We start from the raw sequence: 288,358 nt of genomic DNA, 5'->3' as shown, positions 1-288,358 counted from the left end.
TGTTAAGTTTGGAGGGACCGAAACTGTTATCCTATATTTAGAGCCTGTTAAGAAGGGGGCCGTATGACTGCTCCTTATTCTTTTATAAGGTTGGAGACGAAGCTGCTGTAACTCGATGGTACCTGCTGTAAACAACAAGACTAGGTTTTCGACGAAAGCTATCTCATTTAGATTGTTTTCGAGTAGGGAGCTGTGTGCAGAGCTTGTGTTTGTGTGTTCTTCACAGTCCAATTAAATGGGGCCATGAAAACAAAATACAACTTAGTTCCATTAAAAACAACTAGCCTTTAAACTTGCTCAACGCTATTCCAGCCACAAAAAAAGCGTTTTTAACCAAAAAACTCCCAAAATTCTAAAAAAAACAGTCAAATTTCGCGCTACAGTGACGTGTTATGGACAAGAGGTACGTAATATGGACCAGCATTAAACCATATTTACCAGTGTGTTTACTGAACGTTAGCGACAAGGCGATACGATCACATGGAACTAGAGGCCCCGCTACAATCATGTTCCTTGGTGGCGGTTTTGATCGGCGGCCTCCGATCGGAAAAACAAGCTTCTGTGACGTCATAGAGACGTCAAACAAGGAAGATATACCCAGAACTACGGCGTTTTAGCGTTGTCCTTGTACATTGCTTCCCTTGATGAATCTAGGCTCATCGAAGCCCGTCTTTCAAATCGCAGTGGGAATCCTTTTCACATTAAGATTAGTTGCTACATCCCATCATTGCTGAACAAACTGGCAAGACTTATGCACCAACACGGCTGTCTGTCCGGGCGCATTTGGATGTTTCGCCGGATTTTTGGGGGTGTAAGTGATTTTACTTGGGAACGCATGACTATCTTTGGCTTCTCCGTCGAGTAGTGAACCGAACATCCCACAAGAGTACTCCTGACTACATCGTTGCTCAAGATTCACAAAGCTTTCGACAACGTCAGCCAAGAGGGCGTACTCCGAGAATTGGCCGCTGCCTTCCCCAATAAAGAGGCTCAGAAATGGGTTCGTTGCTTTCTAGTGCACCGACCCTTTCTTTCAACCCGCCGAATGCAATGCCCACAACCTACTATCTGACAGAGGGATTCCTCAAGGCTCGATTCTCGGGCCTATACTATTCAACCTGGCTATGAACTGCGTTGCTCGCACGCTCGAAACATCCTCTGCTGCTATCTTCGCCATGTATGCAGATGATATCGTCGTGTGGACAAAAGCTGCCGACTATGACTCCAAAGAAGGTATGCAAATTGAGATTCAAGCTGTTGTGTTCATCTTAGAGCGCGCACTCGCTACATTCAATCTACAATTATCTCCTAATAAAACAGAATTCCTCAGCGTGGACGGCAAGCCCGTGCGACAAACCAGAATCAAACGATCTAACTTCAAGTGGCCAACAAGGTTATTACCTCTAAAATGGCATTATTAAGCTCCTGGGGCTGCAGATAAGCAGCAGTAATAGTCCCGCTGCATGCATTCGTCATTGAAGAACTACTTGGCGCTCCACATTACACTTGATAACTCGCATCTCTGGAAAATACGGCGGGTCACATCAGAACGCATGTCTCGTGCTTGCTCGTGCCGTTGCGCACGGACGACTGACTTATTGGTTCCCCGTTTCCGAATAGCGTCCCTGCCATTTAAACGAGCTGAACATCCTTAACAGACACCTAATACGTTCCGTCTCGGCGCTTCCACTCCATACCAAAACATACGTACTGTCGAAAGCAGTTTCGCTTCCTCCCGTCAACACTTCGCTTTCAGAAGCACCTTGAATACGTACATCAAGGACAACGTATTTTGGAGTGGTACACATTAAACAGTACTTTTAATGCTGACACTTTTCCACCTGCTATTCCACCCTGGGGGCGACCCGCCCTGGGCCACCTCAGACGCTGACCCATTTCTCGCCGTAACCGCGCCGTGCGGGGTCAATATGTTCGCACTCTCGGCAACGACAAAGCTCCGGATAAAATCGACATTTTCACCTACGCAGCCATGAACGGCACAAAAGCAGCGGTTGCCTGGACCTGCCCTGACATACACCAGCTTAACGGCTCTCGCAACATCACAAACACATGCGGTCTCACTGATGAAGTCGAGGTTTTCGGAATCCTTGGCGCCATTCAGACCATTAAAAATGCGCTCTCATTTATCACCACAAACAAGTTCCGCTTACTCAGTGACCTCCATGTCGCCCTACCATAACTGAGTAGAATCTCCTCTCCCAATTCTATGGCCACCAACATTCTTTACAAAATCCTAGACCGCACTTACGATGGGATCAAGATACGCCTGGTCTGGACTCCTGCTCACACACAAGGAGCGGACGGAAATCAGTCGGCGCATAATGCTGCCAGGGTGTGTTTACACAATCCTGCCATTGCTCCCGCGTCCATCCAGGCACAACGTAACCCACAACAGGCATGCGAACTGGACTTGCAGCAAAAATACAGTCGAATTAAGAACCTCAGCCGGAAACGGCTTTACGACGCCTCACCACCTGGTTTTCTTGCTCCTCTGCAGTCCCTGCCAAGAATAGAAGATATTTTCGCCAATAAAGGCTACGCTGACTCGGCCTATACTCCGGATCTCATCTCCAAACGGTCCATGCCCAGGCACTCTGCTAGTCCCCGGTGCCCCTACTGCGGCAGTAACAACACACCCAAGCTTTTCCACCTCATCTGGGTCTGTTCAGCTTACTCAACTGACCACTTCCAGTTCTCACAACGCAAGTACGCCCGACGACTTCTGCTGAACACGTCCAGCATGTCAGAACCAATTGTTACAGCAAATGGGAGAATTTGGTCTAAAAAACAGGTCTCTATAAAGTAGCATGTTGGCGGACCGCCACCCCTTTCTAGATGACCTCTGAAGCAAACCCTGTGTGGCTCTCGAACGGCTCCTAATGGATACCCGGTCTATCATCGTCTCAGACAACAACCGTAGGTACGGTACCCTATGGAGGTAACCAGACATAACGTACTCAAGTGAACGCTTGAAGAGCAGTTAAAAAAGCGTTATATGAAAGATCTTACCTTACCCTTATTCCCATATCCCACCACAGGGCTTCTTGGCCTCCCCCTTCTAAAGAAGTCATCCATTCCATTCACATTCAGCTTAGCTTTCTTTTCCCGTAGCGTTGAGCGAATCTTCTGACTGCGTACTCCAGTTGTGAAAGATCGGCAGGAACAAGTGCCCATGCCTTGCTTTCTGCATGTGCGTATACTGCTTCGTTCAAAAGGTCCGGTCCAGGCTCAGTACGGCTTACAACGCGCTACGTGTGTTAGTAAGTCAAAGCCTCAAAAATACACAAATAATGCTACCACTTTCGCTATTATGATGCGAAGACTCGGGAAACAGCGGAGCTGGGGGTCTTCACTAGCTTTTACTTGGCTTCTTCTATATCTTTATGTCGGCTTTTCTATAGCTCTAACTTGGTAGATAGATCGGGCACTGATGCCATCTAGCGCACGCCGTCTCTCTTAACTAGGAGAACGCCTGCACGTCAGAGCTTACGTCATCCTAAGGCGCATCCAATCCCCGACGCGCACCTCCCCTCCCGAGCATCTGCATCGTGAAGCGCACTCCCCACGCCTGCTCGTCAACTCCTCGCCTTCTCGCCACTTCCCCTCACACTTCTTATAGCATTTCCCTCCTGTCCACTTTGCTTCGCCGAGTTTTTAGCGACGCCAGGTTCGGATGGAGCTCAAACGCAAAAAGGTCCGTGTTAAAACAGCAGCTCGGTTATTTCCGTGCGTACATAAAGAAAAATTGCGGGAACTCCCAAAGGGGAATTGCCCAGTAAATACATGAGCCACTCAGCTATACACCGAGCTCCTTTGATGTCGGCTTCACAACTACGCACCCATACATTGCTGGGGTGACAGTTTTTTTTTTTGTTTTCAGGAGGCGAGTAATCAGTATCGTACGGATGTAGGAAGACCTTAATGTATTTAATTAACCTATTGTCTCTTTCACGCCATGTACCACACCCTCTACTACTCTACGTGTAATTTCTGTCCCCAGCCCGGCACCCTGTACCACATGGTATGGGAGTGTCAAAGAACCCAATTCCTTACCCCCAATCCTCACCCAACGTACGAGCAGTGGGCGGCCCAGCTGGCCAGCTCCGACCTCTCAGTCCAGAGTAGCCTGGTGGAGAGGGCCAGGGCAGCCAGCGCGGACCAGGGCTTCCCGGACTAGAGGAGGCCCCCCACCGGGCGGGTGCCCAACCATCAGTGCCTGAAGCTCGTCTTAATAAAGCTTTCACTCACTCACTCCGTAAGACGTATACCTATAAAGCGCCGTACACCGAGCCTTCAAAGTCGGCTGTTTTACTATGAATATGCGCTTTGCCGGGAATACATTTGTTCAGGGGTAATATAATGTTGTAAGAAAATATGAGTGTCCTAGGGTCATTACATACCTCAACAAAACTCCATGTACCCCAAAAAACGCTTACACTAAGCTGCTTTTGGATTCTGTTTCACTACTTTAAAAAAATGCATTGCTCGGAAGACATTTTTGTGGCAATGTGAGAAATCTGATTTGGAAGTGTAACGGTCCGGACACTTTTTAATGTGCACCACCCTATGGCCTTATATATTCCCAAGGAGAGCTATTTATCGAGCTCCTTTAAAGTCTGCTTCACTACTATACACAAATCAATTTCTGGGAAGGCATTTTAGGGGCAGTATAGGGGACCTGATATCGAAGTATGAAGGCCCTCGAACTATTTGTCAATAGCATTTGAGTATGCGGCGAAAGTGTTACGCATCAGCCGTGTCAGACGGATAAACAAGTTTCATTACGAAGCACACATAAATATTCTTAATAATTTAAAAAAAGTAGCCCTCAGTGATGCTGAAATTAATAGATATTTGGAAAAACCAGACGGTGGTTAAGAAAGAAAGCAGGCTGCCTTCCTTTCTAGCTCGCTGATATTGCAGACCACAATGTGGTTATTCAAAATTGCCATCATCATCAGCAGCATCAGCACATCACCACCACCACCATCATCATCGTCGTCAGACTATTTAGGTCCACTGCAAGACGAAGAAATCCTCTATTGACTTCCACCCGTTTCTGTCCTGCGCTGCCGGAGTCCATTCTTTGCCTCCAAATTTTCTTATTTCGCATCTCCATAGCGTTAATGGCCTTCTCCTTCTTTTAGTCCCGTCTCTGGGTGTCCATTCTGTCGCCCTTGTGGTCCACTGCTCGTCAGTTCGTCGTGCTAGATGGCCAGCCCAAGTCCATTTCTTTTTCTTAACTTGAACTATATCATCTACGCAAGTTTGCTCCCTGGTCCAGGTGGCTCGTTTTCTGTCCCTAAGCGTTACGCCTAACATTATTCGCTCCCTAGCACGTTGGGCGGACCTAAGTATGCTTTCTGGATTTTCAGGCAGGCGCCAAGTTTCCGCTCCGTAGGTCATCACCGGAAGGACGCATTGGTTAAATACTTTTCTTTTTAGGGATAGAGGTGGCTTGCTCTCAATTACTTGCTAGTGCTTGCCGAATGCACCCAAAGCCATTCCTATTCTTATTTGCCTTTGTCATGCCTTTATAAAAATCTTATGCTCATGGCTAAGTTCATATAGTTTTGCTGTGGTGAAGGAGGCTTATTAGAACGAATGTTGCACATTTTTTCTGCACGTTTTTTTTTTTTTACCTGGCATTATAGCGAGGCGTTCCGGCTTTTTCAACACATATAGCCGTACAAAGTTAGCCAAACATAGCAGAAATTTTTTGCCGTAATTGTCTCTTATGGCCGTGATCGCGCAGAAACACACGTCCCAATTTCAAAGCGTACGCCAAGCTACCAAACTTGGTACTTGTAGACAGCTTTGTATAATTGGGAAAGAGAGCTCCGATAATTGAATTGTTTTTGTGGTGAAAAAGGTTCAAATGTACAGTTTTTAGCCTCTCTTAGGCGTGGTTCAACACCGTGTCGCCGGAGTGAATTTGCACCACAGAAACAGTATACATCACTAAAGGGACTGTAGCTCTCTTCCATAAGCTCAGATGGCAGATAATTTTATCAATGCGCAATCTCAAAGTCGTACCCATTGATTTTTTTTTTTTTTGACGTTTTGAACAAATTATGATTATTCTCTATACAGAAGATGGATATGTGCTTCCACGTTTTGGATATGCGTCTTCAAGTTGCGGCAGAGGCTTATTTTTTGCTCTCTCCCAAAAATAGTTTATTCTCCTCATGCGCGACAAGACGCTTTCCCGCGTCTGCACGTTCATGCTTCTACTACACCCGGCTACAATAGCAATCAAGCACGGGCGCCCTTTCTTTCTCCCCAGGCGTGCGCCGAATCTTGCCCACGCCTAGTTTAGCCAAACTGGGGGAAAGTAGCTAAACTCGGGTGCTTCGTCTCATTTCACTACTAATCCTGCCTTCAGTTGGCTTGAACCCGTATACACACGCTGGACAGGCCATTATCGTTGTCTTCGGCCCTAGCCACTACTGCTACTTCCGACTCCCTGTCCGAGGCGCACGCACAAAAGCACTGTTTTCGGCAGTTCGGACAGGGTAATAAGGACCTCGCAAATCGTGAGTTGGTGGCCCCCCATCCGGCGGTCTGGTGCCAGAGAGGCGAGGGCCTCGCGGAAAAGAGACCCGCAGTCCGAGAGCGAGGGGCCGACAGAAACTAGCGGCGCAAAGCGAGTGAGAGCCAAACGAGCAACTGGCAGCGGCGACGGCTGTGGCATCGGCGAGGACAGGGGGGTATAAAACAAGGGACGGAAACAAAGTGGCAACAACAGCAGCGGGAGAAAAGACCAAGAACGCCGCAAGATCCAACGCTGCGACGGCGGCGCCGCTTCGAGAGAGGAAAAAATGGCGGGAAAGCAACAAAAGAGGAGAGGGGGATAACGCTTGGCCACCGCTTCCCCCGGGAGCTTGGATAATGGGCGCGCCCTGCGTCACTTCCGACTACCGCTCCTCCTTTTCTTCCCCGGTTTCCCCAGCCCTCCCCTCGCCCTCATCCCGAGGCCCGGGAACTTCCGAGCGAGCCGGCGGCAGCCCAAGGAGGACCCGGTCAATGCGGCCCGACCACCACTTCCTTCGGACCCTGGGCCCGCCGCTTCCCTCACCCGTCCTCTCTCTCCCTCTCCCCTTCGCAGGGGGAAGGGGGCGGGGGGGGGCTCACGCGTCCTGACGTTGATCTGGCAGCGCAGCACTCGCAGCCGGGCTACTGACCGACGCGACAGCAGCGCGCTGGCCTTTTTTGCGCCTCACGTCCCCGAGACAGGAGAAGCGACAATTCGGTGAGTGCTGCTCTGTCGACGACTGTCCGCGAGAAACCGACGGAGCGTCTTCTGCTCCGCGACAGCGGCGTGCTTCTCCGCGTTTTCCCTTTTCTTCGCTCCGGTCGCTCTTTCCATTCTCGCGCTAACCACGTACCGCCGCGCGGACTTCGGCGAAGGTCACAAGACTGTAATCCCCAAAGCACGCCGCGCTTTCGGGTTCGCCGCGGGAGAAGGCGCGCGCTGTCCCGTGGAAAGACGCAGCATTGGCCCCCCTCGAAGCGGGATAATCCGCTGGCTGTCGTCGCAGGCGGCGCGAGAGGACGACTGTCACGGCGGCGTGCTACTCGCAGCGGGCGACAAATCGGTCTGAGCCAATCTCGGCGGACACGCGCGCGCTGAAGAGACGCGCTATTACGGCACATGTGGCCGCCCTCTTTGCGGTTTTAGTTTGTGTTTTTTCTCTGCCGCTTGAGACGTTCACTTCCCGTTTTCTTCCGGGTCACTGAAGTTCTGCCCCAGGGCCATAACTGTTGATTTCGAAGCAACCTGTCGCCCTCGCTGACTTTGAATGCCCCTAGAAGCGTGTGCACGAAGTGATTTCTGAGCGCACTCCGTTCTTCTGTCGTGCTTGCTCTTTTAAAACAGCAGGCATTTTGTTTTTTTGTCTTTGCATTTCCGTGAAGACATTCACCTGTGCACGTCATAAAATCAGCAGAAAGCTTTCTATATGGCCTTACGTTCTAATCGAACTGAGGCAGCTGTCGTAAAATACGTCGATTAATGAGCCCCGAATGGTGGCTACGTGCATTCGTTGAAGATCTGGCGTGTACGACAGCGGATCTAATGAAATCCTATGTAACGCAATGATGGCTATATAACGCAACGAATTGTGTTTACTGCTTAAGTGGCCGCATAAACTTTCGCAAATGTAATAGGGATAGGCTTTCTCGTTGAGTATGTCGCCTCCTTAGTATCTAATCTTTACACTGTGCGAGGGATAAAAGTAAGTTATCAAACCAGAGTAACAAGGTGGTTTGGAAAGCATTCGCAATATCAATATCCAGGCAAGAAAATATACAGGAATATACAATAAAGCAAAATCGCGGTGGAAGATGAAAACGTTACCACTGACTTTCTCACAAGCTTGTAAGTTGTGCCATTTGCACCATTGCATCCTGTCTCCCGCTCACTCAACCGCGCCCAAAAATGAGCGAGCGGTTTTGCACGCGTGTACTAACAGAGTACGGAACTTAAAGGGTGAATTAAAAAAAATCCTGGTTTCATTAAAAAATGCTTGGAAGTAGAACTGACATAGAACGAGAACTCTCCGCGGGCAACCAGCTACCGTGCAATCTATTACTGACTGATGATCGCAGGGTTTTTTACCTGACGTGCATGGGACACTCGAACCGTAAACGTCGATGCCTATACGGGATTTTTTTTTCTTGGTCGATAGCATCAATTTCGGGCCCATCCACACAAACCGGGTCAACAGCATCATCCTAGCGCAACACAGCGCCGATTAGCCTTTGCAGGTCCCGCAGGTAATCGCCATCGCAATAAGGAACATCAAAATATTGCACGGCTTGATCTCGGTGCTCTAGTAGAGCTTTCACACTTGGGAGGGAGGGCTGGAACAGTCAATAACAGGCTTCTTGGAGTAATTTTAACAGAAACCACTCTTTTATACCAGCGGAACGAATCTCTTTTTAATTTCGGTGCCACATCACGTACTCTCACACCCATATATATGTCTGTTATCCTTCCGTCGATAAACACGCAAAGAAATTGCTTGTTTTTTTAATGTACCAGTCAATGCATTTGCAACTAAATTAGGCACAATGCAAACTGCAATTTTTTTACCTGAATTCGTCCTAGACGGCTGCTTTCGCAATGCAAAACGGGAGCTCTTGGCTCGCTGGTTTCGTTGAGCAATTTCGCTTACGTACTGAAATATTTCGGGTCTACAGAGGAAGCCGAGTGGAGTCCATCCGCCGTTTACGGAGCCACTACGTCGGATCACGCGAAAAATCCGCCCACTCCATCACCACACGTGCACTCTCGTTGCGTTATGCCGGGAACAAAAGACTCCGCTGAGCGTAAGCCACAGTCAGGCTCAAGCCATCCCTGTCGAAATGCCGCAACGTTTCGAGCCTTTCGAAACTGCAGGCGGGCGAGTCGGTAAACTATAAAAATTCGCTCGCTGCGCATACGCCTTGGCCGGTTGAGTCAGAAAGAGGTTCAATCTTCCCGCGACGGGCCGGGGCAGTTGTGTGCGCTCACTCGCTCTCCTCGCATGCATAATGAGAAATGAGCATCGTTGTACTCGCAACGTGTTCTTTTCGTAACTAAAAAGCACTCTGCATGTAGATTCTGCGTATGGAAAGCAATTAATAGCGTAATAAGTGAAATGTTTTTTCTTGGCCGTGGGGCAAGAACTGCGTGGATGCGCGCAACAGTTGTTTTAGGTTTTAGGGATGCGGGATCCTTACGCTCTCGCAGTTTCTTTTCATATGCAATGGCGTGGTTGCACTTACTATATACTGAATTATTGCAGAATGGTCATTGAAATGGAAGAAGGCCGTTGCATACCCCGGATCTTCTTGTGAGATTTCTTCTCTTTTTTGTTAAAGAAGTATTCCGAGCCTAGAGACGTGTAGGTGTTCCGTGTTCCGTGCACGTTTGCCTTTTACATACAAAATAGCGATCGATGCCAAAATGACATCGGTAAATGAAAAAGAGAGAGAGAGAGAGAGAGAGAGAGAGAGAGAGAGAGAGAGAGAGAGAGAGAGAGAGAGAGAGAGAGAGCGAGCGAGAGAGAGAGAGAGAGAGAGAGAGAGAGAGAGAGAGAGAGAGAGAGAGAGAGAGAGAGAGAGAGAGAGAGAGAGAGAGAGAGAGAGAGAGAGAGAGAGAGAGAGAGAGAGAGAGAGAGAGAATTAACGTTTCATCGAACAAACAGTGGTCTTTGAGCCGCCACTTGGTGGAAAAATATGGAAAGGGCTGCACAGCTACAAATTAGCTATAAACTGTCCACGACTTCTTGCTAAACATACTATAATCATTTTTTCCCTCACAGTGTTTAGATAAACTAGCATAACGCCAGGGATATATTTTAAAGCGAAGCTTGAGTGTTCTCGATGGTGGCGCCTGTAACCCGAAAACGCCGAAGTGAAAGGAAAAAAAAAACGCCTTTCGTGGCCACAAACGAACCCGGGTTCCTCGCGTTATGAAGCCGGTGTCTATCCATATCGACATGGTAGAAGCGGCTTGGAAAACTTAGACGGCAACCAAAGAGTCCGTCACGAGAAAGCTTCGCGCTCAACTATCGTCGTCATTCGACGGAAGGGTGCATGATTTTATGAAACATTTCTCGACGACTCGCACCTCAACATATGCAAACAGACAAACATGTAGCTCGCCACACACAACTTTTTACCTGAATGTATTACGAGACACGGCTACCCAGCAGCACACATTATTACAAGGATGGTCCCAACAGAAGCCCGATGACTGAAGCAGTGTTCAAACAAGGAGTACAACGAATGCTGGAACTCTTTAAAAGCAGCAGTTTGACAGCTAGATTGTAGCCCAAGCCTGCTGTGGTTAACAATTCAATATCTAGTGCATACAGTTTTGGCATTTTTTGTATGTAGTTATACCTCTACCTCAATCATCATACGTGCCACCCTCTAAATACGCTCTTTTCCCTCCTTCCCCTCCCCCACACAGAATAGTAGGCCAGCGCCTACACAAGCAGGCTGACCTCTCTGTATTTTGCTTCCATTCATTAAAATTTCTCTCTCTCTTGTTGATCCGAACTACGAATGGGGTAACAATCATATTTATGTTCTTACGACTTCTGACGTAGAGGTCTTTGCAGTGTCTCCCATATTTAAATCATCAGGCATGAACGTATGGCGCATGTCTTACTATAATATGCTGCCCGCATTCTTCATTGCTTATATTTCTGCCCTCTCGCGACAAAGTAGCGCCGTACTCTGTCAATTTCAAACCAACTCCGCATTGACCGCTCTCTTCCACCGGTACATCCAACAAGTTCCTCGGCTTCCGAAATGTCCGAACTGTTCCGAATACCCACCCTTAGAACACTGCGTATGACAATGCTCCCACACGCGACCCGCCCTCGAATCTACACTTTTTTTCCTAGCAGCCCCGCTCACCACGCCTGTTTTTTACCCTACTGTACGCCACCCTGTGCTGCGCATATATTCTCGCAAGCGCTCATCGAACGCATGAAAAACGTGTCAGATGAGGCTTGAGGTTTTCGCCTTAATATTGTGGGTGTAAGGTGTGTGCTCTCTTATCAATGCGTGTTGAATTAACGGTGAAGCAACAAGGGGGCACTGTGTTGCAGGAAGGGGCAGGTTTAAACTTATTTACACACAAGCAAAGCCAATTCTGTCGTAGAACTCTCTATAAGAAATAACGCAGTACAGAACAATGCATTGGAAAGAAATTTGATTGTACGAAGGCTTTAAACGTAACACATTCTCTTGCATGTTTCTACGAGACAGAGGGTGTGGAAAGCACTGTACTCCTTGCCATGAACACGCAGTACGTAATCCATTTGTGTCGAAGTGCACCGCACAATCAGGTACCGAGCGGGCACCAAAAAGCGGAGCGAAATGAACATAAAACCAAAACCCGCCGCGGTGGCTCAGCGGCTAAGGCGTTGCGCTGCTGAGCACGTGGTCGCGGGTTCGATTCCCGGCCGTGGCGGCCGCTTTTCTGATGGAGGCGAAAAGAAAAAACGCCCGTGTGTACGAGATTTCGGCGCACGATAAAGATCCCCAGGTGGTCAAAATTAATCCGGAGCCCTCCACTACGGCGCGCCTCATCGCCTGCGTTGCGTCGGCGCGTTAAACCCTACAATCAATCGATCAACATAAACCAAAATCTAGGCACGAAAACGGGTAAGAGCATTCCCAGCAAACGAATGTCCGAGGATGGTTGGGCTGTCAATCTTGTGTACGTGCGCGTGCGCGCGTGCGCGCGTGCATGTGTATGTGCATGTGTGCGTGTGTGCTTGCGTGCGTGTGTTGGTACCTGTGTGCGTGCGTGCGCATGCATGTGTGCATGGGGGAGTGTAGTAAACAACCGTTGTCTGTATAAATCGGTTTCTCCGTGATGACTTATTCAAACTGTGAATAATTTATGACAGCCTTGGCGATCGCTCGAGTCTCGGCCTCCCAAGACGCGCACCATTATAGAGCGGACGGACAGCCAAGGTGCGCTCCGTGAATTTTTTAGCAGCTCGCTGCGCACGCGCATTCATTGACAATTTAACACCTACAGGCATTAATGCCTCAGGCTCACTGTCCTTCTAGAAAGCATCCCGGGCCACCAGAACGTACAAGGAGACGATAAAGCTCGTGCTGTTGCTCGCGGCGCTTCCCAGCAGCCTTCTCTACTTGCCGGAAGATTACAAGCAGGAAGGTGAGCGCGTTGATTGCCTCAAATACAGACGGGAGAATTTTAACAGCCGCCGATAACCCCACCGCATTATTCCTTCACTCTACCCGCACCTCACACGGCGTCAAACCATTATATAAGTTAAGCACAGATTAACTCACCGCCTTCTGACCTTTGCCACCATCGCGTAGGAAACCACCCGGGCCTCTTATGCTGCGAGGTACGCGGCAGTTGCCCCAACAATTTCCACACGCATTGGTTTTGTCCTTAAGCCACTTATTTACCGCACGACCTGCCCTCTGCCCCCCCTCCCCTTTCTCTTCTTCTTAGAAAAGCTCAGTCACTCCACCGGCAAATTCTCGTGTGCGATGCTCATGGAGCACATTACATTACTGTTTACAGACAGCGACCTCCATCCCCGCTAGGCAGCTATGCACCTGAGTGGATCACGTCCTGCATATACCCGGGCCGTGGAGGCATACAGCCTGGGCTCTACCAAGTATGGAATAAATTGCGAAGGTTCTGATTTGAATCGTGTAATGAAGTTATCTCTATGCCTCTTTAGTTCTCTCTCGCTCACCTCCTCCTCCTCCTCCTCCTTTATGTGGATTTACAGAATGCCACCGGAGGTGCACGAAATAGGTTGGTACGACGTTCAAGACCAAGCGGCGCATTTATCTTCCAATCATCCTCAGTTATTTTTTTTTTATTTTACTTCACATCCATTCGGTGACACGAGTGATAAAAAAATCCGTTCTGCGGGCTTTGACACGGGCAGCTGGACGCATCTTTAAGCTTATCTTTAAGCTTTGAACTTATTTTTTATCTCGAGCCTTATCTCTAAAGCTCGAGACTGTGAAGGTGTCGCTCAGCTGCGTGGTCAAACAAGCAAGAGGTGCGAAAAATAAATTAGCAAATGTCTGGCTCCGCTAACACTGAGACGCAATATGCGCTTGCGAAAACTGTGGGCCTGAAACAGCCCCACTTGCTGGAAGAATTTAGCTGCTTGTTTTTGTGTTACACTTAAACACCAACTTATTCTGCAGTGGTTGTATTGCTAGCTGTCACAAGAAACCTTACCTTTAATCTAAAGACGTAGTGCAATATTGTGCAATTGTATAATTGTGCAATACTGTGCAATTTATAAGGTAAAGTCGGAATTCTTCGCAATGAAAATAGAACAAGAATAGAACGATAAGTGTGCAAATGTGACACGTTCTTGCGCGACTTCACGTAACAATGGGATGAACAGTTTTTCTCCAGACATATCATGGAAGTGTCCAGATATTTTCTCACGTCAGAAAGGCCGTAAACCCATTTCAGGCCTTTATTCGGGGGAAAAACATACGTTGCGTTTTCCAACCTTCTTTAAAACCAAGGACGGTGTTGGGTTACTAAACTGCGATAACGTTTGAAAAAATTCCGACATCTCCCCGTCATTTTTTTGCCGGAGTTTGTGACTGATAAAAAAAATGACGAGTGTGCACAAAATCTCCAACTACTTTTTCTTAACCTGCGCACTCCTTCTTATCTTTTTCTCTATCCACCCATCTCTAACTTTTTGAGCCGTCGTTGCTTGCTGGGCGTAAAATGGTTTAGGGACTCCGGAAACCGAAAAGCGATCAAGCAAAGTCGGCCGCCCTGTTTTTTTTTTTTTTTTTTTTTTGCAGTTCTTCTTAAAAGGACGTACCGAAATGGTGTGTAGAAAAAAAGAGGACACTCGAAATAACTAACTACTTTCCGCACCGCTGAAAAATGTGTGCGCACTTCAAATGTCACCCTTCGCAAGTCCACCATCCTCGAAGCAGAAGGAGTGGCGCTCGCACTAGCCATAACGCCGACCCCAGCCACGACCATCATTACGGACTCACAAGCGGCGTGTCGAACGTACACGGCTGGAAGAATTTCTAAGGTAGCCGAACGAATTATAAACCAAAACCGCCTCAAGGGAACAGTCAAGATTATCTGGACACCTGCTCACTCGTCTCTTCGCGGCAATCAAGCGGCGCACGCTTACGCCCGAGAACTTGCTCGCCGGGCACGGCAAGAGGATGATGAGAGGACCCGTCACCCACTCATCACATACGACATCACCCAACACTACATTGTCACACGACGCACCTTCCCGCCGCCGGCCGACCAGCTAACAAAAGAACGACAAGTCACCCTTCGAGGGCTTCAAACTAACACATTTCCACACCCCACGCGGTTACACACCATCCACCCCACGTTATACTACCCCCTCTGCAAACACTGCGGCAGCCCAGCTACGCTATACCATATGGTTTTGGCCTGCCAGTCAAAGCCAGACCTTGATCCAATCCCTAATGCAACTCACGATAAGTGGGAGAGTGAGCTTGCCAGCTCAGACCTGAGTAAGCAGCTTTGGCTCGCTGAAAGGGCGAACACGGCAGGCCGCACCAACAGGGTCCTGGACTGAGGACCCCGCCCACGATCCCGCTCGACTTCACTGATAATAAAGTTTGCTCCTCCTCCTCCGGGAACTCCCTCCTACAAATCTTCCACGCCAAGTTTGTCGTTTCCTGCAGAGCGTGCTTTGCCTGCCGGACACCTGTGTGGTAGGAGAAACCTGACGTACGGGGACTCTACCTTCTTCACAGCCACGCGAACTTCAAGGCCAATAAGCCATTTTCAACTATGGGCCGGAAGCCTACCTATTCCATAATTCTTCGCCGTTATTTGTTTGCTACAACGAGCTATGCTTGCATCACTTATGCGGGCCCCTTTAGATATTTAGATGCATTTAATAGCCATCGTAACAATGTTCATGATAAAGAATTGTACTCAACGCGCCAGAAGACGGGACCAAAAAGCAAGCACAAAGAACTAGCTCTTGTATTTGATAATATTAATTATGATGATGATGATCATCATCATCATAATAACAGTCATCGCCATGATCATCATCATAATCTTTGTCGTTCAATTTTGTTTTATGCGCTGCGTGTAATTATTTATAACTACAACCAGGACCTTTTTGCTTATCCTAATTTTATATCTTCCTTAACTCTTTCGCTACCGCCGGAAAATTGACTAATTTTAGGGGTCCAAGAAAACATTTTTTTTCCTGCTAAAAAATTGGTTAGGCACTAATTGCAGGAACACAATGCAGATTATTTAACGGCCTTTCCAATAACACCAGTTTTTTAAAGGTTTTTATATATCATAGTTGTGAAAAAAAAATATCAAAATCAAAATTTTTGTCAAGTTGTCGAAAAAAATGATAAAAAAGGAGTTGTGTTTATCAAACCACCGGTAGTAGAAAAAAAATAGAATATACATTTTGTAGGGAAACATTTCAAAAACACGCCCTAGAAAAAATGTCGACTTGCGCGGAACAGTTTGTCAGATTTAAAAAAAAAATGTTAGCATGCACGGTGCTCGTGTCATGCGGTGAAGCCCAACCTCCAATTCAAAATGTGCAATTTCGGGTGGTTTCCTGGAATAAACCTGGCGGTTTGTCATTATCAGAGGCACCAATTCGCACCCACATAACGTAAAAACATCATGTCAATGGCTGACTTTTCATTTACAGCGAGCACAATATTTGGGACTAGCACGCGATGCAGAAAAAACATGCATGAAGTTGAAAACTGAACGCCGTGGCTGATGCTTGTTGTCGTTCACGGTCAGTTATCTCTCAAAACATAAAGCTGAGCTTCATTATCATTTTCTTACTCTAAATTGTAGCCTTGCTCGCAAAAATGAGGTACGATGAGCTAGAATCGTGCCCTGCGATCTTTGGCCGAGTAGCAGTTGCGCGATGAAAAAGATCAGCACAACGAGCCTCCTCTATTGCAGCGCCACCTAACATTTTTCAAATGAAACAGTACAAAAACTTATCGTTATCGGAGACTCCATCCAAATAGACAGTTCAACTAGGCAGCAACATTAGACACCGGGATATACCCTCGCATGGAAACGAAACTGGAAGTCGAACAGCTGGCAGTGTAAGGTCGGTTTGAAGCGCTGTCCTCGGCGGAACAAATATCTGGCGACTGGGTGTGATCTTTTGACTTTCATCTGAAGTTCTTATCGCAGAAATCGGGTTGGGGGGGGGGGGGGAAATCAGGAGCGCCGTGCTCTGTTCGAGGATCAGTCGCGGACGCTCCAGGCGCCATGGCAGGTAGCGTTGAAGTTGGGTAGTAACTGCGTAGTAGCGCTAAATATGAATTTCGCGATGCAGAAACAAAACCGAAACTGTTGTAAACTGTTTGTGAATGGTCCTGGGGTAAGTAGAACTACCACAGTACTTAGAACAACGTGCGCAAAGGCAATAAAACTGCCTAAAATCATAAAGTAGCTTTGCAACCAGGCACTGCTTGACATTTTCAACCGATTTCTGGGATTATTACTGTCAGAGCGTGAACCTGACGATTGAAAATCGTTTGCTAGTTCCCCATTCACGCCCTGATAGCAAAAAACAACTGCTGGTGCAGAATAATTACGAGTTGCACGCATTCTTCGTTGGTAGCCGTGACGCGCGATGACCACGCCCCTTTTCCACACCCAGGTGATTCAAAAGCGTGTCGAAAATCCCGTTTCCGTAGCAAAAATAAAAACAAAACTGATTTTGAAAGGCCATTTTCTGGTCTAACTCCGACCAGCTTTACTTGTTCGAGAAACGCCTGGAACGCTATGAAAAGGCGCTCCCAAAAGTATAGATCAAATTGATCAATTTTGATAGGCGCGGTAGCGAAAGAGTTAAATGTTGAAACCGTGCAGGCAGAACCACTCTAGTTTCAGTAAAATCTTGCTTTAACTAAATTTTCTGTACAAAGGCTTCACGTTCAGCTCACAAGCTAGAACAACGCGGCGACAAACAGCCATAACTTTCTCGGCGTTGTTAGCCAACGCGTCAAGACACCTTGCGCCGGAAGGCCAGAAAATAGATAATTTTTGTGCTTTGTTTCTACGTCATTCGAGCGACGTGAGCGGAGCTTAACCACTCAGTACGCCTCCCCCACATCATTGAATCCTCGCACGAACATCGTCAAATAAAACAAAGAGAACAACCGTGCGCACCGTCCATCCGTGCTTCCTTATGGATACCAGAACAACAACAACCAGCTAGCTCCGCTGCCGCATGTCACGTGTCCCCAAAGCCAACAGTAGGCCTTTCCCCAATCGTCCTCTCCGAGGCAAACACACTCCAGAAGAAGTGCCTCTCCGGGGACCCTCCGACGAGAACGGCATTGTCGCCGCCACGCCACTGTGGCTCGTTGTAGTCCGCGCTGCGGAACATCAGCGCCTACGTCCACACGGGGACTGGAACGTCTTCGGGTCCCAGCGACTCGTCAGGTGCGCGTCGCACGCGACGAGAAACAGACGTCGGGATGAGCACCGGGCACGCCGCTTTCACCTCCTCTTGGACCCAAGGGACGGCCGCGTCGCGTGTCGTTCCCGATCGACGACGCCTCGGTCTACAAGCGTGCGCACACGCACGCACACACGGACAGCAGCCAGGCCCGATTCGCCAACCGCCTTTCTTACTGCGAGCTGGGGAGACGGACGGCTTTGCCCGACTCTCCGTAGTCGAAGCGTCTACGTGAGGCCGCTGGCCAAGTTTATTTTGGGCCCCCTTGGTTTGCTGCTGCCCCCGTCACCCCGCCCACTCCCTTCCAGAGGTCGGCCGGAGTCTTTTGTCTCCCTACAGCGCTTTTCCTTCTGCGGCGGCGGCGGCGGGCCCAGAGACCATCTTCTTGTGCTGGCCTTATCGACACCCAAATCCGACGAGCTGAATCGATAGCTCTTCTCCCCGCTCCGAGCGTGTATGTGTGTGTGTCCACGTGCGCGCGTTTTTATTCTACGATTCTCGGCCGAGATCGATACTCTCCGGAGGCAAGACGCTGTGGGACGACCCCGAAGCCGTCCTTGGTAGCTTGCCGCTCATCATCTCCCCGTCCCAGCCTGTCGGTGCGTCCACGATAGCGCCTGATTCGTGCTGTTTTACTCCTTACTGCCTGTACCTCCGCCCCCCCCCCCCCCCCCGCTTCCCCCCTGCGCTTTCCTTTACTCTCCTTGACTCCAGACTGCGACCTCGACCCTAAAACCGAAACCAGACAGCCAGCCGACAATAGAACGGCCGACCACTCCAACCCCTCCCTCTTATCTCCTAAAAGACGTGTTTGCAGCAATAAAGCAGCGGGTGGTACTGACACGCATTTAAGCTAGAAACAGAAACTCTGGTTATCTTCTTCCAGATTGGCGGCTGTAACTGGCCATACTGAAATTTTTTTATCCTCCTATACTACTACTTTCATGTCAACCGTTACCTTTCTGAATTGTATTTACATTACAATGTGGCATAACTTAGCGACATTTTAAGTGTCGGAATTTATTGTAGTGGTAAGTTTGATAGGCATTATAAAAACACTTGGTGTGCCTGAAACTGTTGCTGATAAAGCCAAACAAGAAAGCAAGAACCAACCTTAATTTAGAAATCTTACCTTAACTTACAAATTGAAACTAAATATTCTTCGCGGTGATACTTAGCTCTGTCAGGCAATAGAGCTTTTTTCTACTTTCACCGGCTGCACTGGGGCAAGCAGAGCAGCATATGTTCATTTTTGTTACTATAATATATCTACACTAGCACTTCGCACTGGCCTGCCCGACACTGCCTTCATATGCACCAATTCCGGTAAAAAAATACCCCTACTACGTTGCTAAACGTTCTTTACTTAAATAAATTGATGTAACCACGCAGGGGCACTGTATTTATAACAACCTGTAAGGAGCTTGAAGTGGGCAAGTTTGCGTAACACACAGTTTTTCTTTAGTTATATAGTTATATATAGGTACAAAACAAGGGCTCAGCCTGGGGTGTAAGAACACCCCCCGATATCAGAACACCCCCCGAAATCTTGTAAGTGGCGCAACCCCCCCCCCCCCCCCTCTTCCTATGGCCTTTTTTCGCCCATGTTTTTTGCACACTAAATCTATAAATTTAAATGCAAAAACAAGAATAAAATAGAAAAAACAAAAAGATATATTTTTGGGTGCAGAATATCTTTTTTAATCAATTTTACCTGCAGGGTATAATACCCCTCTCTCTTCTCTGGCTGCGCTACAAAATAGAGAATACTTACTGCAATTAAGCGACAAACAGATAACTGAGATCTTGTTCTCCTCTCACATACAATTTTGTTTGCGTGCGTGCGTGCGTGCGTGCATGCGTGCGTGCGTGCGTGTGTGTGCGTGCATGGGTGCGCGCAAACATAAGTAAAAAGTGTGAAATCCAAAAAAGTTGCAATTTAAGAAAATAAAAACAAATGTTGCGAATGTGATCGGTGCTTTCGTTAAAATAAGACTGTGGTAGCCTAAAACATCCTGCTCTTCACGTAAAGTAAAAATGAAGAGGCAGCCTCGTATTAAAAATTGTTATACCAAAAACCAATTGACTCCGGCTGGCCCCCGAGTCGGTCAATATGTGTGACAGTCTATTAAGCCAAGGACGTGTTTTACTGCCACTCTTTACTTTATTGACTCATAAAATGACTCCATTTGGGGGCAGCCGGCCGAGCTGAGCTTTCTTCCAATGGAAAACCCACCAAGTTACTGATGAATTAGCACACATAACGAGTGAGATGTAGTGACGTTGTGAATGAGACTACAAGCCCAAAATAACGGTAATTTTATTATTATCATTGAAATATGAATTAATATTTTGAGCCTTACACGGGCAAGGCTCAAAATCTTCCCTGTTTAAAAACCTTGTTTCTATTGCCACATTTTTGCCTGAAATTAATAAACAGCTTATTGCGACATTTTGCCGGAAATTAGTAAATAGCCTGCGGACGCGAAAGAAACCAAGATAGTTTATTTAGTTCAGTTCAATTTTTTTTTCCCGGAGTAAGTGGATAATTCTACATTTAACAGCTGCTATAGTGCCCTGACAAAAGCGGCGATCTTGCTGTCGTGAGAACGTTACGAAAGTAAAACTTGAAAGCTCATTAACGCATTGGGTTGCACCATCGTCTGCGCCTATTACAAGGAGTTCTCGCAAGTCAACACCCTCCTACGGTACGCAAATATAATATTCAATAGTTCAGCCCGTTTACTGACAACATCTTTGGCATAGAAAAACACGCGTTTAATATTCTACTGTAAACCACAACTATAGGGTTGCGTGGTTATTTTCTTGGTCTATTGTAAACTAAAAAAGTGACAAGGAACAAAAAAAAATAACGTTTCTGTCGGTAAACTATAGAAGCTGGAGTTCATCTTTATATTTTTGAAAGCTAACTGCAACACATCGTTAGTTTTCCACGTCGCAGGTATCCGCATATACAGACAGTTGTCAGGCGACGTCATCAACGCCATTGTAAGGTGCCGCCTTGCAGCTTTACCCAAAGAGCTGGTTAATTACGACAAGACACGCCGAACTTCACTGTGCGGCAGAAGCCCGGAACAGCGAATGTTAATTATGACATCACTGTGGAATATGCGTATGCGATCATATGTACTGTACGTAACAGTTTCCCATCCGGTCAACGGGTGATTCCCGCTACTCGTTTTATGCTTCCTCGCTGCTAGCAACAAAACGTCTTCAGTATGCGTGCAAGAATTGCAACATAAGCTACAAATTTGACAGAAAGATTCTAAATGAATCGTCATTACCTCTATTGCTTTCACACGTCTGTCAGGTTGCCTTTACTTCGAACTATTTTACAAAAGAGTAAAAAGACCTCGTTGCGCTATTTGCGTACTAAACTGCTGCAGAAGTTGTAAATTTACGTAAATATCATGAGCGGATTACCTACTATGGCAGAGCGTAAAGACGTAATTGGATCGAAGTAATAATCTTGAGCAAAATGGCGAAGCAATTGAGAAATACAGCGCGATGGAGCAATATTTGTCTTGAAAACGACATGCCACATATGCGATTGCGGGAGGAACTAATCCGCGAGGGCTTATTCTTGGGCCGCTTCGGTTCGCCGTAATTTCGCAATGTTTAATTTTCGAGCGTAGGGTTTACGTTTATGCATGCTGAGAGCGTCGATGCGTGAAAGGCGTTGCTCTGCTGAAATAGCGTGCACACAAAGAGAACGAAAACGAGGTTTATCGAAAAGAACATGTGTAGGTTGAACGAGTAAATCCTTAGCCCGCTACTTTGCATACTTCGAAATCAAGACTGCAAGCGAGAAGTTACAACCACGCACACCGAAGTGACCTTTAGTATAAAGGATTAACACACACGCATAGCAGGGAAATATATTAACAGTGTCTTCGCGGAGTGCGCAATAAGGTTACGGCCTTGTTGCAATCCAATTAGGAGAATAAAGCCGCAAACAAGTGGAACGTGGGGCTCCGTAAAAGGCATGACATTCAAACGCGAAATCGTGTTCCCACCTAAGAACGGACGCGCGAACGTTTTCGAGACCAGCGTCGCCTCTCGGAAGTGTTTCGTCTGAGTAGCCTGGAGTCGGCCTTCAATGTCCGTCTTTGTCCGTCTTTCTCCTGGCCTTCGGTTAGGCCGCGACAGTAGCTTTCAATCCGGCTTTCTCGGACTCCATTCTAAAGTGTCGCCTCCTTTTGAAGCGTAGCCCGTGGCTAACAAAGGACCACCAGTTCCACTTCAAGGAGAGCTCCACGGCTCTCGTCGAACTTTGCGCAAGTTCTTGTTGGGTGCAAGTTGCGATGGAGAGAGCGTCGAGTGCGCAAGCTCGCCCCTCCGAGGGAGGCTTACCGAAAATTCTTAGGCGTCGTTGGACAGGGCGCTAACCTAGTTACTGCCAAACTCCAGTGGACACTAACGAGCTGACCGTTTTTGGAGCTATACTCATATATAGTTTGCGAGAGATTTGGTTTGAGAACTACAGAAACTTTAAGCGTAACAGCAAAGGGAGAAGCTTAACAGATACGCCGCTGATTCGGGACAAAATAAATTTTACATGATGTTGCAGTATTGTCTTACCGTGTTTTTCTAGTAAATAGCTCGCTGTTTGCACCTAAGTTATACACCAAGGTAGGACCAGAGCAAGGCTTCTGGTAGTACTTTATAGTGCAATCTGTAAACCCATGTTCTATCAACCCGGCTAACTTCATTCTTTCGAAATCAATTAAAAACCATTTCTTGCTGTAAGTACCCCTCGTGCGCCCGTCGTGGAACGGTCACGTTATCTTCTTCAAAGTAGAATGTTTCACTGAAAGCGTTTTTTTGGGCGAAGATAGATGGCGACGCTGTTCCACAACGCGCGCTCACCCGTCCATGCGAACGAGGGTCCCGTAGCAAAAATTGTTTTATTGGTTACAAAATAAATAAGTATGCGTGGTCGAAGAAGCTGGTATTAGAGAAATTGGACTATAAAAGGCGGCATTAGTCTCAAGCACAAAAAACAAATCTAACCGCGGCGTAAGTAATGTTGCTACACCCCTACAGAAGCACCGTGGACGCACGTGAGTGAAGGATAGATGCACGTGAAAATTAACGATAAGTACGTAAAGACGCATAAAGTATAACGGGTCAGAATACCCGACATTGAGTTTTCATGGTAAATCGGAGCATTTCTAACTCACTTCAGTAATATTGCGTTGCATCGACTGGTCGGTGTTTACCACGACTAACTGATCTAGCATTTCCTTGCCGATGTGGTTAATTATACCAACTCGAAAATACCATAAACCGGCTTCTATGACCCCACATCGTGGCTACGTCATACATCTCTAAAATCAATATTCGCCCATAACACGCAATTAGCGTGGAGGGTCATCCGCGCAGTCTTTTACGGGACACGCTATTCGTCGTCAACGCAGAATCTTCCGAATTAGGGAGCCAGTGAAGACGAAACATGTCTGCTTGAATAAAGAGACGGCTTTGTCCCGGCAACAAGGATATTAATTTTACCGAAAACTTTAAACAAGCAATAGAGAAGTTAAGGAAAATAGATGAAGCAGCGGTCACTCCGCAGCCACTTTCCGGCGGTTTCTGTGTGACGTCACAGAATCTTGTTTGTGCGATTAGCGACCTCCAACTTAAGCCACCGCAAAGAAACATGGCTGGGCCATGGCAATGGGGCCTCCAGTTCCCTTTGATCGCCCAACTTGAATTCTGGCGTGCAGTTAACACACTGATAACTACGTTTTAAGTGCTGGCCTATATTACGTCCCTCCTGCCCATACTACGTCACAGTAGCGCGAAATTTGAAAGTTTTAACACGAAAGCGTTGTATTCCCTGATACACCAGGATATCGCTGGCGTCACATCCGTCCTGAAAATTACGCCATTACAAGGAAGCAAGCGGCCTGTAAAGGGTGCCACCCTGCACACAGGGTGTTCTTGCTGGGAAACAACCTTTAGTACTATGAGTAAGTTATACTTATGGTTGTTCGTTTACTGGTTTTATATTTTAACATGAAAGTGTTTTATGCCGGCTCACACCAGATTTCACTGACGTCATATCCGTCGCGAAAATTATGCTAGTACACCTTTGCCAAAGTGACGCGCCAGCAGGACGTCGCTCGCCAAGCACAACCACAAGACAGCGGCCGACCCGCAAGTCATGCTCAGCTGCAGATTTCGCTGCACATTTCACTTTCGTGTTTTACTGATTCCTTTGACAGAGGAATCAACTACAGCTTCTTGTCTGTATTTTTAGCGTTTTTGTTTCGGTAAAAAACTTTTTTGCTGCTGGAATGGAGCCAATTGAGTTACCAAGGGCTAGTTCTTTGTATTTTGTCTTCATGGCCCCTTTAAAAGACATTTGGCGTAAGAAACGGGAGACCTGTCCACTATGACACAACGCGCGGTCGTCTATTTCCGTTGCCCTTTCATAGTCCGAGACGACCCACGCGAAGTTCTCGTTAAATGTGCGTTCTTTGACGAGAACTCGCACGGTCGACGTGTTTGCGCTCTCTACGCGCGGAGTTATGGCGCGGATAAATTTAGCTCCTGCTTCTAATATCAGCAGCAGCTTTCATCGATTGTTGTCGCGCCGCCAATGGCGATATTTTGCTCTCGAGTCACTCTCTTCCTGTCCGTCAGGCGCAAACGTAGACTTGACATACTTCGGTCCTTCCGAGCAAACATCTTCGTGTTTGCCCTACAATTGAAGAACGCCCGCCGACCTTTCGCGATGCGCCAAAGTCATATCCAATTAGGATCACTTCGTCCTCCGTATTGCTTTCCCTGCCCCGGACTTCCTGCTTTTCGCCATTCGAAATTGCCTGTCGTGCTTCTCTAAGATTTTAGCAGGCATCATACAGACTGTCATCAGCTTTCACTACCATCGCGCCCTTGTCAGGGCTTCTTGTCGTTTTTCCGCTCAAAGCCAACGTGTCCCGAAAGTTCGAAAGGACGTCGCTGCATTGAAGCAAAGAGTTAAGCAAGAGATTGCAGGATTATGTGGGGAAAAAAAGGCTATTTTACCTTGCGAAAGTGGAGAGCCAGTAAAGCTGCGTGGTACCACTACTGAAGTTTAACACAAAAAAAAATAAATGTACTTTTAAAAAATAACTTTATGTCCTGGTAATGACAGTGACAGTGGCCTTGTCTGTCCTTTTGGTGCACAGTAAAGTGTTCAGTCACAACTGCAGTTCTATTCTTTGCCAAAAACTAAACCTACACGAGTTCTGTTCAGCGTGATTGATTGACTGAGGTCCTCGTAACGCAACATCCAAAAATGCAAACTGGAACCACTTCTTGTGTTAGAGAAACGCTCACATGAAAGCCACCAGCCATAGTGACCAATATGTGCGATCCATGGCTCACCCTTAAAATTTGCTCAATCATGAACTTGCTGGATCTGGGGTGAGGTAGAATGTAAAAATCAAGGCTCCATCGTAATACATCGGAGAAATAGCGTGGCCACAAGAATACCGAAGAGTAAGGAAACAGACGGCAGGAGCACTGTTTTGCCAATAAGTTAGATCGCCAACTCGCCAGACTGTCTATCCTACGGCAAAGCTCCGCCACTCGTCCGACCAAGCCACACGTATACAACTTTCTCCGGTGATAGTATTCACTGATTTCGATGTGGACGCCTCAAACCAGACAAAAAGGGGTCATACAGTCGGCTCCCAACTACTGCAGATGATGTAGCTGACTGCTCCTGTGCGTTCGGCACTGAAATGTGCAGAAGCAGCAGCAGAGTCGCCAAGAAATGCGGAGGTGCGTCGTGCTAAGCACCCCAGATCGTTGGCGACTGTTGCGTCATTGAGTGAGACAGCTGCCGTGAGGTACGTTTTATTTCTGAAGCATGTGCGAACGAGTCTCAGCCAGTGGGAATTTAGGCTTTGCGTTTCGGGGACGCCAGATTTTTCCTCAATAACCAACTTAATGCTATCGCATTAAAAAAATGTCGCCGTTTTGTATGCTTCGTTGTAAACTACATCCAAAAGAAATAGCATTTGATGTACAGTCGGTTGAACTGGTGGACCAAGAGGTTGGGGTTGCTTGGAAAGAATGACCACAGCGTTCTGCAAAACATCGGCGCCCGCAGCCGAGACACGATGCAAATATCTCAATACGCGCGCCAGCGGCATAGAGCGTGCCCTACCATGATAAATGGCTCCGAAGTCGTTCTTCACCGAACGAGCTGTCGCATTAATGGTCACTGTACACAACGCGCTCAGCCGGAGGAGACATACTAGCGGTCAATAAAGCTACTGTACCGGAAGGAACGATGCACAACGCAATTTAATCCACTTGCCCAAAACTCGCATTGATTCTTCCCTCTCTAACCCTGCATCTACTTCTTCAACGCATCCGCCACGCCACGGAGGGGCTCAAAGATCAGTACGCATGTGTGACCGCATACCACTTAATACGGTCTAAAGCATTCAGATGGCTGGAGGAACTCCACAAACTTATGAACACGATATCGAAGGTGTTTTCTTCCGGGATTCACGAAGATTTCACTTGAGTCATATCCGTCACGGAAGTGACGCCAGTACCACGAAGCAAGCGGCCTGTAAAGGGTGCGCCCCTGCACACAGGGTCTTCTAGCGGGGAAGCAACCTTTAGAACTGCAGAGTACGTTATACTTCGGGTTAATCTTTTTCGGGTTTTATATTTTATCACAAAAGAGTTTTATGCCGGGATACACCAATATTTCACTGACATCATATCCGTCACGGAAATGACGCCAGTACACCTGTGTCAAAGCGACCCGCCAGCAGGAGTTCACTCGCCAAGCACACCCACAAGACAGCCGCCGATCCGCAAATCATGCTCAGCTGCAGCGTTCGCTGCACATTTTACTTTTGTGCTTTACCGATTCCTATAACAGAGGAATCAACCACAGCTTTTTGCTCTGTCGGACACCCCCCAACCCTTACTTGCTTAAATTGTAGGACGATCTGATAAAGACTCGTCGTAGGCGCGCAGCACGCCTCATTTTATTCATTTCGGTCAAAAAAAGGTGCCAGGAGTATCTTGCTTGCATCAGGCTCAGAAAAACTTCCCGCTTTTGGATCTCTTTTGGCATTACTTTGCGCTCTTTCGCGTAGCGACGCCTCAGGGAGGCCTCCAACGTCCTTATCGAGTCTTTCAGAATGCGCAACCTCGCCTACTCCTACTGTACACTATATTCTTCCTTAGCCCATTTCTCTTCCCCGTATCGACGCTGCGCCTGTTCCCTCACGCCGTTGCTGCGGTTGCGGAGGCCGCGGGCGTACTTACACATAAACAACCGGGCTGCAAACCACTCCCCTACTGCGCAGGCACCGAGTTTGCGGGATTTTGGCTTCCTTGTTTGCTATCTTCATCCTTTCCCTTCCCAGATCTAGTCTAATTTGCACCTCCTTATCATGCTACCACATGATCCACTACGGCGCGGTTATCATGCTCTACTTATGCTCCACTACGGCGCACCTCATCGCCTGCATTGCGTCGCCGCGTTAAACCCTACATACAATCAATCAATCAATCAATCAATCAATCAATCAATCAATCAATCAATCAATCAATCAATCAATCAATCAATCAATCAATCAATCAGATCTTGACCTTTCCTAGCAACTTAGCATTGTGCACATCTGGATTGCCCAAACCCTGCATGCATAAAAGTTTAATGAGCGGGCGTTGCTCAGAAGCTTCTGCTGAGCTCGAATAGCGCTCGGCAATACCCCGCATTAATTATTTGCCTGCACACCACAAATAATGCGCAATCTGAGCGCTGGGAACCAGCATGCATCAACATTCGGCTTGTCTCCAGAAGAGCCGTTAAGCTCCAGGCAGCTTTGGCAACTGAATCCACCCTTGATCCGAACAGATTGGATCGCGAGTGTTATTGGGCAGTCGGTATACAACAGGTGTAATTGCACTCACGCTCCGAGAAGTGTGTCGCGGATTTTTCTCTCCCCAGCACTGATCCGTCCAGGGTAGCGCTCCCTTTCCTCCACCTTGCTCTCTATAACTCACTTCCTCGCGCTTTGCGCGGTTTAGCGCCAACGCTAACCCAGTCCCGGTTCGGGGGACTTCTGGGAGACAAGACGGAAACTGATAAACCACTGATTGAAAACACACACTACCGCCTTTTTCTGTTTGCTTAGTTGGAAATGATCGATCGACCTTCGGGGCTTGACGTCACGGGGAATCGACTCTCCTCGCTGGCTCGACGGGAGAGTGCGATTGATTGCCGCGGGAAGTGGTTTCGCCGGAAGAGCTAACTATAGCGTGTAAAGAGATTTTCGTGCCATTCGCCTCTTTCTTTTTTTCTCTTTCCTCCTTCCCCCCCCCTCCTTCCCCCCTCCCCCGCTTTCTCGTAGATTCACTCGCTAGTGGATGTAGTGGATGAATAACGACGAGCTTTCAAAGTTTGGACAGTTCTTGTGGCGTCTGCGTAGGCCGAGGTAACTGGAGACTGAGCTAGCATGGCAACCAAGAGGCCGGCCCGCCGGCCGGGGTGCCAGCGCGACGATTAGCACGCTATAAGCTCGGGATCTACTACAGCGTCTCGCTCCGCAGGGTAGATGATTTCCCGCGGGGTATGAAGTGGCGGCGTAGAGGCGCCATATCGACTGAACAAGCATCACGTTTCCCCGAGATTGCGCCTAATATTTCCAAGAAACCGAGATGAGACGTAATATGTTGTGAATTTACTGATTTATTTATTTCTTGATTGCGAGAGATGGGACGGTGGCGTAGCAATTTGCTGCTGCTGTATGGTTGGCGTGCAAAACTAGGCGTAAAATTGAAAGAGCGAAAATCTTCAGGGCAGACGAGCAGCAGTGGCGCGTGTTTCGTGCCTATTATTATTGTTTTGTTGTTATTGTTTTGACAGTAACGCCTTTATTAGTCCACACACCATTCCCAGCGTCCTTTCGTTCATCAGCCCACCCGCTCGTACGAGTATCGTGACCTCAATTTTCAGAAATATAAGACATGCTAAGATAAATATTATTTTGCGCGTAATCGGAGGTCTTCTCAAAGAGAGGCGCAAGAAAAAGAGAGATCACTATCCAAAAATTTAAATTAGATTTTGGACGGCAATATTCCATCCCACCAGCTTATAGCCAGGGCTAGTGAACGCGCAGGACAGAGAGAGAAAAGAAAACTATCTAGGCGTTGTTTCTGTCATTCCCTGCGCATACTACGAGTATTTATATTCCGGAGAGACTGCGAACTTCAAAAAACGCTTGCACCAACACCAAAATAAGACTTGTCGTCAGGCGCCCTCTCCGACCATCTCCCCGCGAGGGGGACTCGAGTAAATGCGTCGCATAGGGGGTGGGTGTATTGCGTTAACGTTTAGTGTTTGGGGAGTTGGTGGTAGTGAATGCGTTGTATCAGCAGCTTCTTGACGTAGTTTGAATGAGTCAAGGATATAAGGCGCGTTCGTAGCCTTTCATTCTGTGTCGGCTTTGTGGCGCAGTGGGTAGAGCACCATGTACCTTGCGTTCCGCCCGCAGGGTCGTGGGATCGAAACCAGGCGCCGATAAGCATTATTTTTTTATATAGTGTAGGGCAGGGGTTCTCAAGCATGTTGGTCCCAGGGAACCCTGCTGAGTTCCGTTAAGTGCCAAGGAACCCCCCCCCCCCCCCCCCCTTCCCGCCATTTTTCATTCCGTTCATGCTACATTAACGTGCAATAAATTCAAAAGCAAGCAAGGGTATCGTTTTTTTTTTTTTTTTGCCGTCAGCTTTACGCGAAAGCGTACGCTAGCGGCACCTATATCCAAACAGGAGAAATGCGCATGGGGGTAATATAAGGTCGAGATTCAAGTGCAATAGTTTAACCACATGGCCCGTTTTCTGAGTTTGGCTGGCTAAAAGCTGCTGGCGAGATTTATTGCGCAGCTCGCGCGTTTCTGTTATGCGCCGAGGAGGAGGAGGAGGAATAACTTTATTGTTTGCCCAGGATGGGGTCAGGGGTGGGGTAGGCTAGAAGTCCCTTCTCCCCCTCTTCAGCCATCGGCCAGGAGCCCCTGCTCCTTGGCGGCGGCCTCGGCCATCCGGACAGCCCAAGACTGCGACTCGGCGTCCGAGCTGAGCAGTATCGTCTCCCACTGCTCCGGTGTACTTATCATTCTTCTTGCTTTATCTGTGGTGGTGATGGCAGGGCAGGCCCATAACATGTGTTTAAGGTCAGCCCTTCCTGTGCAGTTTTTACATCTGTCGCTGTGCAGATCTGGGTAATAGTGATTGTACAGTACGGGGTTGGGGTACATCCCCGTCTGCAGTAATCTCCACGCAACTGATTGCTTTTTATCTAGTGTTTTGTGCGCCTCTGGGTATTTTAGCCTCCCCAGTCGGTAATGATCGATAATTTCTCTATATGTGACCATGCGTTCACTGCCGTTTCTGGGCGAGGGCTGCTCCGTGGTGCTTCTTGCGCTAGCTCGGCCGGTTAGTCCTCGAGCTAGGTTGTGAGCATCCTCGTTGCCGGGTAGGGCTGTGTGACCTGGTGCCCATATTAGTTGTACTCTTCTGAGCCTTTCTCCCCTATATCCATTCATAATTTTCAGCGCTTCAGCGGATATGCGTCCTCTCGAGAAGTTTCTGATTGCCGTCTTTGAGTCGCTGATTATATATCTTGCTGGGGTGGATGCTAGCGCCAAGGCAATGGCAGCTTCTTCCCCAGTCTCAGGTGGGCTTGCGCGGACTGAACCTGAGGTTATCAAATGGCCGTGCTGGTTAACCGCCGTTATTGCCATGGCAGTGCGGTCCGAGTATTCAGCAGCATCGACGTATATCGCCTCCCTGATTTTTTCAAAGCGCTTGTGGATAGCTTTGGCCCTTTCTTGCCTGCGTGCTTGGTTATGCACTGGGTGCATATTCCTGGGTAAAGGAGGAATGTGCAAATGTGCTCGTGCTTCGGGGGAAATGTCAACTTTATTTCCATGTTGCGAATCATAACCAATGCTTAGGGATCGCAGTACATGTCTTCCAGTCTGACTTTTTGTGAGCCGCTCCAACTGGGAGATTTGTTGGGCTTCGATTAGCTCGTCGAGCGAATTGTGCAGCCCTAATGCATCGAATTTGTTGGTCGGCGTTGTTATGGGTATGCCTAAGGCTTGTTTGTATACTTTTCTAATCATATTGTTGATCTTTGTTCTTTCGTATGTCTTGAGTGAGAGGAATGGTGCTACGTAGACCACCCTACTGAGGACGAAGGCCTGAACCAGTCTGATTAAATTGGCTTCTTTGATTCCTTGGTGTCTATTGGCGACTCTGGAAATCAATCTGGTCGTTTGGAGTACGCTTTTTTCTAGCATCCTGAGCGCTTCGGTGTTGTGGCCATTCGCTTGTATTCGCAGTCCCAGGACTTTGATCATCGGCACTATTGGTATGAGCCCACCTTTTGCTTGTAGTTCGATCGTAGATTTATATGAGCCTTTTCTTCTCCCCCTGTTTGCCTGATATAGTAGTATTTCTGATTTTTCTGGCGAACATACGAGACCCCTTGGTTCGATGTACGTCTCTATAGTATTGATTGCTTCCTGTAAGGTGTCTTGTATTGCTCCATCACTGCCGCCGGTTACCCAGAGCGTGAGGTCATCTGCGTAGATGCTGTGGTGTAGGCCTTCTATTTTCTTCAATTCCGCGGGCAGTCCGATCATGGCTATGTTGAACAAGAAGGGGGAGAGTACAGACCCCTGCGGTGTTCCCCTCGCCCCCAGTTCGAGTTCGTTCGATTCAATGCTGCCGATTTTTATTTTTGCCGTTCTGTCAGAGAGGAAATCCCTCACGTAACTGTACGTCCTAGACCCGATTCCTAGCATCCCGAGGTTTTCCAGGATGGCACTGTGGCGCACGTTATCGAATGCCTTCGTCAGGTCTAGGCCTAGGATGGCTTTTGTGTCTCTCGATGATGTGCCATTTCCGTCTACGATCTGATGTTTGAGCTGTAATAGGACGTCTTGAGTTGATAATTTTGGCCTAAAGCCGATCATAGTGTGCGGGTATAAATCCTTGTCTTCCATGTATTTATTGAGTCTTCTGAGTACGACGTGCTCCATAAGCTTTCCCAAGCACGAAGTCAGGGAAATGGGTCTTAGGTTCTCTAGCCCTAACTTCTTTCCTGGCTTGGGAATCATGATGATGGTGGCCGTTTTCCATTGCTTCGGGATGCTTCCCATTTGCCATCTTAGATTGAAATACTGTGCTAGTGCTTCTACGGAATCGTCATCGAGATTTCTTATAATTTTGTTTGTAATCCCATCCTGGCCCGGTGCAGATTTTGTACGAAGGTCCTGAATGGCTTCCCAGACCTCCGCTGTTGTAATGGGGCGGTCGAGTTCGGGGTTTGGAGTTCCCTCGTACGGTTTGAAATTCTCCTTCGGGTTTGATCCTATGTATCTGTTTTTGATTTCTTCTAAGAGGTCCTTGTCCGATCTTGGATAATCATGTATGATCTTGCTCAGGTTGTGTCTCTGGGTGGTCTTGCATTCCTGGGAATCTATCAGGTAGCGAAGTATATTCCAGGTTTTCCCAAGTCCCATTTCCGAGTCCATTCTATTGCATGTGCTGTACCAATTCTGGCGGGTCAGTTCGTTTGCATACTCTTCTATTTCCCTATTTAAATACGCTATTCGCCTTCGTAGGTTGCGGTTTAGCTTCTGTTTGCTTAACCGTTTCTGAAGGCTTTGTTTCGCCTCCCACATGTGCAAGAGTTTGGTGTCGGCTTGCTGGAGCTCAGCTTCTTCGGGTATCGTTTTCGTCGCCTTTCTTGCATGTGTGTGCAGCTGCTCTACAAATTCCTCAATGTCTGTTATACATCCTGCCTCTTCCGATATCTCCCGTTCGGCTGCCCTGATTCTTCTGAATTCATCCCAATTTGTAATCTTGATTAGGTTTCCTCTTTTGTGATTGGGTGGGCCCGCTGTCAGCCGTGTGGCCACTATGAAGTGGTCACTGCCCAAGTTTTCCAGCAGGTTGATCCACTGTGGGTCGTTAACCAAATTTTTTGTGAAGGTCAAGTCCGGTGTCGTGTCCATGCTGACGCTGTTGCCTAGTCTAGTGGGGTACGTTGGGTCGGTGGCTAGAGAGAGGCCAGCTATTTGGGCGTCTTGCCATAGGTTCCTTCCCTTGGTCGTCTCCCGTTTGTAGCCCCAGGCGGAGTGGTGCGCATTAAAGTCCCCCGTTATGATCAGGGCATTTCTCTTGGTTATGTTTATCACCTTGCGGAATAGCTTTGCAAACTTGTGGTTATTACGGGGGCTGCTGTACACGTTGAGTATAAACATACTTCCTTCCCCTCTTTTTTTGGTTGAAATGATTTCGGTGAGGACATGGTCGATTGCTTCTATGCCTGTGTCGTGCTGTATTACTGGTAGATTGCGCTTGATGAGGGTGGCGACCACCGGTTTCTTACCGCTATCGCTACGGGAGTGTTCATTTTCCGGACCGAAGGTTTTATAATTTGGTAGTTTGGCTGGGCATCCCGTTTCTTGCAAGCAGATTACATCGGGTCTTTCCTCTATGTGGCTATTAAGTATAAATTGATTTAGATTTCCTCTCTTCCTCCGGAAGCCCCTGCAATTCCATTGCCATATAACGTATCTGTTGTAGCGATTATTGGACATAAGTGATGGGTTGAGCGGTTTCAAGGTTGATTCTGGTACTTTCTGTCACGGGTGGCCTGGCGTAGGGCTTGGTCGTTTTGATGGGACCGATTTGTCCGCTGCCTCCTTCACTGAAGCGGGCATTTTCTAGTGCGAAAATTCTCGCTGTTATGCTTCCCTCAAATTTTGTAAGCATGTTCTCAAACTTTTCCTCAAACTGTCGTAGTCTACTGTTTAACAGTTCCTCGTCAACAGTCTTTGCTTGAAGGGTAATGTCTGTTTCTTCTGCTTGCTTGCTAAGGGTTGTGGCCCTCCTCTTCGGAGGGGGAGATTCCGTACCTGGGTTCCCTTCTGTCGTATTTATCGGCATGTGGCTATCAGGTTGCGTTGCAACTTCCATCTTTGTTCCCTCCTCGACAGACTCAGTTGATGAATGATTCTTGTTGGCTTGTTTAAGGCTTAGTATCTCTGCTTTGAGTGCCCTGTTTTCTGCCATCACTATCTCTAACATTTGTCGAATTTTAGTGATTTCCGACTGGTTATCTGACTGGCTTTGATTAATGATGTGTGTGTGCTGTGTGGAGCCGTGGGAGATGACACCAGCCCAGCTCACCTTATTTTGTTGGGGCTCTTCTTTTTGTTGACATCCCTTCCGCGCCTCGCTGGTCCCGAGCCTGGTCTTGGATTTCGACCTTGACCTCGACCTTGATCTCGAGTCGCTCCTCTGCCGGGTCCGGTCGTCATCTCTCCGCTGTCGGGACGTCGACCTCGAGCTGCGCCGAGCAGGAGCCGCGTCGTTGTGTGTGCCGCCTGCGCTGCTTCTCTTCTCCGTGTTCCCGTGGCCTCCATTTCCGCTTGCGTTTTCTCGGGAGGGTAGACGTGGGAAAGAGCCAGACCGGTCTCTTCCGTGGTCTTCTGTAATTCCCTTCCAGGCACCGTGTCTGAGAATTCCCAAAACGCTGTCGCCTGCGCTGGGCTGGTTGTGCGGGTTTACTTTCTCTTCCAAGAGTTTCTTCCTCTCCCACTGTCGCTTCTTGAGTAAAAACGGCATTTGGTAGCGTTGGTGACATTTTTTGTCGCCAGTTCGGTGGTCTCTGCCGCAAAGCGCGCACTTGGGGTCACACTTGTGCTTTTCTTGTGGGTTCTTGGCTCCACAGTCCCTGCAGATCTTGTTTTCCGGAGCGGGGCACACGTCAGTCCTGTGGCCGAGTCTTCCGCACGTCTCGCATACCTCGTGCTTCTTCTTATGCAGATAACACCGATATTCTGCGCCTCTGTAGTAGACGTAGTATGGCACAGCCTCTCCCTCAAACACGATGACTGCCGAATTTGTTCGGCCCATTCTTCTAGCCTGAAGAATCTTCGGGTTTCGTTTATTAACCAAGCTTCGAGTAATGTCGTCGTCACTGTCGCTTTCCGGTATATTGTGGATTACGCCCTTGGAGGTGTCTTCAGGCGGAGCTGCGTATGCCATAACTTCGTGAAGGTGTTCGCCGATCGGGATTGCCTTGATTGCGTTGTATTTCACAGCCCTCTCCATGCTTGGGGTGCTTGCGACGATTATGTTTTTTAGCGCGTTGATTCGAAGAGTATCTTCCTCCGCTCCTTCCGCCGTTAGTTTCGTGGCGCGAAGTATTCCGTCGCGGAGCATCGCTTGGCTGATCTTAGAAACATCTAGGCCTTCCCTCGGTCGAAGCACGATCTTGATGTCTTCACGCGGTAACTGCGGCTGCCGCGCAGGGCGAGGCGGCTTGCGGAGTCGTTGTCGAGAACGCGAAGCCCCGCTGGAGGATTCGGGTTCGGCGCCCTCCTGTCCCTTGCCTGTCCCTTGCTTTGGGCTCAACTGGAGTAGTGCTCGAGCGCTTCGTTGTCGGTGGCTCGTCAGCCAGCCCGCCTCACTTGTAAGGTCTTCGGGTGAAATTGACTCACCCTCTACTTCGACGACTTCCATTGGCCTTCCGGTTCCCGGGGGATGAGTTCCAAAGAACGCTGAAGTCGTCGACGACACTCGCAAGGGCGAGCGGCAGCCGCGGTGGCCGCCACCCTCCTCGTGCGGAGCCGATGTTCCAAATAGGCGTAGCGAGCTCCGGCTCGCCCGGGGTGAAACTCCCTCGCAAATGTCCAGCACACGGCTCAACCTTCACGAAACATGTATCCACGGGTAGCATTTACCTTCAGGACACACTATTCAGATGATGTTTGCAGGTAGATTCCAGATTTACGCCACGCAAATGCAAAAAACTGCAGAGCCCATGTGAGTTGCGTTCGCTCCACTCGGCCCCCTGGTGGCGCCTCTATGCGCCGAGATCTGCTTACTGACACTCGGGCGTGCGTAATGGAGGTTCCTTAGATCGATCGCGCTTCAAGTTCACCATATAATACTTTGCGACTGCGGAACCAGGGAAAATTTATCAGTGGCTCGCGGAACCCTGAGGAGGGGCCTGCGGAACCCCTAGGTTCCGCGGAACCCACTTTGAGAAACCATGGTGTAGGGGGAGGGGTGCGGACCTGTTGTTGAGAGCGAGGAGGGTAGCGTGATGCGGGAGAGGAGGACTGGGGGAGAGGGCGCACCTGCGCGCTGAGCTGTTGCGGACGGACGGCGGACGCTACATGTGAGTTAAAGAAATGCTCTGCATTTAAAATCAACTGGAACAATGCTCGCGCGATTGCAAAGGAGAATGCCACTTCATACTTCTATTTGGAATCGCTCCACATAGAGACGACGGAGCACAGGCTTAGTCGCAAGGCCAAAACTATACTAAGGTGCCTGGATAGTGGCGTGAGCCATATTCAAGGCCACCATTTTTCTTTCATCGTTGTGCACGAGTAAGGCTACCATGGCTACCATGGGCGAGCCAAAACGTTAATATTTACTTACTTTGCGGTTCGCGTCGCGGTATTTTATGCATGAACATATGCATTCCGACCAGACGGGCGTCCGTCACACTTCTGACTTCATTAATATCCGGAGTCGTATACATCAGGCGTGTACATTTCTCTGAGTGTCCGAATATTTCATGCTGAACGTAGTCTACGTTACAGTGTTTCCGTGTTTCGCTGCATACTCGACACACTTATGTGGCAATTCCTATTCAAAATATCTTTCACTTCATACGTAGGCGTTTATTGCAGCCATTGACGCGTCCATTGGGCCCCATTTGCGCACTAACTCCATTATTTTCTGTTAACTTCGAAATGTCCACTAGGGCAGATGTCAGAGCACTGTAGACTTGGCAATTTTCCCTCGTCTATTCGCGGAGTGTAGTCGCAACGTTTCAACTGCAAAGTTGATGTGGCACTCCTGCTGGCATAAAGGGCGCATACGCTGTGATTTTGGAGCACACATCGGCACCAGCACAGCTATGAAACAAAAAAAAAACTGTGGTTGATTCCTCTGTCATAGGGATCGGTAAAACACGAAAGTGAAATGTGCAGCGAAATCTGCAGCTGAGCATGATTTGCGGGTCAGCGGCTGTCTTGTGGGTGTGCTTGGCGAGCGACGTCCTGCTGGCGGGTCGCTTCGGAAAAGGTGTACTGGCGTCATTTCCGTGACGGAGATGACGTCAGGGAAGTATTGGTGTATCCCGACATAAAACACTTTCATGTTAAAATATAAAACCCGCAATACGAACATCCCTAAGTAGAACGTACTCTTTAGTACGCAAGAAGACCCTGTGTGCAGGGGTGCACCCTTTACAGGCCGCTTGCTTGGTTGTACTGGCATCACTTCCGTGACGGATATGACGTGACTAAAATCTTTGTGTATCCCGGAATAAAACACTTTGATGTTAAAAATTACATGAAGTCCCTCTTTCAAACTATGCCGTACATATGTCCGCACCCAAGTAAGCGCTGGCCGCACCCAGAGGCGCCGTAGTCTTCACTGACTTGGAGCGCCATGAGCGGCGCACTGCCCCGCTCACTGCCGCCGCTGGAACCGTTTCTGCTCCGTGGCGGGGCCCACAATACCAGCATATCAGTTCGGCGCCACCTCAATTGGAGGTTAATGATTCGGCATCCACAAACGTTCGACTCGGAGTTCCCTCCCCTAAATTCCCCCTCTTCCCCTCCTCAGTCAACAACCAAAGAAAATGCAGAAATTGCAGAGTTAAAACAAATAATCGCGAAACAGAACGCGCACATCCTAGAACAAAACGCCCAAATCAAAGGGCTAATGAATAAGCTAGAACAGTTAGTAACAAGAGGACCAGGTCAGGGAGCATTAAAGGACCAGGCAGAGATACCAGCGCCGGAGGGCCCGCGCAAAATGCCCTGCAGGAGGTCACCCCCTCCGACTTCAGGCACGACGCAGGCCCAACACAGGCAAGAGGCCATGGAAGCCGAGGACGCTACAGTCAAGGAACTAGTCACACAGCCGCCGGCAGATGAGCAGAAGCAGCTTACACACGGGGAAACGGTCATCCTCACGGCACTAAGACGCATAGAAGACCGGCTCAGCACGCTTGAAGTTAAGTACGAGAAACATGCATCACGTATTGCAGCATTGGAGATCAGGATGAGATCCATGTCACTGAAGAAAGAACGAATGGGTAGAATAAAAGAAGCCATTGCCAAGCGGCGCGGAAGGCTTGAAGTCACGAACAGCGAGGATAATGACCTCAAACCCCAAGCACAGTAAGAGACGGTGGGGCAGCAATGAGCCCACGACAATTTTCCAATGGAACTGCAGAGGCATCCGGAACAAAGACATGGAACTAGCACTATACATGAACGCAGTAGAACTTAGACCAGCTATCATTGCTCTACAAGAGACAAGAGGAATCCCGAAGATACCAGGGTACGTTACGTACACCGACCCCACCAAAATGGGGACGGCGATTCTTGTGGAGAATCGCATAGCAGCAACACAGCACCTGACAGCGCAAGCGGGGTGCGAACACACGTTGGTTGAAATACATGCGCAGGAAATCGGCAGCAAAAGTAATATCTTTATCATGAGTGTCTATTGTAGACCGTCGCAAAAACAATACGAATTCGACCGAGTTGTGTTGGATGCGAAGAGGTTGGCCAGGACCAGACCACTTCTGATCCTGGGGGATTTTAACGCACCACACACACTATGGGGATATAGGTTTCAATCAAAGAGAGGAAAGGCCTTAGTCAAGACTATGGAGGCCCTGGATATAACGCTACTCAACGAACCTGGAGTACCAACACGAAGAGGGAACAGCGCATCTAGAGACACCACACCGGACCTGTCATGGCTCAGCGGTTCACTCGACGTCACATGGAAATGTGAAGACGAGGACCTGGGCTCTGATCACCGCGTTATTACACTCACAGTACGAGGTCCTGACTTTCGAGCCAAGCTTGGAACAGCCCACATCACAGACTGGGACAAGATGCGTACATGCACACAAGCGGAGGACGACGCGGAAGAAACGACATCATCTCACTTATCGTACAAGGAATGGGCTGACAAGCAGAAGCGGATCCTCGACCAGTTCACCCGGAAAATCGCGACAACAACAAAGGTACCATTTGTTGACAGCAGGCTTGCCCACATGTGGGCAGCGCGGCATTCACTCACCAAGCGCTGGAAGAGGCAGAGACGGAATAAAAAGCTCGCCCGCCGCATAGCTAAGCTCAACGCAGACATATCAGAACATGTGTCCAAACTTAGTAGAGAAAATTGGCTACAGATATGCGACGGCCTCCAAGGCCAGCTGTCTGTGGGAAAGACATGGAAGCTGCTACGGCACCTCATCGACCCCGCAGGCAGCAAGACGGCAAGCCACCGCTCGTTGACAAAAGTATTAAACACATATGACGGAGATGGTGACCGGCTGATCAAGGCACTGAAAGAGCACTATCTACAAACGGAGCGGGGGCAACACCCGGCCCCACAAGAATACACAGGTCCCAATAACGAGGACCTAGACAGGCCCTTCTCGCTTTCGGAGCTCTGGTCAGCAATTGACGATAGTAATAAGAAGAGTGCCCCTGGCCAAGATGCTATTACATACAGACTACTTACAAACATGAGCAGCAGGGCAGCGCAGTCCCTCCTCGAACATATAAATAGGGCTTGGGAGAGCTCGCAGCTCCCCCCAGAATGGACAGAAGCCGAAGTGCGATTCATTCCTAAACCCGGAAAAGCCCCAGCCATAGAGAACATGAGGCCTATCTCGCTAACATCATGCGTGGGAAAGGTGATGGAGAGGATGGTGCTCCGTCGACTCCAAGTGCACCTTGAAAACACCGATCAACTGCCAAAGACAATGTTTGGATTTAGGAAACAACTGTCCACCCAAGATGTGATGCTCCAACTTCACGAGTTAGTCATCAAGCAAGCTACCAGAAACAGCCCCAGGGCAATTCTGGCCCTAGACCTAAAGGGGGCTTTCGACAACGTTACACACGCAAGCATTCTGACGAACCTCAACGGTACGAGATGCGGCACACGCACTTTCGGATATATCAAGAATTTCCTATCCTCCCGTACGGCGCAAATCTCGGTGGGCAACGAGCGATCGGAACCCATCGAACTTGGGGAACGAGGCACCCCTCAGGGAGCAGTCCTGTCGCCACTCCTTTTCAACCTGGCTCTGCTACCCCTCCCACGCCTGTTGGATCAAATTGAAGGGATCGGTCACGCGCTCTACGCTGACGATATTACAATATGGACGAAACAAGCGGGTTCCGATGGTTGGATAGAGGAGACCCTCCAAGCGGCGGCACTGACCGTGCACGAGTACGCGAGGACCTGCGGACTCAGCTGCGCGCCACAGAAATCGGAGCTCCTCGTGGTCCAACCCGGCAAACCCCGCCAACAGCTCCCGCCTGACATCGCTATCCAAATCGAAGGCATCAAGATCACGCCGACGGACAAATGCCGAATCCTCGGGCTTACCCTACAAGATAACGGAAAGGCACACGCTGCCGTCGATAAAATTAAGAACAGTGCTGAGAAGATCCTTGCGATGCTGCGAAGAGTCACCACCCGGAACAGAGGCCTGAAGGAGGACGACGCCCTCAGTCTAGTACAAGCGTTCATAATATCAAGAATTACATATTCGGCACCGTATCTCAATCTCAACAAGACCCAGAAGACTACACTCGACACCATCATCCGAAAGGCCACTAAGCAGGCCCTCGGCTTACCGATATACTCGTCAACCCAGCGCTTACAAGCCATGGGCGTACATAACACGGTTGATGAGCTCATCGAGGCCCACCTATCCAGCCAGCGTCTCCGCCTGAGCCAGACAATTCCCGGCCGCGCGGTGCTGGACAAGATAGGATGGCGCAAAGAACAGGCGACAATCAAGACCACCATACCAACAGAATGGACTAGGACCTTAAAGACCAAGCCCCTACCCCGGAACATGGCCCCGGGCAAGGACGACGGTAGGAGGCAGGCTCGAGCCAAAGCAGTGTCCCAGCAACTACAACAAGAAAATGGAGTGCTCTATGTAGACGCCTCTCTTGTGAAAGGAAGCAATCGCGCAGCGGTGGTGGTCACCGATGCAGAACGACTCATCAACAGCGCGGCGGTAAAGACTAAGGAGCCCACGACAGCGGAGGAAGTGGCCATAGCCCTGGCGCTCGTTCAACCGGGAGTCGGGGTGGTGGTCACTGACTCAAAGAGAGCCTACAGCGGTTTCAGAAAGGGGGTGATCTCCTCAGAGGCAGCCACAATACTATCGAAAAAGAGGGCACCGGGCCGAGCCATAGAGCTCACATGGGTGCCTGCCCATACAAAGGTAGCCGGCAACGTCATCGCTGACTACCACGCCCGAGCAATGACCCTCCGGGCAGGGCAGGACACGGACACCCCAACTCCGGCACTCACATATAAAGAAATTACGAACGAATACAAAGACGAGCGGCGTACCCTCCCCGAGCCACACCGCACCTTGAGCAGGGAGCAACAGACAATACTCAGGCGCATCCAGGCGGGGTCACTAGCCCACCCCGTCCTGTTGCATACATTTTACCCTGAACACGAGGGGGACCGCTGCCCATTCTGTAAAACAAACAGCGGCACGCTCGCACACATACTGGCGGAGTGCACTAAACTCAAAGCCCCTATACCCCCCAACCCTCCCTCCACCCCCCCTACCCCACTCCACGAGCGATGGGAGACCTTGCGGTCCAGCCCCGCCCTGCCGACCCAGCTCGCGCTGACGGCCAGGGGCCAGGAGCTGCTGGCCCAATACGGTTCCCGCGACCTGGGAACCGCTCCGTCTGGCGTCTGAAAACGCCTCGAGCTCCAATAAAGTTACTACTACTACTACTACTACTCAGATGATGTGCTGCAGTGTCAACGAGGTTGTTTTTTACTTTTGTAATTTTTGTAAACTGCAATGTGAACACTGTTCTGCGCGAAAAATGATAACATAGCCTTGCTTTGTAACCTGCCAGCCGGTTGTACTAATAAAGGGTAAGTTGTTGTTTCAAACAACAACAGAAAATATCACAGCGGAAAGCTTCCAGTGTATTTGCTTTCGTATTCAGTGGGGGCGAATTTTACTTCCGAAATGATGTGTATCTAATGCAACAAGGTAGAATGGTATCTCATTAAACTGATAATAGCCTCCACTAGGAATTTCACAATTTCATAAGGAAATAGTACAAAGTAACGTCTGGTCTGTCATCTGAAGAAGAGAAAACTATGCGCGAAACATATGAAACAACTTTTGGGTAATATTCTCTGCTAAATCATTCCTCGTCTTTTTATCATGTTTTTCCCAGTTTTATAGGTTCAAGTGACTACGCTAAGAGTACGTCGCACTTCCGGAAGGAATCGAGGTCGGAGCGAGGCATCGGGTTCAAGAGTTTATAGTAGTAATATTATATTAACAATTTTTCTTTCGTTTTCGCTTCCAACACTTAATCATGGCTGTAAAGGCACCTTTTTACAGTATCATGAAAAACTCTCTCCGAAGCAGCTAATACTTTCTCCCTTTGTTTATCGCCATCCCCCTTTCCTAATCACCCATTCCCCTACTCGGACTACGGGTCCTCCTTTTCATAATTAAAAGTACTACTTCTACTAACATCTCAGGACACGCCTTTCACTCTTTCCAGACGCATCCTCCTACTAAACTACAAGGGCGATGCTAGTCCTACACCGTCACAACAGTTATGCATAATGTAGAAACACTAGGCCATCGCCGCACACCGGTCGGTTTCGGCGAAATCCATAGTTAATGCCGCGCGTTGATCAATGAACCGACGTCGCTGCTGCAGCGTTTTCTTCGGGAGTGCTGGCGAAAAGAGCGCCTGCGCGGATTTGGAATTTGAACGGCGCTCGCAATTGGCCGGCAGCGCCCTTAACGAGACCTAAATTCACTTGGTTGTAGTTGCGGTCCATCCGTCGGGATCGCCCGCCGATCGGTCGGCGCGGGGGGCCCCAGCGGGTGCCATTATCCCCCCTCATCTACATCCTCCTCATTCTCCTCTTCCTCCTCCCGGAGGACGCATTGCGAGAGCGGGCGGCCTGCAGCAGCTCTCGACGCGAAAAGCCATCACCGGGATGGAGGCGAGCCCGTTGTGCGGTTATAACTCATTCAAGGCGCTCGTTCCCAAATGAGCAGGGAAGCGGGTTCGCTGCAGCGCGCGTTAATCTTTCAGGGTCAGCGAGGGGGGCGTGTAGCCGCTCCAAGAGCAAGAAAAAGGCCGGCGCGGCGACAAAGGCTCGCGCATAGGCGGCGACGGCGACGAAGAGAATAAAAACGCGGGGCGGATAGCGGGCAATAACGGCCACTCTCGCGCGTGCGTCGGCGGCACTCAGAACCGGTGGGAGCCGCGGGACGCGCAGCATATTATCGGCTCGCTAGTTGCGTGCAGTGCGGGGAAGCCCGGCAGAATCGGGCCCGTTCGGTTAGAGCAGAAGAGGACGGGTATCGGCGAGGGCCCTTAATTTATGGCCGCCGAGCGGTAGAAACATTGTAGGGATTTCTAATTTGTACCATTTTATTTTCGGAAGGAAGGGAAGCTTTAATTTTAAAGTCGTGGAAGTTAGATATTTCTAAAAGATCGATTGCCTCTACCGGCCGAAGCAACCGATCAAAGGCTTTGTGTAGCAGCGTACATTTAAAGGGAACTAATAGTATCGACTGCAACTTTTTTGTTGAGTTACATTACCTTGCCGGCAATTACCCAAAAGTCCTTAAGCTGTGGGAAAAATATTTTCACCGAGTTAAAGTAACATGTTTACTTTGATTTCGTTATCACGTGTGAGGAGTGGTTCTATATTCCATTAAAAATGCGTCCACGGCTCTGTTTGGCAATGACCCTGACATTATAAGCATTTCAGGTAAAAACTTGCTTTGCGAAAAATATCGTACATTGAGATGGCCCTACTAGACTACTCACAGACATACCTTTTCGCGCCATATGGCTGGGTATATCCTTATGTCCAGCCCAACAAAAAGGTGTGGTTGTCAAGGTTCATCTACTACGTCCTATCTCCGTGTGTCCTTTCCGAAAATTTTCAAGCTTTCTAAAACAGCATTGGTCGGAACATACTCAACTTTCTTATCTTTTGTGACAATAATAAGTCACTTTTTTGGTTTTTCAGCGTATTCTTATTCCTCGGCCGACTTTTTCCAAGCTTATCAAATCAGGTAAAGTGAACTCACCCAATATAAAAAAAAAATGCAGGAAGCTCACACTAACGCGTAAAACTTAAAGGTAGCGAAGCTGTACGCAACCTTCCCTACCATCACGATGGTCGAAGTCCACGATTGCAGCCGATTTGCTTCTTCTTCGCCGCCGCAACTACCTTTACTCCATCATTGTTGCTGTAAGTGTGAGCTGCCTTCATTTTTTAGAAGTGATAATCATTGGACATCACCTTGAAGGGGCGTACGCTATGGCGTGTCTTTCTAGTTCCGAGCAAGTATTGCCACGATTACGGTGAACGCTGGAGTTTTTTTTTTTTTTTTTGTGAATCTTGGCCGACTTCCCTAAGTGGGTATGCTTGGCTTAAAAAACGTGCGCCGGAGAAGCGGGGCGGTCGCCGCGAGGTGAGCACACACGAGCGCTTGACATTTTCTTGGTATTTTAACTGTGGACACAAAACTCCTAACGATTAGCTGAACAGCTTAGCTGTTAGTTAATTATAGATCTTGTGTTTTCCAAGAGGAACAGTTGTCCACAGCCTGTGGCGTATGCATGTGCGTTTTATTCGCTGGGGTACGCAGAGTGGAGGGAAGGGAGCTCGAGAGGAATGGGTAAAGCCGACACAGCCTGTCATCGAATAAAGACTACCGATTATTCCTATTTTCTCTCAAGCGATGCCCCAAGCTTACGCGTCTTCGTCGTCTGCTTTCGCCACCGACGATCAGCCATTTGCTGCCCCTGGAGCAAAAACTAAAATGACGAAAACCATCGCAACGCCAAATTTATGCCAAAGTAGTTTAACACAAAAGTGTTTTATTTCTGGATACACCAAGATTTCGCTGACGTCATGTCTGTCACGGCAGTGACGCCGGTACAACGAAGCAAGCGGCCTGTAAAGGATGCACCCCTTCGCACAGCGTTTTCTTGCGGGGAAGCAATCTTTAGTACTAAAGAGTACGTTATACATATTGTTGTTCGTTTTCGGGTTTTATATTTTAACACGAAAGTGTATTATCCGCGATACCCCAAGATTTCACTGACGTCATATCCGTCACGGAAATGACGCCGGTAGACCTTTGCCGAAGCGACCCGCAAGCAGAACGTCGCTCGCCAAGCACACCCACAAGACAGCCACCGACCCAAAAATCATTCTCAGCTGCAGATTTCGCTGCACGTTTCACTTTCGTGTTTTACTGATTGCTATGACAGAGGATACAACTACAGTTTTTCAGTAATTATTTTGAACCTATTTCTTTTTAACTTTTCTCTTATGGTGGCGCATACCACTTTTTTTTTTTTCGTTGCGCGGCGCCACCCCGGAAACTTTGTTGAAACTGGCTGTTTTGAAGGCGGTACAGGAATAGCAGCGTTACGCCGGTCATCTGGTCAGTTTGTAGCAAACGGTGTGGCATGCTTAAAAGAGAGGCATAAAAAATTGGCACAGCTTGCACTAGTGGCGCAAGGCTGGAGGAACAGCAGTGCCGGCGCCCCCCTCCCTTTGTCGGAGACCAATCAATGAGACTGAACGAGAACGCGCAGCATACGAAGGCGCAGCATAGTGAAAGGTTGCTTAATTTTGCCGAAACATTTTCTACCACATATAGAAAGAAGTCTGCTGCGATTTTTTTTGCGTTTCTATCCTGAATACTTTAAAAGCCTAGGAGTATACCACTAATAAACATTCGGTATATGTTGGGACAGCAATTGGCCTTCAACAATAGTCTTCAACACGTTCTTCGTCTTCATAACTGAATTGTCATTCCATGATACTTCACCGCCATAACTTAAAACAGGCTGCCATAAGCAGGGCATGCTAAATGCGTCAATCTTTATCAACCGTGAAGGTTACCGGAGGTAACAAAGCGTTTACACTGATCTTCCCACAACACATCCGACCTATCTTCGTAAACTTGTCCGGGTCACTCGTCGACGTAACCAGCTCCTGCGCTAAAAAGTATCAGCACAGTCCTTCAAGGACTCTGGTACCAGGCATCCCGCTGAAGTGTATACTTTATCATTCTGAAGAGAAATATCCCGAGAGATTTGCCGATATCAGAAACAGCCGGTGTGTCGGGGATAATCGATTCAACACTACGGCTACCTTGGAACCACCGGCCTGCGTCTATCGATGTCAACCTCCAGAAGAGCTGGCTAAATAAGTTGTCGGGAACTTGTCAGTTGTCAGTGACTCTGAACGGGTAAATTGAACGTTCTATACCCCCAGCAGTTACCCCCTTCCACAAGCAAAACAAAGAAGAGAGAGAACAAAATTATTGCAACCACTGAACAGATTCGAAGTTGACTCTGAACAAATTGAGAGCTGATACCTGGGAGGGATTTAGATGTGCTCCATCCGTTTCCCGTCTTGAATCAACTCACAAATTTCGAAGACTCTTAACAAAACACAACTTTAAAATTTAGGCAGTGTGTCTGTGTGCCAAGTACATACCCAAAGACCAGAGCAAACATTGGAAACCAATTCGATCATGTACCCAACTTCTTGAACTTCGTCGATTCTATTTTTTAAAAATGTAATTTGAAAAACGTTATCACGCGCTGATAACAAAATAAGTAAACTACGATTTCTGCCGCTGCCGAGCAGTTCATTTTTGAAGGTTTTCTCCAACGATTCATTTTACTCCTATAAAACCGCCGTTTTTTAAGAGCACTGTCCGCAATGCCGTTTACGATCCCGGTCTCACGTGAAGGATTTTAAACTGCTAGAACGAAGCATACATCAATTTCGCTCCGGTTATTGTGCGTCGATAAGGAGGTCGTCACGTGTTGTCTGGTGTCATAATAAAAACAAAAACCTAAACACTTCATAACAGTTCTGAATGCGAAAACTTTAAAACGCTTCACTTCCTCCCCGTGTTATCGAAGGACTTCGTTTTCTTGCCGCTTGAAACGACTTGCTTCGCGATCCGCTTCCACCCTAACGCTTTCTAGTGGCTTCGGTATGTCTCCCACGCGTTGCACCGCTTCTCGTCCCTGCCGCTGTGTACTGGGGGAGTTGAGAACGATAGTGAATTTCGCTGCCTGTCGCTTCGCTCGCTTGGCTGCCTTCTCCCGCTTCGCTACTTCATCTGAGCAGCACTGGCGTTGAAGATTACCTTTCGCTACTGCCCAGTTTAGACGCGTGCTATGGAACAATTTAAATACACGTGGACGAGGAGCAATTTCTCTATTACAGACGCCCGCGCCAGTTTTTGTAGCGTGAGCTACACTGGCCGAGGTTCAGCAGTTTCGCGTGGCTCCTGGAGATCCGTGCTGCGCATGCACGAGGAGCAGTGACGTCACACGGGGCACAGAACGTTGATCGCTGCCCGGCGTCTCTCACACACCCCACGCGCCCAGCGTCTTCGCCGACCTCCGTTCCGCACGTGGCGGCCCGGTCCACTTGATGATGCGAGGGGTGGCCGGGTGTGCAATCGGTGGCTCGTGCGTCGCAGCAACACCAGCGTGCGCCTGTGGAACCAGCTTAGCTTTGGGGCGATTGGTGACGCTGCACCGGAGCAGCTTGATAAATATACGTGTCACATAATGCGTATACCGTGTGTGTGTTGTGTGTGTGTGTCATTGAAGCAGCAGTAAGCATGATAATCAAGCTAATCCTAGACGACCAGGAAAGCTAAGAATAACCAGCTGAACCTGAGCTCGCGCTACGTATATCCGGGCATAGCCGAGCTGAGCCACTGCTAATTTTTTTCGGTAGATGGGATATTTAATGCTTTCGTATAAATAAATTAACCGCTGCGCTTGCCGGCTTGGCGCAGGTCTACCGACCATTGCGTGTCACGAGCAAACGCACCTCAAGTCGTCTGCGATGTATAGTTTGACGGCCACCCTCTCACAGGCAAGTTTCCAGCAGCGCACTGCACGCAATTAGAGCGCCCGCCTTACCGCAGACGCCGTTACGCGACGCCCTGTCGCTTGCGGCCCCGTTAGCGGCCGTTATCTTTTCTTTCTATTTGGCACGGCCGACCTTGGCCCAGACGGAGCATCCCGTAATGATACTCGCGCAGGGTGATGACCAAAAGTCGGTAAAAAAGACACAGAGGTGGGTGACGAGAAGAAAGATGTGTCGTCTACAGGCTCTGCTAAGCGAAAAAAAAATTTAATGAATACTCTCGCGCGAAGAAAACTGCCAAAGTGTCGGGAGAAGCTTGCCATCAGAGCTAGAAACATGCAGCTGGTTGACGTATAAACCTGACCCCTTGATGTCCTTAATTAGTTCAGGTTTCCTTTCCGAACGCTAATTACGTTGCGCACTCCTTTAAAAAAATGCCACCAAGGCCGGTCCTGACAATTCCCTTTTTTTTTTTTGCGTGTGCGTTATTTATTTTGGTGAAGCTTGTACAGTGGCTTTAATCACACCATAGAACGCGCAAATGGATCTGCTGCCTTTCTGAGCTCCTCTTAGGGCATCACGGGCGGTGTCGATTCAGTGGCTGTTCAGCGAATGGCGAATCGTTAATACATCCTGAGAGAAAAAATGTTGCATCGCGTCGAATTTTTCGATTGCGCGAGGCTATTTTACCCTATAGCCAATTTTATCTGAGAGTTGATTTGCCCATACCGGAACGTTTTTCCCTCGTCGGAATTGATTTCGAAACGCGCTCGGAAAGCACGAACTGCTTCCTGCATGATGTAGAGTTTCGACGGAGGTCGTGCACGGGGTTTTAAATTGGATATTTCGCTCGCTCCAAATCGAAAACGCAAATGGCTCCTGATTCGATGTTGGACTTTAGTTTTTTGCCCCGAAGCTAATATGCCGGAGAGATGCAGCAATAAAATAAGTTAAACTGTCTCGAGCTTTAATTTTTGAGAAAATGAATTTTTCGTTGCCTAAGGCACTAGGAAAAAAACACCTCGACCGTTTTTCGACAGCCCCTTCCTTTACGCGCGACGCCAGTCTTTCAGATCATGAGACGCGATGCCTGCCTTATCAAGAATTTTCGCCGAGACGTTTTAAAGGCTCCATAGTATTTGGTAACGGAAATCCTTTTAGATATTTTTTTTTTGCTATGCCTTTCTGGTTCTTGGCATAATGAAGGTGTCGTGTTGTATTGCCGAGCAAGGAATTTCCGACGCTTGTTTTTTCTTTGACCTGAGATAAACAGAGAAGTGCAAAACATGAAAAAACTTTAATTTATATAGAAAGTCAATAGCGTCGCATATGCTGACGTGAAGAGCCAAAAGTATGACGCCAACTTTCAGTTAAGAATACGGGAACGTCAGATAGACCTGGAGCTTATTTGAACTTTGAAGTTTTGAAGCTCTAGGTTCTTAGTTATTCCAGTACAGCATCTCCATAACGGAAAACACATTAATGGACAGGCATAGGAAGCTATGACTGCCTTGGTGCATTTTAATCTGAACACACAAAAGGAAAGTGCCGGATTGGCTGTCAGACGTATGCGACACGTCTCATTTGAGCAGGACTGGCTTAAACAAAAGGAAGCAGTGCGTCTACAATGATAGCTAATTGTGGAAACAAAGCAAATGATAAAAAAATACGAGGGATGCTTAGAACTTTCCAAGAATGTCAAGATGAAAGCCTTGTTGGGCCAACTTAGTTGAACTTAGCGCACGGTCTCCAACAAAGTGGCACGCTGTTCTGAAGGCGGCTTAAACCTCAACCTTATATGGTTCATTACTTTGATATGCATTTCTAGTAGATTAGTTATCAACTGGCAGAAATTTCGAGGTCACAACATAACGTGTAGACCTTAAGCTTATAATATTCATTACTTGGATATGCATCTTAAGCCTATTAGTGTGTCGTCTTTCTTAGGGATGACTGCCGTCGACACTCGAGAGAAATAAAACATTCTCATATTTTTGCCTCAATTCTGGATCACACATATGTCGTGTGTTAAAGAGCTTCACTGCCATCCACATTCAGAGAGTACAATGGCTGATATTTTTTTCTGAATTCTGAAACATAGGACACCCCGCGAAGTTTGCGAGAAATTCCTCGTCTTTAAAAGAAAGCTATGGGTTGGCAAACTTTATTATTATTTTATTTCGTTCTTTTTAGTTGATAAACCGAATTGTTCTCATTTATTCTTTTACACGGAAAATAAAAATTCTCTTTTAGGGGCTGTGTTTTTATCCCTTCTTTTACGGTCTTTCACTCACATCTGTACCAAGACGTGTTAGAAGATGGCCAGAGTTTTCGAAATCACATCTTCTGACGTAAGGCCCACTGCTACGCTTGTAGGCTTAACGACGTTAACACGTACCCTCAGCTTGAATTCAACGAATCTGACCCTGCTTCACACGTAGTTGGCTCAAAGTGACGGCGACCTACCGCTAAGACTAACAGTCGGCATGGCACATACCCGTAGAAGTGCGTTGGGTATGCACCGTACGTATGTAACGCAAATACACCGGGTGGGTATACCCTCATGACAGATTATACATTACACAACGCCGACGCTACGGCAGCGGCAACGGCAACAGCAACATTACGCAACGCTGGAACTTGCTAACTTCAATGGGAATTTTTGCTTTCCCTCGACGTCACATACGATTTCATCATCGAAAAGGTACGTCTCCTGTGCTTGTCCTAAACGTGGGCAGACGAATACGCCGAAGTCACAAGATACGTTGGGAACGAATCGACAAAGCGGCCGGACGGAAGAGAGGGGAGTGTAGCCATGTCTGTGAGGTAACATTTGGCTGTGGAACAGTACGAGCTGCGGTCGCAAATGACAGATACCACTGCTGCCGACCGTGCAGATATGAGAGGGGCAACGACCAGCGACGGAACGCTCATCTGTGCAGCCAACATCACCCCTGGAGAATCCAAAACAGGTATCAACAACCTCATCAAGAAGCACTAAATTTGCATGGGGCAGATTACAGAGGATAACATGGCAAAGATTGTGGTTGGGGACCATAACGTTTCGATTGCGGAATCCCAGAAGCAGGACTCGTTCTTGGTCAACACGAGGAAGGACGTTGGACTAGGCTTTTACAGCGACCGCGATCAGCCAACCACGCAATTCATGTCGTATTTTGATTTGGACTTGGACAAGATTGCAGCCAAAGTCGTCAGCAAACCCACCGCTTTCTGTCCCACCGGCCCCAATGCGATTGCCACTACCATCACTCTGAAGCATCGAAGCATATCATATATCCCAATCACGGGAGTAGCGGTTTCCTGCAGCTTCGCTGCACATCCACTTTCGCATGGCCCGGATGGCTTGGCAACTTTTTGTTTTATGAGGCCACAAATGTGAACGCGCCCGGCACGTATGAGATTCCGGCGAACGCTAAAGGTTCTTTACAAACCCTCGACTACGGTCCGCCGCAAACCGAAGTTTCACTTGGAACAAGCGCACATTTCCCCATGCCAGCAAGAGATGATGAAACGAAGCGACAGCAGTTTTACTGAAGTTTACTCTGAAACTTCAAAACTGGGGATTTTTTGCCTTCGGATGTGAACGTCACCAGCTTTCTGGCTTCTCTTGTAAGTAATCAGAAAAGAAATGTGGGAGATGATGCTGCATTTGCGGCTGCTCGTTTGCGAAACCCTTCACTAAGCGTAAGCCACTCCTCAAGTGCCATCGCGGGTTCGTAGTAGTTTTTTTTATGTTTGCCTTGGCTTCGCGCGGCAAGATTAAGGGATTTGTACCGTGTTTTTCCCCATCTCCAGCGCTCGATGTTACTGCTGTGTTTCGAAGAGCTCTTTTCAACCCTCTATTCAAGACATATTACAGAGCCGTGGTTGATTTGTATGCGCTCTTCTTTTCTGCATGAAGTATTGACATTGGGTAAGCGGATTTCGCCCTCCATTTTTTTAAGGGATGTACTTATTTCTGACTCACGAGGCTTGAAGACGACAAGTCCTGTTTTCCTACAACTTCATGAGTATGTGGTCGGACATCAGCGACGAAATTTTCGGCGATGGGCGCACGAATCAGACAGCACGATCACTTTTCCACCCATTTATTTCATCGATGACCAAAGCGCGCAGAATTGTGTCCCCCCACCGAGCTCCTATTAAGTTGGTGGCGAGTATTTGCTTTGGACGCTTTCGCTCCCCAACTTCTATGCATTCACAGCGTAAAAGCTTCACTGAAATCCATCGAGAGTTTCTAGCGCTTTCGTCGCGAAACCTGTGCGAGTATAGCAAGCTGTGTACACTCAATGCATGTGTGTGCAGCGATTTCGGCGCCGGTCTTTGCCGCAGCCTGCTAGGATGTACTGCGAGCCCTGAGGGGATGCTCGTTGGGCAAGTCAGGCTGTCCATTCTCTCCTTTTCATCTTTCGTTCGCGAAGCGCCTTCTTAAAAACATGGAGCACATGTTCCTCATTGGTTCTATAAAGTCTGAACGGCCCCCTATGTGGAATTCGAGCTGCTACTGGCCTTGCTATAGCTGTTCGGGTATATAAGTGCTATCGCCCTTATTAGGCTTAACCTTAGGCAGCCCTACTCTGAGCCTAACGATGTGTCAAACAACGCCAAAAAAATCATTGTACGTCAACTGCAGGTACCGCGGCCTACGTCGTGAAACCTCACAGTTTTCCGTTATTCCTAACGTGAGGCCATCGGATAGCCAAGTAAGCACAAAACGCAAAATACTTGCGGTATTTCAAGAGAATTTTGGGTAAACAAGTTCACTTCATTCGTAAATCCGCCGAATTAAGTGCCATTTCCCGTGAGTGGGTCTCGATGACATCTTCATGACGTCAAGGATGACGTCATTAGAGCGTCTTGATGACGGTAATTTGGTATTCGCATTAAACTAAAAATCCCGGAGTACGTGTGGGTTGGATACCACTAACGCTGTAAAGCATGCACCGGCTCGGTATACGCGGCTCGCAGTAACTAAATGCGATTTGAATGTGCTTCTGAATTGCAATGAGTGCCCGCAAAGTGGCTCCTGTCAGGCTTTTGAGGTGGCGTAATTCTCTCTGTCGTGCACAACGTGCGCAACGCGGCGGGGAAGTGACATGTTCAATTGCGCAAATTCTCTTCGCGGGCTGCTAAATGGCGGTAGCGGCGCAAATATTTCAGGGCCGTGTTGCACCATTGCGTGACGCGCTTAAGAGCATTCCAAAAGTGGCGCAACATGAAAGCGAGGTTGTGGTGGTTTACGGGCCACAGTAACATGACAGGCTATATTACGGAACCGTGTCACCATGTCCTCTCTATCAGGTGCCCTCGCGACATCGTGTTCATTTGGTTGCGACGTCCGAGAATGGAGGACAGGGTGTCTGAACGTTTCTCTCAAGTGATGATAGCTGGAGAACACGCGTGCATGTGCAGTAAGGAAGGGATTGGGGCGGGGGGGGGGGGGGGGGGGGGGTACGTGCGTGTCCTTCCTATTCTAGAACACGGAAAGCAACTGATGGGAGCGTAGTTGCCTGACAGCTTGAAAATTAGCGCGTTAAGAACTACCCAACATCCCAGAGAACCTTGGTGACATTCGTGTTACGCACTCCTGCGCTGCGGTAGATGAGGGGGTTGAGGAAGTGGCGGCAGTGACGGGGAGCAACCAGTCAGGGACGCGGGCGTCTGCAACTCAATTTTCCGCAGCTGCCGAGACGACGTATTTCGGTCCAGAAAGTAGAGTCGCCAGCCACGTAGTCGCCTCTGGCATTGTGCTGCACGGCCCTAAATTATGCGCAGAGCGCCGGTCTGCTCCGCTGTCTGCTTGGGAAGGTGATTAATATATATCTGCCTCGGTATCTGCGTCGAGCACTACTTTTGTTCCGTCTCGGTTTCACTTTTTTTTTTTTTTTTTTTTTGCTGTCGCTGTGACGCAAACGCGTGCCGTAATTACTCCAACGTTTCTCTCTGGCGCGATCACGTTTATGCATTGTGTAAAACCACGGACTCGCAAGGTTACGCGCGCTCTCTAAACGCATGCGCGGACAGCGACATTGCGCAATGATGCAAATCGCCTCGTCCTCCTCACTTCTCCTCCCTCTTCTATCGCGAACGTGTCCGTATCGTCAAACAAGGCCGTAACGATCCCCCTCACCACTCCGGCATGCCAAAAAGGTCGCAACATTTCCGTACCCATTGTCTTGCGCCAAGAAGTTGGCGCAAGACGTTTGCTGACGTTTGTCGCTGACGTTTGTCGCTGTCGTTTGTTCGATCGTTTGTCAGATTTGGCCATTCACATCCGAGGAGTCGCTTCCGGCTACAAAACTTGCTGCTGGGCTCTTATTCATTGCCGGGCAAGCGTTGCTCCGACGTCACCGCTTTTTTGTTGTGTTTCGCCATCGGCTATTTGAAAGTCGGTAAAATATGGCGCTTTCATTTTTTTCCTTGGCAGCCGGGACAATAGCAACCGGATGTTGGCACAACCGTAAGGCCTCCACCTCAGTGGTGACGGAATAGGAACGTCTTTCACTCATGCTCCTAGTCGTACACCGCCACAGAGCGTGAAACCACATCTCTGCCGGCGTGACCGCATAAATGCCGTGCGTGCGCTAGCCTGCGCGTACCAATATCAGCCTGAGAACGCTCCCTTTCATCCTTTCAGTTTTTTATTTTTTCCGTCCGGAGTCAGAAAAGGTAGAGGAAAACTTCGCTCGCTCCAAAATAAAATGGAGCAGCCAGTGGCAGGCAAACGCTCTTCCATTTTGAAGAGGATCGTTTATGTAGATGCGGGGGAGGCTTTTCGAGACCTCCTTTGAGCCGCGAGTTTTCTTCAAGCGCTAGTGATCCAAATGGACGTGAACGGCATCTGCGCCTGGATACTCTCTAACGACGGCTACGTATCGATTTTAGATTATTGACACTTCGAGTAATGCCTTTGCTTTTAAGCGCTCAACAGTATACAGGCTGCCTGTTATCCTGTTAGTCTGTTCGTTCCATCCTGCACCCGACTGGTGTGAGCACCTTATTTTATTTATACAAAAAGAAGGGAATGCAGTCTTCTTAACCCGGCGTAATGGTATGAGTACCGTCCGTTAACACGTACCTTTCTCCCTCCCTCCCTCCCTCCCTCCTTCCCTCCCTCCCTCCCTCCCTCCCTCCCTCCCTCCCTCCCTCACTCACTCACTCACTCACTCACTCACTCACTCACTCACTCACTCACTCACTCACTCACTCACTCACTCACTCACTCACTCACTCACTCACTCACCAACCCACCCACCTACCCACTCCCTTACTAAGCTTCATTTCTATGGACCGGCAACACTCGCGCGTCCTCTACGAGGATTTTTTAGTTTCTGACGTTACGCTACGGCGGTTGTGCCGTAATCGTTTCAAAAATGTTCTAGAGAAATTCCAGACCCCCCACCGTTCTGCGCAGAATGGTACTGACACTTTCCAGGAAACTCCGATAAAACGCCGGCAATGCCGAAGACTCCAGCACTTTATGCGAAGGGCTCGACGGCACACGCCTCCGGCTGTCGGAACTTTTATCGCTTCTCAAGTTGCTTCAGGAATGCAGGCCCGCGCGTATAAAAAGTTTTAGGGCGCCCAAAACTTCTCGCGTTTATCGCCATTGCGACAATGCACAGGCGAAGCATCATTTTTGTTGACGTTACAAAATAATAAACATAGGAAAGAAAAGCAGGCAGTCTTTTGAATCATGATATGAATTCGGCTCTCTAGAAGGGTGAAATTTATTTTCACGGTTTGCGGGAAATTCTAGGGCAATCTTTTTTCTCCATTGTACTTTCTAGCGTGCAGTTTAAGCGAACAACACAATATTGACCCGTTAGACGCGAGGAACGATAGAAAACATTATTGGTATTTTTTTAAAGCAGCCCGGACAACTTACGAATACCCCCCCCCCCCCCCTCGCCCAGCACATTGCAAACAGTGTACCGGAATAGCCATGAAAGATGGCGCCGGAAGCGCTCGCTGGGGTATGAAACCATGGCAATAACTTTTGCAGAAGGTATACATACTTTCTCTGACAAGAAACCTAGCCGCCTCTTCTTAGGTATTCCTGGGAGGAAACGTAGAAAAAAAGAGCAGCCTAGTTGTATAGGTTAAACTCGGAAGAAATGTTTACGAAAAAGATGGACGCCGCGCTTTGGAATTCCAGGATATATCTCCTTCAGGTCTTGGTTGTTAAGCCTAATGACGTGGTCATTTCATGAGAGACAGTCGCACACAAAAAGAGAAGCGCCTTCGGCGAAGTTGAAGAGCCTCATACATCGAGGGAAATAAAAATCGGGTGTATCAAAAGCACCAAAATAACGCTTAGAAGTCTCATTTAGTTCTCATTTTGTAATTTACGAAAAAACGCCGTAAAACGTAAAATATACTTCCCAAACCTACACAAATATGCGACCTTAATTAACCTAAAAATACGTAATTTTTTCAGAAGTCAGCGCTGCTGAGAAATCCGCAGGTTCTCAACTGTACCTGTCACGTTGTGAAAATGAAGAGTTCAGAGGCCCCCGGCGCAGTGGCGAGAACTTCATTTTGAAAGGGGAAGGAGCAGAAAAAAGAACAGGGAGAAGCCGAAAGAAGAACAATTTAAAAAAAAAAACAAGAAATCTTATCAAGGAATTGGTTCAATATTAAAAACAGAAGACGCGCAGGCCAGGACTGATGCTATCTGCTTCTGCATGCCTAACGAAGAGCCGAGGGATTCTATAGTCGAGCCGGTTACGCGCCATACCGCAGCAGTAAATCCAGTTAACGCACCTGCGGATTTCTCAGGAGCGCAGACTTCTTAAATAAAGTACAAGTGTTCGGCGGTTAATTAAAGTCGCATATTTGTGTAGGTTTTGCGAGTATTTTACATTCTACGGTGCATATTTTGGTTAACAATGAAATGAGAACTAAATGAGACCCGCTTCCTGTAGGAACACTGAATCACGTCCCAACTGAAGGGTGCGCGCACATGCCACCGCAGCTATACATCCGGATGCTGCACTTGCACGCCCGTAATCCTTTGCGCTGGTCAGAGAGAGCGGAGCAGACAATCTGGAAGTGCGCAATGGCTGTTTTTCCACTATGCCGGTGTAGCGAGCTAACGGACACCTCAGACTGCAAGAAGAGATTCCGTACTCGTCCACACATAAGACGTGCTTTTGCACTGATCCAGCCGTCCGCTGCCGAGCCGCTGCTCGACAGAAGACGGCAGCACCCGAGCAGTGTACCCGAGCCCGCTTCACGGCCGTCAAACCTCGTAAGCCATGACCTTTGCGATATCCTACATTTCACCCGGGTAACATCATCTAATTTCGTTGAATACCCCAAACTCAGTCAGTCAGTCAGTCAGTCAGTCAGTCAGTCAATGAATCAATAAATGGATCAATCAAAAATCAGTCAATCAATCGATCGATCGATCAATCAAACAGTCAGTCAATCAATCAACCAACCAATAAATCGATCGATCGATCGATCAAATCCCGCACATTTGAAAGACAATTAAAGCAGGATTTGAAAATTTAAGTGTATTATTTCATGCATTCTGATTGTAAGGCATTAAGGTGGCGTAAAAATATGTTTTTTTTTTTCCTTGATCGCATAAATTAAACGATGGCCTCGTAGCAGGAGTGGTTGCATCTGCGACGAGCTCCTTCTGATCCGAACAGTGCACAGGAGCCACGAAGCACGGAGCTCCCTCGGCGCTCCCTAGAGTTAGTGCAGGTAGGCGGACGCCCCTCGAACCCGCGCAAAATAATCATTTTCCAGCAATTCTACGAGTAAACCGCCATTGCGTCGCGTTTCTCGGCCTGTATTGATTCTATCCCATGCCAAGCCAACCGGGACGGCGTCAATATGCAAGAACAACACTCGGGCACAACCTAAGAGCGACAACGGAAGCCGCCCCTGCGCCTCATCACCGCAGCCGGCTGTTACTCCGCGCATCGCAAAGAGTGCCTTACTGCGAGTATTTTGAATGTCACACGAGGCGTTTCCGTGATTTCTCGCGCTTAATCTCCTTTTAAATTCCTGCAGCGAATGCAAAAGGACTAGGTATGAAAAAGAAGACGATGTTACGCATTTAGCACAATCTCGTTTCAAAACGTGTGCGCCTTGCATCCGGGTTCCTCGCTTCGGCGGAGTGATACACTACATAAGCTGTTGACGTTCTTCGCTAGTACCGAATATACCTGCGGTAATTCTGAACGCACGAATAGGACGCCAGATTCATTTGAAAACAAAAAACAAAACCAGAGCAGTAAATGCGAAATCGCGCGTAAACAGCCAAAAGGCGCCCGGTGAAGCTGCACTAACTCGCGCTTGCCTGCCCGTTTGCTTGTTTCATTTGAAGTGCACTGCAGCTCTCAAGCCGACGGGAGAGAAAAATAAAAAAGGGGGGGAGGGGGGTCAAATACGTTAGTAGTCGGAGAGGTAGGGGAACTGAGGCCGTTTATTTGAATCACGTCCGCGACAGGCTCTTGCGGGCGGAAAAGGCGACCTCGCGAACGATGAAAGAATGGCGTTCGAAACAAGCGTCGTTTGCAGAAGCCGTACGGCAAATCGAGTTAGGAGAACACGCAGGCAGCACTCGGCCGAGCAGAAACGAAAACCCGGAGGAGCCGATCGATAAGGTCGGCGGCGGAGAAGTCGGAAACAAGCGGCCTCTTCTCTGTGAAAACACCGGAAGGAAGAAGACGAGGAGGCACCCGGAACGGGGACGAATAATGGAAATCGCCCGGCGTCCTCTGGCTGACACACGGACGAGGTGTGTGCGGAGAATCGGCGCAGGCTTTGCTCCGTCGCGCGGTCACATGCGACTAACGGAACTCTCGGCACCCCCTTAGCCCTTGCCACCATCGCCCTTACCAACCTCTCTGAGGCACCGCGCGGCGCTAAAGCCGGATGAATTCGCTCGCCGAGCTAATTCGGCCTCGGCGCCCAACATAGCCCAACACGAGCTACCCGACAGGGCCCGACAGGCCGTGTCGGACCATGTCATGCTCAGTCGGACGAAGAAAAAACCCGCTTACGCCTTGATGAGCCAGCGCATTACCTGTATACGACATTTCGAAAGCATGGGTGACTCGCCCATTTGTTCTCAATGCTTGAGCCTGAGGCGCTTAACTACGAGATCAAATTCTCTTTACACTCTTTTTTTTTAAGTGTTGGCGATTCACTAGCACTTCAGGCGTTGTAATCGATTTTGATTGGTTGCATCTCCATCCGTGACTTCGTATCGGACCCCAATCTCCACGTGTATCGTATGTCCAGCTTTTCCGGCATCGTGCTACATTCATTACTATCGCAAGAAAGTTTTTGGGTGTTAGTCGAAGTTTCGTGCGAAGTTAGATTTGAAGGTGAACGAACTGTTCAATTTGGCGGTTTCATGCGACAGAGCTTCGCCTGGGCTTTGAAATGCGCCGTAGTTGAGGTCCCCAGATTAATATATGCCACCGGGGTATTTTAGGGGCTGTCGGCGTCTCCTCTCGTCGTCGTTGTCGTCGCCTCATGTAGTCACGGTACTAAAACACCGGACACTCGTTTTCCAACGCCTCGCGCTAGAACGTTTCATGCTTCAAAGACACGAGACTTTTACAGCAAAGCTGTATACCGCTACCCCGCAACGGTTTTATTTCCGTGGGCAAAAACGCCAAGGCGCCAAGACTACACTCATACACAGCACGCTTCGCTCCTCCCCAGGTGTTACGTTAGTGGAGATGGCCCGGGATTTTTTCCGTGAGTTCGGGGTAATAACTTGCTTTGTGTTCAATATCACGGCTAAAAAATGAGGTAGTTTACAATGACATGGAGGACTCTAGGGAGCAGCTTTCACGGCTAATATAAACAGAAACCCCGAGGATGTTTACAAGGTTAAAATAGCATTCAAAACAAAAGATCGCCGTACGCGAACTTTCGACTTTATAAAGCGTACCTCGGTTGCTGAGACAAGCGCTAAATGAAATAAAAAGATAAATGTGTTCTGGCATGAGAAGCGTTGAAAAGCCAAGCATGAAAGTAATCCCTCACCGCACTTAATCTGCTGCGTCGTACTTTTACTACGCATTATCTTTCGCCGTATAATCCCTGCGCGCGCTTTTAACGCTTCGAAAAGCTTTCAGGGGCTTTCTATATATATTGCCTAATGTTTACACCGAAAGGAAAAATTGTGAAACTGGGTCAATTCTTTCGAGTCATTCGTGCTTCTAGGCTTGCCAGGACGACGAAAAGGACTGCATAACCTTTTTTTGTTTTTTAATTCTGTGCGGCATACTCCTTAAGTAGGAATGCACCGACTTGATAAGCTCGCATCTCTGGAAAACCTTGAAATAGCGCGCAAGCTAGAAATAATTGCATTTGCGTAAACGTGACAATTAGACGAGGCCTCCTGCGAGCGCAGGAAACAAGATTTGGAGAAGTAAACGTAATGATTCCGACAAGTTGCAATCTAGAACAGACCCCGTATTCTGATAGTTTATTCAGCCTTCTATATTTCGTGGGCCAGGGAATGCGGCTTTGCGGACGTTTGAAGAAGCACATCTTCCCTCTACATTTATCTTTTCTTTTTGTAATAATCACCCACAGCCTCAAGCGGAGGTTTAGCTCCACAGCTTTCAAGCCACCCTTCGCCTCTTTAAGAAACGTGGTTTCTAAAGCTGTGCTGCTTTGGCATTGTTGAATGACGCATATGGAGCCCAGTCGGCAACGAGAACATGAAAATATCTATTACTGTAAACATCGAGCTCTTGTCGCTTCGTTTGGAATTAGCCAGGTTAAATGAGATGACTCTCTCTCTCTCTCTCTCTCTCTCTCTGTATATTAGGCTTAGTTGTGTTATTGTTGAAAAACTATTTGCAGCCTGGTGATGTGAGAGTAGTCCCTCATTCCAGGAGACCATGAGGCGACCTGCCGCTTAGGGACGAATATGCCAAAATTTGCTTGTTCAAGTTCATTTCTGCGCCTGCAAATTGCTCGTTTTTGACCTCATATTGGTGCTTTGTAAGCATATTGAACGTGCTCCTGAAAGTGTATTTACGAGCTTACCAGGTATGATCTCATAATACGCTTAATAGCTTAATAGCCACCTCATGGAGATGGGGTGCCTGGCCTTTAGTTTCGGATTGCAAATCTTGAAGCTTTGTAATCTGGAACCAAGGCTGGCGATTTCCACCTTGTCCAGAGAATCTTCAATTATGGGTTAGTAATGACGAGGGGGGGAGGGGGGAGGGCGTAACTGTTTAGGGCCCTGAGACTAAGTACTTTGGAGGTTTAAAGAAAAAGGAATCACCACGGTTTTCACAGCATGAGATGGAATTATGTTTTTTATTGATTGATTGTATAGGGTCTAACGCGCCGACGCAACGCAGGCGATGAGGCACGGCGTAGTGGAGGGCTCCGGATTAATTTTGACCACCTGGGGATCTTTAACGTGCGCCGAAATCTCGAGCACACGGGCGTTTTTGCTTTCCGCCTCCATCAGAAAAGCGGCCGCCGCGGCCGGGAATCGAACCCGCGACCTCGTGCTCAGCAGCGCAACGCCTTAGCCACTCAGCCACCGCGGCGGGTGAATTGTTTTTTATTCGCGGAATTTGTTAAAAATTAACCAAGAGGGATAAGACAGAGCTATTTATTTTCACACTGGCAAATTTTGCGCCGTTTTGCTGGTGGCGGATGCCTCTAGATGCGACAAAGCCCAGAAGGCTGATCTACTTCTCTTTAGGCTCGCACATTAGGGATCGCGAAGGAGCGTGGTAGAGAAGTTGAGTGAAAGCCACCGCGTTTCGTTTCGCGGAAGAATAGTGTACGTCTACGATCATCCACGCTTTCTCGGGCCCAGCATCTCGCGGCAAGAAAGCCATGTCTATAAACAAGAAAAAAAATAGCCATGCGTCTGCTCGCTTCGTTGCAAATGCCGTCGACAGACGACAGTATTCTGCATGCCACCGCTGCCCCGTAACTGCCTCTTCTCTTTCCCCCGCCCTCCTCTCACACTGCTGTCCTCCCCGCGAGGTCTTTCTGTGTTTTATGGTTAAAATGTCGTTTTCATCGCATTTTCTTTTTTTTTTTTTTTTTTTTTTTTGCTGTGGCATAAATTACGCCCATGAATATTTTTTATTGAGAGAATACTGCTAGTATCAGTAATGTATTTATATTTTGCCTCAAATATGCCTGATGTTTTCCTTCCGCTGAAAAGTGTTAGAAAGTTTAGAGTGTGCTACAAAATTTAGTAGTTTGGAAATGTTTTGCCTATATAAACGTCTCTTTCACGAATTAATTTCACTTTTGGCCGGGTGGCAGAATCAAGGGACAGACAGACAGACAGACAGACAGACAGACAGACAGACAGACAGACAGACAGACAGACAGACAGACAGACAGACAGACAGACAGACAGACAGACAGACAGACAGACAGACAGACAGACAGACCAAGGAATTCCCGGTGGAATAGCACAAGAAATACAATCATCTTTAAAACAACTATTGTACTAATTTACGTTCAGCACTGTTAAAAAAAATGAAGCTCACACTAATGCGTAAGACTTGAAGCTACGGGAGCTGTACGCAATCTTCACGACCATCCCGAAGGTTTGAAGTCTAGGATTGCAGCCGGTCTGCTTCTTCTTCACTGCGACCTTTACTCCATCATTGTTGCTATAGCTGTGAGCTTCCTTTATTTTTTTACAATGGGCATCACATTGGAGGGGCGCACGCTATCACATGTCTTTCTCGTTCTGAGCAAGTGCGAACGCTGAAGTTTCTCGTTCCGAGCAAGTGTTGTCACGATTGCAGTGAACACTGAAGCTTTTTTTTTTTTTTTTTGCCAATCTTGGCCGATCTCTTTAAGTGGGTATGCTTTGGCTTGACAAACGTGCGCTTGAGCCGTTGGGCGGTCGCTGAGAAGCACGCACAGAGGAGGCTCGACATTTTCTTGATTTTTTTTACGCAGTGTCTAGAGTGCCGTCCGACGGCACTCTAGCGGATGGTTGCAGGCATGGCTAGATATTTTTTTTTTTTTAACTGCCGGGTGGTCGCCGCAGTCTTGGCCAATCTCCCTAACTGGATATGCTTGCCTTGACAAACGTGCGTCTGGGGACGCTGGGCGGTCATCGGGGGGCATGCAAATACGAGCGCAAGGCATTTTCTTGGTTTTGTTAACTGCCAGGCGGTCACCGCGAGGCCCGCGATCACGTGCGCGCGCTCTGCAGTTTGTTGGTATTTTTAACTGCGTTCAGGAAAAATTGCGATTTCTAAACAGGTTTGCTGTTAAAAAATTCAGGGAAGCTTGAACACACGCACAAGACTCGAATGGTGCAGCTGTTGTAGGTGGGCATTGCCGGAAACATAGGTAAGTTTCAGTATCGTAGTTTGTTTGCATAATTCCGGAGCTGCTAGTAGTCGTCGTCATATGCATCGAAGAGGTCGTCGTCTTCTTCGCTGCAAGTGGTGGATGCAAAGTAATCCTCAGCATTGTAGACTTCCACCAGCTCTTCGTCATCGAGTCGAGGATCTGCAAGTGGTCTCGGGAAGGATTGGCACACTCTTAGCCATGTCTCCAATTGCCCATAATGCATGGCTTTTAGAGAATGCGGCGGCCGCGGTGACTTCTCCCAAGCAGGGTTACTTTTCGTCTTTGGCATTGGCGCTGGAATTCTTTTCCTTTTCATGCGCGGCAGCGCTCGACGACAGCGCTTAAGTTTTTCCTTCTTTTTTTGTTATTATTATTTTTTTTTTGCTAAAACCACTGCGCTTGCCGAGGACGCTTGGCTGTCGCCGCGGGGCACGCGCGCACGAGCGCTCGTCCTTTTCTTGTTATTTGTTCCTGCAACGGCGAACTTAGGACTTGTACAACAGCCGCCTGTTAAAAAAAGAGCCAGTACACGATCAGTAAAAATAAAATCCTCTGCGCATCCAGTTTCCCGAACGCTTTTCTTGGATGCAATTTCGTGCCGCAAAGATTCCAAGAAGCGGCCACTCCCGTGCGCCGACGACTGGCGCTCTTGTGTAAAGAAAAGTTCCATTTGAGGCAGCTTTGGCGCTCTAAGCCACGTGAGCACCTCATTTTTCCGCCGACAGGGGCGGCTTACAACCCGGAATTTCAATACCAAGCTGAAGCTTTCCTGTACTGTAAGCGTGGCAGCGCCCGCTACCGAGGGTCTAATGCCCTGGTCTGACACCGTTGCAACACGTTGAGGCGTTTCCAAACACAAACAGCTCCGGATCGCACGCTCAAACGTTGGCACCCAAATCATGCCCCGGCATACCAAGAAAGGGGGGGGGGTGGGGGGGGGGGGGGGGATTTTAGAGGAAGGCCAGATGGGGGGGGCTCCGGCTGGCATGCTTCTTTATGTGGCCGCTGCCGGCGCTTAACCTTTAAGCCAGAATTATGCGCAGGATTTCGTCTCTCTTCTTCCGAACCTCCTCCTCCCTCTCTCTCTCGCTCTCTTTCATCATGCCAAATCTTCCCCGCCCAATAAAGGCTAACAGGTCGCTCAAGAAACGCTGAAATCGGCTTGTTTTGAAGGCGGTCCCGTCATAGCAGCACTTCTGGTTCTTTCATTCTTTACGATCGTTTTCTTGCGTGCATAGCGCCAGAATAAGGAGAGAGGTCAAAAGAAACAAACTAGAAATGTAAAAGAACTTTAAGTTCTCGGAGAGGGGCCCGACTAGAAAGCTATCAAACGAGAGCAATAAGCGGTTCTTCGAGGCGCTGCAGTGGAAGGGGAAAAAAAAGGAAGAAAAGCGGTCCCGCAGGAAGATTAATCTGCACGCTTTTCCGCTTGCTGTTTCCGTCTTTTTGTTGAAGCTGAAACAGTGGCGAGGTAGCGCCTCCAGCTCTGGCAGTATACGAGCAGACTCCAATTTTGAGCTGGGACGCCGAGGGAAGGAATGGAAAGAAAACGACAGAAAGGAGAAAAAAAAAGAATAAGAAAAAGCACCACCAAAAACATGTCGTCGATTCGCGACTTTATGTCCCGTGTATTAAAAGTTCTGGTCTATCTGTGTTTACTGTCTTTATTTGTATGCGAACATAACTTGGCGAACACCGGCGGGTTTTTGGGCTTCGCTATGAAGCTGTGTTCGACTCCCGGTGCACTGTAACGTCGAAAAATGCATTTCTAACTTTAAAAAGAGCATGACCGAAAGACACACATTCAGGCAAGACGCCTTCATACTGTTGGTACAGCTCATACGTGGAAACATTAATTCGCGCAAAAGAAGCCACGTTGAACTTCGTCTTTACGAAAACAAGTGAAAGAAGTTAAAACGCCGCTTAGAGAAGGCAAATAAAAACTAAACAGGAGAAAAGATTTTAAGAGACGCTTACACGAACGTCTAATTCTTCTGTATAAACGTTCTTATTTACCTTAATTACCTTATTTAGACTAATTACCTTACACCAGGGGATCAAATTTATCGTTCCTCTACTCTTGTCTTTCTTCGCGTTTTTTTCACTCCTTCCGGTCGCGGCCGATCACGCGCAAATTCAGCCCTTAACTAACCGCAGGCCGTTTTCCCATGCCCCGAGTGTAGACAGTTGTATCAATCATTTCTCCAAGGATATGAAGGCCTCTCTCGGCGTGGCTGCAGTGACCTCCAACGGCGCTGCGAACGCCTTTGAATGTGATATCGAAGATTAATTTAAATACTCCGGAACACGGCCAGCACACGTACCGACCTTGACCGGCGAACCGAGCCGTCAATCTCCGATTGGTTAACGCTCAGTATACGGCGACGTTGCGCGTGTAACGGCGCCTTATTCTAGCGCAAGGGATTATAAACAGGCCGCGCAGTGCGATAACAACGCCAGGCCAATCGCGCGAGCGTCCGGCAAGTCGCGTGCAAGTATATCGACAGAAAGGGCGTGCCGGCTTCCTTGACATTGAGAACGGGGAGATTGCCAAGACGTGTGGGGAGTGGCTGTCGTCGTCAAAAGCAGAACTGCGCTGGGGATTTATAACTTGGATAACGTTCTCGGCAAACCGCTTCCGGCCCGCGAATAGTTACGGACAGCCCGATGTGGGCGGTGTCCGGTGCTTGTGCAAGAACTCGGCGGCGCCGAGGCTCTGCCGTCTATGTGATCGCGGTCATACGGAAGCAGTGACGGTTTCTCAATCCCATTTATCACGTTTGGTTGGGCTTAGGTTTGATTTTAGCGAGGCCGAGAGAACATTCATAACTCTGTCGGCTCTAAAAAGCGAGTATGATCTTTTGGCGCATTGCCTAACGCCAGGTAGTCATCGCATGAGCGATCCGTTAGGCGCCGCACAAGCGGGGGTTATAACACTTAACGGGCTAACAACTTTCAGAATACGGGGACACACAAGACTAAGGGAAGAATTTGTGAGGTCTGGAAGCGCCAGAAAATTATATTTGAGCGAGTTAATGATTGAACCTATCTGTAAGAATGTTCCGAAAATAAAAAATCCCGGGCCATCTCCCCTAACGTGAAACTTGGGAAGGGGCGAAGCATACAGTGTATGAGTGTATTCTTGGCGCCTTGGCGTTTTAACCGTTGGGGGTAGAGGTATACAGCTTTGCTGTAAAAGTCTCTTTGTCTTTGAAGCACGAAGCTCTCTAGCGCGAGGCGTTAACGAGTGTCCCGGTGTTTTTTTTAGCACGCGTTACGAAGCGCTCCAGCACGATGCGTTAACGAAGGCCCCGGTGTTATTTAGTACGCGGTACGTTCTAGCACGAGGCGTACGCGAGTTTCCCCGCTGTTTTAGTGTCGTGACTACATGAGACGAACGACGTTTACGATGACGACGACAGGAGACGCCACCAGCCCCAGCCCCTAAGGGCCTTCACCCCCAAAACAAACAGACGTACAGAGCAGTGGCAGGGAGGTTAGGTAACGTCCTAAATGTGTATTACGCATACGTTTAGAGCCTCAACTGTATCGGCTTTCAGTGTCCCAACTTCACAGCTGCCGACTTGAGACGTGTAGTGATAGCGATGTGACCCAGGTGTAGATAGGCCTCAGACTATTTCAAGAATCTCGTTTTGAACTCCATTTTTCTTGGAATACTTAAACGGGAGGGAGTAAAAGAAAAGCTCCAGAAGATTGGTTCGCTGTCCTGCACAGACCACCCCGTTATCGCGCAAGAAAACACTTGTGCCTTTGGGTTCTGATCGTAGAATAGAAACCAAACTTTACTATGTCGCAGCTACAAATCTACCAGGCCAGCGGATCGACGGTCACCCTATGGGCCTACGCACGCACACGAGGCCGGATAATTGTCATCCTCCACCCTGCATCACTTTTTTGGACTTATTGTATATATCCGTGATCCTTTCAGAACGTATCAACACATCCAGTACTTAGAATAGGGGTAACAAAGTACCTCAGACAAAAATGACTGCTCTATGCCCATCAGACAACTAAGAAACTCGCTCAAAAGAACTTTCCCTCCTTCCTTGTCTTGGCGTTCTTCGAGCGCTCGAATTACGTCATTAAGGCTATGTAGCGGCTATTAGCCGGCTTTCCTTCAGTTACAGCAATAAGTTGCCCCAGAAGCAAAGCAGCAGCAGAAGGCGGATCTGATGCGACGAGCAAATCACGCAGTGCCGCTCGGTCTGGCGATAACTGCAGCTTTTCAAAGTGCTTCCAGACGCGAAGGAAAGAGTGAAAGCGTTTATTAGAAGTGTTGTATAGTCCCTTTAAGTCGTGCTCTTGGCTATGAGGTTTCCTTTGCATGTCCCTCATTACCAGCCCTGGTACGCTGCCATTATGTGGCGCCTCTTCCAGAACATCCTAAGGCAATAAAATGTAATGAAATGAAGTATATGCGCAGCACAAGCGAGAGGCGCATGCAACTCACATGCCCTACTCCGAGATTCGGTAACCGTGCTAATGTTGAGCAGTGGAGGGCCCCTGTCCACACGTGCGGGTCCTGTGAAATGACCGGCGGGCGATAGAACCCAACGAATTGATTTGATTGACTGTAGGGTTAAGCGCACCGACGCAACGCAGGCGATGAGGCACGCCGTAGTGGAGGGCTCCGGATTAGTTCTGACCAACTGGGGATCTTTAACGCGCGCCGAAATCTCGAACACCATGCCCACTTGTGCTACACCGTGCATTCTTATCTTCAGTATCTAGACTTCTTAGATCTTTCTTTCTAGTGTAAATTTCATATTAAACTCCCTATAGCCGCACCGACACCACGTTGACCGGCTGAAAGAGACGTCGCGGTCGGTTTCTGTGAATACACCGAGACGCACAGTGGCCATAGCGTTCGCTCGCGTCCCGGTGTTTCATCTCGCCTAAGAATCCACTGAGACGTGCCAATAGAGTCACGTTTCCCCACTGCTATCACTACACCCGTACGATATGGTCCGGGGCAAAGAGAACATACACTCTATAGTAACCCGTTTCGTGCTAGAATTTGCCTCCTTCCTATTCTGGCAACCGACATATACTGCCCACAATGTGGGCTTAGACACTCCAGCTTAACCCTCGAGATGGATGCGCGTGCTGCTCGCACACATTACCGATAAGCATAGACACACACGCGCGCGCAACCGCTAACTGCACAAGATACACAGCGGATGCGTGATAAGTGGAGCAAGCATCGACAACTCGTGATGCACCTCCGTTCTCCGCGCGCTTTCTATCGAACCGGATCACAACGTGCAGCTGCGGGGGCCATCCCGGAACCGACTCGGTTTGTCCTCGAAACTTTGGAGTGGCGTTTGGCTGCGAATCCCTGCGAAGGACGCCCGAGGAACAAAAAAGAAATAAGCGCCGTTCGAGAGCGCCTGCTCGCCCTGGCGGAAGAGGATGGAGAGGAGAGAGTGGAGGAGGAAGTAGAGGAGGGAGACTTGGGCGGCCGCGTGACCGCCGGGCAGAGATCAGGCCCGATATCGGGGTCATTTTTCATCATCGCCCCGCATCGGGGCGCCGGTTCTATCCCCCCGACAGTTACGAGCCTAACCGGCGGTAGGTTTCTCCGGGTCCGTGGACCTTCGGGAAGACAGCCAAATATCCATTCTGATGGAGAGTGGAGTTTGCGAAGAGTAGGCTTCATTTCCATTTCAGTTCGCCGAGCACGAGCCTATTGTCAGCGCTTAGCCGGTAAGGACGCCCGCGCTACGAGCTCAATGCGCAAGCGCATGTATACTCGGTGCCGACCAAGGCCGCGCGCTCATTGAATGCGGATTTTTCAAACGCTCAAGAGTGCGTCGACTGGCTGGCGCGCATAAGAAACGAAACGTTCGTTGTACGTAGCCAGATAATGGGCTGCAGTCATGGCATCCTTGAGGTGACGTAAAAAGCGCTATCGGAATGCAGCGGGTTTCCCACAAGGGCAGCAAGCTGAGTTATTACACGCCACACATGCACAGTGCAGCGTCCATACACGACATATGATAGACGAGATGATATAAAACTCGACACCCCACACACGAAAGAAAAGCAGCAAAGTAGAAATAAATCTGCGCCGGCTTGGTTTAATTCTGCAACAAGACTTCATTTTGGTCAGTAGTACTTGTTTTGAGAGGAAATGACACAGGGGTTTGAGTTCATCGCTTAACAGCTTGGAAAGCGTCTCTCTGAAACCTTTGGAAGGAGCTTCTTTCAAGGGACTTGACCAGAGATATATATTTTTAAAAACATGTGAACATAAAACACGGCGCGCAGCTACCTAAAATAAGCGCAGTGGGAGGTTGCGCGACTCAAATAAATATGATACGGAAATAAGGCCTCTATGCCTCGGCCAAAAGAACCGCCCGTGTTTTACTTGACTGAAATCAAAGCTGTCAGAACCCTTTAAGGCCTCATCGTATTATTACCACGATTATATCACTTTTCTCAAGGATGAGGGACCACTGACGAACCGTTAAGCTGAATTTTGAATACGGATTGTACCCCTACACAGCCAACACAAATTGATTGATTGTAGGGTTTAACACGCCGACGCAACGCAGACGATGAAACGCGCCGTAGTGGAGGGCTCCGGATTAATTTCCACCACCTTTAACGTGCGCCGAAATCTTGTTCACACGGGCGTTTTTGCTTTTCGCCTCCATCAGAAAAGTGGCCGCCGGTGCCGGGAATCAAACCCACTTCCTCGGGCTCATCAGCACAAATCAAGAGTCTCGCGACGAAAACAAAAACGTGCTGACTACAGCCTGACTTTGTTCATTTTGCTTCATTCACTCTTTTTCTGTTTTTGCTTTCAGTGTTTTGTGTCGTTACTTGCGATGCTAGATGGAACTCCAAGTGCGATGCCTGCGAGGGCAAAAACTCCATAATTCCGACACCTTACTACACAACGCCTATAATTTTCAGGCAGAAGGATCCTTCATTTAGCAAAAGATAGCTGGGTGAGCTTATAATATTATTTATAGAATATATTGCAGCGCTATTAGGCGAGCTCAGCGGCGCTGCCGTGCTTTGAGAGAGAGAGAGAGAGAGAGAGAGAGAGAGAGAGAGAGAGAGAGAGAGAGAGAGAGAGAGAGAGAGAGAGAGAGAGAGAGAGAGAGAGAGAGAGAGAGAGAGAGAGAGAGAGAGAGAGATTGGGGAGCTCGAAGGTGTTTACTAGAGCCACTAAATAAGCATCTAGTGGCTCTAGTGTTTACCAAGAACTACGGGTGGGGCCCTTCGTCCAGGGATTCAGACTAGGTTCCTCATTGACTTACCCTTCCTTCCAGGCAAGGGCTTCACGCCCCGTCATATTGGTTTCCCTTCCTTCATCTCACGAACTTGTGAGCTGCTGCGCGCAAGCTCATTCCCTTAATACCGTGAGCTTCACTGTGCGTTATCATCGGCACGAATCGGCCAACGCTTTCCCGGTCGCACTAGACAAAAACATCCCATTACCCCTCACCACCCCCCCCCCCCTCTCCCAAGAAAGGGTTGAAATGGAACGAACGTTTGTGTCCCGTAAGAAGGCAAAAGTGTGACGCCGATCGAGTTGCGCAACTGGGCTCTCATTAGCACCTCCTCGTTTAGCTTTCCACCCATTCACCGGCCGGTCAAAACTTTCGCGGGCTTCCAGTTGGGAGCTCGCAGGCCCCGCCAGCTTGACGAGCGCGTTGAGGGGAACACGATCCTCGCATTTCCCGGGCTCCTTGGGAATTGCCGTAATAAGTGCGCGGGCGGCCTGTAGACTCCTCGTTCGCTTGCTTCCGCGTGCCCGTTTTTCTTCTTCCTCCCGCGGCAGAGGAGGAAGAACAGAAACAAGACGGCCGCCGGGGCGGGCAGAAGCAGCTGCAGAGGCTCGGTTGCTCCCAGTGGTCTCATCAAATCTTCGGGTTCTTCTTTTCTTCCTGCTTCTTTTCGCTTTGGCCGGCCTGTGCCGCTTCTCGCGTGCGCTGGGACCCTTCATAGCCGTCCGTGCGTCGCGGCAAGAAGGGTAAGAAGCGAGTCGATCATTTGCCCCGATGGTGGGACCTCATTCCCTGGGCCCCGAAAAACGCTCGCCATGCGTGCCTTACTTGAACAACGTCATTACGAGGCAAACCCTTCCCCTCCGTCGACACTCAGCAGCGCCTGGCCTTGAGATAAAAGCGGGGCGGCTCACCACCCTGCAGGCTGTCCCGTCTCTCGCTCTCCTGGCGCCGTGCGCACGCCTGCTCTGTCCGACGTTTAGCGGTCGCGATCATTTGGAGGGACCTAATAGCTAGATCAACCGGTCAGGAATGGCGCGGACGTAAGGCCCGTCGTTTATACGCAAGAGGCTGTGTCAGAGCCATTTTAACACAGAATGTGCTCATGTGCTATGGTCGTGAGAAAACCGACACGTCGGGTCGTCAGATTGGAGCCACAGGCACTTCGGGCAGGCGGGAGAGGCACGGGAAAGACCTACTCGCCGCCGTGGCTCAGTTTCGTGCCCTGCTGGACTCTTTAAAAGACGCAAGACTTTCGGACCGGATGTGATGCTGCCAGTGCTGTCGATGCCGCGCAGCTTGCAAACCACCATCTTTCTTATCCTCCCTCTATATCCTCTGTTCTGCATATCCTCTTCTGTGTCTATTCTCCTCCTAGACTTAGTATTGATTGAGGTGCCCTCAAACCGAGAAGCAGCAGTTGGCTAAGTCGACTTCTCCTTTATCTTCCAATAAAGGAACTCTCTCTCTCTCTCAGTGGCTGCTTTTCAGATGAAGGCGAGAAACTAAAACTCCCGTGTGTTAACATTTCGGCGCACATTGAAGGCCCCCAGGCAGTCGAAATTGATTCGGAGCCATCCAGGGGGTCCAGGTGTAACCTCGGCGCGTTAAACGCGATCGGCACTGGGGAAAGTGGCCCTTACGGTTCACTTGGAACCCGCCGTCGGAATAAACGCTCCGTTCATAAACGTTTGCAAAAAGGGAGTACACATAGGCGAGCGCCTGATTTATTATGCCTCCGGGCTGAAAAAACGGGCCTCGACTTAAAGGATTCCGTGAAAAGTGGCTTTGTGCTGCCAAACACGGGCCTCAATAACGGACGGAGTCGTGTAAAAAGTTGCTCCTGGAAGGAATTCGGCCGCTGTTCCGTATAACAGGTTTTCGGGAGTGCGGAGCCTCATCCGTTGAGGCCCGTCGGGTGTCCCATTGGGTGTTGGTCTGCTGAGCATGATGACGAGAAGAATGCGGCGGCCGTTTTACTGATGGAGGTGAAAAACCATGACGTCCGTGTGCTGGTATATTGGCGCACGTTAAACATACCCGGGTGTTCTAAATTATCCGTAGCTCTCCACTTCAGCGTGTCTGGGTCCTGCAGAAGTATAGTTTCGATGCGTAAAATCGCAAATTCGAATCAGATGACGTTCTAATAACTTCAGGTGCCTTTCGCATGTGAGGCTCATGAAGATGCCGCACAACATTTTGTTTCATTTCTAAGGCTGGACCGACTACCCTATAGCGCCTGTCGTTCTAGTTCCCTGCCGTTCCCTCTTTACCAGTTTACAGCAAAACTGTATACCCCTACCCTCAACGGCTTCATCTCCGTGGGCAAAAACTCCAAGTAACCAAGGCATAAGACGCCGACAACATGCGTCTTGCTGATCAGGCATGCAGCATAAAACTCAGAATTCGTTTAAGGAAACCGCAAAAGAAGCATCGAAACCACATTGCGGATGATAAGGCGATTGTAGACCATTGGACACCCCCGCCATGTGTTTGCAGGTTATCTTTGAAGGTAGGAAGGACTAGTATCACTAAATAGAGCAGTTCCTGCCCAAGACGACGAACGCATGCGTCAGGTTATGACCCAGCATTTGCCGCCAGAGAAGCCGAGCGTAGTGTCTTAGATAAGGTATTAGAGTACCGCCACTGTGGCATGCAAGTCAGCAACGGCGGCCATTTTGTCGCTTATCAGTGCTGCGAGATTGCGGCATCTACGGCCTTGCCGTTAACTTCAACCGGGTCGTTTGTTAGCAATTCACTACCTAAGATGCAGCAGAACGCCATGTTTGGACACACTTCTGCTGCTGAAATGATCTTAGACGCGTTATCTCGGATGCGCATTCGGAACGACGTCAGTGGCGCGCAGCCGCAGAGAAGGGAGGACAACCAGAGTTGACCGACTAAAACGCATAAAAAACAAAATGGCGGCGCCTATGAACTGTCGCAGTTATGAAATGTCACGTAATGCGAAATGACCAATGATCATGGCGGCGGCACGGAACAATAGGAAAAGCGAGTGCCGATGCTCTGTACCCTTATCTAGTGACACCAGCCGAGCGCAACCGACAAGCCCGCCGAGACGACGAGAAACATTTCATACACTCCTCTACCACCATTTGTAGCGGTTTACGACAGCTTTGCTCGACATCCACATTCGCAGGGCGGGATGGTGACCAATCTGCTTAAACGCAGAAATTTTGGTCTGTCTGTCTGTCTGTCTGTCTGTCTGTGACTCGATTCCGCCACCCGGCCAAAGTGAAACATAAACTACGCTATGGTCTTATATACCCACAGCCAAATCGAAACGTCTAAGTCCGGTGTTAATTGTTCATACTTGTCAACATTGTTGAGCAAGAACAAGACATTACGCAAATTTAAGGCAGAAAATCAGTACATGAGTGATATTTGCGGTGTTACTTTATTAACAAATTCGCGGATGCTTGGTTTTTGAGATAGCAAATAAAATACTACATCAACTGCACAAACCCGTCACCTGCTGTCGCGCGCGCCAGTATAGCTCCTGACAGCATTTTAAGAAATCGAACGGCCACGGTAGCGAAAGGTTCCGGTAGATAGGTTCCACGTTCCGCTTGTAACGCTCGTGGAGTAGGGCAACGTCGTTTTATAAACGTTGTAGTCGAGCGCCTCGATTCACGCGCGTCTCCGCCGTACGGCAGAGCTGGCATAGAGACACCCGACTTGGAGCAGTGGAACGCGGTAAATTTAAATTGACTTGAGCAAACTTCAAGCGTGTTCTCTTGGGAGGAACAAGACGAGAGAGGAACAGCATGAGAGGTGAGCGGGAAAGAGAAGGGAGGCATTTACTTGCCAGGGACGCCAGTCGACTATCATCTTTCGTCGACATTTGAAACGAAAGGAGCAGATACGAGGCCAATTTTTTTTTTTCATCTGCCCAAATCTTCCTTTTTTGCGTTCATGTTGTTTTCTTTTTGTTTCTTAATAATACGTCACTCGTCGAGCCTGTAGAAATTCATGTGAAGCTAGACACTCCGCGAGACCGCATTTTCCAAGTCGTCAGAGAAGGAAAACTTTGTACCGGGATGCGGGATTCACTTGTAAACGACGACGCTGCGGTTTCCAGCCTCCACTGAGAGGCGCCGAGATAACGGAACACCTGTGTCTCGCGTCTTACTCAACCGCTTCTCGCCGAACGATACAAACGATAAGGCGAAAGGGTCGCAAGTGTTAGCCAAGTAAGAGTGCCCGAAAATTTTCGCGTTATCTAAATGGTGTGTGCGAGCCTCCGTTCTTGTATTTTGTTCTTTTTTACCACCTGCGTCACCGGGATCCTTGTATTGTCTCGTGACGATGACGTCAAGGAGATCGTGGGCGAGCCTCCATTTTTCATGACGCCACAGCGAGCTTCCCACGATCCCGTGATGGTGTCTGGACATCGCGGCGACGTGACCTCCATTTGATAACGCAGGTGGTCATGCGATCACTGCAGAAATGGCGAGGTGCTGCTCGGTGTCCTTACGACATGGGAAGCGAAGTCATCACGTTTACGGCGAAACCTTACTCAGGTCACAAAGGCACGGGCAGTGTAATTCTTTCCTCGTGTTAAAATGCAGCCACGCCGCCCTGCGAGTCGCAGTAGAGCGAGCTTCGGCTGAAAATAATGAAAATTATGAAATAATAATTCGGCTGAAAATGATGAAATAATGAAATAATGAAATGTTGATAATATTGTATGTTCCGCTCTACCGTGACGTGTTATGGGCAAAGTGACGCAATATGGGCAAACACTAAAACGAAGCTTCTAGTGTCTTAACAGCGCGTTAAGACGCAAGTAAAACGATCAAACGGTACTGCAGGCCAGTTACTACGGAACTACAGGCGCAGTAATGCTTCTTGGTGGTGGCAATTAGGATGGCGGCTGCCAATCGCACATAAAAAGTTTCCGTGACGTCATAGAAAAGGTGCCAGAAAATGGCTGGGAAGTCGCCGCTGCTTCATCACTTTTCTCCATTATTTCGGTTATTCGTTTGAAGTTTGGGATAAAATTGGTATCATTGTTGTCGGGATAATTATATTTTGTCTACATGGCACCCTTAAGCGACGTCACTGGATTTATATCGCTATATTGGCCGGCGTTCTTTCAGTTGCTGCAATATGAACGCATTCGATAACCACTTTAAAGAACATCGCAACAGAAGTGAAACATAAGCTAGTTGAGGTGTTTACTGCTACAAGAAAATCACGCAGTGTGGCTCTGTGCTGACGATAAATATAGCTTTCAAAGTGGCCTGTATTTGTGTTTGTAACAAACTTGTATTTTATTTTCACACCATTTAAAAAGGAACAACGATGGGGGCAGGTAAGTCCAGGGTATTTCCACGAGTGCGTTGAGTAGGTCCTGGGAACAGCCAGAAAAATATACCTCTTACAAATTTACTATTTTTTTAACTTTTTGTATGCACTCCTCGTAGGAATGGACTTTTTTCCAGCAGCATAGCCCTCTTGCGGCGGCCGCCCGAAACACACTTGGGGGATTATAGAAGAACACGCCCCCTGTTTTTCCGCCTGCCCTGCGCCGTTGAGGAAGCCGTACCAGGCGCCACGCGTGGTTTTCGTGGGAGATAAATTTTTCGATGGCAGCCGTAGCGCCTACCTGTCGGCCGCTTTCGGGGCTCAGAAAACGGAGCAGCACTTAGCTGACTCGGCGTTCTCAACTGGCTAAGCCAATATGGCGTCGTTTTGTTTACATTTTGCCCCCCAAGAATAGCGAATTAAGTCACTGGGAGCGAGAGTAGGACATGCCCAGAGCGACTGGAAAAAGGTCCATTGACTGTTCTGGAAAGGGTTTCCAGTTCCAAGTTGGGCGACGGCATCCTCCGCGAACGGCGTCTCTTTCAATCCGTCTTCGATGCTCGCTGAATCCGGGGCCCTCCACTAGGGCGTGCCTCGTAGACTATGGGTGTACCTTCAACGCGTTGAATCCCACAATCAATCAATCTATCTAAACAAGGTGGAGAAGGAGAGAAAACATCTCTTATCGGTGCGTTCCCTGCATGTTACACTCTTAATAAAAAAGGTCGTAAAAAGGTAGTAACGGCCGTATTTACTAACTCCTGACGAACCTTACTACCTCGCGGTTTTGTACGTAGGCTCTGGCACTAACAACTGCATGGTTAGTAAATTAACTGAGTGTAGGAAGTGGTAGCACTAGATTTAGGTCGTGCTTATGACTAGGTCATGCATAGCCAGTTAGTAAACGCATGTAGCTCAGAAGAGTGCTATCGCTGGGACTTTACTAGTTGGGGTAGTGGTGCCTACTGCCTGCTTCGGTTAGTAATTCTGACAAGTGCTACATTTACTACCTCCAGTTACTAAGTACCTAGTGTATACTGGGACAAGTAACTTGTTAGTATTCCATTAGTGAATGCTCCGACCTTTTTTTTAAGAGTGTAGCATTCGACTGATGCGACCAAACTGAACTGTAGAGGCACCTTTACAATCGCACTGTCATGTTTCTTGGCGATGGCTGTTGTCGGTGGTCGCCAATTAATCGCCCGAGCAACTTTCTACCGAGTCATAAGAAGCCCGAAATAAAGTGACTGGTGTGTCGCCACTGCGTCACCCGCTTCCCCAACATCTCACCTAGCTGTTTAAAGTTCACGTTAAACTTGGCGCATTGTCATTGGGTCAATTCAGTCGTTTTAATGAACCGAAGTAGCACTTCGTCTTCGCAGCTTCTTTTAAAAATCCGACGACAGCTGAGCACTCTTTATGGGCTGTGAACGCCAAAGAGTGAAGGTCCGGTCGAACGGGTACGTGAGACGCCTTGCGTTCTCGAAGGGCTCTGTAATCTTGCCGCTTGAGACGCTTTGCTTTGCTATCCGACTCAATGTTTTCGTATGGCTTCTATTTGTTTCCAATGCGCTGCGCCGCTACTCGTTCCTGCCATCGTGTAGAGGAAGGGTTGACGACGATGGCGAACGTCGCTGCTATTTACTCGTTCGGCTGCGTTCTTCCCAAGGAGGTTAACCTCATTGGTTCTTCCGCTCTTTCCATCTGCGGTGTACTGGCGTGGACGGCCCCCTCTCGCTACAGCCGAGGCTAAGCGCGTGCTGTGGAACACCTCGTGCTATGGAACGCTTTCCATGGAACCGTTTCACTGTTAAGGCGCCAACGCCGGCTTTTTCGCTCTAATGCCCATTCAATGCTTCCGCATTAAGAGGACATCAGCGGCCGCGTGTTGGCAAGTTCAACTCGTAACAGCCGCCTATTTCAGGAGCTTCTGGTCCACGCATACAGATGGCAGCGCGACCGCGAACGAGAGCGTTCCGCGCGCGTCTGGCATGTTGCGCATAATGCCAGGTGGACGGGAGGACACCGAGCCCGGCTGTTTTCGTTAGACGGAGTCCTCCACGTCCTTGAGAATGACGTCAGTTTCACGCCTCGGGGAGGACTGTCTTTCCGCGTCATGCGTGTGCGGTTGGCGTTGGCTAAGCAGCCCGCCCTTCCCCGTAATAAGTTTGTCCTTCGCGTTGGTCTGTCCCCGTGCCGTCTCACAAAAATTTCTCGGAGTTACTGACTGGCTCGTCCGAGCATTGACGCTCCCGGCGGCGACGCCCTCGAGCCTATTCGAACCACGTACGTAATTGCGGGCCACCGCTATGGCGGTTGTGCTTGCGAAGCTTTGCGAACATGACGGCGCTACTCGTCGCTGCTGCACATGTTGCTTCCACCCGCACTGGTTCTGGCGCTCCTGGTTCATAGAACGCACCCCTCCCACTGCCTGATTCTCTCCTAAACCCTCCGCATTTTTTTTTTGTGATACTTTGCGTCATAATAAATTATTTCTCGCAATTATCTTAGCGTTTTGCGTGTTTAAAATGCCGACTTTGTGTGGCGTCTTCGCGCCACGAAAACGTTTTTTTTTTTTTTCTGGAATGGTACGAAAGCGTTGTGTTTTAACGTTTAGCAAATGTAAACGAAAAAAAAATTCCTCAGCTTGCACTAGTGGTGCAAGAATGGAGAAACAGCCGAGCTGGTGGCCCCTCTCCCTTCGTCGGCAGTTGCACCTTACATTTATTACTGAACTTGCCGCTGAAAGCTCTCCATGACTGGCAGGCCCGGATCGTTTCGTCCGCAGGATTTCAGATGTCTCTCAAAGTGGACCGCGTTTGCACGCGCTAGAACCCGCGGCCAAGTCCACACCCAACGCCCGCGCTACGAACCCAAAGGAAATGGTGTGCGCCCAGAATGCAATGATAGCTCAATCGCACAGGCGCCGGTCTCGTTGCGCGAGAGGCCCACGTTCGATTCCGACCAACCCGCCGCTGCTAACTCCGTACCCCTCGCGCCTTTGGGGTGGCCCAGTGGCTCGGTTGGCCGTTTCGCGGCGTAAAGGCCCCGGATTCGATTCCCGCGACCTCCTTAACTACATTATTTTCTTGAGGCTTCGAGGTTTTTTGGTACGACGGACGGAAGAGGCTCGGCCTAAACAGCTCTGCTGCTAAAATAGAAGACACGTTGGAAGGCAGGAAGACCTTAAAGGTAAATAATGAAGTCAGTGTGTCAAAAAAAACCCTAAAAACGAGTTGATTAGTCCACTTCACTGCGTTGCCTCTTTTTACATTAATGAAGGAATCCTTGATTGGCCGAACGTGGTCTAATCAGTCATCACTTTGTAACCTTAACCTGATTCCGGTTTGCCCGCCATGTACCATTTAAATAGGGTAATCTTAAAGAGGCAATGAAGATATTGTCCAAGTTGGTTTATTAAAATCACCGCTTTGTCCTGATAACAACGATACCAATATAATCGCAAACTTCTATAGTGCAGATATTAAGGGACATACGAACCAAAGCGACTCCCCAGCCACTGCCCAGAATTCCATGACGTCACAGAATTTCTCTATGACGTCACAGAATTGTGTTCGTGCGACTGGCTACCGCCAGCCCAGGCCGCCGCCAAAAAATATGCCTGCGAGATTTTGGTGGCGCCCCAAGTTCGGTTTGATCGTGTAACTTGAATGTTAAAGTGCAGTTAACCCAATGATAACCATGTCTGTAATGATGGCCTATACTGTGTCACTCCTGCCCATAATACGTCACTGCGGCGCGAAATTTGAAAGTTGTACAATATTTCTCGCATTTTTTTTTAAACGTCTCTCGCGGCTAGCATGGAGCGGAGTTAGTTACCAAAGGGCAGTTCTTGCAAACTGAGCTAGGTTGTATTTCGTCTTCATGGCCCCTTTAAGGACTTCTAAAAAGGGTCTCATGAGCTTCAGAGTAAAGCCAAAGCTGCTTTGTCCATAACAGTCACTAGACGAGTGCTCCGTGCCGGCATAAAGCGGCACTGTCCATTTCTTGCCCTCCACCGTAAGGTGGCATCCTTCGCTACTGTGACGCAGCATCGGTTAGGCAGGTGCCGCAGTTTATGCGTACGCTGCGCGCACGTTTGGCACTTTACATGCCCCGATATGATAAAACTGACCTTGCGATGATCGCTATGAGAAACTTTGATTCCTCGCACGTAGAATTGACAGTACGCTTTATTCCTTGGATGTTATGAAAGAACGAAAGGCCGGCGCTTATTTTCAGCTTATGCTGCTGCACGATCACCCTCGCACAATCAGATGCCACGAAAAAAGGTTCTACGAAAAGGAAAATGATATTTTGACACCTAGGTTGTGATGTGAGTACATATTGAGCATTCAGAAGAGCTGTGCCAACCGACTTGAAAGGTACAGAATTTGTTTTCTTCAGCTATATTTCCGGGTTTTTTTTTTTGTTGTTGTTGAAGAAATACCATGCGTTCTTAACGGATGCTTAGATCAACCAGCTCATAGTCATCGATATAAATATGATGGATAAAAAACGAGAATTATGGGCGGGAGGCCTAAGTGATCGTGTGACGTATGTCGTAGCACAAATTAGTGGAAAGGCGGGAATTTGGGCTGGTCACGTGATGAGGATGGACAGCTCATGGACGGCACGAGCAACGTAATTAATGCCGACGTACCGAATTAGAAGGAAGCAGATAAGCGTACGTGGAGGAAAGAGGTGAGCCAAGCCGGGGGCAAAGAATTCTTCATGCGGATGACGCGAGATATAGCAGTGACTGGAATTCGGGAATAGAATGAAGTCTCGTTACAACGAAATCACTTCGAATGATCGTTTTATTCAAAATTATCCATAGTCACAACCCAAATCGAAAGTGTTTAAATCTCCACCATCCGCTCTGAAATACCGCTTGTCGCAAAATTTATTTCCGTACCGTTTCACAGTTGGCTTGCCGTAATCGATAAATAATATTACCACGAAGTTGCTGATGACGAGAACGACGACGACGATGACGATGAATAGGTTAATCAGTTTTTAAACCCGGGTAATTACGTTGCAACAACTTTATGAAAATTCTGTCTCCCCGATAAGTAACACGGGAGTGGGCCGCCCACAATGTCGCCTGGATTTGTTTAAGCTCTTCCATTAAAGTGTACGAGTCGGCATCATCTCGATAGAAAGCGTTCGTGCACGCAGCTGTGATAAAATCTCTTGAGCATGGAAAGAAAGGAATGACTTTATAAGCGTGTGCATGACTTAAGCTGTTTATATATATATATATATATATATATATATATATATATATATATATATATATATATATATATATATATATATATGCGTGGTGGGCTGCTCTTGCTCCAAGAAAAAAAAAATTCGCAGATTTTTCAGGACAGACCACTTCGGCGAAGACAGATTAATCGTGATGCTTCGTCTTCCATTTTGGAAGAAACTGCACTAAACTGACGTGACAGTAACTGTGGAGCGCGTAACAGGCTGTGCAGGCAAATATAACGCAGTAGTGCTTTTTTTTCGCACTTCTTTGCACTGTCTTATAGTTTTTGTGGCTGCTGGTGATTTTCTTGTTTTCTGTCTTAACTAGCGTAAGTTGAAACCTTTCAGTCACATTACGTCATCGCGTCGCAAGTGTGCGCCAATCTATTACACGCGTTGTCTTGTTGAGCTGCAGAGGGGCGGCCCGCTAATGCACTCCGCTTGCGTTTTCTTCGCAAACTACACCTCTCGCAACCGCAAACCTATGTTTATGCAGCCCTCTTCTTTTTCTTGTTTTTTCTTTTTTGCGTATGCTGTGTCTAACCTTCTCTTCGAGGCAACGATTCCCCGCAACTTTTCCTTGTTTTCCCGCATGTCTGGAACGTGCCACTCACGCGCGGTTTAAAAGTGGCGCGCCCAGGAACCTCTCGGCCGCGTAGGTCGTCGAGTAAGAGCTGCTGGACATGACGTGTGGGGGGTGTTAATTGAGAAAGGAAGCAGCGCCGACGCAAGATAGAGAAGCGAGTGGAACTGACAAGTAAGAAGACAGAGTAAGGCAGGAATTGTTTTTGGAGTAGTGCGCCGCCTTTTTTATTTTTGTAATGGTTAATTAACGTATGCGCTGCCTGTGGCTGAAGTTTTCATGAGTAGTTTTGCAGGCCGAACACCGTGAGAACGCTCTGGTTTTTAAAAGAAAGAGTGGTGAAGAACAGGAACGTGCTGACGGTCGTATTTTTATTTCATTTTATTTTTATTAGCTTTTATAGTCTTTCACGCGGAACTGTTTTAGGGCCGATAGCTTTTGTCGGTATTGTCATCGCCGCGCCATTGTTATCACGGTCATCGCACGCTGACACCGTGGACTACGCTTGAGAAAAGCTGAGGTGCACCACATAAGACGAAAATTTCTCGCACTTGTAAAAGGGAATTAACGCGACAAGGTAACGCCGCCTGCAATTAAGCGTTATGTGGGAGTTGTCGCGGGTGCACTAGTTCGTCTCGAAACTACGTAGGAGGTAAAACTCAGTGCACCGAAACGGATGTATACTTCGTCACGGTTCTATAGCAATGGGAACACCCATCCCAGCTTGTCTCAGTATCGGCTTCATCAAAATGGCGGTCATTTTAAACGCGCCAACACTGCAGTGTGACCTCCACAAGTCCGGCAAACGGCCTTTAGTACCGCGGTTAATTCACGAGCTTTGAAAAATTTATAGCTGTCGCTGGTGATCTGCCAAGGCGTCGAGAGACGTCGTCACGTACTAAAGGCCCGTTTGCATAAGCCCTTCCGGGTCTTGTAATCGGGAATGCATGCACCAATAACACTTTACAATTTCAAGTATAGTTTCGATGACTCGACGACCCTGTTATTCGGAAGCCTGCCGTCCGTGCACTAGTTAATCGTCCGGTAACGCGCAGCCTTCGAAAGCACCCGTAACGGGTTTCCGATGCAGATTATACGCCAACCAACTACCGGGGCTATAAATTAGGTGCGCACATGAGAGAATGCGAAAGGCTCGGGAAATCGCGCGTTTCAAGGTGTGTGTGTATCCAACCGCTGATGGCAAGGCCGTATACATGCCGCGATCGTCCCGGCAGGATGCCACAAGACGGGCCGATTCGTTGACCGACTCCGCGGCGCGTGATTCGGTCGCTTAAGAGGAAAAAGCTCAGGTGGGAACAGTTCTCGCTACTGTTTACTCAACTCCTGTCTGCTCTTTTCATTTCGGATTGCTCCGAGTCAAGCAAGGTATCGCATTCAGGGAAAGCCCGACGGAGAGGTCAAACAACGGAAATGTAACTCGGAGAAAAGAGGGAGGAATGAGACATCGACAGAGAGGTGAAGATTGCAGAGAATGGCGAACCAGAGGCATTGGACGGAGGATTGTCTGGAAAGTATAGGAGTCGGAGGAGAGCAGCTTGTTTCGAGCACGAGCGAGAGAGCGAGCTGGGGAGTGAGCGGGTGAAGAGGGGAGGAGGAAGGACGCGCAAGTGCATGCGCCGAAGCTAGGTCAATGATGACACCGACGTCAGGGAAGTTCAACACCCCTGAAGGAAGCAACCGCGCACTCGAGCGGAGATAGCAGTGTATGATAGGGAGGCGATAGCAGATTTCACGGAGCGGCGGTTGATTGCAGTGAAAAGAGAGGGTGCGCGGGCTTGTGTAATCAGTTGGCCGCTTTGCGGGTCGCTTTGCCTTTTGCACGTGACTCGGCCGTGACGCGTGGTCGCCCGAAGGTGCCCGTCCGGTCGTCGGGGACGGACGGCGCTCAGCGACGGCTGATGACATACCACAGCAGCGCCGGATTATTTGCTCGGTATATGGACGGGCAGCCACGTATCTCTCGACGACAGCTCTCTCGGCGTACATTTTCGCCCTATCTCTTGTCTTTTCGAAGTTTCGGACCTGTAGCTTTGGCCGCCGTCCTCGGAAAGATAAATATTTAATGCTTTGGGTGTCGTAGTTTATGGTACATCGGCGTTGGTTAAGGGACCCTGCAACACTTCTTTCAACTTTTTTGAACTTTTAAATGCTTGCAGAACGTAGTCACCCAACACCCCCATTAGGGGGTCGCAAAGTACCTCATCCAAAAATTACTGCTCTGTGCCCTCCAGATAACTTGTAAACTCGCTCAAAAGAATTTTCCCTCTTTCCCCCTCTTGCCGTTCTTGGACGGCTCTGATTACGTCACTAAGGCCATGTAGCGGCTGTTGGCCGGTTTTCCTTCAATTGCAGCAACGAACGCTTTTCGATAGCAACTTAAAAAAAAAGCCCCAAAAACAAAGCAGAAATGGAAGGCGTATCTGGTGCGACGAGCAAATCACGCAGTGCCGCTGCGTGCTGGCGATAACTATATAGCTTTCGCAGTGGTTCCAGACGCGAAGGAAAGAGTGAAAGCGCTTATCAAAAGTGTTGCAGGGTCCCTTTAACAACCTTGTCGCCGTTGAAGCGTACGGGAAAAAGGTGGCATCGTGGGGAAAAACCCAGCTTTAGCCGCAACGGCGGCTGGCGGAGAGTACAGGAATAAGTGGTTTAGGTTTCGCTATTGACGCTACTGCCTAAACGTGCACGGAAAAAGCTAAAAACTAGAAAAATTTTTAATGTGTGTCTCGTTTTCGGGGTTATTGATATTTGTACCATGTTCAGCAACGTTCTTGGAATGACGTCGCCAAATGTCATACAATAATATAACATAATATAATATAATATAATTCATATAATATAATATATCACAAATACTCTTGAGTGTGGAGTACTTGTGTTTATTCTGCGCGTGTATACTAGAAAGCGGCTCAATTTTTGACTTAACAGAAGGCCACTTAAAAATAACATTGTATATCGGTAGAATCTGTCAACGAAGTAATTTCGACGGAATAATGTGAGTCAATGCGATCGCCCCCTTACACGAGTAAACGTGTGCATCAAAAGGTAAATATTTTCCCTCAGATCAACGTTCAGGGCCGAAAGTTCACGCTCACAGCTGTGAGCTGACAATGTTTCCACAACAAAGAAAGCTGACCTCGATGGGAGAACGCCCTCGAGCGATGCACGGCAGATAAAACAATCACGCGCTATTTCTCGGTGCCTCCCGCGCCGTCGAAATACACTAAACAACCTTTTTTTTTCGGGCGCCGTCTCGTCTGCAAATCACACGACAGTTTCATCAAAACAGCGTTCTCCCCCTCACTCGAGGAAACGCTCTTCGTTTTCCCTTTGTAGGGAGGGAGGGTCTCGGCGATTGTTGTCATCGGCGTGTTTCCAAAATACGCGTCTGTCGGGAACTGCTTGCGTGATGCCGCCTCCAACGCGTCAGCTCGCACGCAATGGAAAACGCCTGGAAGGAGAGAGCCGTTAACACGCCTGGAAAGGACAGTGTTGGACAAAGACGCTGTAACAGCGTAAAAATTCTGGGTTTGACGTTGTCTGTCGACGTAGAGAGGCTTTCTCTGCACTACCCTTCCTCTCTTCTCCGTAAAAAAAAAAAAAAAGAGCAAAAAGCAAGAAACTTTCCACTTGTGAATTTGTTCAGCACACGGCGGGCTAGCGAAGTTCCCCTTCTCGAGCACGAGGTCGCGGGTTCGATTCCCGGCCGCGGCGGCCGCTTTTCTGGTGGAGGCGAAAAGCAAAAACGCTCGTGTGTACGAGATTTCGGCGCACGTTAAAGATCCCCAGGTGGTCAAAATTAATCCGGAGCCCTCCACCACGGCGCGCCTCATCGCCTGCGTTGCGTCGGCGTGTTAAACCCTACAATCAATCGATTATTGCGGATAACGACGAATAATTTTTTTTTGTAGCTGACTGCTTAGAAATGCGAAAGTAACCAGGGCGCGTAGAAGAGGCATAGATATAGTATTATGATTTGATTGTAGGGTTTAACGCGCCGACGCAACGCAGGCGATGAGGCGCGCCGTAGTGGAGGGCTCCGGATTAATTTCGACCACCTGGGGATCTTTAACGTGCGCCGAAATCTCGTACACACGGGCGTTTTTGCTTTTCGCCTCCATCAGAAAAACGGCCGCCGCGGCCGGGAATCGAACCCGCGACCTCGTGCTCAGCAGCGCAACGCCTTAGCCACTGAGCCACCGCGGCGGGTTATAGTATTATGCACGTGACACGCAGTCGAATGCACCCTTTCGCATAACGCGGTTAACGCATTTCCGGTTACGTACATTTGAAGCGCCCATATTGGGCGCTTGCTTACAAGACTGTTTCTTTAATTTTTTTTTTCCATGTTTGCTTAAGGAGTGTTTCAAGCATGACGCGAGATCCCGTAGACGCGTTAGCAAACCCCTACCTCTACGGGTTTTTTTTTTCCCGGTGTAGTAGGCTAACAGTCTTGGTTAGCTCAAGGTGTCTCAATCTTAATTCCTCGGCGGCTTGTCATTGCAGGATTTTCGTACCGTTTTGTTTACTATCATCTTTCGGGCGTTCTTGATTTGGCGCGTAAAAATGTTCCCATGGTCCACAATGTTCTGGATCTACCCCATTTTTCTTTTTATATAACCCCACGCATAAACGTTAACTACAGTGTACACCTCCGCAGAGTTATATATAATGTATTATTAATGGTTCTTCGCCGCGGGGGGTTACTCTGCGGAGGCCAGGGCGAAAAAGAAGACTGTAAAGGCAAAGCACGCAGCCCAAAGCTCGCGAAGAAAGCAAGGTGTTCTTTCTTGCACCGGTATGTATGTATATATATATATATATATATATATATATATATATATATAATGACTGCCGGCCGTTGATGCGCAGTCTGATGCGGGAGCTAATATGCATATTGTTCTTACCGGTGCGGGATTAGGCGAAGGGCTCTTCCGCATACCTCAGCAATTAGAGCGCGTCGGCAGAAGCAGACTGTAATCAGCTTGCACGTAGGTGGGCAGTCGTGCCTTTTAAGCATGTTGTGTTCTTTTTGGACTTGTTAGAACAAGATCCGTGTCTACAAAGGCGTGTGGCGTTGCTTAACGACTCTTTTGAATGCACAAGGTCAGCTTACGTGCCTGTATGATGTATGGTTGGCTTCCTGCATACAATTTTGTGCTCATGTCATTTTATGTAATGCGCCCTGTGGGGCTGATACTATCTCGTCCACCGAAATGATTTACATTACATCGGTAACCATCTGTCTTGCGTTCGTGTGTGTGTGCTCTGCGTGTTGCTTCGCTGCTTCGGTAATGAACGTTGCACGCGCAGCGTTGAGTCGCGTGCGGATGCCGCATCGTGCTGCGCGCACAGTTTGGTCCTCACATATCCACTCATTTTTTTAGAATATAACAAAACGCAGTGTGCATGCGCTTCCGTTTTAATTAATCCTTCACGACGGCAAAGTGTTGAAACCTTAAGCTGCCATAAATATGATGACAGCTTTGATTCTTTGTTATGGTCTTTAATAGCCCACGAAGTTTAAAGGTGGTAGTGATGTTAGACGAGCGGTTGCGCCCAGCTCGTTGCGTCGCGTTGGAAGAGAAGAAAAGATAATTATAATAATAAGAAAAACTAAAAATATAGAGAATTATGCTCACAAACATCTCGGTCACAGACACAGACTCCCAAACTAAGGTTCCTCAGAAAACTCCACCCAAACCAGTGCTCCGCAATGACACCAAATGAGCTTTGGCAACCACACAGTCTGACTAGCTGGGACCCAAACAAGGACCCAGATCAGGACTCCGGTCGAATTTCATAGAGAGCTGTAATCAGCGTCTGCAGGGGTACCGCGAACATTGAGCATAAGCAGATGACATTTTCGATGTGTTCGCGTATGTGGCATGTAGAGCAAAGTGGTTAGGACGCCTACGGGCTCAGCTCTTATGACCCTATATGGAGGAACATACAGCCCATCGCAGTTCAGGTGTTTTTTCGGCGCCTAAGGCTATTCACTGGAATGTGTTTTTTTTTCCTAGTATTTTTTAATGCTCGTGCATTTTTTTTTTGTCTTCTGTCGGCGTCGCCTGCACCACGTGTTTTCCCACACGACCGTTGCTTAGACCACTCCAGAACGTACAAGGTGTGAAATCACCGCCGTTGTTTGTCACCCCAATACGTGACTAGCAGGGACGTCGCGGCGTCCTGCGATTTCGACTATAATCTCATCGCGCGGTCACATGACTCAACGAGAATCCGTTACGCGGGTCCGCGCGGCGCCCTTATACGGCGTTCAGAGGTCCGCGTGGCCAAGGGTTTTCCGGTTGACTCGAGGTCTCCGATAAGACCAATATCTCTAGCTGCGGCCCCACGAAGTCTGCCGCCGTCACTCATCCGGCCCTCTCATCACTCAAGGGAGTGTGACGGGGAAGGAGTGCATTTCTTTGTCGTTATCATCCCCCCCCCCCCTCCCCACCACACCCCACCCCCACGCTTTCCTCCGGGATATACAAGACAGCAGCGGCGAAGCTGATAAGCCTGTGTCCTTTCAGCGATAGTCGAGGGTAGGCTTGATCGCGGCCGGCGCAATCTCGCGTGCCAGGAGCAATTTGCGAAAGAGTGCAGGCTTGGGCGAGGCAAGGAGGGGGCGAAGAAAGAGGGCCGTATTATTGCACGCTTCCCGCCAAGCGGCCTTCTTGGTGTCACGCGCCGCGTAGTTAGGACCCTTGACCCCCAGCGAGCGGTCGTGTGAAGGTACATTATTCTCGCGCGTTCCGACCGCCACTGAGTAGCTTTAATGGGAAGGAAAGCCTGTTTGTTGCCCCGACAGATAGCGAGGCGTTGATGCCACACTGCCCGTACGGGTAATCTCTATATCCCCCTCTCCTGCTTTAACGACTGCATTATACGTAACACCTCTCCGCCGAGTGCGTCGAACGAGGCGGATCTGGGTGACGCGTGCTCGATTTGAATTGCATCAGACGACCCCAACAGCGTCGTGTACGTTTGGAGAGTTCGTGATTGGTGTTAAGGGATACGACGAAAATTCATAACGCCTCCGCTCACTTAATTTCGTGTGCTTCACAGTCACCTGTGGCGGTATTCTTGTGTTTTGCGTCCATTTCATTCTAATGTACTTCCAGTTGTATGAGGGCTTTGGATTGACTTTTGCGCAACGGTTCTTCTAAACACATTGTAAACGACTAAACCTATTTTAAAATATATTTTATGTGTTTATTGTTCTGCCAGCGAAGCAACAACAAGGCGACGAAAAATCGTCTGCTCCGAGAAGCCGCGGCTCATAGCTCCGCCGTGCTTGCATGACGTCACATCCGGGTGTTCGCTTTTAGCCAATCAGGGCTTGCTCAAAACGGACACTTTTGAAACGGACACAAAACGGACAAAGCACACAAGGATACCGCCCTTGGTCCCATTTGTAGAACGGAGAGGATAGGATTGTTAGGGACTAATCTTTAAAGACGATAGACTTTCTTGGACTACTCAAACCCGAAAACTTCGGTCTGCCGGTCTGTATGTATGTCTGTCTGCCCCTCGATTCAGCCACCCGAAAGATAAAATTAATTCTGAAACACGAAATTTATCTAGTCAGAATTCATCGAAACACTAAACCTGGAAACACGCTTCCTACTTGTCTACATTATTCAGCAAAGAGAACATATCAGGCATATTTGAGGCAAAACATCGATACATTGCTGGGTCTTTCTAATGTTCTGCTGATTAAAAATTCATGGCTGCTTGATCTTAGCGACAGAAGATAAAAAATACGCGTTGAAAACAATACAAACAGCACTCGTGGCTGAGCGTGTACGTCGTGAAGGCGTTCCAAGAAGTTCAACAATAACGAAAGGTACGAGGAGATGACGCGCGAGCACTGGAACGCGGGAAAATTGACTTGACTTGACTTGGCTTGTGCAGCGAGACGGGAGGAGAATAGCTTGAGAGGCGGGCGGGAAAGAGAAGAAGGACATTTGCGTGGCAAAGGCGGTAGAAGACTATCGTCTTTAGGCGACATTTGGAGCGAAGTGAGCAGATACGCTGCCATTTTTTTTTGAACACTGTTTTATTCCCGGACACACGAAGATTTCGCTGACGTTGTATCCGTCACGGAAGTGAGGCCAGTACAACGAAGCAAGCGGCCTGTAAAGGGTGCACCCCTGCACACAGGGTCTTCTTGCGGGGAAGCAATCTTTAGTTATTAAGAGGTCGTTATACTCAGGGTTGTTCGTTTTCGGGTTTTATATTTTAATACGAAAGTGTTTTATGCCGGGATACACCAAGATTGCACTGACGTCATATCCGTCACGGAAATGACGCCAGTACACCTTTGCCGAGCCGACCCGCCAGCAGGATGTCGCTCGCCAAGCACACCCACAAGACAGCTACTGACCCACAAATCATGCGCAGCTGCAGATTTTGCTGCACATTTCACTTTCATGTTTTACTTATTCCTATGAGAGAGGAATCAACCACAGTTTTTTTTTTCAGTAGAGCTCGCCCCCCCCCCCCCCCCCCCCCCTTCACACCTCCTCCCCTTTCTAGCTTGCAGGAGCCGTTTGTAACTTATACTGCATTACACAAACCGGAGGCACCGCGAAGTAAAGACTATGCACGTGAAGACACCACACACACACGCACACACCGTTTCAAATTTCAAATCGGGAGGCGCCGCTTGACGGGTTTGTTGTGTGTGTTTCTTTTTCGCCGTCCAGGGCCACGCTCCCACCTTTCGTCTTTCACAGCCAAGGGCTGGAGCGCTGCCCTCGCAGCAGCACGGAGTGGGAGCTCGGTAATCGAGACGGTTGCACGTCGAGCTCGCACACACATCGCTGCTCCCGTGATGGCTAACCGACCGTATAATTTATCACTCCTTCAGCCTTGCTTGGCCACTTCAAGGAATGGAGGCGTCGTATACAAACTTCGCCGGTCGGTATGCAAATGCGCTTTTTACAATCTGCCTTGTAAAGGCGCCTTTGAGTCGACCTGGAACGATTGCCCGCGAGCGGTTACCTAACGACAGTAACGGGTGCCATCTGAAACGCAGAATCAATGTTGTCACTGTTGCGCGGTATAGCAGTCGGCGGTATCGACCAAGCAGGTCTTGGTAACGCACATCGGGGAACCTAGTGGGCAACGAAGGCATGCTACCATTGTCTGTGAATTCTTTATCGTCAATAGAGTTCTCCAGAACACCGCCTGTCTTTCATCCATAAATCTGCTCAGGTGCAGAACAGCATTCACAGTGTACGACACCAATTCCTTCCTAGAGATTGTTTTCAAGATTCCGCATCTTGCAGGCGTGCTTCCAAAAGCAGAAGTGGTCAACGTCCCCCGCCATACTGCAGACAACGCACAGTGGAGACGCGGCCCGTCTGCCATTGTGCGGCCAGGCCGAAGCATGCTTCGACCGATTCCTATCACAGTCGATCTAGAAGACCTCCGCTTCAATAAATCATCTTGTTGCGCGCAGGGTTTCTGGTCCAGCACAAGGTCGAGTGGACACTTAAGGCCGACGGCTCGTTACCAGTTCTTCAAAACAGCAAAACCGCGTCCATGCGTGTCTGTGCGGATCATCACTTCTGTCGATCGCCTGGGATAAGTAAATTATGCAAATGGCCATTCTTACCTTTTCAGTTCTCGTTGGCGGCTTTCTCTCTCTCTCCCTCTTTCTCTCTCTTTCTGCCTCTCTCTCTCTCTCCCTCTCTCTCTATTTCTCCCTCTCTCTCTCGCTCTCTCTCTTGTTAGAAAATAATAAACGCTGGCGTGGTTGCAGACCAGCGCGCAAAAGGAGAGGGGAGCAACATGAGCCGATTCGCCACCAAATCTTTGTTCGATTATACTGTTATACTTGGCAGACCACGTGAGCTGTGATCCTTGTTCTGCCGAAGAGATAAGCCGAACAAGCCACGAAGACAAACTATCAGGTGCACTGGAGTGCGTGCGCGTGAACAGCTGTTTGCTTATTGTCATGGTTGTTTGTTTAGCGATTGTCTGTTAGGCAGGCCGTGACCAGATATCGCAATCGCACCAAGTCCGCAATCTCGTCTTGCACCGCGCCCCCGCAGGTCGAGCTTCCCGTGACCTTGCAGCCAACACCCCAAAGAAGAACGATAAGAGTAGGTGTCCTTGAATTAACGGGTGCATGTTGCAGCAGGAGGAGGTAGTAGTTGTCTTAATGGTTCGTACGTGCAAGAACGGTCATCCCTCTGCGAGCCGAAGGGGTCGAAATTGTAGAGGTGTGGATATGATTCTACACCGCTATTTAGGTGCTATTCATGCATGTTAACAATTGTGCGTCGGCATCTTTTTTCATCTGTCAATATCTCGTACCGATGGAAGGGAGTAATGTTGAGAATAGAACCAAACTTTCTTTTTACCCCACCAGCTGGTGAGGGCGTGTATGTCTTGAAAGGATGTAACTTGCCATTATGAGCACGTACAAAGGGCCTCCTGTTCAAAAAAATTCACGAAAGCTTGCACGCACGCGCAAAACTTGAATCGCGAAGCTGTTGTAGGTGAGCATTATGGGAGACGTAGTTGATTTCCAGTATCATTGCTTATTTGCACAGTTGCGGTGCTAATAATCGTCGTCATATGCATCGAAGAGGTCGTCGTCTTCTTCGACGGTGGCGAATCTTGCACTAAGTCGGCCAAGGCTTGAACCATAGCGAAGCTGCAGGATTTCTTTCTACGTGTGCGCTGAAGGACACATCGCCACGCATTTGTACAAGTTTGAAATTGTTTATTTACATGTTCCGTCGTCGCTTTGCACTGTGCTAGTAATAGTCATCGTCATATGGATCGATATCATCGTGTTCCTCATGCAAAGCATTACATGCGCGGTAGCGCTTGACCACAGCGCTGGGGAGTTTTTTTTTTTTTTTCTTTTCTGCTAAAACTACTGCGCAAACCGGGGACTCGGCGGTCGCCGCGAGGCATGCGCTCAGGAGCGCTTCGCATTTTCGTGGGTTTTTTTCCTCCGATGGCAAACTTACGGCTTGTGCAACAGCTCAGCTTTTAAAAAAAAGAAATCTATAAATCACTTCATAACAACCGCGTTTAAGTCATGACACCGAATCGTCTTCGAAGGTGAACTGAAAGCGCCAGCTCGTTATACCATACTAAAAATAGTGAGGTTCGTTGAAAGCATTAGTCAACTACTCGCAAAATATTTCTGCTGTGTCTGCTTCTCTGTTTCAGCGGCATTTATGCGCTTCGATGCTTCCTAGAATCGCGGAAGCGAAGACATCAAATATGCGCCTAAGTGGGCCACCTATGCTAGGAATACAAAAATATAGCTGACATATGCGCTATATTTGTATTGCGGTTTAGCTGTTTTAGTGCACAACGCTTTGGCGCCAGGTACAGTGGTTTGGCAGCTCGACGGCGATGTACGCGTAATTGAGCGAGTGAACGATGCACCGAAAAGAGGAAGAAAACGGGGTACGAGCGTCTGGCGAAAGTGTGAGGCGGAGGGCGGCACGCGTGCTACGGCGTCATCTCTAACTTCCTCCCCCTCACACTTTCGCCGGACGCTTCTCCTACGTTTATGGCACATCCAAACCAGTTGACATTTGCGCGGGAGGTTCAAACACGATTTGCAACAACATGCTCGGCGGCGGCGACGCTCTGCGAGATAACGGCAGAGTAGCACGTGCCGCCGCGCGTTCACTGAGACGCAGCAGCTATGCGCCGCGACCGAGAAGACTGCAGTTCGCGCTGCGCGCAAATTTCGCATTAGGGAGTGTCGTAATCATCAGCTGCTTTTTTTCTTGTGTGTTACCCTTCTCTTTTTCCCAATTATTCAACGTGCATGGCTATCCAAGAAAAACACTTGCAAGAATGATTCTCCCAGAAAATATATGCGCGAGGCACACAATGGTCAGCGCTTGTTTGAGCATGACTGGAAATGGCCATTTACGTTGTAGCGGCAAGCCACAGGGCCAGCGGCAGCAGCGTGACGCAGGCCCACGGGCGCGCTCACCCGCCGGAGGGCTCGCGCGCCCCTGGCATCAGTAGATAGAGTCCCCACTACGTTCGGAATAAACCGGCTTTGCTACGTGGTCTGGTCGTCTCTGCTTCAACGCCTCCGTGGCATGCGCTCTACAGTTGGTGACCCGGACGTGATATCACGTCCGGGTCCGGAGCCCTGTAGCGCCAAGCGGTTCTTCAGCAACTGTAGCACAGGAAGGCGCTACTTCAGCAGCTGCTGTCGCTACGACGCCTTGAACTGAGAGGAGGGTTGTGGCGTCGAGAAGTCGCCGTCGCTTGACGTCAACTAGAAGGCCATGTTTGGTAAGAAAGTCCGCACCAAGGATAGCAGAGCGAACGTCCGCGACCGCAAAGGTACACCGAAAAGTTCTGCGAAGACCCAGGTTCAAAGTGAGGGATCGCTGCGCGAAAACAGGAATGCGCGTGCCGTTCACTGCCTGGAGGTAGAAAACTGCGTTGGAGGTGCGGTCGTGGTGTGAAGCTGGCAAGACGCTGACTTGCGCTCCCGTGTCGACGAGAAACTTTTGTCCGGTGGTGCGATCGACGATGTGAAACAGGCGACATTCTTCAATGAGGCCAGAGCCGCTCGTCGCCGCTAGCGGTCTGCCGGGCCGTTTCCCTTCCATGAGCATGGCAAGAGGCAGTGGCGAGCGTCTGCGCCGAAACGGCGGTGGTAGACGCATACACCCGGGGCTGATGTAGGGCTGCGTCCACGAACGGTATCACGGCGTCGGGAAGATGAGCGGTCGCGTTGGCGTGACGAGCGAGCAGAATGTGTTGAGCTGTTTAGCCTCGTCGCCGTGACGAGTTGCTCCAGTCGTTCGCACTGGTGATCGACACTGGCAGGCAACGCAGACGCACCTTCGTCGGCAGGAGCTGGCGTCGTGCGAGGAGCAGGTGATACTGGCGTCGTGGTCACAGCAGCAATAGGTGAAGCTGTGCTGGCTACTTCCATTACCTTGTCGGCCAGGGACGCGAGCGAAGGGAGATCCATGGATGACGCTGTTGCGAGGACCATCTGTACGTTCGCAGGCAGGCGCTGCAGAAAGAGCTCGCGCAGCAATGCGCCGTCCATGGCTTGGGCACGTGAGTCGAGGAGTTGGGTCATCCGCTACAGGAGTTGGCTCGGTCTGCGGTCGCCAAGCTCTTCGGTTCAAAGTAGCTGCCGCTGGCACTGTGGCTTGCCGCTACAGGGCTCCCCCCCCCCCCCCCCCCCCGCAAGAGAGGAGCTGGTGTGACACCACTGTGACCATCATGTACGTTGGGTTCATCAGAGCGTCACACCAGCTCCTCTCTTGGGGGTGGGGGAGCCCTGTAGCGACAAGCCACAGTGCCAGCGGCAGCAGCGTGACGCAGGCCCACGGGCGCGCTCACCCTCCGGAGGGCTAGCGCGCCCCTGGCATCAGTAGATAGAGACCCCACTGCGTTCGGAATAACCCGGCCTTGCTACGTGGTCTGGTCGTCTCTGTTTCAACGCCTCCGTGGCATGCGCTCTACAACGCAATAGCAGTTATTGTTCGGAGCCCCGCACAATTTCCTTGTTCGAAACGATAGGTAAATAATTATACTGACGTTTCACTGCCCGACCGCGGGTGAGCCTCCTGGGCACGCCTGGCCTTCGTCTGTCGGCGGTCGTCTTAAGCTCGAGTCCAGGGCGAGCGGAGTGTGCCTCAGACTGGCGATGTTCACGTGATCGGCAGCTTTATGCTAATGTGTCCAAGGCGTGGCCTTGAATCTGCAGTGCTAGTAATTCACGTGAGCTTCTCCCGGAAGGGCAGGGAGGAGGAGGCTGTTTGTGCTTTCCGTATGTTTACGCTTTTAACACGGAAGTGTTTTATTCCTGGATACACCAAGATTTCATATTCGTCACGGAAGTGGCGCCAGTGCAATGCAGCAAGCGGCCTGTAAAGAGTGCACCCCTGCAAACAGGCTCTTCCTGTGGGGAAGCAACCTTTAGTACTAAAGAGTACGTTATACCAGTTAAGCATTGAAGGACTCTGGTTATACTTAGGGTTCGTTTTCGGGTTTTATATTTCAACCCGAAAGTGTTTTATGACGGGATACACCAAGATTTTACTGACGTCATATCCGTCCCGGAAATGACGCCACTACACCTTTGCCGAAGCGACCCGCCAGCAGGACGTCGCTCTCCAAGCACACCCACAAGACAGCCGCCGACCCGCAAATCATGCTCAGCTGCAGATTTCGCACCACGTTTCACTTTCGTGTTTTACTGATGCCTATGACAGAGGAATCAAACACAATTTTTTTTCGAGGCGGGCGCGCTTTGACCTTGAGCGACACATTTAGTAGGTTTCCTTCCTCCTCTCCACCTCCACGCACCGTCCTCCTCCAGCGCTCGCTTCCCTCTCTCAGTTAGGCGGCCCCAGACTTAATCTCGCGGATTTCACAGACGGAGCACTCACGCTTGCGCGTAAAAACTGAGAGCACGGAATCTTCTGCAGTGCTATTGTGGAGTGGAGCACTCAGTCGAATTATTAACCCGCGGCGTCACAGAATAAACCGCACTCCCCATCCTCCCTTGGCCTCGGTTTGTCGAGGCTCCCGCCGCGCGCAGTCATGCGTTCGCTCCCAGGCGTCGAAGACCTGGAGAGACACCGTGGCATGCGCTGCACAGCAGGTTCGAGCGCGCGCGGTGTGCACTGGTGCTGCTCGCGCGGAAGCGCCCTTGCCCTTGCGCAGCTGCGCTGCCGCGCGGGCCCTTGGGAAGCAAGCGGTGCATGACGCGATCCATTAGGCACAAGTGGCGCGTCTTTTCCCCCCTGCGCTCATAACAAGGGTGTGGTGGTCGTTAGCCCGCCGCTATTTTATTCATCCGCACACGGCCCGCCCCCCTCGGGTGCCGCCGTTAACCTTGAGCCCTTCTCCTGACCGGCGCCGCACAGGTGCCCGCTATTTGTTTTCTGCTTCCTCTCTCGTCTCTCTCTCATACCGCGGGCGCGCTGTGGTGTCACGCGAAGACGCGGCGCCGTTAATAAGCGTTCATCCCTGCACGTCTCACTCACTCGCCCGCCTCACGTGTATGGCGGGATGCCGCCCGAAGCAAACAAAAATGCCGAGACGACAACAGCGGGTGTTCGAGTCGTTTCTTTCCCATTATGGTGTGGGCCCTTTGGCCAGTGGCGTGTTGATACTGGGTAACTGTGGGCCGCGTGGTTATTTCGGAGCCAGCTCGCGTGGTTTGCTCAAGTTATGACAGGCCCCGATAGTTCGCGTCGTTTATTTTTTCTTTCTTTCTTTCTTTCGCGTCCGCATAGCGTGGTCTCAAATTAGGACAATTTGATGCCTGCTTGTGAAGATGCTGTGTGCATGACGGGTGTCTCGCTTGACGAAGCTTCTTACCCGTGTTTCTTGCCTTTTTTTTGTAGAGGTTTGAGTGTTTCACACTCCGGTTGGATTTTCATTCCATGCTAATAAACATCCGGGATCATCAATCTTCCTCCTAAATTTTTATTTCTCAAATTATGGCTTTCACGGTTAAATTTTTTTCGTTATTATTATTTGGTGACAGTAAATACCAACAGCGTTCTATTCCGCCTTCCTGTTCAATGCGACTCTTTTTTTTTTTTACATTCGAGAACAGGCGAGGTACGCCTCTAAAAGCTGAATTCTCTCATTAGGTCAGGCCTTAAGTTAATGAAACTACTACCAAGTAAGCACCCCTGTGAAGCTTAACGACAATGTAACAGGAACCAGTAGACTCGGGCGATTTTCAAATTACCGGCGCAAAAGCCATATCGCGATCTGCGCACGCAAAAAAAAAAAAAAACGGCATGCTACGCAGTTTGGTTGGCTGAAACGTGAAATGACGTCATTCTTTAAAATTAATACGACAGCTGCGGCAACAGTCTGAACCCGGCCTCAGGCGTTGTGCTTTTATAAGCCCGAGGAGGCGGGTTTCGTCTCGGCCACAGCGGCCGTTCTTGATACGAAGACTAAAAGCAAAAACGAGCGTATGTCGAGAGTTTGGATCCCCAGGTAGTTTAAATTAATCCACAACCCTCCACTACGGCTCACCTCATTGCACAGGTGTGTAGCTTCGCCGCGTTAAATCCTCAAAAGTTTGGAGTAGGAAGCACCGCTTCGTCGGCTCCAGAGCTACATTCAACATGGCGGGAAGAAACGCTACAGCCAGTCACGTGACTAACGCGTGCAGCGTCCCGTATGTCCTTAGTAGTAGTACCCAACTTCCCTCGAGAGGGAGACTGAAAGAAATATTTGTTGGATGCGTGAGTTCCAAACAAAAGAGAACCTGGCTACCCCTAACAATGGAGTAAGGGAAAGGTACGGTCGCTTTCGTAAGAGTGAACGAGGGAATAAAAATTGCACCAGAAAAGATCACTTCTGGAACATGTCGTGTGCGCTCGGTGAACAGTATATAAGAAGGAACAGCCTAGCAGACCATGGGCCCAGCTGATCGCGGTTTCAGAGCATGCGCTGAGGCATGAAAAGTCGCAGCTCGCGCACGCTAGTTAAAGATTTGATCGACTGTACATTATCATACAGCAACGGTATGCCATTAAAATGTATGCACCTACAACAGTAGGCGTATGCGCGCTTTATTACAACATTTGAATGACATGTAGTAGTCCTATGTTCATCTATGTACAAACAAGACAAAGTGGCCATAATGCAGTACAATTACGTTCCCCTGTATGCAGTGCGACGCATAACCTCGATGTCCGTCTTGTAGTACAGGCGCAGCTTAGCAAAAAGTGGGTGCCATTTTAGATGCGCCTGCATCTCATTCACTCGCCTTGTCCCTCCATACGGCGTTGTTGTCCGTCCACACCCCTCCCCCATTCTCCTCGCTGGGCGAGCTGCGCTCTCCGCCGCTCACCCCCTCTTCTCTCCGATAGCGAACGCTCTCTCGGGAGGGGCATTGGATTGGCTTGGATTGGATTGGATTGTATTGGATTAAAGTGGATAGTGTTGGATTGTGTTGCGTCATAGCCGCGCCACGTTGCGTCATAGCCGCGGCAGGGGGTTCACGGCACGTTTCACGCGATGGGAGAATCAACCTAACGGAAACAACAACGGAACCCCCTATGCGTCGCATCTACACAGGGGTTCCCGCGAGGGGAGGTGGGAGTAATTTTTATCTGCGTTCCGTCAGAGCAGTTTAACTAACATATGTAGTCCATGAAGTAAATCGCATTGTTCTAAAGCATGGAATAAATGCACCTTATTTTCCCAATACAAATGGGATAAAGGTGGGAATAAGAGGGAAACGGCAGCTAGGGGATGTGAGGCAGCATTACCTATAACTGAACGGAGAAACGGAACAACCTGGACACATTTTCGTTCTGCGCAATAATGTCGGAGATATAAACGGACGATTTGTCGTGATGATTTCTCCTTGTGCTTAGTGGCGCCGCAGTTTAGTTCAAGGTCAGTTCGTCTCCCTTATCGGAAACAAAATCGCAAATGGTTTTCGTCGCGATGCGCGAATGCCGCGTGGTGCGGCAGCTATAACTGCAGCACCTGATCTGCGAATGTGCGCTGTCCACTGCACAAACAGTGTCCCTCGCAGCGGCTTCGGTACGGCCATTTCCCATGAAATTTATAACAACAGATAGAGGTATTACGTCCGTGGCCGTACTTAAAACGTGCCTAATTGCGCGACAAAAGATATGATTGCGTGTCGGCGAAACACACATGTTGACCAGACGCTGTAAATAACTGCACGTACGCGTGCACACCAACAACACAATATTCTCACTTTCATCCACATCGTCACCACACTCATCTAGTGTCGCAAAATAGCCATTTTAGCTCGGCTGACATTGTCAGAAACATAAAAAAATTAGCAGGAGCTTAGCTCGGCTATGCCAGGATATACGCAGCGTGAGCTAAGGTTCAGCTGGTTATTCTTAGGTTCCCTGGTTGTCTAGGATTAGCTGATTATCATGCTTACTGCTGCTAAAACGATTTTCAATCCAATGCAATCCAATTTAATCCAATCCAATACAGTCACGGCGGCGGCGGCTCCGGCGTGCCAGCTGTGCGCCGTGACTTCACTGTTCCTCGCGCGCATGCGCAGCACGGCTCTCCAGGAGCCACGCGAAACTACTCAACCTCGGCCAGTGTATAGCTCACGCTACAAAAAAATAATTCGCTATATCTCTACGCAGTACGCAGATATAGAAGGATAGAGATACTCTCACCGGAGAAACAAGCTTAACAACTCCCAAGGTACGATGTCGTTCAAGAGGCGTCACAAGTGGGTCGAAAATCAGTACCCACGTGAATCCGCTGGGCGAAGCTTCTCACGATGGAGCTGGACAAGGCACAAAATGTTGTCGAAACTTGAAAATTCAGATCCTTCTTCTGCGACCAATAGTGAAGTCCGATACAAGCGAGTAATGACTAGACGGGGAGGGAGGGAAAAGGAGGGAGGGGGAACCGCGGACGAACGCTAAAAGAGCGCACTTCGTCTCCGCGCGCTGGCGCGCGCGGAGATGGATCGTCATACTGTCCAACGCTCCTCCATCAGTGCCCGCTGCTGGTTCAGTCGGCGTCGTCAGGCGCATTAGAGCCCGCCACGGCCATTAGTGGACGGTACGCCCGCGCACGTGGGCCCCCATCCTACGCGAGGGGCAGCAGTCCCCGAAAGAGAAGTAGCCCGGAGTGCACTCCCGACAGGAATGATTACTGCGGCCGCCAGCTCTGCGGCGAATATCATCGAGCAAGCTCTTTCTCGCAGCTTTCTTTTTTCTTGTTTTCAGCGGGGAACCGAGGCAACCATGCATCGCTCGCGTAATACCGGTTACGGCCGAGAAGAGACGTAGGCCGGTGTACCTGTATAACGACCTCCACCACTCAGAGTAACGGGCTCCCGTTATTTCACTTTTTGCTGGTCGTGTCAACACTCGTGCGGGAACATCCACGTAATCCGCTGACGGAGCAGAAGCTCCGCATCGCCTAAGTGCCATCCTGGTTATTGAGAGATCGCGTAACGGCACTGATCGCGCGTAATCTGCATTCCGTCTTAGGCTTATGCGCTTATGCCATATGCGCACGCCGAAGCAGCTCAGTCGTTACGCCACGGCAGTGCTCTGTGCGTTCAGGCTGAGTCTGCTACGCAAGACTGGCCGGAACTTGTTTGGTAATGGCGTGTGCCGGCTTCACGAAGCTTCAGGCTCGCCATTCGCTTCTCCGTGTGCCCGTATGCTCGGCTGTTGCCTAGCGTCGTCCACTGACTGTCGATAAATGCCTTGCGTTCAGGAAAAGACGGAAGAGTACATTGCGAGAGCGTGGACTAAAGGAGTAGGACTCTTTATTACAGAAATGTTGTCCGTTTGTCTAGCAGCAGCTGAATGCCCGTTCTAAGACAAATGATTATTTCCTCAAATGATTTTCAAATTATTTTTGCCGCCTGTATCCTGAGCCAGGTGGGCTGATTCCTTGTTTTCGCATTCATCTAACCTCGTCCTGTTCCACTTCGTGTTCCTCCGCTTCTCGCTACATCAAACTTTCGTCACATTTCAAGAAGTAATACGCGCTGACACCTGGCACTGTTTTTTAACTGAAATAAAAAACGTTTTTCAGTGTGTAAGCGTGTCTTTCTCGGTTTTATTTGTATATTTACTGTTCGCTTATTTCTCTTTAACTTGGCACCAACTTGTATTTACTTTTTTGCCTAAGACCTGTCGATACCTTTTTTTTTTTGCTTTGTTTATGTGTTCAGTGCCCCCAAACCATATGCATTACCCTACCTACCAATGAGGGTGCTTAAGGGTCTATTAAATATATAAATTTTTCTTTGTGTCATCTATTTGTTGTCCTTAATTTGAATTACATACGCCCGGCCCAATTTAACTAACTCGTATATATATATATATATATATATATATATCTGAGCAGTGAATTTAAAATGAACTATATAGATAGCAACGTCGATAGTCGAATTCTTGCTTTGAGCGTTTCTGAGTACATAAATCTTAAAAGCATGCAATTACTTTACAAGTTATTTTATTCTCGTGATCGCTGTACGTTATTCGAGCACACAAATGGACCTGGGTTGAAGCCTCCTTGCTCCAGTACGATTCATAACAACCGTTATTTCGTATTTCCTCCACCCACCCTCCCACCCCCTTTTTTTCGTCTGGTCTCTAACCCATGGCGTACACTATCTATTCTTACGAATGATAGCTAACATTTTTCTTGTCTTCGCTTCCGCTCACACCAAGTATCTGGCTTATAAGAGAGCTCTCGGGGCATCGTGTATGTACATATAGCTTTTTTTTTTTCAGAAAGTTAAGCTACTTATCTTTATTTGCGAGCACTGGCTGACTCCACTACAGCCTTTAAATTCGCCTGATCTCTTTATCGTGGCTTAGGTATGAGCAATTGCACAACCTTAGAGTAGTCGTCTACTTGGAGTATTTCATTACCTAGACGAAAGGGCTGCTTCATGGCGCGGCTACTTGACATAGCTTTTGATTTGTTAGTATTCATTTTTCAGCGCGCAGCTACACTGTTCTTACACTATTTTTATACATATTTCTTGCTGGTCATCAGCACTTTCCCAGCACGATTATGCAATCGCCTTCTCTCCAAGTTGTTTAAGTATTTCCTTTGCACACGTGCCCCTGATGTTTACACATCCAGCACCTCACCCACAGTAGCAAGCAAACTTATAGTAGACCTATATTTTTTCAAGCTGTTCGACAACGCGCTTTTTAGTACCTAATATCAAGTTGACATTTTCGCGAGCTATCAGCCCTTTTGCCGTACATTCGCGTGCGCAGTCTTGCCAATTAGTTAATGGCTCGCCAGTGGCTGGTCAAAGGGGCGCCACACGAGAATTCAAGCTTGAGAGAAAAATAAAGGTAGCTCTGTGCAAAGTTATGCGTCACATCACAAAACGAAAGAAAGTTTCTTGCGCTGAATATAACATCCCAAACACAAAGCTAACAGCAAAGGCACTGGACGCGTATACCAATCGACTATAGTGTTCGCCTGACGTTACCACGGTATATATACATAAATGGTGACGTATTCCGTTACCGTGTTCAAACTTACGTTTCAACGTAACGCGTCTGCACGTGTTCCTGGCGTTATTCTCTCCGTAGCGCGCAAGGCACTGTTGTTGCACAGCTGGCGTCATTTCGTGTGATGCAGTAAGCCGAACAATGGGGTCGTGCTTATACGCCCGGAAAAAACGTCACCGAACTAGAACGCGGCCTTCTTTTACAACACAGCTGTTAGTGACGCATTAAGCAGACACTGTATCGCCTAGCGGTAGCCCTCTACCCCGTCATGCACTCTCCGCGGCGCGGCGCCGAGACGCCATCACGCGCCGAATGACAGATGCCATCAGTACTTAAAGAAGACCGGCTGTAAACGCACTACGCAATGAACGGTGAATAAGTCGGAATCGAAACCCCGCGAACGGGGCGCAGTGCTCACCACCAATCAGTACAACTGCAACGTTTTGGGGATTTCAGCGCAGCACCCGAAGACCTCTATGCAGCAGTTCCGGGAGAATCTATTCGGACGCCTCGGTTGTGCACGTGACAGCCTGTGGTTCCGATCATGAATGTTTGGAACCGTTGCCAAATGCACGCGCATCTGCGTTGGAGACAGCGTTTCCCGGTGCGGATGTAGCACATTCCGCTGGTGTGGTCCGGGCTTGCAATCGCTGTTGAGCCGCAAGGTGCTACCCCTCTCGATGTCGAATAAGTCACGTGACCAGCGAAACTGCCAGGATTATCACAGCCGAATCCAGCGTGTAAGCTGTTGACATTTACGCGTTGCGTGCTCGCGCAAATGCGTCGTACGTTCGATGTGCGTCAGTAAACAGGCCGGGGTAGAAAGGAATACAGTGAACCTGCCGGTGAATAGGGATGGTGATGCGCCCTTCCCTCGCAACATCAACCATGATCGCACCATTTGCATTCGGATCATGAGGCCGGCGCTGAAAGACGGAAAACCGAAGCCCACCTACGTAGACAGTTCTGCAAAGAAAAGTACCCTCATCGCGCCGTTGCACGTTTTTCTGAGCAGCACGTTGGACTGCTACTGCAAGATGGCTGCGGATGAGAGCGCGCTCACAGTGTACAAAGGGCAACACACTCGTCTATAACACAGGTTTCGTACTTATATCCTTATCTTGCCTCGGCTGAAAACCATTTGAAGAAAGCTATTGTGCCATTCTGAAGTCTTAACCATGTATTTTGACCTCAACGTTTTTTTGTGACAAGTTTGAGTCCGCAGTTTTCATAGGAGTTGAAGTTGAACTCAGTTTTATAGACAAGGGTGTTGCGCACTGTACAATGACGGTGCAGCGGTGAAAGACGACGTGGATCTGTAATTGACGCGCGAGGATTTCTCATTCGGACTGACGACTTGGGACGATCACTACCGCCATGTTGTAGCACCATCGCGATGTAGTAGCTGCGCTGTATTCTTGTATTATTGGTTCCAATGATGATATGCCCTTTTTCCTCTATTTTTTTTTAATTTTTATCGTGCTTGTTGCAGATCTCGCTAAGCAATCGCTTGGTCCCCTTTGGTGGATGTCCGCTATGCGGCTTTGTAAAGAGTTGAAGCAAGGTAGAAGCAAAGGCCAGTTGAATTTGTGAAATAGCAAGTATTTTGAGAGCTGCCTCGTATATACGTTCCAGCTCAGAAGCGGGCTGGAACGGTGTTCTTGAGTTTGAAGGGCAATAGATGACTTCGCCTTCGAGGATACCACCCGCGATATTCCGCCGTTTGCATCGGAGCCTCGAAACCTTTTGCACTCAGTGTCACAAGGACGGTAAAACGCCACCGAAGCATCATAATCTTATTGATTGAGGCTGTCCTCACACTTGATACATCGCGTTGGCCGTGTTTTGCGCATGTCAAAGCGACGACGCAATCAACGAAGCATCAAACGCATCATTGAAAAAAAAAAATGTCAGTCAATTCATCGGAGTTGCCTCGTTGAAATGAAAATGAAATGATTTTCCCGACGTCATTGCAAGCTTTCCGCGAACTATTGAAGAACTAGTCATCGTAGCATTGTGTATACGGCGCTTAATATTATTTTTTGTGTTCCTGTAGCTCCTGCTTTGCTGCTGTATTACTGTGATCGTTGTTTATTCCTCCAGTTCGCCTTTAAAGCAGTATTCGTTGTACCCATAGCGCATTGATCTTTAATGGGTCAGTGGTTTCCCCAACAGGCCGTATTTAAGTTTTGTGTACCCCTTCCTCCCTTCAGTGTTCTGTAATAAAGCTTGTAAGGTAATAAATAAATAAATAAATAAATAAATAAATAAATAAATAAATAAATAAATAAATAAATAAATAAATAAATAAATAAATAAATAAATAAATAAATAAATAAATAAATAAACAAATAAATAAATAAATAAATAAATAAATAAATAAATAAATAAATAAATAAATAAATAAATAAATAAATAAATAAATAAATAAGTGACTGCGCATCTGCTCAAGTCACTGCAAATAACATCAAAAACAGTTTCAGGAACTGCCGGCTAACGTCTCTACGCGTTATTTCGGTGTTGCCTATTTCGTACTTGGCAGATTATTCAGGAATTCGGACTCGATTTCCGCTCGTTGCCCTAGTGAACACCAGTGTGCGACACCACTGCTGTGCCCTCCTCACCCTGCAACTCGAATAGCCTGGCAAAGTTTTCGGAGAAAGACGATTATGTTTTTATCGCAGAACCGGTCCCCCGAGGCCCTCTTGAATGAGCTCGTCACACAGCTCACTTTCTTCGGTTCATCTTTGACCTTGCAGCCCGCCCACCAACCACCTGCTTTTCCCACGTCCGAGCCAGTGAGTGACTCAATCGGATGAACAATAAGCGAAAAAAATGGGAGAACCACCCGGTACTACAGCAGTGGATGGCAGAAGAAGCTGTTCGGAATAACACCATTCAGTGACTATACACCATGTACAGATTACAACGTTGAAAAGTACGCAAGAGTATTCACAACGGCCAGCTTTTCAATCGATTTCCCATTACGCAGTTCTCGCCTCACTCATCCGTTGCCCAATAATGCAGTTCGGTAAAAATTAGTACCTCTGTCCCGTTCTTCGGCTTCAGAGTTTGAAATTTCACAAGATCAAATTTTGCATTCATCGTTGACTTGAACCTCCCGCCGAAACATTTCGAGTATAGAAGAGGGGCTATCTTGTACTCTTGTCTTACCTTCATTCAATCTTAGCTATGACCATGCCTCTACTTTGTCGCTTTCTGTCTATAGTGTCTGTGAGTACTTTGCCCGTGCAAGTAACTGTTGCAGCGATTAGAGGTATTCTGCGATTTCAGTAAATGCGGGCAGCCTTTTGTCCCGATGTCGTTCCATCGGTCGGGCTGCATGTTTCTGCTTCAGCTCAACCCCAAGCACCCGTTCATCTTCGAACGCTTCCCAGTCATCGGGCCGCGCCTATAGGTCATTCATAATACCGTTTTCCACGAACAATACGCGGCTTCATTCCACACAGAAAGCCTGCCGGAATCCTTTTCTGAGTATTAAATTTCTTTTCCTTTTTCGGGTGGCCGGTGGACAGCCAGACGGGCAGGCAGACCAAATATTCGTTGTTACCTAGTCCACGAAAGACTGTCGTGTTTAAAAACTGGAAGCGTTATGAATACACTAAAGTTATCCCGAATACAATTTCTTTGATGCCCAGTAAATTAGCGCTGTTCAGATGTGCACAACGTCGCAGATTTACACCCGGAGACGACGGCTTGTGCTGAAAGAAAACTCATATTTAAAAAAAGAAGACAGTTGTGTGTTATACGCACATCTTCTTACTGCGTGAGCGGGTCACCCCTGCATCAGCGCATTTAATAGTACTACATCCACCACTCTGTTGCCTCTGTTGACGTCCCGGTCATGTCCAACACAAGCACCAGCTGCCATTCTTATGAACGCGTGACATTCATCTGGCGTGCATGAGTCATTTAGTAGTGCTCTCGCTTCCTGCGCATCCGACTTCGCTTCTATTCCCGCCAGTGTCTCGGCTGGAATTCTTTCTCATTGCTGCCGACCTTTCCTTTTTTCGGGTAATAAATGGAGGGACAGACCAAAATTTAGTTTAATATTTCTATTGAAGTCATTGTATTGGGCTCACGCTAAAAAATCGGATAAAATTCCGGCTTTCCGCGTGCTCTTTTTTTAGACGTACAACAAAGCTCTCTCTCTCTCCCTCCCTCCCTCCCTCCCCCTCTCTCTCTCTCTCTCTCTCTCTCTCTCTCTGTATATATATATATATATATATATATATATATATATATATATATATATATATCCCTCCCTCCCCTTTTCTCTCTCTCTCTCTCCTCTTCTCCTCTTTTTGCAAAACTTCCTGGAAAATATCGATCGAAGCGAAGACTTGATCGAAATAAAGGTTCTGCCAAGCTGGATAGAAAAATCTGACAGAATCTTGATTGAAAACTAACGCACGCTTACGCGTCACTTACCATAAACTACTCCCCCCTCCCCCCTCGCTTCCATTATTTCACAGACCCGCTCCTCGGTGAAACGTGACCGCTACAGAGATTTATGCCCGCACTGATGCGCGATTCAGCTTCTCGAAAGTTCATGCGCTCGATTTTCTCTCCTGAATTTCAATGACGTCAGTACCACTCAGCAATCTGATCCGAAAGTTTCCCTCTAGGTGCTCGGAACTCGTTCCTTGCAGTTTGTGCTTACTTTTATGTGTGCTCCAAGTCGTTTTTCTATCGTCAAAACATTTTTTGTTTAGTATATACGCCTGTAAATTCTACCCGGGTGATATGGAGTAGAAAATAAAAAGGGAAATTGCATATGCCTCCAGCGACATTGAACGGCGTCGAAAGTCTATGAGATTCGATGCCGCCTTTGAACTTTCATATTATGACCACAGCGGCGGTCCATTTGAGTGCGCTCTGCATTTTCCATCGTCTTTTACCGGGTACTAAAGTGGAATGCGGTCATTTCTCTCTGCAACTGCATGCATTGTAAAGAAGGTGTATCGCAACACGCCAAGAGGCAGGGCCAAAAAAACAAACAGAAATGCGTGGGAGAGGTTCAGCTTGCGCTTCGCAACGTTGCCGCGCTCTTTCTGTTCTAAAATAAAACGGCTTTGAAGTTGAGTGTCGTCATCAGTATATAGGTACTGCCATAACAGCGCAGCAAAGCAACAACCTACCCTGCAGTCCAGAACGTTGTAAAGTCGGTAACAAATACCCCCGCAGAGGCTGACACACGAAAGCGCGAAGGTATTCTACAGAAACAAAAAACAATAAGAGACCATTCTTGCAATATCTTCTCTCTTTTTTGTGATGGGTACTTTACTGTTTTCTAAAAAGAGTACAACAGCGTAGGTGGAGCTAGCAGCTCTCTTCGACCAATATCTGAAGTTCCTCACCCCTAAACTAGTTACCCACCCCTGGCTACTTTCAATGAACTCGAGGATGGGTCGTGACAGGTGTAGCGAATCTGCAAAGCATTTTTAAATCAATTAAGAATCCATCCAGTAATACAGTGTTGCAAGGCGGCAACGCCAGCCTTGGATTTCGTGTGAATCGCTGGCCTACACTGAGCTTTCAGCAACTCGCCAGTGCTCCAAACACGTAACATGTGCACCGTCATCATTCTGCAGAGTAGTTAGTTTACCGCAAAAAGAAAAGAACAACGGATTAGGACTCCTGAAAGTTGGGCTGCGAACCGCGGGGGAAGGTAAGGAACATTTTTAAGGATGTGCTCCCAGGAGAATCGCTTTTAGTATATAGATAGTTCTGGAAGATCCGCTTGCGAGTATTTGCTTTCGGCAGAATAGCGTTGTGGAAGGCGCACTGTAGGACATTTTTTACTTTGGGGAAGGCTTCGGGCTTTACAAGTCGTGGATCTCACGAAATATTTTTTTGATAATGGGCATTTACATAATGATATCTTTCCTTTTTTGCCTAGAAAATGACGCTGATACGTGCGCTTTTGTGATAAAAAAACTTTCATCAACGAGATTTTCTTGTTTCACTTCGATTTTTGGTGAGCCTCTGCGAGGCAAATTTAGAGCGTCCTTTTCGCGATCAACAACATCGCCGGACTTTCGCCTGAGGGCCTCCGTGCTCTGAGACTTAGTTCTGCTCGTCAAACCTATTTTTCAAGCTACAACAAGAGTCATACAGCAGTTACGTTTTACTGATAATAGTGCTATTGCATAAACAATTTCCGCGAATTTTATAACAACTATGTGCTAATATGGGTGTTGGCAGCTAGGGGCTACGTTCACGTATATGTCATAAAACAAATGGCAGTATTATCTGCCCGTGCTATATGCACCGCGTATATAATATCGCAACTGTCTGTGTGTCAATGTAACACTGCGCGTAGATAAGCCTCGCCTGCATACATGATAATACCCCGTGCCTTTCTGCTGTAGCCGTATCTCTCCAATTTCCCTGCCTAAAAGAGAACAAACGAAGTGTCTCAAGTACTTACCCGCAGGTGTGCTTGAAGTTATCTTCGCCTATTCGATTCCGTCCATCATGGTGCCCTATCTGAGGCCATGTTTTGACCGTTTGCATAAGGCGATAACCCCTTCGAGTGGCTTCTTATCAACGCAGGTTTTATTATCTAACCGGCCAATCACCTTTCCAAGTCAGCAGGGCTACGGCTTGGGGGCACCTCTACTTTAAACATTAACGCGTCAACAAGCAGGAATTGTGTGCCACGGAGCAAAGACGATTTAGGAGTATGGGAAAGTTAAACTCATTCCTGTGGCTCGTTCTATTACGCGTGTTCAACGAAACGAAAGTCCACTTACTACTCAGTTTTATTTTACGTACGCCATTGTTTCATTAGGAGACTCCTCACTATAGCATTTGTTTTTTCCAACTGTGCTTCGTCGTTTGATTTACTTCGTTAAGCGGCGTTTGACGAATCTAGCCTCGTGATGCAAAAGTTTACTTGCTTCGTTAACGTGACTAGTATAGTCCGAAATGACGTACGCACGCTCGTCTGCGACGCCGCACAGTGCTGTATACAACGGCGTTTCACACTCTGCATCCGCCGTTAAAGGGACCCTGCAACACTCTTTGAGCAGTACACATAAACCTGCGCGACGTTTAGATTACACTGCCAGGCAAGCCTGGGCCAAATATTACACGTGCACGTGAAGCGGTGAGCACGCAAATCGCGGTGAAAGACGCAGAAAATCCAATCGCGATCTCTTCAATTTTCCTCATTATGCGTCACTGGCACAGCCGAAATGACGTAATTTGTGCGGTGGCTGTCCTATTGGCTGTCTTTGGTCAACTTCACGGCTTATTTCTCGTATTTCCTGTGACGATCCGCTGTCGTCGGCGCTGTGCACCAACCTCTTCTATGCCTGAACCTGTAGGAACGGTTTCACCTTTTCCTTCGTGTTTTGAGTGCGCGCGAAGTTTGAGCGACGAACTCAATGCTTCCCTTTCAACTGGACCACTCGACAACAAACGCCTTACTTCAAAAACGCATTGCTTCAAAAACGCCCTAACGGCCACGCGCTTGCTTGCGAGCAAAAAGCCATGCCTGCTTTTTTGTTGCTCCAGACCGGAAATAGACCCCTCCACGTTGTGGAGAAAAGGAGAAAACTCTCTGGCGTGTGATATATCGAAGGCCGCCGAAGAAAACCCCACGAGCCGACCCCCTCTCTGGGAGAGAGCGCACAGCTTCGGTCGAGTTGACAGGGAACGAGTACGCGCTATTTCTCATCGCGCATAGTTTCATTGATAGTGAACGGATTTTCACAATTCTTGCGCGAGGTGATGGCTGGGACAATAAACTTTACCCCAAAATACATTCCAAGTAGCCAATGAAAAGTGCTGCAGGGTCCCTTTAAGCTCCACTGACTCACCAAAGACCCACTGGGATACACAAATTTTTACAGCGAAGCTGTTATCCTGTCGCTGGTCGAGATTTTAGTGTCGTCTGTGTGCAAAAAAACGAGATGGAAATGAGCTGAAACCCTGAGAGTAAGGAAACAAAAAGATCTAAGAGAATGAACGCGACACAGGCGCACACATGCCGGTTAAGGTCAACATCCCCTCCCGGTACAAGGCCACGGAAACATCTGAAACACGAAAGCTTCAATGCTACTCCGCTAACACGTGAGCAGCCAGCCGCCGATCATGTGAACCCTAAAGCCTCTACATCGGGTTCACGGCCGGAGGACGAGGGCAGTGTGAACTTAGCTATATGAGAGTCCTTTTATTCTTCTCTTTACCTCTTCACCATTCCGCTGTATTCTTTTACTCTCCCTCTACTCCGTGTCCCCCGCAGTGATTTCCATGTATAGCTTCCTGCCAAACTCAATAGCCCAGCGTAGTTCTTTTCCCTCAAACCACAACAACAGAGCAGCATGGAGGGGCTTTAGTGGACTCCACCAGCCGACCAGACGCTGCACGTGTCTCACAAAGAAGGAACAGTATATAGACGAAAGGGAAAGGTCGCGACGGCCTTTATCTGCCCTGAGGGGTAACTTTCAAGGACGTTTGAAACCTAGCTCTAATGATTAGTTGCGAAGACTCTTGCGAGCTGTTCCACCTTGTTAATCTGTACACGGTGTACAATTACTGAATGGTGTTATCCGCAACAACTTCGCTGGCCACACCCATCTATAGGACATGGTGGCAACTCAATTTTTTTTAAATACAAAAACTTCCTGGCAGGGAGGCCTAATCGACCGTTTCCGCGCATATTCAAGCGTATTATAGTGCTCAAGCAACGAAAGGATATCGTGTAAACGCCCCGCGCTGTCCAGATAACAATTGGCCCTCGGGCTAACGATTCATTACCCGCGCTAAACAGCTCTGTTTGTTTTTAACTAGTAAGCCCTGCGCAGGGCGGGTGATAAGCGTCTGATAAACTGCCCCGGGCACTTCGGCGAGCGGGAAGCAGCCGCCGAACGGGCGGAGCCCAGCGTGGTTTATATGTAGAGCGGCGGTAGCCTCCACCAAGGACCGGCTTCTGCCGGTTGCTGATTAGCACCTTCGCCCGTCGAGCGCGGCTGATCACCGCGATATAACGCTGGGGCGTCTGCTTTATCGCACGCGACGGCCTCCTCGACCCCTGGCACACCCCAAGACTGGCGTCTATAAACCCCGCCCGCGAAGCCGCCGTCTTTGAAGAATTGGCTTTGTGGTTGCGCAATGGGCCGTTGACCTACTGCGGGGAGGAGTGCCTCACAATGTTTCTAGCCTTGACTGGGAATGAGCGCCCTACTCCACGAATTCTGACATTATGACACAGAAATACCCGAGAAGGGGCAACGATAAATTCTGTTCCAGTGCACCAAGCTCGTTTTACGACAGGGAATTGTGGAGAAAGATCAAGTTTACTGGCAGAAAGCGAAGGCCTCTTGACATTAATTACGGAGTCGCGGGTTCAGCCGGCCACCCAGGTGTGCATCCTGTCGACTGCGCAGTGCAAAGGCACACTGCGGTCAGTGGAGCATGCGACCCCGGGGGATCGTATAGCGCCGTTCCAACTTTCTCATGGACGGCAAAGCTTGTCACGACCGCAAGTGTAAGTCGTTATCAAGAGAGGTATACTTTAAGAAGGCGACACCAGCACTGCAATGAACAAATAGGCTTTTTTTACAGCGTAGCTATTTTAGCTGGTCGTGATGTATGGCGCGTAACGCGTAAAGCAACGTGCACACTAGCGTCAAGCTTGCCGTGCCGCCGTGCCGACGCCCGCGAGTGGCGTTACGCCGCAGCCTTCTCGCGCAGCGCGGGCAATGCCGCTGGCGGCCGACGGCAGGGCGGCACGGCAAGGTCGACGCTAGTGTGCACGTAGCTTTACGAGTTAAAAATACCAAGAATATGCTCAGCGCTCGTAAGTGCATGGTTCGCGGCGACCGCCAAGCGTCCCCGGCCCGCGCAGTGGCTTTAGAAAAAAAAAATAACTGGCTAAAACCCCGAGGAGCCTTGCACGTTGCCTAGCAACCAACAACGCCACAGCTGGCGCAACACCTGCTCCGTGCAAGCTCGACTCTACTCCAGGAACGCCGCGCATGCGTCGTGCACGCGGGCGCGCCAGCTGTCGTAAAGCCCTACCGCGCATGTAAGCTTGGCATGAGAAACACGACGATATCGATGCATATGACTACTACTGGCACATTGGAAAGCGACGACGGAACATGTAAATAAACAATTTCAAACTTGCAGAAATGCGTGGCGCTGTGTCCTTCAGTGCTCACGTAGAAAAAAATCCTGCAACTATGTTCAAGCCTTGAGGGACTTCGCCAGTTTGAAGTTGTTTATTTACATGTTCCGTCGTCGCTTTGCACAGTCGATATCATTGATTGATTGATTATGAGGTTTAAGGCGCCGACGATACACGGGCGATGAGTCGTGCCGTAGCGGACGGCCCCGGATTAATTTTGACCACCTGGGGATATTTACAGTGCACCGAAATCTCGAACACGCGGGCGCTTTGCATCGATATCGTCGGGTTCCTCATGCCGAGCATTGCATGCTCGGTAGCGCTTAACGACAGCTGGGGCGCAGCGGCGGCGCATACGTGCACGACGCATGCGCGGCGTTCTTGGAGTCGCGTCGAGGCTCCGAGGAGCAGGTGTTGCGCCAACTGTGGCGTTGTTGGTTGCTAGGCAACGCGAGGTGCTCCTCGGTGTTCTCGCCAGCATTTTTTTTAAGCCGCTGCGCGAGCCTGGCACGCTCGGCGGTCGCCGCGAGTCACGCGCTCACGAGTGGTTGCCATTTCCTCGCTCCTCGAGGTTTTCGCCAGTTCTCTTTTAAAGACGATAGTCTTTTTTTTTCTTTATTGCCATACTTTGACACACAAACAAAACACTACACTCTTAAAGACGCTAGCCAGCACTTGACTATAGTAATGGCTAAAATTGTTTCATGTTTGTTAAAGTTTCAAACACGGGCAACCATTCCGGAGGCTCGGGCTGAGCCCTCCAAACTTCAATAATCAGACGAACAGACTCAGAAAAGTACTCTTTGGACCGTTTGGCATCGATGTCGCGATGGTGGATGGCCATGCGCGATTTCCAAATGCCGTGCAGGGCCAGAACCATGACGAGGTCATATGGTACCCCATCCTCGCTTTGAATGGGTAGAAACCTGATCCCGTAGGCATCCAGGGGGAAGTCCTTCTTTAATGTGCGCTGAAGCACATCCCAAAAGAAGACCCCATCCCAACACTCCAAGAAAACATGTTCAACCGTCTCGGGTTTTTTGCATGGGTAACAGTCTACCCCCCATGGAATGTATAGACCTTTCTCTTTTTGCCAGGTTTTTACTGGAAGGACGCCCACGTGAAGTTTAAAAAAGAACGTTTTAACCCATGGCGGCACTGCCATTCTCTTTACTCGTTTAAGTACGTCCTGCCCAGGCCCTGCACGGTACATGGATCTGTACATCGGCTCAGGCAAAACAATATCCGCAAGGTCATGATACAGTCTTTTGCGCGTCACGTTTGATAAGTATTCAAGCGTGAAGCGGGCCCGTAAAAACTTTGTTGCCAGTACCACCTCCCGAAAATATCCTTTCTTGGGCTACTTTAACCCAGAAATTTTGGTCTGTCTGTCTGTCTGTCTGTGACTCGATTCAGCCACCCCGCAAAACTAAAACAAGGCCTGCGCAATAGTCTTATATAGTCGTACCTAGATCTACCCGTCTAACTCCGGTCTAATGCTCATACTTGTCAACATTGTTGAAGAAGAACAAGACATTACGCAAATGTAAGACAACAAATTAATACGGAAGTGATATTTGCAGTGTTTCTTTATAAAAAATTATACATGCTTGATTTTTGCGAAATTTAATACTTCATCAACTGCAGAAAAAAATTCACTCCGCCGTCGCCTGCTGTCTCCCGCGCCACTATAGCTTCTGGCGCCATTTTAAGATCTCAACCGGCAACAGTTACGAAAGGTTCCACTAGATAGGTTCCACGTTCTGCTTGGAACGCACGTATTAGGGCAACTCGGTTCTATAAACGCTGAAGTAGGACGTCTCGATTCACGCGCGTCTCCGCCGTACGGCAGCGTTGGTATCGAGACACCCGGCCTGCAGCAGTGGAACGCGGTAAATTTAAAATGATTTAAGCAAACCTTTGGCGTCTTTACCAATTTGGAGGAGCGCAACGCAAGAGGAACAACAAGAGAGGTGAGCGGGAAAGCGAAGCGAGGCATTTACTTTGAAAAAATACTCCCACCTCCCCTCGCGGGAACCCCCGTGTAGATGCGACGCATAGGGTGTTCCGTTGTTAGGTTGATTCTCCCATCGCGTGAAACGTGCCATGAACCCCCTGCCGCGGCTATGACGCAACGTGGCGCGGCTATAACGCAACACAATCCAACACAATCCACTTTAATCCAGTCCAATCCAAATCCAAGCCAAGCCAAGCCAAGCCAAGCCAAGCCAAGCCAATACAATCCAATGCCCCTCGTGAGAGAGTGTTCGCTATCAGAGAGGAGAGGGGGTGAGCGGCGGAGAGCGCAGCTCGCGCGGCGAGGAGAATGGGGGAGGGGTGTGGACGGACAACGACGCCGTATGGCGGGACAAGGTGAGTGAATGAGATGCAGTCGCATCTAAAAGTCGATAAAGACTATCGTCTTTTGTCGACATTTGCAACGAAGGGAGCAGGTACGCGGCCAACTTTTTCTTTTGCAAAAGTCCCCCACCGATTCCATAGACGATATAGAAGAATGGACCGCACAGCTCCTAACAGAAGCCTCCAAACATACCAAAGAGTTAGCACTAACCAAAGATAACCCAAACATTGATGCCCACCTGCTCCACCTCTGGGAAGCCCGAAACGGACTCCTTAATTAAACGATGGAGAAAACGCAAAACAAACCGTAAGCTGCGGATTCACATCACCAAACTCACGGTCGAAGCAGAAACTTACGCTCGTAAATTAAGTCAACAAAACTGGTCGGAGTTTTGAAATAAACTTCAAAAAACCCTGAGAACCCGTCGCACCTGGTATCTTCTCCACTCCATCATGGGAACAAAAGAATCCAAATCGACTACGGCGCATCAACTACGTCGACTGATACACAACCATCCAGTCACTGAGCAAGACCTTCTACAAGAACTAGAGGAATCCCTCAAAGCAACATCGGCAAACCAAAAGCAAGTTATCCCACCATACACCGGTACCCCCAATCCAGAGTTAGATGAACCTTTCTCAATAGCCGAAATGGAAGCCGCAGTGCGTAACCTCACAAGAAACACCACCCCAGGAAAAGACAAAATTCTGAACCAACTACTTCGCAACCTCGACCCAATAGCCCTTGAAAACCTACTACAGTACATCAACGATCAATGGACATCTGGCTCCCTACCACCACAATGGAAGCACGCAGAAATAGCCCTTATACCTAAACCGGGAAAACCTCTGAACACAAAAAAATCAAGACCCATCTCCTTAACCTCGTGTGTTGGAAAACTCCTCAAACACATGGTCCACAACCGACTTTCACCCCACATAAAGGGCAACGGTTACTTCCCGGATACGATGTATGGATTCCGCTCACATCTCTCACCCCAAGATGTTCTACTCCAACTGAAAGAATATATTATTGACAAATTTACAAATCACCACAAATTCTCGATCCTGGCTTAGACATCAAAGGAGCATTTGTCAACATCACTCACCAAGCAGTTCTCCAAGGTCTCCCCTCCACTAACTGCGGCCAACGTCTCTACGACTACATTGTCTCATTCCTAACCAATCGCACTGCAATCGTGGGAATCGGGCACCTCCGTTCCGACGCTATCCAAACTATGCCTAAAGGAACCCCCCAAGGCTCAGTGATATCCCCACTGCTGTTCAACAACGGCATGAAAGATGTACCTCCTCTGTTGACAACTATCCCCAACCTGTGACACGCCCTATACGCCGATGATCTCACACTCTGGGTTCCTACGGGCTCCATAGGTGACCAACAAGACGCCATCCAAAGTGCCATCCAAGTAGCGCAACAATACCTGCAAGCCCGGGGGTTGGAATGTGCCAGCGAAAAATCCGCCTTACTTACACTGTGTAAACTAACACCTAAGCAGCGCGCCAACTCTATACCGGATCCTGAACTCAGCATCAATAATCAACCCGTTCTTAACGTCCCCCACCTCCGAATTCTGGGGCTCACTATTCCGAAAGACGAGTCGGGTGCCCAAACAATTCTGCAACTCCAACGTACTCTCTCACAATTAATGCATCTTATCCATCGAGTTTCTCACCGAAGATTTGGCCTCCAAGAATCAGATACTCTGCGCATAATCCAAGCCATCCTTCTCAGCCGGATTGCATACAGTGCTCCATACCTAGCCCTAAAACCCTCCGAACAAAACAAACTGAACACCGCGATACGGCAAGCCTACAAAACCGCACTAGGATTGCTCCCTAAAACGGCAACAAACAAGCTACTACAACTGGGTGTCCACAATACGTGGGAGGAAATCCAAGAAGCGCACCGCATTTCTCAATTCACACGCCTCCAACTCACCACCACGGGAAGATACGACCCTCCGCCGGCTAGGGTATTCGACCCCACAACAGCAAGACGAGAATACACGCATTCCCGGACCCATTCGACAAGACATCAGAGTGGCTCCAACCCCACGTAACATGCATCCTACCTATAACAAGGCACGACGAGCAGCAAGGGCACGAACAATCCATGTGCAGTACGACCACCTCCCCCTCACTCGCTATGCAGACGCCTCTCCATACCCCACAAATCTGCCCACGCTGCCAGTGTGACCGACGCCAACGGAAAAGAGTTAACCGCAGTCACGACCACTACAAAATCTATAGAAACAGCCGAAGAAGTTGCTATCGCCCTAGCCGCTACCACTTGTGAAGACCACACAGTTATACTGACAGACTCCCAAGCTGCATGCCGCAATTTCTTGATCGGACGAATATCCCCATCAGCACTGGCTATACTGAAACAAATTAAGTGACTTCCTGAACTACAGATTGTCTGGTCACCTGGCCACGAATCCCTCAGAGGAAATGAGTCGACACACGCCGCTGCCCGTGCGCATACCCACCGGACCGTTTCCCAAGAGTGTGATGAACTACAAGATGACGACATCCTCAAGCCTACGCCCCTGAGCAAATACGCCGACATACTCGCCCACTACCGGCGCGGGCGCCAACAATACACAGCACCCCACCCAAACCTATCCAGAACCGAAGTTACAATACTCCGACGACTACAAACGAACTCTTACCCCCCCATACCCTACTCCATGCAATGTACCCACCCTCTACCCCGCATCTTGAAAATACTGCCCCCACCCTGGCACCCTATACCATCTGGTATGGGGGTGTAAACAAACCCCGTCCCTTACTCCTAATCCCCGACCTACATACGAGCAGTGGGTGGCACAGCTGACCAGCTCCGACCTCTCCTCCCAGCGTAGCCTAGTGGAGAGGGCCCGGGTGACCAGCGCAGGCCAGGGTATCCCGGACTAGAGGAAACCCCCCACCAGGCGGGTGCCCAGACATCAGCACCTAAGGCGCCATAAATAAAGTTTATTCCTCCTCCTCCTCCTCCTAAAGCAACTGCGCGAGCCGGGCACGCTCGGCGGTCGCCCCGAGGCGCGCTCTCACGAGCGCTTGGCATTTGCTTGGTATTTTTAACGCGCTACGCGTTACGCGCCGCACATCACGGCCAACTATAACAGCTCCGCTGTTAGAATGGGATGAAAGAAGAGAGTGCATCTCCCTTGGAACCAGGCGAGCCGCTCTGCGCACGCCCAGCGTGCCCGGGCGTGGCAACGGACACGGGCGTTCTTCTTTCTAAGGCTTGCTCGGCATTCTTTCCGCAGGCATAGTTCATTCCATAAGCTTTTTCTCGTCTTTTCACCGCCTTTATCGTCTCGCAAAAGTTTCTCTGAATGGACGGGACAAATATACTTTGATCGATATTGATGCTCAGCGTCGTTCTCGTCGAACTAGCCAACAGAGTAAACGACGCCATCTAGACGGACGTCTGTTGCCTCCCAAGTGCTAGCTAAACTATAGTATTTAAAGAAATCAAACTAACCAGAAATAACCAGGCGGTGCTGTCGCAGCTCTAGCTCTACCTTCGCATGCACCTTATTGCAGAACGACTAACTTATTTGCTAGCAATGGCGCATCTAGTGCTTTGGCACTAAAAAAATGGAAGCCCTGCGAAAGTGAATGTTGTAAACCACTACACGTGCTGATTGATGGGGGAGGGTATGAAAAGTTCCTCCATGTCTCGGCGGGCTTGTCGCTTGCACTCGGCTCCTGCGGCGGCAAATAATGGGCCCTGACGCATGTGCTCGGCGTCTTTGGCGAGAACTGCTGAATCCTGCCTGGCCCGACACATTGCGCTTGCCATCTCTAATGACGTCAACCCCCTCCCCTTTGGAGAGCAGCTGCAAACCTAATCTTTGCCAGAACACATGGGGGTAGGGGGGATACCATTGTTCACCGGCGCCTTTTTATCCATCATGCGGTTTCGATGCTTTTCTTGTGTGTTTTTTTTTACACAAATACTGAGCTCTATGCTGCACGCCTGATTAGCCTCACGCATGCGCTCAGCGTCCTGTACGAGAACAGCTGGGTCCTGCCTGGGTTTTTTGTTTACGACACGAAATTTTCCAACCAACAAGAGGCTAACAGCTTCGCTCTAAAAAGAAAGCTCTTTTAACAGGTATCTGAAAAGCATTTCTATAATAGTAAGTGAATTCTTGCCGTATACAAGGAAAAAAAACAGACGCCGACACAATCTCGGTACTTTGGCGTTGCGCAAGAAAAAGGATCTCTCCAGAGCACTCGTATACCTCAACTTCGTGCATTTCTCATACAATGACTGAATGTGGAGTTTTTGTGTAAAAGTAAAAAAAAAAGGGGGGGGGGAGGTATTTCGTGTTTCAGCAGGAATGGCTATGCAATATTGATGAACGTAGGCAATGGCCCTCCAGATTGCGCGATATTCCTTATAATTCAAGCGTTCCGTTTCTATTTTCCAGCGTACCATTGCTTTCCCCGAGCAGTGCAGAGTAATAGGAGACGAATGCGTTTTCAATATACGTTGTCGTAAGGAGTTACGGCATCGTAGCTGAACAATATGGATCCGGGAAACGTAAACGGCTGCAGTCGATTCGCCAATTCGCCTTTTCCGAACGACGCTCAAGGTGGAACTACTACCTTTTGTCTCACACGGCATACTTCGTTTTAACAGCGAAGCTGCTTAGCAAATCCTAATTTTTCGTGTCCGCAGTTAAAAATACCAAGAAAATGCCGAGCGCGCGCACGTGAGCGCGGGCCCCTGCGGCGACCGCCAAGCGTCCCCGGCGCACGTTTGTCGAGCCAAGCATACCCAACTAGGGAGATTGGCCAAAATCGGGGGAAAAAAAAATAAACTCCAGCGTTCGACGTAATCGTGGCAACACTTGCTCGGAACGAGAAATACACGTCATAGCGTGCGCCCCTCCAGGTGACGTCCAATGATTATAACTTCCAAAAAAATGAAGGAAGCTCACACTTATGGCAACAATTATGGAGTGAAGGTCGTTGCGGCAGCGAAGAAGAAGCAAATCGGCTGCAATCGTGGTCCTAAACCTTTGTGATGGTCGTGAAGGTTGCTTGCAGCTTCGCTACCTTCAAGTGTTGCGCGTTAGTGTGCGCTTCCTTCCTTTTTTTTTTTTCGATCTCATTGCACACTCTCCTCATCTGTACGCGTATAAAGTTGTGACTACCGCTACGCCGTATTCTCCAAGCTTACATGATCAAACGAGCTGAACCTTCTTGCATTATGAAATGCCCCTGAAAATGCGCACCACTGCTGTGCCATTATGAGTGTTTCTTTTTCGTGTGTCCATTATATACGAGGTGAATAACTTATTGATATTAACTGCCCCGAGCCTCCGCTGTCGCTTCAGCTGTGCTTCACGAAATAGCTCGCTTCGTGCGCGCTCTGCTGCGAGACTTTTTTCGCTCCTTCGCCGTTCCCGCTTCAGCGTCGGCAAATGCGAAAGTGTACCTGCGTCACCCATAAACCACGCTAATCTCCCTCCCTTTGTTTCTAACTCCGCTCTGTCTAGGGTGCCGTCGGACGACATTGATATACTTAGGACTAGGCTGCACCGCCCCAAAGTGTCTGTCGGTGTGGCGTGGCGGTTCCGCCTTAGCTTCACGATTCCAAGGACGATTCTTAGCTTCACGATTCGAGACTGGCTCTTGCCGCTTTTTTATCTTCAAACTGAACTATAATTTTCGTGGCTTAGGCAAGTTTTTGGTATTTTAAATGATTGCTTTTTGTCCATTAGGTCATTTTATGTTAGTTTAGATTAGGTTACATTGCTTTACGTCAGGTAGAACGATGCAGTCCCAGACGCGGCATTTTTCTTTACAAAACACCATTGGACTTCGATATAGTGAGCTGCTTATAGTGCCGTCGAACGGCACTCTAGACACAGCCTTCGAACTCCGCTGCAGCCTGTGTTGATTTCTTCCCGCATGCGCATGGGGTTGTGCAGAAAGAGTTTTCTGCACGCATGGGACCACTAGATTTTACTTACGCCGGACCACATATTGCTTCGCTTTAGAACAAAATGGTCAAGAGTATGACGAGTAGCCTCTCAAAGTGGAGAACGACATCGAAAACGAGTTTTCGGTTTCCTTTTTGGCAGCGCCTATCATCAGCGGCAAGGGAGGACGGGATGGGGGGGGGGGGGGGGGGGGGATTCCTGCGGCATGTGCGCTTTTGATATCAGCTCGTAAGGCAGCAGGTTTCCACCCGTGTTTTTACTTGTGTTCAATTGGCGGCTGACGCACGTGTATTTTCAATGGCTCCGATAAGCAGGGAACTCTCGCTGGGACTCCCCACACTGGGAATTCCCCGTGCATGATGGCACGGTACTCTGGGATGCTTATCATCACGGGCTGTCCCTGTTGAACAGGAAACACTGCTTGGCATCCGCCAAGCATGCTACTTAAAAGTGTACCAAGGCACCACCCCCTAAAAGTGCCCATAAATGTATACAGCCTGCATGCACACACAAGCCGGGATGCCCGAAGCGTTCTTAAGAAGAGACGGAGTTATGAATACAGATGAATTCAGTCAGGTCTCCTAAGTGTGGCTTCTATCTGACCATGAAATATTTCCGACAGGTATTACAGAGAACTTACAAACTTCCCCAGACGAATCAAAGCTTCTTTCTAAAGAGATGGTTAAAACGAGAAGCTGCTTCGACCGGGTCGACGTCGGCTTCATAACGCCAGGGACCCAGGTTCGATTCCGATCATGGGAAGCGCTTTCTGGTTTAGGCGCTTGGTGTGCCTTCGCTTATCATCATCATCACGTAAAAACGGATTGTGTGTGGTTGGTTTTCCTGCAGTGCGTTTTGCCGTAACGATGGTCGGCACGCTGTGAGGCATAGAAAGTTTCGCTTTAAAAACTGTTCCGTCTTATTTGCATTCTCTAAATTCTGGGCACCCGCCACGGTGGCTCAGTGGCTGAGGTGTCGCGCTGCTGAGCACGAGGTCGCTGGTTCGATTCCCGGCCGCGGCGGCCTCTTTTCTGATGGAGGCGAAAAGCAAAAACGCACGTCAAAGATCCCCAGGTGGTCAAAATTAACCCGGAGCACTCCACTACGGCGCGCCTCATCGCCTGTGTTGCGTCGGTGCGTTAAACCCTACAGTCAATCAATCAATCAATCAATAAATCTAAATTCTGGGCATCCTTTACTTCAAGATGCGTTGTCAACAGGAATATGGCTGCTTTCCTAGGACTAACTTAGGTTGCGGAGATCAAGTGTTTGATAACCACTGCAACAAACATAAAAAAGAAAAAATAACATCTTATAATAAAAAACAATCGAAGGCGGCTTTTTAATGCCTTTGGGGCGTAGCAAAAAGATGCTCGCGATTTTCTCTCCCGTTTTTTTTTTTTTTTTCGATTTCCCCTATGCTCCAGAGTGTAAATGAGCACGAACCCAATGGAGCTACTTACGGCTAACGCAAGAGTGAATGGACCTCTCCCGGGGTACGTCACGCAGCGGCCGTGACGTCACGGAAAGCGCACGTGCTGGGTGTGGCCGGGAGGGTGGTTGGCAAAACATTCGGACTGGCGCGCGGGGCGTATGCAGTGAGGCTGCATTAGACGCGCGCAAAAGTGGAATTTTTGTTTACGTGTTGGCTTTTCTGATGCCGGTGGGCTGTTGTGCTCTCGGCTACGCAAATCTTGCGAGCAAAATCAGCGGCATCAGACTTTTCGGAGTACCCGAAGAGGTAAATTCGGCGTGTATTGTGGATGCGCGCAATGTGCCGAAGAGGCTGGCAGCCAAAGCAGCGACATGGTCTGCTCTTACTCGTAGCAACATTTCCCATTCTCGAACTTCTGCTGCCCGTGTGTACGAAATTTCGGCGCACGTTAAAGATCCCCAGGTGGCCAAAATTAATTCGGAGCCCTCCACTACGGCGCGCCTCATCGCCTGCGTTGCGTCGGCGCGTTAAAACCCTATAATCAATGAATCAATAAATCGAACTTCTGCTGTTCTCCGAAGCGCAGTCATGCCGTCTACATTGGCAGTCCGCGCCGATTCGTGCCATGAAATGATGCTGTTTATCAACCATCTGCTATCATGCAGCACCAGGAGAAATTTGGTCAAGTGAAATAGTGCCGGGGGTAGGGGGCACACGGAAATTTTCTTGCTGCGAAATATTGTCATGTTTTGAGGAGGTAGAGCACTGTATTAACACAATGAAGGCCTAACCTGCTTAGGCGACACGAAAATGTTTCGTCGAGGGATCGCGATAGCCGCCTGCCGCCAGATCGACAACAAGTTTGGTCTTATGGGGGATCTGTTTACGACGAAGGAAATTCATTGCTTGTAAGTGGAATAAATTTTACCTTGACCAATTATATTCTGCCTTGAGGATGCGGCAAAACAGAGATGCTTACCGTGCTCACATGTAGCATCGTGCCTTCGGCGCGAGATGGGCCGCTCACGCGACTCGAAAAATGTGTTTGCCCTAAGCGAACAGACTCAGTGAATGTATTCTTTTGTTGCGGTCTCCCGACGCTTTCGTATTCAGCGGACGTGCAAGGACACTAACTTTAACTATCATGAAATAATGACTACCGAGAATTATTTCAGTGCACTGTCGCAAGCTATGCGCACTAACCATATGTGGGTGCTATGTTACTCACACAATGACGATGAATCGTTTCGCGATTTCACTGGGACCCGCCGCGGTGGCTCAGTGGCTAAGGCGTTGCGCTGCTGAGCACAAGGTCGCGGGTTCGATTCCCGGCCGCGGCGGCCGCTTTTCTGATGGAGGCGAAAAGCAAAAACGCCCGTGTGTACGAGATTTCGGCGCACGATAAAGATCCCCAGGTGGTCAAAATTAATCCGGAGCCCTCCACTACGGCGCGCCTCATCGCCTGCGTTGCGTCGGCGCGTTAAACCCTACAATCAATCAATCATTTCACTGGGGGAAAAAAGTAACAAAACAATCGGTCAATCACGTAGAGAACGACATCATCGCAATATTTTTATTGGAATAATTTTTGGCTGTCGCTCTTTATATTTTTGTTTCGTTGCTGCTTATTTTACTTTTTAATCCTTTCATGCTTTACCTTTCCTTTTTCCCCTCGACATGAAATCGTGTGTACGCCACTGTCTCCGGGCGACGCAAAGAGACCAAGAACAGGGAGCGTATACGTACGCTGTCTGAGGCACCGCGCTTCGCTTAAGCAGACCTCGAAATTAACAATGAATTAGCTTTCCTTGGCATGTGCCCGAACACAAAGTATCTTAAAAAAACATTCTTGGAATGCGTCGCAACAGAAAGAACCTTCAGAATGACTCGTTTAGGCTGTCGCGTACAGATTCTCCGAAAGCATCGCCCTTCAGTTGACCGCACGGTAAACGAAACTGTTGCGGAGGTTGTAGATGCGGTAAGCTACATGGAGGTGCGACGGGCACAGCTAGGATATAGCTAGACCCCCACCTGCAATGTGGGCGGCCAGTGACGGCCCGAACCAACGGCACATCGTTCCTTTCGGGCGCCGCGCGGCCAGGCCGGGCCGTCGGAGCAGGCGCGTTCTGCCAACCGCCACTGCACTTCGCCGCCGCGAGCAGGCGCCACCGGTCGCGCACGTGCGCTTCGTGACGTCACTTTGTTTACATACAGGGAGAGGTCCATTCGGCTATCAACTACTTGTGAGAGCGTGAAGGCGGGAAATGCAAAGAAACCGGCACATTTAGATTTGCGTGCTTGCTTGCTCATGCGTCTGTCTATCCTGCGACCGACAGTGACTACATGAGTAGTAATGTCGCCTCGTGCGATACTTTCTTTGCAATTGGCTGATCATCGTCTGTGTTATAGCAATCCTAACAATAAACAGACAACATAATAAACACAGTGTTCATCATTGCGTATTTTGGCGAGCCATTGTCCCCCTAGCTTTCAATCTGTTTCAGCGTCTAGGGGCGCGTGAAACACGGTCACTTGAGTGCCGATAAGGCTGCAACTTCGGAGTGGCCTGTAAGCCATGTAAAGCTTGCTTGCGCACCACGCAACTATTGTCGACGCAAGCAAGGGGGTTCGTCGTCACGTGCACTCCTCGTGTCCCTAAACGAGAGACAGCCAGAGTCGCAGACACGCACATGCATGTGGTCAGCGTGGTGACACTTGAAGCGTGCACCGTTGTGCACAGTTCACAGAATTATGCATACATTGCTTCCGTGTGAGACAATGTGCGCTGCGAAACAAACGTTTCTGGGCAGAGATCTCAAGCCGCAGTATTAACGCGAAAACGTTACTGGGATACTTAGGTCGGCAAAAGAGCCGGATTCAGCTGACGTTAGGAAAAAGCGTCCACCATAGGCGAGTCTGGAAGCACTTAACATCTCCCATCGAAAGTGCGACACATATGTAGCTAAGGAGGAGATAAGAGCGAACGGAAAGGCCGAGAGGTTATCCAGGCTTAAAGCCCGGATTGCTAATCGACACTGGGAAGTGTAGCTAGAGAAACCGTGGAAGCTACAGGGATCGAACCCAGGGACATGTGCTAACAGTCGAAGAACTTAACCCCTATCTACGACGGGCGGAACGCGGGGTTTGAAGTACTTTAAACGAAATGGTGCCAAAAAAGAAAATGAAACTAAAAAAAAGGAGCACGCCCCTTGCTTCAAACTGAGGTATAGAAACGTGGCGCCGTGCACAAAGTAGCGCTTCCTTCGATTCGCGAAAAGCAAAAACGCCAGTGTGTACGAGATTTCGGCGCACGATAAAGATCCCCAGGTGGTCAAAATTAATCTGGAGCCCTCCACTACGGCGCGCCTCATCGTCTGCGTTGCGTCGGCGCGTTAAACCCTACAGTCAATCAATCAGCTTCCTTCGATTCGCTAGATGGCACAAGATGGCTGAAGGGGCCTAACGGCGCCACTGTCGGCGCATGGAGTTTTCGTCACCCGAAATTCGATCGCGCGAACGTTTTCGCCTTTTAACCTCACAAGAATACACGCAGGGATTTTTCTGAAACTTTCTTATTTCAAGGGAAACTACAAACCTTGTAAAAGCGCAATGCAACGACACGCCCTGGTTCCCGCAAGATCATTTCACCTGCAGGCTCAAGTGAGACATGTACTCCAATGTTATTGTATCTTTTAAACCATGCGTGCCCTGTTAGTCCTTTTCAAGCACTGAAATACTGAACTCCGGTAATTAATTTTAACAGCGAAGCTGTTTAGCAAATAGTAATTTTTCGTGTCCGCAGTTAAAAATACCAAGAAACTGCCGAGCGCACGCACGTGGGCGCGCACACGTGAGCGCGGGCTTCGCGGCAACCACTCGGCAGCTAACAAAACCAAGAAAATGCCGAGCGCTGATGTGCGCGTGCCTCGCGACGACCGCCGAGCGTCCCCATCGCTTGTTTGTCAAGCCAAGCATACCCACTTAAGGAGATTGGCCAATATTGGTAAAAAAGAAAAAAAAAAAGTGTTCGCCGTAATCGTGGCAACACTTGCTCGGGACAAGAAAGACACGTCATAGCGTACGCCCCTCCAATGTGATGTGCGATGATCATCACTTCCAAAAAAAAAAAATGAAGGAAGCTCACACTTATAGCAACAATAATGGCAGCGAAGAAGCAAATCGGCTGCTGTCGTGTACTTAAACCATAGTGATGGTCGTGAAGGTTGCGTACAGCTTCGCTACCTTCAAGTCTTACGCGTTCGTGTGAGCTTCCTTCATTTTTTTTTTTCTTCTGCCGCCACGTGCTGGTTTGGTGTCTTGAACGTGCTGGTTTGAACGTTTCTTTAAGTGGGCTGTCTGCCCCAGTAAACGAGTGCTCTTGGTCTGTCGGCCCAACGGCTCCTTTCCGCAGACTTTTCCGCGTCGGGTGTTGCGTGTACTGAGCGCCCATGGCAACACGTGATGTAGTACTCTCCCATTCAGAGCGAGCCTGCAGCGTAACAGCACGCACTCGGGACGCGAGCTGTAGACAGTTGTCGGAGCCGCCGATAGGCCAATCTGTGGAGAGCCCGCGCGCTCGTAAACGTTTGTCTTCCGCTTGACGAGTGGGCCTGGCAGTGAAAAGTGTCTGTTTGCGTTGCGGGATGTTTGTTTTTTCGGCGCTTTCAACCGCACCCAACAACTATACGCCGTGATACCTATTACTGGCTTCATCAGGAAGAAAGCGGAAAATTTGGTCCTGCGCGGCGTACGAGAGACCCTGCACGCAGACACTGTTTTTACGAAATAGCCGCCCCGCTGGTTTGGCTTTACAACCGAAGACAATGCATGCGCCCTGAGTGGCTGGCGGCTGGGGTCTGCGTCTTATCTTCCCTGAACGTTTTCAACGCGTACTGAGACGACGAATACACAGAACTAGCGACCTGGAACTGGGGTCTATTGCTCCACTGAAAGGTGTCAGGGAACTCGACTGCGCTACGCTAGTACAAACGGTCAATGACGAACGAAATGTTTGGCACCCTTCGTCCCGCGAGCTCTAAAGCCAATGTTCTCTGGGCAGAATATGCGATCTTCACGGCGAAACTGAATAGTGACACGTTTATCTGCCACGCTTTCTACTTCCCGCGAGTCCTACGAAGCTTAATTTTCATCCAAAAATGGGACCACTCTCATCTACCATCTATTCTGGTGGTTTCTGTTCCCAGGAAGGCGTAATATAAGATGTTTTTAGTGCGGCTGCATTGTTTGCCAAGTACCCCAACGCAGAGAGCGGGGTGCCTTGTGTCTGCACAAAAAATGCGTAATCGGCGAAGTTAAGGCATTTATTTGTTATGCTAGCGTAAAAAGAGATCCCTGTAAGAACAAAAAAAGAAACAAACAAAATATGTGCACAAACACAACGAACGAACAAACCATAACCGAAGAAAACAATAACCGAACAAAACAAAAATCACCCAATTTGGCTATTGATAGCCAAATCTGGCACCTACCATCCGTCGCAGGAAACAAAAAAGCGCTAAATTGCGAAAGTCTACCTACTGCAGCGTCCGCACGCACTCAACTAATACATTACGTATATGCAAAAGGAAAAAGGCCAGAAAATGACCCAATGAACTCACAAAAGAGTATCTAATCCATTCCTTCCCCGCGAATAACTACAAACAAAACCAAAGAACTGAAAGCCACAAATGATTACCTAATTCACACCTTCACGTGATTGACTAAAAAAGCAAAAAACTGGGGTTGGTTTCTCTGTCATAGGAATCGGTGAAACACGGAAGTGAAATGTGCATGCAGCGAAATCTGCAGCTGAGCATGATTTGCGGGTAGGTGGCTGCCTTGTGGGTGTGTTTGGCGAGCGACGTCCTGCTGCCGGGTCGCTTCTGCAAAGCTGTACTGGCGTCATTTCCGTGACGTATATGACGTAAATGAAATCGTAGTGTATACCGGCCTAAAACACAATCGTGTCAAAATATAAAACCCGAAAACGAACAACCCTTAGTGTATCGTACTCTTTAGTACTGAAGGTTGCTTCACCGCAAGCAGACCCTGTGTGCAGGGGTGACCCTTTACAGGCCGCTTGCTCCGTTGTACTGTCGCCACTTCCGTGACGGATATGACGTCAGCGAAATCTTTGTGCATCCAGGAATAAAACACTTTATTGTTTAAAAACATGACGCAGCTTGCACTGCAAGGTTGGCGAAACAATAGAGAAGGCGGCCCCTCTCCCTTCGTTGGAGGCCCGGCTGGTGCGCCTGCCATGAATTTCCGAACTTCCTCTATGGCTGTCAGGTCCGGATCGTTTTGTCCGCAGGCTTTCACATCTCTCGCAAAGTAGGCCGCGTTATATCATGCTCTAGAAGAACGTGCGGCAACCGGCTTCACGAACTCGGCGTCTGTGCTTCCCAATTTAGGCACGAACGCACGTGAACTCGCGAGAAGAAGAACACGCGAGAGATCACGCCACGAACCCTGGGCAGAATGTTCTCAAAGGTCGAGCTGGGCGACGCCGGGCGCTCGTCAAGAGGCGCACGCTCACGTGCTCGCTTTATTTTTTCTTGGTATTTTTGCGAGCTCCTCACGTGGCGCAAGCCCACGCGCAAGCCTGGACGACGCGACGACGCTGTGCGCCCCTCACGTGCGCTCGGTATTTTTTTGTATTTTTTTCTGGTAACGCCGGACGGCGGAACGAAAAGCTTAAACAGGTCTGCTGTTTAAGAAAGAGACGCTGTTTGAGTGTACGTGAACCGCTGTAAGAACGCTGACGCATAAGTGATGAGAATTACTAATAATGCATTAGTAGTCAATACATTAGTAGGCAATTCTTCAAACTTCTGCATGTAGCTTTTTTATAACTGCAATGATTGAGCGGGCGCCACAGATGATCCTCTAATATGCATTTTTAATACTGCCCGGTGATACTCCTACTTAAGTTAGCACCGGCACATCTGAACGTATCGATTAAAGTTAACGCCGCCGGCGGCGTTCCCACCCTCACTCTGTTCACGTCGCCATTTGGGCTTTACAGCGTCTCGAAAAGCCATCCATCTCCTCCACCAACGCTCCCGACGCTGGCCCCTAATAGCGGCCGGTATCGACCGCCGCTTTCTCTGCGCTCCCGGCCCTCCTCATCAGAAAACGCGCCCTGCGCGTTACCTCAAGAAGGGGATGTGGAGACGCCTGCTATGCCGCTATGAACTGATCTACACGGCTGTTACCTTACCTCAACAAGATAGAAATGGGAAGAGAGTGAGAAGACAAGTCTCTGCACTCTACAGTAACAGTGGCCAACTTTTTAATGATAGGCGGTGCTTTCGCGACGCATGCGCCGTAGAGCAAGTTCGGAAAAACAAAATGATTTTGCCAATTCGGAAGTTCTAGCGGCCAAACAGAGGCCCCTCTGCTGTTGGAACTGCTAGTCACAACCGGTCAACAAAGAATATTCTTTTGTTCGCTGGTAACTACGTGTGCGTTTTTCATTAAAGTCTTTTTTGGGGGGGGCGGGGGGGGGGGGGGGGCTGTTTGGTCTGTATGGCCCATAAGAGGCGGAAGGGGGAAAAGCTGTCGTTGATTCCTCTCTCATAGGTATCGGTAAAACACGAAAGTGAAATGTGCAGCGAAATCTGCAGCTGCGCATGATTTGTGGGTCGGCGGCTGTCTTGTGGGTGTGCTTGGCGAGCAACGTCCTGCTGGCGCGTCGCTTCGGCAAAGGTGTACTGGCGTCATTTCTGTGACGGATATGACGTCACTGCAATCTTGGGGTATCGCGGCATAAAACACTTTTGTGTTAAAATATAAAACCTGAAAACGAACAACCCTAAGTATAACGTACTCTTTAGTACTAAAGGTTGCGTCCCCACAAGAAGTCCCTGTGTGCAGGGGTGCACCCTTTACAGGCCGCTTGCTTCGTTGTACTGGCGTCATTTCCGTGACGGATATGACGTCAGTCAAATCTGTGTATCCAGGAATAAAACACTTTCGTGTTAAAAATCATGCACCCCTCCGTTTAACGCCGACGCTGGTTCAACGCGAAGATTTGTCGTGACGGAGAATTTGATTGTCGTCTGAGTTCGGACTGAGTTATGACCATGTCGAAATGGAGCAATCGGTACACGCCAGCTTCATAACCCCAGGGAGCCAGGTTCGATTCCGGCCCCTGAAGCGTTTTTTTTTTCCCCTTTCACTTCACCCACGATCATTCATGATCATCGTCGGAGAAAGTTGGCTGTCCTGCAGGGCGTTCTCGCGTTACAGACGTCATCAGTGAGAACACGAAACCTTCTCTCTTTAATAGTCAAAAGACTTGTAGATGCCGGCGCGGCTGCAAACAACGAGATCCAACAGAAACGCGCGCCATTGCTGCTTCAAACATACAATGCTCGCATGACACATCCTATAGTTAGGGTTGTTTGTTTCCGGGAAAACCCGATTTTACTCTATTCTAACACACCGAACATGTTTCAGGAGAATCAGGTTACACCCGATTTCTCCCCCAATGGGCCTTTTAAAGGTAGCGAACTGCACAACCGTGCGCTGACGGCCCGCCGTTCTCAACCAATATACTTGCTGCACGCAAGCCACTGTATGACGGCTTTCGAACTCATTAAGTATTAGTATGACTCTACCGTTCGCTACCCCAGGCTGAAAAATGCTGTACTGGCATTGTTGTGCCTCGCTAACAGAAGCTGTCATCTAGAGAGATCTTTCTCCCAGCTGAGACACGTTCGACGATCGGACAGGTCCCGAACGGACACCGACATGTTGCGCAATAGTGTACGTAAACAAAGATGTGTAAAATAATCGATGACGAGCTTTTTGTGAACAAAATATTTCATGTCTTAGAGGTTATTCTAGCGCTTTACTGACATCATTACTTATTCGTTTCCAAACGTGCTAAATTTCAGAGAGTATTTGCTAGAAAACCCTGATTTTCTTCAATTACCAGCTTGAAACAAACACCAATTAAGAAGTTCGTAATAAGAAGCTAGTGATAAATTCTGATAAAATAAACTGAGGGCATTACTTATTACAGATATAAACCGAAAAATCCTGAGTTTCGAAACGGTGTAAAGAAAACCCCGATTCCCCCCCCCCCCTTCCCCCCGATTCTCAGTTCAAAAAATAGCACCCGATTTTTAAAGAATATAAAACCCGAAAACGAACAACCTTACAAATAGTATACATCCACACAGGGATTCACTAAATATACGAAGCGCGATGGACACCAGTGTTACTGAAAAGCGACCCGAACTGTAACGACTACAGCCAGGAAAGAAGAAATAGAGAAACACTAGAGTAATCACCGAGATTTTTTTTTTCGATTGCAAGCTAGAGGGATGACGTCATTCTGTGTGGAAGATAGCGTACCACGACTAACCTGGACACTTTTAAAGCGAAGCTATCTCTGCCTCACTTGCGCTGCAGATCGTTAACACAACGCACTGCAGGAAAGCCAACTTTACACAATGTGTTTCCACAACGGACCCACAATAGTGTGATGATAATGTTAACCACAATCATAACCGTGATTATTATTATTTTTCTTTCTTTTTTCTTTTTTTTTTCATTGCTGAAATTTGGTTTCTCTGCGGTTCTGTTTAACCAATAGATAGTTGCCTATTTTTGAACCTGTTTACTTATCATGCTTGTCTTATCATTTGTCTCTATGCTCTTGTCATTGTTTTTGTCGTCTTACTGTCAAACTTTGTTCTCTGCTTGTTGTGTATTCATTGCAATAAGCTGAGCCACAAAGGCATCTTCTTTTTTTCTTTTTTTACCTTTTATTGTAGGTTTAACGCGCCGACGCAACGCAGGCGATGAGGCGCGCCGTAGTGGAGGGCTCCGGATTAATTTTGACCACCTGGGGATCTTTATCGTGCGCCGAAATCTCGTACACACGGGCGTTTTTGCTTTTCGCCTCCATCAGAAAAGCGGCCGCCGCGGCCGGGAATCGAACCCGCGACCTCGTGCTCAGCAGCGCAACGCCTTAGCCACTGAGCCACCGAGGCGGGTCTCTTTTTTTTTTTTTTTACCTGTACCCAGGCTCCGCCTGTGCTTTATTTCTGTAATTTTCGCTACTTCAATTTGTGTGTGTCTTGTCGCTTGTTTGTTTCTTGCAATGTGTTTCTTGTATTTTGTTTTCATGTAACTATCCGTGCGCTAGCACTCAGGCCTCTGGCTGTTCCTGGGCACGTAAATAAACACGATTGATTGATTGCTTGATTGATTGATTGATTGATTGATTGATTGATTGATTGATTGATTGATTGATTGATTGATTGATTGATTGATTGATTGATTGATTGATTGATTGATTGATTGTATTATTAGTGATACGTGTTGTATATATCATGTCATTTTGTTTGTTTTTATGTTTGTTAGTGTACCAGCACTAAGACATCGCCGTCGTTCCTGGGCAGTGAAAATAAATTGATTGATTGATTGATTATTGCGATGATGAAGAAGAAGAAGAAGAGAAACCGGAAGCGCCTAAAAACGCTTCCCGTGGTCGGGATTCCACCTCGGTCCCTCGCGTTATGCAGCCGACGTCAATCCGATTGCGTCCTTCCGACACTGTCGAAGCGGTTTGGATTTCTGACTTTCACTCAGGTTGAATGGGAGAAGGCTTCGCGCTTTAACCAACGGGACTTTGATTTCTCGTTTCGATTTTTTTTTCTTTTTGGGCTCACTGCCATAGACATGAACGCCTTCCCACGGGTGTACTTAAGCTGCAGACGAATGTGCCGACAATAGAGCGAAGTGACACAAGTTGCAAACGACAAGCGAGATCGCCATGCAACTTCGGCTGGGTGTCTAACGTAACCTAACTCCACTTCCACTACAAATGTAGGTATACCTGCCATGCGCGTGCCTGATATCTCGTGCAAAGCTACTTTGCGATAACAGGATAGATTACGGCAGTAACTTCTTTTTGTGTCACAGACGAGCACTTCCCGGCGGCGAGCCTGTGCCGCCGTATAAGTTGCGCATCGCGGGAGTTTGCCCGTCGGCGGAATAGTGGGCCGCATTTCGTCCTGTCGCCCCGTAACGAGAAGTAATTCCGCCAACGTGCCGTCGGCGCCTTGAGTCGACTTTGTTGGACACTGCTACGGTCCCCCCGGCCTGCAATGTCATCACGTTTCCTATGTGTGCGCTCGCGTGAGTGCGTGCGGCCGGCCACGGTTCTTCGGCGAACGTCGAAGGTCCGCGAGATAAGGAACACCGCCGGGGAGAGGAGCGCGTAGGCAGCGCACAGAGAGCTCTGTGTCCTCGCCCTCCGTCCTGTGACGCCTCCACGCTTCCGCCGGGCCCGTTGTCAGTCGGGTTGTTTGTACACGGCACACACACGCGGCTTTACGACTGCGGACGTGCTCCTCCGGGGTAACCCACTCCCGGAGGGACGGCGTCTCCAACGATCCTCATTGCACATGCTCGCGTATTATAGTGCCGCTTCCTCTTTCAGGACGTGACGCCTTCAGCAATCAGCTTCTGACCCGTAAAAAACGGACGTTTTTTTTTTTTTTTGTTGTTGTAGGAAACCTTCGGTTCTGTCACCTGTATGGGAGGTTCAATTTGAGGCAGGAAAGATTATGAGTGCACCTAAGCATTACGTACAATGTAGTGCGAATGCGAAAGGATTAGTGCCCAATTGGGGAAAAATGCACCGGTATTGTGGGCGCCGTCATATAGCACCCTGAACCGACGGCAACTACTGCGCCGCTGAGTGCGGCATCAGACCAAGTGCATGCAAAGAACGGCGCGGCGCATGCTGAAATTACGTGTTTTCTCTCTATTATCATCATTCCTTTTTCCTCTGCGTTTTTTTTTCCTTCTACTAATTATCATGAGAGCCTTGGCGAGTCGTCCTTTTAGGCCTATATAGATAGTCGCACGTTTGGCCCTACGACGTGACAAGCAACGGTAACGGCGTCAAGCTGCGGGTTCCGGCTGGCGACATTAGACCTCAAAAGTAAACGCTATGTCTATCGTCGGGCCGGTACATACCCGCCTTCGCCTTGGCCGCCGCCGTCTGTGTGGGCAGCGCCGTACGACCGCACGTTTAGTGCATGCTGCAGATGGCGCTGGTGTTGCATACCAAGCAAGCAGACATTTGAAGGAAGTGTACTTTAATGCTCGCCTAATTGCTCCTTTGCAATTAACATGCTCAAATTACTGATGCCGGCCTCAGGGCACGTCTCTAACGCTAATGTGCATTCATGTATGCGTCATTCTCGCAATCTGAGGCTTTGAGCCCGATTCTCGTCCATAACTAAATGAACCAATTTCATTTTCAACTTGATTACTTCACTTTCGTTTTTATCGCCCCGTCGCATCTCTTGATCCCTGGGCCAGATTTATGACCTACCGTGCCCACGCACACACGCACGCACGCATGCGCTAACGAACGCACGCGCTAACGCACGCACGCACAGCTATGCCTCAATCACGGTCCATGTTGGGCTTCAGGCGTAGAAGGCTCCAGCTTCAGATTTTCATACCTATAGATTCAGCGAAATCGCCGGCGGCGTTTGAATAAATTAAGCACTTTGTTTCCGAATTTCCGGGTGCAAACTCCCTTTTTCCTTCAATATTTCATTCTGCAAAGCAGCGTTTGCTTTCAGGGGGAGGGGTGGGGGGAGGAATATTCTCCCGGGCGCTCGTGTTCCCCGCATCTGCAGGGTTTCAATACCTGCAGGAGCTTAATTGCCAATCATGAATGTAAACACGGCGCACTCGTCAAGGCGGAAGCAGATTTTCGCGCACTATGGCATAGTTAGCAGGAAACATACGCGGGCTTCTTCCCTCTTCCCAAGAGAAGTTTGAAATTGGAAGCGCGCGCGCACTTTCCCGTGGCGGCGATGCGCGACAGGAAATGAGTGCGGTGCCCATTTTGCATCTGGGATTTTGGAACGAGGCCGCTAATTTCCAATTCCGCTACGCGAAAGTGGATGGCGCGCGCCCATGCGTCATGTGACCCAATGCGGCAGCCCCTTCCCGGAATACACGTTGTAGAGGACGTGTTCGGCGTCAGCTTCAAGTCCCAGGTCGTGTTGCACGCAGCACGTTCCACCTTCGGTTGTGCGTGCTTGGAGGAAAACTTAAGATCTTCGATGGGCGCACCCAATGGAGACTGCCATGACCCTGCGGCAGGGCCAGGGTTCAAGGCAGCGCTGGCATTCTTGAAAAGTAGCAGTTTGGCAGTTAAGCTGTATGTAGTCCAAGCCCGTTGTGGTGAATCATTGAACACGTACTGTACATCGTGTAGGCATTTTGGTATATAGTTATACCCTCACCACTATCTCTACCATCATACGTGTCACCCTCTGTCTATGCTCTTTTCAACCTTTCCCCTCCCTCACACAGAGTAGCAGGACAGAGACTGCACCATCAGGCCGAACTCTCCGTGTTTTCCTTCCATTCATTAAAATTAGCCTCTCTCTCTCTCTCCTTGTGACACGTATAGACAGGGGTAGACGGGGTTAGACAAGACCACTATGGGGATAGACAAGAGAATGTACATGCTACCACCTAATTTACGCGCTTTCCTAGCACTGCCTAGACTTCGGCCCTTCTTCTAGGTAAAGAATAATCGTCATCATTCGAACCTATTCCGACCTCCAGCGGTGTCCGATGTGCTGTGGACAGCATTACGAGTCCTCTTCGACGGCTTTGAAGACGTATTTTGGCCAAGCTTGTCCAGCCAAACTTGGCTGCTCGGGCTTCCGGAGTGAGCAGCCATTATTCCCTGCTTTGCGATGTGAGAGTGCGAGAGCATAAACCTGAAATACGGTTACATGCTCTGTTTCCTACCTTGAAAGTACGGGAGCGCCTCAACCAAACATGTCAAGCGGATGGGAGGACAAAGTTTGCACGAACCGTGGTAGATGAGGCAATGATTTATTCGATGGTAATGACCGCGCGAACATCGGGCCCCTAGGGCACATTCAATACGACGGCGTCTTTGTGTTCGGAAAACCATGGCGCAAGGCGGCCCGCTTCTTCCCCTTGTATACCATGGTAGCTGTTGGCTTAGCCTGCAATGAAATAAAAAAAATGTGGAGAGTTCACAAGTACGCCACTTTGGCTGGCCTTGTATTAGTTTGAATGTTCTGTTTCAGCGATTTCTTTGGCTTCATGTAAAGCTGGAAACCGGAATTTTGCCGGCAAAAGAAAATGATTAGAAATATTAGTGCTCTATGTCACTGCCATTCTTTTTGGCTCAATGGTGCTGGGTTCATCGTTTGGCGTAACCTTCGACCAGACACCGAACTTCGCAAACTTACTTCAGTACGTGTCAGTGAATGGTGTCTCCGATCGTGGCGGTGTTCCGTATTTTTCAGCTATCGCTAAAGGGGTGAGCACGGAAGCTGAGCGGGAGCCCTACGGAAAACCGTCATTTCGAGGCTGACAAATACGTCAGGGGATCTGCGGGTGCCTCTCGGGAAATTCGCCGTGGAAACGGGTCAGAGATGAGGTCGGGGAACGAGACGGGCGGACGCAACGCAGACAAAAGTTCGCAGACTTTTCGCGGTGCAAGTGTCATGAAGGGGTAACTAGAGTTGTATCACGTGTGCGCAATGCGGAAGGAGGAGTTTTGATGTATAAAATAAGGAATAAATGCTTCGGCAGCCATTAAAGAAGTAGTGTATATACTTCCCTCATATTAGCTTACTGAAATATCTCTGGCAACTGTGAATGCAATATGTAGAATGATATTTTTACTGCAATGCGGGCCTGCTATACCCGTAAGATGTACGTTCAGCAGAACGCGCTATAATAACCAACCAAGCTATTCGAGTGTCCATATATAAGAGGCCGGAAGCGAAGGCAATGATCGAGTCGGGAGCTTTGGCGGCAATGTGGAACACCGCAACGATGATTGGGCTGTCGTCGTGCAAGCCGTGATCGTGACCGAGCGGGTGCAAGATACTGTATTAGCATAGTTATTAAATTCTTACTTCCCATCACCACTTCGTTCCATAATATGCGTCTACCGAGAAGCGCGACATGTTTCACGCCTGGCAGGTATAGTTCGTAGTCACACGTAGCACCAACCTAGAAGCAAATGTGAGTTGATTTAAATTCGGAGCTACAAAAATATAAAAATAGTCTGGTGTACGCGCTGACCACAGCAGACACTGTGTTGGTCTCCGGCTGTGTACGGAGAGCCACTATTGTAACTCTCTGTGCAGACACACAGGCGGTCGTGGTATGAGTGATAAATCACTAACGGTGGCAACCCTAGTGCCGTATTTGCACGATTCTAACGCGCACCTTTTTTTTTTGCTAAAATTACCCTTCATATTTGCGTGCGCGCGACAATCAGGGTCTGAGGCGAAATCGGCTTCAAAGCAGCCAGCAGCATTGCCATGAACACGAACTCCCCTCAAAACCTAATTCAAAATCTGCGCGGTATAGAGTCAGCGTGAAGTAATATTTTCAAATTTTCCTACGTAAACCTACCTGCGCGTTTCACTTCTGGGGTGCTTTAGAATTGTGCAAATACGTTAACTTTGCATGGGAGGGGGCAGTTTCGACATGCGTTTATAGCGAGAATATATCCCTTTCACCCTTCCCTCATTTGCTATCCTTGCAGCACGTACCCCTTCCAATGAGATGCAATTAATATCACTCGTTTCGTTCCCACATCCATCATTCGCCCTAATTGTTTCTTATAACTGATATAAAATACTCTTTCCATGTATACGGGAGTCTCCTCCCGCACAGACGTGGGATTCATCCGCTCCGTCTTCGGCTTCCAGTATGATGCCGGCCTTGTTGCAATTATCCCCTTGAATTTGCCCTCTCCAGCTTCGTAAAGCGCTCTGATTCCCTTTCGGGCCTGTCTCGAGCAGACGTGGCCACCCGGTGGCCCGTTTGCCTGTACGCCGTACCGAACAGCAGCGAGACCGTGAACTGCGACGCTTTCTTACTCGTGCTTGCGATGCATACCTCGTGCTGGCTCGTGCGGCATACCGTCGACACCGGCGTCTTCGTGAGCGCTTCAGAAACTTCCAAGATCGCTCCTTCAAAATCCCAATAGTGTCTCGGTGGCCCATACTCAAGCACTGGTCCCGGCCTCGTCGCCGTGAACGCGCAGATTTCGAACACGTAATATGGGCATGCGCACACAGAATAAGCATCTTTAATGAGGAGCAATGTGAGACGGCGCTGCTCGGCTCCGGAGAACTACTACAATAACTATATATTGATCCGAGAAGCAGATCCCGATGAGATCAAGGACTCCTATAGCTGACGACTGAAAAGAATTCAGGGCACTCCCACCCCCTCCCCTTCTAGCTTCCGTCAAAAACTCACGGAAAAACACACACACACACACACACACACACACACACACACACACACACACACACACACACACACACACACACACACACACACACACACACACACACACACACACACACACACACACGCGCGCGCACACGCACACACACACACACACACACGCACGCACACGCACGCACACGCACGCACGCACGCACGCACGCACACGCACCCATCCCTCAACCTCCGCTCCTTCAACTGACCCTCGATGACGTAGATGGTACCAACAACGACGCCAAAGGTGGCCGTTAGATGGCCAAAGATGATCGGGAGACCGCAAAAAACAGCGCGTGAGTAGGCTCCGAGCACGTTTCTTGACAAGGCCGCTAACAAAACTCAGTGCGCACTCTATCCCCCTAAAAAGCCCTTGCGAAGCTGTTAAGCCTCCCCCCCCTCGTAATGGCCGAACACGCTACGCATCGCTACGACGTCACGGAAAACTGCGTTTAGATTACCTTACATGACCAGGAGCACGCCAACGACCGCCCTGCAGCTACTAGACAGCCTTCTTATCAAGGTCAGACACCCCTCCAACCGTGTCAATACTGCGCGTGGAGTTATATCACAGTGGAGCAAAATGAATCGCAAAGGCTAAGCAACTCGCCCAGTACAAACCTCGATTCCTAGACAATCCCACTCGTTGTTAAATTTATTTATTTATTTATTTATTTATTTATTTATTTATTTATTTATTTATTTATTTATTTATTTATTTATTTATTTATTTATTTATTTATTTATTTATTTACAGGTTAGTGCCAGCCTCGGTGCCAGGCTTTGAGCACGTGTAGACGGTACAAGGAAAGAAAATTGTGGGATAACATGAGAGCACAAAAATACGCTTCTAGAGGCCAATCCTAAGCCTTCTCGACCACAAAGAATTCAAAGAATAAGCTTTACCTGTGAATGTGACAAAAATATTTTACGACAGTAAGGAAGAAATGTGTTTTCTCTAACCTTCCAGCAAAAAAAAAGTTTCAGCTTCGCTCGGGGCGTAACTTGTACATTGAATTTTTGGCGGCCAGCGCGTTTCCGGCTTGGCCTAGACAATTTTGACAAAGACTGTGCGTGTAGTAATTTACCAACTACAGAAGAAAAATACATCACGCTGAATTCAAAAGAGCACTGAGAAATGATGGGACATGAGGGCATTGCACAACATCAAGAGATAAAAGGTTTCAATATATAGTGACATGTACGGGGAAAAAAGGATTTTATAGATGTTTGTTTTACATGAAAAATAAGCGACCTTCATTGGGTGTTAGACCGCGTTGAACGGCGAACGGGCGGCTGAATGAGGGCTTCCTTTTGTCAATACGAAGTCTATCGTTATACAGTAGGTAAAAAAATGTTAGCCGATCATGATAGTGTCGTATCGCAAGGCGTTCCAAACCATCCCTGCGCAGGAGACGTTTTCCCGCTGTACGAACTGTAAACAAATCGTGCGGCTTTGAACATGGGACGAGCCGTTTCCGTGATTTTTCGTACTTAATATGCTTATAAACTACTGCAGCGACGACAAACAACGTGAGAAAAGGCAGACGATATCACACATTCATAGCAATCTCCTTTCAGAACGCGCGCCCGTCGACACCCGGGTCCGTCGCCTAAGCAATGTGGTACCGTACATGAGCTATTGCCGTTCTTAACTTGTTCCCGAATATGCGACATACTATCCCTGCTTGGTTACAGTACATGGCTATCGCTAAATATACATACTACACGGCTATCACTAAAGTCTCGTTTTATCAGGCGAAGCGATTGGGCTGCTGCGCAGTCGCTTGCAATGTCGGACACGTGCTGAAGTTGAACCACGTGAGAGTCTACATTTCTCTGTGGCTTGTAAAAAAGACGGTAATCTGGAGACGGACCGCTCGCGTCCGGTCTGCGCCGCCGCATCCACTTGCATCTATTCCATAGTTCAAGATGGAGTATCCTGGACGGGCTGAGTTCGCACATAATGACACCCCGGGCACCAACGCCGCGGACGCAGTGCCTCCGTCGGCGCTGTAGAGTTACAGTTGAGACCCCGCATCCGCCAAAACATGGTCGCTTTCTTCACACTGCATGCATTATCCCAACTTGACAGCCTCCGAACTGAATTGCACCAGATTCACGGGGAGAATGCGCAGTTCAAAGCTGAGCTCGCAATCTCGCGGCGTGCCCACCCAAACCTTTAAATCTACTGGCGTCTGAAAAATCACCCGTACGTGATAACCCCCCTCCAGCTTGTGTCCACGACAGCACCTACAAAGTTGTTTCTACGTAAACCCCTTCGCTCGGTGTCCAAGCAGCGGAGGAGTCGCAATACTGACAGCAATAGTAACTAACCACCCAGTACAGCTCATAAAAGGCTACTGATACGACGTACATTATGCATGCATGCTTGTAAATGTATACTCTTGCCGGCTCGGACGGTTGGTATGAATTAGCTCCTTCACAAAAAAAAAGAAAAAAAAAACAATACGTTCCGCAAACTTCCACATGAGCTACCGACACACTCCTCCCGGTCTGGCCAAGGGAGGCAGGCGATGAACCAGCAAGAAAGATTGCTCTCCGCAGCGAACCCTCGGACAGTGAGGCGGTGTCTCTGCGACTGCCGTAGTTCCACTCAATCGCTCTTATTCTTGTTAATCGAGTAGCACGAATTCCCCCCATTATTTCTCTCCTCTGAGAAACCCGATTTCTGACACTAATTACAAGCTACGCCACGTATTCGGAACGTCAATAACTCGCCGTGACAGCACTGTAGCACCGCTAAGCCATCGGTGGTGGAACGAGCAGCTGTGTCAGTACGACCGCACCTATAGGTTCCTGCAAGGTGTCCGGCCCGGGCCAATGCCTCTCAGGACTAGGAGGTGGCTATCGTCCAGGTTCGCCTCCTCGGACAGAAAACCACTGCTCGCGACATCTGTGTATTACAGCTCACTGGCTCTCAGAAATCGATCAATTATAACGGGCTAGACCAACTCGCCTGTCACTATCCCCGAAATACCATAATTATCGCAGTGGGGACTTCCTTGCGAAAAGTACCACTACGGGAGCAATCCATGCGTGAAGCCCTCGGACCTGGCTGGGGAAGCGATAATTAGCACATCCTCCTCACTCTCCAAGGAAAAAGGAACTCCATCTCTGCACCGTAGATCACAATGTCTATACCATCACACCGCTCTTTCCCCGTAATCGCTTTCTCACTGATTTTCATAAAACCACTTTAGCTGCGCCCGCTCTTTTCTGGTCATTCAACTGTGCATGGAATCCAACACATGACCGCCACTATAGTCCGTAGCAGGAATGCTACGTTAGCAGAGAGCTTTAGCGTACCATGTGTTCTGTGCTTTCCGTATGTACCGGTACCCGACTGGGCTGCGCATTCGTTCCGGTGGCGTATTTGCGCTGACGGGCCGTCCACGCCCCGCCGTGTGCGTGCACGCATTCGTTCTGGTGGGGCGTGACCCTCGCCGTGCGCGCGAGCTGAGGCGCAGTCGGTTACCGGTACGCACGGAACACACGGAACGCACGGAACACACGGTATGCTAAAGCTCTCTCCTGGACGACCGTACGTGTCGGCACTCCAAACACGAAAGTTTCACCCTGTTTCTGTTACTCTCCCTGTCTACTTGGTTCCCCAAACCAAGCCAAACCAGACAAAACCAAACGATGCATGCGCACCATCGTTTGGTTTTGCCTTTTCCACTGTCCCTGTCCCTCGTCCAAATATGCAGCGCACGTTAATATTGAATCTGAGTTCGCTTTGCACCGCCCTATCCACACCAACGCTGTATCCCTCAATTCCTCCCCAAATGACCACCGTTTGCGTTTTGGCCATAACCTTATTCTGTGTGTTGCCAGAACCAACTCTTCACAGCGTGGTTAACTTCCGTCTCCAGGGCCAGCACATGTGGTAAAGAGGGCTTAAAAATGGCGCCACCGGTGGGTGCAGCGGAACTAGAAATCCGCTCCCAGAGCTAACGGCTATAGCCGACCAGCACGAAGTGCGCATGCGTTGTTCATATTACGATAATATTACCCTGTCCCCATTCGCTTACCGTAATTACCCGATTCTAACGCGCACTTAATAGGTCTAAAAATCGCATGCGCGTTAGAATCGGACACGAAACCGAAACTGCCGAAACAACGGAAATTTCGTACCGCCCATCGCCATCTCAAGATGGCGCCAAAGCTTTTAGCAACGATTTTTCGGACGCAGGAAGCATAGGCGCCTAGGCTTTTCTATCGGCGTTTACACAAAGCGTCAAATCGTTCCACTTGCGCGCTTGATAACAGCAATGGCAGCAGCGGCTCTCACGCGTTCAAAACGAGCGGTCGGCTGAAGCGTGCGCCTCTCGAGAAGCTCGCAGGATGGGCGTGCGAGGCGTGGGCCACGATCCCATCGACCATGGTTAAACGTCCGTTATGAAGTGTGGCATCGCGAACGCGCTCGACGGCACCAAGGACGAAATGTTGTGGTCAGCGGAGAGCGACGAGAAGTGAGATAAGTGAGATTACTTCGAGAAATAAATCGCCCGTTCCTCTCGCATTCGTTTTTCTTGCTCACAAAGTTCCGTGCGCGTTACAATCAGAGGTGCAAGTTTTTTCGTTTTTTTTTTGCCGGGAAAATCGGGTGCGCGTTAGAATCGGGGGCGCGTTAGAATCGGGTAATTACGGTAATTACTGAGTGAGGTCATTAGTCCTACCGCTCATGTTTGGCTATAGGCTAGGTTAGGTCAGCTTAGCTTAGGTTGAGGCTGTTATACAACTGGCTGCAAGTTTGCGAGTATGAGTTCATGAACGTTTGCGAGACAGGTCTAGTTTACACCTGGAATTTGTTTCTGCCATTTTTGAGCTATGAAAAGCCCAGCGAATGCTCCCCAGACGTATTCTGCTCATTACAGAATTCAGCGGATTCATCCTGACAGAAGTAAGTCTATCAGGTTATCGCTCCATGCCCTTTAAAGCTACTCTGCAACACTCCCGACAAACGGAATTCACTCTTTCCTTCGCATCTGGAAGCGCTGCGAAAGCTATAGTTATCGCAGCACGGAACGGCACTGCAGTGATTTGCTCGTCGCAGCGAATACGCCTTGCGTTTCTGCTTTGATTTTGTGGCTCTCTTTATAAATTGGCTATCGAATGCGTGTATTGCTGCAACCGAAAGAAAACCGGCCAATAGCCGCTACACTGGTGTAGCCACGTAATTAGAGCGCTCGAAGGACGCTAAGACCGGGAAAGAGAGAAAATTCTTTTGTGCAAGTTTCTATTTTATCTGATGGGCATAGAGCAGTAATTTTTGGCTAAGGTTCTTTGCGACCCCCTATTTTAAGCACCCGGTGTGTTTGTTGACTCCTTAAAGCATTTAGGATATAAGAAAAAGTCGAAAAAAAGTGTTGGAGGGTCCGTTTAAAGAAACGGCGGGGGGCAATTCGTGTGCCACCGTCTGCGCGAGGGGGTAGCCCGATAACGTTGAAGCGGTGTAATTAAAACAGTTACTGAAAATATTTGGTAAGCGTTAACCCAAGCGGCCAGGCAGAATGGAAAAATTACAGCGACATTACCAAATCTCAAGTCTCCTATCCTTTTCACTGAATACTGAGACCAAAATGGGTTGCTTTAGTGTGAATCTTTACGGGCCGCTTAACTTTAATTTCGGCGGGGAAAGGCAGCGGAATGTTCGGTCAGGGAAAGGCTGACTGCTTTCCGCATTCCATTCCCTGCAGCGGGAAAAGCGGCCAATTTCGCTCCAGTTTCAGCTCCCACTGCCAGGATCACATTACCGCTCGCATGGCATTCCTACGCGATAGGGGAACTCTAAAGCGGACCCCGCCGTCATGAGCCGCTCCTTTCCGTGAAGCTAATATATTGTGCCGTAGGCGCTTTAAACGAGCAGCGAAAGGTCGAATTCTTTTTTTCTTCTCAAATTGCGTAACAAACTTGTCGATCTGTCTCTCTGGACGGGCTTGTAGGAACTGACGATCGCTACATTGGCTCTGTCGATGGCTACGAAATTAGATGGAGGAGAAGGGGGGGGGGGTGGAGAGAGAACGATATTTAATGAAGCCTGGCGATGCTAGCGAAGCTAAAATGCCTAGCTTGCTACGCGAGAAGAATGTCGTGGCAATAATGAAGAAGTTGAAGAAGTTCAGTCATTTGCAATGTCTGGTCAAGACCGGTATTTCGCAACAACTGAGGGACGTCTTATAGTCCGTGGCCATGCCCCAAACGAGCTTCACGCGCGACAAAAGCTCTGGTTGCGCACGGTATTAGCTTTTGTTTCGGTGCCGACGCGATCACTTGGCGCACGCGAGACACTCCTTCCGTTAAAAAGTGTGAGCAATCTCGCGCGACTGTTTCACATTGGAGGCGCGGGCTGTAAGTGGCGCGACCTCCACGTCATGACGGGGGATCGTAAGGGACTGCGAACAACCTCTAGAGCTTCTTTCTTACTCTTGGAGTTACAAGTTTAGCGCAGAAGTCGAAGAGCTCCGTAACAGCTCCGCTGAAAAGTATACCGCTCGCGCGTCGGCGTTCGAAGCACGCCGTGTTCGCGGCGTCGACCGGCTGGCGCCTCGTGCCCTGTTCTGGCCGCGGGCCAGGGGTCCGAGGGTTGCACGCGCGCCGCGGCGTGACGTCTGGTGGGATCCCGTTCCGCGCTAGAGGCAGCGGAGACGTCGTTACTCATCGCCGCCGTCATTTATGCACGCCGCTCGCGCGCGCGCACGTGGGCGAGCGCGACGCAATGTGCGTTGCGCCCGAACTTGCCCTGGCAAGCTTTATGGGGCTCCTTCCTGCGAACGGATTGTTCTTTCTTCCCTGCTTCGCGCACAGTCCCATTGTTCTCGGGCCTGCAGGGGGAATGCTGCCGTGCACGTTGCGCGATACCCCGCCTCCTTGAACATGATGCTGGCTTTGTGCCCGACGGTTGTATTATACTGACGCCGACACATGCGGCGTCGTCGATGACGTCGGGGCGTTAATCAACGGCGTGTGATGCCGCCGCACGCGTGTACCATTCTCTGGTAACGGGTGAAAGTGACTGTGACTGAATGATGCTTTCTTTTCGTGAAGAAGCTTGGGGCAGAGTTACGGCCAGCTTAAAGAACACTGCTCATTTTTCAGAAATTTTCAAATTAAAACTTTTGGTGCTTAACGCGCCGGAACTACCCATGGGGGTCGAGATGCACCGACGTCGAGTGCTTCGGAATAATTTTGACGGCCTGAGTATATTTAACGTGCGCCGAAATCCGGACAACTAGTCTTGCGTTTTCTACGAATATATTATGCCTGGGATTCATTCACACGCCCTTTATTAGCCCGACTCCCACTCACCAATCGTCGAGAATTAGTCAGTTCAAAAAAGGCAGTGGTTCTTCGTTTCCGTAGACACCGAGAGCCTCCACCATTCGCCATTTCTGAATACCGTATTTACCAAATTCCAACGCGCCCCCGATTACAACGCGCACCCGATTTATGCGGCCGAAAGAAATAAAAAATACTTTCGGTTTGTACCCGAATACAACGCGCATGCGATTTTAAGGCCTATTTTTGCCGAAAAAAGGTGCGCGTTACAATTGGGTAAATGCGATAGTCCGCGGGCAGTGCGAGGACTACCTTCCTACGGGAGGTCCCATAGGACGGATCACGCCCCTGGCAGTCCGCGAACAAACCGGGATGATAATAGAGGAAGGAGGCCCAGCTGGAGCGGCACTAGGAAATTCAGCTTTATCGATCATGGTGTAAAGGTGAATTTGACGGCACTCAATGGAATGGCCAGAGATGATGGTTGGAAATAGTGAACCGTCCTCGTGCCGTCGCGGCATGAATGACGCACCTCTAATCAGGTTATCTTTGGGAATTCCTCTTCTACTGTCATTTCCCGTGAAGAACAAACATTCAGGTGAATCGGTTTGGAGTAGCATGCGACGCGTCAGATGCTGACGCTCATGCTGATATCGATTTTAAACATCTATCGCAAAAAAAAAAATTAATAATAAGACCTTCACCTAAAACGGCTACGGAAGCTTTTTAGAAAACTCTGCAGCTGTATAATTATTTCTACTTGTCCGGAATTTAAGCCTGAGGCCGCCCTTACATAGGCCCATCGCTGCGTGGATTTTTCCTTTGCAGAAATTTAAACCACCTCAGAGCCACGCCGAAATCATTTCAATGAGAGTTTATTTGCCCGAACGAATTTCCGACATATAATACGAACTGAAGCGGATCGTGGAAAAAAACAGAAAAAAAAAAATATCAGGCAAATTCGAAAGGGAATGCACGTTAACTTCATAACTTCTCCATCCTCCAAACAGTAAAATGCTAATTTTGATAATTTTACACGAACCACTGTGCTGGTTGCCTACACCAGTGGTTTTCAAATGGGGGCACGCGACCCCCGGGGGTCCGCGAGACCATTTGAGGGGTTTTCGAGGCCTCCCTCAAAACATTTCCCCCCGCGCTTCTTTTCTCTATTTTGCCAGCACTTGTTAGCAATTCAAAAAGGTGGCTTCGCAGCATTGCATGTACGTTTAGCTTATCCGCATAGCATATATTTTAACATCTGTTTTTTGAACAGCACGTCAGGTATGACAAGAAAAAAAATCTGACCGAAAAGGCAGCATACAGGTTATTATTATTATTATTGTTGTTGTTGTTGTTCTTTGGAAAAGGAAGATCCACCAACAGGCGTAAATTGTCTCGCCTAGGGGGCGGACACCGGAACACCTGCTGGTGTAGGGGGGGAGGGGGAGGATAGGGAGAAAAGAATACATAGGAATAGGAGGATAGGGAAGAAAATTGACATTATACAATGTATGTAACACGCGCAAAGGTAAATATAAAACACAAAACAGAAAAAAAAGGAAAAAGGGGAATAAGGGTAAATATAAAACACAAAAGAGAAAAAAGGAAAAAAAGGGGAATAAGAGGAAAAAAAGAAAGGAGTTGCACATTGAGAAAATTAACATTACAGAGAAACACTATACAGATATAGACAACACATGAATCTACAAAGGACAAAGCACACATGTAAAAGGGGTCACACACGCACACACACAAGTACAGAAGATGCTTCAGCAGCACCACTCCACCACAATCTGGGCAGCTAGGCAGAGTTGTAGTGGAGCAGGTGCTTGGAAGACTTTAGAATTCAAGAGCAAATTTTTAGAATTCAAGAGCAAATTGCTTAACATTATGACGCACATCTTCATTAAGGTCAAGCAAAAAAGGCGGGCATTGGATAAGTGTGTGGGCGACGTAAGCTGCAAGTAAAAATTGTTTGACATTATTACACCGATCAACATATGCTCGATCGTAGGGTCCCTCGCTTTCGCAAGCCCAAAAGGGGTCCCCGGGGCAGTCATGGCTGAAAACCACTGGCCTACATTATGTGAAGGATCGTGTGTATAGACCCACGCCGTCACAAACTAGAAAAGGCCAGATTTTATAGGTACCGCTGCTTCTTATCGTTTGCCTTCGTTGCACATCGTCGATATGTACTTATTTAGATAACCCGTTTCTTCTCGAAGCGCTCCTCTTCTGTGGGGGGTCGATTGCTAGTCTCGGTCTCATCTGACACGACGAGTGGATCATACGACTGACTTTTTAAGGAGCCATGAAGAGAAAATACAACTTTGTCTAATTTGAAAGAACTAGGATTCAGTATCTCAGTCAGCTCCATTACAGCCACAAAAGATGTTTTTTTGTCGAAAAAAAAGCAAGAAGTATTTAAAATTTTAAATTTTGCGTCACAGTGGCGTGTTATGAGCAAGAATGACGTCATACGGGCCAACAATAAAACATAATTTTCAGTGCGTTAACGGCACGTTAGCATTCAAGTGATGCGGTCAAATGGAACTAGAGGCCCCATTACAGACGTCCAGTCATGTGTCGTCGCGACAGGTCAGTTAGGCGGCCGCCAATCGCCCAAACAAGGTTCTGTGACGTAATAGAAAAGTTGCGGGAAATTGGCAGGGTGTCGCGACTGCTTCACACGTTTTCTTTAATACCTCCGTTATTTGTTCGAAGATTGCGATGATATTGGTATCATTGTTATCGGGACTAAGCAGTCTTTCTAATAAACCCAACTTGTATTTTGTCTTCACGGCTCCTTTAAGCGGTTCAACACGACTACAGCGCGCAACTTAAAAATTGGGTTTGCGTTATGACGGTTTAAAATGCGAAAGAATGCGTACTGCCTATCCTGCGTGCACGAGCGGCGAGGGTTCAACTCCTTGCGCTGCAGCCAGTCTGGTGCGAGCACGGAGTGCGCATGCGCAAACTTTCTTATTTGAAGGGGGTTCGAGTGGGAAGTAGTTCGTGCTGCCGATCCTTCTAGCACGTGCGGTGCGGATTTAGATCATTTTGTTACGATGTCACCTACGCAAAGAAGGCGCACCACGATGGATGTATGCAAGGTATGCCCCGCATTAAAAATGCAAAAAAAAATTAGAATGTATAACTCCGCTTTAATAAAACAGTTTCTATAACGTGCAAAAAAAAAAAAAAAGCCCAAGCTCCAAACTCATGACATGTTCTTGGCGTAAAGAGAATGCGACATGCAATCAGTGCGGCCCGACAGCGAATATGTGACTTGATCTACTGCGGCCTCCTGTCTGCAGTAAAAGCGGCGCGGCTGCTTTTTACGTTTTTTTTTTTTTTTCCATTAGGGAGAATCTAGCGTCAGTTCCGAGTGGAGTGTAGCCGACGCAGCCCGCTTCCGGTTTTGGTACAGACGTCGCGCCGCGGCGGCTGTTCAAACGAGCTCGCCACAAAATTTCCAAGATCTGCACTGACTGTTTGTTGCTGTTGTTGCTGTTGCTGTTGTCGTCTCGTCGTCGTCGACTCCGCTCGCGTTATTTTGGTTGTTCTTTTGTTGTTGCCCTTGTGGCGGTTGCTGTTGTGAGTGCTACATCTTTGTGGCTCTATGTGGGTTTTTCGGCGTCATTTCTCTCCCACAGTCGCGCACCAACCAACGTGCGTCGCGCGATATAAACGCGGCGATTTGAAACGCCATTATAGAGTTCGCCGTGACTCCAACTAAATAATGGAGGAAAAGCTTTTTTCGTAATGGCTATAGCTATCACTGTGCAAGAAAAAAAAAGGATGCGGAAGAAATTTACGCCCAGTGAGTTTATACAATGTTAGAATTTTGTTACAGATCGGGGGGTTCAATTGGTGTTTCCGTTGGGTTGATTCTCTAAATCGGGTGAAACGTGTCGTGAACGCGTATGATGCATTTCCATCGCATGCGACCGTCGCTTCCATCACGTCTTCATCGGAAGAATCAAGTCAAGCACGCAGTCGTCAAGCAAAGTGACGCGAAGTCGAACGAGAGCGAGCGCTGACTGAACCGCCGCAGTGCGCCACCCGTTTTATATTCACAGCGCCTGAAGGAGAGGAGACCGCGGAGGAGAGTCGCGCATGCACGCACTTGCACGACGGGAGCGGAGCGAAGCGCGCGACGCAGATGTTGTTTATGATAATGAGACGGAGTGAGAGTGTTGCGCACAGCTGTCGGAGAGAAGAGCGGAGGAGAGTCGCGCATGCGCAGGTGGCGTGCGGACGCCGCCGACGCCGACGCAGGAGGGACATGCCTCAGAGCAAGAGATGCGTCGCATCTAAAAACACACGAGAAAAACATAAAAAAATAAAAGTTTGCTGACGTTTCAGGAAGATGACTTCCTTTCTCCAGAAGCGCTTTAAACCCCATAATCTGAATATGGCTCTCATTTCGAGTGGATGTGGCTTGGCCTCATTTTGATTACTGAACGAATTATACGTGTTTACGACCTCTTCATGCAAGTGACGATGTCTCCATTTCCAAGAAATGTAAATTATTAGTAGTGGCTAGGATTGCCTTCTTGATTCTTGCTCACGCTTTGACGGCAAACTTCATTCGCAGCTTAAACCTGTTTTCCACGCTTGCTCTGTTTAAAATTTACTTTGTCTCGAGCGGAACTCCTGGCTAACTGCGATAATCATTGAACAAAGCGTGTTCAGCCACGGCAGAGCGAGAGCGGCGCGCCTTTCCGGCGAATTTTGTCGCACACCTTTAACGCGATAAAAAAGGAAAAAAAGCGAACACGCGCTATCAGCTATTTCTTTCCCACGGTTGCCATCCTTCCACTTCGAAAGCGTTCCAAACATGACTTCGCAAATTCGAAACGACCTTCCTTAAATGTTTTTAGCGGCCACCCTTGCTACTCCGAACTCGTTTTCCCTAAGCGAAATTCGGAGTATTTCTACCGCTGAAAGAGAAGTTGCTTTCCTGTTTTTGAAGCACGAAAGGAAACGTCGCCGACATAAAACAACAAAACAACAAAAAAGAAACATGAACCGAGATGTTTAACTAAGCGTCGAGGCTGTAAAACGAATTAGCCGCGCTTTCTCCACGTACGCACGGTTGCCTTAGTGCGTTACATGCGCCGACTTCCGATCGACCCGAAATCTGATTACTTCCTCCAACGTTCAGCATGAAGCGCCGAGAAACATCGTCGAGCAACTTCATGCCCTACCAAGAATGCTCACCGCACCACCTGAGAGCAGCGTCCAGTCTGTAAACACCCTCCAAGTAAAGAGAAAGTCTTAGAAGTTGGGCATTACGCAATACCCTGCGGCTGAAAATTCCCAAGCTTAAAACGATATATCCAGCACTCGGTGATAAGAGTAGGACCTGTGCGTAGACAATAGTTTGGGAACTATCGATGTATTCAGTTCGCACGGCATACTTACCATGTTGGTGTTGCTTCCGTCCACCCACTCACCCGCAGCGCGTAGCGCGTCACAGAATAAACACTGACGCAGATACGGCGAAAAAGAGCTCATACCGGTGCCATTAAAATTCGCGTCAAGTTCGTCCGGAACCCGCACTCACACGACCCGCCTGCGCAATTTCCTATAGACTGCAAATTTATTCGCGGTCGTGTAGCTGCTATGTCGCCCTCTCTTGTATACTGCGGGCAGTGCCTGGCTAAATTTTCTGAGTGAAGCGAATGGCTTTTGATGTAAGTTGGGAAATATTGCCAAATACTGCTCACAGGTGTCAACTGGGCGAATTGTTATCATGAAACTCAAAACTGTCAAGAAGGCCCGGTAGGGCAAAGGGCGAGTAGTTCGCCTCTTGTTGGCGTAAAAATAGAAATATTGGAATAGTTGTAAAAAAAAATTAAGGAAAATTAGAGCTCCGATCCGAACCCAGGATCCGAACCAACTACCTGCATGAAAAAATAATTATACAGAGAGGGAAAACGTCTTGGGCTATCAGACGCTCTCCAGCAACATTGCTTTCGTGTGCGAGAATAATAGATGCTTGGCTGAAACAAGGGCTACGGTTGACAGCAATATCAGGTACAGTGTATACACTGTCGACAATTGTGACATTGTTGATAACCACGGCGCGATATAGTGTGCGCTTATCCTGGCGCTTTCCTCGCGTTGTCCCAGGTTCTTTGGCGCTGTTTTGATGCAGCAGTTTTTTTTTTCAGCATTGTCCTTTACACCGGGGTATGGGAACGAATTGATTTTTGTTACGGTTCTTATATTATTTCAAGTTAAACGGCTTACGTTCCTGTTCAGCTCCGCAACAAAAGATTACAGTTCATAATGGTTTGAACTGTAACAGTCGCAACGTTAAAGAAATTCATGAAATATAGAAGTCCCTAATTTTTTTAATTTTTATCATGCACTGGAGCATCAAAAGACCACTGCGGCGGGTTGGGATGAAATGCAGCTTGAATTCCGAAAATCCATTAAGGCGTGTCCCCTCTAAATATTGTGAATTTAAGTAGCAGTGAGAACAAAAACTCATCCTGCTTTTTGCGATTTAGAAATATATACCTAATATGGGCACCATGCCTAAAGGAGCACGTCATCAGGTGTACTTGACGACATAGATACCTTCAGACCGACTTCAGCGCTGAGAACGTCCGTTCTATCCTGACTTCGGTGGCAGGTACGTTAAGAGCTACTTACGCACTTACGTTGAATTTTTTTTTCTTAAATTTTTAATACGTATGGAAAGCCGCGGCTATACGCCGAGCCATTTCGAGCAAACGAGAGTGGCAAGGCAGCCTAACGCGATTGTCGACATCTGTTTGCTATTGCTCGAGAAGCGCCTCCAACCCCTACAGCATCTTCAGGTTCTCTCGGCGTCGAACCCCTACCTATGTTTTTCCTAATTATCTAGCCGAATTAGGGCGCACTTTTGCGATAAACCTGGCACATTTTTATTCGAAATGACAACGAATACGAATAGTTGGTGCTTCTTCGTATGGAATTTTGCTGGGTATAACTACAGGACGAAAGTTGACGACAAGTCGACTTTTGTCCAGTTTCGTCCTGTCGTAGTTACACTCTGCGCAATTCCGTACGAATATTTTCGGTCTGCCCCGACAATAATATCATGATTAAAGCGAAGTTGTGTGTTCTCTTCACGGTCCATTTAATGCTGTTGAATTACGAGTGCACTATAACCCCTTTTTCTACACGACCGTATGAAAATTTTGTGGAGTGGGCTTGCCTCTCGCCCAGTAATCGGGGTTATTCTCCACAGCGAAAAATAATAACGTCTCGGTTATTGTTAAGGTTCCCCAAAAACAACTAATTTTGTTTCCTTTTTTTTTTTTTTAGTAACGTTACCGATCCCTGCCCTGGGTGGTGTATTTATGGAAGCAAATTAAAAAGCGCGACAAACTCAGCCCATTCTTTGCGCAAGGCATTGTAGAGTCTTCCCAGCTGCGGTTCGCTTTAGAACAGGGTGCCAGCTGGGTGATATGCCTTAGCGCTGAAGCGTGGACCAAACACTGTGATTTTCTGCTGCATGACTCTAGGGAGAAAAAAAAAACGGAGATAAAGGTGAACTGATTGATCATGGGGTTTAACGCGCCGAAACTACACTGGTTATGAAGCGTGCCATAGTGGAGGGCTCCGGATTAATTTTGACCACCTGGGGATCTTTAACGCGCGACGAAATCTCGAACTCACGGGCACTTTCGCTTTTCGCCTCCCTCAGAAAAGCGGCTGCCGCGGCCGGGAATCGAACCCGCGTCCTCGGGCCCAGCAGCAAAACACCTTAGCCACTGATTGATTGATTGATTGCAGCGTTTAACGCACCGACGCAACGCAGGCGATGAGGCGCGCCGTAGTGGAGGGCTCCGGATTAATTTTGACCACCTGGGGTTCTTCAACGTGCGCTGAAATCTCGTACACACAGGCGTTTTTGCTTTTCTCCTCCCTCAGAGAAGCGGCCGCCGCGGCCGGGAATTGAACCCACGACCTCGTGCTCAGCAGCGCAACGCCTTAGCCATTGAGCCACCGCGGTGGATGAAAGGTGAATAAAACAAATTAAGGCGGAAAATATGGACAATAGAAAAAAAGGGGGGAAATAGGAAGGAGGGACGAAAAGAAGGGATAGAGGACGGAAGAAAAGGAAGGAAATCAATGAACGAAAGAGAGGAGAGAGTAAGATAAAAACTCAGGGACGCGCTGAGAAAGAAAAAGAAAAAGGAGTAAATAAAAAAGAGCAGGCGAAAGCAACGAATACGAAAGGGAAGGCCGTAGTAAAAACGGAGAGAAATATAAGGGTGACAGAAAACAGTCAAAATGAATGAATGAATGAATGAATGAATGAATGAATGAATGAATGAATGAATGAATGAATGAATGAATGAATTATGGAAGAAAGAAAGAAAGAAAGGAAGGAAGGAAGGAAGGAAGGAAGGAAGGAAGGAAGGAAGGAAGGAAGGAAGGAAGGAAGGACGAAGCAAAGAAAGAAAGAAAGGAAACAAGAAAGAAAGAAAGAAAGAAAGAAAGAAAGAAAGAAAGAAAGAAAGAAAGGAAGGAAGGAAGGAAGGAAGGAAGAACGGACGGAGGAGAGAGAGAAAGTTTTTATGATTAAACAGCCTTGGAAACAGTGTCCCCCCAAAAAAGGCGCGCCCAAACATCCTGTTGCACTCCCGGTATAATTGGATATACCGAGTGCACTTGCGGAGCTACTGCTTTAAAGGCTCATTTCAGAGCGCACTCTTGGAGTAGTAAATTGGGCCAGCTAACGACGTGCGCGAAAAGGGAGAGATTGGGATTTAGTTTACTGACACTCTTCGCTTCAACCGCGCAAAAAAGCGAGACGAAGAGGAGTACGCACACGGGGCGACCGCCGTCCCGTGTGCACTCATGGCCTGGTATTTTTGCACGCGCGGAGGGGATTCGCGCTTCTCTCATTATAAGACCAATTCTGCGCGCAGTGCTCTCTATTTTTAGAATGTAGCCAGCGGCGGGTAAGTCACGTTTCGAGAATGCGTACGCTCTAAACAAGATACCATTTATTCGCGGTACCGCTGCCGCCTACACTTGGCGCAAGAAAGGTTTCAACCGTTCGGCAATCCCTTCGGGAAAGAGAGGACATGTTGCATCGTCGCAGAAGGCAAGCGATAGTGGGCGATAACGCTATCTGCTTCGCCAGCTCGCGTGATTCTGCTGTCGCACCAACGTATCATTCTGAAGAGAGGACTAACAACACACGCTTGCGACACGCGTGAAATCATATATACCCGCGCGGAAGAGTCAGCTTGTGCCCATTGCACCCCGTCCCTTGGAGTTTATCTCGAGGCGGGTAAAATTAATGCAGTCTGCGGGGTTATACACCCGTCTCGGTGTTTAAGTGGCTATGGCGTTGTGCTTCTGAGCCCAAGGACGAGGGTTCGATTCCCGGCCGCTGTGGCTGCTTTTTAGATGGAGGCGAAAAGAAAAAACACCCGTGTGTCGAGATTTCGGCGCGCGTTAAAGACCCCGGGTGGCGGAAATTAATCCGGAGCCCTCCCCTACAGCGCACCTCACAGCCCAGGTGTAGCGGCGTGTTAAATGTCATTATCTGGAGGGAAGGGTTGTAACAAAACCAGTTTCGGAAGTTTAGGGGAGTGGGTGCAGCGGAAATTAGGAGGTAATGGGATTGAAGGCAGAGTGCGAGAGAGAGAGAGAATTAAAGCAACGAAAGTAGGCCCTTCTTCCTTGTATACTCGTAACGATGCCGTTGCCTGCGATCCCGTGTCTGTGCCTCTCGTACTGCTAGATACCAAAGAGCCACGCGAGTCGATGCGCTATGTTGATCGGGAGGTATGCGGGTCTGTGTCGATCGACACGTGCGAGTAACACGTGCACGAACAACCGGCGAACTGCGACCAAGCATCGAGGCATGACCTGGTGGATCCAACGAACGTACGCGCCAGTGCGAGCAGCTATGTGCGCGTGGCGGGAGCCGTTGCTCGCTTTGTCCTTGATTCCGAGCGACGGAAGTCATATTCCGCGATGCCTTTCCATCTCGGTAGGCGAATAAAACTAGGGTTGGAGAAGTAATGGACTGGAAAGTAGAAGGGGAGGCAGGGCGTCTTGGAAGCTGCGATCTGTGGCCTCCCATTTGAATGGCAATTACGGATCGACAACAAGAATGTAGACGGCACCATGACCAGCTTTCGGAGCATGCTCTCTAATCGTGTTCTAAGACACCTATCATCATCACCAGTATGTCTACACCCACTGCAGGGCAAAGGCCTCCCCCAGTGATCTCCAATTATCCCGGTCCTGTGCTAACTGCGACCAATTTATCCCCGCAAACTTCTTGATCTCATCTGCCTATCTAACTTTCTGCCGCCCCCTGCCACGCTTGCCATCTCTAGGGATCCTCTCTATTGCCCTTAACGACATCTTGCCTTCGCATTACATGCCCTGCCCACGCCCATTTCTTCTTCTTAATTTCTACAAATATGTCCTTAGCACCGGTTTGTTCCCTGACACACTCCGCTCTCTTCTTGTCATTCAACGTTACACTTATCGTCTTCCGTTCCATTGCTCGCTGAGTTGTCATCAATTTAAGTTGAACCCTTTTAGTGAGCCTCCAAGTTTCTGCCCCGTGGGTGAGTATCGGTAAGATGTAGCTTTTATACACTTTCCTCTTCGGGGACAATTGTAGGCTGCCATTCATTATCTGAGAATGCCTGCCGAATGCACTCCACCCCATTCTTATCTTTCTAATTATATCTGCCTCATGGTTGTGATCCGGGGTCACTACTTGGCCTAAGTAGACATATTCGCTTGCCACTTCCACTGCCTCGCCACCTATCTCAAACCGCTGTTCTCTCCCGAGGCCATTGAGCATTACTTTAGTTTTCTGCATATTAATTTTCAGGCACACGATTCTACTCTGCTTGTCCAGTGCGGCAATCTGATTTGCAGTTTGTCCCCCGAGCTAGTTAGCAGAACGACGTCATCAGCAAATCTGAGGCTACTGAGGTATTCTTTGTTAACCTTTGCACCCACCTGTTCCCAATCCAATGTTCTAACACCTCTTGTAAACATGCTGTGAATAACATGGAAAATATTGTGTCTTCTTGTCTGACACCCTTCCTTATGGGTATTTTACTGCTCTCCTTGTGGAGGACTATGGTAGCTGTGGACCATTGTAGATACCCTCTAGTATGCTTACGTAATGCTCGCCTACACCCTGATTCCGCAATGCCTGCATGACTGCTGAGGTTTCGACCGAGTCAAATGTTTTGTCCTAATCTACGATTATAATCTATGATTAGGGGTTGATTATATTCCGCGCATTTCTCAATCCCCTGATTGATTGAATCCCCTATAGAATCTCCTGATTTAATCCCCTGATTAAATCCCCTATTGTTGAATAGCCCTTACGAAGACCTGCTTGTTCATTAGGTTGACTAAAATCTAAGGTGGCAGAAATTCTGTCCGCAATTACTTTGGTAAGTACCTTGTAGACGACTGAAAGTAAGCTGATCGGCCTGTAATCTTTCAAGTCCTTCACGTCACCTTTCTTATAAATTAGGATGATGTTCGCGTTCTGCCATGATTCCGATACACTCGCGGTCATTAGGCATTGCGTATACAGGTTTGCCAGTTTTTCTAGAACAATTTGCCCGCCATCCTCCACCGGGTCTGCCGTTATCTGATCCTCACCAGGAGCTTTGCCTCTTGCATTTCTTTCAAAGTCTTCTTTACTTCTTCTGTCGTTACTGGTGGGATGTCTACCGCCTCTGAGGTACTTCCTCGTTCGGTATTATCCCGGATGTCGCGACTACTGTACAGATCTTTATAGAACTCGTCGGCTACTATAATTATTTTATTCCTATTTGTGACGAAAGTGCCTTGCTTGTCTTTAAGTGAATACATCTGATTTTTAACCACTCCTAGACGCCTATTCACTGCTTTCAGGCTGCCTCCGTCCTTCACAGCTTGCTCTAGCCTTTCCACTATATACTTCCGTATGTCAGCTGTTTCACTCTTATTGATTAACTTCGAAAGCTCCGCTAGTTCTATTCTGTCAGCTGGAGTGGCGACTGTCATGCTTTGCCATTTCCTAACTAAATCTTTCGCCTCCTGGGAAGCTGGAAGGACACCTATACCGATCGCAAAACACGACACCGAGGTTCACATATGACGGTGGCGGTGGCAGCAGCTGCAATTCACCCTCTTCGTGATTCACATAAAAGTGTAAACGCAAGCAAAATTATACACTGAAAGGCGGGGGGGGGGGGGGGGGGGGCGGACAGCTTTTGCGCGATGAACAAACGTTATCTAACCTACCCTTCCTGTCAATTTTCGAAATTGCGAGACTTTGCGAAATTCCCCGTCTAGTGCAAGTCCGACGCGCGCGGACTGGCTCGCAAGCCCATCGAACGGGACGATGCGCGTTGCCGTCGCTCGCGTGACGACGACGAGACGTCGTCGCCGCCTCGCCGCCTGGGCGCCGGGCGTGCAGTTCTTTGTCAACACCACCTGCCGAAGCTGCTGCGCGCCCTGACAGGCAGACGGTAGCGAGTGCATTGTGTGCGTAGTGCCGACGCACTGTGGCGTGCTGCTGCTGCTCTTGTTTTCGTCGGGGAATACGCGCTCGACGTTATTGCCCATCGAGGAAGGCCGCGAACATAAACACCGACCAGATAAGAAGGCCCACAAACGTGCAGCTCTTCCCGCCGGCTGTCACGAGCGGTCTTCGGATCAAAACACTGCTGACGTTTATCGATATCACGCACCTGGAAAGGCTTAATCGGGTCACTGATCTTTCGTAACGTGTTTTGGAAGCTCGACTTTGCTATAGAGGCGTTGATAACGCGCGCGAGCGAAAACAAGCACGTTCGCTTTCGGTAGCGAGCCTACCAAAAGATGTGGGAGCAGAATTTGGTTAGTTAAAAGCCACACCCAAGTAGCTTGTGGTTGTGCGAGCGCAAAACACCCATTTAAAGTGCCATGCGTTCATCCTGGCGAGGCATTCCAGTGCATCGGTACGCACCAGGTATGAAGAGAATGTGGCATGACGGGTAAAAGTGATTAATGAGAAGGAAAACTTTTTTTTTTCCCGGCTCGTGCTTCGCGAACGCGGTGTGCTTCGTACAAAAGTTTTTGTGCTCACAAGTGCACTAATAAACGCCTCTCAGGTAGCGAAACTTCGCGACCGCATGCACTGAAGTAGTGTAGGTGGCCCCATGCCATCATTTTCAGGGGCTGATCCGGATAACTTCGTGGTACGGATAAGACGGGGTTGTTTTGCGCACGGCTTTTCTCATTTAGGTTGTGTTTCATGAACGAGACTGTCCGTGTTCTCTTTGTGCACTGAAGCCAGTGCGTGTGGCCTTTGAACGACGCGGACATCATGGTAGCAAGTTTATGCTAAGATCGCTCTGACCTTCGCATACCACCATTTCAAAGTCGTTTGCGTAAATACTGAATTGAATATGCACTCTCACGAAGGTGCCAACTTAGTAATTAATAAACGTAAGGAAACTAGCGAACGTTTAGATAAACAAACGCACAGACAAACAAAACACCGTTCACGGGACTTCAGCGCTGCCCTCCTGCCGCTGCCTTTAGCATTGCAAGGGATTTAGATTGGCTTTAAAATGGCTTTTAGTGGACATGTGGAGAAAAGTAATACTCCTCTTTCCATAAGGAGATATATTAGGAGAAGCTATTTGGTCTAGGAAATGGTTATGATACGTGTTATGTGTCGAAAGTCCTTAACGAATGTGATTTTAAAAATCCCGCTTCGACCAGGCGACGACAAGGATGGACAATGAGTTTGCGTGTGAACGAGTGTCCGTATAATTGGAAAGGGGCGCATTGAATTTCTTGGCCAATCCCGTGGCACTGTGTGCCTCATCGGAGGGCTCAGTCCGCGAAAACCACCGAATATTCGGATGAAGTACACTCAGGCGCATAGGTCGCTGTTAGCTCCTTGCTCTCTCCTGCGTCGACTGTGACGACGACGGAAATGACCACGCTCTTTTTTTTCTTTTTTTGGAGGGGGGGGGGGGGTGATGGACTGCGCGATGGCTTTACGGAATGCCGTTACAGCTGCTGGTGAGAAAATTCAATTTTACATGATTTATAGACGGCGTTTTCTTTTTCTTTTTTTTTTTTTGCTAAGTTAGGGTAACAGAACTTTTGTACGCACGTTGTTCATAACGTTGCACTAGCATTGCGCATAATTCTCGCACGGCTCTGGTTTAAATATCGTGTAAGTGAAATGACTAAGCCGAAAGCGCAATATTGAAGCAGAAACAAAACAAAAACTTGTGGCGCTATGACGCAATAACGTGCAGAGGACGATGCTATCTTCCTTGGAAGAGCTTTCTTTTCAGTTCTGGCTTATTTCCCCCCCATCACAACTAGGCTCAAAAGAAATGACCATGATGTGCCGCCCTGCTGCAAGGCAATATCTGGAAAGTAATTTCTCGGGCACTTTTCTTCCGCCGCTTATATAGAATCAGTGCCATCAGCAATTCGCTCGCATGCTGCCAGAGCCGCGATCTCTAACAACCCGAATACGGAATGACATGGAACCTCGGATTCCCAAAGAAAAGCCCAGCTTCACAAATGGCTTCGTACAGCGTCTGTATATATAAGCTGCTGAGAACCGTTCTTGTTAACGGTCATCCTATCAAGGCTAGCCTGCAGACATCGGGTAATGGGACGGCCTGCGAATGGCCCCGGGACCAGCGCCCTTATGCGTTTTGTTGCTACTCGAGCGTTTAAATTTTGCATTCGCGACGAAAAAGCTCCAAAACGCGAACTCGTTAATGTAATCACCATCGGATTCACCCCCCCCCCCCCCCCTTTGACTCCCCACGATCATCCTTATACACTCTGCGTGCGTGTGTGCGGGGTAAGGGGAGGGGGATTGGCAAGAGAAAAGAGAGCTCTGCGCATTGAGGGATATTGCTGCACCAGATATGGGTGCCCGTGGTGAATAACTGATGTTCTTTGCGAACTGCGTGGTTGGGGTACTAAAGAAAGAACCGCTTAACGCGAATTGCAAGGTTCTGAACTTGGTGCTTACTGTCCAAATTCTGCCCAGTTCGTAGTTTCACTACTCGCATGATTACCGGGCTTGTTCTGAATAAACGTGAAGGCGTTTCCCTTTGCTTGGCACAAACATGGTGCCACGCGGAATGAGAAGGGAATTAGTGGATGTAACGATGCAAGGGGGAGCAGGAGAGGGAAAAATGGCTGGCGATTGCTACACTCCCCAATGCGAAATTTGTGCGCAGCACGAACTGCAGTCTTCCCGGTCACGGCGCATAGCTGCTGCGTCTCAGGAAGTGAGCGCGTCATCAGCGAACGCACGGCAGCGCGCGCTACTTATCTCTCGCAGCGCGTCGCCGCCGCCGCCGAGCATGTCGTTGTAAATCATGTTTGAACCTCCCGCGCAAATCTCATGTGGTTCTGGTGAGCCATGCAACGAGGAGCATGTCTCACTGCCTCCCCCTCACACTTTCTCCGCACTTTCCTCCGCCGTTTTCTTTCTGCCTTAGCTCGCTCGGTTACCACTCCGTCGCCGTCACCAAATCTTAGTAGCGGCCACCAAAGTGCTGCGCTCTAAAATGAAGAAAGGAAGGTGAGGACGATAACAAAAAGTAGCTTAAAGAGCGGAACTACAAGTGCGTGGTGTGTTTCTCGTTTTTCTTAAACTGCATTAATAAAAAGGGGCCTAGCTGTTTACTAAATTGGCTTCACCCTGTCGTCAATGGTCCTAGTCCCCGGGCACAGAGTATCGGCACTCCTCTGGGATTGATTGATTGATTGATTGATTGATTGATTGATTGATTGATTGATTGATTGATTGATTGATTGATTGATTGATTGAGGTTTTGCACCGACGCTACAGGTGATGAGCCGCGCCGTAGTGTGGACTCCGGATGAAATTTGGCCACCTGGGGATTTTTAACGCGCGCCGAAATTTCGAACACACGGGAGTTTTTGCTTTTCGCCTCCATCAGAAAAGCGGGCACCGCGGCCGGGAATCTAACCCGTGTCTTTGGACTGAGCAGCACAACGCTGCGGGTTTTGGTGTTGGTTTGATGTTGAGTAGTGTAAGTAATTGTTGCGGTTGGGCGATCGCCCCCTTCTTCCCCCCACTACTGAATCCCTCCAACCCCCTTCCACGGCCCTAGACACTGATTTTTCGGCGCGCGTAATTTTTTAGGCGACGGTGGGGACCATCTCCGTCCGCGCCCAGCAAAGCACCCTTTGTGTTAGGCGTGATATTGGCCGACGCAACCTCCTCCTTAGTGGGAGTGTGCTGTTCGCTTTTTCCCCCACAGCCAATCCTTCCATTTCAAAGGGTATAAGCGCGGCAGCGAGGACGGAGCCAATGTGACCATTGCCGACAATGGTCACATCGTTGTCGGCAATGTGTCGATGCAAAAAGCATTTCATTTCATTTCATTTCATTTATTTACTCTCAATGCCGTTCAGGCGTTACAGAGAGGAGTGGGGTAATCAGGAAAAAAAATCACATAGCAATAACACACAGCGGGGCGGGAAGAGAAACAAAAATCACAATGAGTGAACAAAATCGTAAACTGCCGATTTGAAGGTGACAGGCTCGGTGATGCAGACGATGGAAGCGGGAAGGCCGTTCCAGTGCACGCTGGTTTTTGGAACAAAATAGTCATGATGAGCATGGAGTCATGGAGAGCATAGAGTCATGGAGAGCAACTGAGAACTAATCATGATATTTTGGTTGGTTGCGCCCTCCTCCCATCATCCCTTTGTTTGTGATTGGTTTGTTTGAATTTGATTTATTTAGATGTACGAGTAGCTTAGAGTATGAGCACACGCTTCGACCGTGACGGTTCTTCTTTTTCAAAACGGCTGAATATCCGTTTTTAAAGGTTTTTATTCAGCATAAATTGAGTGCTCATTTGCCTTTTTTATTTGCTCCAACCCACCCTGAGAATCCTAAGCCGCTTTGGGGCTTTCTGAAAGAGACTGCTGACACTTTCAAGTTTCTTATTGTGCGTTTTTCTCTCGAGTATTTGTACGGTCTCTCCAGGAAAGAATTGACGGGCATTTTATTTGAAAGTTTATTTCCAGTGCCCATTTACCGCCAACCATATCTGATGATTTTAGATGACAGTGTGTTGAAGCGCGTCACGGCAATGTGCATCCAAGCGGCTGCAAAAACTTTCTTTTTTAAGTTGCACACATCAACGTTGTCTGTTAAAACATGGCTCAATAGTAGAGGTGTATATGTGCCTTGGTCTGTTAACTGTCGTTTGTGTAACCAGCCGGAGACAATTGATCCCTGCTTTGTTTTATGTCAGAATGCTGTGTTTTTTTTTTTTTTTTTTTTTTTGGGGGGGGGGATATTTTGCAGCGGACTCTTAAAAAGGACATACACATCACCCCCTACAGTATACGATTCCTGCCAGTGATGAAGAACTGTTCCGTGCCATATGACCTTTTCGCGCTGATAGGATTGTTTAGCCTATGGAAATGTCGCATGATTGACCGTCATGCCGAGGAACCTCGTGAAACTAAGTCATTTTTTCGCGAACAATGTGCGCTTGTGCACAGTGTCTATGCGGCGCGATCGCAGCCGCCGGACTGGTTGCATCTTCTATAGGCGTGTGTGTGCCTGCCTGACTTTTAAAATGTGTTAGTGAATGTACCGTTATTGCAGTTAGGGTGGGACTTTAAGCTATTCGGGCTAGTTTTCCATGCAATAAAGAAAAAAAAAAGTCGGAATGAATCGATTGGATAGACATCGGCTTCATAACGCCAGGGACCGAGGTTCGATTCCAACCGTTTTTTTTTTTCTTGGGGCGCTTATCGTTTCACCATCATCATCATCGTCGTCGTCATCGTCGCCATCATCATCATTTTCCCTTTGTGGAAACCCAGCGTGTAAAGCTGGCTTTCCTGCAGTGGGTCTTGGAGCTACGACCTACGGCGCGACAGAGGCATAGAAAGTCTCGCTTTTAGAAAAATCGGGTGTTACGCGCGCAAGCCACACCTCGGCCATGAGGCAAGGTGTGGTGAAAGACTTTGGATTAATGCAGATCATCTGGGGATCCTTTAACGTGCGCCGAAATTTCGACACACGGGCGTTTTCTCCCTTCGCCTCCGTCTTGAGATCAAACCCGCGTCATTGAGATCAGCAGCCCAACAACGCCCTCGCCTTTGAGCCACCGAGGCGGAGTTGACTGCTCTCCTAAATTCAATGGCTCGGCTACAGCCCTCCTCACTCGCCCGTGATTGTAGGACACGAATGTCTTCCGGCAACAGTTTTGCGAACATATTCATTTGACTTCTTGAGGATCGTCAGTACCTTGATGAAGCTTATATTTGGTTAGTTAGAGAAGATGCTTTAAAAAAAAAAAACAAGGTGCGAAATTTCCGCTGTTTCCTTTTCCATTTCGTTCTGCGCAAAGACAGACCTAGTGCAGAGAGAACAAATTGTATAATAAGTATGCATAGCTGAACCGTTTGAGCAATGTATTGTTTTAAAGCTCGCTTTAAAATTCGTGAATCAGAAGCAGTTAATTTTTAAAGCCGTTTTTTTTTTTTACTCAAAGGAGAAGAATGAATTGTAGTATGTCTGTCCATTGTAAAAACCTGCTATTGGATTTGTCACTATTTATCAACTATGGGAGTAGCAAAATGCTTGTCGCTTATCTGATGTTCTTCTCAGCCAACTGATTTCGTATTCGTGCAAAATGTGATTCGTTCTGTCGTAAAACAGTCGGAGCTGTCGCTGCGGGAGTCGTTCATACATTCAATTCGCTCCCTGTTTCATTTTCAGGAGCCGATTTGGGTAAATACCCATCACCGATCACTGCGATTGATCACTCTCGGGGAGGGTCATGCTCCTTGTGCGCTTCGACCTTCTATGGTAAGTCACCAATTTGCTCACTTTCCGCGCGTATACATATTGTTAGCTCAACAAACCACACCAAAAAGATGCTGCTGTCTGTCATGTCCTAAGAGCTCTTTCTGCGCGAGAAATTATCTGTTGTTTGTTGCGTAACTGAGCTGTTATCTTCAAACGTCAATATAATAACGTAGTGATTATAGCTGCTGGTTGTGTCAAGCTGAAAACCTCGATTGGCTTCGCAAGACCCACTCGCAAGCTCACGTTCTATAGATTTGTGTCAGGTCTGTGCGAACACTCGGAAACAACAGAGAGATGAAATGCAGTTCGATTCAGATAGGGCGTGGCTTCAAGAAACTTTAAAGGGACTCTGCAACATTTCCGACAAACGCTTCCACTCTTTCCTTCGCGTCTGGAAGCACTGCGCACGCAGCGGCACTGCGTGATTCGCTCGTCGCAGCAGAACTATCCGCCTTCCATTAGTGCTTAGCTTTGTGGCTTTTTTCTAAAGTGGCTACCGAATGCATTTATTGCGGCGACAGAAAGTAAACGGCCAATAGACGCTGCATTGGTGTAATTACGTAATTCTAGCGGCAAAAGAACGCCGAGACTCTAGAAAGACAGAAAATTATTTTGAGCAGGTTCCTAATTAAGTTATCTGATGGGAATAAGCAGTAATTATTTTGGCTGAGGTACTTTGTAACGCCCTAATCTAAGCTGGATGTGTTTGTTGACTACGTACGTTCTGAAAACATTTATGATTTCCAAACAATTGAAAAAAGTGTTTCAGGGTCCCTTTAAGCGTTTAAAAATGAAGATAAAATGCGAACAGCATGCGAAGCTAGTTGTGGACGGCCCAGGTATACGAGAGTCTGTTTTTAGGGCGTGCCGGTACATGATAGTGCCGCGTAGTTTAAAGGTATACTTCTTTATAAAATATTGCTAGCGGCTAATTTTGGCCCATCGCCCGTCGAAGACGTACGCGCCGTATACAGGGGCGACTCATTTAGACGCATTCGAGCCGACACCAATCCGTCGGCCTCGGATTGAAGCTAGGCTGAATTGAGCACGGACGACTGCCCACGCTAATGGCAGCGCGCTTAGCGGAGGATCTAATTGCATGGCAAACGTTTTCTGAGAACCTGCATGGCATTTGTGTGCTTTCGCGCACTGCTGCAGTGACGCAAAAGGCGCATTCTCGTTGCGTGCATATCGGAGAAAATAGCGTGAACGCCTCAGGGTTCAGGTTTTGCCCAGGTGTTCATCTAATAAGAAATGGCGAAGTACATGGTGGAGTAATTCAAAAGTTGGAAGCAATGCCGCATTTTTTTTTCAAAAAGTTTAAGGCTTTCGTTCATCGCCATAGCGCGCAGTATTGACACACGCAGCAACCACAAGCCCAACTGACTTCCCCTTTCATGGATATATATATATATATATATATATATATATATATATATATATATATATATATCGAATCAGAAATGGGAAATGAGGGGCTCGGTGAATTAAGACAGAATAAGGGTTGGCAGTCAAGAAAACCTCGGAAAGCAAAGGGGATAATTCGGTACGTCACAGAAGCAGATGAAGAATTTTTTTTTTTGAGTCAGAAAGAAAGTGGTGAAAAAATGCCCGCCAGGTGGGATCCGAACCCACGACCTCCAGAATACCGGTCTGGTGCGATAACCACTACGCTACCAGCGGGGCAATTTTCCCCACCAGTTTCTCGGGTATTTATGTCAATGTAATTTTTTGTTTACTGTACTTGGGGGTGGTAGCCAGTGCCACCCGTGTAGTCCGAGTGGCACTGGCTACGTACCACCCCCAAGTATGTATGTATATATATATATATATATATATAAATATATATATATATATATATATATATATACATATATATATATATATATATATATATATATATATACATATATATTTAATATATATATAGCGAATCAGAAAATTGGAAATGAGGGGCTCTGTGAAATAAGACAGAAAATAAGGGTTGGCAGTCAAGAAAACCTCGGAAAGCATATATATAATTTTTTAACGCAAGAAATGGAGAAGGAAGAAAAGAACTATCGTCCTTATGCCCCCATTGGCGTTCTTGACTGTTCGCTTTCCTTATTATTATACTATGTTTCTACAACAAGCCCCTGATTTTCAACTATCATACATTTTCTCCCTCCCCCCCCTCTCTCTCTCTCCGATGATCGTATACGCTACCGGCGGGGCTGTTCTCCCCTCCACTTTCTTGGGTATTTATCTCAAGGTAATTACTAATATCTCGAGATAATGGCCTTGAGATCATTATTATTATCTCAAGGCCATTTACCCCTCGCCTCGTTGCGTGGTACCGCAGCAGCGAAGCTACGTGCAAGCGAAGCGACAAGACACGCGCAGGAAGGAAGACTTTAGGAGCATTTCGTTTCCTAGCTGCGGCATTGTTCGTGCACGCAAATAATCCGATTGGGAAACAGTTTTGCAATCCGGGACATCTGCGCTTTGCGTTGGATACAACAACGAATAGGCGCTGGTTTTGCGGCCCTATTTCGCGGGCTCTCTGCTTCGACGATGCGTCATTTATCCGAATTGAAGCGCAGTGCTCGACTTTGTAACGAGACAGCTTCTCTGAACAACTCCCCCTTCCCTTGCCACCGTCTGCTGTAAGGCGGCAGCTGCCGGAAGCCGGGAGGTCGGGAACAATGCCTGCAACGAATGACAGCTCAGCACTTTACGACCAATATAAAAAGAAAATGCCAACGAGGATCACCGCGACATACAACAGAAAACACTGCTGCGTGATAAGCGAAGAAACGGATTTAACACAATGCTATAACACACGAGAGAGGAAACGAAGAGGCAAGAGAAACTGAATGTCGGTCGCGATAAAGGCGGGAAAACGCGGAGTACACCCACGTGAGACGAAGGACACGTGGAGGTGTGTAAACAACCTCAGGCCGCCCCCAACCAACGGTCGAGGAAAACCCCTTCCTCGCTCGCGACCGCCGCCGCATAGGGGAGGTCCGCTGACGAAATCGCGCACATGTGGTAATATCTCCACCTTCTCCTTGAGGACACCTCATACGGTCGCCTCTTCCCCACCGCTTCCGTCTTCTCTCCCAACACGGCCTAAGCGAGAACGCTATACGCACCGGGCCTCGGCCAAAAAGGCCGATCACCCGGTTCGGTGGCCGTGACTGTCCGGTTCCCGAAAATTCCGGTGATGTAAGGTCTTGGTCTACAATGTCTTTTGAATCAAAGCACGCCCGTGGTTGCAGACCCTCGGCATGTTTATCTTGGAGGCGTTCGTCAGCCGTCTGTTTTGAGCGTTGCGCTGGGGCGCCCGCCTGCTTCGATGGCGCCATTTATTTTCTCTCTGCACGCGGCCCTCCTCCGGCCCTCTCCGGTCCTATATGCACGGCCACGGGGCTATGCGAATGGCCGGAGGGTAAGCGCCCGACAGTGGGCCCATCTAAGTCGACCGAGAGCGAAGTTGCAGCGTGAGTGCGCGCAGTCTCCAATGGCCAGCGAGGGAGTGCAGGCGGAGGAAGAGGAGGCGGCGGCCGCGGTCTCGTCTCTCGGCGGTGAGCGGCGGCGCCGTGAGTTTGGACCGCTTCCCAGACAAACAAGGCACGAATCATTTCCGTGAGGCTCCTCGACCCGCATTCCTGCAGCCCTGCAGATGGCTTTCTCCCTCCACTCTTACAGCACTGCCCTCCTTCTCGGGCATCCGGCTTCGGGTCTTGGGGTGTAGACTGTACCATCCTACGCATTCACTACCAGGCTTCTGGATTGTAGCGCCAAGTCTAGTTCCGGTGTCTTATCATTCGCACCTGAGCAGCGCTTGACTACAGTGCAATGCGCACTAACGTATCATCATCACTGCCACCACCACCACCACCACCACCACCATCACCGTAATGTCCGCTCTGAAGGACGAAGGGCTCTCCCGCAAACTTTCTATCGCTCCTATCCTGTGTTATAGAAAATTCGTTCTTTGTCCCCGAACGTTCTTATGTCGCCCTCCAGCGTGGTTCTTTTTCCCTTCCTTTGGTATAGTACTTTCTGCTACTTGGGTCGTCCGCCTGGCGTCAGTTACCAGCCTTATATGGTTCACTTAATTTCTCTCTCTTCATCTGAGTGCTCAAAGGAGTTTGCGTTCCTTAACGTCCTAATCCATGACTCCATGACATTAACGTAAAAGGGAACTGCAACTTTTCTGGCACTCCCCTGGCACCCCCCCATGCAGGTTTTCGAGCGTAAGATAGCTGCTTCGGCTCCCAGTAGTATACCTGCCGTATTCCTGAGGGGGGCGAAATACGAATTGATTGGTTGGTGGTGGGCACGGAGCAAGAACAATATAGGAGGGAAAACGAGGCTTCCTAACGCGGCCAGATAATGTCACAAGCGCTCGTCGTATACGTTAAGCTAGCGCCATCTGCCGCGGGTGAAGAAACTGCGGGGCTGCCGCTTTCGGTATTGCAATGCACAGCCACGGAAAGAAGGGCGGCCGCTATCATTTCGTCCATCAGGTGCCGCTGCCCTCTCCTTCATCGTCGCAGCGACGAAGCTTTGCAGTCCGCCTTGGTTTTCGTTGACATTATCGGGTCGCTCGCCCGCGCTTATCACGATGGGCCGTTTCGCCTCCTATATATTCTTGCAACGTGATTGTGGGGTTTAACGCGCCGACGCTACACAGGCGATGAGGCGCGCCGTAGTGGACGGCTCCGGATCAATTTCGACCTCCTGGGAATCTTTAACGTGCGCCGAAATCTCGAACACACGGGCGTTTTCGCTTTTCGCCTCCATCAGAAAAGCGGCCGCCGCGGGCGGGAAACGAACCCGCGTCCCTGGACTCAGCCGCACAACGCCATATCCAACGAAATACGAAATCATTCGTGCACGCGATGTTTGATTGATTGATTGATTGATTATAGGGTTTAACGCGCCGACGCTACACAGGCGATGAGGCGCGCCGTAGTGGGCGGCTCCGGATCAATTTCGACCTCCTGGGAATCTTTAACGTGCGCCGAAATCTCGAACACACGGGCGTTTTCGCTTTTCGCCTGCATCAGAAAAGCGGCCGCCGCGGGCGGGAAACGAACCCGCGTCCTTGGACTCAGCCGCACAACGCCATATCCATCGAAATACGAAATCATTCGTGCACGCGATGTTTGGCGTTTGTTTAAACAAGTTCAAAATTATCCGAAGCCCTCCAATTCGTACGAACCGGTAAATCGAAAAAACTGAACTTCATCTTGCCGAAGCGTTTCAGCAGCGCCAGCCTGAACTTCAGCATAAATTTTGAGCTAAATATCTGCCCAGCTAGCGCACCTGTTTTATGTGCGTTTTTGAAAACTTGAAATACCCTCAATGCCGATGGAACGCAGTGCAGGATGACATGCAGTTATGACAATAACGAGTGGAGTTGTGACAGCGCACTGAAGGCAAAATGAACACTTACAGTGGCTGCAAGGCAATGAGGGAAGTGGGGGAGGGGAGGAAATTGGTATCGACGGATGAAGTGAACATAAAGTCACCCCAAGGCGCCAGCGTCAGAGAATAATCTGGATAGGGCATTCGCTGAAAAGTGAACAATATGCGCGGCAGCCACGTAACGGCTGCGTGACGTAACGACGCAAACTGCGTGGCGGTGCCGTGTTCCGCTTTGTTTTGCGCGCGCCAGTGATCTGTCATTGCAGAAGGGCGATACCCGCACGGACGTGCGCGTGGGGGATTGTACGCAAATGTCCGCTTGACGCGGTCCTCTACCCAATATTCGGACAATAATGTGAACGATTTGGAACGTCTTGAATAATAATAATAATAATAATAATAATAATAATAATAATAATAATAATAATAATAATAATAATAATAATAATAATAATAAAGGATGAAGGCCCCTTCCATATTCTATTCTTTGCCCCGAATTTTCTGATTTCACCCCTTCATTAAGTTTTAGTCTTGTCCCTTGATAGACACTAAGGACTGATTGATTGTAGGATTTAACGCGCCGACGCAACGCAGGCGATGAGGCGCGCCGTAGTGGAGGGCTCCGGATTAATTTTGACCACCTGGAGATCTTTAACGTGCGCCGAAATCTCGTGCACACGGACGTCGTCGCTTTTTGCCTTCATCAGAAAATCGGCCGCCGCGGCCGGGAATCGAGCCCGCGACCTCGTGCTCAGCAGTGCAACAACTTAGCCACTGAGCTACACCGGCGGGTGACACTAAGAACTGAACAGGGAAGTTACAAACCGCATTCCTGACTATGTGCAACGAAATGCCTTGCAAGACGCTCGATTTCAGATACGTTACACCACTCTTCTAAGGATGGCGTCCAGCTTGATAAGCAACGCACACGGCTCCTTTGACGCGGGAAACTTGATAAAGTGTTTGGAAAGCGGGGTAACGCGATACCGCGGCGTCGACATTAAGAGCAACACAGGCGCCTTCGTACAAGCCGGCAACGTAATACGGGTGTATACGGTATAGGGGGGTGTATCTCGGGCGTCACTTGCGCCTGCAGCTTGATCTGCTCTGAGTCACGCTAAGCACACGTGGGGACACAGCGCGGAGTGAGGTCGTCATCTTCATCGTCGTTTCATTTCTTAGGGGCCAAGCCCCTCAGACGCTGGGGTTGTTGGCGTCTCATGTCGTCGTCGTAACCGTCATCTCATGTCGTTACGGTACTAAGACACCGGGACACCGTATACGCCTCCGCTAGACCGTAACGCGTACTGAAAAAAAACATTGGCACACTCGTTTACGCCTCGCGCTGGAACGATTCGTTACGCGTACTAACAGCGGGAAACTCGTTTACGCCTCAGCTAGAACGCTTCGTGCTTCAAAAACACGAGACGTTTACAGCAAAGCTGTATACCTCTACCTACCAACGGTTTCACCTCCATTGGCAAAAACGCCAAGGCGCCAAGAATTTAACATTTAAAATACAGGAATAATCAGGATTTAATTGCAATAATAGCACTAATTTGTTAAATTTTGTCTCGACATTTGTGTCAAACGCCAAGTTTTCTCCTGTAAAGCATACTTTCTAGCATGTTGCGGCGCGCCACACGAAGACAACTTACAGAGAGTCTGTCTCTAATTTCATTGCATAAATCCGGTTCAACGCTAGAGAGGGCGCCACCGACTTAGCAAGCGCTTGTCTGTTCTTCCCAACGACGCTTCTCCGTCGCCCAATCAGCGCGCGCCGTGCATAATAAATGTACATATGTGTGCAGTTTAAACAAAATCATCTTCTGTCTCTCATCGCCCATTACCAGCCATTTTCTGTGGGAAACGCCGGCGCAGACTCCACGCTTCGCTCCTCCACAGGTTACACGTTAGTGGAGATGACCCGGGAATTTTTTTTTTTCTCACAGGAGGTGACGACATATGCCAAACTGTAATTAAATGTGTCCGTACGTGCGTACGTTTACGTCACAAAATTATTCGTAGAGCAATTCAATTTCGCTCCTTTACAAAACCCCAAGTTGCAACACGGCATACTTTGCGATAATATCGTACGCTGTTTTGGATTCAGTTCCAGACCGCGGCGAGGCTGTATTGGCGGTAAAAGGCTGTAAAATTGTCAGATGGAGGCTGTAAGAGAGACTGGACTGGACTGGACTGGAAAGGACTTTATTTAAACAAACCCTGCAGTAGGCAGGAGCCGGTGTGAGATGGAGGAGGAATAAAAGAAAAGGGGACAGAATGCGCAACATAGAGTAAACATTTGATATAACGAGCTTTATTGGGAGTTTTTTATGGTCCCAACTGATATACAGGAAGAGCAGATCATTCTCGGTTGTAACGAAGCACCGCTTATAAGGAAGTCAATATTCTGTCCCAAGAACTTTATTATATAGCGAGGGTTCAACGTGAAACGTTCTTCGAAACACTCTCCAGGGTTTTGCGGCCAAGAAATGTGATATCGGAGTTTTAGTGCAGCAAAGTCCAAAAGAGTGATTCCTGGGGTAGCAGGTTGGGATGAAGACCTATAGTACTCGCTGTTTATTGGCTGACAGGAGAGAGACATGGGTTAACACGCAGAGAGGATGAAGTTGAAGGATGGGGAGGTACGCGATTGGTTAACTTGGGTTATGAAAGGTTCTGAAAGGACGACAGTGTTTACGAACCGTTCATAGGTAGTGGCTAGTACCACCCTGGCGTTGTAATTAAAGAACGTTTCACTTACGGAACACAACTGCCATGCATTCTCACCCAGTAGCGTATAAATGCAGTGAATGATCGTAGCCTCGTTTAGGGAACGAGCATATGACTATAGATGATTTCATAAGCTGAGGGCATCACTGTGGAGGCTACATAGCTGATCCGCGCCTATGAAATGCCTATCCTGGCTCCGTATTTTCCGTAAGAGAAACGGCTACATAAAGACTACTGGGTGAGTATACGGAGACCAGAAATATTTGACAAGTAGGTCACTAATGCTCCTGGCATTCAATAAAAGAAATTGTCATGGGGAAGGAAGGTATGGTCTTACAATATGATAAAGGGCATGTCGATTTGGAACGAGGTTCGTCCTCCTTCACGTTAAAACAAAAATTCAGCCAGTCGCCATCGAAACCCAAATGCAATCTCCCCGGCAAACATCTCTGAGATGAGTCGGACAGAGCCACGGTGCGAACCACGACCCCCGCGAAGTGTTCGGGGGAACGGAGTTTTCCCCCTCCACGTGAAAGGCACACGTCATTTCGCTGATATCTGCCACGTCACGATTGCAGGGCAGGCAATCTCACCTATCTCCGCAATCGCGCCGACAAACTCGAACGCGGTTGTCCGAAGGAGGGAGTGAGGAGCGCAGGTGGCGCCATCGCATGATACGGGCCGCAAGCGATGAGAGCGCCTTGCCTTAGTCCTTTGTCACCCGGCTTCCGTTTTCTGTTTGTGTACTTTTGTTCTTGGCCGCGCCGCCGAAACGCGGTTGGCGAACGGCCGGCAAATGGCCGCGCCGAGGGGCGTTCACGCGCAGAGAGGAGAGAGCGAGGGGGAGAAAGGGTACTGCACCCCCTGCGTCACGGGGAGAAAAAATAAAACTATCTCCGCTGCCGCCTGGCGAGTCAGAGTCGAAGTGCGTTTCATTCAAGCAACATGGGATACTCAACAAAGCAGCAGATCTACTGCCGGGCCTTCTACCGCTTTTTGTGAGTTGGGCACCCCCGCATCTGGCGCGTCTCCCCGTTTCATTACCTACTTTCTCTTTCGCTTGCTTCACTTAGCGCCTGCTCGGAAAGCACGTATCTGTAACCGCTATTACGTTTCGGAATAAGCTGCGTAGCTGTTTGCCCGGCTCGAAACGTTACGAGCTCGCACTTGACCGTCCGATAGCTTTGCTATTGTGATTTCTTTTGCACTCCCTCGGCCTTTCGGTTACCGCTTTCTTTTTTTTTTTTCTTTCACTGTAGCGAACCGGTTAATTACTCCGTGATCCCACGCACGCACGTGTTTCCGTCTCAATTTCTACAATTTGGAGAAAGTCTGCTGGCGACCAAAAGGTTTCTGTGTATCACGCATCGCTGAGCACATCCACCCTTGTTGGGATTTAAAGACCGGACGTGTATTCTCTGTCTAGCTGAGATTTTGGTCTGACTTGCGTGCTGCAGTTCCACGACGCAAATTGTAAATCTTCGACGCGAGTATCCATTCTACGGAAGGTGGGAATACATTCTTCCAGTGATCATTTTCTTCTTTTCATTTCCGAGCCCTCTTTCTCGTTTGGGCGTCGAGTGGGCGCGCGTATTCAAATTCCGCCGTCTGCCGACGCTCTCTCTAGCGCGAGCAACAAGTCGCTTATGTAGGGCACACGGTCTCCCCGTTTCAATAAACTAGCTACGCATATCCGTCTCCCATTGCTAGCGCAGCTGCGCGCGCGCGCGGGTTATTATGCTTTTTGCGACGCTAGCGCGCTGTCACGTGTCGGGGCCATCCCGGCGCTTCTGCCCCGCGTTGCACAAAATGATTCGCTCGCGCGTCGGCAATTTCGCCGCAATCTCGGGCGCGCGCGTCTATCTGCTAGGAAAAACACCGCTCGCTCTGGCGCCTGGCACAAGTTCAATAACTGCCTGGGGTTTTCTGTCCTTGAGGGTGACGTCACGCAGCCCCGTCAGGTCGTGGGCTGCTTCTGTAAAAAAGGAAGCCCGCGCACCGCGTGCACAACCCTGCAATTTGAGTTCACCGAAGTTGCCGGCACGTAGAAAGGAGCGCGCGCACCGGCGCGGCCGGCGAGCGTGGTTTTTGTTTCGTTTTCGTTTTTCCTGGCGCAGAGAGTGAGAGAGGAGGAGGAGGATGAAATTGTGTCTGCCGCGTTGGCGACGCCGCGTCTTTTCCGGTGCTGGCGGATCATTACTTTCATGCGGGTGCCAATTATGTTACTCTACATTAATGGCATAACATATCGTCCCACGTAATATGATTATGATATTTATGGCTCTAATGCACTAGGCTGAAACGAGTACACTGACTGAAAGTACATTCATATCCAAGCAAAATATGTGTATTTTGCTGCTATTTAGGTGTGTAATTTGCTTCTGTGTATTAATCGCCTAGTAACCTAAAGTTAATTCCATTAACTAAAAGACGACCTCTGCCGTTGAACCGAAACTGGAACCTGCGCGCGCCTAGCGGTGCGAGCGGTTACCACAGAGAGCAATTTTGTGTATGCCCTCCTCCGTGGTTTCTGCTACTCCTGCCGAAGCACTGGCCGAGTTGCGCGTGTGGTTGCTGAGTGCGTTGTGTGTCTAGTGACATCCACCATGAGTTCTTCGCATTCGGTAAAAAGAGAGCGCCTCCCGATCCCGTTAAGTCGGCACTGTTGGCATCCTTAGAATAAGCGGCCTCCGGCGCCTGGTGCTGTGCTAGTGTGTGTGGTGCGCCGTCTAAGCCTAGCCAGTTCGCTATCGATCTCTTAAAACCCGATACATTTCTGCGTTCCCGCATTGAGCATGCAGTTGCACCGAGCTCTGAGCGTGCTAATTGAATGCCGGAGTAGCAGTTGCTTTGGTCGGTGCTGTTGTCTAAGTAATTTGTGCGTAGGCGCTCGTTCAATTATGAGCACATGATCGAGCTCCCCGTAGCAGAAAGCCGGCATGCAGTGTCTTCTTCGGGCCGCTAAACTCATTGCGAATTCGTTTCTCTTCCAAAGTGATGCTGTCCAATAAACAATTGCAGTTAGATGGGCTCCATATTCGGGTAAGTTAGTCTAGCACCAACCGTCACTGAGCCGTTGCACGCTTGTTTGGTGCGCGCATATTTTTTTTTTTTTCTTTCTTTCTGTTGTGCCCCGGGTAACTGACGCTGTGTGTGCGTGTCAGCGGGCCGGCGTTACGTGAAAATGACGTTACACGCGTACGACGCACTTCCTTGAGTCTAGTCTAGACGGCCTAGACGCGATCACGCAACGCGTTGTCGCCGTTGCGACGGGTGCATTTACCCAGAGCGCTACCTTTTCTACGCTTGCTGCATTCTTCCGTCACCTTCGCAGATGCATGCGTGCGCTCACAAATCCGAAAGCATTTTCGCACTTTGCTGTCGAGGTTGCCACTGAAATTCCGAAGGCACAACACGTATGTTTCGTCGACGCTCTAACCTTTCGCATCGTGAACGCTCGTGCAAAGGCAGGTTAGCTGAAAAAAGACAGGAAAAAAAAAAAAAAAACTGCTAGTAACTGGAAAGGCATGATGTATCTTACATTGCATGTGCTTACGTGAATCCGCGTCGGCATGGTTTCGTCCTTCAGTTTTTGCGCAGTACTTTTATGCAGGCCTGCACGCACGTGCACAGCTTGACGGTAGTCCGGTAGTTCACCGCGTTTAGCGTCTCTCGGATTTCGGTGTTGCGTCTCGATGTCCGCATGACGTTCGCCTGCAGGACTGTGCGATGTTCCCACTGCCTTGCTCACACGTTTGTAAATATTTCACACCCCACGATTCTCTCTCCTCCAATTTCTTCTCTCTTTTTTTTTCTTTGCGTGGCTGCCTTTCCGCGTGGCTTCTCCAAATGCTAGAATTCTGCGAAAAAAGTAAGAAACTCGCAAATGGAATTGCTCCATCCTTTCTGTCCTTTCCATTTTGAGACCCTGTAACTGCATCCCCGGAACCCTGTCTTTGTATTAAAATCTGACGTAGCCCTTCACCGTGCTTGCTTCCTTGTTATAGTTGCTTTGCGTGCGTGAAATCAGCACTTATGGGCAACGTTTGCTGCTCCTTTAGAAAACAACGGTGGCCGACATTCAAAGGAATGCAGTCGGATCCCCAGGGGTTATTTCAGTTATGTGGTACGTGTCTGGCAGCCTAGCGATTGCCATTTTTTTCTTCGCTCTTTCATTAAGACGTGGAGTAAGGCAAACTGTGCTTCCTTCTTTTTCAGCTAGCCTTTATGAGCCCCTAACCACCGAAATTCAAGTCAAGGTTGTCGAGTATGTAAGTATCAAGGACGTAGAAATGCGTCGTTCGCAGTTATGATCCTCGAACTGATTGTGGCTTTATCTCTCTCTTGATTTTTCAGTTGCAAAGGACAACGCAAAGTGAAATTGCTTTCATTCTGTTAATTTCTGATGACCAGGATGAACTGACATGTAAGGTACGTCATCTCCGAGACAGCTGTATGGTTCTTGTCTCAGTAGTCGCTTTTGTGGACTGTTTCTGCTAGCAGTGTGAGTGTTCTAAGATTTAACGGTTTCGGTGGTTTTTCGTTCATGATTTCAACCTTGTGTCTTGTTCGAGTGGATTTCTTTTTCCTCGTACCAAGCTTTTGTTCGGGGTGTATTTTTCCTCTGCTGTCTGCAGCAGTCTCGGCAAACTTCACCCCACTTCGTGTGATACAATCCATTTAAGCGTTAAAGAGATCAATTATTTATTGAAACAACGCCTTTCTATTTATTTGCGCTGTTATGAACATCTCTCTGTGACCTGTTTTTGTTACTTTTCATGAATCAGTGGCAACACTCAAAGCATTTGCTTCGTAATGTTTTAGAAAATTCCTGGAACCAGTTTTTTGGCAGGCTGGACAAAGTTTGAAACTAAAGAGAAAAAAAAAGTGTAGGGTCATTTCTTCCCCTATTGGCAAATACGTAAGGGTTACAGTTGAGATCCTGCACGAAATACACGTGCCTTAAATGTTTTGCTGCTGTCGTTGCAGGTAATAGGTGAACGAGTTCTAGAGGAACCAGCCAAGCTCTTGGTGAGTCACTGCATATCTTGTACGAATTGGCAGTTGTACATTGCAGTTTGCCAAGTTAATCCATTAGCTAAACAAACCCTTCGCTTCCTCGCAGGTTTCAAGCAATAGCTTCAGCTGTGCACTCTCTGAGCGGCGGCCTATTTCTTTAGATGACATTCATCATGTAAGTATGAAACAGCAAAATGTAATGACCAATGCAACTCTTCCAGTGTTTCACTGTGTATGGGTGTAATGTGTTGTTTATGCTAATTAGGGAACTGGTTTCCTTATAGGTATCTGTTGCTTTATAGGTACTGTCGGGAATATTCAAAATTGTGAAAGTATACGACAGGGAAGTTTGCCCTTCATTTATGGCTTCACATGGGTGAAACTATGTGACGTTTATTCGAACTGTCGAACTGATGTACAGTAACAAACACTAAGTGCTTGAATGTCTCTTGGTCAAAGTGGAAATGCAAAATTAGAAAAAGCTATACTTGAAGCGATGTGCTGACCAGAGCCCTACTTGGCAATTGATGTTGTTGTCTTTATCCTCTGTATGGCCAAAGTCTGTCTGGTAAATCGTACTCGCGACAGATCCACTCTTGAAGGCACGATCCTGGTGTTTACTGCCACCAGCATCCGAGTGCCTTCCCCGAGATAGGTGTTCTAGAGCCGTTCTTTAAGCTCTGCCAGCATTTTGCATGCACGCTGCAAGTGGCTCTTGCTGGGCTTTTATAAGTGCTGAAAGCGTAAGCACAATTTTTGCTCGGTCTTCTCTAGCCCTCGAGAGCCTGAAATATGAGCCAAAGCCTTTGGACAAGCCTGTTTTGTTGCCGGGTTGCAAAGCTGGATAAAACGGTGGAAGACAACGTACAATCAACTGCAGGATTTCGTTACTTGACATTTTAGGTGTCTTAGAGCAAACGCTATTAATGGCACTTTCACCAGCATTCTTTGTGAGCGTCCAGATAGACGCACTTGGTGACAAATCCGGATTTACGGGGAAAGCTAACCTTGAGCAAAGCCAACCTTAGCGCTTTTCCATGCTTGCGTAAAGGCTTTGCAGCTAAGCCAACTTTACTGACATGCCCCTTTTCGCATATCTGAAGCCAGATCATCACTGCCAGTGCAGCCATAAATTTCGCATCCCTGCCTGCAATCTTGCACGATAGGGTTGTAAATTTGCTAGAGTGTAAAGTGGAAGGGTCCAGTAACATATCAGCGCATTTCAGTGGACTTCTTTTAAGAAAGCTCTTTTATTTGAAGGATATTTCAGTTCACGCAAAGTTCGAAAAATTCTTTCGTGACTTCATACGACTCGTCGTTGGTAGTTTAGAGTAGAACTTGCCATGACAAGTGAAGCTCAAGCCACGGGGGTGATGAAGGGCTTAGGCGGGATTCAGTGATGTCGAGCTTCGGCACTGGTTTGCCGTAATGCGAGAGTTGACTGCATGCTGTAATGCCCCATGCAGGACCACCGAGAGGAAGTCAGTCGTCTGATCGGCTCTGTGCTTCACTCGTTGCTGTGTGTGCCGGTGCTCCATCCCAAGTATCCCGACCGGACCGTCATGTTGCCCTGTGTGGTGAACAAGACAAACGGCAGAGAGTAGGTGTCTCCCCCCCCCCCTGGTCTGCTTTACGCACTAGGCAGTAGCCACGGCGGAGTGTAAACCTTACTAGCTGTTGTAACCGCTGCCGATAACTGCCCTGCCTGGTTAGCCATTTGATGCCCCAAACTTTATTATTTCGCTTAATTAAGCATGTGGGAAGTTTTTATGATCTAAAAGGACTTCTGACATCACAAATATGAAGTCAGAAAAAAATTTGGTTCATTAGGACGGACACACTGGGCACTAGCTACCCATGTACAGCTTGAACAAGACAGTTACCTTGGCCACCATGATTTATGGTTCAAGTGAAGACAATAACGTAAAGTTTGTATTGCCATCATTTGTAATAACAACGGAATTGCACAATTTTGGGTACCTGTCACTAGCCCATTGAGCCTTCTGGGCTCCATGTGCATTGACGCGCGTAAACAATATTTTTTTAGCACACAGAATTACATTGCTGCCCTCTCTTCTTCCATTTTTGACGGTCTGGGATCCTTTGTCTGTCAATAGATGGGGTTAAATGTTGAAAAAAGCATAAAGCGTGAGAGAAAAAAATATTGTTTGAGTTGTTGCTCCTGAGCAACACTGGGCATCAAAGGGTTAAATGAAACCATCAGGTGTGTAAAGCTCTGGGTTCAACTTTCGAATGCCACATGGGTCGGAAGCAATTTTGCAGTTCACTCGCGAGTTGTTGACAACTTTTACACTGTGGGAGTCGTCTTTCGAGTTACCAACTGAGCTGGTGCTGGTGGCTTTTGGCTATCTAATAACATACAAGGGTGCACACAATGTTCCTGGTTCAAATTGTGGATGCGCTGTTTTTCTCACGCATTATTTGAAAGCAGCTTTGTGGGTGTGTGAATTGTTAGCATGCGTTGTCAGTTCATTTAGCAAGAAAGCGGGCCAGTAGTGTGTGTGGAGTTCACTTGCTCTAATTAAGTTTCTCACGTATAGATCTGAATATTGGGCACGGCATTCTTACGGTGTACCAGAAAACTTGATACGCTTTTAACAGGATTTCTAAAGATTCAAAAGCAGTTTGGGTTGCATAAGGATGTCTATGCACCAGTGTAAAAAAACAATTCTTTTAGTGTTGGTCAGGTGGCGAGAGAAAAGAAAAATAAGCGAACAGTGGTCTCCAAGTGCCTGACGGCCTGTCTCCCTCACTCTCTCCCGTTCTCTTCAGCTTCACCAAACGGGACGAAGCTGTTGTCCGTGAATGCTTCCAGTGCATCACGCCCTGCCTTCTCAAGACAACAGCGTACGAAGAGGAACGCCGCCTCAGGGAAGAGTGCCAGGTATTGTCGCCTCCCTTCTTCTTCCACCCTGTTGTCTCCTCGTAGCTTGTTTATTGATCGAGGGAGAGGAGGAGGCAGTGATGGCCGGCCAAACCCATTGTTGTGCGTCCTCGTTCACCCTGCCTCGCTTGACAGCCACCACGCTCACATGCCGCTTTTGCTTTCTGTTCGCTCGCAGTCCCTTCTGACAGTGGCCAAAAACCTCTTCACGCACCTGGGTGAGTCCCCCGAACCTTCTTTGGAGCCGTCAGCGTACTTCTGCAGTGAATTCGTTCCATACTTTGGTTTGCCTATTATCCCTTATTTGATAGTGGTTTAGTGGAAGTCCAGAGCCTTAACTCATCCGTAGTGCCCGGAAGAAGTGCAAATGCTCTGCGCCCTTACGGCTTTGGTTCAACGCCAATTTTTTTGTTATCTGACTGTCAACTTGTTCTTCTCTCTTCTGTTAGCTTCAATAATTCTCCCATTGGCATCAGTGGATGCAATTCTCAGCTCTCACAGTCTCCTTGTCCCTTTTAATTAGGAAGTAACAGAAGTCTGTAGACGTTTCTGCGCTCAAAGGCCTCATCAGCTTTATGCGGGCGTTATTTTCTTGCTTCATATGGCGCTTCGTGCAGATCTTTGGGGGGAATAGCCTGAACACTCAGTGTGTGGCTTTGTGGAGAGCAAAAACTAACCAAATCGGGCCCATTTTCCAGATGACGTGACGGTCCTCCTGAGAGAAATCATGGCCGATGCCCGCAAGCTCACAAAAGCAGAAAGGTATGGATTGGCGTTGTCTCTGTACATTTTGGGGGTTACAGTAGTTAGCTGAAGAAAATGTCTTTTTTTACGGGGCAGCTTTTGGGTATCAGAATGTGTATGTGCCAGTTGGGCAGCCTCTGCAGCCATCGCTTTTTTTTTTTTTTTTTTTTGATAAGCTGCGGTGTTCCTATCGGGTATATCTTTATCACCCTCTTTCTGCTCCAGGTGTTCTCTGTTTCTGCTGGACAAGGATCAGAACGAGCTGGTTGCCAAGGTGTTTGACGGAAACCTGGCCGAAGACGGTTCTGAGGTCAGTATTATCGCAAGGCTGTTGTAGGCTCACTATACCATGCTAACTATACCACTATACCATGCTAACTATACCACTCACTACACCATGCTGTTGTGTGATTTTTAGTTTTTTTTTTCTTCACCATGCTGTCTGCTTGTTTTTCTTTTTCTTTTATTAACTTACTTTTATAAGCTGATTTATGCACGTCTATGCAAGGGCACGTGTGGTCTCATCAACGTGCACTTTCTCTTCACCACGTGCAACCTTTATCTGTTTGCATTGTTCTTTACCTGTTTGCACCAGATGAAACATGAATGCCCAGCTAACCAAGTAACGGTTAGGTGAAAGGGCTGAAGGTCATGGAAGCGGCACATAAAGTGGGCCTCGTGTCGAGCATGTCAAAGTATATTAAAATGGAAAATCAGTTTCTGAAATTTTGTTTCTTCTTGCCTCTTTTGCATTCTGCAACATAAAAGTGATTGACTGATGGATTGTAGGGTTTAATGGCCGACGCAACGCAAGCCCTGAGGCGCGCCATAGTGGAGGACTCCGGATTAATTTTGAACTCCCGGGGATCCTTAACGTGCGCCAAAATCTCATACACACGGGTGTTCTTGCTTTTTGCTTCCATCAGAAAAGCGGCCGCAGCGGCCAGGAATCAAACCCGTGTCCTCGCGCTCAGCAGCACAACGCCTTAGCCACTGAGCCACCGCGGCGGGTACAAAATAAAAGCGTGCTATAAACTGGAAAGATTTTCCCTCACTCAAATCCGGTTCGGGTGTGTGTACTGGAAAAGCTACCAAAGAGTGAAATATGGTGTTCATGGCCTGAGCTTCCATACTCTGTCTTCTTTTGATACCAATTTGGTGCCTTCCGAGAAATGTTCTGCTCTCTTTTTGCTTTTGAGGCGACATTTTTTATGGCTTGGGGGAAATAAAATTCGGTGGTCCTGAGTGTACAGCAAGCTCTTCCCGGATTGGAGAGGAGTTAGAAGTCAGGGGAGAGTGTGTGGCTCGGTTTATTGCAGCAGAGCATGCAAGCAGTAAGCTAGTGCATGAATCAATCAGTTACGGTGGGCAGTGCAGTGTTCATGTGGCAATGGCAAACAGCGGCCGCACGTCACAGCTTCGCTGGTTAAACCATCTGTAAGGAGTGAATGGCCACTTTTTTTTTTTTTTTTTCATTTACCCTTCTCTGTGTTACTGCGTGCAAGTTTCATAGCAATGCAAGATTGTCTTTGAATTCAGGTCTTACAAGAGTTTGGCACTTATGTTTTGTTTATTTCCCCAGACGATGACAGAAGTCCGGATCCCTGCTGACCAGGGTATTGCAGGCCATGTTGCCACCAGTGGTACGTCGAGCAACTTTGTAACCCTCTGTGGATTAACAAATTGTGTTGAAATTGCCACAGTAACAAGAAGAGGAAGTTAAGAGCAAGGGCAGTATCTCTCAAAGAGGCACTGAAGTAAAATTGTCCAACTCGTGCATGGCCGCAGTGTGTAGTTTAATATACACAAGTTTTGCTACTTTATATCCCTGCTTAGTGCAAGTCTAGAGCCTTCATTTTTTTTCCCTGAAGCCCCCCAAAAAAGAAGAGAACCCCAGGCACTAATTGCATCTCCCGCATGGGTTACGGCAATGATGTCATACTTAGGGGAAAATGGAACAGGTATAGTTGCCTTGGAATTAGCTGTTGACACTACGGCACCAGTGTTATAAAAATTTTAATAATCTATATAATAATGTGGCACTCTTAGCAGAAAATTTTTGTAAAACAAAAAATCATCGTTAACTCAAGAGTTCTTTTTTTTTTTTTTTTTTCTATCCTTGTTTCAATTCGGGAAAAACTCACTACTCTTGGTTGGGGCAATCCAGTTGCCTGTACATAAAAGAGTGATGTAGAAATTATTTGTTGGCTGTCATTTTTATCCTTTTTTTGTGTGTGCTTGTTTTATAATTGTGCCAGTAGCTAGAAAAGAGTTGCTTATCAGCTTATGCTTTGATTTTCCTGCTTCTTTATCAGGGGAGCTGCTGAACATCACTGACGCCTATGCCCACCCCCTGTTTTATCGCAAGATGGATGAGACAACAGGCTTCAGGACGAGGTGAGCTGTCTGAGGGGGGCTTTCTCCTCAGGTTGATTTTACCTTGAGATCATTTTGGCCCTACATCAATCATTTCCTCTTTCTGATGGCTCACCAAACATCTTTTTGCCCCCACCTTTTATTTCTTATTTCAACCAGGAACATCCTCTGCTTCCCCATCAAAGACGATTCTGGTAAGTGGCTCAGGCCTAAAGGGCATCTATTCCCTTCCTGCTTTCGCTTGCTCAGTTTGAAGTCTACTTTGAAGTTTATTCAGTTAGCTGCAAAAGTAATCACGAGGTTGAGAAAAACAAACAGATCTGTGCAGCATTCTAACAATATGCTGCAGCCACAAAAATAACTCCCTCGTCTGTTCAAACACTGCCTCTAGTTTCCTCCCAGAAGACTAGACCCCAATTTCGAGGACGTTGGGAATGAGCATCTAGCTCATAAAATGACAGTTTCGCTAGAAATTTTGCTCGCCAGTAGAGATTTATCTTGGATGAACTCACTGTTTTAGAGAGTTATCCGTGCTTGATGAACGGTTTAGAGCCACTTCTAGAAAGCTTAGTCTCTAACTTGTGACACAGTATTGTGAACTCTGTATTTTTGGCAGAGAACAAAGGAATTTCCGACACCTACGAAAACTGGCCTTATGCCCGCGGTAAGGATTGTTGCAGGGAGCCCGCACGTCTGGGCTTCCCTGTAAGGCAAGGCACGCAACAGAGCAAATATTTCCGCCTTTTAATGCTCTTGCGACCCTCTCTGTGCTACTCCAGTGGGGCGCAATCTGTGCCGAGTATGCTAAGCGTCAGCGAGGGCCTGTTGTCGTAACATAGAGGCAATATATAAACAAAAGTGTTGTTTTAGTTGATTGCGTGCCTTTGTTTGGACCTAGGTAAATGCCTGTGGGTTAGAGGTCTTTGGGGCTCAGCAGTTTCGGATGTGTGTTGTAACTTCGTCTTGAGTGTTTTAGGGGCGAAGCAGCTTAGGACCTCGCTTTGTCCAGGGCTTCGCGTCCATGTACACAGTGGTGTGCATGTGTGAGGAGCATTGCATTGCATTGGATTGGTTTGGACTGGATTGAAATGGATTGGATTGGGTTAAATTTAATTGTATCGGATTGGATTGGATTGGAATTGTATATACTGTACACACACATTATCACTCATTTACATGCGCGAGTGGGCAATGCCATGGGTGATTTACGGCAAGAACGATCCCCAGTGCTCCGCCCACTCGTCTCGTCATGATTCACTTCGTGGAGATGTGTGAATTTTTTTCTTAATTTTTAGGGCAGGTGGCGTGTGAAAATTTGTTTTCAACTCTGCTGGTTGAGAGATTGGAGCAGTATGCGGCGTCTTGTCTTGCCCAACAAGTGGCTCCAGCTTTCTGACATGTTGCCTGTGCACTCTTCATTTTACAGGGGTAATCGGTGTGGCCGAACTGTGTAACAAAATAAATGGCAAGTACTTCACCTTCTTCGACGAAGAGATGGCCAAGGCATTTTCTATATACTGTGGAATCAGCATCATGCACGTGAGTATGAGCCAACCCTTGAAAGTGCTGCCTGCATGCTTAAATGTTATTATATATTATTTTGTTATTATGTATTGTTATTATATTGTTACTGTATATTATATTATTGTATGTTATTCATATATGCTTTTATGTATGTTATATGTTTCGCACTTTCCTTTTGTTTGTTGGAAATCTGTTGTCCATTAGCTGCTCACGTGACATTTATTTTTTGGCATGTGGTTGGGAAAACTGTGTTTAGGGGTGTGAAGGATGATTTGTGATGCTATTGAAGCAAATCGTTGCCGTGTGGATAGCACCATATGCTTGGTGGGAAGTTTTTCCACTTTTTTCGTTACTTGTGTGCAGTCAGCCACAGCTGCAAAGCGAACGCAGGCAGAGAAGTGTATGCTAAAAGTTGCCGCTCCTTTTAACTTGTATGGGAAAAATGTCACAGCTAATTCATAATATATGGAGTGTGGACCCTTATCACTATGTTTCCTCTACTACCCAAAACTATCGAATTTAATATTCATAAGTTCATATCTTTCTTTCCGCATTACATTTATTGCCAACTATACATGTTTTGCGGCGTTCTCTTTGTTGGTTGGCTAGAATACATTGATTAACCTCTGAAATATGCTGGAAAGTGTGCAGCCTTACACTTGCTGATAGGCACGTTTTTTTGCAGGCTTTTCGTGCAAAGCATTTGTCATCAACAGCGGCGCGTAAAGAATGGCTGGACACTTGTTCTAAACTTGTCTTTTTTTTTTTTTTTCTTTCTTTCCCCGCGCAGTCTCTGATGTGGAAGAAAGTCCGTGATGCGCAACATCGGAGCAAACTGTCCAATGAGCTCATGATGTACCACATGCTGGTGAGTTGGGGCCCTTGTCTCGGGCGGGGCCTGTCGTGGACTGACCGCGTGGCCCGATTCGTCAATTGCTGATGCTGCTGCTTTTTCCAGGTGTCCAATGAGGATGTTAAGCAGCTGGTGAACCGCGAGGTGCCTCCCCTGACGTCATTCAGTCCAGACTTTGCGAAGTTCTCGTTCACTCCACGCGTCATTCCAGACAAGACTACACTGGTCGTGAGTGCCTGCTCCCTTCTTGCTCTGGCCCACACTCTTCCGCCAATTTTTCAGTGATGAGCTGGAATAGCGTGTGACGGGGAGATCGGTGGTCACCTTTCAACGCTGTGAGGCAATTTCTGCTTGGGGGCTTGTTTCACATTTACGAACCTGCCTGTTACGCGTGCTTCTAGCTGAATGCTTGGTGTGTTTAATGGCAGAAATATACTGGTCATGATTTGGGAAGAGTTCCGCTGTGAGACTGTGTGCACTGGAAGGGAGTTGAGAAAGGATTCTTCCCCATTAATGATACTCCTGCAATGCTGTGCAGTTTGCTCAGCGGTGTTTGTAACTCGTATAGGAGTGTTTACAAACAGTCATAAAGTGGACAGTGTCCCTTTTTTTTTTTTCACTTTGTTCTTCTGTCATTGCGTGAGGTTATTGAGCGTGGCAGCTGATAAAGTGTCCCTTCTCTTGCTTCTTACAGGCTGTGATAGCCATGTTTGAGGACCTTGGCTTTATCAGTAGATTCAAGATCCCCAAGGACTCTCTGGCCAAGTAAGCAGCGGTCACACTTTTCATCTCGAGAGTGTTGTTGTTGCACACCCATGAGGTCAGTGACGCCTACTGACCTGGGTGCAGCTTGATGAGAAGAAGAGAGGAGGGGGGAATCGGGATAAAAGCGAGGCCTTGTGACAAGACATTGTTTGTGCACTTTACTGCGAGTGCACGCCACACCCTGTCCCCACTTTGCAATAGCCATTAGTAGGGATGGGCAATTATTTAAAACAATGAACACTTCATGAAGAGCATTTGCTATCGATTCTCAGTGAACTTTCCTTCTTAGTTCGGTGTATTTGATTTCTTTTTAAATGCTGGAAAGCTACGAATGAAGACGGAATTAATTTGGGTTGGCTGGCTGCAGGGCAGGGTATGCGAATTTTCCCAACTTCGCTGCATAGCACTCATTGTGCATTTGCTTCCCTGTGTAACGCCACTGCTGTGCCAAAAAGCCAAACGTATAGAACTTTCAGGAAAGAAGTGCACATTAACCGTGGAGTATGTTAGCCTGCGTGACACACTTTTAAAATTAAAAATTTTAAATTTACAAAACTGTTGTTGCTTGTGCGGTGGCAGGTTCGTGCTGATGGTGAAGAAGGGCTACCGGGACCCCCCGTACCACAACTGGATGCACGCCTTCGCAGTGGCCCATTTCTGTTACCTGCTCCTCAAGAATCTCTCCCTCATGGGGCCTTACCTCACGTGAGTACTGGCTCGTGTGTTTGTGCCACGGGCCTCCCTAATCTAATCTGGGGCATAAGGACTGACCTTGTTTATCAATGCTCAGAACCTTGGCTAGCAAAGCAGGAAGGAGCAAAAAAAAAAAAAAAAAAAAGAACCTGGCTGCCATTCTGTGTCATTGTCACTCGTGTTGTTGCTTGCCTCTTTGCGTTACTGCCCTCTTGCACTTTGTAGTGCATAGTTCCTCCTATCTCGTATCAGCTCGGTGTAAAGCCAATTGCATACATTGTACTTTGTATGGAAGGTGACGTGACGAGGTAACTGCCGTTTAATAATCTGGGCATCTTTTTTCCTTTTTCCCTGTTGTGTTTGCAGTGAACTGGAAGGCCTTTCGCTCTTTGTGGCCTGTCTTTGTCATGATCTTGACCATCGGGGAACAAACAACTCGTTTCAGCTCACTTCGGTAAGCTCTTTTGTCTTTCTGCTTTGCCATGTTTAAAGTAGCCATGAAGACAAAATACAAGTTGGGTTTATTAGAAAGGCTGCTTAGTTCCGATAACAATGATACCAATATCATCGCAATCTTCGAACAAATAACGGAGGTATTGAAGGAAACGTGTGAAGCAGTTGCGACCCCCTAGCCAATTTCCCGCAATTTTTCTATGACGTCACAGAACCTTGTTTGTGCGATTGGCGGCTGCCTAACTGACCTGTCGCGACGACACGTTACTGGACGTCTGTAATGGGGCCTCTAGTTCCATTTGACCACATCGCTTGAATGCTAACGTGCAGTTAACGCACTGAAAATTATATTTTATTGTTGGCCCGTATGACGTGATTCTTGCTCATAACGCGTCACTGTGGCGCAAAATTTGAAAGTTTTTAAATACTTCTTGCTTTTTTTTTTTCATTAAAAAAACATCTTTTGTGGCTCTAATGGAGCTGAGTGAGATACTGTATGCTAGTTCTTTCAAATTAAACGAAGTTGTATTTTCTCTTCATGGCTCCTTTAACAGGTACAAAGCACGAACTGGCACTGTATCAAATGTTGTTGTCATTAATCCATGGTGCCTTGTACCTGTGCCACACGTACCCAAAAAATAACATTAAGTGCTTAATGCCTTAAGTTTTAATGCTATTAATTGTTACCGCGGGAAAGTCGACCAATTTTTAGGGGTCCAAGAAAACGTTTTCTTTTTCTGCTAAAAAATTGGTTAGGCACTAATTACAGGAACACAAAATGCAGATTATTTAACGCCCTTTCCAATAACACCAGTTTTTAAAATGTTTTCATATATCATAGTTGCGAAAAAAATATCAAAATCAAATTTTTTTGTCAAAATGTAAAAAAAAAGATAAAAAAGGAGTTTTGTATAACAAACCACCGATATTAGAAAAAAAATTAAAATATACATTTTGTAGGGAAACATTTCAAAAACATGCCCTAGAAAAAATGTCGACGTGTGCGGAAAAGGTTTTCAGATATAAAAAAAATGTTAGCGCGCGCGGTGCTCGTGTCATGCGGTGAAGCCCAACCTCCAATTCAAGATGTGCAATTTTGGGTGGTTCCATGGAAGAAATATGGCGGTTTGACATTATCAGAGGCACCAATTTGCCCCCACGTAACGTAAAAACATCTTGTCGATAACTGACTTTGCATTTACAGCCAGCACAATATTTGGGACAAGCACGCGATGCAGAAAAACATGCATGAAGTTCACGGTCAGTTATCTCTCAAAACATAAAGTTGAGTTCAGCAAGGCTTGGGAGTGGGCTAGGTTTTTTATCATCTTCTGACTCGCAATTGTAGCCTTGCTTGCAGGAATGAGGTGCGATGCGCTGGAATCGTGCCCTGCAAACTTTGGCCGAGTAGCTGTTGCGCCATAAACAAGATTAGCTCTACGAGCCTCCTCTATTGCAGTGCCACCTAACATTTTTGAAATGAAACAGTACAAAACTTATTGGAAACTTCGTCTAAATAGACAGTTCAACTAAGAAGCAACACTAGACCCCCGGAGATACCCTCGTATGGAAACAGAACTGGCAGGCGAACAGCTGGCGGTGTGTGTAAGGCCGGTTTGAAGCGGTGTCCTTGTCGGAACTGATATCTGACGACTGAATGTTATCTTTGACTTGCATCTGAAGTTCTTATCGTAGAAATCGAGTTAGGGTTCAGTGAAATCAGGAACAGCATGGTTTGTTCGAGGATCAGTCACAGATGCTCAAGGTGCCATGGCAGGTAGCCTTGAAGTTGGGTAACTGCGTAGTAGCGCTAAATATGAATTTTGCGGTGCAGAAACAAAATTGAAACTGTTGTAAACTGTTCACGAATGGTCCTGGGGTAAGTAGAACTACCACACAACTTTGAACAACATGCGCAAAGGCAATGAAACTGCCTAAAAATCATAAAGTAGCTTTTCAAACAGGCACTGCTTGACATTTTCAGCCAGTTTCTGGGATTATTACTGTCAGAGCGCGAACCTGACGATTGAAAATCGTTTGCTAGTTCACCATTCACGCCCTGATAGCAAAAAAACAAACGCTGGTGCAGAGTAATTACGAGTGGCACGCATTCTTCGTTGGTAGCAGTGATGCGTGATGACCACGCCCCTTTTCCACACCCAGGTGATTCAAACGCATGTCAAAAATCATGTTTTTGTTGCAAAAATGAAAACAAAACTGATTTTGAAAGGCCATTTTCTGATCTAACTCTAACCAGCTTTACTGGTTCGAGCAACGCCTGGAATGCTATGAAAAGGCGCTCCCAAAGTATCGTTTAAATTTGAACGATTTTGAATAGGCGCCGAAGCGAAACAGTTAATTCACTGCTACTTGAAAAAATGTAATGCCATTCGCTTTAATGTCATTTTTGGTTTAAGGAGTTCCACACAACTCATTCACCTTCACGAACGCCTTAAATCTGCCTAGTCTTGAACGCGATGAGCACCAAATGAAACCAACAAAGCTCTCAGCACCAGAGTGTTGATGCGGAAATCTAGCTGAACTTCGAAATAAGACGTTTTTTTGTGCACTCTTGGTGGCGAAGTTTTGAAGAAGTCGACATTCACTAAAACACCGGCAAGAGGCAAAACATGGTGTTAAATTTTTCGGATTTGGCTGCCACTGGCAGGCGATGGCAGCTGCTAAAGCCACTTTTAGAAACGGCTCACCCCATTTTCAAGAAAACACTATCTCTCATGACGTTCTCTTTCACAAAAAACATTTCTAACCCTTGGAAGATATTTTTCTTCGCGTTAAAGGCATCTAAAATATGAGCGAATTTCTCTTTTTGGTCATGATCACCGTCATGCCTAACACATTCAATGCTTTAGCGTTTTTGTGTGTAGCACGGCCTGCCCAATTAATGTCATTCAGTATCTTAAGGCCTTAAACACTTAATGTCATTTTTCTTGTACATGTGGCATGGGTATTACCACATCATAATTCTGTTTTGCACAGGCATGCCTTAGTTGCCTAAACGAGCAAGAGTACTGTGCTTGGCATGCTCTGAAGTACTGTATTCTTTGTTTTTGTCTCTACTAGAAATCCATCCTGGCATCACTGTACAGTTCAGAAGGCTCAGTCATGGAGGTGAGTGAAGTGTGTCTGGGTGCATATTTTGCATTCACAAGCCAACCTTCACGTCATTTAAAGTGAACCATTTATTAAAAGAGCACAGTGTGATAGCCACTGTTCCTGCCTTCTTTTTCTTCGCAGCGTCACCACTTTGCCCAGGCCATGGCAATACTGAACACCGATGGCTGCAATATCTTTGAGAACCTCTCCAGGCAGGTGCGTTGCAGTGCAGAACCTCTGCTTTCAACGTGCTTTTGTGGACGCCTTGCTGAGCAGTGCAACTTGGTTCGACTAAAAGATGCTCTAGGATTCTTCTAGCACTCTGGTAAAAGTCTTGTGGTGTAAGCCAGCCGTAAAGCTTATCAGTGCTTTAGTTAATCTCATCACTTACACGTGAAAGCTGACTTGCAGTTCAAAGATATCTAGAAACAAAAAGCATGAAAACATTATTTTGCAAGTTTCATATGGAGGAATGAGGGACTAGACTGAACACAAGAGGAAATATTTGACAGGTGGGCTGCATGCTGTGCTGTACAGGCTATTAAGTAATGACGGAAGGGTAGGGTAATGCAAGACCGTCATCCCACACCATGCAGTTTGTTTCAGCAAAAACAAACTGATGTTGGTTATTCTCACTTTTTCAAATTTTTATATTTTTAATGGTCCGCGAGACCACAAAATCCCTTCTGGATATTCCGGGCACATTGCACAGTTTGCTAGTTTTAGGGAAGCTAAAGGGACACTGGTCAGAATTTGTTCATAAAAACGAGTGAAAAATCGGGGCTCACATCGAAATAACAACCAGATTTACTTATTTATTGGCCAAAGACTGCTCGGGAGTTTAGAATGGCAGGCCTCTGATGAACGCCAGCTCCTGGCCGATGTAGAAGTGAGCCTTGTTTCTTCAATGTGTGTCCAACTTTGTGTTCATTCTATTTGTCTGCGGTCTTAGCAGGCTTTCTTTATTTTCACGCCATATACGCACATGTATGCGCACGCAGCATGCATATGTAGCCCTTTTGTGTAGTTTAACCTGTGTAGTATTCTACTTCACTTTCTAGTTGGTGTATTTCTGAAGCTCTAGCTTGAAAGACCAAAAAATGCTTGGTGCTTTCTAAATCCACTTCACAGACTACTGCGTCACACTTGCTTTCAGTGGGATTTCTTATTGATGCTAACCTATTCTGTGTCGATCGTTGGCTTTGTTTGCATTCAGGCAACAATTTGTATGCGATGTGCATGCTCGCAGTACTGCAAGTGGCCATGTGGTGGACTTAAAAAAGAGTGTCATTGAAGCCAACGTCAAATAGTGCAAGAAGAAGGGTAGAAAAGTGGAGGCAGCTTGGAAAGTGGGCACCGCATAAAAGCAATGCATCCTGATTGCATCCACTCTGATCCCGACAAAGGTCTCAGACTCTGCTTTTGGCTCCCTTCAATGTCTTTTAAAATAGCCAGTTGTAGTAGCTTTATTAATGCCAACACCTCTGGTGAGCCTGTTGCACGGTGTAAGAATAGTTTAGGTGGTGACACTCGCCCCGGCGACGCGACCACATCTTGTTCGGCGCTCCGCCGCTTTTCGCAACCGCCGCTAGATGGCGCTAGAGTATGAGGGCCCAGCCACGCTGCTGCAGAAGTTGCGGCTGCTTGCGCACTGTTTGCCCGAACGTGTAGGCTAAGCGCACATGATTTTACTGCAGCACACAGCCTTACTATCTTAAGGGTAAAAATGTTGCCGGTATACATTTAAATTTACCGGTCATTCTAAGCGCAGTAAACCCAAACGATGGGCCGGGGTAACATAACGGGTGTGCAATGTTAAGATCAAGTCACCTGCCCTTATTTCCGGCGAGTTGTGTGTATATGTTTTCTAATAGATCGCAAAACCTTCAAGGCCCTAAATCGCTAATGAAGTACAGTCGAATCCCGCTACAACGAAATTGACGGGACGTGCGAAAAATTTCGTTGAAGCGAAAATTCGTTGAGGCGAAATCTGCCGCAACACACCACGGAAAGGCCAGGAAAATAGCCCCGTATGCTTCCGCATCATTGGCAGCATAATACAATGTTTAGAAAAAGGAGTGACGCGCAATAACGTCATGTTTATTCGGATAACAAAGATACCAATGGTTATCTGTTCTTTCACTGCACGCGAAGAACGCGTTGCGGAGGGGGGTGAAGAAATGCAGGCGCAAAACGTATTGCTGTACAACAAGGCGTGTTCACCGAGCTGATTACTTGCAGATAGCTGCTAGGCCGTTGGAAGCCCCCCTCTCACTTGTAGCAGGAGTAGTGCCGTCATCTTATCATCTGACACGGCGCGGCATCTACTGACCTTGGCAGGTTAGACGCGCGCGCTTGCATTTAACACAACTGCGCGCTCATGACTAAGATAGGATGACTTGGCTTCAAGACCAAACACGCAAACATGATTTTTGCTCTTGGCTATGAAGAATGGTAGACGGAAAACGGCAAGGACAGCTGCTCACAAAGCATACATGACGGCGCCGCGCCAGCAGCGGAGCACATTTGTGCGATTTCAACTGGATACGGATTGGCTGTAGCTCCGGCTTGGTGAACCGGGCCTGCGCCTCATGTAAAGACGGCCAGCCACATCGTTATCACCATCAAACAATGGCGTCCGCCTATGAGTTTTTTTTTTTTTTTTTTTTTTTGTGGCGGTGTGGCCGCACCGCGCATGTTTTCGGTGAAACTAAGCGTCCTGAATGTATAAAAAGTTACATAAAGCTGGCGCTATGCTTATTTTATTGTAAAATAATTGTTCAAACCCAGCCCAAATCATTGAAAATTTCGTTGAAGCGAAAGCAAGCCTGACAAATGGTTCGTTGTGGCGAGGACTTTGTTGCATGGACTTCTATGGCTGGCTGACGGGGAATTGGAAATATTTCGTTGAAGCGGAAATTTCGTTGAAGCGGCGTTCGTTGTAGCGGGGTTCGACTGTACGAACCTACGCAACGACTTTTTGCGCTCTAAGTAAACGTATCTACGAGCGATTTAAATGTGTGCCGATACGTGGTCTCGAGATAAAGGTATACTATTGTACTCGTTCTTCCTGTACGATGCGGAATTGCCTCATCTATAGCCGGTCCTTTTTCGCCACTTTCAAATAGCCGTTTTGACAAATTGGAATCCCGCTTTCGCACACGCGCCGCGTGTCCACAGATCGCAGAGCTTTTGCGTCGAGCAGCCAGTCTACGAGAAATCGCATGTTTTTTGACAGGACGCCATCGGTCCCACTAAAAATCTTTCGCTTAAATATATTTTCTGCGCTTGTTGCTTGCCTTATATTTACGGTATTATTTAATTTAACGTAAAACTTTACAGAATGCAAGTGGGTGCCAGTTTTGTTATTCCTGTTTCCTCTGTGCCCCGAGTTTAAGATGGTCGAGTTACTACCTTCACCAACCTTGTCACATTTTCCGTGCTTGTACAGCTAATTGATTGATTGATTGATTGATTGATTGATTGATTGATTGTAGGGTTTAACGCGCCGACGCAACGCAGGCGATGAGGCGCGCCGTAGTGGAGGGCTCCGAATTAATTTTGACCACCTGGGGATCTTTAACGTGCGCCGAAATCTCGTACACACGGGCATTTTTGCTTTACGCCTTCATCAGAAAAGCGACTGCCGCGGCCGGGAATCGAAGCCGCGACCTCGTGCTCCGCAGCGCAACGCCTTAGCCACTGAGCCGCCGCGGCACAGAATCGAAACAATTCTACTTGATGTTCATATAACAGTTAGCTAAATTCTCTATTGTTATTGTCTCTCTTGTAACCGATGTCATGCAGCCTTGGGAGCAATCAATAATAAATAAAATAATTTACTGGAGACAACTCATCTAGGATCGTGCCAGGCAGGGTAACTGCGGAATACAAAAGAGGGTAGTTATGGGATTGCGTGTGTATGTATGTAGTATGTTTGCATTCGTGCGTATACCCGTGTGTTTGTGACCATATATATATATGCACACTTACATATTAGTGCTTCGTACACATTCAAAACACACAATATTTTGTTATACGCCTCCTACAATGGCAATAAGACTTCCACTCAAAAAACACCTTTATTCAAAGCACTTGCAAAAAAATCACGGATAGCCAGTGAGGCATTTCGGGAAAAAAATGCAACAAGAAATATTTTCATTAAGCAAGAAGCTGTTTCAAATCCTCGCTTGGAAGATATGAAAACATTTAACTAAATACACAACTTTAGGCTTTACTCTTGCATCCTGACCTTGAATAATGTTTTACACATTGCTGACCTCTACTGCACTTTGCTTTTATCACTTGCTAGATGGCTACGACGAGCAGAGCTTTGCGAGCTTCTTCTTCTCCTGTGACTGCTTCTTTAGAGCCCCGTTGACATGCTGACAATGCTGCCTCATTCGCATGCTTACGTAGTAATGCAGCAGCTGCGCGATCACTTCTTCTTTGTGCTCAGAGCATGGGAATGTTAGCGTGTACGTGTCGAGCACACCATCGATCGTGTCCCAGTAGACAGTGTTCCAGTCCGCATAGTCGACAAATAGCCGCTCAGCATGCTTGAAGAGATTAAAGATGCCAACAGTGGAATGTGTGAAGCCTCCTCTCGTTTTTGCATTCGTGAGAGCTGCTGCAGTCGAGGTGTTGGTCTTAACTCTGAAAGCCGACAAACAAGCTGGCATGTCCCATTTTTCTGCATATGAACCCTGTTACATAGTAGGTTATGCAGTCCGTCACTTCCGTTACGTCACCACCACGCTGGCGTATGACCTCTTCACTGTCCCAGTCGTCCGCAAAAACCAAGTTGTCCAGTTTTTCCTTAAATTCTACGTAGTACTTTGTACACACCATTTCATCTGGAAAATGCTTGGCGCAAACATGGTCACTCGACTGCAACGCCCTATCCGATCTCGGAATGGCGCGGCGCCACGTTTCCAAACGAGCATGCTCGGACGGTGCTTTAAAAAGCGGCACTCGTTCTGCACTCGTTCTGTAGCCAGAATTGCAGTTGGGAACAAAACACTTCTTTCCCATTGCCGAGGGGATTCAGCGCACACAGCTCAGTTTAAAACATCACGCTTCTAAACGCGGCCACAACACGAAAGCACAACATAGCACCAACTGCTGCAGTGAGCCAAGCCGCGCTCGCCGTTCGACTGGGCCCCCATACCGCAGCGCCCTCTACAATTGCGAAATCGGCGGCGCCGCGCGCTCCGAACACGATGTGGTCGTGCCGGTTGCCAAGGGGACGGCGGAGTGTCACCACCTAAACTATTCCTACACCGTGGCCTGTTGTGTTTGCAGCTTTGCAAGTGCATACTGAACTTGTTTCACTGTACTTGTCACTGAGGTGGGGCTGAATTCATTTTAGGAGTACACTGACTGCCTGGACCAGATGCGGGACATCATCTTGGCAACAGACCTTGCACACCACTTCCGGATCGTCCAGGAGCTCAAGCTTATGGTGAACGGTGAGTCTCTTAACTTGGGTGCCTCCTCTCTCTCTCTCTCTTTTTTTTTTTCTTTTTTTTTTCGGGGGTGCTGTGGGTGGTGTGTGCCTTGCATTTATTTGTGTTGAATTTCTGTGAGACACAACCAATGTCGAAGCACTGTTTTAACATTTGTGCCGCTTTTTGACTCTTCCTCGCATAGAGGGCTACAACTACGACAATCGCAAGCATCACAACCTCCTCACGAGCATGCTGGTCACGTGCTGCGATCTGTCGGACCAAACCAAGGACTGGAAGAGCTCCAAGAAGATCGCGGTAAGCACCACTGCCCCACCCTCTGTTTGTCTGCGTGCAGTTCTGCTTGGATTTTCCTGCCTCTTCTGAGTGCATTGTTTCTTGCGTGTTATGATTAAGGTGTATGCTAATCTGTACAGTTTGAGGTCACACTTGCTGAAGCAACCCTCCGTTGCAGTTTAGTGTTTTAGTGTTGATTGGAGGGGGGGATGCAGAGCTTGCTCCTGCCGTTTCTTAACAGTGTAGGAAAGGCCATAACTAACTACCGTATGAATCAGAATATGGGTCGAGCTGGAATATAGGTTGAGCCCCTTACTTTGCGGCCAAGAAATGGGAAAAAAATTACGCAAATGACCGGTATATAGGTCAAGGGGTGACTTTTCGGAAAACTTTTTAGTGCGAAATCTCGACCTATATTCCAATTTATACGGTAGCCTTTTATCCTCCCCAGTTCGTGCACAGAGAATTCCAAATCAGATGACAACTTGTGGTGCTGGTAGCCACGCTAACGAGTATTACTGATTTTCACACCACAAGCTGCAGTTCACGGAGTAGCTGCATATGAATCGAATGTATGTGTGCTGCCTATACTTTTGTTGAGATTTGGGCTCTTCACTGTGAAGGGCACCGTAAGCGTAATTGCAGAAAAAGGTGTGGCAGCCCGAAGCTAGCATTGGTTTTCTCGTGTAGGAAATGGCAGAAATTTTTATCTTGCCTTGTGCAATGCTGCATTCAACATTTGTGACACCGGTTGCATGAGATAGTGGAGGCTCGTTTGTCTTGCCCAAACAGCAGGGCATATCAATGCAGAGATTGTGTTTTTGGTTTCATGTTCGAGGCTGGGTGAGCACGCGCTATTAAGTGTGTCCAGGCCTGATAAGAAATGGTGCCGTTTCGTGCTGGCTTCAAACAAGAATGGGATACTCATTTGTTGCTTATCTACATTGGAATGGCGGCATGCTGTTCTTTTTCCTTCTTTCTTTTCTCTCTGTGGTTATCTTCTTCTGTCTACCTTTTAGCTTTGTTGCCATTTGTTAGGGGCAAAAGTAACCACAACATGTCTCTTATCTCTTCAATGCCTCCAGGCCAAGCATTTGTTGTGCTTATGAAAACCCAGGCAGTCCAATATGATACATTGCTTACAGAGGCAGTGCGAGGGCTTGGCCCTCCAGGCAGTGTAGACCCCCTGAATTCGTTGTCTACTAATTAACAGGATATTTATATGCTGTCAGTAGATGTCAAAGCTTCTGTTATAAAGCTTAAAGTCGAAATATTCAATTTAGGGTGTTTGTTAAAAAAATAATGAAGTGCTACTAAAGGCAACAAGTGTTAAAAAAAGCCAGTTTTTTTCACTTTCTTTGGCTGCATCATTTTCTTAAAATTTGACATGCACTAATTCTTGTGACTTCGCGTGGCTATTGTCAAACAAGACGAATGGGAAAGCAGTAAGCACTTCAGAAACAATAGACACCCAATGCCATGGCTAAGTAATAATGCACCGTGCTGTCTATTCCTTGCGTTACGTCCAATCGGTTCTCATGCATCCAAATAGCTAGGTTTCTCCCCCCCTTTTTTGTTTCCCTTTTTCAAATATAGTAAAAGATCGTTAATTCAAACTCGAAGTGGGCCACAAAACTGTTCAAATTAAGCGGAATTCGAATTAGCGGGCGGGCGCTAGAATGAATGGACCTCGCACCACACACTGCACGCGCAGAACACAAGAAGCCACCTATGGACTCGTTATCGCCAATTGGGCACATGTTCGTTGCACACGCCACATGATCATAGGCTTAGACCAGTGACCGTGGCTGAAAGAAAACCTGCAACGGCATGCGCCGGAGCACTGACGCCGGCAGCACGTAACCCGCTTCGGAAGCAAAATAAGGGGTTGCAGCAGTATAGCGCGCACGCTACTCTGTTGTTTTTCTGTTTCTTTGTTTTTCGTCTGTAGAAAGTTTGGTTTGTTTTGGATTTGCAACACATTGTAGTCACTCTTGGCCGACTTCTTCTGCGAGGAGCAATGGAAACCAGGGGATCCCAGTTCGAATTAACCGTTGTGGATACCGGCGGGTTCGAATTATCTGGAGTTTTCCTCCATTGAAATATACAAGGCTTTGCCGGACCCGCGCGTCAGTTCAAATTGACGAGCTTTTACTGTACTGATATTTTTGTCATGACTGAGTTATTGGTCATGATTAAATACAGGTCCGAGTTATGAAAGTAACAATTGATGAGGCAATATTATATCTGTATATAGGAGGCTTGCATCTACAAACTGTCGAATGTTTTAGTGATCATAAAGTGGAGTTGAACGTTGAGTTTCCGAAACTTGATTTTACCGATTTTGCAAATCAACAAAGAACTCTGAATGCTCCTGAGGCTGTTCGCAGGCTTGATACTTTCTCGATTTCGCAAAGTTCCCGATTGAACTAAATAACTCATAGGTCCTGGTGACTTGCTTTCATCTGAAGAAGGACTGTCCGGTTCTCCGGTGTGGTGTTAATTAAATCCCTGTACTTTTCTCCATCGTCCTGAGGAAATGTGAGTGGATGCTTCAGCTGTGGTGCTTTACCTCTGCAGGAGCTGATCTACAACGAGTTCTTCTCCCAAGGAGACCTGGAGAAAGCGATGGGTGTCAAGCCGAGTGAAATGATGGACCGCGAGAAGGCCTGCATCCCAGAGCTGCAGATCCATTTCATCCAGACCATCGTCAAGCCAATCTTTGAGTGAGTGGGGCGGGGGTGTAAGGATTTAGTGTGACACTTGTGCTAGTGGACTTTTTCCGTCGCCTGGGTTCCCAAAGACCGAATTAAATCCGCCACGCTGGTGTGTGCCCTATCAAGAATTTTCGAGCAAGCTCTTAAACCAACAAAGAAGTGAAGCATAGATCGGCCGCACATGCTTTGCAGAAAATCTTGGTTTTGTGGTGCATGTGCGTCCAAGTCGCTAAAAATGCAGCGTTTCCACGCTGCCGTAGCGTGTGATGTCTATGCCATCTCTGTATCATCCGAGTGCCCATTGCACGGCACGCGCGGTGCATTAAAAAAATCACTGCGTGCAGAAAAACACACCACAGAGGATGCGAGTGCTTCTACTACTCAGTAGATGGCACCAGCTCTCAGAGCACTCTTGGAAAATGCCAAAGTCGAATAGAAAGACTTCAAAATTTGAGCTTGAAGGTGTCGATAGTATACTATCGATTTAGATAGGTGTGGGCAGGAAAGAGCTAACATATTCCCACCTGCATGGTGTTTCGTGGCCCCAGAATGCTGTAAATAAAATACATAAATAATGACAGTCACGTTAACGACGGTCACCATAATCATCTCGTCAGGTAAGACCCAGGCTGCTTACACCCACTTGCCTAGGCACGGCTGCCGCCGCCGCCGCCACTACATAGAATAATCTATCCAGCGGTTGTGGGCAGGAGCACAACACAAAGCAAGTGCACTGCGTCCTGGCAGATCAGGCAGGCACACTGCGCACCCTGGCGATCACCTGCCAACGCTTGTAGGCTGAACTTGTCAAGAAGCTGTCCTGTCCACATGATAACATTTATACAAGTGTAGTCCTCAAACTATCGGTTTCTAATTTTTCTTTGTTTAATTCGTTGGGCAATAAGTTGTGGTTTTTGTGTCTCGAGATGGTGAAAACTAATTTTACAAAAGCCATCAATTTTTCATATCTGAAAAATATGATTCAATTGGAGCTTTGTTTTTATTATTGAAATTCGCTTCAAAATGAGAAAGTTTATATTTGGACACCTGTAGTTCTTTTTTACTTTGTGTGAGACAGAAGGTCAGCTCTCTGTGCATTGTAGAGCACATATAAAAGCACTATTATGTGTTGGCCTAATATAGGTGAGAGGCAATATGTCATGTGCAAACTCCCTGTGCAGTTTACACTGTGTCATGTGCAAATTACCCTCCCCTCTTACTCTATTCCCCATTACTTGCCGGTTCACAAGCAGCCCTAGCACATTTGTGACAGAACACTGACTGACACAACCACACATCAGGACTGTGCGCCTGACTTGCCTTCATTTGAAACATTGACTACCACATCTTATGTGCCATTCATAGACCTCCATGGTTGCAAGTCATTTTGAATGACCTGCAATGTGGTGATGAGGCACAGCTGTGCCAGTAGTCCTTAAAGAGTTAACTTGTGATAAAGAGCTCAAAAAAGTTCCCCCGCCTCTTCTCAGGCTTTGTGGTCTTCTCATGTAACAGAGGGAGCCGCCATAGTGTAAACCAGAACAAAAAGGCCTGCTTGCGTTGAGACAGATGCCTGCGGCTGGATCCTCCGAAACGATGGCTGTCATTTTGAAGTGACGCAGTGCTGGCGTGAGAAATACACGTTTTTCTTGCCTTGAGAGTTCTGTGGCCATGTAAGAACCTACAGGTTTTGATGGCGAAAGCAACAAATTACTAGTATCTTGAAGAACGATGCACAAAACGGTACGATGTGTGTGGGTCATGTTGCGCGTTGTTTCACGTATTAATTTGTTGCCCTCACCATCGAAATCTGTATGTTCTTGCACACTCTGAAAACTGCCGAAAAAAAAAGGAAAGGAAAACATGGATTTCTCACGCTAACACCGTGTCATTTCAAAATGACTTCAGTCGTTTTAGAGAATGTGGCCCCTAGTTGGTGCAGGTGTCCCACATTTCAGTCATGTGCTTGCTTCGGTGCCAGCCTACACTAATCACTTCCAAGTGAAGCGAGACATGACATCCAGGAGGTGGCTGACATGTTGTTCTCTTGCTTGCCTCCCACGGTGCAGCCTGCTCGGGGAGATGTTCCCTGCGGCGCGGGAGACGGCGGAGGCAGTGGACCACAACAAGATGTACTGGGAGCGGGTGAGCGACATCTGCCGGAGGCGCTACGCCAACAGTGCCTCCTCGCTGGACCTCTTCGAGGACGAGAAGCTCGAGAAGGAGGTGCTGCGCTGCCTCGACAAGATCGAAGGTGCGTGGCCCCCTCGGGCACTTGGCGGCCATGGGGAATAGCTAGACGTGTAAGCGTGTCCCCTGTTACCTGCACATTCCGCATTATGGAGGCTTGGTTACACTGCTCTTGATGACAGCAGACCAAGACGTCAATGTTGTGCTGGCCCTTGTCATCAAATGAGACATCCCGTGGTTCAACTGAATGCTGCTTCTGATCGTTCGATTGATGGAATCACATGGTAACGGGCCTTGTTTTACCTATACACCGGGCAGTTTTACGAGCGAGGACAAAAAAGTGGAGGCAGCAACCTTTAATTTGGCTTGAATTTTTCATCAGCAGCCTGTTTAATTGTTTTCTTTATGTGCTTGGCGATTACAGGGTAAATTATTGCACTTTGCTGGCGAGTGTCCAGTGTAGCCTCGGTAGAATGCAGCCTGTTGAAAGCATCACCGTTGTTGATCCAAAGACCTGAAGTGAGCATGCTGTTGTTTCAGTGACAGCATGCATAAAGAGCTGGTACTGAGATGCAGTTCCTGATGATAGTGACATGAGTGCTGTGCATTGCAGTGAAGCAGCATGAGAGCACCATTTTGAAATGAATTTTATAACGAGCGCTTGGTGGTGTTGCGGCTTGTAGATGGAACACTTGATGGCACGTGCTCTTGCAGGAAATTGGCCAGTTTCACGAACGGTCCCCCTTTTGGCAACTACCGATGACAAAATGCATGTGTAAAAGCCAATTTATATGCGAGAACCCAGTTTCTTTGGCAATTGGTCGTGTAACGATATCACTGTTATCTCTCTTTCTCTCTCTCCCCCCCCCCCCCCTTCCCTTCCCTCTGTCCCAATTTGATTGGGTGCAGTTGTTTTCGAATCAGTTCAGTTGTTGAAAACTTTCCCATGTGGGACTGTGTTTTCCATGGCAGGCTGGAATAGCAGTTGAGCTAAAGCTAATGAAAGAAGCTGCCGCACACTAGCAGTATAAATTGCTGTTGCTTGGTTGGAGGAGCCTCTTCAATGAATTGTCGAAGGAACTCCTACAGAATGTCTGCTACACAAGGTGCATTAAATTACTGCAGCACATCGCACTTAGGTGTGCAAGCTAATTATTTCTTAAAATATATGCAAAAAAAAAAGATATGGATTGGGTCTTACTGGATGACAAGTCTGTGGCTATCTACTAGTAGTGCTTAATTAATAAGTTAAATGGCTCTAGAAATAAAAATTGCATGATGCAAAGCACTGAAACAAGAAATTGGGCAGACACTGTTAAGAAATTCTACCTCCCCAACTGGGAGTATCTGTGACCAGTTGCAGTCTTCCTGGTCACTGAAGAGAGGTGCTTGCCAGGCATGCTAGCGGTTTGTACGAGCAGGTATCTCATTGCAAGAACAGCCAACATTCAGTAACGCTTGGTTATAACTATCACCAGGCTTTTGCCTTTAAAGTACGCAAGCAGACTTGAATTGTTGTTCATGAATATAAAATATTTGAAAAAAACAAAATTGTAGGCACCAAATGGTAGAAATACATTGCGAGTAAAATTTAACAGCAAACAATATTTAAAATTAAACAGCAAACAAGTACTCAAAGTTATGAATATTTGCACACCACTAGTTACGAGCAGACGCCAAAAATGGGATGCTTAAGTTGGCAGCTTTTGGTGGTTGATTGATTGATTACAAGGTTTAACGTTCCGGCGCTACACATGCATTGAGGCACGCCGTAGTGGAGGGCTCCGGATTATTCTTGACCACCTGAAGATATTTAATGTGCGCCAAAATCTCGGGCGTTTTTGCCTCCATCAGAAAAGCGGCTGCCGCAGCCGGGAATCGAACTTGCGTCCTTGGGCTGAGCAGCACAACGCCTTAGCCACTGAGGCGGATTTTTGGTGTTGGTTTGATGTTTAGTAGTGTAAGTACTTCCACAAAGTATCTTTTCTACCAATGGAAGTGAAAAAAAAAAAAAAGACCCGTTTTTCTGTTGTCTCTTTGCAGAGCACGAGTGATGGCGAGCCACCCGGTAATTGTAGCGGCAGCAGGCGCACCACTACGGCCACGTCAGCCGTGGCTGGGACTTTTCACTTGCCGCTTGAGCAGCAGCACTCCCTCCCGTGCAGTGCCCACGAAATCAAAATACTTCGGCCCGCCTCCCCCTCGTGACGGGAGCACGAGGGGAAGAAGACCGTTTTCAACGTCCATGCCACCAGTGTCGTCGTCACCTCGTCACACACACAGTCACCTCCGGGAGCAGCACCACCCCACACGACGGGTCCATGCCTCTCTCACCACATAGCATTCCAGAAAAAACAGCGGCTGCACTTGCGGCACTGCTACTACTACCCCGCCACGTGCGACCAGCCTTGGACGGTGGGGACCCGACCCCACCTCCTGTTGGGAGTCATCCACTTGGGCTGTGTGGCTCGCCGTCGGCGAAGGACTGCCATATGCGCTAGTACTCGTTTTGGCACTCGCTCTCCTATTTTCAGGAAGTCCTGGTGCTTGTTGTTGTTTGTACTCTACTCTTGGTTTCATCTTGCGTTACAGCGGTCGGAAGGGTGGTGAAGGGCTGCCCTCTCTCCTCACTGTGCATTGTAATGTCCCCACCATTGCCATCATTATTTATAATTCCTTGTACATATTGTGTATAGTACATGAGTCTTGTTTTATTTTATTTTCCGGTCTCACCTAAGTGTCCGCGCTTGTCGCCGCCTGGCAAGTGTCTCCATGGTGCTGGGCGTTACGAAGGAACAGCGCTGCTATCTGTATCCGTCGATAAGTGGCTGGCTGTGAGGCTGAGAGTGGGGCTTGTCTGGCAGTCTGGCTGGCAAGCCCGTGGGCACACCAGAGGGAACGACATAGACGCTTCGTCAGCAATACCCGTTTTTTAAGACCCACTTTGCACACACTGCACTCTGTTGTTGAGCCTCCCTCCCTCCCTCCCTCCCCCATGTCTGTTTGCCCTCAGGCCATTGCAATCACTCTCGTCTTAGCTTCGCCACCAAGGCTCAACATGTGCGGAAAAGGAGACGCCCTCGCTCTCTCTCACACTCGCACGCACACCTTGCTCACTGTAACTAGCTGTCTTTTAGCATCTGCATTTCGCTGCACCTCTTCTGTTTTGGGGGAAGGGGGGGGGGGGGCAGGACTGGTAGCCAGGTTGCCATCGACTGTTGATTGCACGCGAGTTAAAACTGCAAAGACACCCGGTGACACTGTGAAGTTTGTCGTGTACTGTGCATTTATGGGGAGCACCTGTCTATTTTGAAGTAGCTGCAGCGCATTTCTAGACTCCAGAAACGCGAGGTTGTACTGTTAAAAGGAAGCGTGCGATTTGTTTCATCGCATTATTTAGTGGTGTGCTGTCAAAGGCCTCCCCGATTTTAAGCCGAAACAATCGAGACCGGTGTTGTTCTTTGAAGGCTTGATGTTCCCTCGTCAGAGCACAGCAGCTTGTGCGAGCAAACACAGTGATGCGCAAAGATGTCCCACTTTTAATTGCAGTGTCCATATGTTCATCACTTTCGTGTACAAAGTTTGGAAGAAGGAATAAGATCCTCAGGGTTTGTTTCACAAAACTCGCTATTGCATATAAATATATATATATTATATATATATATTGAGAGATTTTAAGTGTCAATAAATGTTGTGCGTACACGTTTTTCCGCCCGAGAAGCTTTGTTTTTTCATTGCTGTTTTTTATTTCAGAAATATTTGGAAGACGCTTAGCGATGCTTCTAAAAGGCTCGTACAAATAAATAACATTCAAAATAAGCTTGCTTCAGCTCTAGTCTAATCAGTCATTCCTGCTCTGGGTTGATCCAAGCAATTATGTGCACTTTTCTGTTTTAATGCGCAAGAATTCTGCGAACATTTTTTCACAGACCCAATGCAAAAAAACAAAACTACAATCATAAACAAGTGTAAAGTAATACGATTTGACTATTGATGGCCAAATACGGCAAACATCGTCTGGTGCAGGAAACTAAAAAAAGAAAAAGAAAATGAAGTAGCAAAATTGTAAACGTCTACCTAATTTACCACACACAAGATCAAAAAAAAAAAGGCACGAATAAAAATATGTAGTCTCGGTTGACGTATGCATTCCATGACCTTCAAGGAAATGAAAGCTTGGTGAAACAGTGAAGCGCTGTATGAATGTGCACACAGACAATTTCCAAAGTTTCTGTAGCTTTTTTGCTAAGATGCTTTGGCAAAGATGCTGAGCAATATATGTATGTGCAGCACATGTACAGCAGGTAACTTTGGCACTACTAGCTTCGATCTGGATACTGGTCATATTTCTGTGGCTCCGAGTAGTGTGCATATCCAGCGTAATGGGAAAAGGTCAAGCACATGACAAGAGCATCCTGGTTTCCTTCAGAAGCAAGTTCTAACACTGGATCAGACTAAGAACCCAAGCTGCCAAGATTCAAATTTATACTCCACGTGCCTTCCGCTTGGAATGTTTCAGGCTGCACACAAAAACTCACTCAAGGTTTCAGAGTACGACTACTGACTAGAACACGTACATTTCAAGCACCAACAACACATCACTCAATACACAGCACCAACGGTGCACAGAGTTGGCCGGCTTAGTCGGCATGGACGAGTATTGGCAGGTCCACTAAAGATGTTCACTGGTTCGTTGCTTCCAGTTCTTGCAGTTTCTTTACCAGGGCTTCGCTGAACAGCTTACGGTAAGCAGGGCTGAGGGAGTCCAGAAGGGCGTTGATGGACTCGAAGCACTGGCCGTTCTCAACGTCACGGAGGTTGTAGTCGCTCCCGACCACTTGGAAGCCCTGGCGTGACATCTTGATGCACATGCGGTCCCCTTCATTGGTTTGTAGGTTGAAGTAGCTCGCCAGTTCATCGGCCGGCAGTGTGGACATGCCCACTTCGGCAACACCAAAGCGGATCTCTTCGATGATGGACTTGAGCTCTTCCTGGTACGGTTTTTCTTCGATGCCATACTGAAACGCCTGGTTGTCTGCCTGCATTGACAGCAAGCACACAGTGCAAGGATATTTGACAAGCCCCTACACGACTGCACACAAAGTCCTCCTGTAAATGCTTGGGCAGGGTTTCAAGCACCCACTAACGGAGTAATCAAACGCGATTTTTTTCGAGCTACACGACCGGCAACTAGATCAGGCTGTTGCTAGTGCCCTCCATTGCCTGCTTTTAAGCCACACCAACTGGTTTTGGCCCAATGAAGTACTGCTCGTTGCCCAGAAGTGTTTGAAGCGACAACCAATGCCAGCAAGCACTGGGCTGTATAACTACAGGCCTGCCATTTCTTAGTGCCTGTTGTGCACTTTCACCTGCTTCGGCCATGGTCAGCAATCGATGACAAGCTCCGACCTATCAACTTTCAACTGCTGGTGGATTAATGAAGAATGCACACACTGCATGTGAAACTGCAAGCATTTTGTCATTGGAAATGGAGCAACAACTGCTCAGAAAAGCAGCCAAGAATGTTTTTACGTTGGTATATATCTGTGATGTTGAAACCATAGTCTCTTATTTTATAACAAACTGCACTGGCGAATTTTTTTTAGAATAACTGTAGTGAACCCATTGAACACCATACAAGATACACAAGATACAAGTAAGCAATAATTATGTTGTCTCCTTTCGTCATTGACAGCCACTGCGACTGCACGATTGCACCAGTGAGTGCAAAGTCTGGCGGCACCGACTCTTCATCACGTCACTTGAAAAAATCGCTCCATTCTATGAGCTTATAGTTAACATGGATGCAACACAACTGGCGGGGCATTCAGACGGACAGTGGAAATGTTGCAATCATGTACACCACAACAATTTTTATAGCTACAGCCTAGCAAACTACTGCGGTGTCACTCCTGATACCATCTGGCAGGGTAAATAGAAATAAATACAAATAAATATGAGCTCTTGCCAAGAGCCTTCGATGCAGGTTGCACTACATGGCTGCCGGATTTAGAAGATATCTTCTGGTTCCAGTGGGTGTTTGAGAATACAGAATACTGTTAAGCCAAAGGCCTGTTCAACGATTGGAGTGATGGTGCATATTTATTTAGTTGGGGTTTTCAACACTGCTGTACCGACAGCAGACAGCCAACTTTGGTGCCAAGCAAGCGTTGTCAAACGTATTTTACTAGTTTCCATTTAAAAAGAAAACAAAAACAAGTGTAGCCTCGTGCTTAACCATTCACCCCCTCTTTTGAATAAACGCGCATCAGCATGACAGCATGTATGTGCAGCTTTTATCGGTAACTACGAGCTGGTCTATCTAATAAAAATGCACCTTGTAAGTTGCGAAAGTCTAGTCTCGCCACTTGCTCAGATGTGCAGTGGTGTTGAGATGCGTATCTAAATACGGGCAGGACACCGTGTGGAGCAGGCATCCAATCATGAAAGACCATTCAAACCTGGCAGCCAGATGATGCCGCATGTATCGGTGCTGCACGCTGTACCCCTGTACTCCTGCTTTGCCCACAAATGTAGGCAGTATCCTTCATCTCGACGAATAGCTACCACACGCTTTGAACAAGGTGCGTACACCCGGCTACCTTCACGGAGACCACACAGATAGGAAACTAGAAAAACGATACAAATTTTTGTGCGCGTCATTCCTATGTTTTGACAAGCTGTGTTTAGACATCAGTGGCTAACGTTCTCTTCTAACGCTTGCATCTTAGTGCTGCAAGGTTCACTGTCAAGAGCCCCAACTTTACTGTGTGCGCTGGCATAGGCATGCGCACAGGGGGGGCAGGGGGGGCGGCCGCACCCCCTAATTATGTGAAGGGGGGCGCCAAATTGCCCCATATTTTGCCAATGTAACACATTAAAGTAAAAATTTCTGCTCAGAAATATTTTGTATGTGTTGCAAGTCCATCGCTTTGAATAAAAATTTTATAACCATCCCTCTTTGCACTGCGTTCGGACCGCTAGGCCTTCAGTGGGAAGAGGTCTGGAGTTGCTGTAAAGGAGGAGGAGGAGGAGGAGGGGGGGGAAGGGGCGCAGCGGTAAGACTTTGCTCCCCCTAATCGAGAACTCTGCGCACGCCAATGCGCGCTGAAACCAACGATTCCCAGCTAGTGTCGACATTTACTCTTGCCTAAGCAGCTTCCGCAACGGAATTCGTTCAAATGGCCAAGTTAGATCAATAGAAAAATGTTGGACGAAACGAATGATGCTTGCATGCGAACATTCTGCGCAAAACCGCTTCCAATGACATAGTACGTACACACCGCAACGTAGTAGCAGCCACTGGTAACTACAGAATTTTGCCTGTACGTGGCATGTTTTACTCCTGCAACGCATTTCAAGTCGTGATGACGTTTTGAATTACGCGTGCACATCTGCATCAATAATATATTCACGATTGAAGCTTACCGACATGGCTTTCATCGGTGCCCTGGCGTTTGTGACGTGACTAGTAGTGCAGGAACAGCCGGCAAACACTAGATCAACCGTAACAGCACGTTGGTGGTTGTCATGCCGCGTCAGCAGCTACCTGCGTAGGTTGAGGCGCGCAGAAAATTGAAAATCGCCAGAGAGACACCTTTACGTGCGCAACGCGAGTGACATAAGCTGCCAAAATCCAAATAGAATTATAAACTGCGCTGCACGCACCGGAGCGACAACAGATGACGCCACCACCCCAAAGCCAGGCCAAACGCTTACCATCATCAGTAGCATCACCAAACAACAAGACTATTTTTAAACCTTTTATTAAACAATATGAATAATTCTTCTCTTTATTAAGACTACAAATTAAAGGTATGTACATTTCTATAACGGTTCACCACCCCCGGCAACGGCCATCGCCATCAGTAGCAGACGAAAGTTCTGAAAATAATTCCCTCCCTCCGGTGCCTCTCTGCGGTTCCTAGAATTATGCCAGACTTTTCAGTACATACCCCTTGTCTATACCAGGTCTTATTCACGACAATTTTCATACAGTGTGACTCCCAACGAAGCTTCATCGCCCTCGAACTGACGTTGCACCACGCCGCGGCGGCCGTTGTTGAGCGCATAGCAGACGGCACGGTCGACGCCGTATTCGTGGGTACTAGTAGCTGCGATTCCCTTCTCCTCATCTTGTCTCCGGCTGCCTAGAACGAAAGAATTGTGCTGCGGAGTAATGTTAATGATGTACACACAGCAGGCAACTATGCTAAATTGTCTCTGTCTTACAACTGCCGCAATGTGCCTCGAAACAAACCGAGCATGAAAATTTTTTGCAGTGCTTGGATTCTTCGCTACTCAGACGTACGGGGCTGGGAAAGAATGTAACTATAGTTCAAAACGGTAATCAGTCCGCTTATTTGGCGCCATTGCGAATCAATCGGTGCTGCATTATCGTTTTCGGTGACCATTTAGGCAGGTGTATCCGGGGCCATGGGGAGTCAGTCCACTCCACCTCTCTCAGAAATGGGGGCCCAAACTTTCCAGGCGCGGAAGTTTAAACCTAACGTGGGTAGTCCACTTCCGTTTCTCCATTGCAATTACAATGGCATCTCCCTCTCCCTCCTTCGCTAGCTCTCTCTCCTTCTCTCTCACGCACGCGCGCGCACACACGCACGCATACACACACGCACGCACACGCACTCACACGCGCGCGCGCGCACACGTGCACACACACACACACACACACACACACACACACACACACGCACGCACAAACGCAAGCAGAAGAGAAAGACAAATAGACAGACACACAGCTCTCCCTAACACCACAGAAACGCCATTAACCTGCAATAAAATTTTCACCGCAGACGCGATAATGCAACACTAACTAACAATGACGTCATTTCAGCTGACTGATTTCCATTTCGAGTGGCAGCACTACAGTCGTCCGTTACCCGTATGTTTGAATAACAAAAAATCCAGCAACACAAAAATTTTATTGCTCAGTGATTTGTTTGCGGGGCACTTTAGCGTAATGGACTGCGGTGCTGTACATTTCACTCCGCAGCGCAGTGTAACAGGCCCAAGTATCCAAGTTTTCGATTATCAAAATATGGAACACGTACGTTCATTGTGAGCAGCTTCGGACAAATGCGGAATACAGGAATGACACCGACCGGGTTACAAAAGTAGATATGTCAACTGTGTCGTCTGCTACGTTCAAACATCAAAGTGGCGCGCTCATACAGCTGCGCCTCGGTCCGCAAAATAACAACGTCCAATTTATTTTCATTCCTCGCATTTAGCGCCTTTTAGACTGAAAAAAAAATCGCAAATTATTTTTTGTTTATTTGGGCTTAGTATAAATGGCGGGAACTTTGAGAACCCCGCTTTACAATTTGACGGTTCACAAACGCGGGTTACGCGCAAACCACGCATTCGCTCCCACTTCTCGTTTTCTCCCACCTCGGCCGTCGTCGCTAACACCCGCCGCCCCGCCCCCGGTGCGTGACTTGTTTTTTTATCTTGGCGGGGAGTGCGATTACTTTCATGACGTCAGCTGATGGACTTTGCACTTGTCGTCAATTGAGGTTAATCTCACTGCTGCTTCTTTGGTTTAAATTTGGTTGACTTAAATTTGATGCTTGAGCACACGTGATTTTACGCGTAGTTTTTGTTGCGTGAGCTACACTGGCCGAGGTTGAGCAGTTTCATGTGGCTCCTGGAGAGCCGTGCTGCGCATGCGCGAGGAGCAGTGGCGTCACACGGCGCACAGAACGTTGCTCGCTGCCCAGCGTCTCTCACACACCCCACGCGCCAGCGTCTTCGCCGACTTCCGTTCCGCACGTGGCGGCCCGGTCCACGTGATGATTGTACCGATGGCTCGTGCGTCGCAGCAACACTGGCGTTCGCCTGGGGCGATTGGTGACGCCGCGCCGGAGCCGCTTGATAAATAGACATGTGCCACATAATGCGTATACCATGTGTGTGTCATTATACCGTGTGGCTGGGTTCAAGTCGAAAAGTGGGCAGGGAAACAATTTATAATCTGCCAAGTGACTTCAAAGACGCATTAGCCTGACTAATGTTTCTCTCTCTCTCTCTCTCTCTCTCTCTCTCTCTCTCTCTCTCTCTCTCTCTCTCTCTCTCTCTGCAGGTGGAAGATGCCGTCACCGAAGCACTTGGGCAGATAGGTTATATTCCACATGACTGATCGTGCATGCTGCTTTTGAGTAAAGCTGGGTTTCCAAGCTCCAGAAGTAAGAACAAAAGCGGCAGTAATAATGAACCCTTATTGGATTGAAAAGCAGGCAAAAAGAATCAATTCTAATTTCTCAAGAGCACCCGGAATCGGAACACAAGCGTCACGCACGGATCACCCACAGCACGCTTTCCTTGGACGCTTTCCTAATTTACTTTCCTGCGATGGACGATTGGTTTAGCACGAAAATGTGCGCAGCTTTCTTTTCCATCGAAATGCGAGCTAAGGCGCTATTTGCGTATCGGCAACCATCGACCGGAGACGTCGCCAGGCCTCACGTTGATGCTTGAGCCGCGCAAATATTTGTAGTGTGAGCTCATATGCGCCCGAAGCACATTCTCAGTCGCGTCCCGAATAACATCCCATACAGTGGACTCTCGATAAACGGAACTTCAAGGGACCGCAAAAATTAGTTCCGTTTAACAGGAGTTTCGTTTACTGAGAAAGATGTGTGAAAGTGCTAAGTTATGTGAGTGCATTCTCTTAGTACCATTTCACGGAACTCTAAGGTAGCTGATATTTTTTTCAGAAAGCAAGAAAACTACAAGAGGTTTCGGCACAGCATTCACAAAGTTTATCTGGCAACAATGAGTCACTGTGCACTACAAAATGCATCAATTATTTTTGTTTGAGTCTTTGCAACTGCATCTTCGCGGAGGCTAGCGGCCTCAACTTCGTGAGTTCTTACGAACCACCGAATTTAGAAGACGGCGACACGGTAATGGATCGCGAATAGCACTACGATGGCACGAACAAGGCGGAAGGAGCTGATCCCTGTAACCTCAGCGTCTTGAATCAAGACCGAACGACTGGAACAAGAACTGTGATGTTGAATTCGTTGCGCTAACACGGCTGACCACAAACGAGACGAGGCTTACCAGGCCAACGAGGCTAAAAAAAAAAAAAAACCATACAGCCGGAACCGTAAAAAGCTGATTCTCGTGCCAATGGGTTTCATAAGAAGTTCCATTACTAGTTCCGTTTCCACTGTGACGCGGAAATCTTAGTTCCGATCACCGAGAATTTTACATCTGAATACAAAACCATCTGAATACATCTGAACACAAAACCAACAAACTTACAGGCTACTGCTCCGTTTAAGCGGCCATTTCGTTTAAGCGATTTCCGTTTACCGAGATTCTACTGGATATGTATGAGCGGTGCGCTGCCTCAGTTTCCGCAATATAAGCGGCGCTGCCAAACTATTTTTCGTGACGATACCTCGAGTGTACAAACGAGGATAGGAAATGTTGCCGTGGTTTCGCTGATATTAAGCGTTTTTTTTTTTTTTCAAAGCAAAAGCTGTCTTACTGGGACCGATAGCGTTCTGTCAAAAAACTAATGCATTTCCCCGTAGACCACTTGGTCGACCAAGAAGCTCAGATAAGATCTCTGTACACACGATGCGTGCGTGAAACGCGGCTTCCATTGTGACAAAACGGTTCCTTGAAAATCGCGAAAAAGGAACGGTTCTAGATAAGGAAATACACGCATCGATCATAAAGAAAGAATACAATAATATACCTTTATCTCATAAACCCCGTATCGGTATACGTTTTTTGAATCGTGTTTGTATGTATGTATGTATGTATGTATGTATGTATGTATGTATGTATGTATGTATGTATGTATGTATGTATGTATGTATGTATGTATGTATGTACGATAATAGGGCTTGGAAATGAGGGGCTCGTTAGGAAATACGGAAAGAAATGCCGGCAGTCTACAACGCCAAAGAAGGCATAGGGGAATGGTTAGACTATTTTTAAGTGCAATGCACTTCTTAAGCGACCCTGAACCTGCGTCCACCGGCGATGTCCGCGCACGTGGAGATGGGCGCGCGCAGCCTGGCCGCTGACATGGAACATACCCACGTGGGGGATTGGCCAGGAATCTCCTCGTCTTCCTTGGCAACGGGGGGAGATGGGCGCGCGCTGCCTGGCCGCTGACATGGCACATACCCACGTGGGGGACTGGCCAAGAATCGGGCGTGAGAAGGGTTAATGCACCTGCTTAAAGGAGTACTGACACGAAATTTCAAAGCTGAGATCCGCTCTAGCAATCAAGTACAGCGACAACACAAATAGGTGTCTGTGAATAAATGCATCTTTCTTTCTTTGTAGTTGTGTGTGACGTGTGTGTGTGATCTCTCTTTCGGGAACATTACCGAACCGCGCAAATTCAACTCGTGCATTCGCACTTTCACATTCTTCCCCTCGGGGAAATGCGGGGAATTTTTTTACCGTTAGAGACGTTACATTATTATTTTTTAATTGATTACGTGAGAAAGAAAGAAAGAAAAACACGCGCCCAGAGTGGGGACCGAACCCAACTGAGTCTCATGTGCTGCCGGTGAGTGGCCGCCTCATCTGACACGGGAGTTCTTTTGCCGTCGTTCAGCTATTTGATTCACATAACTCATTTAATTCTTTCAACAAGGACAAAATGATGACTCGGCTCCTTATTCACAGTAAAGTGAGGTCATCGCACTGGTTTATGTCGAGTTCATGTATTTATGTAGAACAACGTAACGCCTCTCAACGCAGACGGCGGCTAAAATCTTTAATATCTTCTGTTTTGGTATTTAGCGAACACAACTGTCGTCCGCTGTCCCATAAATGTCAGTTGACAAGCACTTTGTCACATGTTGTGTGCATGGAACAACTGTTGACAAAGCGTTTTCCAACTGCCAGCTTCCAGTTGTCAGCTTTTTCTCAAATAAAAAGTGGACAACTGAGCATTACTTTTGGCCGATACCAGGAATTCGCGGACATTGTAGTGGCACGTAAAAATGGGAAAGGAATACGGTGCGCCTTGCGCAGCCGTGGTTGGGCTTAATCGTTATGGTAGTCTTATAACATATAGGTAGACTTATGGAAAGTGATGCATCCTGACGTCTCCAAGAAAGAGGCAAGCGCATTCCGTACAGAAGACGCCGCGTGGTTCCGGTTCTAGTCACGTATAGCGCTGAAGGCATGTATGATGAGCGAATAGAAACCGTTGGTTCCACTAAGGACGTACAAGTATCATTAATACTTTCAAACATTTATATACAAGAGCAGAATAGTTGCACTAAAGGGTTTACGTGGTTCTCTGGAAATTCCGCGGAGCGGGAAAGATGGTGTCCTGCCTCGTCAAACACATGCTTAACGTGCACAGCCCCCCCCCCCCCCTTTTTTTCCCCTCCTTTTCGCATGAAGTTCGTCTTGTTCCGGGAACGCTTCCTGCCACGATATCTGTATTCAATTTATGGTAGCATTGTGAGTACGGCGTCCCCACGCAGAGCGCACGTAGTTTTCGTTTAGTCCTGTATACAAGTATACATCGTTCAAGCAAACTGTCCCGTTTTTCTTTGTGGACGGGAAATTTCTCACCACATACTGTTTGATGTTCCACGCGGAACAATTGGGATTACGTAAAGGCTGCACTAAAAGAGCCAACTGACAGATGACTTCTGGACACAAACTTTTCGCGCCTATGCATACTCCTCGTGAATGCATTTCCACTAAGCTGTGACAACTTTTAAAGAAAGTTCGATGGGCTTCCTTACGTCAAGTCGTAAATCTGACATGTTACTGCCTGGAGAGCCTGCACTTGGTGAATTGGTGAACAGAGATGGTGAACTTGGTGACCTGCCTCAGATGAACAGACTCGTTAATTATGCGCGGAATATATGCTGCGTTGTTGACTATAGTTTATCGAAAATTCCGTGGACGAGGGGCGGGGGGGGGGGGGGGGGGGCGGGGGGGGGGGATCTGTGAGCGTTCCCTGTGGGGTGGGTGGGGGGGGTTGATATTTCTTCTTCTTTTGTTACTGCATAAAATAGATATTTGGCGGTGTCCGACCTTGTCCCTTACTAAGCAGACAGACTGCCACCCCCCTACCCAGCTCCGTCACATCATTTGACCCTCCGCTCTAGTAAAGCTAAGTACTACTACTCGTACTACCTTTTGAGGGACATTGCTTTGTTGGAGTTCCTACGCCCGTAATAAATGTTACCGGAAGCCGATCGAGAAAGGTAATTGGCGGCATGTCTGTGTATTTTTCTCTCGAACTCTGTTTATCTCGTCTTCCGTTCTAGCCTGCAGATCGTATAAGCTCCGTCCTGATGCTCTGTGTGAGGGAGGGGGAAGAGAGAAAAGAGTATAGGTGACACGGATGATGACAGAGATAGAGGTGAGGGTACAACTATACACAAAAATGCCTACACCATGTAAAGTACATGTTCAATGGTTAACCACCACAAGCTTGGGCTACAATCCATAGCTGCCAAACCACTGTTTTTCAAGAATGCATGCACTGCCTTGACGGCCCTGTTTGACCACTGCGGGTCTGGCCAGGGTCCCAGCAGGCCGTCCTCAGACAATGCCCTATTGTATGATTGGACAGCATGTGAAAGCCAATAAATGTCCTTTCCGAAGCCAATAAGTATATCTATGCGCTCCTACCTCAAGTAATGATAACGCGTTCAATTAAGAAGAAGATGCGAGAGGTCATACCACCGGAATATAACGGAAGCCCCGATAACCATGCAAAGCACAAGATGAGAGAAAAGCAGGCGCATGCGCAAGCTTTATGAAAAAAAAAATGTGTAGAAATTCAGATAATTCTCTAGTTATGCACGGAAAATTCTTACGCCGCTTTTCTTCATTGTGATTTTTATAGCCACATTTCGGGATGAGTAGCCAAATACGCTAGGTTGTTATATCGTTTTAAAGTATTCCTTCATTTTTTATGCCAGGCTGTGCATTTACGCTATCACAGCAATTAACTGCCTCAACCGCGTCAATAGTTTATTTTCGTGGATACGCAAGGCATACGGCTTAATTGGTCTGTTTTCACGATACTTTTGTCCGTGATTCTCTCGTTCTCTCCCTGGCATCTTTATTTCAGTCTTCATTTTTGGAGGCGATGCATAATGCGCACATTTTTTATTTGGTTGGTTCCTTTTTGCAAAATTTGTATTTTTCATTTTTCTTATTTCTTGTTTTTTTTTTTCAAAATTCTTTGGGCCAATTATCTCCGTTTGCGCAATTATAACGACTAGATATATTACTTCCGCCAGTTATTCATTTTAGTGCAAATGCAGGGCGTTACACGGACCTCACTGTGAAGGTACTCGGAAAATTCTGGACAAACGCGCGAAAAAAGACGCGGACGAAGGTAGCGGACAGGACGAGCGCTCGCACTGTCCGTTACCTTAGTCCACGTCTTTTTTCGCGCAGTCGTCCAAAATGACGCCATACCAACTTGCCCAGCTAGCTCACCACTCTGGTACTCGGCAAAGAATGCTACGCCATAAAAACAGAGTAAACAGATGCCCGTAAGCTCGTATATGGTCTACAATAGCAACGAGAAAGATGGAAATAGCGAGAAGGGAGCAATAGAATGAAACAGCCGGAAGCGAACACGCATAGGAAGTCTGCTCTCACGAAAATACGAGGAGCGAACACAGGGCAATGATGGAGAACGCTGTTTTTAGAAAGATGCATGTATAACAGGCAAGGCCAGCGGATGCCGCCAACAAAGCAGCAAGAAAAGAAGAAAAAAAAAAAGGGGAGGGGGGGTAGAGAGCGATAGCTGAGAACGCAGCTCTAATTAGTGCTCAGCTCACTCCCAATAAGCCGGGCCATGCTATCTCCGCATGTGACGGAGCTAATGTTGCAAGCTCGTCAGAAGCTATATCGGTTGCGCCAAGCGAAGACGAATAAACGCACTGCATCGAGCGAACCATGATTGAGGCGATTAGGAGGAGGAGGAGGAGGAGGAGGAGGTGAAAGGAAAGGCTGGGAGGCTATTAACCAGATTCAGAGCCCGGTTTTGCCGTCCTGCACTGGGTTAGGGATTGGGTGGTTATGTGGAAGCAAGGGGGAAAGGGAAGCGTGGGAGTAGGGCCTCGTGCGCACGTATATATACCCCGGAGGACGCATAGGCTCGTAGCGTGGTCGGGACCAACGTCGCAAGATTATTTTTACCGTGAACTGCCCATCATATTCACTCACATGAGACATACAGAAAACGTACGTCCCTCAATCGCGAAATTGGGACAAGTGCATAGAACGTGTTGAACAGCTATTTTACACATCACACGACGTTCTAAAACTGAAACCTCACAAAAGATGTCTCGTAGTATTGCAGCGCCAGAGAAATAGATGATTCAAACTTCGCGAGTAAACCGTGTTGCGGCGAAAACTATAGCGCGGTCTTGGTACAGTGGCTTTTTGCTGCGGCGGCCAGAGATTGTCCCAAAATGGCGGTGCCAACGTATGCGTGTCTCCACCTGTGCGGCGCACGCGCGTGAATTGAGACCCCGTACAGCCTGTACCAAAGAAAGGAGCGGAGGGACAATGCGGCTTTGTAAGACAATGATAAGCAGAGAGCAGAATATCGGGAGACAGAGCGTCTTGAAAGGAAGAAACTTGGATCGAGCTGGGTGGGGAAAGCGGGTGTTCGGTCATCGCCGTGGGGATCCGTCGTATGTGTTTTCGCGTTCGCCGGCGGCTCGGTGGGAGCTTCAAATTCACGGTCCGCCTGCCACCTGAACTTCTCGCGGTACTGCTGCCGCGTGGGGCCGTCGAAGGTTAACTCCCGCTCACGAGTACCCGCCTGAGTGGTTGCGTCTGTTCAGCAAGTGGTCTGGCCCGCCTGCGTCAAAGGGGGTTCAGAATAAAGAAAGGTCGGGATGAGACGGAGGAGTGGTGTAAAATATGGGAAAACGCCGTTTTATCTGAGCCAGGGTCCGACGTATGAAGCGGACCACGTGCACCCGAGCGTCATATCATCGGGGTTTTTAATGCATTGTTTCTATGGGTAGTTTGCCGGGCCGCGCTGACCCGTCGTAAGAAGCGGGTCGTCGTAAGTCCCGGGGACGTACCAGTGGGGTTCCACTGTACGCGCTTTGCAGCTGGGTGCAAGGGTATTCTTACTCAAATGCTGCTTTTATAAGCTATACTTTGAGCATAGAAAGCGGAGTAATTTACTGTTACGCAATATATCGTCACGTGAGAAAAACAGTGATCAACTTAATAACACAAATCCGGCAGAGACCAGACAGCATACGCGTAGGGATGCAAAAGCATCATAATCCCGCGGGTGAATTGTTTTGGACTAACGTTTCTGCATGTATTACCACCACATGAAGGTATGGCTACCCGGCCCACGACTGCTGTGCCGCGGGTATTTCCCGTGTTTTAGCACGAGCGCTTCGAAAGTGACACATTTGGTGATTTGGTGCTAAAGCCAGTCCTATCCCAGAAGTCACCTACCCGGAGCAAACCGGTTTTACCAGAGGTTTTATGGAGGCCCGGTCAACCGGCCGCTGCCACCGCCGCGACAGACGGAAACTCTCCTCTCAAATTCCCCCGTGGCTCTGCGAGGCCTAGGGGTTGCTTAGCAACGAAGACGCACGCTACTTTTTAACACGAAAGTGTTTTATGCCGGGGTACACAAACGTCACCGACGTCATATCCGCCACGGAAATGACACCGCCAGAAAAAGTTCCATGGATGCGGCAGCGATTCGAACCCACGATCACTCTGGCCGCAATGAGAGGTGTGAAACGCTCTGCCGACTGGGCCATGAAGTCAAGCCCGCGTAGCTGTATGAACGCGCCTTATGTCCTTCCCTCTAACTTTTCCATTCAGATGGTACTGCCGTCTAGAAGTGACGCGAAGTAGGGCGTCATGACGCTAATGAGCGTCGATAGTTGGCGCCTCGACGGGGCAGCGCAAGCTGCTGTGTTTATCCGTCCGCCGAACTCAGCGAACTGTGCTACGAACTCTGCCTCTCGCGTTACACAAGCTCAGCTCGTCTCAACGCAAGCGTCTGACGTACATGCCACGGAGTAGGACGTCGCTCGCCAAGCGCACCCACAAGACTGCTGCCGACCCGCACATCATGCTCTTCTCGCTATAGCGGACCGTGACTTCACAACCCGTTCGGTTTCGTTCGCACGATTTGCAAGTGCCTGGGGTTTCAATCGGATTTACGCAATGCTCCGGCGCGTGTAATCCAGCGTCTAATGTTGATGCGTCTAACAGTGCCATACCGACGAAATATAAATAGTAATGTGCAAGTTCATATCGATGAATAATAAATATTCAACTGCTCCTGGGAAAGAACATTTCCCTTTCGTGTTTTACCGATTCCTTTGAAAGAAGGATCAAACACAGTTTTTTTTCTGTTTTCTGTGGTGCGCCACGGGCTTGTCGTATTTTTAGAACTACCTTTCGGTCAGAACACCGCCTCCTTTTCTTGTAATGGGGCGAATAAGCTATAAATAAGCTTAACAACCGATTTTCTCTCCTTAAATATCGAGCGATAGTGAAAGCAAATTATTAGTGCTTGGGAAAAGAAACGCACCAATCTTCCATCCTTCTGAAAACATACGACCCTCTAAAGAGGCCCCTATTCTTTTGGAGGGGGGAGGGGGCTCTAGCACTTAAGGTTCTCAATGCTAAAAGCTATAAAAAGAAACGATGTTCGATGCGCAACCTATTAAACAGATCAGTAGACAGATTCGCGGACAAATAAAAGTGATAAATATCGGCACCAGATGTCGCGATTTGTCATACACGAGACGTTAGACGCGTTACAGCGTTCAGTCGACTCGTTGCACACAATTTTTCTTTACGGATAAATTCTGCGGGCCAGCGTTGTTTTGTGCTAAATGAAATAATAAATTTTGTTCGCCTTAAAGCTGCAAGGAAGCCGAAGTTTAAAATGAAGGGAGTAGTTTTTTTTTTTTTTTTTTTGCAGGAAAACTGCGGCGCCTCTCGCGTACCGCTATACCAGCTAGTAGGAGAGTATAGAGAGACGGGAGCCGCAAAAATGCAAGGAACGCTGAACAGAAAGACTCCGAACACAGCACCATAAATGTAAAATGGGGACCATTAATAATAATGTCGGAATGCATTACGCGCGCGCAGCAAGCTATTTCGTAACGAACAGAGGCGGCGCACTTCAATACGAGTGTGACTAATCTAAACTAAACGTATAGCACATTGTATTCGGAAGCCCGCAACCCTTCAACTAAAAGCTAGTTAATTCACTTCGCTTTGAGGCGCACATGCACCGCACGGGTGGACAGAAAGCGTACACGAGGTTTATGATCTTTTTAAATTGGCCGACGGTATACTTTAAGTAAACAATTCAGAGCAAAAAACAAAAAAACCAAAAACCAAAAGAAACAGAGCAAAGGAACAGATCGTGGGGAGTGTCTAAATGAAATCGGGCGAAGCGCGCGGAGGATTGCTACAAAGGAAAGTCATAAGATCCAGAACGCGCCGACTCGAAATGAGAATTTACGCATTCGCCTTCTTTTCTTGCCGAACGCAATCTTGGCTGATGGTGGTGGCTCGGCGAAATTGCATTAAGGGTTGTCGGCGATTTTCTTTCCACGATTCGTTCTTCAATCCTCCCCGGTGAATGCGCAACGCTCATCATTCCTCTTCGGGCCATTTAATTATTCTTCGTTCGGCCCCCCCCACACACACACACACACACACACACACACACACACACACACACACACACACACACACACACACACACACACACATATATATATATATATATATATATATATATATATATATATATATATATATATATATATATATATATATATATATATATATATATATATATATATATATATATATATAACGCGTGTGTACATACACACACATACATACATACGACTGCGGGCGCGTTCGCTTATGCTCGCATATTTACTTTCGCTCCTACGCCTCCTCCCAAGGCCATAATCTTCCCCCGGGAACAGGTCGAAAGATATATGGACATTGTAGCGCATTTGTGCCATTACTCTGTTCTCTGTTGAGTGTCTATATCTTAATGTGTATATGTATATCTTAATTTGGGATCGGTGGCAATTTTGTTTTGTGATTGGCTAATTGAAGTGCCCTGTTTGCGTTCACATTGCCATCATACTTGGAGTAAAACTTGGGGCGGATTTTGTTAACTGTATTTGATAACGTATACCGAAGAAAAGCAGTCCAGGTGGTCAGGATAATTACTTTTGTCTCTGCACTTTCTCTTGGGACGAATTTAGTCGCTCTATAATTAACGGCATCAGCTCCTTCGCTCCTTTTAGTTGACTTCAAACTTCTCTTCTTCATCAACTTGGATATCTCAGCCAATTCTATACGTTCCTTCGCAGTTGCTGCTGCCATATTTTTGGCTTTTGGCTCTGAGAAACGGTTAAGAATGTTGGGCAAATGGAAACAAACGGAAGCTGGGAAAGTAGGATGGGGCAAACGTTAAGTAGGATGGGGAGGGAGGTTGAGGTGAGGGTGCAGGAGAATGGGCGGTGGTGAAGGGAATCGAAAGAGCGAGATGACATAAGGGTAATAGAGATATGGGTTGGGGAGGAGGAGTAGGGGGGGGGGAGAGAAGTCCGGAATAGATGAGGTTAGGTGAAATAAAAGAGAGGAAGAGACGAAAGAGGGTCGAGAACGAGCGGGAAGGGAAAAGAAGACAGAATGAATTAAAAAGGGGGAAGAGTGGAAGGTTAAAGGATGAGGGTAGAAGAGGGAAAGTTGGGAGTGAGGGAGGTTTGGGGAAAAGGGGCAAAGAGGAGTATAATCGGAGGAAAGAGAAGGAGATGAGTGAAGCGCGAGGAGAGGGTGTCGTTGTGAGGGTGAGAAGGAGAAAGGAAGTGCTGGAAGGAGGGGTGTGGAGGTAAGGAAAAGGGGGGAAAGTGATAAAGGTAGGATTTATTTAGGGGAAGACAACAGAAAGAGGGACACATGGGAGGCGAATGGGATGAGATGGAGGGGAGGGCCTGTCGGGGGGGGGGGGGGAGATGAATGAGGGGAAAAGAAGGCGTTAAAGGGCCGGCCGAACCGCTGTCATTTGTTGGCGTCATTTGCAGCAACGTAAGCAGATACGTTGCCAATGTCTTACCGCAATTAAAGCAACCAAGGTGTTTTACTCTTTAAAGGGACACGATATCATTTCGAACGTGACTTTTGGTCCCTAGTCGAAGTAGAACGAATCTGTGGAAATGACTCGTAAGCCCCGTTAGTTGGCCAAATAAAGGTGGACGCTCTCGATTTCTGTCGTTTTATACGCGATATCAGGCCGTGGTGCAAACCAGATGAAATGAATTGGCGCACGTTCCGAAACTCACACAGTGTGACATACATCACGTCACTTTGTTAACGACATTGTTTCGCAGAATAGCATTTCTATCCACGTATGGTCGTCTGCTACGTTATTTTCGCATATTTAAAAGCTTGCTCAGCCTGTAAAAACATATCCTTCTGGTTGACGTAGCGACTCAGACGTTAGTTGGTATACCTACTGTGTCCAGGTTCTATTCCCGCCAACCACGTCTGTATTTGCAATGGGGGCGAAACACACACCCACACACACACAAAACATCTGTGCTCCAAACATATCCGCTCACGTCGCAAAACCCGTGGTCCACGGTAGTTATTCTCTCCATCCTTTTAGTTTTCTCGACTTATAATTTGCAGTAATACCTCTAATTTCTTCTCCTTGAAGTCTGCTTAACTGCACCCTTGTGTTAAAATTTTTTTCTCCCCGCAGCCTGCTTTTTTTACGAGCGAATTCTGGAATTGCTCGACGAGATCAAGGCGCTTTGTTTGATCCTCGGCTTGAGCCCATTTGTAATGTCCCCGCCTCGCGTTTATATCACGCCCGCCGAATCTCCGCACGAACAAAAGACAGCCCTCTTTCCCTCGCGCTCCATTTTTGCGCGGCATTTCAATGCCGGCCGCGGCCCTTCATTGTGCGCGGTGTCGGACGTTTATCTCAATCTATTTATGCGTTCGCCTGTGGCTTTTCTTCTCCGTATCCTCCGTGGCGCGGTGTATGGACAGATATATGTCCTTCCGCCGAGCGAGGCCCGAAGCCGTTCCCGCATCTATCTCTTGCAGGAGGTTCTTCTTCTTCTTCTCAGGCTTTGTAGCCCCCGAACGTTGCAGGCCAACCCCGCGTTCGCTTTCGGCGGCACGTTTTTCATGCTCGTGTCTCGACCGCACCGCATCCAGCTTCCCACTCGCGCCGTTTCTTCCCGGATCGCCCAGCGTTTCGATTGGAAAGACGCCATCTCCCGGCGCCTCCAAGCTCTGAGGACAAAGGTATCACGCGTGGAGACAGATAAGGCTGTTTCGAGTGCGACAGAAACAAACCATGTCTCATTGTGGGGACTAATTCATAGCAGGGAGAACGATTCCCAAAAGGAACGCTGAAATTTATTAACAAAGGATGCTTCAGAACGTCCACTGGTTGGGAAATTCCAACTGGCGGGAAACTGCAATGCTATTCATGCAGCAATTTTTAAAATGAGTAAGCATTTCTATATGTACTGAACGAGGAAACCTGTCCGTCCGTCCGTCCGTCTGTCCGTCTGTCCGTCTGTCCGCCCGTCCGTCCGTCCGTATGTCTGTTCGTCCGTATGTCTGTCCGTCCGTCTGTCTGTCTGTCCGTCTGTCCGTCTGTCCGTCTGTCTGTCCATCTGTCTGTCTGTCTGTCAGTCTGTCTGTCTGTCCGTCTGTCTGTCCGTCCGTCCGTCCGTAACACACTTTTGCCGCGTACGGAAATGTTGATACGAGTCCCTATTGCCGCAAACCATGTATGGGTTTGTTTATTTATTGTTTGTTTTTACTGCCGGGCCACGCCCGGCTGTGTTATCTGCGTTCCAAACGAAGCGCGTCTTACATACTTTACTTTTATGCCGCACAAGCTATCACATTCAGATAAGCAGACTGTGTCGCCCTAACGTCACTAGCCCAGAATAATCTTCTGTGTTCTGGATGTGAATCGACGTGAATGTTCTGGATGTGAATCGACGGTTCCAGGAACACTTGCGCCGACAGATAAAAGCCTGCAGAGCAGACGCCGTGGCATTCGATCTCCGACGCTCGCTTGAGTACGTCACTTTGCTGACTGCTGCTTCGCCGCCCGTGTATTATTTGAGTTGTTAGGGGAGCACAAGTTCGCTCCAATAAACGTGTTTTCCTTCAAGACAACTGCGTCGCCTCTGGCTTCGTGTCTGTCTGTCTGTCTGTCTGTCTGTCTGTCTGTCTGTCTGTCTGTCTGTCTGTCTCTCTGTCTTTCCGTCCGTCCGTCCGTCCGTAACACACTTTTGCCGCGTACGGAAAAGTTTATACGAGTCCCTATAGTGTCTACAGACTTTCATATCAGACTCTTTAAAGTAGCACTAAAATGTATTCCTAGCAGCGCACATTTTCGTGGTAGTGAAGCCGACCTTAAAAAGGCTCGGTCTACGACAAAGAGGTTCACAAATTTATCCGTCAATTCAAACTTGAGGGTTTCTGCAATTCTTTTCTGCTTTTTCGGAAGTACAAGGCACACCTTTAATTATTTTAAGGCACCTCCATTTTTGCAGCGTAAAGATGTACCTTTAAACCCAGGTAGGCTGTACGATTTTCGCTAGTTGGCGAATTGGCAGCAACGGTTACTCTCTTTGCCCCACGGGAGGTACGATGTAGTACGAAAGCATATTTAAGGTGCCTTCCATGGTTCTTTTCAACGTAATGTCAAAGCTTGACTATGATCACCTTGTATATACTGCCAAAAACAAAATTAGGGAAATGAGAAGGCAAGCAAAATAAATGGCGCTCTAGGTCGTATGGGCGCCTGCTATTTGTTCCATTGTTCTTCTTTCCACACCATTCGCTGAGCTTTGAGAATCGAGAGTGTGCGACTGCCCTTACCAGCACTGGTAATGTGGCATGTACAATCTTTGTCAAAATTTTCTAGCCCATGCTGTAAACGCTTCTGATCCACAAAGAACTCTACGCGAAAGCTTATGTTTAAGTCGGACCGATTTATTTTGTGGTAGTTATAAAGAACGGGGTTTATAAAACATTTAACTCTCACTCGAGTGGTAATCGCAATTGTAATCTGAAATTTTTATAGGCTAGTAACCTTGACATGACCTAGAAACTTTTGACAAAGACTGTACCCTTTATTTTTTCCCCTTGTTTTTCTTTATTTGTGCATTTGTGCGGTAGTTTAACTGCTCACCTTCAACGTACAGTTGATTCAGCCGTCAATTTGGAAACGCGGCAAATTGGCGAAGAGTCTGTCGTACCGGAGTTTTGTCGCGTGAGTACGAAGTAAGTTTAATCGTGCATTTACACTCTACACATTCTGCAGGCATGCTCGGTGCCTTGAGTTCTATTTCGCTGCAGATACCATTCAGCACCACTTGTCGCCCCCGGATTGTTCTCTTTGTTTGAAGGGTGTTAGCGGGCAAGTTCCCTCTAGTCTACACGGCTCGCTTATCTGATTGCCCTGTCTTGCTTAATCGACTGGAGGCTGATGAACGCGACGACGCGCCAAATTCAACTTCGACATGTCGCCCGCGGAAACGCGTGGGCACCCCGCGGCGCAGATTGTTTTTTTGTTTTTTCTGCGTGCGTGTAAAGTCACGGCCCAGGGCGCTCACTGTATATTTATTTTTGCGTTGCGCGCAAGGCCCCTACAATTAAAAGAGAAAGAACACGCGGTGACGCGTGAAGCGAACCTGGGGCCTACATTTAGATGCGAGGTGGGAACACATGTCTTCTCTTTCGCTTCGTGCCATTTCTGTCTTCATTCTCATCTCTATCTCTACCCCCCCCCCCCTCTCTCTCTCTCTCTCCCTTCCTGCTCCAGTTGGATATTAGCCAACACCAACCCCGCCAGAAGATCGCATAATTTATGCCCGCACCACCTTTCGGCCTCAGAGCGTTTGGATGCGTTAGCTCCGCGGTATTTCTGCCAATTCGTGCTTTCTTACTTCCTTTTTCCCCTCCGATGAACCATTTATATCACCGCAGTCGTCCATAAATGATTGCCTAACTCGGAGGCTTTCTTTTCATCCAGGATGTGTTAATTTCGGTTCGTATGTCCGCGCCTCCGTCTTTTTCACGTGCAGCGGGGGGCCCAGTCTAAGCAATTGCGTTAGCCTGATTCATGGTCCGACCGAGTTCGACATGCCCCGCGACAGCGCACTCTGCTTATTATTTTTTTTGTCGCTTCTCGGTCGTTGCAATAGGTTTCCCTTTTCGCCATTTCCATTCTCACTCTACTCTTCTTTTTATGACTTGTGTTCGCCCATTATTTCTCGACTTTGTTTTTGCGCGCTCTCTATTCCTCGCCTGTCACGCGCATGCGCTGGACATTGGCGCGCACGCACTCTATTCCCATTGCGACAAGGGTAGTAGAGGAAGCAAAAGAATAAATGACGCCGAGCAACGTGTCGACATGTGTTGCTCTTTCGACGGAAACTGGATTATGTGTCACCGCGTTGGTCGCGGACAGGGCCTACAGGGACTTCCACTTACAAAACATAGTTTCTCGGTTGCCTTCGTCACGGCACGCAGCTGTCGGTGAGTCGTGCTGATTTACGAGATAAATATCTATGTCAGCAAGTTATGGGGTCGTGGAGGAGAAGACGGTTAACTTGGATCTCATGGAGGCGCGAAAATGATTCGAATTATGCGAAACTAGGACCATTGGAGCCTACACTAAAGCTGACGTATTCGACGTGTGAAAGAAAAGAAACGGCAGTAAATACCAACTTATATTAGGTGAAAAATTATGCAATGAACTCGACCACCAGGTTATACGGTGAAGAACTCCTTTTACAGGGAGCGAACTTAGCAGGGCGCACACGTAAACCTTTGTAACTTCAGCCTAAGCTTCGGCCCCGTCGCTACCACGTTGGGTGTTATTAGTGCGAGGGCATTATGTGTCCCTTGAGGCGAAAAACCTGTCGTTGTGAGCAGCAGATGGCTAAAAAAAAAAAAAAAACGCGCGCCTTCATCTAACTACCTAAACTGCAGATACTGCCAAGGGAGAACTGTTGATAAATTCGTATGCCACGCATCTAAACACCGATCTTTTTTAAAGTAGGCTTCCAAACTAAATTCAAATGCGTTGCTGGTGATACATCTTTTAAGCGCGATATGAACAGTCTGATAACAAGTGGGAGGGCTCTAAGACTTGAAGTAAATATCTGCATAAGACCCGACCTGGCCTGCCCTATCGAGTCGTCTTCGCTACTACCGCTTCTATTCACAAATGCGTTGCTGGAAAGACATTTAAAAAAAAATATATATATATAAGGAACCTGATGTTAAAGTATGGAGCCTCTAGCGCCTTATATTAGATACCCACATAAAACCCAACGTGTGCCAAATGAGCGCCGTACACTGCGCTCCTTTAAAGCATGCTTCACTCTAAACAAAAATGTACTGCTCAGAAGATATCTTTTGATGATCTATATAAGCTGTTTTCTATGAAAATATAAAGGCCCTTTGTTGATAGCAGTTCTGTACGCAGCGAAAACGCGACACATTAGCCGTTACATTAGCTAGTCACATTAGCTAGACACTTCCAGCGTAACGTCTGCCGCGGTGGCTCTGTGGCTAAGGCGTTGTGCTGCTGAGCACCTGGACGCGGGTTCGATTCCCGGCCGCGAAGGCCGCTTTTCTGACTGAGGCGAAAAGCAAAAACGCCCGTGCGTACGAGATTTTGGTGCACGTTAAAGATCCCCAGGTGATCAAAATTAATCCGGAGCCCTCCACTACGATCGCCTGCATTGCGTCGGCGAGTTAAACCTCGTAATCAATCGCTTGGACCACTGCTAAAATGAGCCTGCTGTTCGGCCGCTTTGGCCGCGAAGTAGAGTTCTCGATTCTGACGCTGATGGGCCTGGGTACGAGCCCAAGAGGGTCTAACAATTTGTAAACAATTCTTTAAAACGTTTTCCAAGATCAATTCTAATAAGCGTTGTTTTCGTTACGAAGGGCGATTTGTTATCTTTTAGGTCGCTTTACTGCGGGGTGCCGCAGGCTATGATTACGTTTAATCAGAGTCCCTCAATGCTTCTCTGGTCATGAAACTCCCGGCCAAGTTTAGTACGGGGACAAAGGCTACCGCGGGGGGCGCAACCGCAGATCGGAGGGCATCGGGCGGCCGCCGCTGCTCTGTAGCCGGACCGGCAGGCAGGAACGCAGTAGCAGCATGCCAGTTCGCACCAAATTTTTTCGCCACTCACAAAAGGATTAGTCCAATTGAGCGGCCCACGACACGTAAAGCGGCTGATAAGGCGGCGAGCGTCTGTTTTATCTTACTCCGTGGTCCGTTCCCTGCCAAACGCGCTCTGACCACACCCCCGGCTGCCCTCCGATCAACACCAGCACCGCGGCGCGGAAGCGTACTAAGCTCTCCCATAGCGTGACGGTGAAGTTTCATGACCAGAAAGGCATTGAAGGACTCTGGTGTAATTAATGTACTGCATCGTGCCGGGAGTGCCGGGCCTGTACCTGCATGGGAGCCGAATGTCGTCGGACGGACAGATAAGTTTCTTCGCTTAGTCTGTGTGGACTAAGCTAAGTGGACTATGCATGACCATGCGCAACCATTTCATAGTCCACATGTGGACTATGAAATGGTTACGCATTTAAAAAATTGCCCCCATCTCCCCGCGAGGGAACCCTGGTGTGATGCGGGAGATCTGGGGGTTCAATTGGCGTTTCCATTGGGTTGAAGGAGAGGAGACCGCGGAGGGGAGTCGCGCATGCGCGCAGATGCGTACCGGAGCAGCTGTTAACGCAGCGAAGCGCGCGCCAACCAAGCGCGCCAGCTGTCGTTATGTTAATGCGCCGGAGTGAGAGTGTTGCACACAGCTGTGGGAGAGGCGAACGGAGGAGGGCTGCGAACGGACGCCGCCGCCACCGCCGACGACGCAGGAGGGACATGCCTCAGAGCAAGAGATGCGCCGCATCTAAAAAAAAAAAAACACGACAAGGAAGGGAATCGAACCCAGACAAGGGCGGTGACAGGCAAGTTATTTAATGAAGGTGCAACTCTGGAGTCCGTTGACGTGAGAAGCGTCAGATACACAACTCTGCGTTTTAAATTCGTGCACAGTCGCCATCTCATTTCGTTCTGAGGAGCGTACTACCTTGCTATGTGGAACGAATGATCCCCAACTTCGGGCTGGGAAATCCGAGGAACCGTTGGTCTATGCGACGTTTATGCCCGGCTGCGTTCAGCAGGACTTTTAGAACCAAAACATCGCTCATAAATAAATACAAAAATTAGAGCGAAACCGCCCTGAAAAATATCCTGCAGCGACAGCCCGCGTGCCTGTGTGACGGCAAAACGTTCGCTTTCAGACCCCGTGAAAAACGTATGGTTCAGAATAAGTTGAAAAAAAACGCCACCAGGGGGCTGCGGAGCCCACACCCGCTTCACATGGGCTACTGCTTTGCACCGCCCTGGCTTTGGACCTCAGTGCAGCAGCGCTCTATAATTAGTATCATCGTGTTCGCTAAGTCATCAGCTTCACCCTGATACCCGCCACAAAAGCCTTGGACCATTTCTCACCTCGGCGGACCCACCCGAAGTTTCAAGCGGTGAGCGTCTCTGCTAACCCTAACGTTCCAAAGAACACGGCTCAACTGCAATCGTGGACGCCTTCGGGCGCCCGGCCTGCCTCACTACCTGCGCGGAGTCTGGAAGTCGACATGCAAGAATCGCCCCAAGCCCCACCGACATACGACCCGGACAGCGGCCGCACGCTCCCAACCTATGACCCCTGGCGTCAGATCTTACGATCGCGCCACAACCAGCGCATCACTCCTTCCACTACCCACGTGCCAGCTTCCGTCTCTGCTCCACGCAGGGCAATCCAACCGAAACTCCCCATGAACGACTACAAGGTGATAATCCGCCCGAGGTCCGGCCTACGCGTCGAAGCCTGGCCGGCGCGACAGCTCGCACACAGCCTGCAACAAGCCACCGGCATCCCACCCTCTACGTTCTACGAGCAAGTTATCACCTTCCCGCAACCGCAGCAGAATCTTATCACGACAAGCACCCCTAGCGAAGTATGCGCCGACGCTCTGCGCAAGATCACCACCCTCCACCTTGGCGACACGACATATGATGTCACAGCGTACCTCAAGAACCCCCCGGGGACTTCTCGCGGAGTAATCCAAGGCATCGACCCTGGAACACCTCCTGAGCAACTCCTAGCCATAATTACGTCCACCGGACCGCCCATCATTGAAGCCCGCATGCTCGGCACCTCGGACACAGCAGCACTCACGTTTGACGGTCCTCACGTGCCATTTTACGTGAAAGCGTGCGGCACCCTGGTACGCTGTCGCCCCTACCGGAATACCTATCAATGCTGTGCGAAGTGCGGCGGCCTCGGACACCGACCCGATGTCTGTCCCAACCCTCAGCCCAACCTGTGCTCCCGGTGCCATACCCCCAACCCAGCTCCTGACCACCCGTGCCAACCTCAGTGCCAGCTGTGCGGACTCCCCCACCTGACGGCCAGTCGAGAATGTCGCCGCAAGCTCAAGCCCCCACCACCGCCCGCGCGCACCCGCCTCCAACGCCAAGCACAAGAAACCCGGCAACCAGCCCTCTCCACACTCCGAAGATCGTCCGGTCCAGCCTCCAAGCCCTCTCAGGTGAGCTGGTCAGCTGTAGCCGCCCACACCCCCCACGATGACCCTTTCCCCCCCTTGCCCACCCCTCAAACCACCGTGTTAACTGCTGAATCTTCCGACCTAGCTACTCTTGCACAAGAAAATGCACAACTAAAAGCACAATTAGCCGAAAACGTCAAGCAAATTGCTACCCTCCAGCAACAGCTCTCGGAGCTTAAGACACTTCTGCCACAACCACCCACTCCCTTCGTCCCACCCTCACCACCAGCAAATCCAGCAATGCCCGACAATTCCGCGCTGGCACCCATTTTCTCTGCCCTGGATGACCTCAAGCTACTTTTTCAAACCAATTTCACGGCCCTGCAAGAAGAAGTCACCTCACTCTCGGGCCGCATCAAGGTTATAGAAGACCGCAACGCTGAGAAAGTAAAACGCAAAAAGCACCGCCCGCCCAGTTCTACCCCTCCACCCCCTACAACCGCTCCACTTGACGAAGCGATCGAGGAAGACTCGGACTGTTTATAATGCCTAAATGTACCACCTCCCCGTCCCTTCAAATTTGGCATTGGAACTGTCGCTCCTTTCGCAGGAAAAAATCGTCCCTCCACCAGCTTATCGCCCCTAACCCCCCAGCAGTACTCGCCTTACAAGAAGTAGAATTCACCAATCCCTCTCTCCGAGACTACACCACATTTCAAAATCCCAACTCGCCGCGGACCGCCACGTTCGTGCACAATACCTACCCAGCGCAACATCATCCGCTGAGCACTGCAATTGACTGCATACTAGTAGAACTCTTACCTACCAGCAAGAAGGAACCAAGTGTTTTTATCCTCAACGTCTATTCCCCTCCCTCTGGCAACCTCCAGGAACTTCCTCTACTCCTCCAGACTGTCATTAAATTAGCTAAGCACCACCGATTAGTAGTCCTCGGCGACTTTAATGCACCGCACACTGCATGGGGTTATGCGCGCAATGCGAAATCAGGAACTACCCTCTGGGATGCAGCACACCGTCACGGCTTTACTCTTTGCAACATGCCCCTCATCCCGACCCGCCTCGGCTCCAGCGTCACCCGGGATACCACCCCAGACCTAACATTCGTTCGTAACGTCTCCCAATACACATGGCAATGCCTCCCCCACACTCTCGGAAGTGATCACAGCATCGTTCACCTCACCATTTCGGGCATAACCAAGACCCAACTAGGCGTCGCCCGCCTCACAGATTGGAAAGCCTTCCGGGATACTCTACAAGCTACCCCACCCGCCAATTCGGACCTCGATGAATGGACGACCACCATTGAACGTGCTCTTCTAAAACACACCAAACGAATCTCGATCACGACCGAGTACCCCGCTGTAGATCCGCACCTCGATCACCTTTGGACAGCCAGGCACAGCCTGGTAACACGCTGGAAGCGTAACAAAACAAACCGGCGCCTGAAGTTACGCATAGCTCACCTCACAAAGCAAGCGGAAGACTACGCACAACAACTAAGTCAGCAGAATTGGCTCCAATTTTGCGCCCAGTTACAAGGAACGCTTAGTACGCGCAAAACCTGGCACCTACTTCGATCATTAATGGGTACCCGAGAGAAGAAGATCACCAATCAACATAACATCCGCCGACTGATGCATGCCTTCCCAGGAGATGAACAAGGCCTCCTCAACACCTTACGACAAAGGTACGAACTTTCTCCACAGACTCCTGTGCCTTCTTATTCGGACTATACTGGTGATCCTAACGCGACGCTGGACACGCTTTTACCTACGAAGAACTCGAGGCAGCAATCCGCAACCTCACGCGCAACACAGCTCCAGGTCCAGACAAAATCACGAATCGTTTAATACGCAACCTTCCTCCTGCCAGCCTCGACCAGCTCCTGAATCTTATCAATGATCATTGGACACAAGGGACGCTTCCGCCTGCCTGGAAACACGCTGACATCTCACTGATCCCCAAACCTGGCAAACCAATCGAGATACCCAACCTGCGTCCCATCTCCCTTACTTCATGCCTCGGGAAACTGCTTGAACACATGGTTTCCAATCGCCTTACGGCGTACATAGAAGATAACAACCTCTTCCCCACGACCATGTACGGCTTTCGACCTCAACTGTCTACCCAAGACGTCCTCCTGCAGCTCAAGGAAGACCTTCTCAATAACCTTCCGAAGCATCACAAACACTGTATCCTCGCTCTCGACATCAAGAGCGCGTTCGATAACGTTTCCCACGACGCGTTACTAAACAGCCTGGCCACTCTCCATGTTGGGACACGACTATACAACTATGTGAGAGCCTTCCTTACCAACCGCACCGCTACAGTGGGGATCTCTCATTTACGCACACCCTCCTTCCCAGCGCTTCCCCGAGGAACACCACAAGGCTCCGTCATTTCTCCTTTGCTATTTAACATAGCTCTCAAAGATCTGCCTCCGCTACTGGACACCGTCCCATCCCTCCACCATGCCCTATATGCCGACGACCTTACCATATGGACCAACACAGGTTCCATCGGCGAACAACAAGAATCGCTTCAACGAGCCATCGACATCACTACCACATATCTCTCTAAATGTGGTCTTACCTGCTCCCCGGAAAAATCCGCACTGCTAACCCTTCAGCAGAGAACTCGTGGACGACACACGGCGCCGACGCCGGACCCGGCTCTTACTATAGAGACTCGCCCCGTTCCTGTAGTAACCCATCTCAGGGTACTCGGACTGACAATCCCACGAGATGGCTCCGGCTCGCACACCATCCTCGCACTTCAACGCACAGTTACTCAATTGGCACAACTAGTTAAGCGCATCACCCACCAACGTACTGGTCTCAAAGAAGCTGAAACTTCCCGTCTGGTTCAAGCTTTTCTCATCTGTCGCCTTACATACGGAGCTCCTTACCTGTCCCTTAAACCAGCAGAGCACAAGAAACTTGACATTTTAATTAGGCAAGCATACAAAATTGCACTCGGCCTCCCCACTAACACCTCTACTGACTTGTTTTTACGCTTGGGAATACATAATACTTGGACAGAGCTGTGCGAAGCTCAACGAACTTCGCAATTCCAACGCCTTAAGCTTACACCCACTGGCTGTAGTACTTTAGCTCGCCTGGGCTATCCGACCCCGACTCAGCCTCACCGCCTGGCACGTCTTCCCCCCCTACTACGCGCTCGCATTAAAGTCGCCCCGCTACCCCGGAACATGCACCCAGGCATCCACGATGGTCGTCGCACCGCGCGAACCAACTACATCCGCACCCACTACCAGCATCTGCCGGACACGCTTTACGTCGATGCATCCCCATACCCCAACCGATCGACTTACGCCGTCGAAAAACGTACCGTCGCCACTGCCTCCACGCGAGCCTCAACACAAACTGAAGCGGAAGAGATAGCCATTGCGCTGTCCCTTACCTCCACTCGTCGTGACTACGTGACAATAATCACGGACTCGCAGGAAGCCTGCCGACACCTTCAAAAAGGTCTACTCCCTCGCACTGCCCTACGCATCATTGAACACTCCTCTTACCTCCCTGAGGAGTGCCACATTTTATGGACCCCTGGCCATTGTGGGTTGGCCGGCAATGAAGCGGCGCACGACGCGGCCCGAGAAGTGGTACACCGGGCCATTGCCCCCGACCCCCCTCCTACCACCCTGGATGCCCACCCCCTACTCACCTACAATGACATACTCACACACTACAAGCTCTCTCGTCGCACCTTCCCTCCACCTCACCTGTCTCTAACAAAAGCCGATGAAATCACTCTCCGTCAACTTCAAACCCGGACCTTCCCTCACAATACACTTTGGCATTTGATTTTCCCCACCTCTCACTCACCACAGTGCAAATTTTGCCCCGAAAGGGGTACACTGTATCACATCGTATGGGAATGCTCCCACACACCCGACCTCCCTCCCAACCCCCACCCCTCCCCTTCACAGTGGGCGGCGCAGCTGTCCAGCTCTGAACCCGGCTCCCAGCTTAACCTGGTGAGACGGGCCCGGACTGCCAGCCAGAGCCAGGGACTCCTGGACTAAGGAGTCTCCCCACTGGTCTGCCTCCACACACGGAGTCAGATTGGGCCTGAATAAAAGTTTATTCCTCCTCCTCCTCAGAATAAGTTCTTTTTCGCGACGGCAATTTCGCGGACATGGGCCCCCAGCCTAACCCCTCCATCCCTTTTCCATCTCGATATGATTTACGGATGCAGCGACTGAACGCAGATATACGCGCGAATCGTATGCCGGCATCCGTCGAGTTCGCGATGCTCGGCGGAGGTACGGTCGCGTAATACGGACACCTTTAGAGGGCTCTGGTGAAAAGGCAGCGTTGCAGTGTGAGTGTTGCAAAGCGAGTGCTGGCACTCTTTTGCGCCGTTGGCTGCCATAGTGAAGACCTCGGCTGGTTATCGCGTCCGTGCCACGATCACGGTGTTTGCCTTCAAAGAGTGCTCCACAGCAATTACTTGTGTACTGTGGGAAAGATGGCGAGCCAGCATTATGAGTGAGGGAAGTTCGTACCTGCAGTGTTGGCTGTTTTAGAATAACCAACGACAATTTATGCCGAAAGAATCAGCAGCTGCACGGCTACTCTTACACTGACTAATCGTATTGCACACCTGTAATCACCTGCGAAATTCTTTTTTGTAACAGTAAACTGAGTAACAAGTTCAGCGAATGTTCGCGGTAGCATCACGCTCTTATCGCGGTTGCTTTTTTTCGGGGCGAAGCCCCTTAGAGGCTGGGTCCGTTGGCGTCTCCCGTCGTCGTCGTCGTAATCGTCGTCTCATGCAGTAACGGCACTAAAACACCGGGAAACTCGTGTACGCCTCCCGCTAGAACGCAGCCCGTACTAAAAAACAAAACAAAAAAAAGAACACCGGGACACTCGTTTACGCCTCGCGCTGGAGCGCTTCGAAACGCGTGCTAAAAAAAGACCGGGACACTCGTTTACGTCTCGCGCTGGAAAGCTTCGTGCTTCAAAGACAAGAAACTTTTACAGCAAATATGTATACCTTTACCCGCCCCCCCCCCCCCCAACGGTTTCATCTCCATTGGCAAAAACGCCAAAGCGCCAAGAATACACTCATACACTGCTTGCTTCGCCCCTCCCCAGGTTTCACGTTAGTGGAGATGGCCCGGGATATTTTTTAATGCAAACGTTCTTACGCTACTTCTCTGACTAGAGCACGTCAAGCCATCGGTCAACGACCTTGATACGTCCTTCGACATACGGAGGCTGATAGAAGCTGGAAATGCATCGGACACGCTGGACGTGCAGAACCCGGCGCCGGTAGTAGGGAGAGGAGGAAATTTCTAGTCGCATTGGAGCAACACCGACTAGTCGGTGTTGATTGGAGGCCATGTTATGTGGCCGTGTCGGGAGCAGGGTCGGCGTCTGCAGACTCGCTTTCCAAAACACCCACTCAACGCGCCGCTCCTTCGATGTTGCTCGACTCACGAGCCTCCGTCGTTTGCAAAGAGATACACGAGAGGAATGTGAAATTCCGCGGCTGCGGCTTGGAGGGAGCGGCAGCCATTCGCACAAACTAACTCGCGGCGTGTTCATGAAAATTTAAGGTTGTTGCTACTTGGGGATTGTCGAGAGCAGTACAGCCGGGCAAGCCGAAATGCGGGAAATTTCGATCCTCTACACTCACTACTAGTGAAACTGAAGCTCGTGCGTGAATTATATCGGTGCGAAAAAGTGGATGGATAAAAAAAAGATTAAAGGGTCACCATCAGTTTCACTGAAATGAAGATGCACGATTTCATGGATAGTGCGTGTAGTAAGTACACATTTTAGTTTCAAATTGCTTGAGAATATAAATGTTTTTTTCGCAACCGTAACGTCATTCACTTATTTCACTGCAGGTAATTCGTATTCCACTGTTCAACTCGGATAAACTCACTGTGCTGTGGAGCGCTATCTCTTGTTCTGCTAAGAAACACCGAGTTCGGCCAGAACCGATTGCGTTTCACTGGTCCTCTCGGATTGGATCGGCCTATGTTGCATTGAGTTGACCATATGGGGAATTCGTCAGCAGCTGCAGATCGACACCTCCCCACTGAGCATTGAGGGAGCGAACTTCAACTCTGTGTGTCCTGCGCATTCCGAGCGGCGTGAGGGGGCTCACACCGTTCAATAAAAGAAGGCCGTCGAACAGGCATATTACGCGCTACTCGAAATCCGCATTACGAGCACGGAAGGCAGCAGCGATGTCACAGTGAGCGGATCCAGCTACCCACTTCCTCTCCTTTTCTCTCGGGAAGACCCGCTGGCGACCCGTCCCGACGATCGACGACCCGCGCAGCGCAATGACAGGACGAGTCCGATGACGGGCCAGTTCGACTGGCAAACCACAATTTACGACGCGATTACCGCCGTCCCTTCCATCATTCTCGCTCTTCCGCCCTCCATTCGCGTTTTCCTCGCATTCGTTGCTTCTTCCTTACTTTCTCTCATCGTACAAATCGCCGTGTGTTTCTGCACTTCCTTCCAACCGCGCCTGCCCCCTTGTTTCGCACTATTTCTTTATTTTTTGTATCCCTCCTCCGCAGCTTCCCGGAGCTCGCGCGCGAAGATTCTGGGCAGGGAGCCAACGAGGGAGAGCGCACTGCCGCTTGTTTGTCGCGACGAAAAAGCGTGTCGTTATTATACGAGCACGAACGAAGCATCCGAAAAATGGGATGCGGGGGAAATCGACCCGGCGCTCGCCGCACAGCGACTGCAGCCATCGGCCGCTATCCGGGCGACGCCGAAGACGACGTTCAGGCGACTGTGGCTGTGGGGCCGTAAACAGCCGGCAAAGTGGCCGGCTCACCTTCTTCGTCTTCCCCTTTCTCGCTGTCTTTGACTGCTTCCCACATCGCTGTAGGCGCTCTCTAATATAGGCGTCACATGTTAGCGCGGGGTGCTACTGCCCCTCAGACGGGAATGCCTCAAGGCTTTCCACTCACTTCTGTGCCTTTCCTTTGCGTTGCCGAACTACAGAGAGGGTGGGCGCCTTAAATGAAATTATCCCATTCGTAAGGTTACAATTGTTTGTTTTTACAGGAGATGCAGCCTGGTGAATTTAGGTCATCTTTGAAGGACGTTCATTCATACACCATGTATGCATTACGTTGGCGACTTTATTTTCCCGTTAGATGCGCGTTAAATTTCTCTGATTAGTCAGCAACTTTCCATCTGGATAGTTCCCCTCAGAGACAGAGGGAAGCAGGTAGGGGTGCAGATCTATTCCACATACAAGGGTCACCAAGGATGACTGTTGTTGGACTAACGAAGACAAGTCTCTCTCTTGTCGAAAATTTGGTAGCGGGCCTAGGCTATACCCTTCTTCGAAGTTTTGCCTCCTACATAGACTCTCCTTACACACACACCACCTCCTCGTTGACGTGAGGAATGGATGGCAGTTTCTTCCTCCCAAGGGTGAGGGGCGTGGATGCATGCTCTCATTCTGTTCCTATGGTCAGGGACGATAATGACGATGATGCAACGGTGCGTCGTTACGCACGTACGTAGACGAATGTACACATCCTCCTCGTCTTGTATTATAAAATGTCTGATGGAGGCGAAAAGCAAAAACGCCCGTGTGTGCGAGAATTCGGCGTACGTTAAAGATCCCCAGGTGGTCAACATTAATCCGGAGACCTCCATTAGGGCACGCCTCATCGCCTGCTTTGCGTCGGCGCGTTAAACCCTACAATCAATCAATGTATTATAAAATGTATGAATAAAGCCAGCAATAAACTTATCAACGCTCTCCTCGGGAAGACGAGTATGCACTCACCTTCAATTCCGTCGGAAGCCAGGTATAATGAGATATGCTGCTACGGCCTGAGGTGCAACACAACCACTCGACGCAACGTCGTGAACTCGCCACCGGTCGCCGGCGTAGCGAAGACTGCGCGTGGAAAGTGGCCCCCTTCCGCAATGTCCGTGCGCGTGCAGACGCAGAAGCGGGCGCTCGAGATCGAGGGCAGCTGCAATGTCGGACGAGTCGTGCGTCACGCCTGCAATGCATACGGGGGAGAGAGGGAACGGGGGCTTTCCTTTTTCGATGTCAGGAACGTCAAGCCTCGGAGGCGGTATTTATATAAGAGACAGACCGCGTCAGGCAACGAAGGTGGCGGCCCTAATGGCAGATGACTGGCGTATTTTTAGTTCCGCCGCGCCCAGCATGTTGCGACACAAGGGAAATCGGCTTTCAAGTGGAGGAGGAGGCTCGCGCGGCTGCCATGGAGCGGTGCAGGTGTTGATTTTTGCCCACAGCCGTGTGCCAAGAAGCTATGCGCGCAGCATTTCACAACCTCTGCTTATCCGTCTTCTTCCGATCGAAGTGCGTTTTGTTCGCATTGTTAATCTCATTCGCCGTGACGACAGCTCGTTGAAAGGGCTTGGCGTCAACTAAAAATTCCTGTCGTTTTTCTTTTCTGATGAAATCGTTATGCACCGGGCTACCGGTTCCCGCCATCACGCCTCTTGCGAGTGAGCGAGCAGCTATGGTATTCCTCGGCCATCGGCTGGGCTGAAACCTAACAATGGCGACAAGGATGGCCACTTAGAGAAACTTACTCATCGTTCTACAGCGACATGTCGACGCATATAGCTCCATCGAAGAGTTTTAGAGTACGGGCTAGGCTTCGTGATCGGAGCGGCTTCGATCCTATGCTTCGAAGCCAACTGCATCTCGGCGAACACTCGGAACCGCGCCGTTCTTGCTGACGCGTTATGGACCGGCTACGTACGAAACAGTAAAAACACAAGTGGTACCTTAGAGATCGAGCGAAGTTCTTTTAGAGAAGATCGTCTCTCGTCTGCGAGATCACTTCGACACGAGACCTTCGAAGTCTAAAGTCGCTGTCGTTCAATCGCGGGTTATGTCACCGCACTCAATCAAGACTTTAGCGGCGCAGTGTAATTTCGGCACACCATTGTTGCAGGACGCATTGCAACGAGACGAATGCCCACGCTTATAATGTTAGGTGGTTTGTTCGCGCGTTGCACGTTGCCGATCGTTAACAGCGTCCTTACGCCGAACAGGGGATGTCACTTTACAGGAGGCACTTGACCTGTCTATACGCTCCCAAACCGCCAAATTGCAAAATCAGGGCATCAAGGGCAGCGCGACTGGGAGGTTGACAAGGCCAGCGAAAATGCGCCTGGGAAGAATAGAGCGTTTCTACACTTTAGATGAACTTCGCCAACGCTGTGATGAGCAGCACAGCCTATACTCTTGTGCACACCGATGTGGTACATTTTGAGAAGGCTCGCATAGAGAAAAGGCTGCGCCTAATCTCACGGCAGCAGTGAGAACATCCTCTGGAAAATTATCACGGCAGTTCCCATAAAAGCTGGCTGGCGTAAAATTTGCTGAATAATATTACGTCCCAACGTAACCTCACGTAACATAACCTCACCGCACCTAACGTAAAAAAACCGAACGTGTCATAACCTACCCGAATCCAGCCAAACTGCAACAAACCTAATATAACTCAGCCCAACGACAGAGAACACAACCTATATTAAACGTAATTCAACCCATTCTAGAAGTCCTTTGCATCGATCTCTTGATTGTAAAAACCATAGTTTAAAAAAAGCATGAACAAAATCACGATGACCGAAAAATTCCGAAAGTTAAAAAAGAAGAAAAAAAAAAACACGCAATGTTTGACTCGAACCTGAGCCTTCTCGTTTAAAACCAAGTACCATACCACAGCGCTACAGGGGCAGCTGCAAACGCGGCTTTGTAGGGAATATTTATCCCATAGAATCTCCGGGTGGCGTTCTTAGCCAATGAGAGGCGACTGCCGTGAGAAATTTCTGATGGTAATTTTCACGGTTGCCGTGATAATAGACACTACCTAAAGAAAAATGCAAAAGATCACAAGACCAGCCCCGCTTATGTAATATGTGGTTGCAAGACGTGCCGAAAATTACAGTCCAGGATAAAACTACGATTATCGCGAAACTGTCAGACACATATAGGCCCACGTAAATTTCTTAACACAATTTGACAAAATATGAAAGAGTGCTAAGATGATTTCGATCCGTGGATTAGTGGGGCGTGGCAAGCGTCTTTGGATCGTTTCTGGCGCGCGTTTCGTTTATTTTTGGTCCGTTCACTTCAACAGTTGAAGTTCAGAAAAGGCTTGGAATCATCTTTTCCCCAATTCGCGAAACAGAGTCTGATCCGCATGTAAGTCCACTGTTATTGATAAGTTATATACCTGGACGTGCCAAACGAAATACCAAAGGAACCCTTGAATCACTTGTAACCATAGCAGTAATTCCAGAGGACCTCTGCCACTCAAACGTATTATTGTGTTGTTCGTACACCAGTAGGGCTTCATTTCAATCGGCCGGATGCCAACCCGAACCAGACATAAATATGCCGCCCCACCTGGTGTATATCATATCTTGGAACGACGATGCAGCCGACCTGAACGCCACCTTTTTATAGCGATGAATGAGCGTCGTTTCCAGGACAGGGCACATGATTTGCGAAGCCCGTAAAGCACGCTGCGGGACATACGTTAACGCGTGGACACCGACAGAAATAGGGACTCCTAGTGGGACTGGCCTGGTTGACTTCTCCGGAGGCCAAGGGAGACATAAGGGGAAACGCGGGGCATATTCCGCCGTTCATATAATGTCGCTATCATTGGGAAAACTTTCGGAGCTTTCTGGCTTCCAGCAATGGCAAGGGCAGGCTTGGTGAAGAGGGACATGCGCAGAAAAGGGGAAGTTTTCCCCGGTTTCTATTTTAAGTTTTTATGCTTGTATTTCATCTTTCAGACAAATTATTTTTTCCTGGACTTTCCAGAGAAATGGGAGAATAAGCAGCTGGACTAACGTAGTGACATAGGCATGGGAACTGTATATAAAATGTCAGGGGTGCGTGTCACGTGACGACTTGCGTTATGCGCAGCGCGCAAGGAGCTATACGGGCGGAGCATTTTTTGTTTGTTTTTGTTTTTTCTTACCTTTCTTCCAAATGTTGTCTGGTGCAAAGGGGCTTAGTGAGATCGTTATTTACAGTCGTTCGTAATACAATTCAATTTAATTCATTTTGTTTCACCAGTATTTCTAGCAGGGTTGCTGAGCTAAAATCTGCAGTAGCAGCTTGACGAGACCCAGCGTGCACCATGGCCCCACATCGGCGTGGCCACACATAGTTTTCGGAACCATATGTCGATGTGTGGGCACGCCGCGATTTCGCCGCTGTATTCCCAGCCTTTTGCACACGTCTGTGCACTCAAGACATAACAGCAGCCATACGCCATGATGTGAAACGTGTGCGAAGCCATAGTTTTATTGTTTCGGAGCGTGTGCCAATACGTGGGCAAGAGTCACTGCGGAGCATACGCCTTCCGCCGGAGTGTTTATACGTGGCTTTCGTTTACAGACGACAGATTTGGCTAGAGCCATGCGCATATTACATTTCATAAAAAAAATATATGCATAGCCAAATGACAAAGCGACTAATGGAGTTGAGTTTAAAATGAAGCGTAATTGTTGCGGCCACGTGCTACTATTTCCACAAACTTGCGGCAGGTGTCAGCGCCATTTCAGGTGAACGGAGAAATATGAAGTTAGGGGATTCGTGCACGCGATTGAAATTCCGCACGAATACCGGAGGTGCCCGCCTAAATTTTCTGCTCGGCAGAAGATTTAAAACGCGCTCGTTCGATTCCGGTGCGCGCAGCGGCACAGCTCACGACCTTTACGAGTCCGCGGCCAACCTGCAGGAGGAGTGCATTTTATAGGGAAAAAAAAGCAGGCGCAGCTCGTAAACCGAGATCGGAGCCGCTTGACTGCCGGTTTGGTTGACTGAAACGCCGAGGTCGCCGTGTAGGTTTCGAAAAACGCGCGCCGCGGGGCCGCACGCGTGCGTGTAGTCCCTCTTATTTTGCATTTTATTGAACCTGAACTTCGTTATCGACTCTCGCTTTTGCCCGTGCTGCGGGCTTGCGGATCCGACCGAATTGCCACATGCAAGCCATGCGGCTTTAACCTCTGCTCCGAGTACGGTACTTGTTTCTCTACATAGATAGACGGGCTGTACTTCGATAGTTCACAAAGTGAAGATTAAAAATTTACCTTCCCTTCTTGAAGAAAGTTGAGAGAGGCGCAAGAACTTTCTCACATCAAAACTGCGTCAGAAGAGCGTCGAAACCTTCTAAGAGTGCGTCCCACCTTCGCTTCGTCCAATCGATCTTCAGACTTTGAAAGACCAAAATCGCAAACGAAGAACGAACCCGTGCGACGATTTTTTTCGCGCACTAAGTAAACGCGTCTACGGGCTATAGGTACACTATTGTACTCCTTCCTCGTGGTCGAAGCGTGTATTGTCTTCAAGTAACCGTTTTGGCCAATTGAAGCCCGGTTTCCCGCAAGTGCCGTGTGTCCACAAATCATATCGAAGCTTTTCGGTTGAACAACCTGTCTATGGGGAAACGCATTAGTTTTTTTGACGCGACGCCATCGGTCTGGGCCGCTAAGAAAGCTTTCGATTTATTAAAAACTTGCTACTGTCTGAGAAATTTGTGACTGTCAATTTCTTCTGGACGCTGAAGTGATGTTCCTTTTAATCGCCCAAAGTAAAGGGTTGGGAGTGGTGAGCGGGGGGGGGGGGGGGGGGGGGGGGGGTGCGTGCCATCAGGAAATGGTAGAAGGGGGCGCAGGTTGCATACAAGACCGGCTGGGACACTGCTTCGGTGTCCACACGCTACACGTCGTCGACTGTGCCGAGCAGCGCCTGTGTCTTGCGGTGAAACGGTGTGCGCGTTCGCTGCCTGCTCTCGGCATTTTCTTTTATTTTTCAACTGCTTGCTAAACGCATACACGCACTGCCTGTACCACAGCCATATAAAACTGAGTATCGAATCGGTCATGAGCGGCAGCCATGTATCTTCTTCACGTCACGGCAGCAAATCACGGTGTGCACTGTTATCTAAGGTTATATTGCAGTCAGTAGATTAAGCACGAGATACACTGGGTTCCTCTAAATAGTGTTTTTTTTTTTTGCCCGCAACTGAGCGCTCCCAAATTATTACCGAGTATAGATTTATCTTGAATTGTTTTTGTTGTGGAATCCATTGTTTTAACGCGAAGCTTTGTACTCCTCAATGATGGCGACGTTGTCCCAAAACGCACTGAAGGAATACCAACTTTCTCTGACGATGATGATGATCGTGGGCGAAGTGAAAGGTGGTTAAAAAACGAAGCTTTTTCTTGTCGAAAGCCAACGTCTTCAAAGTCAAAAATCCAAATCATTGTGCCCAAAACGTACTGCAAGAAAGCCTACTTACACAATGGGTTTATACAAAGACACATCAAGCACCCCCCCGCCCTTCCCCCCCCCACCCCCCCCACCCCTTCCAAAAAAAAGGAAGCTTCTCGTGATCCAAATTGAACCTGGGTTTCTCGCGGTATGAAGCCGACGTCTGTCCTATTGCGCGATTCCTACATGGTCGAAGCAGTTTGGATTCTGGACTTTTACTTTTACTCAGGTTGCATCAAAGAAAGCATCGTGTTTTAACCATGTCCCGAGGAAGGAGCTTTGTTTTGTTTTTTTTATTGCGTTCCGAAGCTTACAAGCTTGCAATATAATATCTCGTCACAGAACTTGAGGATTACATCTGACTTAGCTTGTATACAAAATTTAGTTCGCTCATCTAAAAGTAGGTGGAGGATCGTCACAATCAGCGGAGGGTTTTTTTTCCCCCTAGCGGGCGTTCCCACGAAGATCAAGAATAAAGGTCAAACTCGCAGTTAAGGGTATAACAAAACTAACAAAAAATAGCGCTTACAAAGTGAGACCACGTAGGTGAATACACGACAAACACGATGAAACGCACACGTATATCTAGAGCTTCTATCCCTTGAAATAACTTCACTGGTTTGGGCTTCATCATGTTTGCGCATTTTTTAAATGCTTGCTAATTCCGCTGTCGGTCAAACATTACGGGTGCGCATTCATTTCATTTTCATTCCAGTGATGTCACCCACACTGTAACATGTATACAGAAGAAAACGCTCTTGTAAAGGGTGTTTTATCGTTCATCACACCCTTGCAAAAGGTGTTTTTCTGTTTTTTATGAAGTTTAGGAGTGTTACACTGTAAATCCATTTACACTCTTTTGCTCTAACACACTTACACCCTATCAAAAAACAGAAAACGAACACCATTTAAAAAGGGTGTTTTTTTGTGTTTGTACTAGGGTGTAAGGGTGCTATAAACGACAAAACACCTTAATGGGTGTTTTCATTTGTATTTTCTGCTAAGGTGTAAGGATGTTAGTTTTAGAGAGTGATTTACACCTTTAGGGGTGCAAATCATTTTAGAGTGTACCCAAAAAGGGTGTAAACCATTTTACTGTGCAAAGTAGCCCAGAGTGAAGCGTCTCTAGGGGCAAGCCCATTTACACTTTCGAGCACGGAAACCATCTGCACTCCGTATGAACACTGACCAATTATTGCCTCTGGGACCTGGCTTGATTTCACGTGATTATCTTCCCGAAGTTGGTTGACTCGTTCGTTACAATCGCGAAACTTCCACTCCGTGTAAGAAACGCACGGCGGATATCCTCGTAGCATAAAATGCAGAGTTTCTGGCGGCCGCCGTAAACAAGTTGTAAACTGAGCGTAACCCGGTAACTGCGCAGCGTGATTTGCGAACCAGCGGCGGTAACAAAGAAGGAACAAAATGTCGAAAAAATCCGACAGCATTGCTACCACCCCTGACGTTGCCTAGACTCTCGTGTGACTTTCCGGCTGTTATCTGAAGTTCACTGTAGCCACTTCGAAATTCGTAACCATGCGAAGAAGGCCCAAGAAATATACATTGTTTTCAGTGTGGACAAGGAAACAGAGAAGGCGTCGAGACGTATACGGGTGACGGGGCTTCAAGTAAACTTATGGCAGAGCGCGCACACACGAAAGCTCGAATCAGCCATCCCGCGCTGACCATTGTAGTAATAGAAGGCGTGAACTCGACTTGCTCGTCGGCAGAATGGTTACAGTGCGGAATTCGGTAGCGACAGCCTTTTTATGAGCGAAACATGAACGCGATTTCCGTCTTTCTAGTTTCTCCTGAGGTGGCAGGAGAGGGGGAGGAGAGGGGAAAAGTTAAAAGTTGGGTGCCGTGTGTGAATATAATTTTCTTGATACGGTGATAAGGAGATAGACTGCGCATATACTAGCTCCTATATTAGTTAGTACCGGATTGATGATCGCTATATATAACCGCTATAACCACGAAGAACTTCTCCGCATTTCAGCTATAACAAACACGATCGTTTAACACTCGTCTTCTTTTTTTCTTTTTTTGCTTTACACTGCAGCTCTGGCCACTCTGATTATTTCCGACTCGATAATAACACCATTTTATGTCGGAGGTTTTTCTTCCTGCTTCCTGTGTTAGCCATCGAGCTATGTGTTTTTCAACGGTGTTCACGAAGAAAAAGTTGTCGCTTTGTCGTCAGCGTTGCTTTTGTTGTCCATTTCACTTTTGTTGTAGTTGTTGTTGTCGTCGTCGTCGTCGTCGTCGTCGTCGTCGTCGTTGTTGTTGTTGTTGTTGCACTGAGCAGATTAAGCTTTAAAAATAATCGGCCATTCTAAGCACTAAAGGACTCTGGCAGAGCCCTTACTCCATATACTTATTAACGCGACATGCAATGAGACTCATTTCATCTATGTGATTACCATATCTATCGTTTGTGGAAGTAATACAGGAAGATAGATAATTTTCTCTGCATTCGAAACGGTGGAGCAAAATGCTACTGAAAATTCCCCTTGTCGCCTGATCACCCCGCACCACTTCGTATACACACAGAGACACACAGCTCCGAACCGAACAGCGATACGCGTTTGCTCTTGTTGTTAGCGCTTTCACGGTCACTCGGGTTTTAGGGACGAATAACCTTAAGGGCTAGGGCTGTCGGCGTCTCCTGTCGTCATCTCGCGTAGTCATGATACTAAAACATCGGGACACTCGTTTTCCGACGCTTCGCGCTAGAAAGTCGCGCGTGCTAAAAGAAAAAAAAAGTATAATGTATAAAACCGGTTAAAAATAAACTAACGTGATTTAAAGATTTATGGAACGCTCCCTATCCGCTTCAGCAATAGCCAAGCACAAGCAGAAGCTGTTCGTAGACGGGCTATAATTTGTAAAAGATGCTACAGCGCGAAAAAAAACACGGGCACAGAAATACGACGGGACGAGCGTCGTCTTTCTGTGTCCGTGTTTTTTTCGTGCTGTAGCATCTTTTACGCCCAACAGTACACTTTGTTAAGCTTTATTTCTATAATATCAGCTCTCGATGTTGTTCGGGTGGGGTGGTCGGTCGAAGCAAGAAAAGGCATACTTACCTGGTGCCGGGGCCTCGTTGATCACCGAGTACAATTCTGATGAGTCATTTGGAGCATGAGTTGGCAGCTCTAGGGGAAGAATCCTTCCTTTTGCGTTGGTCTACGCGCTTTATAGTGGTCAGGAGCAACATCCTGAGCGTTTTTCTAGTGCCGCACTGAGTTCAGTATAGTTTATGAACTGTTTCTTTGAACACTGGTGAACTTTGTGTGACTTGATTTGTAGTAGCTTGTTGACACCGGCAAAAAGTTTGTGCAGTGTGTAGAATGGCCATGTTACATGCAGACTGATTGGATAATTTTCTGTTCTTAGGGCAGCGCTGTTATCACCAGTCGCTGCGCCCTGATATGTGGGTTATAATAAATTCTCTTTACCTCCCCCCCCCCCCCCCTTCTCTCTTTAGCCCAGGGCGAGGCGCGGGCATTGCACTGCGCTCGCGTTGACCTTTGCCACTGCCCCAAACTGGGGCAGATGGGGCATGCAAATTGCTTAAATCGGGTTCAACGCAAGAGAGGGCGTCACCACCCCAGCAAACGCACTATAAAACACCCTTTAAAGGGGTGTATTCTTGTGTTATTTCTATGGTGTAATGGTGTTATGAGCGGCAAAACACCCTTAAGGCAAAACACCATTAAGAGCGTTTTTTTTTTTTGCTAGGGGTAAGGGTTAGTTATAAACAGTTATTTACACCCTTAGGGGTCTATATCATGTATAGTGTACAGTTGCTTACGGGAGCTGAGCAATTTCCCAAAACATTCCGCGTCGTGAAGGAAGGCAGGTAGGAGACGAGACGCAGCATCCTGTGCCCCGCGGGAAAGCAGTATGTGTCGCCAAAGCGTACGTGCCGCGTTGCATACCAAGGTCGCATCGGCTCTAAGGCATCCCCTGAGCAGCACGTTAGGTGATGCTGCATGCATCTTGTCATTGTGCTTGACGAGCAGCGAACGTGGAAGTGTTCAGCAGACGTGAGCTGTGCCGTGACGGCCAGGCGAGGAAGCAATACACGCACGAGTGTGTACTTATAACCACAAAAAATCTGAAGGTTTAATGATATGCGCTCCGTAACGGCCCGCTAATCGAATAAGAAATGTTGACCGATAGACTGTTGCATTTACGTAAGCCTCCGTGCAAGACGAACAATCGGCAAGACATGTTTACAGTGAAAAGCGTTGTAATGCACATACCTAGTAAGAAAATGGACGGCTAAGACGAGTCTGACTTTATAGACGTTCAGGAAGTTTTTTTTATGATTGGTTGGCTCACAGTGGGGTTATGGACGTTTCGAGATTCCCTTCCGCTATCAGTACATGGGCTACTACGGATTAACACAGAATTGATCCAACAACTCGGCTCCAATGTAATGACAATTATTCGCATTCTTCAACAGGTTCCGTAAAACGAAGTTTTCCCGCAGGTTATATTTCAGATAATTAGGGATTGCATTTTAATACAGAGGCGCTGCTTATGAATTAAGCCTTTCTCGGGACTGCACCATGTTTGATATAATAGCCACAAAACAGGTCGTTCCAGTCCCACTCGGTACGCAAGGACAAAACCACTATCCGACCAAGTTTTATTACATCCCGAGAAATATGATGTCTTTTTAGTTTTGTGTTTGTTGCGCTTGGAGCCGCTCGCGACAGCGCGAGGCAGATTTCTTTTTTTTTTTTTTGTTCTGCTTTTATCTCACCTCTCACCGGTGCTCTTTTCTAACCTGGGTTACTCATTATTTTTTTTAAAGCAACCCTACGTGAATTTTACGCAAAACTAGAGGTGTCTCATCGAGCGAAAAAACGACGTCGGCGCGTGGTGGCGAGAAAATTGCGGCGGCGCCTCATTGGCTGTGACGTGTCATGTGACTTCAACCGCAGGTTGCCAGCCAAACAACTATACGCGCTAAAAGCACGATGAATCTTCTGAGGATGGCTGCAAGAAACTGCCTTCGGCGGCAGAACGCAGGTACAGCTGAAAGAAGTAAAGTCACTCCTGGATGGTTATTTATTGTGCCTGGGAATGTCGTAACTCGTGCCTTTTCCTTGGTGAAGTCGACGTTGTGCACGTTCGGCAGCGTTTTTATGTTCGGGAAACGTATCCGAAAGAGACGAGTCGTTCTTTTGTCCTCGCCCACGGTCAGAAGTAGACAGGCGGGTGCGTCTCGAAGGTGGCCGGTTCGTCGTCCTCGGACTCCGCCCATTCCTTGTCCGGGTCGTCCTGGGGCACGAGCTCCTCCGGATCTCCTGGGTCTTCGCCTATCAACTTGTTTCCCGGCGGCTTGGTCCCCTTGCGCTGGGGCCTGGGAATTGTGCGAGTGGAACGTCAGCACGCCACTGGGACAAAACGTCTCGGAACCGCCCTGTACGTGAAGAGAGGGACCACGTGACATGTAATGCCTGTTATAAAGAGGGGTAAGGATTCGTTGAACCACGCAAGGTCCTTCAATGGACATTACACGTCGTGTACGCGAGTGTATCCTTTCTTTCTAACAGCGACGATTTTACGGGACGGAATGTGCTAACGCGGTCGCAGCGATGTAGACAGGGCATATCCTAGAGGAGAGAAGTTCCAAGCACGTTAATATAGACAAAGCTGTTCTAAACTACTAAATATGGTGGCAATGTTTATACTCGTCAACATTATCGAGCAAAAAGAAGAAATTAAGCATATTTGAGGCAAGACATCAATACATAAGGGATATTGTCATTGTTCTTTTGATTAAAAATACATGGCTGCCTGATTTTTGCGATAACAAGTAAAAAAAATATGTCGTGAAAGGACGAAAAACGCTAGCGGTGCCCCCTCATGGCTGTGTTCCAAGTTCAAAAGTAACGCAAGGTTACTGTAGATAGCACAAGCAGTGGAACAGGACAAAAATTAATTGCCGCGAGCGGGAATCGATTTGCTCACTTTGAGAAGTTGAATGAAGCTTACTTAGCCTTGCCATTAAGGAACGCCAGGCAGCTTCGCTGCTAAGATCAGCATTCGCGACGTTGAGTCGGGGAAGCTGGGGTAATTCTTTTATTGTTTGCTTTGTATACGCTTCAAAAATATGACCGCACGACCGACCTTAATTAGGCTCAAATGCCATAAGGATATGCCCAATAAGTAACCCTAGCATTAACTCTTGTTTACCCGCTCCCTTCAAAGTCTCAGAAAGAGTTTCTTCAGATCACTGCCCCAAGCATTCAGCATTGATATGTGCTAAATATCAGCATTGATAGGCTGATATTCAGAATGTCAGCCATTTAAATTTAAAAAGATATAAACAGAGCAATCTGCACAGATCGCTAAACTGACTGTATGGCAAAGTACTGCTCATATGATTATCGGTAATGACTTGCGAGCTAAAAAAAGACACCCACTCTCGATAACAGTGCGTAACAGTGCATAACAAATGAATAACATTGGCATGTCGTTAAAAATCGCGTCACACAAACTCTCAACAATCGTACGTCAGCACAGACTTTCCCAATACACCAGCAGACAGCGAGCGCTTGTCATGTATATATCGGCTCAGCTTTTCACCCCTTCAGCAGGTTTCCCTCCTCCATCCTCGCTGACAGACAGCACAGGGAACCACTTTCGGTAGAATGAAGACACGGGCGCCAGGCAACAAATCCCCGACGAGACGCCACCGACAACTCTTTCCAGGGAAAAACATTCCGAGGCGGGGAAAAAAGAAGGCTTGCTTTGGACGGCGACTGCATATATCCGCAATAAGAATCTGCGTCTTCCCCGTCGTTAGGCACATAACGGTCGCCACGCGTTCATCATAATTGTCAGAGACGGTGACGACAGCGGGTCCGACGGCTCCATATGCGCGATCTGTTCTCGGCCACATAATGACGGATGGCCCGCCTAGATAGGGTGTCACGACGCCTTATCGATTTTACATAACCAGCGGGTTTCGTTCGCGACCACTTGGCTCCCCACCCTTCCTGCTCACCCCTCGTTTTCGGCTGCTCTTGTACGTACACGACCGTACACCGCGATTCCACGCTGTTGCTTTTTATGCCTAGCCTATATACTCGCAATCCTACGGGGGACGTTGTCAATGTTCGAAGCAGCCTTTCGACGTGCCTAGTTTCAACCAGATAATATCGAATCAGTTCTAGCTGCCGGTTAAATCAACCTGCCTAATTGGAGAGCCTTTTTTTTCTGTGTGAACATTCAGGTTACGCTCAGAAGTTGTTGAACTGGCCGCTGCTTGCTAATCCACAGTGCTCCGAAATATCCTGTTGTCATGAACGCTCCCGCGACCGAGCTCTAACGGTTCATTCCCTCTTTGCCCTGCAAAGAGCAGAAATGGCGCAGTTACATTTGAGGTGTTATCAGCTGTCACCAAAACAACTTCATTACTTTCCACTTGAAGTTGTACAGCAGTACGTGGTCCCCAGCCATGAGCGAGCCCCTTTTGGGCTTGCAAAAGTGATCGTGGTCTCTACTATGAATATGGTTGATTGGTGTCGCAATGTCAAACAATTTGCACATTCAGCTAATGCCGCCAATACACCCGTTCAATGCCCGTCTTTTGTGTCTCACTGTTAGGCTGGCCTGTGTCATATTGCCAAAGCAATTTCCTCTTGCTCCTAAAGGTCGCCAAAACCTTGACCTAGCTCGTCTTTTGTGTGTCTGGTTTTTCCGCACAGTTGGCGCGTTGTGCAAAAAGCCGACGTTACAAGGGGCGATTAGCGGCGAAGTTTTTGTTTGCGTTGCGAGCAAAGTTTGGAAAAAATACAATAATAATAATGGTGGGAGAGAGAGTTTCAGGTGGAGCTTCGCGGGCCCCTGAAATGCCTTGGCGTACCCCTCTTTGAACACCGCTGTAGTAGAGGATATACCACATTTAGAAGCGGCTGCGCAAAACCGAAGTGTACAGCTGCAGCATGAACTGGTCGCGTGTACATCGTTGTATTCATCATCATCATCATCATCATCAGCCTGGTTGTGATCACTGCAGGACGAAGGGCTCTCCCAAAGATGTCCAGCCACGTCTATCGAGTGCTAGCTGAGTCAACGCTTTCCCGCAAAACTTTCGTAGTTCGTCCCTCGATCGAGTCCTTGACCGACACCGATTGCGTTTACGGTCTATTACTCTTGACGGATGGTCCACCGGATGGTTCCCTCATGCGCATGACGTGACCCGCCCATGCCCATTTTCTTCACTTAATTTGAGCTAGAATGTCTTCCCCACGAGTGTGTTCCCTAATTCACGCAGCTGTTTTCCTGTCCCTCAACCCCTAGCATTCTTCATTCCATAGCCAGTTGGGCCAATCTAAGTTTTCTTTCAAGTCGCAAAGCGAGACTTCAAGATTCTACCCCGCACGTCATTACTTTAAGAACGCATTGGTTAAATACCAGCTTCTTGAGTGACAGAGGAAGCTTACTAGTCAGAAGATCAGAATTCCTACCAAAAGCAGCCCACCCCGTACTTATTCTTCGGCAATTTCCTTTTAATGGTTGGGATAAGCCCATATTACTTGCCCAAGATAGACGTAATTGCTTACTGCTTCCAAGTCTTCGTTACCTGCCTTAAAGTCACGTTCATTGGCATGCTGATTGATCGTTTCTTTAATGATCGCAAATTGGTGTCGCAGTAAAACACCTGTGAAAGCTCTAATTAACTGGTCGGGACAGGTAACAGCGATTCTAAGGAATAACTCGGACGGGCAAAATCATCGTTGCAGGTAACTTCGTGAGCCTAAAAGCGGCTGGCGAAGCGAGTTGTTTTGTTCTTTCTCGCTCGTGCATGCGTCAGCCTAAAGAAACCGCGTGTTCTCATTGCACTAAAAGCGCTTACTGATTTCCTGTGTTTACGAGCAAACGCAAGGATGTAACCTCCACCAGGTCGTTCCGCCAAATTCACGTACAATACAAGAATGATTTTACTGACCCAGTCACGCACACAACCAGAAAAAAAATTCCTAGGGACACTTCAGCCGGCTTACGTGCCTGGAAGGCAAAAGCGTTCCGGCTTCCCCTGGAGATACTCATCCGATACTTGTAAGTGCAGAGCTCTTTACGCGCTCCCCTTGTCGTCGTAGCTCACTCGCTGGACCCAAGTAGAGCCACAGGGCGTTCCGTCGTAGCCGCTGTCGTCACGGCGTAAACCATAGGCTTCGAAAGCCAAGCGGTTTAAATAGTCATAACCGTTCGAAACTGGTGAACCGCTTGCGCTTGTCACACATCTCCCCGTTGTTTAGCGCAAAGGAAACTGTAGGTACATTTGAGGCAAAATATACAACATTACCCTACAGCGCCTACGTTCATTTAGTTAGGAACGCTCGTTGGTTTGGTTTTTGCGATAATACGCTAAAAAAAGTGGCAGTGCAACGCCGGCACGTGCGGGAGGAAAAGCAAGCACAAAGAGAACAGAACTGCCGCTGGCGCAGTTTCAGTCAGGGGGAGCGCGAGCACTGCGAAGCCGGAAAATTTGAATCGCATTGGGGGGTAGCAGTAAGCGGATAATGGCGCTACAGCCCATTATGGCGAATCACTGCTCTGCACTTCTGACAGCTTTCACATTAAGTGACACGGCTTTTTTTTTTTTTACTGTTACTTCTTGCCTGCGTCTCTTTCTTCGCCTTCGTTTCTTCTCCTTGTGGCACGAATTAGTTCGACAAGCAGACTGCCATGACAACACTTCATGCCACAGCTTCGCTATAATCAGTTCTCCGTGGCTGGCATGCACTCCACTGTTATACTCACGTGCCCTCACGTTCACCTGTCACGCTGCCCGCACTAGGCTGACTGTTGCTCGGCCGCTGGAAACGTACTCAGATAGCGGAGTGGTAACTCACTCGGATGATACCCGCGAGACCGGGGTTTAATTCCAATACGAACTCAGACGCGTTTTTGTTCACTCTGTACTGCGTCGGTTATTGTCTGTACCAAACAACAACTACAAGAATGATAACGCCCGTTTTTCGGACAATGGGGTCCTTACCCTTTCGCCTTAATTAAGAACTCGAACAATGCCGATTAATCCGGAGTTCGATAGGTCTGTCAACGACTGCAGTGAAAACGATTCCTGCACGAGTACACGTTTTAGCAGTAACGTCCTCTGGGTATGAGCAGAACATATTTAATGCAGAGCAATTTTAAGTGCGAATGCACTTCTTAAGCGAGCCTGAATCGTCCGCCGCCGTCGTCCGCATAGCAACAGCTGCGGGTGCGCGCGCTCCTCGTCTTCCTCCTCGTCTTCCCTAGCAACGGGGGGAGATGGGCGGACGCTACTCTCCTCCTCCTCTCTCCGCTCAGTGACTGCGGGTGTTGGGCGCCTCCTCTCCACTCCAAGATCACGATATCCACCGTAATCGCGCAATCAACATTCGTGCATTCGCACTTACACACTCTCCCCCTCGGGAAGTGCGAGGTAATTTTTTTACACTATCAGCATCAGCCACTGTAACAAAAGAAAGAGTTAGGCCTGTGCTGCATGTGCATGGAGCGGCCGCACGCACTTCTTCGCATTCGCACCAAGGTTGCGAAGAAATTACTCAAAACCATTTCGAAGACGCGCGCTGTAGTTGCACTGATGTCAATGGTTGCTTCGTAAACCAGTTATGAAGACAGCCTTAATGAGAGCAATTAACCACGAAAGATACAACAACATCGAACAACATGCATGAATAAAATGTTGAGCCAAACTTTGTGTCGGAGTTTCAATTTACATAAAAAAGTAGAGTGGCATCGACGATCTCACAAAAACTAAACACAACGTCGATTGTACCGGTTAGTAAACTTTACTCAATACAAATAGTAGTGTCCTCCTGACGTTCACACACATTTTTTTTCGCACATCGTAAGACAGCCAGCGTCGTAGTTTCTCCAACATTTCCTCCTCTACAATATTAAGCAATTCAAAGTAATTACGAGTAATCCTCCCAAGTAATTCCACGTAAATTAAAGTAATTATCCCTATTCAAACAATTCCTCACACGTAGACAATCATCTAAGATGAGTGCTGTCTGCAGTTTTCTCCCCCGCGTTAAGAGAACACCATCACTGTTAAAAAAAAAACAGAAAAGAAAAAATAACGTGCGCCGATTTGTTTTTTTTGCTTTCCCCTGTGTAGCGGCGGCTGTCTAACGTAAAGAAAAGCCGCGTAGAGGACGGCAAATAAAACGTCCGCATAACCACTAAGGGCCGCACGAAATCTCGCCACCGAAGGAACGTTTTTGCTACACTGAAAAAAAAAAAAAAGAAAACGAGAAAGAGAAAGAAGACGTACCACGCTGAAGCAGGTGCCCGATTGATCACCAGGGCAGGCAAACAAGCCCGCCACTGTTTCTTTTTTTTTTTCGGTGACCCCGGACCCCGTACTCGTACTTGTATAGCCGCTCCCCGCATCTCTGAGGACATAATTTCGTCCTGAAGTCGGGCTTCGCCTCCAGGCTGCTGCCCCTGCTGCTGTTGCTTTGCCGCATGGCACGTGGCAGGCAGTATAGTTATGTGCTGCGCCGCTTGTACGACGCCCACGCGAATCTCGATGTGGACATCGCTTTATAAGTGCTCTCTGATCGATGTCGTCCACATTCTCGGGGGAACATTAGGGGCCAAAGTCTGCCGGTCCCTCGAGAGGACAAAGGTCGCAGGCATTACTAAAGGTCGTAGAGATTACGTAGAGATTACTCATAGAGCGAAATGGTATAGAAGAAGAATTCTTGCTTAATAAACCACTGCATACAGCGCGTCATACATCCTTGTCACAAACGCGAATGCGCAACCCAAGTTTTATTTTAGAAAACTATTAACACTTCCACCGTGTCCATAAAATCCCCCCTACTTTTTTTCCACACCCACGTAGACTGTTTTCACACTGAGGCTACGCCGAATCGAAAGTAAGGCTTAACAAGAGGGTAGCGCTCTCTTATGTCATCTACACAATTCCAAAGCCTACTGCGAACACCCTGTTCAGCCCGTCGTCTACTGGAGAGCTTCTAGGCGCGCCCGTATACAAAATTGTAACGCCCTATTATAAAATATCTCGCTGTCTTCACTTTTCGCAGGATAGCGACGGTACGCGAATAGCTTTAGACGTCACGGTACAACTGTAAAAAAAGCTTCGCCCGGTTGTAAAACGTAGTCTCATTCGCTTATGACGCGTAAACTTCGGAAGTGAGTCCCCGCATATAGCGCTCGCGATCGCTTCAATCTATATGCAAAACGAGATAGACGCGAACGAGGTTAACAAAGGTAATCCAGTTCAGAATCGGTGTGTCGTGCTATATACAGTCTCACGTACACGTCCTCGTGCTGCAAGGAACTGTCGCCGGAGGAGCACAACCCTCTCCTTCCGTTTCTCCATTCACCTTCTTACGACATCGCCCTCCGCTCGGCCTGCCGCGGAGACCGGACGGGCTGCGCGCTTCGCGACTTTGATTGCGCCGAGCTCAGGGATACTTCGGCCGCCTCGGCCACCGCCGAAGACGCAAAATCTAATATCCCGAGGATCTCTCCGGCGGCGGCGGAGGGCGCGCTGCAAATATATCTTCCAGCTAACCCCCGCACTAAGCAAACATCTCTCTTCTCCGCCAATTTCTTTTTTTTTTTTTTTTTTTTGATGCGCCATTCGCTGTCCAAACTAGGTCAAGAGGTTCGAAAAAGAAGAAAGTGAGGCCTCACCAAACAGCCGTCTTCTTACTTTTTAACCATCTTTCTTTGCGGTTCTGCAAAACACACCCCTAGCGTTTGGAAGCGCTCCCGTCCCCTTTCGCTCCCTCCTCAAATTTTCCTTTTCCCGACGTGTTTCCACGATGCGATTCGTACACGACTCCGCCTTCTCGTTACCTAACGTGCCTCTTCTTCCCCTGCGCGTGTCTGGCAGGCCATACGTCTTCGGCACATAACGCCGCTTCATTTCCGACCTTTTCTCTTACTCTTTTTCCTCCCCCAGCGACGCCACATTCAATTGGGCGTGCCATCCACTTGGGAGGAATTAATGCCGCTGTCGTACACGACTCGTGAAGGGCGAGCACAGAGTGAGATCCGCCGCACGACGACAGACCTCCGGTCCTTTATTCTTTGCGCGCGCGCGTGTGTGTGTTCGTGCGTGTCTTGACGCTGTTACGTCCGTCCCTTTCGTCGCGTGAGTGAATTCATTTCCGCTGTTTGCTACGGCGCCGTTCGCTCCCCCCTCCCTCACCCTTCCTGCGCAACTCTCGTCACTCGTGTCGCTTTCGTCTCCAGACGACATCCCCGTCCTCACAGTACCTAACCTACATGACGAAATAACGCACGGCTACAGGAACACGGCAACCAGAGGTAGATATACGGGGCGTGTGTATTCTGCTTTCTAATATAAGACCCGTAATAGCGAGGCCCTCGACTGTCCCGTTCTCTTTTATTTTGTTATCTTTACTTCCGATCGGTCGTCCTCATCGGGCTTTGTCTTGGGCGTGTTTGTTTTCCCTATTTGTGTACGAGCGAGCGCAAAGGCCCTCGGGTCACGCAATCTCAGTCACGCAATCGAGTGTCGTAAAACGAAACAAGGACAAGTGTAAACAGTGTCGTTCCGTTCCTCCTTTACACAACGCATGAAGTTCTAGCAAGAAATCAGGATAGCAACGCTAATTAAAATACCGACCGACCTTACACGGCCCCAACATTTTCAGCAGGGAATCTTCCGCTAGCCGCTCGTGTGCTTGTTCGCGCGAGATATCACGAGAAATTTTCGCCCGTTTCTGCGTCGTGTGCGGGTAATTGGTGCTTATTTTACATACGTGAGGTTGACACAGTGATAATTAAATATGTTCGCAATTAGTCGAGCGGATAACGAGGTGACCCAGGGGATAAATGACGGCAAAAGGAAATGCGCAGGGCCTCATTTTTGTGAACTTCAAACAAGGATGCCTGTCTTAGGCATCTTATGTCTTCGTCTTGTCGCATAGATGCCGCGCGAATGCAAAAATTTATCTCGTGAACCGGAACTAGTTTCATTTGAATTTTCTGTTTGCTGTGAATTTTGTGGAAGATGTAATGATCAAATCAAGATTGAACTAGCCTGAAATTAGCCGTTATTGCGATACCAAATTTTGATCAAACGGAACGATTTCCCATTGCTGTAAAAATTAGAACTGGTGTTCGGGTTATTGCTCTTGAATCTGGATTAGTTCCTCTTCAGGCTGACAAGCCGGGATGGCACAAAATGCTCACTGCAGAAGGCAAATTAATTAGGCAGCTTTCTTCCTTCTGTAAGGGCGTGCCAGTATAGTGCTCATTCTAGACCGAGTCGCATACGAATTGAACAGTGGTACCGCGGAGACGAGCACTAATGGAATGGGGACATGGCCGAATCAGAATATCGAATTTTGTACGCAGTTGTCAATGTGCATCGGGGCTATAGAGGACGGCTACTTGCTAAAAGTACGTAGATTGACCATACAATTTTTTTAAGGATAACTTCTCAGTGCGACCCGACACGTATAACTGGAATAGATGTTTTTAAGATTATGAAAAAAAAAACGCCTTAATATATTAGATATTCTTACACGAATGGTCAAAAAAATGATTTGTTATAGGAGCATAATCCGAAAAGCTGAAAAAATGAAAATGTGAAAATAGTGTGAATGCTACCATATTTTGAGGATCAAAATGCCAAATGAAGATTCTCTGGCACTGGTAGTTGTCGTAAAGATAATTGGTAGATATCTACAAATAAACTAGCATTTTAGAAAAACAGACAGGCTAGATTTTAAATATCAGAATGGGAAAACACGCAAACACGCAAACCGACAACACGTCTCAGACGGGCAGTATCAAGGCGGGGGCCATTTTTGAAATAATGATATAATAATATTTGGGCCTTGCGTCGAACCAAATACTCGAAAAGTGTTCAGAACTTTTCGAAGAATGCTGAAAATTTTGAATGCCTTCGAATGTCTTCAGTTGTATTGCTTTAAAAAAACTGAATAACGAATATTCAATCCTTTATTCGAAAATTTCTGATATTCACACACCCACGCCTTCTCTTTGCCTTTGAGCCACAGGTCAATCAAAATGCACGAAAATAAAACTAGTTAAATGGCGAAATTCACCAAGTTTGATACGCAGATAGGTTCAAAGTAACTTTAAGAAGCGTGCCTGCCAGGCTGTGCACGTGATCATGGTTTCGGCTCCCGGCCGCATGACTGCTTGTCATGAACACGAGCAAAAAAACGTCCTTAACGACGAAATTCCACCACACGTCACAGAGCCCCGGATAGCCTAAAATGCTCTATATTTCCTAGCACTGGAGCAACGCGAAGCACACGTGACGTTTTGGTGCGTTAAGTCTTCCTAAACCCCCTCCAAAAAACAAATAGAGCAACTTTTCGTGTGATGATTTGAACCTCACCATCAGAACAGCAGTTTCCTCTTACGTTTAGAGCAAGCGTTTACCGGGCTAACACCGCCAGCGTCACTAAAACCAAAATAAACAGCGAGCCCTTCATTTCTTCTCCCCTCCTCTCTATATCTATCCTTTCCCTGGCCTCTTTTAAAGCAGTCCTCTTGATTTCACTCTCAGTATGCACATAGCAACAACGTATACGTGCAAAAGTAGAAATGGTATTGAAAAGAATGACAACGTTATTGTTTATTTTTTTCGTTGTTTCACACCACTCTAAAGCTAATAATCGTCTAAGGTAAATGAGCGCGCACTGCTACTTCTGAGGCCGATCGAAAGGAAATGCGGTTACGTCCCTTCTCCATTTGACGTTTTCCAACAACACCGACGCCTCAACGTTTTCCTTGGATGGTACAACCAACCGCCCACATCGTTTCCTGTTCATCCTTCGTCAACTCCACCCCCTGTGTGTATTTTACATGTATCTTGATGCAAATTTTAATTGCCCGGATTCGTTGTTCGTTTATTTGCTTTTGTTTTGCCATGATCTTGTTCTTGTCTTTCGTTTCTGTGACTGCCGGGTTCTGCCATTCGAGTCCTACGTGGCTTTGGCAGGCCAGACGTTTTGTCCTTCTCAATAACAAAATAAACAGTTTCGTCATCATCATCATTATCATGTATCGAGGGCAACTCACAGCGTCTGCTTGTCGAAGACCATGTTAGCGTTGCTCGCAGGGGTTTGGACTTCATCAGTGGGCACCTCGGCGAGCGCCACCAGAAACCGGAGTGGGCCGACAGTGTTTCTGACGCGGTACAGGACTCCGTCGTTGCTGTACGACGTCTGCGGGGGCGTCGCGGTCAGGTTACCGCCGTCCTCCCCGTTGTTGGAGGGCCCCGGTGACGTCACCTCGCCGCCGCCGCCGCCGCCACCGCCGCCAGGACCGGGGCTTCCGGTTCCGTTGTTCGCCGGTCCACCTAGCGTTTTAGCAAAAATCAACCCCTTTTAGTTGCACGTCATTGATTTCCATGACAAAGGCGTGAAATGAGTCCTAAAGAGGGCCATGAAGACGAAATATAAGTTTGATTTAGGCGGACCATTAGGCGCGCTGGTCCTTCAATTCACAACGTTTAAAGAGCAAAATTTTTTTCAAGGGACGACGAGAGGAACACACGGACAAGCGCTTATCAGCGTCGCCATTTTATCGTCCCTCGTAAAAAATTTTGCTCTTTAAACGCTGCGAAGATTGGTTCATTGAAAATACTTTGTCCCGGTAACAGCTATACCAATGTTATGTATGTATGTATGTATGTATGTATGTATGTATGTATGTATGTATGTATGTATGTATGTATGTATGTATGTATGTATGTATGTATGTATGTATGTATGTATGTATGTATGTATGTTGTATGCAGGTATGTATGTATGTATGTATGTATGTATGTATGTATGTATGTATGTATGTATGTATGTATGTATGTATTTGTTGTTCAATTGGGAAAAGGGGACGTCCACCAGCAGGCGTAAACTGTCCTAGGGGCGGACACCGGAACGCCTGCTGGTGTGGGGGAGGTGGGATGGGGAGGAAAGAGTACATGGTGATAGGAATAGCGGGATAGGAGAGAAGGTTAAAATGCTATATATATAAAACACGCAGGATAAGGAAAAAAGATGATTTAAACAATAGTGCTAAGTAGGGATATATAAAGATAAACCCTAAACATATACACTAAACGTGAAGGTACAGAACACAATTGTGTAACCGACACCTAACAGGGAACTTAGAAGAAAAAAGAAAACAAGAGGGGAGGGTAGTTAAACATTTGTGCTAAGCAATGCTATCGCAACATTTCAGACAAGTAATGGAGATATTAGGGAAAACGAATAAAGAGGAAACAGCGGCGACTCCGCAGTCACGTTGGGGCGATGTCGCTATGAAGTCACAGAATCTTGTTTGGGCGATTAGAGGCCACCGACGAAAGCAATTGCCAAGAAACACCCCGGTGCTTCTATAGGGCGGCCTCTAGTCCCCTTCTATTGTAACACGTGATTGCTGACGTGCAGTTAATACACTATTAGCCGTGTGCTCAGTGTTTTCCTTCGTTACGTCACTGCTGTCGTAACGTATTGCGAAATTTCAGTTTTTCAGTATATCTCGTGTTTTTTGGTGGGCTAAAAAAACGTCTTTCGTGGTTCGAATAGAGCAGAGGGAGTTATCAAAGCTAGTTTTATTTTTTTTTTTCAGATTGAACAACGTTAACATATTTTTCTTTTCACAGCCTTTTCGAAATGAAAATGTAGCGCTGTAGGACGAGAACAAATAAGGACAATTAGACGAGAGCCCCGGAGTGTTCACTACAAACTCGTTTATTTAGAAAAAGCGTCACGGGACGTATGCCGTGAAAAATTGCATAACATGTGGCTGCGTTTGTGAGCCTGAATGGTGTGTGTGCAGGGGCACCTCTGCTGTGCTGGTATGACGTTTCTCTTTTTTTAATAAATAAAGGCTAGTTTGTAGTGAGCGCTCGTCCCCTCTACTTGTCTTTCTTTGTTCCCGTCCTACAGCGCTCTATATTATTTTAAACCGTGAACTATATCTCCCAGGAAAGCATTATATTGCAAAATAAGCCTTCAAGAAATGCATGCATGAACATGCATGAATGGATGCAAGAACGCATGCATGAATATGCAGGTGCAAGTGTAACCTCCTATTGTCGAGATTGAAGTCAAATGTTAATCAGAACCATCACAAAAATAAGAAAGGGTTACGCCTATAGGACTGGTAAAAAATGTAGGCGTAGGTAGTTGAAAGGCTTGCGAATTGATTAAGTACACATGAAACGCTTTCAAGGGGGGGACTCAATTGATTTGAGCTACAATTGGTGACAGGGTAAAAACACAAGGGAACTCCTCCAACAGGGCATTATCTTCTTGCATATTTATTTAGTCCATGCATACTTGTTTAATGAAAACGTACGGGTAGTAAAAAAAAAAGTCAGGTCTGCACTTTTAGCCTCCGTAATTTTTTGTATTCTTCGTACAAATGCAAGGTATATCAGATAGTCATACTTTCGCTCTTAGCCATCATTGTATCAACAATGTAAAGCGGTAACACACTTGGTAACACAGTGGTTCTTAGACGGAGGTGGCATCGACTTTAAAGGGTCGCTGAAGCGTTTTGCGACACCCACTACCATTCTACTCTTCCTCAAACCTTGGTGGCGATGTAAGAACTGGCTTTGCCGCATGACATCCCCGTTTGACTTTTTTGTATAACACGCGTTTCTTAGGTTGGCTCTTTTGCACTACACTACAGTTTTACAATAAAACTAGCCTCTCAAAAGAAAAAAACGCGCGTAAAAGGAGTGGACGAGCGACTATGTTTTAAGAACTCCGGCGTTATTTCATTTGCCGCATTCCCTTCAAAGCGAGAACGCCATCGCTTTTGTAAACACGAAAGGGGTCGGCGCGCATGCAGTCTTGCGAACCACTACTATAGAACACAACGCGCCTAGACAACGCTTCTCCTTTTTAGGTTGAATATGCGACAAAAAGTTTTGTTCAAACTTCGTTGCTCAACACATTTTAATAAGCGTAAGCGCACACTTTAAGCTTTCACTTCCGGTTTGGTTTGGTTTCGTTCCAGTTTTCTCGAGATGCTTTGGGAAAAATCTACCATCCATTTCTAAAGGAATTTGAGAGAAGCGTGAAAACTAAAAGGGCGTCCAACCTTCACGGAAAGTGCGTCTTATCGATCCTCATCCCTTCAGAGACCCAAATCGCAAACGGAGAACGAACCCACGCGAAGATTTTTCGCGCACTAAGTAAGCGCATCGATCAAAATCAGATATACCGATACGTGGTTTATGATATACGGGTATAGTACTGTACTCCTTCTTCATGATCGATGCGTGTGTTGTCTAATCTATAACCATTCCCTTTTCGCCATTTTCAAGTAACCGTGTTGACACAATGGAAGCCCAGTTTCGTGCACGTACCGTGTATCTAGAGGTCTTATCAGAGCTTCTCGGTCGATCTACCGGTCTACGGGGAAATGCTTTAGTTTTTTGGCAGAACGACATCGGTCCAACAAGAAAGCTTTCGTTTTAACATGCGAGTCATCGAAGCTCCACCCACATTGCGATGCGTTCGGGGAGGCAGACTTGAAATTAATGACATTCGCAAAACAGGGCTTTTCTAATTAGTAAGATAACAGGGCTCACTCACCCTTGAGCGAGCCGGGCTTCTTTGGAGGGAGAACTCGTGTGATGACGCGCACGAAGGCGTCCAGCACGTATCCCAGGCTCGACGTGCGCCGCAGGAGGTCCTCGCCGAGCGGCTCGAGCTCGGGCTCGACCAGGTCCTCTCGGAAGTACGGTCGGTACGGGTAGCGACCAGGATAGCGACCAGGGTAGCGACCGGGGTATCGACCAGGGTAGCCAGGTCTGTAGTACCCTCCGGGTCTCTGGTAACCGCCACCGGGCCTATAACCTGGTCGACCGTAAGGCCTGTAGGGCCTACGGTAACCATAACCCGGACGTCGCTGGCGTTCCTCGACAGCAGCGCCCTCAGTGGCTGACTCCGATGGCTTCGGAGGTGTTTCAGTTGGTTTATTTGTAACGGCGGGTGGCGGCGTTGGTGTCGCGTCTGTTGTCACCGGCCCCTGGTGATGTGGCTGTTGAGGGCTGAGTCTCGCCTGCGCGTGCGACTGCACATTGAGCGCTGTCGTAGGTGTTGGTACAGAGGTGGAAACCTCGGGTCCAGGAGAGCTCTCGTGGACCTTTTGCTCGGTGGCCGCAGGCTGATGGCTCGGCTCGTGGTGGCTCGAAGCGGTGTCGGGGTGGTCGGTGGAGGCAGGAGCCGCCATCGCCAGATCCCGGCAGCAGCATCCCAGGGCTAGGAACAGCAGTAACAGGTCCCTGGGGCCCATCCTTGGGAATGGCAAAAATATGGGATGTGTCCGGGTATTCTCGAAGGGCATGTGTACCTTTCAGGTCAGTGGCATAAAATGCGGCGTAAAACAAGCTAGGCTTCGGCGCAATATTTCGAACGAAAACTGCCTAGCCAGTCGGTCGTCTTGAGAGTCGACCTTTTCGGGGGAAAAAAAAACGGGGGACCTGTACTAACAAGTATTTTTATCGGTGTGTCACCGAGTTCTGTTCTTAAGCGACCTGTACACCGAGCGAACATTATTTATAGGCCAATTACTCATCTAGAACTAGTAAACATCATGCTTAAACTTTGCCGCGTGAATACACAGTCTCGCGTTGCGTAGCAATCAACATCGCAATTATTGCGAATAGACTGATCACAAATTTTACCAAGAGTAGAAGATGAGAGCAACTCGAACTGACCTGAATCTTTTTGGGCACACCAAGGACGACGGATGTTGAACCGGTTTGCTCTGGTTCTTCTCCCTTATATACAGCGCTCGTCACGTGAGGGAGAGGTTAAGACTTGTTCCGTTTGTCAGAGTATTCGCATATTGGTTTGTTTGTTTCCTTCAAACACTTACCAGGCAGTTCGTACTTCAATCATGACGTATCTTTGACGTGTGTTATCTCGTTGGGACAGTTGTTTGTTGCGGATGGTTACTGATATACAGGTACTCAGTACTTGTTAGCAAAAAACCCGGAGTCGTCGGGACAGCATGGCGCCATCTTATCTCTCCGTCGGGAATGCCTCCTACTTCCCGAGGCTTTCACGATAAAATCGAAGCATCTTTACGTGCGTTTATTTTGCAATGGATGGCTCAACTGGCAAACTTTTCGTCTGCTCGCACGTTGGTTGCCCATACAAATACCATTGCTTTGTCTCCTTGCACGTGGCCCCGCTCTTTGAGAAAGCTAAACTGCGGACGTGTCAGGCCATTTTCTCAAAGTGAAACCACTTCGGGCTGCTTCCTACGTGACGGCCTGTGTTATGCCTTCGCGTTTACCGGGCGACTCATGCGGAAACCGAGGTCACTTTGAACAAGTTAAAAAAAAAAATGCCCCTCCCTCCTTTTCTTTTTTTTTGTAATCTCGATGGACATTACCATTTTGAACACAGGTGCGGCAGTAAGCCATAAATCACCTCTGCAGCTGGCGATTTGTTTTGTCCGGACGGTGTACCGCTGCCAGAACAAGATCACGTGACTCCTCGCTCTGCCGTGAAGCTTTTTTTGTTTCTTTCCTCTTGACGTCACTGACTTCAGCTGGTCTAAGCTCCAACGTTTGAACGCTCATGAAGGAGCGAAAAGCGCGTAAGGATAGGCTTTTTGCACAACAGCACGGTACATTGAATTCGCAAAAAAAAAAATCCAGAGAAGGAGAAGGAAGATGTATTTACACTACACGGCAGCGTATGAGAGAGAGAGAGAGAGAGAGAGAGAGAGAGAGAGAGAGAGAGAGAGAGAGAGTAAAAAATGGAAACCGAGAGCGAAAGGCATGGACAGGCGATGTTTCAAAGTATGGCTCGAGTTGTGAAGCGTGCGCGGTCTTTCGCCCGGCGCCGCGAGCCTGGGAGAACTTAAAAGTGGGAATAATCTTCGACCCTCAGGCGCCGCCGCGTGCGCATTCCCTCTCCCTTGCCCCACCGCTGGCGAGTTTGTTTTTTCGCCCATTCGGTTTCCTTTCCATTAGACAAACGCCCGGTTAGGCGCCCAACGTCCGCCCCGCGGCTGGCCATGGTCTCCGCTTCTTTTTGTCTTGTTGCTACAGTGCTCTACTCCTTAGTCCTGCCCAACTCCACCAATTCCCTAAAGAAAAACGCAACCGCCCACCTACAGCGTTACCTTTAGGAGATTGCGATCGAAACTCTTCACCCTGGTGGGACCAAGGAACGAGCGCTCGAGAAAAAGAAAAGATGAAAATAAGGTACCCAAGAGGGGAGAAAGAAACATCGCTCGTCCAATGATGGCCCTTTTGGCCCTAACGAGCAGGCAGGGATGGCTGCTGCTTTTACTGGCGAAATAAGTGCAGATTGTGCGGTTGCATAGTCACAAAACGGGCAATGGCGCCCGCTTTAATGGGTGAGGGCGAAGAAACATCACGGGTAAGGGGACCTTAACAGTACATGTATCGGCCAGACAGGGAGAGAAAGAAAGCAGGAAGCACTTAGACCTGCTCTTATCGCCCAGTCGACGACCGCAGTCTCAAGCGTTGCGGAGTATGCACTGCTGTCCGCGGAACGGTCTTCCCGCGCGTGGCCCTTTTTCTCAAGGAAGTGACGCAACGTTGGGACAAGTGAGGGTAAATGCGCTCGCGTCCCTGAAAAGTTTTTTCTCCACCTGGCTTGTCTAACCTGTTTTCTGTATGAAACTGATGCAAGCCTTCTTTTATGGCACTAACTTTTTGCGTAAAAACCTGGCGTAGAGGACGCAGAGGCACTGTCTGTGCGGGATCCCGGTGGCGGCCGCTTGCCCATCATTTGCACCCTATCGAAAGTGGAATTTCATCGCCGAATTATCTATCTATCTATCTATCTATCTATCTATCTATCTATCTATCTATCTATCTATCTATCTATCTATCTATCTATCTATCTATCTATCTATCTATCTATCTATCTATCTATCTATCTATCTATCTATCTATCTATCTATCTATCTATCTATCTATCTATCTGTCTGTCTGTCTGTCTGTCTGTCTGTCTGTCTGTCTGTCTATCTGTCTGTCTGTCTGTCTGTCTGTCTGTCTATCTATCTATCTATCTATCTATCTATCTATCTATCTATCTATCTATCTATCTATCTATCTATCTATCTATCTATCTATCTATCTATCTATCTATCTATCTATCTATCTATCTATCTATCTATCTATCTATCTATCTATCTATCTATCTATCTATCTATCTATCTATCATCATCATCATCATCGTCGTCGTCACAAAATAGGCCTTTGAATTAGGGTTGGCATGTCACGTAGTTCATGCTCTCCTTCTCAACCAGTAGTTAATAAGCTGATTGTTTTCTCTATAATTTTCACCTCGAGCGTTGTTAACGCAGATTTTGCCGCTAGAATGAGATGAACCAGCTAACACAGAACGAATTAGAGCGCTTCTGGACTTTTTAGAAGATCGCTACCACCTTTCGATACTTGATAGATACTTTTGCCGTAATTTAGACTAGCGTGACGTGAGAGGAGATGGCAGAGAAGTCAATCCGCCGCGGTGGCTCAGTGGCTATGGCGTTGTGATGCTGAGCCCAAGGACGCGGGTTCGATTCCCGGCCGCGGCGTCCGCTTTTCTGACGGAGGCCAAAAGCGAAAACGCCCGTGTGTTCGAGATTTTTTTTCAGGAATTAATCAAGAACCCTCCCCTACGGCGCCCCTCATTGCCTGCGTAGCGTTGGCGCGTTAAACCCCACAATCTATCAACATCAAAGAAGTAAAATTGCTTTCGAGTGCCCTGTGTGTGCGCCTCGAACGAAAAACGTGACCAAAATAAAAGAAAGCTATGTACATATACAACGTTTATATAGTAGGTATCAGCAGAGGTATCAGGTACACTATTTAGGTAAGGCTTGCTAGAAAAAAACAAGTCATTTTGTTATCTTTTAGCCATTGGCATTCCACCACCGTCATTCCAAAATATTCTCTCGTTTCGAGGAATTGGCAGCGTAGTAGGTCATTTAGTTTCTCGAATGTCCCGCTAAAATCACATTCTCATCTGACCGAACGACAAAGGCTTTCACGGAATCCGGAATTTTCCCTCGACGCTTCGGAAACGTAACTCCGTCTCTCCGCGCCTGTTCCCGTCGCGGCACCCTAGCTATAGACACCCGCCCCGAGCCTCCTTCCGAAGAAGCCCAGGCTAGCAGGGCCAGTGCATGCGCACACATATATGCGCCTTGCTACGTGTTCCTCGAAGATGCCGCGAGGCGGAGCTGTCGACCTCGTTAGCATAATCTCGTTCTAGGTGCCGCTCTCTCGGTGGCCCGAAAAGCGTTTTGCCGCGCTATTTTCCGTGAGCTTATTTGCATCGCTGGCAGATATATACCGCCCGGGCTGCTGGCGCGTTTCCCCCAGGGCTCGGGGTTGTGCTCTGTCGCCCTGAGGACTTTGTAACGTAATGAGGGTTCTTCTCCTCCTTTTTTTCCCTTTGACGCGCAAGCGCCTAATCTATTCCCTCTACGTGCGACCTCCTCCGTCTGTCTCTATGAGCCCCGCTTCAGAGCAGTGCTCTCCTCCAAAGTTTCGTTCTGGTTCACTGAACCTTCGCGCTTCTCTCTCTCTCTCTCTCTCTCTCTCTCTCTCTCTCTCTCTCTCTCTCTCTCTCTCTCTCTCTCTCTCTCTCTCTCTCTCTCTCTCTCTCTCTCTCTCTCTCTCTCTCTCTCTCTCTCTCTCTCTGTTAGCATGTTCGTCTAAAGGAACCGCAGTTTGCGTCCGGGAAACAGGCATCCTTGGGTTGGCTTGCTGCAACGAAGCTGACTCGGTCGAGTCAGGTCGAACAAGCAAAGTTTGGCTGATAGGGAACCTTTGATGGTACAAGTGGGAGCGCCTCATAAACCGGAGGCAATCGTGTTCTTTTTTTTTTTTTTTTTTGCAATAGTTAAACCCGGCGCGAAGGTTTCACAGCTGTTGAACTACACATGCGGTGCGACCAAGGTCCGCGACGCAGCGTTCAATCCGTAACGCGCATAGCCGGGGGACGGGCGCGCTCCGTCGGGATCAATAGGCCTACTTGTCGGCACGCAGAGCACGCCGGCACCGCAAGAAAACGCCGTCTGGAGGGAATGAAAGGAAATTTGATACGACCCGTCCCCCACGCCTATCCGCACGGAATTCCGAGGAACGGGAAAAATTGCGCGGTGACTGTAGCAGAGCGGGGGCAACGGGCGACTGCTTGGGCGCTTCCAAGCTGCGTGCCCGACGAGCAGTTGGAGCAGGCGCTAAGAGAAGCCAGCTCTTCGGACACACCGAATCAAAATTCGGGTCAGGCGATGCCCGGTTTCTAGATGTTCCCGCGTTTTCATGGCGAAGCAGCAGCAGCCACGTGGTGCTACTGCTCTGCGCTTGTGTGCACAACAATCCTTCCGGAATCCCCGGGAGCGTTCGATCAAACTGTTCCCGTGCGGCTGCCCGCCGGGCTATTCGGCGGTGTCAAATTACGACGCAAAGCATGTGCGCGGAGAGTTTCTCCAGATTTGTGGCCTCAAACCTCTGGGCGCAATCTCACCGAGAACAGTTGCGAGCACCGGAACGAATTACCCACCTTGGACAGCAACCTCGAAGGTGGCTTCCCTGGAAGATCATCTTTCATAGCTGAAGAGGAATTCTGGTTCCTTTGTTTTTCTTTTTATATATATTATTTTCCCTCTTCACCCTGTACTGAGGACTCAAGTGGCCTTGAAAAAAAAATCGACAATAAGTTTACTTTGTCAATCTTGGACTTGGCCAAATAATTTCTTTGGGATGTTAAAATAGCCTTGTAAATTGCACTTACAAACGCCCCTGTTTTTCGTTGGGAAGCCAGCTCAGTTGAGCAGCGCATTGCTCGATGAGTTGACGATAGATCTGCGAACGGAAGGCGCCAGAAGCAAGCAAAGTGCGACTTTGAGAAGGAGTTGAAGACTGGCTTATTATTCGCCCCCTGAGCTGGCGCCAGCAAAGAAGCAAAGAATAGCCGTAAGTAGTGTTATCACTCCTTGAACGTCTACGGGGAAGAGCTTGTGCTCAAATAAGTCAGTACGTTAGAACAATAAAAGTTGCTTGGCACATGGTAAGCCAGCCCAAACTTCGGGCAACCGCAGATAATTATGTTGACAGACTTTTCCGAACAGACTTATAAAGAAGTCCTCATTTTTCTGTCTGGACTGTGTATTTGCGCCTGTGCTGATCACGAATACTTGCTGCATAAAATTTCAACTGTGTGTATAGGTTTGTTACTTTTCATGTATGTATGTATACTTTAGGGGCGAAGCTCCTTAGGGGTTGGGGCTGTGGGCGTCTCCTGACGTCGCCGTCGTAATCGTCGTCTCATGTGGTCACGGTACTAAAACACCGGGAAACTCGTTTACGCCTCGCGCTAGAACGTAACGCGTACTAAAAAAACACCGGGACGCTCGTTTACGCCTCTTACTGGAGCGCTTCGTAACACGTACTAAAAAACACCTGAACACATGTTTATGCCTCGCTCTAGAACACTTCGTGCTTAAAAGACAAGAAAATTATACGGCAAAGCTGTATACCTATACCCCCAATTCATCCACGTTGGCAAAAACGCTAAGGCGCCAAGAATTTACTTATACACTGCATGCTTCGCCCCACCCCAGGTTTGGAAATTGCCCGGGATTGTTTTGCTGTATCTTCCCATGTGAGGGGCACAGACCCCGTCAAATCTTCATTTTTTTGCTTTTTTGTCTGTGCACCCCTGGTATCTGTGCTGTTGTTGAAAAATTGATTGATTGATTGATTGATTGATTGATTGATTGATTGATTGACCGCAGGAACAATTGTTGATCAAACGGCACGTACGCAGCGTGATTGGGTCGCGGATGGCATTGTTTTCTTTTTCTTTGGGCGCTGGTGAATCAGCAATTATCAGAACAAAGCTTTGGTCAGGCTCCAGTACTGCAACCTGCTCATCGTTTCGTACTGTTCTTTGACGATTGTAGTGAAAAGCTCGTACCTCTAACTTTTTGATAAAAAAAAAACTAGACCTGTGTTTGCCTGCCGCTGTAAGTGAAATCAAGTACCCGAGTGTGCTCAACGCTTCTAGTTCTTTCCCCAGCAAATTAAGCCTAACACGGACCTGCTGTGCACCTATGTCATGCCTTTAAATAAAGCCAGGAAACTTTAAGTACTCGTCGCTGGAATGCCAACAGTTTAGGAACCAACGGAGTTCTTGGTGTAGTCTGCCATAGCAATGCGCGCGACGTATACTATTTGATAACTTCCCGCTCTATAGCTCACGCGTGCGCATTTGTTGCCTCCATTTGCTATTTTTACTGCAGTCGCTAGCTACGTCAGCGCCGCCGCATCTTCGTGACGTAGTCTTGGCAAGTAGGTCTATATGGTAATACGAGCTGTCTTGCAGAAGAGGGAGAAACTTCGATCAGTTGAAGACCCCCCGGTTGCCGCAGCTCTGATTTCCTGCGCTCACGCTTGTCCAATATGCCGAAAGTCGACACTGCCTTCTTTAAAATGCGCATAAGGGATCCGTGACGTGTTGTAAAAGGCCACTTACAAAAGCGTTTGGTCCGGTGGGGCGTTTCTACACAAACACTTTTGCTTCGGTGAACACGGCGCCTTATACGCTGAAATAAAAATAGAAATCGCAAGGAAGAAATCATCTGAGAAATATGAAAAGAAGGCTCCGTTTTGCTGCAAGTCATTTGCTGTAGTAATATGCAGCCCTACCTTCCACATCAAAAGTGTTGAGTTTGGTTTTAGGCATTCCCTTTTAGCTGAGATTCCTAGGGATGCTAATAAGACTTTATGTGTCAGCTATGACCAAGCCGTTGAATAATAAAGAAATGGGAACAGGGTCGTTTAAAAAAATTAAAGCGCCTGTTACTACAAAACGGCCGTGTGAACACGCCGCGTCTTAAATCGATGATGTTTACAATCTCCATACCAAATGGCGCCAGGCAACGTACAACGGCAAGGCCACCAGCGGACCTCCATCCACATTTGCACAGACTCCCGTAACGAAATGCTCTTTCCCGAAACTTCTTTACCTAGGGCATTTATATACCGTTGAGGACACAAAACTGGCGGCAAAGCGCACACACTTGTGCGTGTGTGCGTGCAGCGATTACACACCCACGCACATTCCACGTCCCATGTGCCCCTGACAATTCTTCCGCAAGAAGAATTCACCCTCCTCCTGGCTTCCGTTTCGCCTATATGTACTACAGGAACAGAAACGACCGAAATTTGCACGAGCAGGCTGAATTTTTCCTGTGGGGTTCGTGCACCCCAAGAGCGGTCCATGTAGTAATGCTATTTCCGCCAACCGGAATGCTTCATCGTTTAACGACGCAGAAACAACGTTTGTTTACGGCTTTCACAGTAGGTGGCCTCAATAACGGCGGCAGCACCCCTCGTGAAAGGCACTGAGGCCAGCCATGCACTGTTCTGTAACTCGATTCAGCCACCCGGCCAAAGTGAAACAAGATTCGCAATAGTCTTATATACCCACACCCAAAACTAAACGTCAAAGTCCGGTCACAATGTTCATTTTTGACAACATTGTTGAACGAGAACAAAACATTACGGGAATGTGAGGCAGAAAAACAATGCAAAAGTAATATTTTTAGTGTTCCTTTACAAAAAAATCATGGATTCTTGATTTTTGCTATAGCAAATGAAGCAGCACATCCACTGCAGGAAAAAAAAAAAAAACCCTTCCGTCGCCTGCTGTTGCCCGCGCCACTATAGCTTCTGGCGGCATTTCAACAAATCAAACGGCAACAGTTACGAAAGGTTCTACTAGATAAGTTCCCCGTTCCGCTTGGAACACACGTGGAGAAGGGTAATGTGGTTCTCGATTCACGCGCGTCTCCGCCGTACAGCAGCGCTGGCACCGAGGCACCCGGCATGGAGCAGTGGAACGCGGTAAATTTAAATTGACTTGAGCAAACCTCCATTGTTTTCACCTCGGGAGGAGCGCGACGGGAGAGGAGCAGCATGAGCGGTGAGCGTGAAAGCGAGGCATTTACTTAAAAATGTCGACGTCTTTCGTCTCGACATTTGCTACGAAAGGAGCAGACACGCGGACTTTTTTCTTTTTCTTCTTTTTTTTTTTTGGGGGGGGGGGGGTCGCAACTAAGACTCTGCTCTTTGGGGATTTTAAACCGTAGTTACAGACTATTTGCGAAACGCTGCAGGTTTCCCGCAGTGTTCGTCTTCTTGAAGCAGGCGGAGAGTAAGATAGTTGGGTGCGGATTGTATACACGTGAATACATAAGCATATCCCTTGTTGCCATGCTGTCAACTCCCACATACCGTTCATCAGGCCTGTTGTCAGCAACTCATATGCATATCTGAACGCGCAATTCTAAACCTCTCGCTAATACCTGCCACCGACAATTACGTTATCTACACGAACTCGTAAGCCGAACAACCACACGATACTCCGAGAGAAGAACTCGCACGTGCTAATCCTCCCAACTTTCACTCCAAAGTTGATCCCTAGCCATTCGGGGATTGCCAGTGATGAACTAGCTGATCAGATCACGGGCGTTTTCCATAAGTGGGCGCCAACGATCTCCTGGGTCAGCGAACCAACGAGCGACGAAGCGCATGCTCTCAAAACCACTATAAACAACCCTACACACAGCTTAGAGATGACGCCACACGCCTTCCAGTGTCCACTCTACTTTCACAGTCTTTGAAACATGCGCACTTCGCGAAACTCAAACAGATGCACTAATCAGTGTGGCGTGAACGTTCCCGCACAATTCACGAGCGGACCCAAGATGTCTTGATGGCTCCTCCCACTACGCCATCTTCAAAACCTGTCTGCTCGTTCTCCACGCTGCCCTACCCTCCCCCACCCCTTCCCTCGGTTGGTGTCCTCTTTAGAGGGAGACGAACTGGCTCTGATAGGACACGCCTCTGACCTCCTCAACGAATATTCATGCCCTCAATAAACTTTCGTATTACCACTGCTACTACTACCCCCATCACAACCATCATAACTACTACTATACTACTACTACTACTACTACTACCACAATTTTGAGGGGTGGCTGTGCCGAGAAGCTAGCTTTCTTTTCTTCTATTCCTAATTCTCTCTCTCTCTCTTTTTTTTTTTTTTTTTTCCGAGGGCCACCTTCAGGCGTAAGTGAGGGACCAAACTTCTAGCATGCTACAGCTGGGGAGAAAACTATTTGGTCCTGCTTTGTCTCTGCTGTCGTCTTCCATTTCTCCTCTGTGCTTCAAGCCCGGCCATACGTCCACGGCGCAGTGGTGTCCGACCGACCTTCCTCAATCATATGTCATCGCTGCTCTGGACAGTGAGTGTACAACAAGCTGAACCGTTGTACCTCGGGCAGTTAAGCCTTCGCTTGCGCTTTCCGGAGTGTCGGCGTTTTCACTCGCGCTCCTTTTCCTTTCTTTTTCTTATTTTTTTTTCTTCACTTCCCCCCGCACTTCCTTTCGTTTCTTTTCTTTGTGTTTTCTCTTCTCCTTTTTTTTTCCCCTCCTTTTGCGAACATTTCTCACGTCTCGTCTTCTCATAAATATATAGGCGTCAGAAATCAGCGCCCGAATCGGTGTTGACCGTGGTGGGCGGCTTATAACGAAGTCGCCGCGGCGTCTTTCGGGCTCTGCTGTTTCGCATTAGGCCTTTTTGGTCCCTCTTGTCGTCGTTGTCGACTTCGTAAATCTCAAGCCAGAGGCATCCTGAGTGACTCTCTCCGTGCGGCGAACATCGCTACTGCTGGCGTTGTCATTTCCCGCAGTCCTTTATGTCATTGCTGAGGTAGTTCGCCGCTATTTCTCCTCCCTTTCTTGTTATTATTGCTCTCCTATTGACCGCTCTTGCTGGCATGGTCGTCGTTTTCCGTTTCGGTGTTTCGTGAGGCCTCTCATTTAAGGGTCACACCATTTTGTCGCTTCACCGAAATAAGCAAAAAACGCTGACCCTCCCTCCCTCCATCCCTCTGTCTCTTTCTCTCTCTACACACACACGCGTGCACACACACACGCACATACACGCATATTAGACTCAACACATTAGAACAAACCGTCGAAACTAAATTTCAGGACATCGACACGAAACTCCACAACACTATAGAGCTCCTAAACAACATAATGAAAGTCATCGAATTACCACATCATCTTCAGGTACTAACAGACACCCCGCAACAATCCCCAACACCACATGTCGAACGCCCGGTACGAACAAACCGTAAAGTTGAAATCAGGCCGTGGAATTGCTGGTGATATAAACGTAAACTTCTTTGCAATTACGGGTTCAATCTCAAGACAGTCCGCCCGACATAACTGCATTGCAAGAGACAAATGCGCACCAGAGGTCAGCGGGCTACAAAACATTTCAAAACCAGCATGACCCGCAAACGGCGGTATTCGTCAACCGTAACCTCACAGCAGCCCGTCAGCAGTTTGACAGTGTTTATATTCACCACAACCTAATAACAGTATACCCCAGAAAACAGAGAGACACAAAAATATTTATGCTAAACATATATAGTTCTAAAAAAAAAACAAAAAAAAACACCGCGAGCACAGATTCAGCCGCCTCTTCTCACTCGTAAGGAAGCCGGTCCACATGAGCTCACAATCGTAGGGGACTTGAATGACCCACACACGGCATGTGGATACAAGAAAAGCAGTGCTAAAGGGAGATACCTCTGGGATCATGTACAACAACACCAACTTAACAACATCCTTAACCACCCAAGCACCGTCACTAGAGTCAGCAATAGTGCACACGCGGACACCAGCCCGACCTTACATTAACTTTACACATAAGACAAGACAAATGGAACTCAGGAAGTACAGTCATGGACAATTCAAACGCGAACCGCGGAGCGCATGGCCGAAGATACCGGTGCCGTCACCTGGCAGCGGCCGCGGAAAACGCACGGACATGCGCAGTTGAGATGACGGGATCGAGGCTGCGTGTCCCACTGCCATATGTTGCCCTCTCCTTGCTCGCATGCTTGCCTTGTCGCCATGCCGCTGCAAGCACTGCAAGTACTACCGCCGCTGCAGCTGAGGGTGTTGGTCGCCTTGAAAGCAATGCGGCGCGTAATTGCTTGCGGATGTGGCCAGTGCTTGTGTGCACGCAACGCGTGCACGCTCTCACAAGGCATACTGTTGAGCTCATCATGCTTTCCTGAAGAAAATTAGCGCGCATAAATGGAGACAAAAATAAATGCATGCCGCCTAACTTCTGATGGCACCGCATTGTTTTGCGTTCGTGGTGCAGTGGCTCGGGAATTGAACAATGAGCTGGCCGCCAACAAGAATGCGCCTTTGTGCGACGGAGTCATGGCTCAGTCACTTGGCGGATTCATGCTTGTAGCAAATAGATATACCACACCAATTCCTATCCAATTATTTTCATTAACTGCAAGCATTGTGCGGGCTGGGAAAATCACTGGCAGAATTCTAATATCGCAAAAAGTAAGAAGATATGCAGGTACAACCATTCTATAGGCCAGTTGCCCTTGCACATCAATTTTGGCGGCCCGATTTTTTTCGTTTTTTTTTTTTTTTTTGGCAGGCACCTCACTTCTTGTAGAAATCCGCGGAGCGGGCATTAATGAACATGGTGTGGGCGTTACCCAGGTGTACATCGTTATTTTATCAAGTTACTGCCTTTCACATGCAAAGCTATGTCGGCAATGCGACGCCGGCACACACGGGGAGCAGGCGCTCGTGTGAGCCGAGCCCACAGTCGCCGCAGATACTATCTCGCGCCGCATCGCTAAGAATTGTTTCAAGCGCTCTGGCGGCATGGCGACAAGGCAAGCATGCGAGCGAGGAGAGGGCAACATATCGCAGTGATACACGTAGCCTCGCTCCCGTCATCTCAACTGCGCATGTCCGTGCGCTTTCCACGGCCGCTGCCAGGTGACGGCACCGGTATCTTTGGCCATGCGCTCTGCGGTTCGCATTTGAATTGTCCATGACTGTACATTAGGCAGTGACCACTATATAATTGCAAAGCCTGATTACCGCACTGGACAAGAAGAGCAGAATCGTGGGCCTGAAAATTAATATGCAGAAAACTAAAGCAATGCTCAATCGCCTCGGCAGAGCAAAGCGGTTTTAGATAGGTGGCGAGGCAGTGGAAATGGTAAGCGATTATATCTACGTAGGCTAAGCAGTGACCCTGGATGCCAATCATGAGGCAGACATAATTAGAAAGATAAGAATGACGTGGAGTGCTAATGGCATCATTCTCAGATAACGAATGGCAGCCTACCATTGTCCCCGAAGAAGAAAGTGTATGACAGCTGCATCTTATATGGTGCTCACCTACGAGGCAGAAACCTGGAGGATCACTAAAAGGGTTCAACTTAAATTGAGGACGACTCAGCGAGCAATGAAACGGAAGATGATAGATAGGTGCATCTTTAAGGGACAGGAAGAGAGCAAGGTGAGTCATGGAACAAGCGCGTGTTAAGGACATATTAGTAGAAATTAAGAAGAATAAATTGGTGTGGACAGGGCTTGTAATGCGAAGGCAAGATAACCGTTGGTCATTAAGGGTAACAGGGTGGATCCCTAGAGAAGGCAAGCGTGGCATGGGGCGGCAGAAAGTCAGGTGAGCAGAGGAGATCAAGAAGTTTGCGGATAAAAATTGGTCGCAGTTAGCACAGGACCGGGATATTTGGAAATCTATGGGAGATGCATCTGCCCTGCCAAGGGCGTAACAGGCTGATGATGATGATGACTATATAATAAAAACCACTATAACGCCCACCATCGGGATAAGATATGTCCCCCGACAGCAAACACTCGCGTAGTGGGATGACTTCCACACACTACGAGAAGACAACGCAGAAGAGGCTACCATAACAGACACTGATAACTAGACCTCGCCGCTTCCGTCGGACATCATAACCATAAGGAAACAAACAGATAAAGACCTCCCCTCCGTAGCAGTGGACGCCAGGCTTTCGAATCTCTTGGAAGCCTTCCAAAGCATCCAAACACGCCGGAGAAAGAAATAAATTCAGTCGTAAGCTCAAACTACGAGGAACCGCTCTTCAGCATGAAATCGCAAAACACCCAGTGGAACTCATTCAAAGCCAGTGGGGCCAGACATGCGACCGTGTGCATGGCAACCTACACCTTAAGAAAACTTGGCAACTACTTAGGCACCTAATTGACCCCACTATCAGCAAGAGGGAACAAAGTAGTCGCCTCAACCAGATAATACAGATACACCAATTGTGGATCGGATTCGGAACTGTGAGTGGCGCTACGCGACAACTACCTTCCCCCAACCACCAAATCGCAACTCCCACCCTACACAGGATTACCAAATCTACAGCTTGATAGGGATATTACAAAACTCAGAGCCGCATTAGCCAAACTCCGGTACAACTCAGGCGTAGACCAGATAACAAACAAAGCATTACGCAACCTGGACGATAAGTCAATCGCATCACCAACACAGTATATTAACAAATGCTGGCGAACAGACACTATACCCGCATTTGGGAAGCACGCCAAAACAATCCTAATTGCGAAGCCAAATAAACCCCTCGAAGCGGAACACCTCCGCCATATCTCTCTGACGTCCTGCCTGGGAAAGCTCATGGAGCATGTCATCTACGAACAACTCATGCATTATATAACTGACACCAATCAATTTCCACACACCGTGGTGGTCTTCCGGCCAAACATGTCCACACAAGACGTCACGATCAGGTTTCACCGTCACATCATAGATGATGGAACCAAGAACAAAGTCATGACTCTGCAGTAATTCTTACTCTGGACCTGAGCACAGCATTTGACAATGTCACCCATGGCGCAGTTCTCACAGGCCTACAATCAGTGAATCCAGCGGAACGAATCTATAACTATATGTACGTTAAAGACTTCCTAACAAACTGAACGGCCACCCTTCATGTGGTGGCCTTCACACCCCCTCCATCGACGTAGGTGGTCGCGGCACGCCCCAGGGAGTAGTCATATCGCAACTTCCGTTTAATCTGGCTATGCTTACAATACCACAAAAACTCAGCCATATCCCAGAACTGTGACATGGCGTATACGCTGATGGCATTACGCTCTGGGCAAACCAAGGCAGCTGACGCGCATATAGAAGTACTCCAGAAAGGCGTCAAGATAGTAGTCGAAGAAGCCACCAAAGCAAGACTCTCGTGCTTGCCTTCTAAGTCAGAGATACTTTTATTATCACCACAAACCCGTAAACCGGACAAGCCAAACATCAAGCTACACATTCAAAAACACCCTATCACAGAGGTCTCGCGCATCCAGGTACCTGGTTTAATCATTCAAAATGACCGAAAAAAAAGGGGAATTCTAAAATAGCGTGGAGAGAAACGCTACCCAAGCAGCCAAATTAATACGCACAGTCTTAAATCACCATACAGGCTTGAAAGAAAATGAAAAGGTCAGCATTCTTCAGGCGTTCGTTTTGAGTCGATCCCTATACTCTCTCCCTTCCCTTCACCTAACCAAGCAAGAACTAGAGCGGGTCGATGTACAGGTGCCGTCAAAAGTAATTGGAACACGGTCTTGTAAATTTACAAGAATTTCTTCTTCCTGAAACTCCCTGGCTGCATAGGTGTGCGTTCAAAGAAGTCTTTCTTAATAGAAAAAAAAGCTTTCTGTACACCGACAATGGCTGTCATAAATCCAGTCAGACAAATATTTTGTGATATTCACATATCTTTGTTCCAGTTACTTATGACGGCACCTGTACTCATCAGGAGAACATACGAACTTGCAGCTCGCCTTATCCCCAGTACATCCACTGCCCGCTTTGACAGTTTAAGTCTCCATAATACAGTCCGCGAGCTCATAGAGGCCCACCTAACCAGCCAGTGTGAAAGACTCGCACGATCAGCCGCAGGGAGACACATACTCCAAGAGCTCTCTATTGGACACCATACCAACTATACACACCTCCACCCTATACCACCACACATCCACGCAAGACTAGCTATCAAACATCTGCCACGCAAAATGCACCCTGAACATCACATAGCCAGGAGAAAGAAACGGGATGAAGCACTCCACAAATTTCACAGGAATAATCCAAACAGCATTTATGTGGACGCAGCAGAATACAGGTACCGCGATGCGTACGAAGTTGCTATAACGGGCCTCTCAAAAGAATTCTGAACTCTGCGACAATAGAAGCCATCCGCTCAGAAACGGCGGAAGAGGCGGCCATAGCAAAGGGAGATTAAGTTAGGACGAATGAGCTATTCACAGCTAGTTAGCCCATTTAAATATAAGTATGTCATTTTATCAGCGGTAGTTTTTCAGTAAAACATCATACGCACGAATTAAATCTCGTGAATAATGGTTGTAAGGCCGAGCAATCCGGCTTCTGAGTGTTCGCGTCTGTTTTCAGGTCGTAGAATAATTGTGGTTGAAGATTTTAAACTTAAAGAGGTGCTTTTGCGTTTTTAGTTGAAATCTGAAATCGCGCAATTAAAGGGACACTGAAGTGAATTTGTCAAGCTCCCGTGAACCCCCCCCCCCCCCCGGGCAATAAATTCTGATTCAAAGATTGCAATTCAAAATTTCGCCCCTGGCCGATCATCACCAATACCACTCAAAATTCTAGGAAAATGTCCACCCATATCCCCAGACCAGAGAATACACTTGACCCGGGAACCCGCGCACTCCGGCCTCGAGGGAAACGAGACGGACCATGAACACGCCCGAGGGCTCACGATCCGGGCAGGGCCTAATCTCCATCCCTATCACGGGGCACAGTCTGCGAGGGATCGCTTGGTCCCGTTTAATGATATCCCCCCACACTACTGCCTCTCCCGCCGGATCCAGCCACCAGCGGACCAGCAATTGGATAACACCAAAGCTCACATTTGGCTTTTACTGCAAAGAAATACTTTCCCCAACCCAGCCCGTCTTACCCACGTACACCCAAGACTCTACCCAACAGCGGCCTGCCACCAATGCGGCGAACACGTCACCTTTCTCATATAATATGGGCATGCCCCCAGAACCGGTTCCCACTAATCACCACTGAGGAGCACTGGGAGACCGCGCTGCGCAGCTACGATCCAGAACATCAGGTGCGGTTAATCGACAGCGCTGTGGAGGTCACTGATAAGTCCAGGATGCCACCGGCTACAAGCGCGACCTGAGAGGCATTAACCAAAATGAAGTTTTTTAAAGACGATAGTCTTTCTTGGGCTACTTAAACCCAGACATTTTGGTCTGTCTGTCTGTCTGTCTGTCTGTCTGTCTGTCTGTCTGTCTGTCTGTCTGTCTGTCTGTCTGTCTGTCTGTCTGTCTGTCTGTCTGTCTGTCTGTCTGTCTGTCTGTCTGTCTGTGACTCGATTCAGCCACCCGGCCAAAGCAAAACAATGCCTGCGCAAGTCACAGCTAAATCTACCCGTCTATGTCCGGTGTAATGTTCATACTTGTCAACATTGTTGAAGAAGAACAAGACATTACGCAAAAGTGAGACAACAAATCAATACAGAAGTGATATTTGCAGTGTTCCTTTATAAAAAATCAGACATGCTTGACTTTTGCGAAATTAAATACTTCATCAACTGCAGAAAAAGAATTCACTCCGCCGTCGCCTGCTGTCGCCCGCGCCACTATAGCTTCTGACGCCATTTTAAGAAATAAACCGGCAACAGTTACACAAAGTTCCACTAGATAGGTTCCACGTTCTGCTTGCAACGCACGTGGAGTAGGGAAACGCGGTTCTATAAACGTTGAAGTAGGGCGTCTCGATTAACGCGCGTCTTTGTCGTACGGCAGCGTTCGCATCGAGACACCCGGTTTGGAGCAGTGGAGCGGGGGAAATTTAAAATGATTTAAGCAAACCTTTGGCGTCTTTACCTTGGGAGGAGCGCGACGCAAGAGGAACAACATGAGAGGTGAGCGGGAAAGCGAAGGGAGGCATTTACTTCGCAAAAGTCGATAAAGACTATCGTCTTTTGACGGCATTTGCAACGAAAGGAGCAGATACGCGGCCAATTTTTTCTGCCTGTCTTCCTTGTCCAAAATTATAGCCTGGGACCATCGCATATATGTAGGGCAGTAGCTCTACAACTAAGCTAACCAGGAGGTTCGTTCGACGCGCGAGAGTGAGTTGATCAACAACTGGAAGTGAAGGACAGGTGTTAATCAACCTGATTTAGGGGAAATCCCCAAGCTGGAGTAAGTTTCTGCGAAGGGAATTTGACGTCCATCTCAACTGGTTCATCCAAATCTGGTTTGTCTATTAACGCCTGTCATTCACTTCGACTTGATCAACTCCTGGTTAAGCTTAGTTGCTAAAGCGAGCATATGGGGGAGAGAGAGAGAGAGAGAGAGAGAGAGAGAGAGAGAGAGAGAGAGAGAGAGAGAGAGAGAGAGAGAGAGAGAGAGAGAGAGAGAATATTTTGTTCACAGGTAGAAAGTGAGGAGACTCAATAGAAGAACATTTCCACCACCGTACAAAAGCCTCACTAAAGAAGAAGAGCCCATTCTCAGGAGATTACAGACAGACACATTACCCACACTGGCTAGACTACACTGCTGGTACCCCACGTTATATTCACCTTTTTGCCCGCACTGCCTGGAGAGGGCAGACGCGTACCACACAGTCTGGGAATGCTAGCCCATACCAACAGTACACTCAACCACAAACACGTCAAGGGAGCAGTGGGAGGCCACCCTGCACAGCGATGACCTTGCCTGCCAGCGATGGCCGGTAGCGAGCCGTAGTGGCGATGGAGGCCAGTGGAATCCCGGAATCGGGATCGCCACCTTCTTTTCTCCCTATTTTTTTTCCTTTTCTTATGAATAAAGATATTTTAAATCAACCAATAAAGCGACTGCCGTAGATCGGCGGTAATCCCGGGTTCGAATCGTGGACCAGGACGAATTTTTCTTTTAACGCAAAGTTTCTGAGAAAGCTGTGCGGCCTTCCTTTGTAGTCGTACAGAGAGCTCTGCAGTTGAGGTGGATGTCGAATTTTCATTTGCATAACTTTACTCCACCTTGGTGATTTACCGTAAATCTGATCGATTAACACACGCGTACGGATTATACGTAGATCTGGGTGTAGCATGGAAAGGGGGGGGGGGGGGGGGGGGCGTTGCTTCTGCGGGAATCGTCTTGAACTCTCCTGTGCCATAGAGTATACAGCACCTGATCCCCAGAGCAGGCGCCCATTTCTTCCGGTACTCAATACGGACACCTTTACCACGGCCCCTCGATCAAGCGCACACGAGGGGCTTTACCGTTACTTCAGAGCAGGTAAGTATGCGTTATGATTGGCTGGGAAAGGTTTTCCGAGTTCTTAAACGATGTCGGTAGTATCTATATAGGATACGGATGCCTAATGATGCATGCAGCCTGATAAACATCATAACTAATGAAGTTACGTCTGCATGTCATGACGTATAAATAACAATGCACAAAATATACACAGGAAGAGGTAGCGCACTTTTGGTAGCGCTTTCCGGACGAAAATAATCTCTTGGTTAAGTCAGATTCCTCTCTTTCCCTCCATTTCACTGCATTTGCTTGCTGCACTTCGTGATGCATTAACAAAAACCGACTGCACCGTCTTTTTTCCTCCATCGATCTTCACAAAGTCACTGAACTTTCATTAGCCGGCATCACAGCGCTCGCTTTGGATAATTGAGCCTTCTTTCTCATTCCCTTTTTTCTTTTTGTCAACCTGGCAAGCAGGCCAGGTTGGAGCCCGCATGCTCTAACCTCTTTGCCCCAGCACGCCTAGAGCCCGCCTTGCCTCCAATAAAGGCTCCCCCCCCCCCCCCCTCTCTCTCTCTCTCTCTCTTGTACTCTCTTCCAGCAACGACAAAAATAATTTGGAATAGGCACACACACTTACACATAAATACACAAAACTCACAGCCCCCTCTTCCCCTTTCACCGCACGCGCCCACTGGTGAAAAGGCGGCTTGATGCACTAAACTGTCGCGCTACGGCTAAACCAAATCAGAAAGGGGAAAGAGAACGTAGCGGAGCCGTAGGTGGCAAGAAGAAGAACACTGAAACCCCAGGCGCTCCTACGACGACGACGACGACGACGACGACGACGTGTGCCGGGAAGGAAGAAATGAGGGAGACGGGGTGAGCGTCGGAGGCAGCTCAACAATGGCTTCTTATTGTGAGCGTCGGCTTCCGCTCGTTGCGCATTCAGAGCCCGCTGCGCTCGCCCCATCCATCACGAGCAGAAAACCAGCCCCGAGAGCCAACTCTTTTTCGCCGAGCGCCTTTAGAGCCCGCATAACCCCCGCCTCCCTCGCCAACCCCTAAACACACGCACACGTGAGACTGGTCGGCTTCGGGGATTCGAGCGATGCACCACCGTTCGTCTCTCTTTCCTCGCGTGCGCCTGGTTTGCATGCGCCATATCAACTACTGCTGCCCTCCGCGCCGTCGTCGATAGAGCCAATCCCGCCGCGGGCACTTCGCAGCTTGATCGTGAAGATGGGAGTGATTGAGCGATCCCCGCCGACGAAAGCTCGCAACCTCCTAGGGCCAGTTGTGTACAGTGCGGTGCCATGCGGGAAAGAGAGGGAGCGGGGGAAAAACGCCACTTTCCCTGAGTGCGTCACTACACTGCGCGCATACAGCTTGGCTTAAACCACCTCGGCCGATGTGCTTGTCAAGCTTCCCCCAATTAACGGCGCGTATTTTAGCTGTTGAGACTAGACAAAAAAAAAGGAAAAAAAAACAAAACAAAAAACGAATGCACTGCTACTGAATGTTCAACCGCTTTCCGGACATGAGAAGAAATGGTAAAATGAACTCACCCAGCCCGCCGAAGCGATTCGATGTCACCCGGCCCTCCCTTCCTCTCCACAGACAGACAGAGACAGACAGACCGACGTACGCACGCACAAAAGCACGCAACTACTTGTTAGCGGCAGGGAGCACTTGAAAACTGAACGGCGCCACGTGCATATTGTCTGAGTATTCGCACATCATGCCGCGCCGTGTGAATGGACCTTAAAATGCAGAAATTAAAGTGAGAGGAACAAGACAGTGGCGAAGCCGCGAAACGTTGTGTCATGGCTAACTTCAGTGTGGTTAATGCGATAGATACCCCCTCCCCCATCATCAAAAGAATTTTCTTTAGGATAATTCTTTACGGCGTTACTCACGATGTCCCTTTATTTCTGGTGACCTTTCTTCACGGTCGTTGTTTTTTCCTCCGCGTATAATTAATACTCACGCCAAGAAAAAGAATAAACTTAGTATTATTCCCGCAAAAGTGAAGTCTTGCACGGCAAAAAATAAAGATAACGGAAATTTCTGGGGTCACTTAAGTCTGCTTATGTGCTTTGAAGGCGAAAGCTTGGTGATACTTTTTAGCGTCAACCATCGACGGGGCGGTTCCTGTTTTGGATGTACTTTTGGGACGGAAACCTTTTATTCACACGGACAGTCGTAGACACAGCACCCACGCTATTTTACTATCGTACTGTCTTACCTTCTCACTGCTATATCGACGTCCACTTACACCTACCTGAATCCCCCGTAAATCCATCTTTATCTACCGTATTCATCTTAATCGCACCTTAATTTCTACTACAATTCACCGTAATACACCTCAATCCGCCTCATTACCACCTTGTAATCATTACTATAAATCACTAATCAATCATTCATCCATATTATTCTCCTTAAGTGATGTGAGTATACCCTGATCTTTCATAATCCTACCCTTCTGAAATGTTCCGTATGTACGGAATTATAGGAATATAGAGTTCTTACCTAGCCTGATACAGAGTTGCAAGAAAAATAGGGATATGTTTTAAAGGCACGCGATAATAGAATAATCAATAACCGTGTCGAAAAACGTGACATTGCTTTTCCCCCTATAAGACTGCCAGAAAAGGCAAATAATTGGTTGTATGAATTCCGTGTACACGGAGTATACGGATAACAAATGGAGCATCGTTTTGCGTTTTAATTAGGATGGAGACACGACAACTGTACCAAACGTTCCTATTGTGAAAATTAATTTGATTCTTGTTTTGGGAGTCATACTCCGTACGAATTCCGTATTATCTTAATTACGTATATACGGAACTATCATTAAGGCACCTTAACCCACCTCACTAATGATTACCATCAATATCTAATAAATCAATAATAAATGTTGGGAGTCATTACATTAATCACCTCTCATTCTCGAATGCATTGCGTGCTTTAGTGCGCTTCTGGCTTTCCCTGGCTCCCGTACCAGATTCTTGTACCAGGTTTTGTACCGCTCATGTCGACGCCAAGTTCCTTCAAAGTCCAAGACAGGCGTAGTTTTTCCCTTAGAAAGCTTAGTGCGTTATTTTAGGCAATAACAATGCGTAGCAAATTTGTAAGATACATGTAAAAGAAACAAATGACCAATTCATATCTAGTTACAAATGAGAATGCCTGGACTGTAATGCTCGACCTTGCGGACCACGCAAAAAATGCCGGCAAAAATTTATCCTTTAAGGGACACTGAAGTGAATTTGTCAAGCTCCCGTTTATGCTTGCACTGCGTAGACTGGATCAAATTAATACACTTTTCATCGTTTATCCGGGCGATAAGGCGATATTTATCTTATAAAGCCTGAAAGAAGAAAAACTACCATGCGCGGTCAGCGGCGGCCACACCAACTAAACGCTGTGACGTCGGGAGGAGGTGCACCG

General features: G+C 48.2%; 3 protein-coding genes, 1 long non-coding RNA gene and 1 pseudogene across 12 annotated transcripts; 2 read left to right on the top strand and 3 right to left on the bottom strand.

Annotated features, from left to right (window-relative positions):
• Positions 1-78,114: 78,114 nt before the first annotated feature.
• Positions 78,115-206,359, top strand: LOC144174688 (cGMP-dependent 3',5'-cyclic phosphodiesterase-like). 8 transcript variants are annotated; one of them, XM_077703508.1, is made up of 28 exons: positions 175,858-176,183; positions 176,555-176,601; positions 177,621-177,685; positions 177,778-177,830; positions 177,916-177,990; positions 178,549-178,590; positions 178,685-178,753; positions 180,045-180,178; positions 181,372-181,483; positions 181,662-181,701; positions 182,182-182,245; positions 182,453-182,537; positions 183,810-183,870; positions 184,543-184,624; positions 184,763-184,797; positions 186,030-186,142; positions 186,918-186,995; positions 187,086-187,208; positions 187,675-187,745; positions 188,325-188,450; positions 188,805-188,892; positions 191,973-192,020; positions 192,147-192,221; positions 197,377-197,476; positions 197,658-197,770; positions 200,330-200,475; positions 202,536-202,720; positions 204,700-206,359. In XM_077703508.1, the coding sequence occupies exons 2-28, from the start codon at positions 176,585-176,587 to the stop codon at positions 204,708-204,710; spliced, it is 2,211 nt and encodes a 736-aa protein (XP_077559634.1). In that variant the 5' UTR covers positions 175,858-176,183; positions 176,555-176,584; the 3' UTR covers positions 204,711-206,359. The 8 variants fall into 8 exon arrangements, with proteins under 8 accessions (XP_077559628.1, XP_077559629.1, XP_077559631.1 ...); XM_077703502.1 differs by lacking the exons at positions 175,858-176,183; positions 176,555-176,601; positions 177,621-177,685 and adding exons at positions 78,115-78,343; positions 165,316-165,405; XM_077703505.1 differs by lacking the exons at positions 175,858-176,183; positions 176,555-176,601 and adding an exon at positions 174,464-174,557.
• LOC144173638 (uncharacterized) lies at positions 163,670-164,163 on the top strand (annotated as a pseudogene).
• Positions 184,750-194,047, bottom strand: LOC144174691 (uncharacterized). The gene is made up of 2 exons (XR_013323511.1): positions 193,920-194,047; positions 184,750-185,049 (listed from the first exon to the last, which is right to left on the bottom strand). It is a non-coding gene; the product is annotated as an uncharacterized LOC144174691 (long non-coding RNA).
• On the bottom strand, positions 206,182-240,346 carry LOC144174690 (GSK3-beta interaction protein). Of its 2 annotated transcripts, XM_077703511.1 has the most exons (3): positions 240,139-240,346; positions 210,085-210,205; positions 206,182-207,695 (listed from the first exon to the last, which is right to left on the bottom strand). In XM_077703511.1, exons 2-3 carry the CDS (start codon positions 210,097-210,099, stop codon positions 207,339-207,341), a joined length of 372 nt encoding a protein of 123 aa, XP_077559637.1. In that variant the 5' UTR covers positions 210,100-210,205; positions 240,139-240,346; the 3' UTR covers positions 206,182-207,338. The 2 variants fall into 2 exon arrangements, with proteins under 2 accessions (XP_077559637.1, XP_077559636.1); XM_077703510.1 differs by lacking the exon at positions 240,139-240,346 and having other exon boundaries at positions 210,085-210,318.
• Positions 240,347-250,752: 10,406 nt separating this feature from the next.
• Positions 250,753-265,977, bottom strand: LOC144175287 (uncharacterized). Its single transcript, XM_077704374.1, has 3 exons — positions 265,275-265,977; positions 261,742-262,021; positions 250,753-251,014 (listed from the first exon to the last, which is right to left on the bottom strand). The coding sequence occupies exons 1-3, from the start codon at positions 265,975-265,977 to the stop codon at positions 250,852-250,854; spliced, it is 1,146 nt and encodes a 381-aa protein (XP_077560500.1). The 3' UTR covers positions 250,753-250,851.
• Positions 265,978-288,358: the final 22,381 nt, after the last annotated feature.

This window comes from Haemaphysalis longicornis, unplaced genomic scaffold (assembly GCF_048455015.1).
Source record: "Haemaphysalis longicornis isolate Haplotype H1 unplaced genomic scaffold, Haemaphysalis longicornis Haplotype H1 scaffold_3, whole genome shotgun sequence".
Lineage (NCBI taxonomy): Eukaryota > Metazoa > Arthropoda > Arachnida > Ixodida > Ixodidae > Haemaphysalis > Haemaphysalis longicornis.
Note: the sequence above shows the minus strand (reverse complement) of the source record. Positions and strands in the feature narration are given on the sequence as shown.

Excerpts from the sequence above, each read along its gene's own strand:
- LOC144174688 (XM_077703502.1), top strand. The coding sequence starts at position 78,130 with ATGACGTCAGTTTCACGCCTCGGGGAGGACTGTCTTTCCGCGTCATGC. Across the intron at positions 180,179-181,371 it reads AACAAGACAAACGGCAGAGA|CTTCACCAAACGGGACGAAG; the intron begins GTAGGTGTCTCC and ends CGTTCTCTTCAG. Across the intron at positions 187,746-188,324 it reads CCCAAGGACTCTCTGGCCAA|GTTCGTGCTGATGGTGAAGA; the intron begins GTAAGCAGCGGT and ends GTGCGGTGGCAG.
- LOC144175287 (XM_077704374.1), bottom strand. The coding sequence starts at position 265,977 with ATGGGCCCCAGGGACCTGTTACTGCTGTTCCTAGCCCTGGGATGCTGC. Across the intron at positions 262,022-265,274 it reads GAAGCCCGGCTCGCTCAAGG|GTGGACCGGCGAACAACGGA; the intron begins GTGAGTGAGCCC and ends CTAAAACGCTAG. Across the intron at positions 251,015-261,741 it reads GTCTTCGACAAGCAGACGCT|GCCCCAGCGCAAGGGGACCA; the intron begins GTGAGTTGCCCT and ends CACAATTCCCAG.